The following is a 248,519-nucleotide window of genomic DNA, read 5'->3' as shown; positions in this document are numbered from 1 at the left end:
GGGCGGTTGGAAGGTTGGGTGAGAACTTCTTCCCGCTTGGGCAGGACGGAGGACCAACGGGAAGTATCAGTAGTGAGGGAGAGGTTGAAGATTCAGCAGAGATAAGGGATACAGGTGAGTTATTTTACTTGAGATTTGGGCTTCCTCCTTGTAAAATGAAGTTGTTTTGACTAGGCGATTTCTGTTTATTTCTAAGGCTCTCATACTGTGTGATGATGGTTGTCACTTTTAGCTAAACTCCCAGTCTTGCTTGGCTCTTACAACGCTTTGGGAATTTCCTTGGGTTCAAGTCACCAAAGTCCTTCTAATTGAGGGTCCTTGTCTATTCTTTTGACGAACTTTCTCCTCAAACACGTTCCCAGGTGTCATATGGGCATGCTCCCCCTGAAGGCTCTAGGGCACAATCCTTCCTTGCTTCTTCTGGCTTCTGGGGGTTGCCAGTGATTTTTGACATTACTTGGCTTGTGGATGCATCGCTCTGATCTCCGCCTCTGTCTTCACATGGCCTTCTTCCTTGTGTAATTGTCTCTGTGTCTCTTCTTCTAAGCACACCAGTCAGAGTGGATTTAGGGTCCACTCTAATCCAGTATGACCTCTTTGTAACTTAACTAATTGCATCTGCAAAGACTTTATTTCCAAATAAGTCCACATTCTGAGGTACCAGGTGGATGTAATTTCCAAGTGAGCTTTCCTGACCTCAGGGCTGTGAAGGGGTGCGCATGTCTGTATTGGGTCCAGGGGGAGGTGGGCAGCAGACTGAGGAGATGGGGAGTGCCCCCCTAAAGCCACTTAAAATCCTGCTCTGGACACACACCCAGAATGTAAGCTGCTGCCAATTGGGCTCACAGGCTGCCAGTTCGGTATCCTTCATGGGCCAGAATAATGAATTTGTTGCAAGTAAATTTAAAAGTCACTGGAGACTCTGGATACTGAGTCGGGGAATAGATTGGAAGAGAGGCATGCATGGAAGTAGGGAGAACATTGAAGAACTTTCTCTAACTCTCCAGGCACTAGATGGTGTATTTTAAGAAGTAGGAGCTTAAAAATTGAATATACTGAATTACAAGGGTTCAGGAATAGAGGGATGCCAGGAATACCTATGAGGTATTTTTTTTTGTTTTTGTTTTTTTAACTTCATTGCTGTAAGGGATCACACCTTTGTGGTTTATCTTTCGAATGACAGCGACTGACAGTATCTTCTAGCGAATTTCCAACTTTTGCCAGAAGGTGGCAGCATTGTCAAGCAGCCGGAATCTTGTTGCTGCTGTCAGAACCTCTTTTTTTTTTTTTTCCGCTCTGGGACCTATTGAATTAAAGGCTGTCTCTCCCACTTTCTGCTCTCCTGCTTTCCCTCCCCCACCCTCCCTCCCTTTCAGCTTCCTCCCTGCTGGGTTAACAGACAGTGGTCTGGGAGAAATGGGGCAATGGCAGAAGGGGTTAATACTGGCTTATTTGATGCCCTCAGAATAGAATCTCCCTCTTAAGCACCACTTTGATCGTCTTAAATGACTCCCTTAAAGATCTCTGGGAGGTAAGACCTGAATTACGGAGAACTTAGAGCTATGTTCAATGTTCCAGAAAAGTTATACCTTGGTAAAATGTCAACCACTTATGGAGGAATTATTATGGATTCTGTGATAAATCTGATTGTTTCATGCTGACCAAAAGCCCAGGTTGAGAGTTTTAAATGTCTTTCAATAAGCAGGGAAATATCATTTCTAAATAAATTCAACCAAGCAACAAAACTCTTTCAAAATATTGGAACCTTCATCAACACATATGAAAACAAGGGCGGTGAAAATCTTGGATTCGCTATCTTGGTGGAAGCAAAGCTTGTCTTCAAACACTTAGAAGACAACTGTGATTTCTCGGTGGGGACAGCTGCAAGAATGGGGATTGCCGTTGGACAGATCACTAGCTTTGTGACTTCTGGTAGATAATTCAAATTCTCTGAGCTTCATTTTCTCATTTATTGGGCTGTTGTTGGATCAAATTAAATAACATATGTGGCGAACCTACCATAGCCCCTAGTACATAGGTGATACTCAGTGAGTTTTTCTTGACTGAATTGAACTGATGGCAATAGTAATGTTAAGTTTTAGAGGCCTGCTGTGTACCTGATGTCGTGGCCAGACTCAAAATCAGTGGGTGAGAAGACGAGGAGAATGTAATTCTCTGGTCTGAGACATTTAAATTACTATTTTAAATTTTTAGATATTCTTGGGCAATTGAACATATTGAAAAATATCTCCTCTCTGGAGTCGGGCGATAAGCAACTTGGGTTCAGAGGCTGGATACTATTTTCTTGCCTACCTCCTGGCAGGTCGGGGGAATGTACAATATCATTGTTAAAAAGAAAAGCAAACATCGGTGCATCTTTGCATTTGAATGCAGCTGGCCCTCAATTATCTGAGGCTGGCGAGAAGGCAAGTCTTGCTTTTAATCTGCAGCATCCTCATTGTCACAGAGGAAGCAAACCAGTGATTTGCTGCCTTTATTCACGTGTCTTATTTCTACAGAGGTGTGTAGCCTGCCCTCACACTGACCGTTTCATATGGTATTGGAGACAGGGAGTGTGTGAACCTGGATGGGGGAAACTCTTGGTGCCATGTCTTCCTCTTTAGCTTTCTTGGGGCCAGCAGAGGGCAGGAGAGTGTGCTCCCCACCTGCCTCCAGGTGTGTAGGGCGCAGAGGCAGGAGGAGGTCTTCCAATCAGAGCAGCCCAATTGGAAAGGTCCTGGAAGGTATCTTGTCCAACTGGTCTTTGTATGCTTGAATTCCTTTGATCATGTTGCTTCAGGAGAACATAAGAAAATCCCCAAGTGGGATCTAAGATCTTAGTCCTCCACACCACCTTCTAGTAATGTCTTTTTCTTCTCCTGAGAAGAATGGATTTCTCATGCTGTGCCCTGTGTTAATGATTCTTACCCTGGATACATCAAGGCCTTATATTCCTTCTAGATGTAGCTCCCTTTCACCCCAATAAGGGAGGAGGATTATGCAAATTCTAATTACTTTTTTGACAATTTCTAATAGTTCCTTTTTTGATAATTATACTATTTAATGGTTCATTGTTAAAAAGTCTCTTTTTTATTGGTGAATTATGCTCTTGTTTTTGTGTATGAATATGTATGTATAGGTTTCCATAAAAAATTAGGGACAAGCTTGTTGTTACATGAGTTGTTCCCCATTATTTACTGAGTGCACACAAGATGACAGGTGTTGGGGAGACAAGAGTGAACCACACACTCTTAGGGGGTTTATCTTTCAGGAAGCTGTCATCTCAAAAAAGGTGAAAGAAGCTTATATTACCTATTGCTGTGTAACAAATCATCCCAAAACATAGTGGCTTAAAATAGCAAACATTTAATCATGTCTCCTGTTGGTGTGGGTCAGGAATTTGGGAGTGGCCTTAGCTGGGTGGTTCTGGCTTGAGGTCTTTCCTGTGTTGACAGTTGACGTTGGCACAGGCCACAGGCATCTGAAGGCTTCCCTGAGGCTAGAGACTCTGTTTTAAAGATGGTTCTCTCATGGCTGTTGGCAGGAGGCCTCAGTTCCTCATCACGAGGGCCTCCTCCTCATGACATATTAGGAAGATTCCCCCCGAGTGAATGATGATGAGAGAGAGAGAGAAGAGGAGGAGAAGGTGTTGATGCCTTATATGACCTAGTCACACACCGCGAATGCTGCTGTATTGTATTTGTTAGAAGTTATTTGCAAGTCCAACTCCCACTTATGCTACATCTCTTGATGGGAGGAGCTCAAAGAATTTGTAGACTTATTTTAAAACCACCACATAGTTGTACAACTACGTTTTTAGATGTCTTCCAAGGCCATGATTCCCTCAGGATGCAAAAGCAGGCCCTTGTGCCCAACAAATATTTATTGATCACCCACTACTTGCCAGGAATCCCAGCATTGAAATATTCCTCTTTGTTTCTTCATGGAGACTCTGGAAATAGTAAAACACACTTTCAGCTTCTTTAAAGCTTTGAAAGACTATCTCCTAGAGTAACCAAGAGATAGACCATCTAACCAAGGTAAGGATGCATGCCGGCCAGGTGCACATTAAGAGTGTGATTGTACTTGATTCAAGTGTATTCTGGGTCTCTTTTTATTTTGGAAATCCTTCGTCTTTTGTAATGGTTGCCTAGCAACCAGAGCTTTGCTCAGTTCACACCAGGAGTGTTTGAGTGGAGTTGCTCAATAGCATTAAAATTCACTGGGTTTCCCAAGCAGCAGAGAAGCTGCTGGATGCTGAGCTCTGAGGCCACCTGGCAGTGCAGAGGGTGGACATCGAGGTGGGAAAACCCTGGGAGCAGCTGAGTTTGCCTAGTTTTGGGGGAGGGATGAGCATACATGGCCAGCATTTCTCCTTATAGATGGCTAGGAATGACATGATTCACGTCTGAGAAAGGATGACATTTGTTTTCAAACGTCCTTGACACTTGCTTCAGTAGCACTTGCATTGAAACAGGAGCGACACAGAAAATAGAACACGGCTTGTTTGTAAGTTCCTCACATCTGTGAACACTCTACAGTTTCATGATTAGAAGCTATACATTTTTGGGATGTTGACACATAGATAACTCAAATCCAGTGGCTTCCCAAAATTTGTGCTAGCTCAAAACAAGAAAATCTGATTAGAATCCCTTTTTATATGTTCTGAAATAAATTAAATACCGTCAATATCTACTGAGCACATGATATTTGCAAGGTTCTGGATTAAGTGCTGTTGAAGGGCAAAAAATGATAATGTTTGACCTGTCTCCTTCATTCATTTGATCAATCAATGTTTAGTAAGGGTACAATTTTCCAGGGACTCTGCTAGGCACTGGGATATAGACATAAATAAAATTGATATGTTCCCTGTCCTCATAGTATTACATTCTAGTGGGGCTCATGATATAATGGGGAAGAGAGAAAAACTCATGTAGCTATCCTGGGGAAGGAGAAGGGAAAAAGGACCCCACTAGGTGGATGAGGATTTTAATAGCTACACAGGAAACCCTGAGCCACCAAAATCTGCATTTCTGGATGCTTTGCTGGGAACGCCATCCATGATGTATAGGTTCTTACACAACAGACTTGTTTAAAAGCCTCACTAGCCCAAGGCGTCCATTTGGGCTACAAGAAATAAAACTGTAGCTCCCTCCGTCACAGTGATTATGCCATTAAAGCTACATCTTTTTCCAAGCCCCTCCTTCTCATTCAAGGAGGGCTCTGAAATTTCTCCCTGTGCTTGCAAACTACTGTCCCCAAACACTGCGGGGCCTCCAGTGGGGAGTCATTGAAGGCTTGTGAACAGGAGAAAGAAACTGCCAGAGATATTTTCAGGATGAATTCACTGAGAGGGAACAGAGCTAACTGAAGTGGAGTGATATTGGAATAAAGAAATATAGTTAAGAAGTTTACTGGAAAGACGTTTTTATCAGTCAATCAATCAATCAATCAATCAATCAATCAATCATTTGTCAATCTCTATCAGGTATCTATCTACCTAGCTATCAATCTGTCAATCATCTATTTAACCTATCTATCGTCTGCCATCTATCCGTCTTGGTGATTTGCAGTTCTTCCCTATTTTGCTGCAGCAGCTACTCAATTATGCTTTGGGGAAAAAAGTCAACCTCCAAGTCATTATAATTCGGGAGGAGGGGGCTGATCTCACCCCCACTCTGGGGCCGGGGTCAGCAGACTAGTTCAGGCCAATGAAAGTACACGCAGCACGTTGTTCTCAAGCCACGGTAATCATTTACAGAATGCTTGCTGGAACAATGGGGCAGATAACTTCTTACCAGTGGGGTTGCTCATTGGTAGGATGTAAACCCAAAGCCGTGTTTGCCATTGCTTGAGGAGAGCGTGACTGACGGTGACGTCAACTTAGACAATTAGAGGGGAGACATTGAGCATGATATTTATTAGTGATGAGACCCTGGATCCAGCCTTGACGGAAGTCTATTTTCAGTTACTGTAGCCAATAAATTATCTCCTTTATTAAAAGCAGTTTAACTTGGGATTTCTGCTATTTTCACAAAAAAAGCCCTTGCTACTATGACAGAATACTTAAAACCGATGAGTAGTAGCAAGGCTTTCATAGAGTAAAATAATTGAAATAAGGGAAATTTTTGAGAACTGCAAAAGAATATGGTGGATGAAGGAGAGAGGGAGGAGGCAGTAAGATTTCGCATCTTGTGCCTGATGATTTGGAGGATGGTGGTATCCTTAACTGGAATAAGGAAGTCAGGAAAACTATCTGGAGTGAGGCAAAGGCTTGAAACCCATTGCAGACATGTTGAGCTGCCAGTGCTGGCTGGGCATCCAGCCCAGTAGTTGGGAATTTGGGACGGAAGCAAAGGAGAGAGATAATTCTAAAATTCAAAATGGGAAGGCAATAATTAAAAACAAGACTGTCGTGAGTGAAATCACCAAAGAAGAGCATGGGGCTGGGTGTCGTAATCTGCTTGGCCTGCCATAAAAAAATACTATAGGCTGAGTGGCTTAACAGAATTTTATTTTCTCATAGTTCCGGAGGCTAGAAGTCTATGATCGGGGTGCCAGCATGATCTGGCTCCTGGTTAGCAGACAGCCATTTTCTTGCTTTTCCCAGGTGAATGTTCCTGGGGAGACACTGGGGGCGGGGAGGAGAGAGAGCGAGGGGAGAGAGAGAAAGGTCTTTCTCTTCTTATAAGGACACCAGTCCTATCAGAGTAGGGCTCCACCCTTATGACCTCATTTAACCTAAATTGCCTCCTAAAAGCCCTATCTCCAAATATAGCCTCATTGGTGTTAGGGCTTCAACACGTGGATTTTGCAGGGACATGATTCAGTCCATAGCACGTGTGTAAGAAAGATGGGTTGTGGGTAGACCCATGGAGAGGACTCAGGTTAGGACTCGAGAGGAGGAAGAGGAACCAATGAAGGTATTTCTCGTCCCAATGTTTTTGTGTTTGTGTGTGTGTGTGTGTGTGTGTGTGTGTGTGTGTGTGTTCCTGATCCCCTGGGATCCATTACTCTTATCAGTCATTCTTTAAGACAGTTCAGATGGCACCTCATCCAGGCAGTCTTCCCTGCCCGTCCCTCACATGCACCTGAGGGTGGGCTTCCTAGGATCTGTTTCAGTTTCCTGCTGCATTCAGCACGTTTTGCTATCAGCATGTCTAGGAGTTTGCGTCTGTAAAAGACTCAGCGGGAATTTGAAACCAAATTTCCCTGACTCTAGAATCCGGGCTTTCCTCACTTTGCTTTGCTCTGATGATTTCTAGCCTGACTATGTTGTAAGACAATTGAGAACCTAAAATGAAACAATGTGTCCAAAATTGCTTTGTAAACTGTAGGTTAGTATATGAATATAAGCTGGCATTATTATTATAAGCCTGTAACGGACTGTGTGTTTGTGTGTGTTTGAGGTGACATTGTTGCAAATGTATATAATATTTGTGCATATGTTCAATAACATGTAATAAAGCATGTGTATATAAAAGTACAGAATAGCATTAATTTTTTATGTGTTTGTAATTCTTCTTATAAGTGTAGTCATATGTGATATATGTATGCTATGTATGATAAGTGCGTACGGGGGTGAATATTTATCTCGGTACTCAGGAAACAATGAAGTTTTTGGCTTTTAAAATGTACTTTATTAAACAAGAATTCAGGCAAAAAAAGAAATGGATGCGGTATGTCCTGGTATCAGAACAGTGTAAATACTCATATTCATAATCTCAGATGTTGACAATGATAATAGTGATTGATCTGTGCATGTGGATTTGTGGTTTTCGCCTGTAGAGTGGGTCATGAGCACTCTCTTATTTGTTCTCACCACAACCCCATGAGGGTGTCTGTTTTGTATCCTGGGAGAAGCACAGACTTTGACAGTTGGCAAACTCGGGCTTCCATTCTGGCTCCTGCCAACTCACTAACTTTGCTCTCCTGAGTGCATTATACTAGTGACACTGCTGAGTGCCTTTTATGTTGACCTTCTTTTACATGTTACTGTTTCTGAACTTCACAGGAACTCTCTAAAGGGTAGAGATTATTATTCCCATTTGCAGATGTGAACGCCACATCTCAGAGAAGTTATATAATGCACTGTGGTCAGAGAACACATTTTGCGTGACTTGAATTCTTTTAAATGTAGTCAGTTATTTTATGGTGCAGAATATAATCTATCTCAGTAAGTGTCCCACGTCCCCTTGGAAAGAATGTGTATCATGCTGATATTGGGCGGTGTGTTCTATAAATGTCCTTTGCGTCTAGTTGGTTGATAGCATTGTTCAAGTCTTCTGTAGCCATACTGTTCTATCAATTAGTGAAAGATGGGTCTTGAAATCTCAGACTATAACTGCCAACGTTTCTATTTCTCCTTTTGGCTCAAGCAGCTTTTATTTTGCAGAGTTTTTAGTCATAATCACTGGAAGAGCTGGTCTGTGCTCAGCGTTCTCCATCTTGGCTGGCACTGGAAGGTTTTACTTATCTTTTCCTGTTAACTAGATAAAAAGTTCCACGAGGCAGGGGCTGTATGTTATTCATCAGTGTCCTTTTCATGAGGTGAACTATGCAACTGTTTAAGGATGTGGGCAAAGACCTTAATCTGCTATGATGGACTCATTTTCTAACCAGAGGATGCAGAGCACTCCATCGCCACCTGTGAATGCAAAGTGCTGTTTGCATGGATGATGTGGTCCCAAAATGCAAGAATTTTAAGCTACTTTTATTTATTTATTTTTTGGGAGAAAATTTGAAATTTTATTCACAGAATCCATGGAAACAGAATTGTCAGATATTTTACTCAGGACTAAGAAATAATTTGGTACTATATAGATTATAAAATAAGATACCATGACTTTATAGGAAGATGCGCATTTTCAAAACCTCCACTCTTGTGAATGTGCCTCAGGAACTGACTTTTGGAGCATCGTGAGTGACATTAACCAATTAGAGCTCAACATCTGTCTGCTCACATGCTGGTCACGGGTCCACAGTCCTGGATTTCTGCCAGTTCTCCATGGTACATCATGATCAACATAGATAAAATGCAGAGTGTAGTGACCATATTAATTTGCATCGGCTGCCATAACAAAGTAGCACAGACTGGGTGACTTAAACAACAGAAGTTTATTCTCTCACAGGTCTGGAGGCTGGAAGTCCAAGATCAGGGTGCTGACAGGTTTGATTTCTCTGGAGGCCTCTGTCTTTGGCCGCCATCTTGCTGTGTCCTCACGTGGTCTTTTCCTTTGCACACGCACATCCCTGGTGTCTCCGTGAGTGTCCAAATATCCTCTTCTTATATGGACACAATCTGATTGGGTTAGGGCCCACCCTAACAGACTCATTTCAACTTCTTTAAAGGGCTTATCTCCACATAAGTTATAATCTGAGGTACTGGGGGTTAGGGCTTCACCATGTGAATATTGATGTTGTGGAGGGGGACACAATCCAGTCCTTAATAGTGACTGATTTAAAAAAATCAACCAATAATAGAATTTTACCATGACAAACAATATGAGTGAAAAAAAAAGACAGAAAACTTCAATAAGTGTACAAAGAGGAATTTTGGAAAAATGTAACTTACCTTATAGATGCCTGTTGCCATGGAGTTTACTAAGTCTAGAACTGTCTCTAATCAATAAATGTCTATTGAATGTGGTGTTTTGGCAAGGTTTAGACATTCCTGAACCTCCTTTAAGGTTTTTGCCATATTCTTGTAAAACCTGGGCTATAATAATTGAATATTTTCATTTAAACTGACTTTCTTCTTTCATGTGAAAAAATCCGAACAAAAAAATTTTATATCACTACCATGAATGGAAAATCAATATCACTGGCTATATATAGATGACAACAGTAAAATATATATATATATAGAGTGAAGATAGAAGATTATTAAATTCTTTCTTGCTGGCCAGGCACCAATCGCGAAATATGTTGTCTTTGTAACAAGTCATGTCCTTTGGGAAATACTGGTTGATGGCTGGATGGATGAGTGAAAGAATGAACAGAAACAGACTGTTTCTGTCTCTCCGTTGAATAAAGATTTATTAAGCCTCTCTTCTGCGATGAGCACTGTCTCAGTGATCATGGAACAGACGAGGTCTAGGCCCTCTTGGCACTTTGATCGGGCAGCTTAAGTGAAGGAGCGGCACCAACTTTATCTGAGAGAAGGTTTTGATGGGGACAAAGCAGGGGATAGGAGGACGCCTTGAAAAGATGTGCAGTGTAGAGGTCATTAGAGATCAAGACTGGGTGCCAGCTGCTGCAGGCTGTCTCTCCCAGTTGCAGCATCCCAGCTCTCCCTCCCTTTCAGCTTGACCTCAGCTGGGATGGGCAGTGTGAGCTGCTTCCTGTGATGTGTTTGGAACCATCCCTTAGTAATATAACTGTCTGTTCCAAACATCTTTACTTAGCATTTAGTGAGAACCCGACCTTTTTCCACCCAAGGCCATTACTTATATCAGTGGTCTCTGTGTGTGCTCTTAGCCAGAATAAATCCCCCCCGAGTCAGGGGCAATAGATCATGGGCTCCATCATTTACGGCCTATAAATTAAAGGGTGGCTGGCAAATCTGGCTTCTGTGCCTGGCTGCTCGCTCCTTAGATACACAGTGTCACTCTTTTATCGGAGGATGGCGGAGGCAGGCTGTTTGGTCTCCTTCTGAAGCCCCTGAAAGACAGTATTTACTGGCTATGGAAATACCTTCACCGCATGTTTATTTCTTTGAGACACTCTGCCCCAAACTCATTGGCTCCTTGTTCTTGTCTCTGTCCTGAGCTGTCTGGGCATTTAATGGCTTGGGTGGTACGCTCTCCACATTTCCAAGGCTCCTCAGTGGCAGCAGAATACGCTTTTAAAAGACCCACCACACCCAGAGTGTTTGGGGTTTCATAATGGCAAAGAGAGGCTGTCTTCAGCCTCTGGAGGTTGCATTCCTGAGACAGGGCGTTCCTCCCTTTCCACTGAGGCCACAAAGCTCCATTGATGGCAGGACCATCCCATCCCTGCTCCTCGAGGGACTCGGCGCCACTCTTGGGGCTCCTGCTTCCCCACGGCCATCACAGCACCTCTGAGAACAAATGCATGACTGTGGAATCATAGCTCTCAGGAGGAGCATTGACTTTATAGGGAGATGGTTCTCGAGACATCTCTGTCAGTGTCGGATTTCGGAGAATGGTGCTGTCTCCATATTTGGGACAAAAGTGTTCTCATGTAAGCAGTCCTAAGATGCCTCGGTTTAGCCCAAAGATGCCTCATGAGGATCCAGGAGGGGATGGGGGGGGATGAGGGAGTGAGCCTGCTGCAATCCTGGGATTGCAGAGTTGGAAGGTATATTAGAGGTCATCTGGTCCAACCCTTCACCAAATGCAAGAATCCTTACCCTGACATTCCTGACAAGTGCTCATCCAACTGCAGCCTGAATATGTTAGGCCCACCTGGTTCCCAGCCTTGCTAAGCATCTTTTGCTGCCAGCTGGAACCTCTCAGCCTTGTCTATGAATCCCACCATGCCAAGCTCTCAGGAACCCCGCTGTCCCAAGGTGAGAGAGTTTTACAAAACTCTGGATGAATTGAATGAAGTGAAATGTCAGGTCTCTCCTGCTGTGACCTCCATCTTTTCCCTAGTGATCAGGCAACTAGGATGAAACTTTATCCTGACACGAGCCACCTACCCCTTCCTTCCTCTCTGTGCTCAAGTCCTTGTTTTCATAATGTAGATACTTCCCCGCCCTGCCTTGCCCTAGTAAGATCTCCCCGGAGCTTGTAGCCTTGTCCCTGAGCCCCTGCCCAATGATTCAGGTCTTGCTGGTTGAAGGCAGACCTCCTAGATGCAGACGCATCCTTCAGAGTATAAGTTGCTCCCGGTTTCTTGTTGCTGTGCTCTGTCTCTCATGGATGGTGGCAAACCTGAACTAGCACCCATCATCAGTGAATATGCCCTACACCGAGTCAGCCTCTTGGGCTAGATGGACTTGCAGCTCAAACCACGCGCAAAATGTTGACTTTCAAATCCTGGACCGTCCTGGACCATCTGTATCATCCAGCTGCAGCTAATCAGGATATTCCTTAGCACTAACTGAAAAATGAGAATGAAACTCTAGAGGTGGGAAATTTATTTAATGATAAAAATGTACCACATATTGACCAAGTAGTACAGGCCAGACACTTTGCAATGCATTTTATGTGCATCAGATCCCCAAAACCTAGGACATAGGCTTTATGATCATTATTATTCCTGTGTTCAGAGCGCAGGCACTACAGCTGGAGTACCTGATTGAAATTCCCACTCTGCTACTTTCTAATTGGGACCTTGGATAAGCTGCTTCGCCTTTTTGTGGCTCAATTTTCTCATCCACGGAGCAGGACCACTCACGCTTACTTCAGGTGGTTGTTATGCACCGAGAGCATTTAGACAGCACCTAACCAGGCCTAGAGACGCTGAGTTACTTGCCCAGCAATACACAGTAAATGGTGCAGTTGGCACTTGCCAAAAGGCCCTCTCACTCTAAGGCCCATTTCTTCCTCTACACATCACTGTCCTCTTTCTCAGCCTTGAAACCTGTGAGATTAACCTGGGTAATGCCTTAGGTGGCAATTCTTTGTAACAGTCAAGTACCTTGCTTACAGTGATTTTGAGCTAGTCACCTTTGGATTCCTGAAGACCATATTATTAACTGCTTGTCAAGAAAAAACAATGTCTCTGGTATCTTGGTTAAGAGAATGTAATTGGCTTTGGGCACACCTGCATCTGCATCTGGGATCAGGCTCTGCACTTCCCAGCTGGGTGATCCTGAGCAAGTCAGCAAATCTCTTCCTCCATCGGTTTTCTCATCTGTAAAAGAAAGAGAAGGAAATTTATCTCACAGGGTTGCACTGGATTCCGTTAGATGACATGATTAAGAGTAGATGTGAAGGCATCTTGTTAACCTCTTTAAGCTTTTGTTTTCTCATTTGGAAAGTGGAATGATTATATCTGCCCACAAGGATTACATGAGAAAATGCATGCAAAGAGCTCAGCACACCGCCTGGCACAGAGCGACTGCTCAATAGATGCCAGCTGTCATCGTCATCGTCCTTAAGATGTCCTGTGCAAATGTAAACAAGAATGTGTTTGCTTTCCTCTGATGGAGGGTTTCAGCTAAGCCATCCATAAGGTACCCTCCTACCTCTTGGACGAATGCATGAAATTGCAAGATCGTTGCCCAGCATTAGCACATGGAGTATGGCTGTGAAGCAGATTTTTCCGCTGCCTGCAGATAACTAGTCTCCAGGGGGGCCTCAAACCTGTGACCCTGTCTTCATTAGCCATGTGAACTGGCTGGCCCAGTCTGCCCTTGGTAATAATTCCTGCCAGGTCACAAAGAATATCTTACCCCATGAGCCTTGGGTTAATACCAACCTTTGACCTATTCACTTAAAAGGTAATAAGCAACAGAAGCATTCATTCATTTACACAGCAAACATTTATCAAGGGACATTCTTGAGTTTCTGAGTTCATCACGACTCGGTGTGCCTGCTGCCGACTCTTTCAGGCTGCTGCATTCTTCCCAAGATAAGAACAAAGTCAGGTATCTGAGTTTCCTAGTATTTGGGCCATCCATCACCTTTTCTCTTCTCTCCACACCCAGTCGAGTCAGGAACTCACATTAAAAGGGCTTTGAGCTGATGACTCTGAGAAAGCCCAGGACCCCGATTCCCTTTCCTTTATGATCCATTAGCAGGCTGATGGGTGACGGCTATAGAGGGAGCTGAGCCCAAGAAAGCCTCAGTGACAAATGCAGAACACATGTTTGCTGTCGCGAGGATGTGGCACTTCCTCTACACATGCAGGTCTGCTTAATTCAGTTCAGTCCAGCCAGTTTGGGGTAAGTGCCCAATTGCTTACTCATTCAATGATTCATTCATTCATTCGTCAAACATTTTTTGAGTGTTGTATACAAGTACTGTACTGTATTGCATACTGGGCTGGTTACAAGAGAAATCTATAATGCTTACCCTTTCTGCATTCTAATGGGAGACATGATTTGCATTTGCAAAACACCCAGAAAAGAATTACATGCATGGGGAGAAGAAAAAAAATATTTACTTCATTTATCATTCATGCATTCATTCATTTAACAAATACTTATTAATTACCAACTGTGTGTCATGCACTGTGCTAGATGCTGGTACCCAGAGATGAACAACAAAGACAGTTCCCACCATCATGGAAACTTGAGAGACCGCCTTAGATTAGGTGATCAAAGACCACCATAATTAAGCTGAGATCTCCATAATGAGAAAGAGATGGCTGTGCCAAAGTGGGGAAAAGGCAGTCCAGACAGAGGGAACAGCATATGCAAAGCCCTCTTTTGGGAAAGTGATTGACATTTTTGAGGAGACATTTTAAAAACAGGCTAGTGCATTTGTAAAGAAACAATAGAAGGAGAGAACATCAAGAGATGAGATTGGAGAATTAAGAAGCGGCAAGATCATACAGATCCTTAGCAGGCCATGCCAGGAGTTTTGTTTTGTTTTGTTTTTTTTTTTTTGAGAGCAAAGGGAAACTGTTGAGTTTGAAGCTGGGCACCATCAGAATTCCATCTACTGTGTGTCTCTGTGTCAGGCTTTGTGCTGGGAACTGTCATATTAAAACAGACGAACACTGCTGTGGCTGAGTTTAGCATCTCACCCAGTGCTATTTATCCGTTTTCACAGTAGCACTCAGCAAGCTGAATGCAACTAATTGCTCCAACGTGTGGGATAGAAAGACATTATTCTTCAACATTAGCAGGACAAGTTCACTGAGAGCTGGAGATAGAAGCCCTGTGGATGGGGTAAGACTTGTGCGAGGTCTTCTTGGATTCTCTCTGGACAGCGGGACTAGAATAAGCAAAATGAGGGGAGGTGTAAGGAAAACATGGGGACTCCCTCCTCCCTCCATCCTTCTTTCTTTTCTCTCTACATGTGTTACCTCATTTAACCTCCTAACATCTTTGTGGAGCAGGTGTTATTACCTCTGTTTTCAGATGAGGAAATTGAGGCCCACAGAGGTAACTAGCTAAGGACAGTCCGCCAGCTGGTGACACGGACCTGCCTGGAGTGGGAATGGTTTTCACGTCCAGGTGGCATACCAGTGAGAAAGCCAACAGTTCTCCTGGATCTGAAGAGCACCATTTTAAGTGCTGTTGATTAAGGATGGTACTCCAAATTCCCATCTGGCAATGCTTGGATAAGGGCCGTGTCGTAGTAGGAAACCCACCAGTGCCTACTGGCTGGACCGCTGTAACTCCAGTGCTCTCCCGTTTCTGTTCCTATGGTATCTCTCACCAACATGTATGGAAGACACCCTTTATGGCTAGGGCAGCGATTGCCTGGGGCGCTGAGTCCTGGTGAGCATGGGAGTGTTGTCTTGGCCATTTTCCCCTTTTCAGGTTCAGGGACGTTACTGTGAGGCTGGGCTTGGAGGATTGCATCTGCCTTCTCTTGCATCTCACTCCATCACCTGCCCTTCTCTCTGCAGGCCCTGGAGCGATTTTCTCCTTGCGAAGGAAGCTCCCAGAAGCAACCAACATCCTCTTTTCACCCAGGCCTAACTGGCCAAACTCACCCGGGTCTGTGGGACTCTGGGCTCTTCTGGAGCAGCTGATGCTCCAGCCAGGGCCTCACTCAGGCTTCAGGGACTGTTTCCTTGGCTATAAACTCTTAGTCCCATCTAGACAGAGCTGGCTTCATGACCATGTGACCCGTGCTGTCACACAGAATCCCATGCTTGAAAAGGCCCGTGCTTGGTTTAAAGTTCTGTTGCCATAGTCTTGAAATTCTTAATAATTTTATCTTTGAACTTGTGTTTTGTAAGAGGAGGCCAACGGGACAATGGAGCATGTGCAGTACACGTGTCCACAGTGCCTCACTGCTCCAGTAGGCCTAGAGCTGGCGGTGCGCCGTGGGTGCTGAATTCCGATGGACGTGACATCATGTCATGATGGCATAGAACAAAAGGCAAGGGTGGGTGACCCAGAGTTCACCTCCATTAAGTCCTTCCTTGTCATCAGCAAACCAATGGGAGATATAGGTAGAATACGTGTGTATCAAGAAGTGACATAAAAACAGCCACGTTATTTTCGTGCTGTTTCCACCATTCTGATAAGAACGAAATACGAACCGCTAAATTTGAACGGTGTAACTTTGGCAATTCTGCACGTGAGTTAAATGCTCTCCTATGTGCATTTAAAACTGGCATCGCATAATATGAAGAGGAACAGTACAATTCATGCTAATGACTTAAAATTTAAAAACTCTTTCCTTAGAATGACATTAAATAGCAAATAAAATAAAACATGACTAATGGAAAGAGAGGCCATGAAAGAAAGGAAAAAGCTTTCTATTTTAGTTTGTCTAAGGGCACTTTTTTCCTGCTTTTTGAACAGGTGGCCCTGTATTTCCATTTTGCACAGGGCCTTGCAAGTTATATAGCCATCCCTGCATTCAGGGCTTATCCAGCCAAATATTTTGAGATGCCTAACCTGAACTGCACAGGACTTCTCTGGGCATTTCTTCAGCAATGTTGAGAAGATGGCCAAGCTTGCTGTGGTTCTTTGCATTCCCTGATCATGTCACCCTTCCAGGTACTGGGCATCCAGAGATGAACAGATGCCATCTCTGCTCTGTAGGAGTTTATAGTCTTGTGAGGGGAAGCACAAGTAGCGATGTCATGGGAGCACAGGGCAGGGAACCACTGTGTCTGGGGGAGGAAGGCAAGGACAGCTTGGATGAGAGGCTGCCTTATTTTGCTCTGTTTCCCAGAAGCTAGCACAGTGCCTTGTCCATAGCGAGCGCTCCATAAATGTTTGATGAATGAACAAGTGGTATAATGAACATGAAAGCCCCATATTAACTGCTGAATCCTATAGGAAGAGGAGAGTTATCATTGATGTGGGGGAATAATGGGGTTAGAGAGAATACAGCTTCTCCAAATTCAGCCAGAGCAGAGCAGTGTGGGCTCTCCTCTGTCCACAGGAGTTTTGATCGACTTTTTTCCTCCAGGCACTTTTTGGGTGTGTTGTAAGTTGTCCTACTTCTGTGTCTATCTAGACGAGGTTTCTATCTTGGGGTGGGGAATGCTGCCTGATATCAAATGACTGCATGTGATTTAGTTGTTCCTTCCGCAAATATATATTGAGCACCTACTGAATGCCTGGCTCCACTTTTGGACCAGGAACCACACACACTCAGGCAAAGAAAAGACTTGTATGTCATTGTGTCCAGCATTTCCCAGGCACGGACCATCAAACTGGATGTTTTCAGTGGGTCCCAGAAGAATGGGGAAAATAGACTGAGGTTCCAGAAAGCTAAGTTCATGAATTTAAAGGATCTCCTTTATTCTGAGATCATGTTCTTCCTTCTCGTTAAAATGTGCTTTTCTTCCCCCTAGAATGACTACAAAACTAGATGATTGTCTTAATATCCATTCTTGTCAAAGAGTTGGCAACCATCTGTCAGTCCTGTGATTTTTTTGGTGGTGAAACTTTTTATGAGTCCAAGAAATATAAAATCTAGAAATGTCTGTTTGCGTCCAATTCAGTTCCTCTGTACTTAAGTTTGTCATCCAGAAGCATCACCATCCTGCTCATTGCCCTGAACAGAGTACACAGAAATCCTCCTAAGGGCAAAGAAACTCCCTGACTCTCTGTAAAAATTATCCTTAACATTTCTTTCTGTTAATTGCTATTTTATTTCCCTGTAATTTCTCATAGTAGGTCTCTGCCTGTGAGGGCTGTTCAGATGTTATCCATATGAATGCATTGATTGATTGATTCATTACCCAGTTGCCTTTTCAACCATTAGCTAATCTTTATTGAGCATGACCCAAGTGCCATGCATCCTACCAGGAGCTGGGGACACGAAGATGATGACAAAATAACCCTTTCATGTTTCTGAGGATGATTCTTATGCCCCCTCCCCTCTATGCCACCACTTTACTCCTCTGGGCTTCTCTGCTTCAGATGAACCATCTCCAGGCTTCAGCCCCTTTCATATCAGAAGGTATTAAGTTTCTACATCATTTGGATCCATCTTCTCTGAATATCCTTCACCTTATCTAAATTTCTCTTAAAATATTCCCCCTGAAATTGAGATATACCATGTGTAGTCTGATCATCTGATCAGTGGGGATTATGTAAGTACTATCACCTCCACCATTCTGCATATTGTATTCTCATTGATGCAGCCTAAGGAATCACTGATTTTTTTTGGGGGGGGGGCAGCTGCAGCACACCATTGATAATAATAATAATTGTTTATATGATATTTTCTATATGGCAGCCAATGTTCTAAAAAAACGTTACGTATACTAACTCATTTAATCCTCTCAACAATCCTACAGGTAGGTACTATTATTTTATAGAAGAGGAAATGGAGGCATAGAGAGGTGAACAGCTTAGGCCTGTGTCCTTAGGAGAAGGAGTGTTTCAAGAATGTCTTGCAGATGTTCTGTGTGGACAGAACGTCTAAGACAAGCAAAGAAAGACCCTTACTTAGCCCCCAAGGCCAGGACGCAATTCTCCCTGGTTGGGGGAGCGGAGAGCAGTCTGTAGGCTCCAGAGAAGTGAAAATCCAGGTGACCGGGGAGGCGGCAAGAGCCGTGCAAGGGAGAGCTGGGTGGTTGTCATGGGAGACGGGACTGAGGGCAGCTGGCAAGGGATTCCCAAGGCCGCAGCCTGGACCAGAAGCAGCAGAGAGCTGTCCAGCCCGACGCACTTGGGGACAGGGACACGGGCATCTTTGTAGTCCCCTGTGCGGACAGGAGATAATGACCAAGGCTGCCCTCCAAGTGCCGCCCTGCATAAGACCCTCAGAACCTTAAAGTGACTCTATTAGGGGGACATTCGCAGTGATGGAGGTGGCAGAATTGAGGTTGAACGCAGAAATTGTTTTATAGTGCCCTGTTCGTGTGATGCCAGGAAGAAGGAGGGAGGAAAGCAGGAAGAAGCAACAGAGGCAAGGGAGGAATGAAGAAGGAAGGAAAGAAGGAGGGAGGCAAGGGAGAGGAGAAAGGAAAAGCAGTCCAGCTTCCCTCCCTCTCTGGTTCCCACCCTCCCCCCAGGGCAGGCAGTGGCCTCAGCTGTTTCATTGCATGAGTTAGTGAGCACAAGGCTGTCTGCAGTTGGTCATGGGGAGCAAGAAGATCATTAGCCGTGGTGATTTATTACGGGCCAAGGTGCTGCACTTTTGTGCCTATCACAGAAGCCCTTGAAGCCTCATGATGAATGAGAAGCTGGTACTGTAAGCTGAGATGCTCAGGGGCAGGGACAGGGCACAGGACTGGGGCACTGGACCAGGTGGACCTCATCTTGGCTCTACACTGACGGCCAGCGTCTTTGGGCAGGTCGCTTTTCTCTGGGCCTCGGATTTTCCCATCTGTACGTTGAGGGGGCTGAGCATGATGATTTTCTTTGGGGGAATGGTCAGTTCATTGCTGCGCTTGTCTTATTCTGTGCTCATCCCCAGTGAATAACAACAACGCCCTCATATTCTACTGTATCCACGTCTGTTAGCGGGATCAGTGATGGCCGCTCATGTTGTCTACGTCACCCTCCTCACTTCCCGTAACTTCCTTTCCCTCTAAATCCCAAGTCTGTTATGCAGCCTTTGAGGCACTGGCTCGGTTCATGCTCTACGTCCTCGCCTCTCTTCCCCCTACAACCAAATTCATCTCACCTCCTTCTTTCTGGGCATCTCTGAAAAATGGAGTAGAGAATCTGTGTATCATCTTGGGGTATTAAAACCTAACCTCTAAAATTGAGTCACATAGTAGACAAAGGCACAGGTTAATCACGAGAGGGATTTCTTCATTCTCCCCACCTCTTAGTTATAACTGATTTAAAACACTAATTATATGCTCAAAGCAACATAGCTCTATGATGGCGTAAAATGCTCAATTCATACACGACTTGAAGCTGAGACGGGGAACTTCAAAGGAATGTCCCCCTTCCAGGGGCTAATGTGGGTTTCCAGGTCAGACTTCCATGATTCCCTATGGTTTTCTCCTGCTCTTGGGCCTCCTTCCTTTGCAAACCCTGGAAAGAACTGATTTGCTCTATTTCTCCTTCCTGCCAGATCATCTATTTTTGTGATACCCGGGACTTGGGGAGCCTTCAGGACTGTCTCCCCTGCTGAGGAGCCTTGGTGGGTGAGGAGCGAGCTCAGAAGGTAAAGCTCTTTGGGGTCAAGGCTGGATCAGGAAGGGCTGGTGTGGGGTCGAGAAAGGGCACTCAGCCTGGGGAAGAGAGACTTGAGTCATCGAGGGAAGAAGAGAACCTGGGGGTCCAGACAGCTGAAAAGAAGACTCCATCAGGCAAGACAAATTTAAGAGAAGGTGCTCCTGCCGGCAGAGGGGCTGTGGGCTCAGCTCAGCTGGTGGAACACGGGGCACATGGTCTCAGTCAGGGGCCTCATGAGGTTCAAAAGCCGAACCAGTGCATGCTGGCGGTACCACTAGGCTGCTGAAATGAAGATGCTGGAAGCTGGCCCAGATGTCCTGGCATTAGCACCCCATGCTAGCGTTGGTCTAAAAAAGGAGGCTTTGAGGCCGTGGCCTAGAAAAGGAGCAATACTTTCAGAGTGTGGTCTGGGAACGATCTACCTAAAAAAGCCACCTGGGGATGCTTGTTAGACCTGCCAGCATCCTCCTCACGGGACCTGTGGCATCAGTGCTTCTCGTGTACACTGAAGATTCAGAACCAGATGTGAACCCAGGAGGAGCAGCACCAAGTAGCTCTCTTTAGGGCCTTGTGGTCCAGCTCAGCTTCAAGAAACAGGCCCAGGACAGGACTGAAGTTGAACTCAAGCAGAGTCCGAAGTGGAGGAGGTTTCAGGCCCACTGCAGGCTGGGAACCCAAGGGCTTTTGACCCTGAGGAGCCCTCTGCTTGTCAGCACTTGTCAGCATCTCTGAAGGCACGCAGCACAGTGCCTGCCACACAGAGTGGGTGCTCCGGGACAGCTCATCCTCCACGTGCGTGCAGGGAGGACCCGAGTGTCTGCGTATTGGCCTGATTTCTGGCTGTGCCCAGAGCTCCAGGGGCATCTCTGCAGTCCTCGGGGCTCAGAGCCGGCTCCCTTCAGCAGCTGTCCCATGTCTTTTGCCACCCCTTCCCCAAGCTCGTGCAGACTGCAGTGCCCGCTCTCGGCAAGCATCCCTGGCCTCCTTCCAAGACCCCGCAGCAGACCGGGCTCCCCTTGAAGGATGGCGCTATTCAGAGAGGTGACTTTATCCTGCCCCTCAGCTGGGCCCAGCTGTTTCCAGCTTGGAAAGGACCCTTCACTTCCTGTTCTTCATTTGTTCTGGGATAAAACTCAATGCTCGCTTCAAGGTTTCTAGACCACCCAGGACTTGGGGCTTTGTTGGAAGAGGCCCTGGAAATGCTGTTGGCTCTGGATGCCGCCATGGTGGGGGAGGGGAAGCAGGGGCCAGCAGCAGCAGTGGGGTGATGCCTGGAAAGAGCATGGGCCTCTGGTGACCATGGCTTAGATCCTGGCTTTGACCAGCAGGTACCTTGGACGTGTTGATCCCTGGGCATCCACCCCTCGTCTACATCATGGGAACAACATAACCATCTCGACAGCTTCTTGTGACGATTAAATGAAAAGCTGTGTGTGCATAGCTTTGTCTATAACCTTGGGAGAGACGGAAGGTGCACTTTATCACCGGGATGAAAAGCACACTGTTCGACAACCACCTAAGGAGCAAGAGGGAGCTTTCCGTCTCAGTCTCAGTCTGACTGGGATGTCCACGAGTCCCTCCTCCTGACATCCCTCTTTCCTTCGTCCCCCCTTGTCCCCACGTGCACACATCCCTCCGGCTTCGCCTCACTCCCCGACACAAGTTCACGCTCTGATTCCACAGGTTCTATCTTGTTCTCTGGCAGTGTTGAGGGTGGAATGGATGCCTCAGCTCATGTCAGTCCCTTTTGTGCGACTAGAGGTGGGGGCAGAGATGGAGCTGGGTGGGGGGCGGGCGCAGTGGGGAGGAGATGCCCTTGTCCAACAGTGAAACATCTCCAAGACGTACTTTTTTGTTTGCTCATATTGACCACGTCTTATTGCATAATTCCACGATGCTGTTACATTTTTCTTCTTCTTATCAAGACATCCTCCCAGGAAAAGATGGAGAGGGTTGAAAAACCCCTGTGGTCTTATACAAAGTCCCTGGCGCAGCTCTGGCCGTCAACATATGCTAGCCGTTGTTATTATTGACAGCAATAATAGTAACAGTGGTATTTCCAATGGGTAGGTGAAAGAAGGCAGGTGATCTTACTTCTCTAGCATTCCAGAAGAGGGGGAGGTGGTGGTGAATTGGTGCGCTGATGACAAGGTAGCCTAGAGCCGAGGACACCTTCTCAGCTGGGGGTCTCTGACTCTCAAGAGTAGGGGTGTGGAGCATGGCTGGGTGGAGCTCAGGTTATCAGCAGCCCCTAGTAACAGAAGCCAAAATATTATCTCTGGCTAACACATGCTATCTAGGTTGTCCAGATCCACCAACGAGAAGTCAAGTACTTAGAAGTGGACAGTGGCCTGTGTATGAGTGAACACCTTTAATCAAAACTCAGATAAGCTGGAGCTTCAAATAATCAGCTCTTTGGAGGGAGGGAGGAAGTAGGGGGGACTGTATCTTTAAAGGAAAGAGTGATACAACTGTTGAATGCCTACTGTGTACTTTTACAACCAACCCTTGAAATAATTATGTTTATCTTTATTTTAGAGATGGAACATCAAAGCTCAGAGAGGTTAAGTAACTTATCCAAAGACACACAGTCATGTATAGAGGCAGGACTCAAATCCCAGGCCCAGTGTTCTTTTTACTCTATTATGCTGTCTTTCACAAGGGTTCTATTATAAGGAAATAAGCTTATGTTGTTATTAAAATGTGTATTAGTTTTCTATTGTTACTGTGAAAAATTGCCACAGACTTAGTGGCTAATAACAACATTAACTTATTCTCTTATAGTTCTGGAGGCCAGAAGTCTGAAATGAGTCTTAAGTGTCTAAAATCAGTGTGTTTGCAGACTACCATTCCTTCTGGAGGCTTCCTTAGTTTTTCCAGCATCTACAGGCTGCTCACATTCCTTGATGGCCAAGGAATCTTATCATATCATCTGTTCTCCCTCTGCTTCCATCCTCACACCGCCTTCTGTCTGCGACTCGGTGACTCTGACCCTCCCGCCTCCCTCTTATAAAGACCCTTGTGACGACCTTGGGATGACCCAGGCTCCTCTCCTCATCTCAAGATCCGTGACTGAGTCTCATCTTCAATGTCTTCTGCCATATAAAGTTACAGCTCCCAGGCATGAGGACCTGGACATCTTTGGGGCCGTTATTCAGCCTAACACAATATCAAGTAACGTTTTAAGTCAGAGCTTCTTGGGGTAATCTCCTCCCCTTTTAAAACCTGCATTCTGCACTGTTCAGCACAGTGATGCCTTTAGAATGAAGACCTTTAGGACTTGCCACATGATAATGACTGCTTACATTTATTAAATGCTAACCATGCATCTGGCAGAGCTTTAAGCTCTTTACTACAACCTCACTTCATATTCACCAGCCTAGGAAGTTGGTACTATTATCTGCATTTCTCAGAGGAGGCAAATAACAGCACAGAGAGGTTAAGCAACCTGCCTTAGATCACTCTACTAGGAAGTGACAGACGAGTACCCGGCTGTCTGACCCCAGGACCCGTGCCTCTCACCGTGAAGCTGCCTCCCAGGGCTGTGGGCTCCAGGAGGACAGAGGCTGAGTCTGTTTTACTGACAGCTGTATCTGCTGTGTGTGTCCCTATGGAGCCTGGACCATGGTAGGCGTGAAACCAAGATGATTTATTAATGAAAGCATAAGACACCAAAAGCCAGTGGCTTGATAATTTTTCTGAGTGGAGGCAGTAAGTGAGAGAAGGAGATTTAGGCGTGCTGGAGAGATGGAATATCAATCCCAAGAATTAAACCAACTGGCATTTTTGCTTATGTTGCCAGTTAGCAGGAAAATAACTTTTTCTCTTGCATGGGAAGTTTCATTCATCTGAGCATTCTGGTTAGTTCTAGTATACAGCTCCCCGAGGACGAGGTCATGGTCATGACCGTCGACGTGCTCTATGGGTTTGAGACCTGACCCATATATCAGTGGGCAGTGGGGTCCCTCGATCTCTTCTCTCTCCCATCCTGGCCTTTGCCAGCTGCTGGCACGGCAAGGCTGCCTCTCCCCTGCCCTCCCCTCTTTGCTCGAGGCAGCTGTTAGGCCCACATCTGTTTCCTTGGCTGCAGTTTGGTCCCAAGAATCATATTAGTCTCAGTGCTTACATGAAACCAAGGCCAGGAGTTTGGGGTCTAAGCTCATTTTCAGTTTGAGAATCTCCCAGCCTCATGTGTCGCCTGAGATCTCAGTGGGTGATCTACGTGAAGAGAGAGTCAAACATGTCCCATCTTCGAGCTACAATCAACGGCTCAAATGTGGCAGAACCACAGGGCTTGGTCTTGTGCGTAAGCAGATCAGTGGTCTCATAGCGGGGGTCATACACGGTGGGTAAGGGAAATTCTCTCACTCCCAATGACGTCTCCCAGTGGGGTGTGAGAGGAACCCTTGTCTTCCATGATGTCTTTTCCCAGCCTCACTTTTTTTTATTATGCAGATACTCTCTGGGAAGATACAAAGTTTGAAGATGCTAATTAATCACATCCTCTTATTACTGTAAGTCTAGAACTTGTTAAGCAATTGGGAAAGGAGACAGGCAGTTGGAGGCAAAACCATCAACTTAGTTACTAGTAGGAACATTGCTGGGATGTGATCCCTTTGCTTGGTGGCAAAGCCCAGTCTTGTTTGGGGGACCTGAGTCTCTCCAGGCTAATGGCAAGGCTGCGCCTCGGCCTTGGGGGCTCCTCAGTTCTGTACCAGGGCTCCTCACACACCAACTTGCCTTCTTGACACAACAAGGCTTAATGCACGTCCAGTGCCCCTTACATTCAATGGGTTCAGACTCCTATATTCCCTGGTGATATGTTTGATGCTTAATTCTTGGTGGCGCTGGGGGTGGTAGAGTATTTCACGGGGGAGGCAGGGCTGGTTAGGGTCTGGCTCTTCTTAGAAGCTTGCGCTCCAAGGTGATATCACCCATGTCCAGCAGATGGCGATGTTGCCACATGCAAGAGGAGTTTTGGCCCACGAGTTGAGTGGCCGCCCCTCCTTTTGCAGAAAAAAATAAGCAAGTTGTTTTTCTTTTCCTTCTTTGAAAAATGGAGGGAGAGCTTTCTAAAAGGACATATACTTCTAAGCTTTAGGTAGGATTTAAAATGAATTTGAAAGAAACCATATCCTCTTCTCAGGCTTATACTGTCTTTCCCCTCTGCTGGGTTCAACAGTATCTGTGGGCTCTCCCTCCCTCCATCCTTCCTCCCTCCATCCCCCTCCTCTTCCCTCCTTTCCTTCCTCCCTTTCCTGTGTTGGCACCACTTTATTTATTTAACACATGGAATTTTAAAACAATGTGATGTAAATTAGGAAAGATTACTTTGGTCCTTGTTAACTGCATCTACAATTCCATTTCAAAACATGCCTAAGGAAAAAAAAGACTAGAAGGAAACGCGCCAAAATGTTAACAGTGGTTCCCTCCTTTTGTAGGTGGGATCTAAGTGATTTTTTTTCTTATTGTATTTCATTGATTTTGTTTTATAAATTATCGTATAGCAAAACTGACTGACTTTGGCATACATGCTGTGAGCTTTAGCATATGTGTAAATTGCTGTAAACACCAGGTAGCTGCTTTCTCTCTGTTTTTGCCCTCACCACACCGTCTCAGCCTTTCCTAGTTATCCTGCATTTCTGCCCATTCCTTCCTGTTCTCTTTGCCTGGCTTCTCCTTCTCTAAATGCTTCTGAAATGCTGGTGTGTCAGCCTTTTTTTTTTTTTTTTTTTTTTTTACTAGGGGCTCTATCCCATGGTGCTCTCATCCACTCCCATAAATTCTGTTAATCATCTTCGTGCCAAATGGCCCCAAACTCTACCTCCAATCCAAATATCTAGGTTCCATTCCAGATCCATTTGATGGGACACCTTTGGACATCACCTGATGTCCCATAGTAGCTCCAACACTGCCTGTCGTGGACTAACTCATTTTCTCTTCCTACTATGAGTGTGTCTCTCTTGCATCGCAAATCTCTGTTAATGGTGACACTGGAGTCCTGGGCTCCCAAGCTGGAAACCTCACAGGCACCTTTATGCTCTCTTCCCATCGCCTTCTGCATGAACCGGTGGTCAGACCCCCTGTGCTGTGTTCTAGGCGTGTCTCTTGATCCATCTTCTCTTCTGGACTCTCATTGCCTTTTGCCCTGTTCTGGGCCCCTACCGTATGTTGCCTGTGTTCACCTCGAAAACCCAACCAGTCTCTTAGTCTCTAGTTTCTCTTCTCTCCTGTCCATTCTCTCCACTGCCAGCATGGGCTGCAGCTGAAGCACAGATGGGCTCATTTCACGCCCATGTTTAAAACCCTCCAAGAGCCACAGGATGGCATTCAAAGGCTCCTGGGTAACATCCAGTGCTTCCTCAATGGCGCCCTGAAACTTGTCAGTCTCATCTTCCTCTACTGCCCTGGCCCAGCTCCAAGTGTCACTGATGGGGACGCTCCAACTACTCCACGCTCTGTGGGCCCTCGCACGTTCTTCCGCCTGTAACCATCCACTCTATTGTCAAGAATTAGTTCGAAATGACCTCCTCTATGCAGTGGCCTTGACTCTCTCAGGAGAAGTGAATTGGTCTTTCTTTTGGGGATCTCCTGCAGGCTGACTGTTGGGAGAGGGGAATACTCCCCAGAAGAGATGGTCAGAATCTAAAGGACCTTGATGACATGAGGAACTGTCAGAAAGTATTAGAATGAGATAAAGACCAAACAAGGCTTAGAATAGGAAATAGGGGAGGAGAACAAAGGTTTAAAAGCCAGACAGGGGCCAGCCCCAGTGGCCTAGTGGTTAAGTTCAGTGCACTCTGCTTTGGCGGCCCAGGTTTGGTTCCAGGGTGTGGACCTACACTGGTCAGTGGCCATGCTATGGCAGCAGCCCACTTACAAAATAGAGGAAGATTGGCAACAGATGTCAGCTCAGGACGAATTTTCTTCAGCAAAAAAAAAAAAAAAAAAAATGAAAGCCAGAGGGATTGAAGGTGAGAGCTATCATAGAATGAACACCTCTTAAGTGCCAAAGGTATTGTGTGATTTGTCTTATTTAGTCTTCACAACAACCATAAGAATCTATTTTTCATATTAGGAAGGTGAAGTTCAAAGAATTTGAGTTACTTGCCCAAAATAACACAGTTGGTGGCAGAGTCGGTTTTGTGTGAGTCCACAACCTTGTGCTTCCAGTGTGGGAAACACGCTGGCAAAGGACTCACTGACATGGCTCTGGAGGGAGCGGTTTCTAAGTCAGAATGTATCTTTGGACATCGCCAAGCAGAGTAGACCCAACAGTCATTTGCTAATGGCATACATCCTCCATGATTGCTGGCATTCAAAGGAAGCTTCTTCAGCACAAACCATCTAACATTCCCTGAGCAAGCAAGATGAGAAAGCCAGCTCAGCAGGATAAGAGCGGTCGCTTGCAGCTGGTGCCCAAGCTTCTTTCTCCAATGGACCCAATACCCAGCTTGGAACAGACAGCAGGGGAACAGGGCCCAGAAGCAAGACCACCTCCTGGGCCTACTGGAGTCACTCCTGGCAAATAGCATGGGTTGCCAGAACACAGGGCCCACCTGCTTTCCTAAGTGGGAAAATGAAACAAGCAGTCCTAGTCAAGAAGGGCAGGAAGACAGGGAGTAGAAACCCTCCGTGCTGGGGTTCCGGAGACCTGGGATCCAGCTCTGATGCCCATGAGCTCTGTGGTTTGGGCAAAGAACTGGGTGTCTCTGAGCCTCAGAGCCCCTTGTGGATCACAATGCTTACCCTACACACGAGGATTTAATGAGAACGCAGTGTTGCTAATCTGCAAATAACACGTCTGCTTCCCCAGGAGCCTGCGAACTCCTTGAGGGCATACGACTGCCTGCTTCATCTTCATGTTTCTTTTACATAAAAATAAAGAAACAGTTAAGATACCATGTATTCAGGGCTTTACAGCTTTTAATAAAGACAAGGGTTTCTCTTCTAGGATTCTGAAGATAATACTCTTCCACATGGAGTAATCGATTCTATTCATTCTTTTCAACAACTCTTTGTTGATCACTTACTGTGTACCACGTAATGCGTGGGTTCTCGATTGATGGTGATGACAAAACCCAACACGGCCTCTGTCTTCATGAAATTGCAGTTCTAGTGAGGGGCATAATCATTGCACACGTGCACAAGTACCAGTTGAGTTCCAAGAAGGAAAAAAACCAGGGAAAATGGATGACTGTCTTGGGAGAAGGGGCATGAGTTGGTCTTTTTCGGATGGTGCACAGAGATGGTGCACATCTCTGAGGTGGGGACATCACAGGAAAGACCTGAAAGATGAGTAGGAGCTGGCCAAAGAGGGGGACGGGGGTGGGGACATTCCGAGCAAAGTTCTTTCTAAGGCAGGTGTCATTTTGATTCCACTCGAGGAAGTTCAGTTCTAGAACTACCTTTTAACAAGAGTCTCACAGCTTGTGCTTTAAAAGCACTCACAGACTAAGGCTCCCGGCCCCAGGCAAGCTGGAAGCAGAGGTTTTCATCAGTACACAAGCATAATGCATCAATACAACTGATGTCAAGGTCCCCGAGGGGTCCAGGGAGAGGGAGGTCTCTGCCAAGGGTCTCGGGGCCATGTGCAGGAGCTGCCAACAACAAAGAGACTTCTGTTCCTGCAGGCCCGTCCTCCACCCCAGCCCGGAGGCACAGCCGTTCGTTTGACCCCTCCTTCTGCTGCCTGTGTGTGAAGACCCCCCGCTCCAAACAACTTCAATGGCAGAAGGCAGCTGGGAACAGCTGGGAACTGTTGTTAGCTTCTGGCAACGTCCTGGAATTTCTTCCTTGTGGATCCTGTGCCCCTGAGCTGCTGGGGGCCCCTGACTTGACCTGAAGTTGAACTTAGCCAAAGGGTCCGGGGCCAGGAGTTGCCTCCATGTCAGCTCTGATAGCAGCATGAAATTGCTCAACCTTTCTAAGAAAGCTGAGGCTGCCTTTCTAGCCATTCCTGGGATGGGACAACTATCAGAGGCCACATATTCTGCAAATCCATTCACGTTTTCCAGGGGAAGAATGGTGCATGAGACGGTGGCCAGATAAAACACTTGCTTTTGTTCACAAATACCTCCAGCAGGTCCCATATGAGATAGCAATGCTCTTGGTGGGGATGAGGCAGAGAGGGGTGGCTTCAGATAAGATGCTGCTTGAGGAGAATCGCTGTTTTCAAGGGTGGAGGTGCATTATATCCGTTAATGGGTTCGTCCAAGGGACAACTTTTCATTCACAGAGTTGGAGAACGGGGAGCTGCAGCAATTCTAGTCTTTTTAAACCCTTCTTTTTAAAGCAGGAGTGAAAAGAGGCCAAGAGAGGGGTGGCAACTTTTCCTAGATCACACAGCAAGTCAGAAGTAAAACTCTGTGTAGAATTTGGAGCCTCTGATGTGGATTGCAGTGCCTTTTCCACTGTACAACTGCTTAAGCCTTGCAACCCAATACTTCATCTTTCCATCCTCTCTTCCCTCTACATATTTATTTATTCATTGGCTAATCCATCCATCCACACATGCATTCCTTTCTGTGTTCACTCATCAACACTTATTAAGAATACAAAGATATGGGGCTGGCCCGGTGGCGCAGTGGTTAAGTGCGCATGTTCTGCTTCAGTGGCCTGGGGTTCGCCGATTCAGATCCCGGGTGCGGACATGGCACGGCGTGACAAACCATGCTGTGGTTGGTAGGTGTCCTATATATAAAGTAGAGGAAGATGGGCACGGATGTTAGCTCAGGGCCAGTCTTCCTCAGCAAAAAGACAAAAACAAAAACAAAAACATAAAAATGGCTATGACAGCTTTTCAAGGAACGATATCGTAATGGGGCAGACACCCATGAGTACAGAGCAGAGGTACCAGCCAAGCGGCATGGGAGAGGCAGAGAGGGGGATGACCACGGAGAGAATGCAGAAAGCTCCATGGGAAAGATGGCTTCTGAGCCGTGCCTGAAAGAGGAGGAGAACTGCATTTGTTGAAGAAGAACACTAACGCTTTAGCGCTGGACCTCTAGAGGCAGCATGAAGGATGGATTGAAGAAGTGAAATGTTGGCATCCAAAAGATGAGTTGTTACAGTCAATTCATCCAATAAGCCAGCAGCACACCCTTCATGTCTTCAGGGGCCATCCTTGGTGTTGGGCGCTATGAGGATGTCACGATGGAAAGATCCACCCTTTTCCTTGAGGCACTTACCATCTTATGAGGGAAAAGGCCAAGTGTACTCAAATAAAACAGTGAAAGGCAAAACTAGCACTGACCTGAGCTGTGAGCCCAGGATTCTGGCCTTGCTCCGCCGTTTGCCTGCAGGTGTTTCAAGGCCAGGATTTCCTCACCTGGGAAGCGGTGACACTACACCTGCTCTCCCGTTCTAGTGAAGAGCAGAGGGCGGGTCCAATCCTGAGCCTGTTCCTTATTAGTTGTGTGACTATGAGAAGTTATTTAATCACTCCGGAGCTCAGTTCCTCATCTGCAGTGTCTGCAGGGAATAAGAACCGTGTCCTAGGCCGCGTGAGGATTGTCTGAGAGCCGTGGGGAGCTCCCAGAACACTGCCTGGAAAAGAACCCACCTCAAACAAGTGCTCATTCTTTGCCCCACACTCCCATAGCTCTGAGAGTCTCTCTTTTTTTTGGTGGGATGGGTGGAGTCAAGAAAGGTAATATCTATGATGATGTATGGTAATATATATGTAATAGGCAATGCCTCCCGTGGATGCCCAGGGAACCTTGTGTGCATTTCTCCATGGCGGGTCTGGAAGCTCTTGAGGCTGAGGTTCTGGGGCTTCTCTCATGTCCTGTCCTTCTCCTTGTAGTAAGGTGCTGGACTGGCCTTCTGGACTAGTGAATCCTTTCCTAGAAGCACGCGGAAGTGACAGGCATAAACACAGTGACAGACTGCCCTTGACTTTCTGGGGCAGAGACAGCTTCAGACCTTCTGCCTCGTTCCTCTTGTGAGGACCTGTGAGTCTATTTTGTGGATCAGAAGCTCAGCCACAACCACTTACAACTACTTTTTCCAAATCATTCATCCAATCCTTTTTATTCTTTCTTCTCTGTTGTTCTCATGTCCACCTCTGCTTTTCCAGGCTCCCTGCAACCTCCACTCACTCCATCCTTTATCACTTCACGCTTTGCTTCTGGCTCTAGCAGCAGATCGGTTCTCCATCCTTCCTTCTGGTCTATCTTCCCGTCCACAGCTGAAAAACCCTTCTGCTTTGATCATGTGATTGCAATGCAAGCGAAAGATGCATGGGACTCTCAGGGCAAGGACGCTGCTGCCTCTTTCCTGGCTGGACTTGTTCTTGTGGAGACCTTCTCTGCTTTCACTTTGTTTTGTTTTTCTGAGAACAATTATTTCATTATAATTCCATTTCTCTTTTTTTGCTGAAGGATCAAGTGCAAACACCTGCCATTTGAGGCAATGCCCACATCGAATGCAGCCTTTTCAGCTCGTCCACAACAAACTTCTGCAAGTATAACATGGTGATTAAGAGCATGGACTTTCAGTACAGACTGTGTTCAAATCCTACCTCTGCCACTTACCAACTGTGTGATCTTGGGGAAGTTACTTAACCTCTCTGTGTCTCTATTTTCTCATCCATACATTGAGAATGATAATACTCCACACCTCACAGGGCTATTGTGAAGGTTAAATGAGATGATTCATGTAAAATTCTTAGAACTTCACCTGGCATAGCAGGTACTCACTCAATATTACCTGTTCCGGAAACCTCCATCCTAAGTAAATCCATCTCTATTGATGGACTGGAGTGTGCTTTTGACTTTCCTGCCTCTGATTTCAGAGGTTCCTTCCGCCACCTGGAATGATCTCTCCTTCCTTTTGCCTCTATCCAAATCCTTCTAGTTGTCCCGAGCTGAAGACACTCGAGAGGTGGCCTGGGCCCAGGCAGACCCTTGTTCCCTCTCTGGTTCCACAGCTGAGTGACTGTGGGAGATGGTTTGGCCTCTCTGGGTTTCCGCTTCCCCTCTATGAAGTGGAGATATTTATACAGACCTCGTGGAGTTGTTGGAAGTGAAACGCTCAACCTTGGGCAGGTAGTAGGCGCTTAACAAATGAGAGATATTTTCAGCCAAGTCTTGCTCGTCTTTCCTGCTGAATTTCCCCTCTGAACTCTTCTAGTTCTTATAGATTCTACCGTTTATCTGGCCATTCACTGACCATGTTGCTCTTCGTATCACCTCTTTTTTTTCCTGCTTGGAACTATTGTTGGAATTTTATTACCACTTAGCTTTTCAAACATACACAGTATCCTGCTCAGTGCAGTGGGAGTTCCTTGAAGGAAGACTCTATGCCAACATTTCTAACCTGACCCCAGTTTATTGCGCAATCTCTCTGCACCAGGAGCCCTGTGTGGATGGGGCTCACATTTTCCAACCTTGTCTTTTTGCGGTGGTCCGTCGGCCTGGTGCAGCCCAGGGCTTTGAGGCTGCAGCTCTCTCATAAGTGTTTATCTTTTTGCATCTTGACCTTTGGGTGGTAGACTCTCCCTCCCCCGTCTTGGACTTTTCCTGGCTGCCCCGTTGACCAGCTGCGAGGCTGACACCAGCCCCTGGGTCCAGAGCTGGGCCGGAGCAGATAAGGGCTCATTCTCAGAACCAGCACAGCGATTGTTGGATGCCTTCTCCTTGTCGCTTTCTTCTCTGCGAAAACATGTGCCTGGGAATTGTATTCCAAGAAACAATTCAACGGTCCTGTACCCCAGACATCTCCTCACCTGAGATAGGGCCTGGGTGTCAGCTCTAAGGAAGGGAAAATGTACAGCGGAAAGGAAAGTTTCCTAGACAATGACGCCACCTCTGCAGCAATGGCCTGGAGACTGGGCTGCCTGGGGGCTGGTGAAGACCAAGCCCACCCTCCGATGAGGGGCTGCCGGCACTGCTTGGGCATCCTGTCCCATCCCAGGCACGGACCTCCTGAGAGGAGCAGGCGCTATTGCACCTGCAGAGAAGCACTGGGTGCAATGATGGCAGCTCTCCGAGGCCTCAGCAGTGGAGTCGAGTGGCTGAGGCCATGGCTGCTGGAGCAGATAGGCCCTGGACAGAGTCCAGAGTCTGGAATCCTCATCTTGGCTGTCAGTCTCTCACTGAGTGATCCTGGGCATGTCTCACAACTTTTTGGGCCTCAGTCTCCTGCCTAGAAATGAAGTGTGTCATATCAGTGGTTGAAATGTTTGTTTTTTAAAAAAAATTAGAATGCTTTAAATTTTTTTCCAAAAAAGAATTGTATGCATATTTCGAGTTTATAAAACAGATAAAAAGAGCAGCTCTGTGAGAAGGAGGTTGGACTGCCAGGGTTCTATGTTTAGATCTTTCCTGCTCTTCCCTTCTACCATGCGCAGTCTCCGAGGCATGCGCTTGCAAGCCTGGCTTCTCCCCACACAGTTTGAGTCCCTGGACTAGTTACTCTCAGCCGTGCTTTCTAGGCCTGCCAGGCTGTGTCAGCAATTCTCCCACCCGCAGAGATGGAGGAGCAGTGCCTGGGCACTGGGGCCAGAGTCAAACTGGTCACCCATCACGACCCCTTCACAAACCGACCAGAAGGGATTCTGGTCAGTGTACTGGTTGAATATTGGTCACATTTGTGTATCAGAATCATATGTGAAGTGTTTTCAAAATACATGCTTTTGGGCCCATTCAGCTTCATTTGAATACAACTTGGGGGCTATGATTTTGAACAATGTCTGCAGGATCTTGGTAAATGCTCACCTCCAAACAAATAAACAACCCTGAGTCAAAACACTTAACTTTATGCTGCATCTTTCGTGGGCTAGGTGGTCTCAGGGAATGTGTGGGATGAGAAGGGACTTGAGTTGACTCTGAGCACAGTCAGGGCAAGAGTAATGCCAACAACATTATGGGGCACTTACTCTAGGAAAGCACCATGCTTAATGGTCCATGGACCGCCTGTGTGTTAGCTTCCCAGCTCTGCTTTAACGAATTACCGCAAATTTGGTGGCTTGAAAAAACCCTCGCAAATTGATTCTCTCACAGTTCTGGAGGCCAGAATCCAAAATCAAGGTATTGGCAGGGCTGCGTTCCCCTCCGAAGGCTCCCGGGAGAGTCCTTCTTTGCCTCTTTTCACGTATGAAGACTCCAGGGTTCCTTGGCTTGTGGCTGTGTAACTCCAATCTCTTCCCTTCTTTTCATAGAGACTTCTTCTCTTCTCCCTGTATCTTTCTCTTGTAAAGACACGTCACTGGCTTTAGGGCCCACCCGGGTAATCCAGGGTAATAATCTCAAGATCCGTAACTTAATTACATCTGCAAAAACCCCTTTGTCAAATAAAGTCACATTGATAGGTTCTGGAGGTTAGGATGGGGACACACCTTTTGGGGGGGGGCCACCATTCAAACCTTTACAAAATATTGTTAACCCTGCTGTAGAGATGAAGAAATCTGGGTTCAATCCATGGTGGTAATTTACCCATGGCCCCTCTGCTGGTGGGTGGCAGAGCTGGGCTGGGACTCATCCTCAGGCCTGCCTTAAGCATTGTCTACTACAAGAGCATTGTAGAACATCACGGAATGTGTGGACCATGCAGAGGTAGGACAGTCCTTAGTGATCCAGCTTGCAGGGCTGTGCTTTGCCCACAGAGGGTGCTCCATGTTGATCTGTTATCCAGGTGGTTATTGATTCTGAGGCCTTGACCTGAGCTTCTGGGGATGGCAAACGGATCTATCTGCCTCTATATGCCTAGGACAGTACAGAAAATGTCAGATGAATGAAACTGAATGCCTTTAAGAGGACACTGTGCTTCTGTGTCCATGTACCATTGCAGGGTCTATAGCTTACAGTTAGCAACGGAGCAGCGATGCTCTGGAAAGGGCTGCATGGGGAGGCAGAGCTTCCTCTGAGACCCAGCTCCTGCCTCCCTTCCTGTCTTACCCACAATCTACTTGAGGGACTTCAGATCAGTCATTCTGCCTTGCTTTCCAAGTATGTCAGGTGGGGTTAATAACACTCTTCCTACAGATCTCACAGGCTGTTTCTATGTTTTGTTGATTTAGAGGGGTCCCATCTGAAGGCAGGAGGAAGTAAAAGATAAAGTTTCCAGGCTCTTTCCAGCCCTAGGGTTTTAGGAAAAAATTTAATCATGTTTTACACCGCCAGATGTAAGCACATATTGTAACTGTGAGGGCAACATGAAATAGAGGACAATTATGTTCTTTTACTGAGATTACAGCAAGAAACACTCGGCTTAAACTTTGACGAGAAGGATGGGAGTCAGACAAAAATCCCTTTGTGATGTCAGGGGATCCGTTTCATGGGAATGGGGCCTGAGACTGATTTCTCAGAGGAGAGTTTGGGAGCTAGGGGGACTGGGGAGTGCAGAGGGCAGGAATTAAGGGTGATGAAACATTTTGACATATGGAAAACTTTCCAGAAGTGAAGGCTGTAAAACCTTGAAATGGGTGACTCAGGAATGCGAGACGGTCTTGGAATCGACAAAACAGAGGCCAGATTCCTAACGTTCATCTATTGACTTGGAGGTCTTTCTGCCTGGTAGAGGGAGGAGAGGCCTCGTATCTATCCAATGTGGTTAGAGCTTGGGTCTTGGAGTCAGACAGATCCAGGTCAAGTTGCTCCGTTGTCATTTACCAGTTGTTGACCCTGTGCAAGTTACTTAACTACCCCAGGGTTTCTGGTTGTAACAGTGATCCTGGTACCTCCCTCCTCAGGTTGAGCATGAGGATTAGATGAGCCCAGGTCTGTAAAACACTTAGCACAGTGCTTGGCGCACAATAAGCTTTTTAAAACATATGTTCTGACATAGATGTGAAACCCTGTCATCCTTGTATGTGCAATGTGGACAGTTTGGAAAAGCTCCAGGTTGGGGCAGGAGAGTTCCTGTGCTGTTAAATGACAAACCCTTTCTGTGTTTCCAAATGAAGGCAAAGCAAAACTTGATATTTTTGATGAAAAACTTTCAGTCAAGGCAAGGCTTGGTGGAGCACCAGAAGGACCTTGTTTTCTGTGACTGTGGGTCTTGGGCTGGGTGTTGGAATGCCCCTGCCCCCCCTGACTTCCTTCTGCTACTTTGGTGACTGCCCGCAGACGGGCCAGCTCCCAGTCATCTGAAACACCACTCAGAATGCAGCAATTTGCAATCCGTTCCAAGCTGGAAGTGAGTTTTCATGTGATGGGGCCGCACCGCTCCGTGACTCTGTAACTAATTCTCCCGGTCCTGGCAGCTCTCCAAATTCTTGGGATGTGATCAATTGACCAAACGATGTCAGGTCAGATTCAAGAGAAGGCTGGATCTGGGATCTGGTGTGAGAGCTCCCAGCATGGGAAACACTCAAGCCTCAAGTTTCTTTATGTTTTTCTCTGCTCTTTTCAGGCAGCTCTTTTTAGACAAGGGATATACAACCCTCAAAGTTGAGAGAAATTAAGTTTAGGTAAAAAAAAAAACCCCGAAGCTGTAACTTGATGACTAAAGAAGTCACCGTAAGTGGCCAATGTTCATTTTTACTGAACCAAAATAATGGAAATGAACTGAATTGCCTTCAACACATTTTTGTGAGCGGCTTTGGCCCTTCATCACTCTGAAGGGACTTTATAGAAGAAATGTTGCCCTGCAAATCCCAACACTAGCTCTAGCACCAACGGGGCTCCAAACTCACCGTGAAACTTTGAGCAAACCCCCAACATCTTGAGAAGTCAGTTTCCCTATTTCTAAAATTAGTCGGCTTCAGAGTTTCCTTCCCTATTTAAAATTCTTTGATGTCCTATCAAGTTTAGATAAATTCACTGTTGATAGAGCCATAAAAGAATTTGTAAAGATCTCTTATGTTTGTGTAGTGCTTCATTGTTTCCTTTGTTGTTTAGAACTCTCTGAGGTTGGCTAGTTGGGTTGTGTTACCCCAGCGTGTAGATAGGAAACTGAGGCTCCCACAAATGGAGGATCATGGCCGTGACTTTTTGGCTGGTGAATGGAGGAGGTGAGAATAAAACCCAGATCTTCTGATATCTAGTCCAGAAGTTCTTTCCAATCTTGATACGTAAGACTGTTGACAGAGCAAGAAGCCATAGCCAACCACAGCTGGTCTCGGTCAGAGGCAAAGTCCCATTCGGCTTGTTTTTCTGAATAATGGTCATTGGCCACCTTGGGTGCCTCTTTTAGGTTCTCATTTGGAGTTCAGTTTATAATAAAGTGCGCTCCGTGTTAAAAATGCGGATTTCCAAGGTGAGTCTTATAGCCACGCATGCAAAGGCAATACAGGTACAGTAGGAGTTTAGGTAAGGAAACCAGGCAGATGGGCATCTCTGCTCCACCATTAACTCGTTCCTCATCCACCTTCGTTTTTACATCTTTAAAATGGGTGATACAATATCTAATGTTTAGGATACTCAATACCTAAGTTCCCTTGCTCTTTTCATCTTCATTTGTAAATGGACTATTTGGTGTTCATTACAAATGATGTCATACAGGAACATTGAATGCCAGAAAGACGATTGTCATATATTGCTATGGGAAACAAATGATACAAAGTAGCATGTTTTGAATGAACTCATTTTTGTATAAAAATGCAAAATAAGGTATACAATGAAGAGAGAAGAATTATCATGCTTGGGTTAATAATGGATTTTCTATGTGTGGTGGGACCATAAATGTTTTTCACTTCTTCTTGCATTTCTACTTTTCCTTAAATATACAAATCGACCATATGCTAATGCAGTTATTAGTTTTTAAACATTTGTTTTTTTTAAGGTGTACAGGTGATGATTCTATTTGATTGGGAAAAAAACTGGATAACCAGTTTACTTCCAGGTGGTTGTTGAATAAGACTGATTCCCAAATATTTTCAAAACAGACACAAATTGTGTCATCCCCAGTAATTGCTAATTAACCCTCTTTTTGTTCAATTAAGACAGCCGCTCTCAGCTGCCCGTGGGTCAGTAGGATTGAGAATGCTGCTGCCAAGCGCAGTTGGGCCTGGGCTTCACATCTGCTGCTTCCCTTTGCCAAACAGCTGTGTTCTGAGCAAGCAGCGTGATGACACTCACCTGCAGGAAATGTGGCTCGTGGAGCTGGTCTGCAGGCTGAGGGACAAAGAGCTGACGGTTCCACTCCAGCAGGTGGGGCAGCCAATCGGGAAAGGGCTAGAGCAATGCAAAAAGAATGTCTGTTGCTCTTAGTAATGAGTGAGGGTGCCCCAGCTGTTGGATAAGACCCTGGGCAGGATACTGTTGCAATTTGGCAGAGAACACACAGTCCTTGGGCTCAGGACTTGCAACACAGAGGATCCTGAAGGGAGTTTTCCCCCAAGTTCTGCAGTGGGGCTGGAGAGAGACAGAACAGCAGAGAGAGAAAATGGCGCACACACATGTTAAGGCACCAACTGAACACACATATTTGCTGCTCAAAGGTTTATTTTTGTCACATTTCTTTCAGTCTTGTCAGAAGCAGAGAGGGGTACCTTTCTCTGCGCTCAGTAAGTAATGGCTCTCCAAATTAGAATACAAGGTAACCTTATTTCATGCACGTGTACATTTTTATTTTAATTTTTGTATTTAAGTGTATTCTTTTATTCTTGAGTTTTGTTTTGTGGCAAGTGATATTCTTTTTCCATTTGTGAAAGCAAGTGTTCTTTAAAATCTACATTGATTTAAGCAAAAAAGGGGTCACTTCTAAGGTTATTAATAATATTGTTAGAATGTGGAATTGGCAAGAATCTTTAAAGTTGTGAGGCAAACAACTGAAATGTGGGCAGCAATATTCTTCACCAGCCTGAGAGTTGAAAGACCTGGGGCTCTGCTGTCTAATCTACTAATTGATGAATATAAGCCAGTGGCTCCCGAACCCGTCAGCACATTGGGATCACGTAGTGGGGGAAGGGCTTCAAAACTACTGCTGCCTGATTCCCATCCCAGAGATTTGGATTTGATTGGTCAGGGGAGTGGCCTGGGTTTTGCAGGTAGTGAAATATCCCCAGGTGATCCTAATGTCAGGCACGTTGGGAACCACTGTCACAAGCACATTCCTTGGTGTCCCCGAGCCTTCATTTGCTTATCTATAATATGGGCATGTTGAGTGTCTACTAAATAGGATCTGCCGTGTCCTCCATGTTGTTAAAAAAATAAGCAAATATCTTCACTCGAATGGTTCAACGCTTTCTCCCTGAAAGCGATTGCTGGATAGTGTGAGACACGGGTTCTAGAAGGAAAAGAAAATATCAATGCAGGTCTAGTCTGGGGCTGCTGGTGCAAAAGGAAGGAGGTGGAACAGAACATGGAGAGGAAAGAGATGCCTCGCAGAATCTCTTCTCCAAGCCAGCTTCACTGATAGTGGGGCAGAGCTAAGGTCTGGATCCAGGCGATACGGGGAGCCATGGCCTAGAGGTGTGACCGCAGGCATTCCCCTTTACTTTTTGGGTCTCAGCTTCCGCATTTGGAAGAAGAGGAGGTGAATTAATTGGTCAATAAGGTCCCTTCCATTATGCCTGGGAAGATCTACAGGGGCTTCCACCCTCCCACCTATGTAGTTTCTTGGCTTTTTGCCAATGAAATCCCCCAAGGGTCGGTAGATGGCAGTAGAGACTTTCGAATCAGGACTTTTGGGTTGCTTGGCCCACCTGATTTCATCCTCCCACCCTGACAATGCTGGGAATGCTGCCCTGGAAGTGTTTTCTGCTGCTGACCTCAACAGCTGCTGTCTGAATTTACTCATTTGTGAGTCACAAAGGGGAAAAATTTAAAGGAACAGCATTTCTTTGGCGTCTACAGCCCACCTAGGGCTCTGCCCATAGGACCATGCTGGGGCTCAGAGCCCCGTTATATCTCTCCTCTCTCGCTGGGGTAAGACCTTGCTGTGTCTGACATTAGGCACATGTTCCTGCAATGATGAATAAGTCAGGGAACCTGGGCATGCATAATAGGACTTTTGGGGTAAGAGAGAAATCTGGATCATTTTTAAGGCAAAAAGAGAGAAATCTGGGCCATTTTTAAGGCAAAACCAATTTCTGGGAGGGACTTAAATTTGTACGTTATTTTATAGTTTTAAAGGGCATCCATATACCTGACCTCATTTCATCTTTGAAACAGCCCTTTAATGTTGGTGGAAACAAAATTTTCAGCTTCATTTGTTGGATGAGGGAGCTGAATCTCAGGGTAGATGGGAAAGTGATTTGGTCAAAGTCACCCTGCTCTAAGGTGGTGATCAGAACTCGAACTCAAGTCATGTGACCCCTTAGTCCAGGCCTCTTTTTGTTGATTAAAGCATATGGGCCGACATGTGCCACACTGGATTCCTGTAGGTACTTGTCAGGTTATACATTTGATAAATCTTCATCATGTACTGACTGTGTGTCAGGCACTTAACCGTGTTCTGGTAATGCAGAGATGAAAAATAAATAATTGCCTGTACATATTCCTTTCTATGTTCCAGGAACTGTTCTCTTTACTTTAAAAATAATCATCAATTTAATTCCTCACAACCATCCTTTGAGGTTGGTATTGCTTTAACCCAATTTAGAGGTGAAGAAACTGAGGCACAGAGAAATTATGTAACTTGCTCCAGATCCCTCAGTAAGTAGTGAAGCTGGGAATCAAAGGCAGGCAGTAGTGTTCTTGCCTTTTTTCTTTTTAAAAACAGCTTTATCAAGATACAATTCACAGACTCTACAATTTGTCCATTTAAGGTATACAATTCAATGGTTTTTAGTATATTTGACAGAGATATGCAAACATCACCATAGTCAATTTAGAACATTTTTCCTCACCCCAGTAAGAAACCTCGTACTCATGGGCAGCTGGCAGCAGAGTTCTTTTTTTTTTAATTTTAATTTATTTTTTTTTAAGGAAGATGAGCCCTGAGCTAACATCTGCTGCCAATCTTCCTCTTTTTTGCTGAGGAAGACTGGCCCTGAGCTAACATCTGTGCCCATCTTCCTCTACTTTATATGTGGGATGCCTGCCACAGCATGGCTTGCCAAACGGTGCCATGTCTGCACCTCAGATCCAAACAGGCGAACCCCGGGCCGCCGAAGCAGAATATGCGAACTTAACTGCTGCGCCACTGGGCCGGCCCCTGGCAGCAGTGTTCTTAACTGCTATACTATATTCTCTCTCCATGGATGAAGTCTGAAGATGCCTCCCACATTCCAAGGGTTCTGCCAGCACTGGACAGATTGTTATATTACGATGCCATAAACATGATGATAGTCCAGGCCCAAAGAAAAAATAGGGTACAGTGTAAGGAAGATCTTCAAAGCAAGGACTTTCACTCGAGAGTGAGAGGGTGGTTTTCTCTACAGGGCCTGAGTTTTCTGTTTATAACAGAGCTGTGGATTAATGGCTCAAATACTCCTGGAAATTAAAATAATATTCATGGACGGGATACTCAGAACTTGTATGCCAGGGGTGTGTTACTGTGATGTTATCAGATTAGCCAAAGACCCCTTTCAGTCCTTGGGGGAAGGGGCTGGGCAGGCAAGAGGATGGGGCACAGTCTTGGGTAAACAGAGGCAGGGGAAGGCCCCGAGAGCTTGGTATTTGGGCTGTCATGAGGAAACTTGTTCGGCTTCTCTGTTTTTCCCAGGGTCGATCTGGTATGATAAACTTTTCCAGTGGTGAAGTTGATCTAGGATACGCTTTATCTTAGAAGTTACAGAAACTTGTAAGGAGCAGCCAGAGGACCGAGGAGCCCACAGCTGGGTTTTCACTTCCTCCTTGTGTACTGCTGCCTCAGCTTCTCAAAGTTTATGGTGTTTATGAAGATCTGTAACAGCTGGCGCCAAACCCAGCTCCTAGGAGAATCGCTTCTGGGAGGATGCTGAAGACCGCATTTCAGCTTCAGGAATGGGGAGAAAGTAGAGTTGAAAATCTCATTTTCATAACATCATCATCATCATCATCACAGCTGCCGTTAATTGAATGCCTTCCAAGCGCCAGATGGTATGTTAGGGATTTTTCACTTCTTTCGTTTAAATCTCATGATAAACTTGCCAGGCTCCCATTCTTACACCCACTTTAGTGGGGAGGAGGAGCAGAAGAGGGGAAGTCGTTTGCCCGAGGTTCACAAGGCTAGAAAGCACCAGGGCTGGAATTCTAACCCAGGCGCCCAATTCAACTCGGTTTGCCCAGGACTTTCCTGGTTTTAAGACTGAAAGCCCCATGGCCCAGCAGCCACCTCAGTCCTGGGCTAGCTGGGACAGTTGGTCAGCCTAATATCCAGGTCTGTTGCATTCTGTCTGCTGTGCCTGTCACCTAGGTGCTGAGAAGTTTCCTTGGCCTCCCTCTTGACAGCAGTACCAGCTTTGGGCTTCCCCTTGAAACCCTCTTTGGGATGTACCATGCTCCTCCCTATCTGTCTGTCAGTGCCTGCTCCCTGGCGCTGCTGGGAGCCTTGTCTCCTCGCAGCTCTTTCGTGGCCCATCAGTTGCCTACTGCTCTCGTTTTGAGTCAGGCCCTTTACCATTGATCCGTTTGGAGCTTCCCCCAAGCACACAACCCACCTCTGGCTACAAACCATCTGAAGATGGGCTTGAGTTCCAGCTGAACCACCTCTGGCGATGCCCCGGAGAAACCACTTCACCGCCCTGGAGCCTTTGGTTCCTCATCCAAGCCGGGATGACAACAGTACTCACCTCCCGCTGCTGTCATAGAGTTGAACTTATGTGCAAGATATGAAAATTGATTTTAAACATGAAAGGCATGCATGTGTTGGTTGTCATTGCTGTTGGCCACTTCCTACTTTCCCTGCTTACCTCAGAAAGGACAAACGACTTCAGTGGCAGTGTAGACCCTGACCTAGCATGGGAGGTTTTGGTACCTGCTGGTCTGGTTACCCATAGCTTGTGTGTGTTGGGTTTCTTCTCTGCATTTTGTGGATTTAAAAACAGGGTTTTATGAGTGCCTGAGAATGAGTTTGTGAAATGCCTGGTCTTGTGTCTGGCTTGGTTTCAAGGTGGAAAAGGGGGTTGGAACCATGTGTCTTGAATTCAACCGTCTAGACCCAGCACTTGGTACACTGGCTCACAGTGTTGTCAATAAGTATTTGTGGCATGAATGCATCAATGAATGAATGTGAGACAATACAGGCCAAATAAATGATGGGGAGAACATTAGAATGGGAGAAAAAATTGCTTTGCAAGGTTAAAAATATTCAATGCAAACAAGCTGATTTCTCATAAACCACCTTAAATCTTTCCCAGAACAAGGGAGCTTGTGAAGAAATACATTAAATAAGTAGTGTGATAACTACACTACTAATTTACACTGGTTACTTTATCTTGTCATCTCTGCTCTAATTCTTTTCGTTTTTTACCATTTCCTTGCTGTAGATACTCTTACCCTAAGCACATTCTGGCTGTTCACCTCTTGTTGTTGACTGAGCTCAAATATGAGCCATTTTTGTTGTATTTACTTTAGAAGCATTTAAGTAGGTTATTCGCCGCCGCCCCCCCCCCCCCCCCCCCCCCCCCCCCCCCGGGCCCCTTGCCAAACCAGCGCAGAACTCGCGGCCATTTTCAATCATTTCTGTTATTTCATCTCATCTCTCTGGTTACTCCTTCTCAGTCTCTTTTGCTGGTTTCTTTTTTCTGCCCAGACCCCTAGCCCAGAGGTCCAGGGCTCCATACTTGAGACCTTTTTTTTCCATTTACACTCCTTCCTTGGTGATCTTATTCAGCCTTTTGGCTTCAATTATTATTTATATCCCATGACTCTCAAATTTGTATCTCTGGTCTAAACCTCTCTCCTGAACTTGTAAATTCAGCTGCCTATAGGGGATTCTCACTTGTACTTTTAATAGACGCCTAAACTCAACATGTCCCAAACTGGACTCCTGATCTACACCTCACCCACCCCTCCCAACTTGCTTCTCCTGTGGTCTTCCTCCTCTCAGCTGAGGGCAGCTCCATCCTCCAGCTGTTCAGGCCCAAGCCTTTGGTGACATCCTTAACTCCTCTTTGTCTCTCATCCCCACTTCAGATCTGCCAGAAACTCTTTAGTTCAACTTTGAAATACCTTATTTACTTGATACTGAGATACAGATTATGTATCTCCAAATTAGGAACGTGTCCCACAAACTGGCATCTTAAATCCAATGAGATATGGTATATTAAGGATTTGGTCATTTCTCAACCCTCCACCATTAACACTCAGGTCACAATTGGAACCTTTCTCACCTGGATGACTATCATAGCTTCTGGAGTGGTCTCCCTGCCTCTCCCTTGACAATCCTTTGTTTATTCTCAAATCACAGCTAGGGTGACTCTCTTAAAGCATAAATTAGGTCAAAACCTGCCAATGACTTCCCATGTCACACAGAGAAAAAGCCGGTACCCCAATAATGTCCTACAAGGCTGTACGTGACCCGATCTCTCTGATCTCATTCCTGTTCTATTTACTCCTTACACATGCCTCCCCAGCCACCCTAGCTTCCTTGCTGTTCTTCAAGAAAGCCAGACATGTTTCTACCTTTGGGCTTTTGCCGTGGCTGTTCCCACTCCTTAGAGCATTCTCTCCTCAGTTATCTGTTTGGTTGACCCCCATATCTCTTTTTAAGTTTTGCTCAAACATCATCTTATCAATGAGGCTTACTTTGACTCTCCAATTAAAATTGAAACTGACCCCTAACCCTAGTACTTATCTCCCCTTCTCTGCTCTTTTTTCCCACAGCACTTATGACCTCCTAGCATGCTTTACAATTGACTTATAAATACCAATCTTCCATTACAAGAATGTAAGCTTCACCAGGGCAAGAATTACTTTGTTGGTTTTGCTTGCTGATGAATCCCAAGCACCTAAAAGAGGTCCTCATGAATATTTGTTGAATGAGTGAATGAATTTCAAATTCAACAAAAGCAGCAGGAATCAGAGTATCAAAGTCGAGCTCGCAGCCTTGTCAGAAACACTGGGGTGATTTCAGTGACTACAATGAATGTTTTCTCTCCCACCCTTTCAAAATAAGACTCCCAAAGCTGAAGCTATTATTGAAAGCAGCGAGGGAGAAAGGGGTGGGAAAGATGGCTCATGAAAAACAGTGAAGTCAGCGACTTTAGTGAGCTTAGGTAAGTCAGAAGCTGGGCGGCCATGTGTGACTTTCATTAATCATCCTCTTCACACCACATCAACACAAGTGACCACTTTTGTCTGCACCTCCTGCCTCTGGTGCCATGATATATGGCCTGAGAAGAGTCCTGGGCACTAATAGTTGAAGAACCCAAAAAGATGAATGCTCACGTCCTGGCCCATGAAGGAAGAGTTAATCACAATGAGGGGTGTTGGGCCATGCAAACCTGCATTGGCTTTGGGCTTCCAAGCCTGGCCTGGCTGTTCTCCCCACACAAACGCCTATTATCCTTGGAAGAAGAAATGCGCTTATGCATAGCTTTGTGACCACTTGGTTGCATGACTGTCTGGGATGTCAAATGGAGAGGAGGACAGATGAGGGCACAGTTATGAATCAGGCAAAACAGTGGGATTCAAAACCCCTCTGTACAGCATCTTTCCCCTCCTTTCCACCCCAACAGAGGGCTCCCAGGTGAGAGTATTTATTATGGACAGAGATCAAGAATCTCATTTTGCCGTTTCCTATACCCCTGGGCAAATTATTGATTCTTTTTAGTTTCCCCCATAATGTATAAGGTGATAATCTCTTGTAGGTCTATAGAATTTTAGATATCACTAATGGCTTTAATACGTATTAGCTAATATGATCCTCTCAATTATGTAAGGGCAGGGAAGATATAATTATCTCTATTTTACAGACAAAAATCCCCCCAAGATTCCGAGAATTCAAGCCATTTGTCTGGGGTCACAAGGCTAGTAAACAGCAGAGAAGAAATAAAAATTCAGCTTTTTATTCCCTCTAAGCCTCTAAAATTTCCAGAGTCTCTTACATATTTAAATTGAACTCATTGACATTGAAATAGAGTAACTAATGGTAACCCTACCAAGGAAAGATTTTCTTAGAAGCGGAAGATAGCCGAAGGGGGTAAAGACAATAGTTGACCGGAAGAACTCAAGCCTGAGTTAACACTTCTTTCTTCATTCATTCATTTCACAGGTTTTTCCGAGTACCTGCTTTGTGCTGTGCACTCTTCTAGGTATTTGAATTTTAGGACCCATGGCACCCGAATCTTGAAATGTCTTTGTGTGGTAGGGAAGAAGATCTTGCAAGTTCTACAAAAGTTAACCACCCCACACGAGTATTCATATGTGGTCAGTGAGCACGCCCTAGGGCATTTGCGGTTCCTAGAAAAAGCCATGCCTTTATTCATGCTGTTCCCCCTTGTGCAATGCCCTTCCCTCAACTGGCTGCCCATCTACCTCTGCTCCCTTTTGAAGATTTGCCTTAAACATCACCCCTGGATGAGACCTTGCTTGATACCTCACCAGTTCCCGTAGAGCTGACCACTGTCAATTCTTTGAACCCTGCGGACTCTCACATACTTGCAATCCTTCCTAACATTGATTTATGCGTCTGTCTTCCTCTACCAGACTCTGAGCATCTTGAAGGAAGAGATAATATTCATTCAGAAAATTTTGTAGAGCGTCAAAAAGTAGAAACAATTCAGAGACAACCGTCAGTAACATTTTCAAATATTTCATTATATACTTCAATATATTTTCTAAGTGTGAAATCATGTGGCTTTATTTCCTCTCTTCTAACGAAGATGGATTTTCCTCTACTTTGAATGCTTCTTGAACTGGGACACACTTTACGACTGATCTTGTATTAGGTTGTTATTATTATTACTGGTTGTTATTATATATTATTATTAATATTGTAGTACTTATTGACACACAAATTTGATATTAAACGGATGGGGTCTTAAGTTGCTACCATCTAGAGTTGAGCTGCTGCTGTGTGTGTGTGCATTTGTGTGTGTGTGCATATACTGTGCTTTCCAAAATATATATGTATTCATAGTAGTTTCTATACTATACCTACATGTATGTTTATAAGTATGTGTATATATATATTCTGTAATGTGTGTTGACTGCATGATATTGTGTTGTGAGCATTTTCTCATGAGAGTCAATATTCCTTGGCAATAAATTTTAGTGGCTGCCTGGTATCCTAATCTATGGACGAATCACACATTCTTTGATTATTGTTGGCTCTGTGAGCTGTTTGCAGCTTTTTGCTAATAGATGTTTGTAATTCTAGGGTGAGCATCCATGCACGTATATCTGATTACATCCTTCAGTTAAATCGCAGAAGTAGCATCATTAGTCCAAAGACATCCTTTTAATTGGCCAATCCAATCCAGGACAGGTCTAGTTCTACTAGCCATGGTCCACTGCAGTGCCACCTTCCAGGACCATAAAGAGAGAGAGATGTTAGTTACAGGCCCCTTGGTGGCTGCCTGAGGGCACTCAAAACTTCTTTTGCAAAAAAGCATTGCTGCAATTTTGACAAACGTATTCAGTCTTCTATAAAAGATAAAATGGAACAGTAAGATTTAAGCAAAACTGTTGCATGGTGACCCTATCCTTGAACCCAGGTTACTTGAGTCCTGAATGCCCCAAACTCCAAGTTGAATCCTGAGTCCTCGAGTCCTGAATGCCCCAAGTTGTGCAAAACTCTGAGGGGAGGTGGGTATGAGACCAACCCTTCCAGACTGACTTGGACCTAGGAAAAATAACGGAATAAGGGAGCAGCTTGAGTTTTATGAAAGCATGCTCTATTCCACCTTTTAAACATTAATTAAACACCTTCTGTATGTGAGCACTGTTCTGGGTCTGGGAATGCAATAATAAACAATATCCAATTCTTGCCTTCAAGAGGCTCAGAGACTAGTTGGGGGGGGGGGTCAGAGTGGTAAATACCAGCGTCTAATTAAGTATCACGGTTGTTTTGTTGGGTTTACAGGTAACAGCCAGGGCAAATAGGAGGAAAAATTAATTCCAGATGGGAGAAGAGAAGGCTCAGCTAAGAGCAACCTTGAACTGAGATGGAAAAAATGAATGAGAATCTAACGCACAGTGAATGTTGAAAAAATTTGATTTTCTGGCTCCTTTCTTCATTACTAGTATCAACACTCCTTTATAATTTTTACTGAAGGCCCAATTATGCTGTTTCCAGGGGAGACACATTTAACACCGTGGCCTGAGAGGGGATGCAGACCAATGGGTACCTTTCAGACTGGTCAGCAAGAGTAAACCTGGGCAAATCTCAGAGGCTGGGATGACACTGATTAAGAATGGCTCCTTCCCTCAAGATGACAAGATTTCTCCTTCCCCAACGTGTGTCCTGTAATAATTCAGTTTTGCTACAAAGGCAGAAAAGGAGAGAATAACCTTCTGGAAAGTGCCCCTGAGGTGTGGGAGCAGATGTGAACATTAGTCTGAACAGTTTAATGAGCCATTGCTGGGGGATCACACCCAGTAATTTACTAGGATGTTGATAAGACCTTCCTCATTTAGAGGTCACTTATCTGGCCACATTGGCTGTGTGACAAACATCTGAGAACAAGGAAATGCGCAAAAAGAGATTCAGAGATGTCAGAGCCAGTGTCAAAAGCCTATGGAGTAAAGTAATGTGCTTTCTGGCTATGGTGCAGAACTTATTTTTTCTTACTTAAGAAACAGTTCTAACTTGGCAATCTGGTTTCCCAAGACATAGCAGATTAGATACAGAAAATTAAAAGTGTGAAGAGGAAGACGGTACAAGATTGAGCTCAGGGAAGCTACAAAAAGTCCAGAGACCCTGATAGAGAACAACTAGGAAAAAGGAGAGAAAACTCTAAGTGGCCATCTTCTAGCATTTTGTGCAAGGGCAACAGCATGCTATCGGTCACTAATTCCCACGGCACTAATATGGTGCAACGGATGATGACCCTTGCAGGGTCACTGAACAGGACTAAGATTAGGTTTAATGTCCTCAATTTACAGAGCCAAGAGAGCTGAGACACTTTTCCTTCCAAAATAGCTAAGATATTTAATTCATACTTAAAAGTTGTTTTTTTTTTAACTTGAAAAATCCTCTCATTTGAAATTCCTCTTTCTTGATAAAACTAGGTTAATGAAGTACTACTGTCTCAAAAGGCAGCTACTATGAAGAGGCAAAGCAGAAGTTGTCTGTGTGTGGGGTGTCTGGAGCATGAGAAAGCAGTGCGTACAACAAAGGAGGCGATGGAAAGAAAGGGGATGTTATGCATAAGCAACTCTGAGTAGTGAGTTGTGGCTTCTTATAGGTTTCCAGAGAGCACTAGGGGAGATGAGTTTGGAGATGTTAACAGAGGTCAAGTCATGGAGGGCCTTAAATGGCAAGGGACACATGTTAGGAAGGAGAGTCAAGTAGGCAGATATATGCTTAGGAATAAGCATTTTGACCATCACAGGGCAGAGGGTGGCCTGAGTGTATTAGATGCTTCACCATTCTGTCCTTTCTCCAGAATGGCTCCTTTATCCCCATCAGAGTGACTAGGGGGATGCTCATTTCTTCACTGTGATTTCATTAGTAGATGGATGAGATAGGAAGGCCATGTGGACATCATGACAAGGAGCTCTATCCATTGCCGGCATGTCTCCCCCTGAGCCTTCCTTCCTTGATCTGTAACACGGGGACCCTTATCCCTGCCTTCCTTTCTCTTGGGGCTTTAGTGAGGATCAAATAAACAAGGGATGGAAAAGTGCTTTATAAAACGAAGTACTCTCCTTTTGTTTTTCCCATAAAAAATATCTTCTGCAGCGCCAAGTATGGAGCTAGGCGTAATACAAGAGTGTGATAAACAGACTGAATTCTGAAATGCTTCTCAGATCTTATGTTGGATAATCTTGGTTTGCCCCCAGATCTACTTTCTATCCTTCTCCACCTGCTCTGCCCCAGGAGACTGAAATCAAGGAACTGTGTCTTCTGGGCTCCCTTGCTCTCTAGCTTCTGGTTGGGTTTTGCCAGTAGAAGGAACTAGCAGGAGATCAGAGGGGGAGAGGAGGAGAGAAGACAGGGTATTTAGCCATGGTTAGACAGGAGTTCTTTCCCACCAGCTAAGTCTGCAGCTCCTGTTGAGTGGCCCCTCTCCCATGGTTTAACTCTCACCAGGTTTTGGTGATATTCAGGCCTTGATGTGGCAATGGCTCCCACGGTTGCTAGTCCTTGGATCCTCCACCATCCTTTTCTGGTTCTCCTAACTCTGCCCACACCTTTGAAAACAGTCCCTCCATGAAACTCTCTTCCATTTCTCTTGTGAGTGTGTCATCTCTCTTGTGGCAGGACTCTCATCTACCCAGATGTCATAGGACTTTGATTAATATCTCAGTTCAAGTTATGGGAATTATTTAGAAGGCTTCTTTTGTCGTTAAACTTTCAACCAGTTTGGGGCTTCTGTATTGATCTTTCAATTATTCACTATAAGTCCATTATATTGGAAATTTGTACATCCTGTGTTAAATGCCCCACCAAACCAAGATTCCTTCCCCTCCCATTAAAAATTACTTTAAATAAACTTTATTAATGTATAATGTTGATGCAAGAAAATGCGTCTACTTTAAATGTACAGTTTGATGCTTTTTGAGAAATATATATATATACCCATATAACCATCATGTCAATCAAGATGTACGACATTTCTATCACTGTGAAAGATTTCCTTGTGCCCTTTCAGCCTCAATCCTGGCCCTAGGCTATCACTTATCTGCTTTTCCTCACTGTAGATTAGATTTATCTTTGCTAACTCTTCCTATTGATAAAATATGAAAATTGATAAAACACCATATGGTGTTTATTCTTTTGGGTTTGGCTTCTTTCGCTTTGGATAATGTTTTGGAGGTTGTTCCATTCTGTTGTGTGTGTCAGTAGTTCATCCTTCGTTACCACTCTGTGTTGATTCCTTTGCCCGTTGGTGGACATTTGGGTTCGTTCCAGTTTCTGTCTCTTGTAAATAAAGCTGATGTGAACACTCATGCACCAGTTTTTGTGTGAACACGTTTTTGTTTCTCTTGGGTAAACGTCTAAGAGTGGAACTGTTGGGCTATATGGTGAGAGTATGTTTAACTTTATAGGGAAGTGCCAAATGGTTCTTCAAAGTGATTATACATCATTTTACATTCTCACCAGCAATGTGTGAGAACATCAGTTACTTCCTTGGCAACACGTAGCGTTTTCAGTCTTCTTAATTTTAGACATTCTAATGGATGTGTAGTAGTGTCTCATTGTGATCTTAATTTGTATTTCCATAATAACTAATGCTTTCAGCATTTTTTCATGTACTTACTGGCCATTTGTATATTTTCTTTTGTGAAATGTGTCTGTTCAAATGTTTTGCCCCTTATTTTTTCGGTTCAGTTTGCCTTTATTTTTTCAGTTTTTAATAGGCTGTTTTGCCTATTATTGAGTTGCAAAGTTCTTCATATGTTTCTGAATACAAATTCATTATCAGATACATGTGCTGTGAATATTTTTTTCCAGGCTTGCCTTTTCAGTTTTTCAGCAGTGTCTTTGAAAAGCAGAAGTTTTTAATTTTGATGGAGTATCAATTTTTTTCTTTATGCTTCATGGTTTCTTTTCTTTTCCTAAGAAATCTTTGCCTAACCCAATGCCACAAAGATTTTCTCTTGTATGTTCTAGACGTTTTATGGTTTTAGTGTTCTGTTTAGTTCTATAATCCATCTCAAATTAATTTTTGTGAATGATGTATGGTAAACATTGAGGGTAATTTTTCCCCATATAAATATCCAATTGTTCCAGCACCATTTGTTGAAAAGAATATTGTTTTACCCTTGAATTACCATGGCTTCTTGGTCAAACACTAATTAACCAATTCAAAGTTCAATTTCTTGACTCCGCATTATTTTCCTTTGGTTTCTATTTCTATCCTTATGACAGTACCACACTTCTTGATTACTAGAACTTTATAATAACTCTCAAACTCTCCAATTGTATTCTTTTTCAAGATTGCTGTGACTATTCTAGGTGTTTTGAATTTTCATATAGTTTTAGAATCATTTTGTCAATTTCTACAAACAGAAAAGCCTGCTAGGGTTAATATTGGAATTGTATGAATCTATTGATTAATTTTGGGGGAATAACTATCTTAATAAGATTGAAACTTTCAATCTATGAACTTTAGCACATTTTTCTATTTACTTAGGTCTTCTTTATATCATAGGTTTGAGTTTATAGATCTTACATATAGTTTAAATGTATCCCTATGTATTTCATGTTTAAGAGACTATTTTAAATGGTATTTTTAAAACTTCACCTGTAGTTGTGTTTTGCTGGTGTACAGAAATATAATTTCTTATTTCCCTTTTAATGCTAACCTTTTATCCTGTGACCTTTCTAAAATCATTTGCTAGTGCCAATTACTAGCTTTTCATTTTTGTAGATTCCTTAAGGTTTTCTTCGCATACGATCAGGCCTTCTGTAAATAGAGACAATTTTACCTCTCACTTCCCAATATGTTTTCCTTTTGTTTCTTTCCTTCCCTCATGGCACTGCCTGTGACTTCTATAAAATGTTGATTAAAATGGTGAGAATAGATATGGAGAACAGATTGGTGGTTGCTGGGGAGAAGGGGTAGGGGGAGGGCAAAAAGGGTAGAAGAGCACATGTGTACAGTGATGGATGGAAACTAGACTTTTGGTGGTGAATGTGATATAGTCTATACAGAAGTCAAAACATGATGTACGTCTGAAATTTGTATAGTGTTATAAACCAATGTGACCTCAATTAGAACAAAATGATGAGAGCAGACAGCTTTACTTTGTTCCCAAATGTAGAGGTAAACAGTCTTTCACTACTATGTAAGATATTAGAGTAGATTTTCCATAGATGCTCTTTATCTGCTTGAGGAATTTCCTTCTATTTCTAGTTTGTTGAGAGTTTTTATTGTGACTAGGTTTTCACATTTGTCAAATGCTTTTTTCTGTACCGATTGAATTGGCCACGTGTTTTTTGCCCTTTATTCTGTTGACATGATAAATTGCATTGATTAATTTTGAATTTTAAAGGAGCTTTGAATTCCTGGGATTGGCCGTTTTTACATCGTATGTTAAATTCCTACCAAACTGAGGTCTGGACCCAATTTTAATTCAGCTATAAGAGTGCTTATTTTTTGGACCCGATGATTGCTTATGTGACATTGCTCCCACTTGATATGGAAGAGACCAGGTTGAGTTAGGGACCCCTTCTCGTTTTAGAAATGTACATTTTACACCAAATTACAATTGCTACTTTCCTTTTTTACCATAGTGTCTTCCCCAACTAGATATGAACTTTCTAAGAGCTGAGACTTTTATCTTGTTCATTTTGTTAATCCTGGTGCCAAATACACAATAATATTAAGAAGCACAATAATAATTATGGAAAGGTGCTTTACCTCAAATACTTCTAATTCTCCCCAAAACCCACTAGGTTGGCTTTCTTAGCCCATTTACAGATAAGGCTCAGAGAGTTGAAGTCCTTTGTCCTGGGTCACCCAGCTGGTAGGCACAAGTCCATGATTGGAAGCTTATTCTCTTTCCACATTGTTACAGAATCTCTTACATGGTAGGCTATTAAAGAATTATTTGTCCACTGATCGGCTGAATGAGTAAATGAATGAATGAATGAAAGCAACCTTTACCCCTTTTTTTTCATGAATGGAACAGGTCCACCTAATGAGAAAAAAATCAGCTTGGAAACTGGTATGTTGGCAAGGCGTGAGGGAGGGGGAGCTGAGGGGTAGGGAGCACTTGCTAAAAAAAAGAAAAGGAAGTATAAACTATAAATTTACTTGACAGGGTTGCATCTCTGTGGCTTAGACGTTGGCCACTTCATCTTGGCATGATTATTATATAACAGGAGGATGGAGAAATGGCCGGAAAGTATTGCTTCCTATTACATAACTCTTACTATGTGCCTGACAGCATTTCTGATAATGGGAGAACAGAAAGTATGCCTGTCTCCCAGTGAAAGGTTTCAAGCTTCTTGCAGTGGAATTAGCCTGGTCTTCAGCCGTTTAGAGCGTTACAGCAGTGCCTGATTTCCTCAGAGAGCTTCAGGCTGTCTCCCCCGGCCCCTGTCTCCACTTCCCCTCCCCCAGGAAATGTCTTGTATTCACCTGCTTCACAAACACTTTTCAGATCTCCTAAATACATGGTCCTTTAGACCTGAAAGAGGGATTTCTGGTGGAGAATACAGTAGAACATTTGAGTTTTGTCAGCGGATCCAATTGGCCCCAGTGAGGCTGAGCCATGTATTTTTGCTTCCTCACAGTTTGATGTTTTGATGATAAGAAATTGGAACAGTCTTCGAATAGTTCCTACTTGTCCGGTTTGTATGTTTCAAAATGCTGTATGATAGACGAGGCAGACTCTGCAGTGTTCTCCTAGCAGATCGCTCTGAGTCAAGCCACCTTGCAGGTCAGTGGGGTCAACCTTCAGAGCACCCGAACCAATTGTGCTTTTTCTGTCTGAGCCCCTCCGTTTTGACCTGCACAGATTCTGTTCATTGCCCAGCAGCTGTTCTGTGTCAATCCATCAAACCAAATGGTCACCTCCCATGTCATCTCTTTCCCTGCTACCCAATCTAAAGTTGCCTCTCATTCTTTTTCTATCTTATGACACTGTTTTATGTTCTTCATGGACCTTACCTTTATGTCTGTACTTTTTGTCCCTCTCCATTCATTTCCACATTTATTGTCTATCTCATGGGTTGGCAAACCATTGTGTGTCAGACAGAGCCTGCATGTTTTTGTAAATAAAGTTTTATTGGAACACAGCTACACCTATTTGTTTATGTATCGTCAGTGGCTGCTCTGGCTCTACAGGGTAGAGCTGAATAGTTGTGACAGAGACAGTCTGGCCTGAATAGCCTAAAATATTTACTTTCTGGCCCTCCACAGAGAGTGTTTGTGGCCCTCTGCTCTCTCTCCCTGCTTGTCTCATTCACTGCTGATTCCCTGGCAATTTCAGACACATGGTGGAGCTCAATACATATCTGTCAAGTGAATTTAACCAATGAGGGAACACGGGACATTGCGACTGGTTTTGACTCTAGGTGTGTATGTCTTTTGAGCCCTTTTTCCTTCAGGCAAAGGGAACTAATAGGCCATGTCTATGTGTATGTGCCCACGTATATTTATGCGTCTCAGAATGAGAAGGCAGTGAGGCAAAATGGACATTACACAGGTTTTGCATCCAGACAGATCACCATTCCAGTCCTGGTTCTGTCCCTTAGTATCTATATGACTTCAGAAAAAAATTCCGCCTCTTACGCTTTGGTCTCTTCATCATAAAAAAGGAGAAAGTGATACCTACCTTTCCTGGTTCTAGTGAGCGTTTTGGAGCTAACATTGCCTGACTTTAGATGCCCAGCCCAGGCCCAGGAGTGTATAGCAGACTGTGCTTAGCTTTCTTGAACTAGTTTGAAAGAACAGAGTAGGGGGGAGTCCAAAGTATGGACAACATTTTGGCAGTTCTGCTCAATTCAATCAACTGACCCAGCAGACGTTTATTAAGTGTCTCCTGCCTTCCAGGCACTATGCTACGTTCCAGGAATGTAGAAACTCTCCAAGAAGAGCTTAACAGCTCTCAGTTCCTGGGTACCTAGATGCACAAGGCCAAGTGCTACATGCTGGTGAATGCGGAAACAGACAAGACACAGTCCCACCGCTGTAGGCCTTCTGATCTTATAGAAGAGATCAGACAAGTTCATCTACTACACCTTAGCAGTGGAAGGTTCTAAGAACCACAAGGGACAAGCAGGCGCTGAAGAAGATCTAAAGAAGAGGATATGACCACATCAGATTTATTTTTAGCTTCGGACAGAGAGGCCTACAGTGTTGTCAGCCTTTTCTCTTCATATAATCTCCAGTCCCCTCTGATTTTATTTTTAAATGGGCTTTATTTATCTATCACCTATTCTGATATCTCAGATCTTACTTTTTTTCCTAAGTAGGTGAGCAATATGTAGTAAATTTAAAAAAGTAACAATACAAAGATCTAATTTTATCGCAGCTTGAGGGGAAGATGGGCAGAAGTGATTATTGCTAGCACACCATTTTTTTTTCCTATGTGGAAAGAAAACTGAGGGATTGGCTTTGAGCGTTGGTTGGTTAGTCACATGTGGGTCAGTTAGGCGGGCCCATCTCCACCTGTGTCTTCCCCCCAGGTTTTGTCTATTAACTGAAGCAGCTGTAGGATCACAGACATGGAGACCACTGAGGAAACCTCTTGGTTCATTCTCTTTTTTTGAGAACCTATTAAATAACTTGTAGATATAGTGCTAGGACCTGAAGATACTGAGACGAACAGTCAATATTTTAAAACTCTGAGTTCTAAGCTCATTAAATGCTGTATACATGTCTTATAATTGAAAAATTAAGAAAAATATGAAAACTAAGTAGCTCTTATCTCTCAACCATTCATTGAGCATAAACTCTGCATGAGACACCAGGCGTTGGAAAAACAAACATGGTCCCCCTCCACTGGAAGCTTTTAGTTTTGTGGGGAATTTTGATTGGTGAATAGTCAATTGCTGGACTTTTTTAAGTTTTACGATTGAGAGTCAGGGTATTGTAGTTCCTGGGTTCAAATCCCAGGTCTACCCATGACAATCTGTTTGACCACAGGCAACTTATTTAATCTTTCACTGCCTCCGTTTCTTTATCTGTAACATGGAGATAATAATAATGTCTAACTCATAGTCTTGCTGAGAGGTTTGCATGAGAAAACAGTGCTTAGCACATAGTAGGTGATCAATCCATGTTGCTGATGATGGTAGAAGGAGTCATGTGGAGCTAAAGGAATGCAGTGTAGAGGGTGGGGTGCCCAAACATGGTTCTCCACTTCTCAGAAAGGATCTTTCCCCAAATTTTCCCTTATGATCTAAGAATGATGTTTGCCTCATCTGTATTGCATCCGTCCTCTGTGACATCGATTCACTCATTCTCCAGGTTATTTTTCTTTCTTTCCCTCACTGGATTTCTCAGTGAATCCTATGAGTCCAAGATATTTTTGATTTTGTCTAATGGCAGGCATCTAGAGCCCTGAGATGGCAGCTTTCTAAAAAGTTGAGTGGTCCCTGTGTCATTCGATATCCATTAACAGAGCTATTTGAAACTTTAATATTCTTCAGATGGGGAGGAGGTTGCAGGTAGCATGCTACAATCACTTTTCATGTTCAACTGATAGAGAGGGAGAGTAAGATATGTTAGCTTCAATCATAGTTTATTAAGCCACAGAAGGACACGATGATTTTTACATCCCATGCAATTGGGTACAGTCTATTTCTAACAAGTTATGGATAGAAAGGTAAAAATATACTCATCCATTGAGTTGCAACTATGGGCCAAGTTGTGTGGAAGGCACTGAGGATCATGAAGTAAGAGATATTTTGTGTCTCTTGCCCTCATGGTAATACAAAGAAAAGTCTAATCCTTGTTGTTGTTGGGGAAAAAAATCAAATGATATTAATTAAATACTTCCTGTGTTGAATTCATAGGTAACTTTTCAATCCATTTCAGTTCAGTTCAGTTCAACTCATTATTTATTGATAACCTACCCTCATCTACTTTGAAAGTGGTCCAGTTAAAACCCAGGCAAATGTGCCTTTGGGGGCTTCCCAAGAGCATGAATCAGGTGGGGGAGTTTTCTCTTTTGGGTTACAAGAGACAGAAACCCAAGTCTAACAATTTTAGGCCAAAAGGGAAGTTTTGGGGATGACTCACATAAGGCATGTATTCAGGCCAAAGATAAGTGGAACATCACCAAGATTTGCTTTCCTCGTGTGTTCTCTCTCCTCTTTGTGTTCCAGTCTCATCATCTCCTACTTCAGTCTGGCTCTCCCACCAAGTAAAGGAACACAGCACTGGAGTCCCCACTTCCATCACTGCAGAGCAACTGAGGCCTTGTCTCATAGGTCTTTCCAGTTGTCAAATACCAGGGAAGGCCTCTGAGTGACCCAGCCTAGGTCACCTGCAGCCAACCGTTCTAGTTCATAAAAGGACAAAGTTGATTTGCTTTATCATCATCATCCTGTAGACTCCTGCTGAAACTCACATAGCACTTTGAAATATGGAAGAGGAGAGGTTCCCAATTAACTTCTGATTATGTAATGACCTACTCATCTGATTAAAAAAGCAATGCTGTTCACTCTAGGAAATTTAGAGAATGAAATTTTAAAAGTACAAAGAATCACACTATCCAGAAACAACTGCAAAGATAATTTAAAAAGAATCTTTTTATTTTGGAATAATTTTAGATTTACAGAAAAGTTGCAAAGATAATATGAAATGTTTCGGTATGCCCTTCCCCCAACTTCCTCTAAGATCAGCATCTTGCACAATCATGGTGCATTTGTCAAACTAAGAAAATAGTACAGTGCTATTAACTAACTCAAGACTTTATTTGGATTTCACTAGCTTTTCCACAGTGTCCCTTTTCTGTTCTAGGATCTGACCCAGGATCCACAGTCGTTAGGTCTCCTTTGATGTCAGACAGCTTCTCAGTCTTTTCTTGTTTTTCATGACCATGACTGATTTGAGGAGTATGAGTGGGGTATTTTGTAGAATGTCCCTTGGTTTGGATTTGTCTGATGTTTTTCTCCTGATTAGGTTGGGGTTAGAGGCTTTGAGAAAGAATACCACAGAGGTGAAGTGCCCTTCTCATCATATCATTTCAGTGGTACATGCAATCAACATGACTTATTCTTGGTCAAAAGTTTCTCCACTATAAGTTAACTATATTTCTCTTTCCATACTTTGAAAGTGAGACACCAAGCTCAGCCCACACTCAGGAGAGGATAATTAAGCCCCACTTCCTACAGTGGGGGATGACCTACATATTTTAGCAAAGGTAGTCTTTAATATAAATTTATCTTGACCAAAAAAGAATCATACTGGATGGGCTTTTCTGTAATCTGTTGTTTCTCTCTTAATAATACAGCATGAATGGATTTCCACATCAAATATTCCTCTACAACATGACTGTTTTTTTGGTGAGGAAGATTGGCCCTGAACTAACATCTGTTGCCAATCTTCCTCTTTTTGCTTGAGGAAGATTGTCCCTGAGCTAACACCTGTGTCAAACTTACTCTACTTTTTTTTTTGTATGTGAGATGCTGCCACAACATGGCTTGATGAGCAGTCTGCAGGTCCACACCCAGGATCTGAACCCGTGAATCTCAGGCTGCCAAAGCAGAGCTTGTGAACTTAACTACTATGCCACTGGGTCAGCCCCCAACATGACTTTTAATAACTATTCAGTATCCAGCTGTCTGGATATATCAGAATTTAAACCATTTGTCAGTTTGGACATTTAAATTATTTCTAATTATTTTTCCTGGATCTTATGAAAACCCCTGTTAGTAACACCCTTCTAGATAAATCTTTGTACAGTTATGTTATTTAAGGTAAAAATCTTAGTAAAAAAGATGTATCAAAGCATATGCATGTTTAAAAGTTTAGGGGTATATATTGTCAAATGCCCCTAGAAAAGTTCTATCACCATTACCTGCTACCTTTGGCTTGTTTCTCATGAGGTCCCTGGTGGGAATTAGGCAGAGAGGACGTGATGAGCAGACTTGGGCAGAGCTGCCATCACTAAGGGCAGCTTAACGGGGAGGAGTTGAAGATGAGGGCTGAACCACGTTCCTCATTTACCAAGCCTGGGATCATTTATTTATCTCCTTATCGAGAATGGCAGCCCCACAATTTATTTATCTATATAAAAAAGTCTTATTAAAATTCATATTACAAAATAAAACACCCATATGGAAAAGTACATAAAACAAATTTAACTATTGGAAATAACTTTAAAGTGAACATTTATATAACTGTATTCATACCTATAGTTATTAGGAATGGGAATGTTAATTTCTTCTGTTGAGTATCTGTGCCCAGACATTCCCTTTCCAATGTCCCCAAATCCACCCTGAGTCCCTTCCAGTTCATCCCTCTTTCCCCTGGAGTTGACTATTATCTTGTCTTTAATGGCAATCACTTCCTTGCTGCTTTATTTTTAAAGTTATAAATAAGATACATGCTCCTGGCAAAGTAAACAAACAATGCAGAGGTTTAAAAAGTAAACATTTAAAATTTCTCCCAGCACCCATCCTCTTCCTAGGAGTAGCAATTATTAACAGTCCGGTACCTATATAGCCTTCTGGGTCAGCGTTATCCAATAGGACTTTCTGCACTGGTGACGTGTTCTATTTCAACACTGTTTAATGCAAAAGGAACTAAGCACATGTTAACATCGAGCATTTGAAATGTGGCCAAGGTAACAGAAGAACTGACTTTTAAATTGAACTAAAGTTTAATTAATTTAAATTTTAGTAGGCGCATGTGGCTAGTGGCTACCATATTGGACAGGATGGTTCTATATTTTGGAGGCACGTTCTCACATGCTGGCGTACTGGGTCCTCTCAGCATCTTACACATGAGGAAATGTACATCTTCACGAGATGAAGGATGAGCCCAGGTCTCCCAGCCAGCAGTTACAGCGGTCCCTTCTTGATGCCCAGCACTCTTTCCACACTGCCTTTCTAAACATAATCAACACCACTACAAAGTTCAGCTGTGCATTTGATTTTTTTTTTTTTTGAAGCATTTGTCTCAGCCCAAAGTCTCAGCTGGAAGTTGAGCAGCCCACTCAAGGGTCTACGTGGTTTGGTTTCAAAAACGGTGGGGTAAGGGTGATGTTTCTCTCCCCCAGTGACCTTTTTTCTCTGGGTCCACATTTCCATGCAGCTATTTTTGAAAGCTGAATTTTGTATAGACTCGTGTTATCACCAAAGCGATCTTACTTTTAAAATAATTATCTCTTTTTTCTTTTGAGACAGGAAAATAAAAACAAAAAGGAGGACAGTTCCTGTTTGAGCATGAATTAAATGGTATATTTTTAGAGCGTGGCTTATGACCTTCTAATTGTCTGTCATGAGGCTCACGTTGAAAGAACTCGGACCAGGAGTTGCCAGATGTGAGTCCCGGTCCCACCTCTGCCTTTGGTAGTGTGTAGGGGTCATCTGAGTAATAACTTGGTGAATCATAGGCTCAGGGACTGTGTAGGAGAGACCCAGAAGCATGATTGAGAACTCTTATGGTGAAGGCACTTAGTCTTGATGGATCCCCCATCCTGTGCATAATTTCCATGGCTCTTATCACACAATTGAGATTGTCTCCTCACTGGACAAGAAGGCAGAGGTGGTGTAATACTCACCTTGGCAAGCTTAGCTCTTGGCAAAATCACTCACCCAGAACAGTACTGAAATATGTGTTCAATTGAAAGAAGGAAGAAAGGAAGGGAGGAAGGAAAAAAGGAAGAAAGACAGGAAGGAAGAGAGGCAGAGACGGAGGGAGGAAACAGCACCCTCGTTATCAGTTAATTACTTTCCTTTCCTTATCTCATACTCACTCCTTCTGACAACTGAGTAAGAGAGATAGGGATGAAGAAGCTGAGGCTCAGAGAGGTCAAGTAACTTGCTGAAGCCCACACAGCTGCCAAGGAGAGGAGTTTCTGTTCTACAGGCAATTAACAAAGCTAGAATCCAGATTCCCAGATTATCACTCTCATTCCCAGAGTTGTTGAGAACGGTGAAATCAGTGTCTTTGCTGAATCCCTGTGCCCCAAGGAAAGCCCCTTGGGTGACTTGAGAAAGACAGAGGTCTTAGATCAATTCTTCCCTGCAGCCCTTTCTCTTCCTGACATTAAGCAAATCTCAGATCGGGTTCCTGGGCTGACATTCTCATACATATGGATTTAGAAAGGGGACCAGCTTTCTAAATGGGCCCAGGGAAGTAAATTAATTTCACTGAGGCCCCCTCGGCAATTTGGAGGGGCCTCCCTCTGAACCATTTAATCCCATCTTTTGCCTGAGTTTAGCATGGGCACTTTTTCTCCTTTAAATAGCGTCTTCCTCTTCTACTGCCGTCTCATCAAACTCTGCTGCAGAGGGACAGGCCAGGAGGGGAGAAGGCTCTGGCCCACCAACCTTGGGAAAGGCCAAAAAGGAGGGCAGGGCTGACCCAGCCTTGGGGTCCCTTGAGCTCCGGGGCCTAAACCCCTGTAATGACCTGTGCTGGAGAGAGGCTTTGTAAAGCCCATGAAAGAAAGTGGGCCTGAGGAAGGCCTTGCCCTTCTCCCCCACAGTTGTCAGAGGGCCTTGGATTGCTTCTAATGACTCGGTGGGGAGAGGACACACTTCGCTGGAAAACTGCTGCCTGTGACAAAAACGGGGTGCCAAGACAGGCTGTGCAATTCCTGTAGGTTCAGGTTTTGCTCCCACTCCCCACCCGTCTGGGACACCCGCATGTCTCCACCCCGCTCCTTTGTAGGGAGCTATGGCAACTGACACTTAGATTCCAAAACCTGTCACATGGTCCCGAGGTCACAATCCAGAGCTAGCAGACATTAGAAATAAGTGACTTATTTAAAAAAAAAAAATTCAAAAACTGATAAAATAGAAAAGAACAGACATATCAAGATAGTATAGGAACGTATTAAGGGGCAATATATTGTCACACAGACTGGGGTTCCAACCCAGACTTAATCTCGCTGAGACTCAGGTCTCTCAGTTTGCAGTGAGAATTAGAGCTAAAAATCACCAGCAAAGTGTAGCTTTGCTGACTGAATGGTGGCTACTCGAATGAATCTATGTTATCAACTAGTCTAATCCCTCATTTCTTGGATGAAGAAAGTGAGTCCCAGAGAGGGGAAGTGACTTGGTGGAGGTTGCACAGCATGTTAATAGCAGGGCTGAGATGAAGACACTTTGGCCACTAAAATCAAAATGCTATCAGAGGAATTCTGTGATCAAAGTCCGTCTTTATTTTAAAAGCTGGATTTGCAGTGCACACAAATTGGGACATAGTATCATGTGCATCTGAGAGATGTGAAAAATGACCGCACATTTCCTTTGGAATATTGTGATCATATTTCTGAATGGTGTTTTCTTTGGAGCAGAAATGAAAAACCATAATTTCTTAACCCAAGAGCTGACATGCTGGGTAGTTATTACTGCTTGAGCATGGAGTGGCGTAGAGACCAGTTCGGTTTCTGGAAAAAAATAATAGAAGTGGGAAGAAAGCTTGAATGACAGCTGGCAAGGAGCTGTCTGTTCTTGGAGCCTGAGGCCACCAGAGTCAAGGATCTCCATTTTGATTAGAAATGATTTTGATATGGTTACTTTAATTGATTTCTTGGCCGGTTTGATTGGGGGGTGGTATCCTTACCTTTTGTATAATGAGTCAAATACTTTGCTTAATCTGAGGTTGTCAGAGACTTCTCTAGAGTACGAATGACTATTAACATAGCTCTTAATTAATATATATTAATATTGCCATTAATAAGATTGACAATGCCCAACCCTTGTATGATCTCCTATAATTCTTGTGAAGCTTTGAAGAGAGAAGTATTTTTATCACTTGTATTTATAAGATGAAGAAATCGAGGCTCAGAGATAACTCTCTAAGTGTCATTAGCCCAGGAAGTGACTATGGTGGACACTGGACGTAAGTCTTCTGACATTATGTGAAGCATTCTTCATAGTCACCTAAAGAATGCTCAGGAAAGGAGTCAAAACCCCTGGTGCTCGATGCTTTGGGGGTTGGGGGTGGAAAGTGGGTTTATCCTGTGCTTCTGGATGATAACTCAGATGGTGTCTGACTGACTTTCCTCTCCATGGAACCAGCCTAGCTCCCCTTCGGCCACTGCCCTCTCTCACTCAAGACAGGGCAGGTTTGTCTGCACACTGTGGTCCATACATTCCTCTCGGGGAGCTCTCTTCACATCATGTCCCCTTAATTGAGCCATAATAATGGAGGCTCTTCTTTGCTCCTGATTCCTGGAGTCGTGCTTCCTGCTTTGTCCCCCTGTTCCTATCACTGGGCTTTACCTTTGCTCAGTCTTTGGCAGACATGTTGGCTGCCATCAGCCAATGGCCATTACCCTCTCTTCCTTGAAAACGGAACTCTGCTTTTGCTTGGTGTCTACCCTCTGTGGCCATTGCAGGAGACTGGCCTCGGCACCAGCCCCAGGCTCAGGGAGTGACTCCTCAATGATCTAAGCCAGTTATCATGGGACCAATCCGCTTGGTAGTGACTGGTTTAGGCATGGGCTTGTAACTCATTTTGGCCGATGAGACATGAGTGGATGACAGCTCAGGGCCTTCTGGCAAATTTTTCCTCATTTTTAGAAGGGAACTTTGAGCACTCTGCTGCTGCTCCTGGATACCAATATGCCTACATATGATGACTGGAACTACAGCCACCAATCTGGGGACCATGAATGTATGAGCCTGAGGAGAACATGCTGCGCGTGGCAGCATAGAAGGTTGGAAGTAACCTGGGTCCTTCACGAAGTTATTGAGCCATCGAATTAACCAACCCTGTTAACACCTCTCCTCCAGGCATTCTCTTAGTGTTTGAGCCACTTGGATTTATTTTTATTACATGCAGCCAAAAGCATTGTCACTGATAAAATACAGCATCCCAATAATCTATCTACCTCCCCAATCCCTTCCGAGGTCTTTGTTTTTGACACCTCCACGCTCTCCACTTCCTGAGACCCCCTCTTCTTGAGAGCATAACCTTGTTCAACATCTCAGGAGAGGAGCTGGGAGTAGGGCTGGGAGGCATTGGGAGGGGAGTGGGATCACAAAAAGGTGCCGCCCTTCTACCACCTGCTCTTGTGTCTCACAGTCTGATTACCCACACCACTTGGTTTAGTGTCTTTTAATTTTTGAAGAGTGGACCAAGGGCAGAAAACGTGACCACCCCTCCTATTTCCTACCTACTATTCTTCCAAAGAAACATCTCCCTGGAATTGCCTGTTAAAGTCCTGTTAGAAGGCAGCCCCCCTTCCCCATCCCCCATGCATCTTGCTGCCTTCTCCTATTACCAATTGTGTATATGGACAGGGCTGCCTACCCTCTTGGTGCACGTCCTTTCCTGCCAGATGGAGTCTCCACTGTTACTTCTGTCCCGAGGTAACTCTTGCTGCCCAACCTTCATTTATGGCCTAACGCCAGGCATCTCCCTGCCTACCCCATCGGACTGAGATAATAGGCTGTTATGGACTGAATTCTGTCTCCCACCTCAAATTCATATGTTGGAGATAGGACCTAACCCCCAATGTATTTGGAGATAGGACCATTAAAGAGGTAATCAGTTTAAATGAGGTCATACGTGTGGGGCTCTAATCCCATATAATTGATGTCTTTGTAAGAAGAGGAAGAGACACCAGGGATTGTGTACACAGAGAAAAAAGGCCATGTGAGGATGCAGTAAGAAGATGGTCATCTGTGAGCCAAACAGACCTCAGGAGACACCAACCCTGCCAACACCTTGATCTTGGCCTCCAGTCTCCAGAACTGTGAGAAAGTAAATCTCTGTTGTTTAAATCACCCAGTCTGTGGTATTTTGATATGACAGCCCTAGCAAGCTAACCTGTATGTCATGCCTCATATTCCAGACCTGATACGCAGAGTTTATTGCCAGAATATCCTTGAATTCATTCCTTCATTTGTCCTTTCATTATATTTATTCCATCAATTGGAAAGGTCGTGTAACACAGTATGGAATTTCCAGAGTATGGAATTTTAGTGTTCTGTTGAATACTAGTCCTGCAAGATATTCTGTGAAGAATGGGCTCTGAGGTCATATATGTATATATGTACTATCTCTACCTGCAAATTGATAATGTGCACTTTGATATCAAACACTCTGAGTCCTGCAGAGAGAGCTGGCTGAAGCTATTTGAGTAGGCATTGACAATGTCTGGGTTTGGCTCTGTAGCCCTCTGTTGACTAGCATCTATTAATATCTGTGAAGCATGTGTTGAGAAATGCTGATCCTGTTTTTCAAAGCAAAGCCTTGAAGTCAGACAGTTCTGCCACCTACTTTGTGAAATTAAGTTTTCTCATCTGCAGAATGAGGCTAATAGTCCCTGTCTAGAGTATTGTTTTGAGAATCCGATGAAAGAATCTATGCACAGTGCCAGCACAGTCCAATTCTATTTTTGTTCCTTCGTCCTCTTCATTCATTCATTCATTCGTTTATCCAGGAATTCACTAAGTGCATATTTATTGAGTGCTAAAGTGTACAAATCTTGCTGGATGGAAATATTCTGAGCTTTTTGATTTTCTTGCTGCTCTGAGCTGTACTTAGGTCTTGAAGACCTGGAAAAACTCAGTCTACACCTCTTGCAACTCTTTTCCTCAGGCTCTGTTTTTGTAAACCACGGCCTGTGATTCCAGGGCTCCTCTGACTTCATGCTGGCCACTGAGAAGGCAGCCTAGCTCTGCCTTATTAAATGTGTAGGTTCTGTGTGGACCCCTGGCTTTGTGGACAATGAAAGTCAAAAGCTTTAATGGTGCAGCTGGGACCAAGGAAGCAAGAAGCCAGGTTAACCCACAGCATCATCCTTGCCAACACTGGGTCTGCTTGATCACAGGCAGAAACATTCTGCAGCACAGCTTCGCTGTGGGGTCTCTTAGTTTGAAAGTTCTTGAGAGCTCAAGGCCTTTTGTGGTTTTCATTTTTGTGTAATCCAGATTAAGTCCTATGAGTAGATAATGCTCTGATTGAATCATAATGCCGAGTAAATTCCACCAAGTCAGAAATCACCAGCAGAGTCAGTTTTGCCACGTATGTTCTTGTGAGAGGCTTGATGTTAAACTCTTTACTTACATTGCCGTACGGAATCTTCACAAATGATCCAATTATTATCCCCATTTTATAGATGAGGAAACTGAGGCACAGGGAGGTTAATTTGCTCAAGCTGCATAGCTAGAAAGTAGTGGAGCCAGGATTTCAAGGCAAGCAGTTGGACTCCAGAGCACAGCCTCTGAACCACTGTGGTCTTCTCAGTTCAACTAATTACTACCTTAGGTTTACAGATGTGGAAACAGGCTCAGAGAGGTGAAATTATTTGACCAAGCCACATGGCAAGTAAATGGCAGAGCCAAAACCTGATGCCAGGTCTCTCTAGCTCCAGTGTGTTAATACTTTTTTTTTTGTGAGCAACATTTGCCCTGAGCTAACATCCATTGCCAGTCCCCTTTTTCTTTCTTTCTTTCTTTTTTTTTTTGCTTGAGGAAGATTAGGCCTGAGCTAACAACTGTGCCAGTTTTCCTCTATTTTGTATGTGGGATACCTCCACAGCATGGCTGATGAGTGGAGTAGGTCTACACCTGTGATCCAAAACTGCAAACCCTAGGCCACTGAAGCAGAGCAGAGGGATCTTTAACCACTCGGCCGTGGGGCCGGTCCCCTGTTCATACTTTTTCTTTGGGAACATCTCTCCCGTGCTGCATGGCGCTGCCTGCGGTACTGCATATGTAACGTGGAGCAGCTGGTTGCAGCCTTGAAACAATTCCACGTACTGCGATTTATCAGTCCCCTGTTTACAGATGAGTCAGAGTCAAGGTAACTTGCCAAGAACACACAGCTCTGTGTGTGGGAGGCTAGGCTCTAATCCTTCCCTCATGGGTTGGCCTCCAGCTGGAGAAACTCTTTCTTCCACTCACCGTCTTGCGAATTCCTTCTCATCACTCAGATCTCCCCTCAAATGCCACTTTCTTGGGGTGGCTTCTCTGATCCTCTGAACTAGTCCAATACCCTCTTTGGAGATTTGTAGAACATCCTTTAATTTTCTTCCCCACTTTTTGATGATCTATTTGTGTGATTATTTTATAAATACTTGCCTTCCCCTTGACTGTCCACACTCTGAGACCAGAGCCCCCATCAGTGTTGTTCAGTAATACCTCCAGTGTATACCATAGCATTTAGCACATAGCTAAAAATGGTAGCTATTATTGTACACAGCAAAAAAAAGTATATGTATATGTTTATACATATAAATGATAGTGTTATATATAATGGCTATCATTTATATATATGCATATACATAGATACATACATATATAAATGATAGTCATTATGTCCATCCAGTTCCTTCTCATTATGACATCAATCACAGAGATGACAGTTGGCAGAATGATTGTTGCAGCTCTCTGATTCCTTGCTCCTGGCAGACATTGCCAGTCAATCACCATTCTCTCTTCTGCTGAGACCCAGGGGAACCTCAAAATCCTTCTCAAGGCAATGCTCCAGGCAGCCACACTTGATTCATTGAGCTTGGCTCCACAAATGAAACTTGGCCATCCCAGGTGGGGAAACTATTCTCAGATAATACATACAATTGTACAACCATAGTTTTCTGCAACTGACATCACCTAAAGAATTAAAAAAACATATTCATGCTTGGGGTCTTCTTCTAGAGATTCTGATTAATTGGTGATTCTAATGGGACAAGGACCACTGGCTGATCAAATGGTGTCTATTTTTGTTGGCTCTTGTCTGGATTCTATTTTTCCTTGTGTCGTGCAAGTTATGTTTATTTTCTTTTACGTGTAGTGTGTAATAACCCTACAGTGGCAGATTGGGCATTGAGGATACAGAAATGACGGAAGATTGGTCTCAATTCCCTAGTAGCTCTCACACTAATGAAAGAGACAGATAAGCATGAAGAACTCTTAAATGAGGCAGATTGTTATGACTTAATTTAAAGATGCATGAAAGCGCAAGGGAACATGTGACAGAGGAAGAAAGAAATTCTACCTGGGAGGATTTGGGAAAACTTTTTGAGGAAGGTTGGAGTTGAACTAACTCTTGAGGTCCAGGTGGGCTGGAAAATCATAGTGAATCCAATCGCGGAAGACTTTGAATGCCATATGGAGCCAATGAAGTAAACAGAATGACATGGTTCTCAGAGTTGATCTTCAGGAAATAAACTTTGGCAGCAAGATGGAAGATGCATTGGAGAAAGATGATGGAGACTGGAGAGTTGGTATGAGGTCTCTAGTCTGATTTATGGCAGTGGACATGAAGCATAGAAGGGGAAATCATATACATAAATTGAAGGTGGCATGGGATTTTGGCAATCTGGGAGAAATACTGAATACTTCTCAAGGGAAATCTATGAAAATTAATTGTGTCCTTGCTGTAGTTGCTTTGCATCATACTGTGAACTCCTTGGAAAAAGATTTGCATTTCTAATCTGAGCCAGGTACTGTGTCAAATATTTTACCTATATCTTCTCATTAATCTTCATAACAATTCCAGAGTTATTTTTATTTTATGGCTGAGGATACTCTTGTTATTTCCACTATATGGATGAAGATCCTGAAGTTAGAAAGATATTAAATAACATTCTCAAGGTTACACAGCCAGTAAGTGGCGAGTCAGGATCCAAACACAAATAGTTTAACCCCAGAGTACATGCATTGAACTGGGATGATTCTGCCTTAATTTTTATTGTTCTGTTCCAGCGTCTCAGACAGGGGACAGTTTTATGCTCCTCTCTACCCCCTCCCCCACCCCCAGGAGACATTTAGGAATTTCTGTAGACAATTTGGTGGTTCCAACTGGAGTGGGGGTTGCTACTGGCATTTAGTGAGTAGAAGCCAGAGATGCTGCTAAAAACCCTACAATGTACAGGAAAATCTTCACACCAACCCCTCTCCCCACAAGAAAGAATTATGCAGTCCCAGATTTCAATAGTGCTGAGGTTGAGAAACAGTGTTCTATTCTCAGGGCCTAACCCAGTGCCTGGCATATCATAGGCTGGCTCTACGTTTGTTGAATTAAACAGAACTACTGAACAGGCATTCATATTTATATATTTATATAAGTTAAATATATGTGAATCTAGCTACTTACAAGTATGCATTTTTTAATCCTGATGCATTCTCCTGATCACAGAAATTTCCCTGTGTGTGTGTCATCTTTATTTCCTGTCAACTCTGTAACTTTGGGGTGATGTTTCTAATTTATCCTATTCCAAGTCTTATCTCCTGTAATTATGCTGTCTCCTGGCTTGGCCATTGTCCCATGGATAGGAATTTCATTTTAAATCCTCCAGTTGGTGTAGTGACTTAGAAAAGATTTGGGGGTTTTTGAGTGTTTTTCTTTCTTGTTTCTACCCCATTCTGTTGGAATTCATTGCATCACCCTATACTTTCCTCACTTGATTACATGGTATGGGCTAGCAGGGGGGTTTAGCATCCTCTTTGGGGGATGAGCTGCCTATTCTGGCCCACCAAAGAAACTCCCTGAATAATCAGATCCTTGTCAAAGCTCACTGAATGAAGTGATTGTAGCTGGAAGCCTTGGTTCCCATCCAGAAGATGATATGTTCCTGAACTTGGGTGATGTGGTCTCTGGAAGTTCTATTCCTTGTTGTTAACCAAATGGGCTTTGCAAATCTGACCTGATTACATTACTCTATATCAGATTTCCAGCTGACAGCTGTTGCTCAATCTTCTCCTACCCCCAGCCTCTGATATGCTCTGGGATTTTTTTTTTTTTTGATGATAGCCACTTAAGAGCTTTGCTCATTTCCCCAATTCCTAACTTCCATGTTTTCAGTCCATTCTGTCATAATTGCTTTTGGTGCAGCTGCAGTTAGGGAGAAGGATACCCAATTGCATTATCTGTTTTAGCAATACGGTCATTTTTAGGAAGGAGCTGAGGAGTAGAGGAGTCATCTTGATCTGATGAGAGAGCAGTTATCTTCTCCAATGAACCCCAAAGTCTGGTTCTAGGGGCGGACTGTGTTTAATTCAACCAGATTCTCCAAAGATGCACAAGGACAAACTAGTGGGCATGGACAGTCCTTATAGTCCTTATGGTTTGCTCATACCCACATCTTTAATTCCATTTGAACTCTGTGATCCCTTGAGTTGTTGAATACCGTGTGCATCTTATATCTACTGGCCTGTAAAGGCAAGCGGTAACACTAGCTGAAGTTGAGGAAATCCCTAAGGACCACTCTCCTACCTGTTGCTCCACATGTAAATTTGCTTGATAAGTAATGATGGTATCAGTTAAGATGCATTACATTATAAACAACAGGAAAACAGACAACTAACTGAAAATTCAGAGACAAAGCTTCAGCCTCAGGTAATGCTGTCACTAAAGACTTCATTTTTTCCCGTCTTTCTTTCTGGCTTCGCACTATGTCTGCTTCTTTCTTTGTTCTCAAGATACATACCAACAGGTCCTGGAGTAACATATCTTCTTGTCTCATCCAGAAGTTGTGAAAACTTCTTTCCCTGAGATTTCTCAGGATTTAAGTCTTGAGATTTATTCTGAATTAGCTAAGGTTACAGAACTACCCTGAATCAACTTTCTGGCTAGTGGTGAGCATGGCCTAAGTTATGAGCTCTGCTCCGGGAGAGCAGATGGAAGTCACACCATTAGGAAAGAGGGTGGTGGATGGCAAAGAGATAGCCAACCAATGCCCATTATGAAATTTATGCTTGGTCCTCTTGGCATTTGAATATCAGCAATCTCTTAAAACATAGTTTATCCTATTGCCTTCCTTTGTGTTTGAGGAGCCCCCTTCACCAAATTTCTGACCCACTCACTACTACTGTCTGCATGGCCACTGCCCAAAAATCTAGTCATAATTCTTTCTAACATGGCAGAAAGGGTGATAGAATTTTGATAACAATCTTAACTTTAAAGCACTTGTCATTCAGAGAAATGTTATTAATGAAAATGCATCCATTTATGTACTCATTCATTCATTTATTCTAACATCTCTTTATTCTTCATTCTTTTATCTATTCATCCATCCCATCAAAAAAACATATATGATATGCATCGTTTAACGGCAGGGATATATTCTAAGAAATGTATCGTTAAGCAGTTTTGTCATTGTGCAAACATCATAGACTGTACTTACACAAACCTAGATGGTATAGCCTACTACACAACTAGGCTATATGGTACTAATCTTATGGGACCACCGTCATATATGAGGTCCATCACTGACCAAAATGTCATTATGTAGCACATAGCTGTATTAAATATCTGCCATGTGCCAGTCATTGTGCAAGGTACTAAGCTACAAGGATAAACAACACACTAAGCTCAAGGAGTTAAAAATGAAGTAAGAGAAACAGGTATATAAACAATCAACAGTCATAAAATATTTTTTGTAAAATGACAAAGAGGTCTTTAATATATAGCTATACGTAACATAGCTACTTCCCTGAACTCCATTATCACTGTTTTTTTGTATGTTGCAGTCAATTTCTATTTCTTACCTATTTCCCTTGTCAAAATGTCCTCAACTTGCCACTACTCCTCACCCTATTTTTGACGGCTGCTTTTCTTTTACTTGTTGACATCATCTTGCATTCTACTTCTAGGACTCCACAAAATTAGTAACAAAACCATTTAGTTGCATGTGCACCTGGAGTTGCCTTAACAAATGTGTGGTTGATGACCAGAAGAATATCAACACTTTCTAAATAGTTCCTCAATTTCACTGTGGCCAAGACTTCTTAAGCAAGAAGGTTTTTTTTTTTTTCTTTTTTTGAGGAAGATTAGCCCTGAGCTAATATCTGCTGCCAATCCTCCTCTTTTTTTGCTGAGGAAGACTGTCCCTGGGCTAACATCCATGCCAATTTTCCTCTATATGTGGGATGCCAGCCACAGCATGGCTTGCCAAGCAGTGTGTAGGTCTGTGCCCAGGATCCAAACCAGCAATCCCCAGGCCACCAAAGCAGAATGTGAGAACTTAACTGCTGAGCCACCGGGCCAGCCCTAAACAAGAAGTTTTTGATTATACTATTGCTGCAAAAGTGAAACGTACTTTTCTTTAATCAAATTTTGATTTTTCAAAGTCAGCTGTTTGCTTCCTTTCTCTTAAGGAAGAAGTGTCTCCCACATGGGAAAGGGCCCTGACTGTCACACGGGAACAACAGAGCAGTGGAAAGGAAATGAGCTTTGGACCTAAGTTTGGACTTCTGATTTGCCATTCATCTGCTCTGCCACCTTGACTCCTAATCTCAAGCCATAGATTCTTTTTCTGTCAAATGGGGCCACAATTCCTCCTGCACAGGTAGTGTGGAGTTTCACATTAGACGTAGATACATGGGAGCATAGCAAGCATGGTAGTAGTTTATTTCCTCTCTCCATTTCTCCTTTCCTATTTCTTTCTTCTTTTTGACCGAAACAGTCTACTGTCTATATATGAATGGGTCACGGGGGTCAGGGTGTGAGAAAGCTTTGGGCAGGGACTTGTAGTATGTTTTTAATGCTGTCATTTATTTTATTATATAAATGACTTTAAAGTTTAAAAATTTCAAAAACAAATATACAGCCTATATAATTCGTATCATTAATCAAGTCTGTTGCCATAAAAATGAATATAGCAAATGATGAGTTATTATCTTCTCAAGCAAAGTGACATATTTTGCAGACTTCTAGCTAAGGAGGCTCTCAGTGTCTTAGTTTGTGCCTTAGTAGTTTGTAATGTTAGTAGACCAACAAAGAAGCAAATATTGTCATCAAGTGTAACGAAAGAAAACAATATTTATTCAGCAGCCTCTATGAGCTAGGCTCTGTGCTATGTGCTTTCTGCCTCCACATGTATTTTTTAATCCTCCTCAATAAAATATCCCAGATTCTTGGACCTCAGTGTCAAGAGAAGAATGAGCTATCACTGTTGGCTTTGCAAGCTTTTCTGTTTCATCCCTGGCATCGTTAGCAGTTGTTGTGGGAAATCTCTCAAAAAAGCCAGGCATAGCAATTGGTAATGCTCCACACATAATGGGCCTATTGGCAGATGAGGTTACAATTTGCTTCTCACATCCATCCTGAGAAATGCAAACCTTTACGTGGCCTGTTTATTTATCCGGTCTTCCACTTCCATTTTCTTGACATAGACTCTGAATTTGTAACAATTTCTGAAAAACTACTCTGTTCACGAAATACTATACTTTTACAAGCTACCACTTCAACGTCATTTTCTATTGCTTTTCTACAAGGAAGACAAATTCCATGAATTTAGCTAATGCTAAAGTTCTGTGGCTCTTGCCACCCCAAAAAAAGTCTAAATTCATCTACTTTCTCCATGTTCTCTGCAACTGTTCTAGTCTCTGTTATTTCTCACTATACTGCTACATAGTGGGAGGTTTTTTGAGTGCTTACCATGTACTAGACACCATTTTGGGTGTTTTGTGCGTATGAGTGCATTTAATCCTAATAACATCTTTGGAGGTTGGAAGTATTTGCAAACCTATCTTCAGATGTAGAAACTGAGGTACCAAAAAGTTAAACGTTTTGCCCACAACTCGTAAGCGATGGAGCTAGAAATCAAATCCAGGCAGCCTGACTCTGGAGCTCATGCTTGGACCGCTGCCTACTTTTTTCACTCCAACATTTATGCAAGAGTTTCCTAGCAGGTTTCCCGGCATCCACTCTTGACCTTCCAGGAATCTTCACCCTGCAGCTTGTTCAAAGCTCATTCTGATTTTATCATCCCCTTGCTTGAAACTCCTAATAGCTCTTTTCTGCCTTAAGTATAAAGTCTGGACTTATCATGGCCCACAGGGCTCTGTGCGGTTGGCCTTGCCCATCTTGCAGCTTCATCTTGCTATGGTCAGTCTTTCTCTCCTTAGGTGCGTTGGCTATTTGATAATACAGTGGATTATGTAGTGCTCTGTGGTTCCACAAGGGCCCTTCCAAAAGTGGTCTTCCACCTGGATTGCTTGGATTTCTCTCCTTGTATTCTGAGTATCAGATCTTACTGCTAACGGATTCTCTCCTAGTCTTGGACACCAATGACTCCCCTTCTGCCCTTGTTTTCTTCCTACTTTCCTAGTTCTTTCTTTGTATCTCTTTGTGGGCTTCTGTATATCCCACTGTACCTCTGGGATATACCACCAGTTCCTGGACCCCCCTACTCAACACCCCACCCACCCATTCTCACTTATAAACTCTTTCTTGGTTAAGCAAACCTATGGCTTAAACTGATGCTGCTGTGGATTATTGTCAAATCTCATTCTTAAACGTCATGCTGGACTTTAGATTCTTATATTCAGCTGACTCCTAGAGGTGTCTTCTGGGAATGTGCCCAAAGACTTCATATTTAACGTGGCCTATACTGTGTCCATTACCTTCTCTTGTAAACTGCCAACTGCTCCTGTATTTCCACAATACATGGTTTTTCCATCCATGCAGTCATCTGGACCAGAAACCTTGAGGTCATCCTTTACATTTCCTGTTAATTTGCCAAGTCTTCAAGTCCTGTCAAATCAATCTTTAAAGTGTCTGTTGAATATTCTTTGTCTTCATTCCTACTATCTTTGACTTAGATTTAGACATATATCATATCTTATCTGAAATATTGCAAAAGCCATCCAAATGGTTTACCTTCTAGTTCATTTTTCATACTACTCCTAGAATGAGGAATCAAATCAAAGGGCTCAATTCTCTGTGATCAATATCTCTGAAAGTCAAGAGCATCCCACTAAACTAGAAGTGACGTTGATAGACTGTCAATGACTTGGTGATATAAATTCCCCTAAGTCCTGGCTACTTCACGGAACCCTAACATTTCTATGCTGAGAATGCCAACAACAGTGGAGAAAGCGTCAGGGACAGTAGCTGCCATCACCACTTTCCTACAATAGCCTCCAGCGTTTATAGCACGCTGATGGTAAACTGGACCCAACTCAAACTTTCCACACTTATTTTATCTGTGCATTGATCTGGAAGTGACCTTCCTTGCAGCAGTGCATTTAAATTAAAAAAATCCATACCTTCTCCAGAGGACTCAGCTTCTCTTTGGGAGCCCACCTCCACTGGTGGGTACAGTATAGGTGGGATTGTAAATCAGGTGCCCCGCCCTCCTCTGGCAAGGGGTAGTTACTTGACTCAAGCAAGGCCAAGCAGACTTTCCACTAGGACTTTAAATCTTAAAGGATGACATAAGAATGGAACGAAAGTTTAGGGGCTCATTTACTCCCTTGGTGGCACCTGAATGAGGTGATTTAGTCGTCCTTTCAACCAGACCCTAAATGCCATGCTGATTCCTGTCCCGATGTATGTTCCTTTTCCAAGCCTGGCTCTCCAGCCTCTAGCCTTCTGTCCATTCTGTAATCTTCCAAAATATCTTGCCAGTGAATTCTTCTTCTTTTTCCTTCCTCTTCCGTCTCCTCTCCCTTCCCTTCTTACTCCTCCTCCTCTGCGTTCTCCTCTTCCTTTGACTTAAATTAGCCAAAGTGGGTTTCAGTTGCCTGCAAACCATAGAACCCCAGTTGCTGCTGACATCATCTTATGGAAACTTTTTGTTTCAGAGATAGGAAAATTGAGGCATATCTGTAACTTTCCTCAAGTAACATGGGGAGTTAGTGGCAGAAAGTGAACTAAAAGGATATTTCATCATTCCTAGTCTAGTGTTTTTTATAGCATAGTGGTTCAAGAATAAGCCCTAGGCCCACAATTCCTTGGTTTGAATACTGGTTCCACCATGTATTTATCTGTGTGATTTTGGGTAAGTCACTTAATCTCTTTCTGTCTCAGTTTTCTTACTTGTAAAAGGGAGATAATAGCACCTACTCTCTAAGGTTGTGGTATGGATTATATTGCTTAATACTGTATATATAAAGTATGAATATACAATACCTGGTACATAGTAAGAGAGATAAATGTTAGTAATCACTATTGTTGTTATTTTTACTGCATTCACTAGCCACTCAGGAATATTGTTGTTGTTTTAAATAGTTTGTTTTTCCAACACAGCTAGACAATTTTTAATTGTATTATCCAAGTTTTTCTTACTTAAGGAAGTCTAATTCAGCACTGCCTCAGCACCGCATCAGCAGCACACCAGGAAAGGTGCTTGTGGCTTGGTAGCTGATAGTTTTTTCTCTCTCTTTTTTACTCTGAAAAAATAAAAAAATTAAAAAGAACTGTTATTTTCTTCTTTTTTTTCCTAACCAATGAAATGGACATCAAAGTACAGAGTGTTTGACAAGAGGACCAGTTGGTTCCATTCAAGGGCACATTATGAATTGTTCGTTTCTGACAGGGGGAACGATTCATTACATTTTGTTTACGTAGCACCTTCTGAGGGTCCGTTTCTAAGTGGCCCACAAAAGGCTTGTTCTCACTGGAACGCACTTGTCCTTCAGGGTTCCCAGGGACTGAAGATCGTGTGTGCAAATAAAATAAACTCACCCTGAAGGCCAGTAATTTAGATTAATAAAGAGCTATGTTTATACAACGCCATTAACAAAATTCTACATGGCAAGTTGAACCCCGTTTTCTCAGGCTGCGCCATTTCTCAGAAGACTTGATGAAGAATGGCTAGTTTGTGGGTATACAAAATGAGGAGAAAGTCTTTCATAGTCCTCAGACCCCTGAGAGATTTCTGTGACTCTTGTTTCTCAGGAAGATTCTGTATCTGTAGGAATCATCCATTCATCCTCCGATCCTTCCATCATCCTTTTAGTCAAGTGCTTATTTAAAAAAACTTTCAGGTACGTGTTAGTACCAGCATCCCAACTCGTTTGCTCATATCTAGCCCCTCTAGAAGCAGTCAGAGAGGAAGCATATTAGGGGTGGGGGCACCTACATTATCTAACACCCACTCGCTTTTATCTGGATCCTCATAATATCCATGTGAGATAGGTAGGGCTTAGTTTAATTCTCTCTGTCTTTTAAAAGAATGGAGACCCAGAGCAGTTACAAGATTTGCCCAAAGGAAAGGAAGATCCCATTTACTGGGTACCTATTATGTACTAAACATGATGTCAGAGGTTTTCATATTCATAATTTTATTGCATTGTCTAGAGAACACTGTGAAATGTGTGTGCGTGTGTGTCCTTGTGATAGATGCAGAAACAGACACACAGAAAAGTTACAGAATTGCTGGTGTCACCAGGAAGTGGGAGGCTGAAAAGTCCATGGTCTTCCTATGGCTTCATTCTGCCTCCCTGGAGACCACTGGGGTCAAAGCCCTTACCCTCTGTCAACCCCAGTCCCTCTGTGACATCCTGGCTTTCTTCCCCTTTTCTTCCAAAGTTTCAATATGAAGGGCCAGAAAGGAAAACCACAGCGTCAACACAAATAGCTGAGGAAGGGCTAGGGTGGGAGGAGGGTCCGTGGGACTGTGTGGTCGTATGAAGATAACGTTTGCCCCCCTGGCTGAGGAGGCCAGGGAACGTGTGCCCCCTCCTAGGGCTGCCTTTCCCACTGAATTTCCTGACCAGTGGTTGATCAGCTTTTCCCTCCTCACTTACACCCCACTTACCACTGAGGGAGCTTTTGCTGAGACATCTTTGCAAACTCCTCCTCAAAACTCTTTTCTTTTGGCTCCTGTGTTGGCTCTCAGCATTCCCTTTCCTCTCTGGGTACTTGTCTCTCTTGCCTTCAACTCCCACCTCTAGGTGATCCCAGATCTGCACCTCCAGCTCAGGCCTGTGTCTTGAGCACTATCCCTCCAGTTCATGATGGCCCTTTGCATCTGTCCATCAATGAACCCTACCCTTGCATCCTCTGTTCCAGATAACAGCAACATTCACATCTAGTGTCTTCTAGTCAAAAGGGATGAAGGTAGTTATTGATTCACTTATTCTAGTCTTTTTTTTTTGAGTACCTACTTGAGTATCAGGTAACAAGCTAAGTGCTAGCATACAAAACATAGAAAACAAAGTCCTAATCTTCATGAAGCTTCCAGTGCATGATGGTATAGTGTGTGTGTCTGTGTGTGTGTGCGTGGGGCCTACATCTGGAACCAGTCAGACTTCTCTCTGCATAGTGCTTGTTCCTCCATTATGACTCTACTTTCTTCCGGCTGTTGTGTGTTATTTTCCACACATTTGTCACCCCCTTTTGGGTCTTAGCCCCCAGATACTTTCTTATTCATCTCTGTGCCCTCCCTGCTCAGGAAGCTGGTATAGTACAGAGCGGGTGCTCAATAAATATACTTGAATAAATGAATGAATTTAGAGGCCAAGGTGTGGATGAATAGAAAACTCATCCCTCACTAACTACCAGAGTAGAATAACCTAGCCCTTCTTAACTAGTACTACTGGTCATATTGCTTTAATCTTAGACGTCCTTTTAACATACTGTGTATTTGAATCCAGTTCCTTGGAAGTAAGAATTAGTAACATATTTTAAGGGTTTATCCTTATGCTAGGCACTGCCTGGACATTCTTTTTTGGTAATGTTTTTCTCTATTAAAAATTTCTTTATTGAGGTAACATTGGTTTGTAACATTATATAGATTTCAGGCATACATCATTATATTTCTATCTCTGTGTAGACTATATCACGTTCACCACCCAAAGACTAATTGCTATCCTCAGTGTACACATGTGCCCTGTCACCACTTTCAGCCTCCACCCCCCTTCCCCTTTGGTAACCACCAATCTAATCTCTGTATCTGTGTTTGTTTGTTGTTGTTGTTTTTATCTTCCACTTATGAGTGAGATCATATGGTATTTGACTTTCTCCATTTGACTTATTTTGCTTAGCATAATACCCTCATGGTCTGTCGATGTTGCCACAAATGGCAAAATTTCATCTTTTTTTTTATGGCTGAGGAGTATGCCATTGTGTATATATACTAAATCTTCTCTATCCATTCATCCATTGATGGGTGTTTAGGTTGTTTCCAAGTCTTGGCTATTGTGAATAATGCCACAATGAACATAGAGGTGCAAATATCTTTTTTGACTTAGAGTTTTCTTGTTCTTTGTATAAATATCGAGAAGTGGGATAGCTGGATCAAATGGTATTTCTATTTTTAATTTTTTGAGAAATCCCCATACTGTTTTCCATAGTGGCTGCACCAGTTTGCACTCCCACCAGCAGTGTATGAGGGTTCCCTTTTCTCCACATCCTCTCCAACACTTGTTATTTCTTGTCTTGTTAATTATAGCCATTCTGACAGGTGTGAGGTGATATCTCACTGTAGTTTTAATTTGCATTTCCCTAATAATTAGTGATGTTGAACATCTTTTTATGTGCCTTTTGGCTATCTGTATATCTTCTTTGGAAAAATGTTTGTTCAGATACTTTACCCATTTTTATTGGGCTGTTTATTTTTTTGTTGTTGAGATGTATGAGTTCTTTGTATATTTTGGATATTAACTGCTTATCACATATATGGTTTGCAAATATCTTCTCTCAATTGTTAGGTTGTATTTTCTTTTGTTGATGGCTTCCTTCGCCGTGCAGAAGCTTTTTAGTTTGATGTAGTCCCATTGTTTATTTTTTCTATTGTTTCCCTTGCCCAGTCAGACATGATACTTGAAAATATGCTGCTAAGACTGATGTCAAAGAGCATACTGCCTGTGTTTTCCTCTAGAAGTTTTATGGCTTCAGGTCTTATATTCAAGTCTTTAATCCATTTTAAGTTAATTTTTGTGTATGGTGTAAGATAATGGTCTACTTTCATTCTTTTGCATGTGGCTGCCCAGTTTTCCCAACACCATTGATTGAAGAGATTCTCCTTTCTCCATTATATGTTATTGGTTCACTTGTTGAAAATGAGCTGTCCATAGATGTGTGGGTTTATTTCTGGGCTTTCGATTCTGTTCCACTGATCTGTGTGTCTGTTTTTGTGCCAGTACCATGCTGTTTTGATTACCATATCTTTGTGGTATATTTTGAAACCAGAGAGTGTGTTACTTCCAGCTTTGTTCTTTTTTCCCAGGATTCCTTTGGCTATTCAGGGTCTTTTGTTGCTCCGTATAAATGTTAGGATTCTTTGCTGTATTTCCATGAAAAACGTTGTTGCGACTTTGGTAGGGTTTGTATTGAATTTGTAGATTGCTTTAGGAAATATGGACATTTTAAGTATGTTAATTCTTCTATTCCATGAACATGGAATATCTTTCCGTTTCTTTGTGTCTTCTTTGATTTCTTTCAACAATGGTTTTTAGTTTTCAGTGTACAGTTCTCTCCCCTGTTTCGTTAAATTTATTCTTAGGCATTTTATTCTTTTTGTTGCGATTGTCTGAACACTTTTGTGTAATCTGATTTCATGTTCCCATAGATCCCAGGAAGTAGTATTATTATCCTTCCTTAGAGACAAGATGCTGAAGCTTAGAGAGGTTAAGGGACTTACTGAAGGTCATATAGCTAGTATGCAGCAGAGCTAGAGTTTGAACCATGGTCTGTCTTAATCCAGTAACTGTGTTTTCAGAGCCCAGCTGACAATATTTCCAGTTCATTAAAAGCTGAAATCTGTATGTATCCAGCTAACGATTCAGTCACCATTTAGTTTGATGTCATTCAATTTTATACAATCACAGGTCCTCCAAAACCCTTGAATTGTCATGGTAAAGGAAATCTCAAACCTGTTAGACATGAGTTTATTATTTCTATATTTTTACACGTCTAGGAAACAAACTTCCCCAGGAACGAGGTGCACTTTTCAGCTCTTTCTGGCGGAACTGCGTGTTGGCCAGGATGGTGATGATCAGTGAGCGCCGACGGGATGTCCATTCCCTCCACAAGCTCCTATCTGTCTGCGGCCACCATCAATAAAACCCTTTAAGCAGATCTGTACATTTGGGGGCCGGCTGGCGTGGCACGTGCCATGAAGAACCCCCTCCCCAATAATCAAACTCTTGTGAGCTGCCCTGAATGAGATTCTTTCTCCCAGGAGAAGTATATGTTTGTTTGTTGGCATGGTCCTAATGACTTAAAGAAAAACGCCGGAAACCAGCACTGCTCTCTTCCCTGAAAGGAACATTGCCCCTTTGTTCGAGAAATGCATTTGCAGAACGGCTTCTGAGTAAGTCCTTGGAGTTCCTCATGGTTTATATGTCTTTGTAAGCTCCTGGCATTGAAGAACCGAGGTTTTTTTCTTTTGCTTTTTTCCCCTTAATGAATCCAACATTGTATCGAACACTCTCTCACTCAATTTTGATAAAACCAACAACTCACAAAGCCAGTTTGAGCGGAAAGAGTAGGAACATGAATGAGATTCACTATCGTTGTAGATTGTTTAGTGTTAGAAGGTTAGAAATGTGGATACTGAGGCCAGAACCCCAATATTTTCTTATATTCTCTTGGTTCCAGAATAGCCTCACATTTGTTTTAGTAAGTGCAATGCTGCTCAGATGTACAGCGTTTAAAAATACCTTCCACACACCTGTGCACAGTCTACCTTTTGATTTTCTCAACATGTCTGTGGGCTGAGTTTGAGAGAGGCAATGTGGTATAGCCCAGGAAACTGAGGGCTGTATGATAAATGGAGGTGGTTACCAACCTGCCTTCCTTGCCTTCTCTCTGTGATATCGGGGAAATTCTTCACGTCTCTGAATCTCACTTTCCTCTATCTGCAAAATGGAAATAATATGGCTATTTATCGTAGGATCAAATAAGAAAAGATGAGTTGCCTAACACGATCACAGCAGATGTGCTTAGCAAATAGCCACCTCCCACCTCCCTCACCTGCTTTGAAAGGTAAGGACCTGGCGTGGCACAGAATAGACAAGGTGCGTTAGTATGCCAGGACTGCCATAACAAAGTACCACAGACTGGGTGGCTGAAACAGCAGAAATTTCTTTCCTCACAGTTCTGGAGGCAGAAGTGCAAGATTAAGGTGTCTTCAGGGTTGGTTTCTCTCCCCTTGGCTTATAGATGGTCATCTTCTCCCTCTGTCTTCACATGGCTTTCCCTCTATGTGCGTCTGTGTCTTAATCTGTTTTTATAAAGACACTAGTAAGATTGGATTAGAGCCCACCTTAATCACCTCATTTTAACTTAATCACCTCTTTAAAGACCCTACCTCCAAACACAGTCACACTCTGAGGTACTGGGAGGTTAGTATTTCAACATAGGAATTTTGGGGAGACTCAATTCTGCCCATAACACAAAAGGAGCCTGGTTGGTCCAGTGGAAACATATGGCTGATTCTGCACATAAAAGAGAGTTCCCTCTCATTCCTCCTTCTCCTAATTCTTGAGTGAGTGGCATGCATGTTGACACTTGACTCTTCTCCCAGTTTTTATTTGGCATAAGTCCTGTCCTTTGTCTCATTACCCCAACTAGATGGAAAGCCCCTTGAGGTCAGAATGTTTCAGCCAAATTTGTGGCTCCCAGCTCATGTTTCACCGTGGTGGGTATGTGAGAAATACAGTTTATTCATTTCATTCACTGTGCCCGGATTATAGCTGGGGTCTCAGGAAAGGTTCATGCGTTCTTTCAGCAAACATGTATCGAGCATGAATAACACACTCTTTGTTTTCAAAGAGCTCACAGCCTACTAAGGAAGACAGACTAATAAACATCATTTCAGATTAATAAACATAATTTCACTGAAGTGTGACAGACATAGTAGAGAGAGCTACAGGAGTGTAGGGGTTGGAGTTTGAGAGGAGAGGAAGCTGGTCTCGGAAGCCTAGAATTCTAGAATCTTGCTACTGAGAGCATGGTCTGTAGATCAGCATCATGGTGTCACTCGAACTTGTTCTAAGTGCAGAATCTCAGGTTTGAACCCAGACTGTGGAATCAGAATCTGCTCTGATTCTCAACTTGTAGTCCACACGCTGAGAACTTAAGTGCCCACAAAAGATGGAATGTAAATGAGTACAACAGGTGAGTGTAAGAAAAGTCGTATTACGCTTAGTTTCTATTTTATTTTCCCAGCAGGGCTGTAGTAAGCTTACCTTTACCACCCCTGCTGGGATCCCTCCTACCAGTATTGATACTTCTACCGGTATTGACACAGTTGCTGCTGCCACAGTGTAACTGCTATTGCTGCCTTGTCCTCCCACAGCCATTTTTTTCTTCCTTTCATTGAATCCTTTCCAACACCCTCTGAGGTGTTATCAACATCTCCATTTTGCCAGAGAGCGAATGAGGCACAGAGAAGTGGCTTCCTGAAGGTCACTTGGCTGACAGTTCCAGAGTCCAGTCTCACCTTGAGCCTTGCTACTTGACCCCGAGAAATTTCCTAGGCCACCTCCCATTGTCCAGCCAAGGCCAAGCTGAGCGCATTGCAGATGCTTAGGTTCAGAATGTTGTAGTGAAGAGGGCCACCCTGAACTGTCAGCCTGGTGACAAACTCCACTTTTTATTTGAAGGGGACTTTTGTTGTTGAGTGTGGGAAGGAGGGATACTGGTCGGTGGTAGGTGAAGGGAATCAGTTTTCCCCGTTTTCCCTAGAAGTGAGGAGAGGGGGTATGGTACCCGGCCTCAAAGCTGGCGGGGGTTATGTTCCTTCTCTGTTGCTTAGCAGAGAATACAACCCCTTTCAGGGGCCCTGAGCATCTCTGAAGCTATTGGTGTCTCTGGCTAGGTCTTTTTAACTTTTTAGCTGTGTGGCTGTGTTCAAATCACCTTCTCTCTTTGAGGCTTGGTTCTCTCAATTGTAAAATGAAGAGACTAGAACTATACCCATCATAGAGCATATTCACAGGGCTCAAGGAGATAATAAATAGTGAGGGTTGTGCTAGGCACAGAGCAGGTCCACCGCAAATGTTAGTCTAAGGAGCCAACAGTTCTGAAAGCATTTTGTAGATGGACTTGGACGAGCTGTACACACACGCGCAAGAATAATTCTCCATGGGCTGGGGCATCCGCCAGCTTGCCCATGAATCTGTCCCCAGACTAGCAGGCCTGGGCTGTGGATGCGTTTCTGGCTGCCCAGAGGCCGGTTTTGCAAAGAGGAGCAAACAACACCATCTATTCACAGTCTCGCAGGCTCCTCCTGCCAGAGCCCACGAGGGGTTTGGATTCAGAGGGCTATTGAAGGGAAGCCACAAAGACACGTTTTCTCCCCTGCGGCCTGGAGTGAAGACAGAGGGGCCCAGGCACAAGAAGAGGGTTGTTTCGCATCAGCCGGCAGCCGGCACATTCTGTCAAAGCAGCTGAAGGAGAGAAGTCGTCAAAACACCCAGGAAAAACAAGAGCTCTGGCGTGGGCAGTAGATAAAAGATAAGGAGGGCGGCTGCCGAGGCACACAGGCCCCCTTCACTGAGCACTGGCAGCCACACTCTCCCCATTGTCTGGACCCGCGGGCTGTGATGATGGAAGCTTTCTTATTTTTCTTCTTAAAGAAAGAATTTATGTCAGAGGAAAGAGAGTTTGTGTTGTGTGAACAGTGCCTGCCAAATGAAAATCTTTGGTTGTTAAAATAGTGAGGCACACATTCAAACTGGCCCTTTGTCCCTGGCGGTGGAGAAGTTGAAGGCCCCCTCCATCTCAGATCTGGCTCCTGTCTCGACTTGGCTTTGCTGCACCGCTGTCCTTCTTGCTGCTGCTGCAAAATGAAGGCCAACTGCTTCAATGGCCATCTCTGCTCCCATCTGGACTCTGCTCCCATTCCCCTGAGGTTGCAGCCACCGGTCTCTTTGGATGGCCTCTCAGCCTTCCTGTCTTTGTTTATATTGTCCCTTTTGCCTCCACCCAGAGGGAATGACCTTCTCCTACCCTTCCTTGGCATGTCCAAGGGCACCTCAATTCGACATATGCAAAATGGATCTTGGTATCTTAAACCTGACGCCCTGCATGAGAAGCATCCTCTGAGTTTCTACTTTGGAGAGGATTAAAGGACTCAGTCCAGATTGGTGAAGAGGGGGCTCAGGAACCAGGGGGTTTATCTTACATCTGATGAGCATTCTACCCTACAACATCCATATCAAGGAACTGGGGTGGTGGGGCTGAGGAGAATTGCAGAACGAGGAACTAATGGCTTCGCCCTAAAAAGTTCTTTGCAAATGATGATCCTGTCCCCGTCATTTCTTCTCCCCTGCTGGCTGTCGATGTTGGTTTGGATGGAATCTATGCGGAGGTGGTATTATTCAAACCAGCCGGACCCATTGCTTTTCAACAAGCTCTTATTGAAGGTAGCTGTGTGTGCATCACTATCAACCGGTGAGGAACAGCAAGCTGCTAACACTCCATAGAGAGAATCAGAGATGGAGTCAACTCCGTAGACGCATAAGCAGGACCTCAGCCTTGACAGACTGAGGCCGGTTCAACTCACAAGAGAGGCAAGTAGAAACCTGGCTTCCCATTTGGGGATAATGAGAAGGCTTCCTTCCCAGGAAGCAGGGGATCCTGGTAGCCCTGTCCTGCCTCTCAGTCCATGGAGAGCCAAGGCCCTCAGAGGATGTATTGGGAGCAGGATGGCTAAGCAGGGGCTCACCCAGGCTGGCTTGGAAAGCAGGAAGAGTTTTTCTTTTTTTCCTTTTAGCATTTTAAAAACTAAAAAAAAAAAATTTTTTCTAAAGGAGAATAAACTCAAAGTTGTAATCTCAGGGTACGCATTTACAGTATCTTCTTCGACTTCAGCAGGCAGAGGAGGCGAGGAAGGGCAGTGCGGGTTGAGGACCCAACTCACGGCTGAGAAGTGCATTTTGCCGGGTAGTCGGAGGCAGCATGTCATTCTATGCAGTTAGAGCACAGCGTCGGTGGTGAGGGACAACTCAGATCAAAGTGCCTGGAGCTTAGTGGTCCATGAATAAATCAAAGTTCCTTTCCTTTGTTCCCTTTTTCCTAAGCCTCACCTGAAAATCTGCTGGCACTCACTCACTGTTAATCGGGTGTTTTTTTACTATATGGACTTTAGTTAAGGCTCTTACTTTATTTTTTCCATCTAGTATTTTAAATTATAATACAGGCAATTAAGTACATTTGGTTAAAAAATTTAACCACTACAAAAGATGCTATCCTTTTTTCAGCAATAAGCGCTATTAAACTTTTCTTAGGTGTCCTTCAGAAAGTTTTATGTATATATAAATGTGCACATTTTTTCTTCTTTTCAAAAGCAATCATATTATGAATACTCCTCTGTCCCTTATACTTCATTTAATAAGGTAACAAAGAGCTCTTTATTATCAGCATATAGAAATCTACCTCATTCTTTTTAACAGCTGCATAGCTTTCTGTAATTTATTTAGTCAGCCTTTTATAGTTTTCCATAATTTTCAATGAAAAAAATTTCATTAGTGAATATCAATATACATATATCTTTGCAAATATATCTGTGTAGTCAGTTTCAGTAGACCTAGGAATTGTGGGTTAAATGGTATGTACATTATATATATATTTTTTAAAAAAAGATCTTGCCAAATTGCCTTACAAGGAGAGTGCCTCTAAAAGTGAATAGCTGTTTTTCCACACACTCATCAATATTGGGTTTATTAGATTTAAAAAATATTTGCTGATATAAATGAAAATTAGTATCCGATCGTTTTAAAGTACATTTCTTTATGTATGAGTGAGGTTGAGTGTTGTTTTATGTGTATTAACTATTCCAGTTTATTCTTCTTTAAAGTGACTGCATCTATCTTTTTCTATTTTCCTGTTGGATTGTAGATCTAGTTGTTATTGATTTGTAATCATACGTAGCGGTAGGCAGCCTTTGGGATGGTCCCTGATGATCTTTGCCTCCCGATATTCACCACCCTGTGGTAATCTCCTCCTCCTGGGTATAGGCTGGACTTATTGACTCACTTGCAATGAGTACAATGCAGAAAAAGTCATGAGATCTTCCTTCTGATATTAGGTTATGAAAAGACTAAGGCTTCTGTCCTGGGTCTTCTTTCTTGTTTGCTGGCACACTCTCTATCTCTTTCTCTATGGGAGCCAGCTGCCATGTAAGGAATTCTGGGTTCTCCTGAAGGAGAGGTCATGTGCAGAAGAAGGTTCTGGATGATGAGAGGCAACTTGGGGGAAACTCAGTCAATCCAACTGACAACCAGCACCAACTGCCTGTCATGTGAGGTTGCCATCTTGGAGGAGGATCCTGCAGCCCTAGGCAAGCCTTCGGATGACAGCAAGCCCAGCTGGCAGCTTGATTGTGGTCTCATAAGACCCTGAGCCAGACTCATCCAGCTAAGCTGCTCTCAAATTCATGATCCACAAAAGCTGTGAGATAACAAATGTTTGCTTTGAGCCACTAAGTTTTGGGGTAATTTGTTTAGCAGCAGTATGTTAACAATACATATGTTGCAAATATTTTCCGAGAAAACTATAGTTTTGTTTTGTTTTTATTCACAATGATTTTTTTGTTTGTTTGTTTTGGTGAGGAAGATTGGCCCTGAGCTGACATCTGTGCCAGTCTTTCTCTATTTTGTATGTGGGATGTCGCCACAACATGGCTTGATGAGTAGTGTGTAGGTCCGCACCCAGGATCCGAACTGGTGAACCCTGGGCCACCAAAGCAGAGTGCACGAACTTAACCACTATGCCACCAGGTCAGCCCCTACGATGATGTTTGTTGTTCAGGAATTGGAAATTTTTATGAAGTCAAGTTGATCAATCTTTTCTCTTTTAACTTCTGGTACATCCAGTGAAATTCATGTGATAATTTTCTAAGTTGATAAAAGTTTTTCGATGAACTTTTTAATTAATTAACTGATTTGTGTATATTATATAAAAGTATTAAGAAAAAAATTGCTTACAGTATATTGCCAAAAGAAAACTGTAAAGATTTGATGTCATTCCTTTATTTTTTGGATATATTTTGCGATGGGGGAGATCAATTTTTAACACAGTTTTGCGTCTCTGTTTTTGCAGTTGATAATTATTCTTGCTATACTTATTATGTGTCGATCATAGGTCAGATGCTCTGCCAGCTTTAAAAAATGTGCATTTCTTTTCGTTCTTAAGAACACTCTATGGGATAGACACTAATATTGTCCTTATTTTAGAGATTAGGGAATTGATGCTCAGAGAGGACTGTTTGTTCCAGGTTTAGTTTCAGTAGGTGAGCCAGAATTGAAATGTAGGTCATTTTGATCCCAGGGCTGTTATGGGCTGCAATGTATCCACACCCTTCCCTTGCCCCTTTCCCAAACAAATATGTTGACGCCCTAACCCCCATGACCTCAGAATGTGACTGTATTTGGAGATAGGGCCTTTGAAGAAGTAACTGAGGTTAAATGAAGTCATTTGTTGGTGGGGGTGGGCCCTAATGCAACATGACTGGTCTCTTTCTAAGAGGAGAAGACTAGGACACAGACACGCACAGAGGGAAGACCACGTGAGGACACAGGGAGAAGACGGCCATCTACAAGCCAGGCAGAGAAGCCTCAGAAGAAAACACCCTGCCGATACCTTGATCTCAGACTTCTAGAATTGTAAAGAAATTGCCTCCAGAATTGTGAGAAAATAAATCTCTATTGAAGCCACTCAGTCTGTGGTATTTGTTTGGCAGCCCTGGCTAACTAATACAAGGGCTGAAGGGCCGACGTCGTGGAGTCTCCTGCCTCTTAACATTCACATTATTTCAGGAGCATGTGTGTGGGTGCGTGTGTGCATGTGTCGGTAAACATTCTTTGAAACCATCACCATCATTTTAATCACTAGATGATGTTACTTCGAGTAGGTATGCCAGAGTTAATTTGACTCTACTTCTGTGGTTGGATATCTGGATGGTTTCAATAGCTTTGAATTTTTAATATCTGTGCAATGAATGCCTGTGTTATGGAAATCTCCTCATTTGTCTTCTAGGTTCTTAGAAGGAGAATTACTTGGTCTAAGACAATAAGCGTTTTTAGGGCTCCCTAATTTAAATTAAATGAACGCATATAGTGCCTTTCCCCAAATAAACACTGTCAAAGAGACTTTATTCAAATCAAGATATGGCCCGGTCAATGCAAGCTATGAAGGTTTATGAGGAAAAAGAAAGATTAGGTTCTCTTGTTTATATTTACAATTGCAATCTCTTTAATACAACGTTGGAGAAACCGGAACAGTGAGGGAAGTCAGACGGATTTGCATGTCAATCCCTGGGTCTGTCTTTCATTTGCTGTGTGGCCTTAGGCAAGTTTATTAACCACTCTAGACCCAAGATTCCTTATGATGTTGTAGGGAACAAATAAGCAAATAAATGTAAAATGTTTACCACTATTCATATATACACATTTTAAAAAACAGAGTAAACAGGTCTTGCCAGGGTAAAGAGCTACCTACATAAGGTTAGCAGTATTCCCATGATGTGGATGGTGAGGTTTTAGATCCAGGTTTAAAGAAAACTCAATAAAAAGGACTTATTTTGAGACTAGGACTGTGCTAGACACTTTTATATTTATTATTTCGTATAATTCTCATCATAACTTTCCCGAACAGATATTATTATCTTTATTTAACAGATGAGGAAATCCAGTCTCAGAGAGGCTAAGTAACCTCAGCCTTAGTCTTAGGGTCACAGGGACACTAAATGGGCTAGCCAGCATTGGAGCCCAGTTTTGTTAAATTCCGAGTCCTATGTTCCTTCTCCGTATCTACATTGCTTCACCCAATTAAGACAAAATCCATTAATGCACCATATTTACATACTATTTGTAAAGCTATATACTAAATTCATTATTTATACTTCGGCTCTTTCATTTTCAATTTTGCTCAGATTTCGCCTTTAACACAGAATCTCGCTTGGTTCATCAGGTTGCGGTCGAGTGAGTTGGGCAGGAGCTAGGATGATTTAACTTTTGTGCTCATAAGGCTCTAGGATAGCTAGTTATAAATTTCTCCTCATCCGTTCCCTCAGAGCCCTCTTTGGAAAATAAAAGGATTGCAACCTGATCCTGCCTCCTGCTCTTTGATTCTCGTTGCATTCTTTTTGGATTAAGGGTGTCCAGTTTCCTTGGGAGGGAAAAAATATGGCCATCCAAGGGAGGAGAGTACAAGCCCCTTCAGTAAACTCCTTAATGGGAGTTTTTATGGGATGTATTTTCACCTCATTGAGCTTTTTATTTCACTAAGATTCTTTCATCCACCCAAGCAGGTGAAGAAAATGGGAGAATGAGGGCAGAGAAAAGAATAGCTTTAGGAACTTGAAAAGAAAGAAAAAACCAAGAGAAGCTGTCTCCACATTGTTTGCTTATAAGTTCTAACAAGCCATCAGACCAGAAACAAAAGGGCAAAAATTTATACTCTTGATGAGCAGTTTGGCATGTAAAGTAAGTCATTTATTAAGAGAACTGGCCAATTTATTTAGACATTCATTTCATCATTCATTTGTGCATCATATGTACACTCATTCATTCATTCATTCATCGTTTGATAGTTTGAGCGTCTATATTAGAATTCTTCTTTTTAACATGATCAGGACCTGTAGTTGACCAGTCAATCAAAAAGATCTATAAAGAAGGGAATGATTTTAAAAAATACATGTATAATTAATGTTTTTTGTTTATTTTTACTTAAAACTTAAGTTTATAAATTCATTCACCCATCTTCCGATACAAGGCATTTGTGTATTGGTTTTCATCCTCCTCTCAAAAAAAAAAAAAAAAGACACTCATAATCATGCGTCATTCATATTTCTAGTTCTAGTTTCTTTAAAGTGGATCAAGAGCTTAGAGATACTTTTGAAGAAATCTGATTTCAGACTTCCAACTTTTTACAACGTTTTTCCTCCAATGTTTTATGATTGTTTTGCCCAAAATTAATTCAACAAAGAATTTTAAAAACCAACTTACTTTTATCAAATTTTTCCAAAGAATTCAACTTAGGTTTCATAGAAACAATAATTTTTTTATATACTCAGATTCCACAGGTTTACAGGTTATTTCATTAAATTACACGTTAGTAATATTAGCTAACTTTGGCGGCTTAGGCTGTGTCAGGTGCTGTGTTCAGGGCTTGACCTGCATTCACTTACTGTTCGTTATAACCAGCCCATAGGCCAGTAATATAATTATCCCCATTTCTCAGGGGAGAAAATGAACTGGTTTGAGAAAAACATACAGATGACTCTTGGTGAGCATATATCTCAATGGATGGGTCCAGAAGGGTGTGATGTAACAGCATGTAGCCTACTAGCTGTAGGTCTTAGGTTTGTGGGCATCAGTCAATATGTGTGCACAAGCTGGGAGTAAGCCAATTAATCTGAATTTAGAAGGTGCAGTTAAGAGGACTTTTAGAGTCATGGAGGGAAGGATGGAGTAATGGAAAGAGCAGCCATTTTGAGGTGAAACCAACTTGACAATTATTGACAATTACTAGCTACTTAACTCCAAAAACCTCATTCCTCATCCATAAAATGTGAATAATTATACCTTATTGAGTTGTTTATTTTTCATTTATTGATTTATTCAACAAGCTTTTCTTAAGCACCTTCTAATGTGCCAGGCACTGTAGAAGATTTCATTAATGAACAAACAGTAAGTTTCTCTACCCTCATGGAGCACACATTTTGGTACAAGAAATAACTAGCTAAATAAGTAAGCAGAAACAATCAGAAGTGCTAGGAAGGAAAATAGGGTAAAATGATAAAATCAGAATATGAGGATTCCTTTGTTCATTCATTCATTTACTCATTCACATATGTTGTCAGCTAATGTTCACCGAAGGCTTATTATGTGACCCAGGCATTGGGCAATGATGAATAAGATAACATGGCAATTAAATAAGACGCTACAGCATCACAGATTTAAAGACGAATGGTAGACACTCCCATACCTGCCAGAAGCTCAGTCTAGCTGGGAAAATCACTGATCAAGTCTCATAGTACAATAAGCACTCTGTCAAAGGAAGTACAGAAACTATGGGAGCTCAGAGCACAGAGAGATTCTGTAGTTTAGGACACCATACAGCATCCAATCAGCTCTCAGGATCATAGACGGACGACTAGAGCAGTGGGGAATATTGCTTCAGAAAACTGAGGCATAGCGAGGAGAAGTGACCTACCCAGGGTCTCATGGCTCGTGGACGCCATGGTTGTGTTCACAGTACATTTGAGGAAGCAGGTCTAAAATTGTGTGGGACATTGTGTAGTGCTTACGAAAGCTGCCTAGAGTGGAATTCGTGTTCTTAGTTATGTGTCTGAGCCTCTGGGACAATAAAACCCTTCTGACTCTTAGGTGCTTAGCTTAGTTTATCAGTAAGCTTATGTACTGCCTCTCCTTGTGTGTACAGGGGATGCAAAATCAAACTTTTGAGAGTCAGCAAGGGCAAGATTTCCAAAACCAAAGAGGCGAGGGAGACAGGCTGGCTGACGTTTTGAGAAATCTGAGTTGCTATCCATCTCCAAGAAATCATCCTGAAACCAATGGACAGGTAAGCCACTTGTTTAAACTCATTCATTTATTCATTCATTCATTTACCAAAAGCTCACTGAGCCCAGGCAATGAATCAGACACTCTGTTAAGTGTGGAAGTTACAGAGGTGAACAATACACATCCCTTCTCTAGGGAGCTGTTCCCTCACAGTGCTTAAAAGATGGCTGTTTTACAGAAGATGGTATCTATTACCCAGGTGGCTGCTGTTTTCCTGGAGAACAATAAGACTCTCTCTCTCAATGTCTCTGTGAAAGATGGAGAGAAGGGGGAGATGCTCATGTCAAGCTGGTTTATTACTTCTGAATACTGAAGTCCAGGCTCCAGCAGCACCCTTCAAGATGCATTTAGGAGATGTGCTAGAGGGCTACAGAGTTCCATAAAATGGGACCAAAGCTCTTTGGGTTAACTACCAAGAGCCCCATCTTTCAGGGCTCCTCATGCTCGGGGCCATTTTCCTGAGGGGCAGAATCTGGCAGCTGGAGCATTCCAGAGCCCGTGGCTCTTTGTTATTTCCCCTTGGAGGGTAATGGAAGTAGGAAACAGTAAGAATGATGGAATATTAAAGGTTGGATGGAATCTTTAAGATCTTTGGAAATACTTTAATCGTATATTCAATGAAAACTTACGGAGTGCCTGCTCTGTGCCGGGCACTGTTCTAAGCACATGGGATAGAACAGTGAACAAAATGGACCAAAAGACCTGTGCTCCTGGAGCATGTATGCTAGTTGGGGGAGGAGGTGAGACAACAAATAAGTAAATTGTGTAGAATTTACACATTGCAAAAAGTAACACAGAACAGGTTAAAGAGATTCAGGAATGCTGGTGAGGGGAGAGAAATTGCAGCATTGAATTGAGTTCGGACATCTTGAAGCAGAACACCTGTAGGACTTCGTCAGCTGTGTGGGTCATTAAGGCAGTACACCTATATTCTGTATTGCCACCTTCCAAGATCATGGTAGGACCTCACTTCCCAGCCTCACGTGAGGCCAGGAATGATTATGTGACTTGTTTCGACCAATAGAATGTGAATAAAGGTGATGTGTGTTCCTTGTAGACAGAAGCCTTAAGAGCCGTCATTTTGCCTTGGCCTCACACCCTCTCAGGATGGGGCCTTAATCAGCTTGGGGCCCCGAGTGACAGCAATAATCAGAGCTCCCCCACTGACTCACACTGGATGTGCAGCAGGAAGCAGAAGCAAACTTTTGTTGAATTAAGCCTCCTGGCCCAACCTGATTAACACATGCATTGTAATTCTCACTTGAATTCAGATAGCCTGCAAAGGATGGTCTCATACATTCATTGCTGTAAGAAATTAATTAGAAAGTCATATACATTTCAAAACTTAATGACAGAAAAAATAATAAATTAAGAGAAATTCAATATTTTATTTGATCAAGATCAACAAAGATAAAGCAAAACATTTCATTTTATAGTTTTAATTATAAATTAATACCTACTAAAAGCCTAATATATTGAAAACCAAAATACTCTCTTTGATTTCCTGTTTATATTGTAGACTTTGGAGTCAGAAACTCTAGGATTCAATTCTTGGACCTATCACGTGCCAGCTGGGAGATCTTGGGCAAATGACATCACTTTGCTGAACTTCCATTTACTTACTTGCAAAATGAAAACAGTAACACCTTTGAGATGTGGGGTCCTTATGGTTAAATAAGATAAGGAAAGGGCTCTTAGTTGGGGACAAGGTACTGATGGTTCAGGTTAGCAGTAGTGGTAATTAGGAATGTTGCCGCCAAATGGACAGTGACGTCAGCAGCACCGTTAAGAATATTTCTATCCTTTTGTTGTAGCAAATCAGGCAGATCCTGTTAAGCACATAATATCATGAAAACACGAATCACATATTTTACAAATCTTTTGGTACTCTTAAATGAGGTTGCTTTATAAAACATTGGTTGAAAAGGTTGTTAAAGGTTTTTTATAACACAAGATTATAACACCTAGACCCACAACCATCGAATAAATGACTTACATGAATGTAACGATTCATGGTTCAATGCTAACTAGGGACAAAAGACCTGATTGCACGTCAAGCACCTGTGCCTCAGTGGCCCTCATACAGTTTCCTGGCACTTTTGTTATGTTATAGCACTTTTTTTTTTTTTTTTGGTTCAGCATTTCTTACAGTCACATTGCTACAAAAGAATAAAAGATGTATGTGATCTTGTGTGTGTGTGTGTTTCCCCTACTTTCCCAACCTGTTCTAAAGTGTGGTAGTATTTGGGCTTTTCTATCTTTACTCTTAGGAACAACCCATGGTCTCCCTTTTTCTTCTCCTTTGCCAGTTGTGGAAATGTGTTATTATGGATGTGATGGGGTGGAGGAAATGTTGGGTCCCAATAATCCAGGAGGTAAGCAGCAGGACTGGGGAAACCGAGTGTACTTTCCAGGGGGCTGTACATGGCAAGGAGGGCCGTGTTTTGGGAATAAGGCTTTGGAAGAGGGCATCACGAGAGGAAGATCTGACAAGATGGCAGAGTCCTGTCAAGGGAGAAATGATCTTCCTCTGCTATGATATCCCAAGTCTGCAGTGTAGTCTGTAAATTCACCAGATGTTTGACTTCAGTGGCTTCTTTCTTTCTTGGAAATTGGCAGAGAGTATAACTGATATGACAGGTATGAAAGTGTGAAGGGAGATTGATGGGACTAAAAGGAAGAGAATTTGGGGAAATCATAAGGAAGACCCTGGATTGAAATATGTTTATATATTGAAGGGGTGGGGGAGTTGAGTCAGGTTTACTTGCGGCTCAGAGCTCCTAAGGGACATCTCAGTTACACTCTTTACAGTACTTTCACTTTATATACTCATTTCACATTCTGTCACAAAAACAAACAAGCAAAACTGTTAGGCCCATATGGCAGGGATTTCTTTTCTCATATTGCAAATAAGTAAACCAGAGCTTGCTTTTATTTTAAATAAGTTAAGATGTGTATAGCTAGAGAAACCACTAAAAAAATGTCAAAAATATACTGAAAAATTATTAAAGAAATGAAAATGCTACGTTAAAAAATATTCACTAAATGAAAATGAAAGCAGTAAAGAGGAATAGAGGAATAAAAAAACATGAGACATATAGAAAACAAAGTAAAATCATTTGAAAATATGGTTTTCAAAGCTAGATGTTTTGGGGCTCATCTCTCGGGTGCAGGTCTTAAAAGTTGGGGTGCTCCATGTGGGGCTCAAGCCGTTCGCTCCTCAGGGAGTAGCTCCAGGTTTTGAGTTCCCTCTGGATTGTGGGTCACTGTGCCAGGAACGGGATTTATGGCAACTTTGTGTCCTAGCCTCTTCTGCCTGTTGTGATATGGGCCTCCTCTCATTTGCCTGACAATGTGGAGGAGTTGCTCAGACAGTTTTTTTTTCAGAGGAAGTTTTTCCATATGTGGCTGCAGATTCGGTGTATACCTGGGAGGACGTGAGCCTAGGAGCTTCCTACCGGGCCATCTTTACTGGCTCTGAAGTGTTTTAAGTAAAGAGATCAAATAGATAAATGCCTCTAAAAGCTGTGTAGAGGATGGATCCATGGTGGGCAGAGGGGAGCAGGAGTGGTTAAGACCAGCTATGAGGCTTTTGTAGGATGCTCTAAACTAGGTCAGTAGGTCAGTAGATAAAGGAGAACAAACACATAAAGAGGTGATATCATTAAGATTTGGTGACTGAGAGGAAGTAGGTGATATTCGGATAGATGATGATGACTTTGACTGAGATGAGAAACATAGGAGGATGGGTGAGTTTAATGATCTTGAGAAGCCTGTGGTATATCAAGCTGAAAGTGTCAAATGCACAATTGAATATAGGACATAGGTGAGGTGTTGGCATGGAAATGCAGACTTAGGAGATATCAGCATAGAGATGGTTGCTAAAGTGATGAGAGTTGATTTGTTACCCAAGCAGAATGCCTATGGAGAGAAGAAAAGTATACTAAGGACTTAATTCCATTATTTGAAAAGTGGGAAGAGGAGAAGGAGCCCATGAATAATAATCAAAAGGAATGACTAGGAGGAAATGAGGAGTATCAAGCAAGGGAAAGAGAGTTTCTAAAGAGCTGTGAGTAGGCGACAATCCAATGCAGTCGGGAGTCCAGTTAGAATAAGACTGAAAAGTGTTCCTAGTTTTGGCAATATTTATGGTCACTGGAGACCTTCCAAGGAGCAGTTCCAGTGGAGTAGTGGGAGAAAAGGGAGATTGTAGTAGTCTGGCCAGTGAATGGGAGGTGAGAAGTAGGGACAGCAAGTGAAGAACACTCTTTCTGGAGCTTTCTAGAAGAAATGTAGAGTAGAAATAGAGTCGCTGTAGGAGGAGAATGTTAGATCCCAAGTGTTTATATTCTAGTACAGAAGGCACTTGATTCTCTTTATAGGGTCATGGGAGAAAGCCCATAGGGAATGGAAAACCTAGAAGACCAAAGGTAGAGGCCAGAAAGAAGAGGAGGAACAGAAACCATGAGGAGCGCAGGTGAAGGGTGGTTGTGCAGAGAAGGGGCCACAACTCATATCCTGAGGGCTGAATAATGGCCCCCAAAGATGTCTAGTCTCAGTCTCAGAGCCTGCCAATGTTACCTTTTATGGCAAAAGAGACTTTGTAGATTTGATTAAATTAGGTGGATCTTAAGATAAATGATCCTGGATATTTTAGGAGGGCTTTAAATGTAATCACAAGGATCCCTTTTAAGAGGAGGAAGAAGGAAATCTGACCATAGAAAAAGAGAAGGCAGTATGACTACACGAGCAGTGATTGGGTGATGTGGCCATAAACCAATGAGTGATGCCGGCCACTAGAAGCCAGGAGAGTCAAGGAATTGATTCTCCCTTGGATCCTCCAGAAGGAAATACCTCTGTTCACATCATGACTTTAGCCCTGTAAGACTGATTTTGGTCTTCTGACCTCCAGAACTGTAAAAGAATAAATTTTTATCACTTTAAGCCACTACGTTTGTACTAATCTGTCACAGCGGCAATAGGAAACCAATACATCTGATACTGGAGGAGCAGAAGATACAGGAATAGCTGATTTTGGGAAAGTGGATGGGCAGGAACTTAAGTTGTCTATACCTCATATCTTCAATTCTTTGTGGAATTAGGAAGCCAGCTTATATGGTAGGATGGTGAGGATCAAACAAGAAAGTTGAAAGGAAAGGTCTTGGGGGTAAATGAGAGAAGTCGTTGACCTAGCAGAAGAAAAAAAATTGACTAGTGACCTTGATTCTCCAAGGTTTCGGGTGTTGAGGACAACACCTTTGAAGTCGAGCGATGGAGACATGGTGCTGCTTTACACCTCAGTGATTTTCTCCATCTGTGCTCAGCCACACCAATAGAAGAGCAAAAAAGGTGACTGCGAGTTTAATTCGGGTTTGGGGTTTTGCTAGGTTGTGGGAATGGCGTAGTGGGAAGACAGACGCGCCTGGTGACTCTCCTGATTCTGAGCCCAGAGGAGGGGAGGCAGCTCCCTAAAGTACTTCCAGGGCAGGTTTAAGTTAATGAGGTGAGGAGGAAGAGTGAGCATTCAGTGGAAAGGCTGAAGTTACAGGCAAGCAAGGTGCTGGGCAAACAGTGGGAACACGTGAGAGGGAGAACAGAGAGCACTGACTTGGGGGGCAGAGACTCCAATAGCACAAATGATTGGGGGTGACCAGAACAGAAGACACGACTTGAAAGGGCTTGTGACTTGAGAGGTGAGCAGACAGGGCAGGGAAGAGAAGCAGCTGGATTTGCAGCTTGTCCCGAGGCTCCGAATGGTAATCTGGGGAGAGTCATTATAGAGACCGCTTGCAGGCAAGTCTGTCATGTGAACTGGGCACTGTGGGGAGGAGTGACGATGCTTAAGTCCTGTCTAGCTGGAGGATTCTGATGGTGGGATTCCAAGCCCTAATGTGCACGCTTTGCTAGAGTTCCAGGTTGGCTCAAAATCCACTCTGCACTGGGTGGAGCTTAGAGCAGAACTTCGTCTCCTGTGTCCCATGGCCAAGTCCTTTAGGGGGGCTTGATCATACTGTGCCCAGTGTCCTTTCCTTCTGAACAATTAGAAACCCTGACCACTCCAGGCAGTTTTATGTCTCCATGCCTTTGCTCATGCTATTTGTTCATGCCAGAATGGGCCTTGTGTACCTCGTCCTCCTGGTGAATTCACCTTTCAAAACCTAGGTCAGCTGCCGTCTCCTCCAGGAAGGCTTCCTTGACATTCTCCACTCCCAGCTTTCTGTCCCTCCAGAGAGATGCTCGCTTTCTCCTCTGCCAACTTATTCTTTGCAATACTCGCCCTATTACATGGAATTGCAAGGTCTTCTCATTGTCTACATTTTCTTTCTCTCTCCTTAGACCCTAAGTTTGTTGTGTCTTGGTCACTTCTGTATTCCCAAAACTCAGGAAAGAAGATCTGAAAAAACTGAAATGAACATTGAGAGCTGCTTAAGTGAAGGAGTAATTCTGATCAGAGTGGTGATCGGGGACGTGGGTTGATGGCTTATATAAGCCTTAAGCCTATTTAATCATTCTTGGTTGAGTTACCTCCTTTCTCCAAAACCAGTTGCTTAAAAACTCATTGTTCAAAGAAGAAAATATGGTGTAGATTTATTCTCCCAAAGGCCAGCCCTATCTGACTGCTAGGAAATTTCAGTTTTGAGTGGAATCACCTCCACGTCCTCACCCTCTACCAATGCCCAAGCCAATTGCTTACTTACTTATACCCCCATCAGAGACCCACAGTCTCCCCTTTCTCACACCCCTTCTCCCTCCTAGATCCTGCCACCTGTTTTCCTAGGCATGAAAGAGCTCAAGTCTGGAGAGAGGCCTAAACTCTCTGTGAACCTCATGTCAAATCACATAGTTTCAGAAAACCCAGATGCAGTTTGAAATTACAGTTAAGATCCCCTGGAAAATAAATGACACGAACAGCTGAAAACCCCGCCCCCACCACCTTCAACTCCCCTCCCCCTGTTTTTTATGCTTTTTTCCCTCCCGCCTCTTCAGCTCTTTAGAACAAAATTTGTTCACTGGGGATACGAAACCTGAGCCTTGCACAAGGGTGCACACCCCAGAGTGGAGCGTTGATTTTGTCTGTCCAGGGCCCGCAGCTGCTGGAGGGGGCAGGGTTGGGTGTGGGGCACTTGAAGAGCTCTCTGGAAGTCCTCAGGAGAGTTGCTGTTGGAGGGTCCTTGGGGGCTGCCCCCTCCTGTTTTGCGCAATCTATCTTTAGAGAACTGCAAGTTCATTTCTCAGAAGGGCCCCAGAACTGAGATGACTTCTAAACGGACAAACCACTTCCTGCAACTTTTAACTGAATTGGGGCTGGGGAGCTGTGACCATTGGAGGGGGGGCTCCATTCAGACCCGTCCACCCTCATGTCTTTCCACAGCCCACCCCTGGCTCTGGGCCACGAGAGATAGGACAAAGAGTGGGCCCTAAGGCACGCAGGAGAGGTCACAGCCAGAAGTGCAGCCTTGCTTCCAGGGGCTGGTCACTTAGGGTACTTTAGAAGAGGGACAAGGCCCTGTCCGGATACCCCATTTCAGGTTGGGCCCTCCTGCACTTAATCTCTGAGAGCCAGCATCGGACAATCCTTTCTGCTCCCGTGCATCCTCCCTCAGGCAGGGGTCAGAAGGCTGTTCTAGAAGGGAATGGCTTGAAGCCATTCAGAAATGGCTTTGAGTCTCCTAGTCGATGTCAGCAATGAGCAGGCTGTCAAAAGGCAAACATCCCAAAAGGATACTTCCAAGCCCTTGGTGCAGCAGAGAAAGAGTCTTAAAGCATAAGCTGGCCTGGGCTCAGGTCTTGTCTCTACCATTTAGTATCTGTACGGCCTTGGGCAGGTGCCAACTTGTTTGAAGCCTAGTAAATTGCAATTAATAATAGTAACTACTACGGATAATTATTATGAGGTTTGCAGGAGATAACATATGTATAGTTCTCACTTCAGCGCTGGGCATATGCAATATGTTCGATAAATGCTACTTCTCACTCCCTCAAAAATAAGAATAATAACTCAAACTACTTTTGGAAGTTTGCTAGGTGCCAGGCCTTAGCACTAAATATACATGGTCTGTGTATATCATTACAATGACCATATGAAGTCGTTGTATTATTATTGCATCTTTATGGAGTCTCAGGTTGGGCAGTGGTGGTGTCCCAATAGGATTCCAGCTCTAACTACAAAGCCCCCTTCTTTCACTCTCTCATCACACCTTCTGGATGCCTCTTACTCAGGTGCTGGAGCAACTCTCCTGCAGCTTCAGGGACTCCAGAGCTCCCCACTTAGTGCCACCCTGTTCTTCCTTCCCTGTCCCTCCTGCTTTCATAAAAAATGCCACCTGGCCCACATCAGCCAGGTGGCTGTGAGCTAATGAGCTAGGTCCACGTTGGAGTTTGGGAGTAGGGCTGCCAAATTCAGGAAGAAAAAAATACAGGTCACGCAGTTAGATTTGGATTTCAGATAAATAATAAATACTTTATTTTGGTAGATGTAGGTCCTAAATACTGTATGGGACATAACTTACGCTAAAAAATCATTTGTTGTTTCTTTGAAATTCAAATTTAACTGGGCAACCCTCTCCGGGAGACCGCAGTTGATGTGGAAGCAGTATTGTTCTTGGGGCAGAAGACCTCAGATCCAGTCTGAGCTCTGTTATCCGCTCTCTATTCTTAGGAGAGTCACCTCCTCTGTCCGAGCCTCAATGTCATCGTTTTTAAAAAGGGCATGAGAATCTCCCCTTGCCCTACAATTTAGTACAGTATTTAATGAGTAAACGGCCATCTCACGTTGGTTCTTACAATTTCAAGTCAATGATTTCAGTGAGCATTTTTTATTGAATGATGTGTGCTGAGCGGTGGAGATAGAAGGATTCATGAGACACGACCGTGGCCTTTGGACTAATCACAGTCTGGTTGGGGATTGTAGACAGGTAGACCAATGTTTGCAAATGAGTGTGCTCTGTGTATCGATCGAGTGCCAGGGAGGCATGGAAGGGGCCTGCTCAGCTATGCCCGAAGAAGTCAGGAAAGCTTCCCAAGGAGATGATGCTTAAGCTGGCCCTTGAATGAGGAGTATAATTTCATGGCCACCTGTTTTCTTTGAAACCCACTCTCTCCTTTTTACATACTCAAACACTCTACTTTTATTTGTTAACTACATTTTAGAGTAATGAACACGTCCAGTTGATTACCCTTCTGCACTTCACATGTACTAGTCATTAAGCCTCTAAGTATCATTAGTCCCATCTTACAGATGAGAAAGTTGAGGCTCAGAGGGGTCAAAGAACATGCCCAAATCACAGAGCTGGGAAGAGGAGGACGAATAAGATCTGTGGCTCCTAACTACTATTGAGCCTATGAGTTTACCAAACTTACCAGTCCAGCCTGAAAATTATAGCCAAGAGGAAAGAGGAGACTGAAGTTCTCAAAAACATAAACCATCAAATGTGAGTGGAAAAGGCAGTTGGGCGTTGTCTTGGAGGCCAGGCTCATTTCTGAGCCAGCTTAGAAGTTTAGCATTCCGCAGACCCCCTCTCTCCAGCATAGCAAGGTGGAGGCAGGCGCCAGTGGCCTTTGTTGTGCAATGAAAGGTTACCTGATCCCATTGGTTATTTGATCACAAAGCTTTCCGATGTTTCACGTTGAGCCAGAACCTTGGAAATGCAGAGTATAGATCTAATTTCAAACCCGACCCTTTCTGAGTACCAAATACTGATGGAGAAAGGAGCTAGAATCGCTCCTTCAAGACAATTCTCTCTGCAATTCAGAGTAACGGCTTTCAGCTGAGGTGTGCAATGGGGATAATACCTGGGAGCTTCCAGAGTTTACAAAGACAGGTGCCTGGCATCTATCTTATACTGAGGGGGCTGCTAACGTAATGATGATTACTTTTGTCTTAGTCTTACTCTCATGTTGTTTCCTCTCTTTTGGATACACACATGTGTGTTACAGATGCAAACACATATACACCATAATATTTGAAACACCACATCAAATTGGGAGAAATATATTTTTGATTTTACTAACACGAAACCATCATATCCCACGTTACGCATGTAACGGTATTTGCAAATGAAGCAACAATTTGTTAGCTCACTCATTCATTAGTTTATGGGTTGGTTCATTCAACAAACGTGTTTAATGACCATCTGTTATGTGATGGACTTCGTGCTGGGTGCTGGAGGATGGAGCTAGTGATGGGTGGGATTTGAATAGTCAATATTAAATCCTATGCAACAGTAGGGGCAAGTGGCATGGAAGGAACTGGAACATTGCAGCCACATATACCTGAGTTTGAAACTGAGCTCTGCCACTCACTAGCTGTGTGTCCTTGGGGAATCCACTTAACCCTTTGAGCCTCAGTTTCCTCATCTGTAAACCAGGCCTAATAAGAACTATTTTATTAGTTTGTATGATAACCTCATGACTAATTACCTATTAGCATTATGCCCATTTTACAGATGGCAGCTGTGGCTCAGAGAGGTTTACTGTGTTGCTCCAGATCACACAAGTGGTGACTAGCAGATCTGAGTGTTGACCCCTGGCCTTCAATTTCCAAGTGTAGTCTTTTTCTATTTCTTCTCAACTCATTTTTTAGCCCAACTAATTAGTTAATTACTACTCCCTCAAAGCTATTTAACGAAACACTTCTTTATTCTGCTATGATTATTAGCTATGAACACACCCTCTTGGGTCTGTTTGTTTAAACTTTTAAGAGGACAGCCACCACCACGACGAAATTAATTTTACTTTTCAAGGTGAGCACAGCCCTTGGAGAACATTATGACTATGCAAACCTCCCATGACTGGTTAAGTGCAATTTCATGCCAAACAGTCTCTGGACTTGAGGGAGTGTCTGCAGGCGCCCACCTTCTCCCTACCATGGAGTGCCAGCTCCGAGAGTGCCCCGGTTTGGTCTTTCAGGTTTTTCTGTTCATCTCCTCAATTCGCCTCATGAAACCATAACCTCTTGGCTTTCTAATAAAGGAACTACGATTCTAGCCCTATTCAGCTATGCGTAGGTAATCCCAGAGAGCTGGATCATTGCATCTGGCTATATCTGTGTCTACCCAGGAGATGGAGAAAGCGTCCAGCACTCACTGAGGATCCAGTTTGCTTGTCTAGTCAGACTTGCAAGCTCTTTCTCTTTCCCACAACACGAACATCTCTCTCTGGGAAGCTCCACAAGTTTATTAATGTACTTCTACATTAGATTCTGACCCCTTCCACTCCCCCCAGGCTGGAGTCCTTGACCAGAGCATATCAGAATATGCCTCAATTTGGAGCTGACTCATTTCTCTGTACCTAGTCGGGAGCAGGGGCATGCGTGTGTGTGCGTTATGGGGGTGAGCATGTTGGGGGGCAGTGTAAGGGTGGAAGTTTCTCCCACCCAGTTTGAACCAGGCCTTCACATTGCATGGTGCATTGATACATGCTGGGCACCATTAAATCTTTGGAATGGAAGAGATTTCAGTGTCATTTTCTGGCCTAACACTCTGACAGATATTTGGGGCCATCTTCCTAAAGTCCCGCCAACCAATTGAGCTGCACAGGGCCCAGTCTGGGCAGGTTTTAACAGTGGCTGTGGCTAGTCTGGGCAAAACAAAAGCTGTCCCCATGATCCAGCTGACATTTGAGGTGTCCAGTGGTAATGTCTTGAATTTTAAGAAAAAATTAATATTCACTTGCATATCTAATGCATAAATACATTCTCCTATGATGATATAGTAAAATATTACAGATAAGACTGAAGTCCCCTTTGGGCCGTCTTCTCCCATCCCCCCAAATTTTCTCACAGGAAACCATTCTTAACATTTAGTACGCATCCTTCTAGACATTTATCTATGTCTTTAAATACATGTTTGGGTACCTCAGTAGGTATGTGACCTGGACCTCTGGTTCTGTGGCACAAGTCTAGGAAAGTTTCTCTTCAGAACTGATAGCCTTTCCATTCTGACAGCTGTCACTAAGGGAAGGGAGAGAACAGTGGGCTCATGGGAAACCAGACAATAGCCCTAGGCAGGTCACGTCTCAATAGGAAAATGAACAAAGTTTGTATTTTGACTTTTAATGACGTAGGGCATTGTGTAGTCCCTATGGCAATTTCCCACTCTTCCCTCGCCTTTGCTCCATCAAGGATGACCCGGAAACATAGAATCTCACCTGTATTGTTGGGGGTGCAGGAGAATTTAGAAGCCATTCTTTGCTGTCGCTGAGTTTTAAAGATGGAGACGTGGAGGAGAGTCTTCCCAAACTTGGATTAACTTTACCGACGATGCATCTCTTTCAAACCATTTGTTGGTGGATGTGATGATCACTGTTGTGCTCGGCTCTTAAGGTCGTTGAAGGGATGAAATGAAATAATAAACTGAAATCTTATTGTAGATGACAAGTGCTGGCTTAAGGGACAACTGTAACATAGTGTTTAAAAATATGTTCTCTGGAATCACGTTTTTATCTGAAAGGCTTGATTTTAAGTCCCCTTGAGACTGAAATGAGTGAAAAACCAGTGAGAACAATTCCAGCTCTGGACAGAAGGGGGCACTCTTGCACTTTCTCTAGATTGTTTTAACTCAGTGGAGGAAGCGGGCAAAGTCTTGTCCCCATTGTCCAGTTTAATTCTTGGGTCACTGTTGGGGTGGTGGGTTACATTGTGCTTGGTCTCTGGGACTGGCCATTTCATGACTCCCCAGAATGCAAAGTGTCCAGGCGCAGGTTGATTTTACCAGTGTTTTTTCTAGGACGGGTAGGATCAGACTCCAAGGCCCAGGGGGCATATGAAGAGTCCAGCACAGCAAACACTTATCCGATGGTGCAAATTGCACCAGGGACCAAAGTGCCACCTGATTTCTGCATGATCTATGTGTGCTGGTGTGATGCACTGCAGGAGAGATATCCTTCTGCCTTTCAGCAGGAATGGAGGAGACTGTGTTCCACTATGGGTTCTAGGACATAAATTTTTAAGATCCCAGCTGGCTTGGCAATGATAGCTAGTCCTAACGATGCTGCTCTATTGTGTGGATGGGTAGTTATGGGACACCATCACCAAGGGAATGGGCCCATTTAGCATCATCTCTCATCTTGTCATAAATAGTGGAAGGTCTGAAGACAGGGATGAAAAATGAGTGAAACACATTCGGCATCTGGGGTTTCCAGAAAGCACAGCCAGACTTCTCTGTAGAGTAGTATGAGGAATTCCCCAGTGTTAATAATTAATTTACCAACTTTGGTTAATTCCTCTCTCTCTTACTCCTTTTTTTTCTCTCTTTCTATATATGTAAGTTACAGCCGTGATGCCCTTTACCCATAAATACCTGTGCGTACTTTCTAAAAACACAGACATTCTTTCTCATAATCACAGTATTATCATCAAAACTAGGAAATTCACATTAATACAAGACTGTTACCTAATCTTTAGACCTTATTCGGATTCACCAATTATTCCAATGATATGCTATATAGAAAAAGAAAACTCTGGATCATGCTTTGAACTTATTTGTGTCTCCCGAGCCTCTTTAATGCAGAACACTTCCTCCATCTTTCTGTCTTTTATCACAATGACAGTTTACAAAAGCACGGGTCGGATATTTTGTAGAATGTTCCTCAATCTGGGTTTCTCTAATGTCTCCTCATGATGAGATTCAGGTTAACGCATTTTCAGATGGAATATCATATAAGTGATGTTATGTCCTCTTCCTTGCGTGTAATCAGGGGGCATGTAATGTAAGGTCAATTTCCGCCGTTACTGGTGGTGTTGACTTTGATTAAGGCGAAGTCTGCCAGGTTTCTCCGCTGTAAAGTTACTGTCTTTCCCTTTGTAATGAATAAGCTTCTTGTGAGAAGAAACTTTATGATGTAAGCATTCTGTTACTCTTCACACCTTAAGCCACTAGTTTTACCAGGCATTGATGATTCTTCCCTAACTTTATTATTATTGAAATGGTTGCCAGATAGTGGTTTTCTATTTCTATCACTTTCTGCTTTTGTTAGCTTTCTACCATAACGAAGAGATTTGCCTTCTTTTGTATTTATTTACCTGAAAGTCTGCTCCGCAGTGGTTCAAATCCTTGAGCACAAGTAATTTGAGATGGTAATCAGATGCTGAAGTTGTGCTTTGCAGCTTGTAAAGAATGTTAACATCCATCTGTCTCATTTGTCCTTTGCAGCTAGCCAATGTAGAAGGTGAGGGGGTCCTTCTATTACAAATGAGGAAACTGAGGCTCCAGAGAGGCCCCTGGATCATCACGTTACACTGTAAAGTCAGGATTTGGTTGTGTGAGCTCCCCGAGGGTAGGGAAGGTATGCTAGTCACATTTAGATCTTCTAAACACTCAGCCGGGCAGGTAATCCATCCTGGTTTGTTATATGAATGAATGAGTGAATGGATGGATGGATGAATAAATGAATAAGAAGACATTCTGTTTGCTCAAATCTGTCCCTTATCTTCTCGGTGATTCATGGAGATCTTTTTTTCCCCTGTTACACCAAAGCCTAATGCTGGAAGTTCCCCTGGGAAAGGAGCCATTTGTTATGCACTGGGTTCTAAATCTTTGCTGAAGAGTGTGATGGGCAAGAAATGGAACTGTCTGGACCTTTGTGAGTCTGAAATGGGGGGTGGAGGCAGGAGCCAAATGGAAAGTACACAGAGAGTAATGCCACTGTATCCCAAAGAGAGTTTTTTCTAATACAGTCCATCGCTGGCTATAGGTCAGGCCAGGCCACAATCCCAGTGAGGGAGAGTGGCAGGCAGACTCATGATTTTGACTCCAGTCCAACGTCTAAACACCATTAGCCAGGCAGGACAGAGGTTTTCACCAGCTTCCAGTGGAACCTGATGGTTTTACGGTTTCCACCTGAATCTTGCTGAAGCCTGGGGCCCCTAACCCTGCTTGCTTGTTCAAGCCCTTACCCACAAATGCAGCTCAATGTGGGCTACTGAGTGAAACAGAATCAAAGCCAAATTAAAAATAATTCTGGAATAGAATTTGAGCCCAGAGTATTATGGAGGCTTGGCCACCAGGTTGTATTAGCAGGAAGGACTGGCCTATGTAAATTTAATTGCTGAGAGGTTTTTATTTTTAGCTCTTGCATTTAGATGGGTGGCTGGAATGCACAGATTCTGATTTTATGACTAAAGACTCCACCATCTCATTTCTTCTAGGCCTCAGTTTACTATATTTTATACAAAAGGTATCAGATCAGATGAGGGCTTGACAACTTTAGAGCTATAATGAGTTAACGGGGGCCAGAAATAAGTAACAGTACGTGGTGGGCGCTGGGGTGAACTGGGGACTGTCTGCCTGATTCATGTGAAGAGCCACTCTTAAGCTCTAGCCATGTTGGGATGCAGACTTCGTGTTGCCGGACTTTCCTATTTCTAAAGAAAAGCAAGAATTACAGTTTTCTTTGTGTGATATATCCTACAACTACATAAAAAAATAAGAAGAAAAAAGCTGTATTGTCTAAACAAAACGTATCTGCCAGTTGGATTTGAATCTGTAGGCCACAGGTTATCATCAGGACTGGCTAATCTCTAAATGACTTTCTCGATCCAAAATTCAACAGTCAGTGCTTCTTAGTTGGCTTATCTCCATGCATGACCTCTAACCTCACCTTCTTGCTATTGTTTGTTGTGATTCCGGGGTGAGAGTGGCACAGCAATAGTGTGGTCCTTCTCGGAGTGTGTTCAGTAAATCCCGCTGGTTCCACGCCTTCAGAGCAACAACAGCAATTCCTTTATCCAAGAGGCTGGTGGCCCTGCTCAAAATGAACTGAGAGCCTTGAAAAGGTTCCTCTAGTCTACCACACCACTGAAATAATGGTGTGCTCTCTATGTCATTATTTATTTAAAAAAGATTGCATTGCATGAAGCATTATGGGTGGCCAGCACAGAACTGGGCATGTGTTAATGGCACCAGGGTCCAGAGTAGCTGTGTTCTGAGGGTGTAGATTGCACCCAGCGAGTGGTCCTTGGAATCTCTCTGGTCACAAGGAAGTTTGAAAAAAGGCAAGGAGAATTAACTCAAAGGAAAGCCAATCCTTCTGCAGGAAAAAAAAAAAAGTCAAAATTATGTTTTCTACTCTTGATGGGTCAGTTGAATGATTTAAACCAAGTTGTTAGACTCACAGGCTGTTGGCAGCCCTGCCCTCTCTACCCATCCCTGCCTCCAGGCCAATGAGGATGGAGTGAGCCTGTAGATCATCTGACTTGATCCAGAAGCTTGTAGGGGCCTCCAAAGTAGACAGCTATTAATGATATCTGAAGGATCTTCCTGTGTTCCTTCACACTCCAGAGTGAGCACAACCAGGAATGGTTTGGTTCTGCCGTTCCTCTGCTCAGAACAGCAATGGCTACCATTTCGTTTATTCTAAAAGCCCAAACCCTTACAATCACCTGCATAACCCTACCTGCTCTGGCCCCGTATCTTTCCGCCATCACCTCCCCCTCCTCTTTCCCTTGCTCACTCAGCTCCTCCCGTCCTGACCACTTCTATTGTCCCTTGAACACACCAGGAACACTCCTACCTTAGGCCCTTGCTTTTCCTCCAGGTGGTCATGTAAGTGACACCCCATCTTCCTCAAGACTTTGCTTAGATGTCATCTTTCTAAGGCTTCTACCCTCAACCCTGTTTAAAATTGCAACCCCTCTTGCCCTCCGTCATCACTCTGTCATTGCTCTGCTTTTATAGATTTCACTGGAACACATTCCAACACACGAGATAATTTACTTATTTACTGTTGCTCCCTCTGTTTCACTCCACTAGAATATGAGTCCACCAGGGTAGAGTGCCTCGTTTTGTTTATGATATGTCCCAAGAACCTAGAATGGTGGGCATTCAATAAGTACTTATTGAAGGAATGAATGGACTTGTCTTCCTGCCCTACTGGTTCACTGGGGTGTTGTGATGAGACCAACAGCAATACTGAAACACAACCAAGAGATTCCTGCCCTGCTTCTCAGGGATGGGCGATTCTCAGGGGTGAGAAGCCCATTCACCTTTTGATGAGAAATCACCCTGAAGGAAGGAGGTTATGTAACCCTGAAGCTTTTCCTAATCAGTTGTACCCTAGGAGGGTGAGGAAACCTGACTGGTCAGAGGAGTGTCTCCCATCTAAATTTCTCCAGCTTCCTGTTCTAGGAATGATTAGCCACAGAAGTCAAAGAGAAACCAACGGAAAAACAAGTTTCCTCCAATCTCCCTCTGCACCTTGAGGCTTGAGGTTTATGATGATTACGGTAAAGCTTATCCAAGAGAGCTGTGACCGCGACCATACCACGGCTCCTTCCCCTGGCTGGTGGTGATGCAAGGGCCAGGGCTGAAAGGAGGGCACTGGGGTATCCGGAGTGGAGGACCTCAAAGAAAAGGCATCTTGAAAAAATATGAGCTGCTCTGAGAGATCCAGCCTAGCAGCTTCCTGAAAAGGAACCACATTTTGTTGGTTTCTCATCCCCTAACTCTCCCTCTCCTTTCCAGTTCTCTTCCCCTCCTCTCCGCAACCCCCACTAGAAAGGATAATTGTCTTGTTTCCAGACTAGGTTCTGTTGCAAGGAGATAGTTTGGGGACAAGGATCCAAAGGCAGGCAGACATTTGGAATCCTACCCCCACTGAGGATCCTGTGTTCCACATCTGCTTGGGACGTCAGACAGCTGTGTTTAGGGCTGCGCATTGGCATAGGGGCTGGGGCAGGATTTCAGATGAAAGCCGAACTTGGTGCTCATGATGTGGCTTAGGTGTAGACAACAGCTAATGCTTTCATAAGCTTGCTAGATGTCTAATATGCACAGGAACTGCAGTTTCTAACTGAGGGCTCACTAGTTAATGAACAGAAGAGGCGATTTCATGACTTGACTATATTTTCTTCTCTTGGAATTTTCAGCTAGGTCTGCATTTTAATCCAGAGAGTGAATTTGCAGGTCCTTGGCATGTAATTCAGGGAAAATCCTCAAGAATTTTCTGTGTATTGTTCTTAATTTCCTAACATTTTTATTAGTTGCAGTCCTTTTATTGTCTTAGTTTTTTTGAGTCTTACTCTCCATGTTGTAAAATTTGAAATACGCATGATATTTGAGATATTCAATTTGATTTATTCTAGGTGGCTACATTTCTACTTTTAAACAACAACATTTCTCTTGCTCCATAACACAAGAAGACCATATCAGGGGTTTATTTAGGGCAAGTATCTTGGACAGGCCATATTTAAAAAGGGCACAATATTGTGATTTATAAGAAATACATATATTTGGTCATTCAGATGACCAAAATATGTTTCTTGTATATATTTAGTCTTCATCCACAGTTTCTGGCTAACAGCTCCCCAAACTCTTGTAATTTCCTGAGTGATAAGAGCAATAGAAGCATCTTTTGTTATAATATTTGGTTTCTTGGCCTCAATTCTGGAAAATGCTTCAGTACCATAAAGGTGAAATGGGTGTCTTGTTCATAACAAGCTCTTTTCCACCACAATTGGGTTTCTGTGAACGAAGGTGACTTTTGGAAAGCACTTAAGATGGGGGCTGGTTGCCAGAGGAACCAAGCATGAATAGGTGGTTGGAAATTTCAGTCCCACCCTCTGATTTCCAGGAAGGGGAGAGGGGCTAGAGGTTGAATCAATCATCAGTGGCCAATGTGTTAATCAATGATGCCTATGTAATACAGCCCGCGTAAAAACCCAAAAGGAGGGGTTTTGGAGAGCTTCTGAGTTGGTGAATATGTAGAAGTGCTGGGAGAGTGGGGTGCCTGGAGAGGTCACGAAGCTCCGTGCACTTTCCCTCTACCTTGCTCTACACATCTCTTCCATCTGGCTGTTCCTGAGTTATATCCTTTTATAATCAACCAGTGAGCTAGTAAGTAAAATGCTTTCCTGAGTTCTGTGAGCTGCTCTAGCAAATTAATTGAGCCCAAGGAGGAGGTTGTAGGAACTTCTGATTTATAGCCAGTTGGTCAGAAGTACAAATAACAACTAGACTTGTGATTGGCGTCTGAAACCCAAGGAGGGGGACATTGGAACCTGCAATCTATAGCCAGTTGGTTAGAAGCACAGGTGATAACCTAGGCTTGTGACTGGCATCTGAAGTAGGGGGGAAAGTCTTGTAGGACTGAATCCTGAATCTATGGAGTCTCATGCTGTCTTTGGATAGATAGTGTCAGAAGTAAGTTGACTTGTAGGGCACCCAGCTGGTGTCCCGAGAATTTTTGTTGGTGTGGGACACGCTCCCCCTCTGCCCCTGCACACACACATTAGAATTGGGTCCAGGAACCCAGAAGATGGAGTAAAGTATTAGATAGTCCCAGAAACTGGAGAACAGATTTGGCAAGATTTTGGAATGCCATGCAAATTTCTTATAAGTAAATCTCTTATTGATCAGACCCTTTATAAAACAACATCAGAAAAGTGAAAACATTATAAAATTACAGGTTGATGGCTTTTCAAAAATAAACATTCCCAAGTACCTAGCTCCTAAATCAAGAAACAGCATGTGACCAAATCTCCAGATGACCCTCATGCTCCTTTCCCATCTCTGCATCCTCCAAGGGAACCATTACCCTGATTTCTAACCATGCTTGTTTTGAACTTTATGTAACTGCAATCATAGAACACATACTCTTTAGTGTCCAGTTTCTTTTGCTCAACATTATGTTTGCGAGAATTAGCCATGTGTCTGTATGTAACAATGATTTGTCCATCTTCCTTACTGTTTATTATTTCATTATTTGAATATACAAAATTTTATTTATCTATTCTGCTGTTGAAGATATTTAAGTTGTTTCTGATTTTCACAACTACGAATAGTTATGCTACAGACATTCTTGTTCACATCCTTTAGAACACTTGTGTATTCATTTTTCTTTACCTAAGAGTGAAAATGCTGCATCAGAGGGTACACATGTGTTTGACTGAGGAGGATATCACAAAATGATTTTCTAAAGTTGTACCAAGTTACAGACCCGCCGGCAGGGCAGGACTGTTCTGATGGCTCCACATTAATGCTATGTAGTATTATATCCACATTATATAGCATAGCATCCACATTAACGCTATGTAGTGTTGGTGGTATTTTTTATTTTAGACATTCTAGTAGGCATGTAATGGTATCACATTGTAGTTTTAATTTCCGTTGTCCTGATGACTAATAATTTTGATCATCTTTTCGTATGTTTACTAGTCACTTGGGTATCCTTTTTGTGAAGTGCCTGTTTAATATTTTACTCATTTTTTCTATTACTTGTCTTTTACTTATTGATTGACGGAGTTCTTTATATAATCCAGAGTTGAGTCCTTTGTCAAACACATGAATTTCAAATATCTTCTCCTATGTTGTGGCTTGCCTCCTTCTACTCTTAATGGTTTCTTTTGATGAAAAGATTTAAAATGTTAATTTGTCAATCTTTTTCTATATGGTTAGTTGTTTGCGTGTATGTCCTGTTTAAGAAATTTTTATTTACTCAAGGTACGAAGATATTCTAGGGTATTTTGCATATGCTCTATGGTTTTACCATTTTCACCTAGATCTATAATCCGTCTGGGATTTTTGTGTCTGTTGTAAGATAGGGAGTCAGGATTATAATGGCACCATTTGTTAAAAAGACCATTCTTTCTCTAAACTGCAGTGTCACCTTTGTATGAAAGAGTGACTACAGGTATGAGTCTGTTTCTGTGTGCTATTTTCTGTTTTATTGGTCTATTTGTCTATATTTGTTTTGCCTTGATTATACATAACTCCATAAAATATCTTGATATCTGGTAACGTAAGTCACGTAAGTCTCCTAACTCTTCTTCAAGACTGTCTTGGCTCTTCCCGACCCTTTTCATTTCCTATAAATTTTAGAATCAGCTGGTTAATATTCATGAAAAAAACCTGAGGTTTTGATAGGAATTGCATAGAATGTAGAAGTTCATTTGGAAGAACTTGATATCTTTATGTATTGAGTGTTCTGATCCATAACCGTGGTCTATCCCTCTGTTCGCTTAGGTCTTTCAAAATTTCTCTAAATAATGTTTTGTAGTTTTCAGTTTAGAACTCTTCCATATCTTTTTTCAGTTTTACCAGTAGATATGTGATGTTGTTTGATTTTTTTTACAAATGGTATTTTTAAAGTTTATAATTATTTAACAAAATCATTTATTAATTTCAGTATGTTTTAGATCTTAAGGATTCTCAATATATGCAGTCACACTGTCAATGAATCATTGTAGTTTTCTTTCTTTCTTATCAATCTTATGTCCATTTAATTTTCTTGCTTTATTACACTGGCTAGGACTTCCAGTACAATGTCAAACAGAAGTTGTTGGTAGCGGGTATCTTTGTCTCATTTTCTGTCTCAAGGGGATATCTTTCAATATTTCACCATTAATATGACGTTGGCTGTAGGATTTTTTTAGATCAGAAAGAGATACTTCTAGGTTTTTAATAAATACTCTTCTCTAGATAAAGATCTTTTATATTCCTAGTTTACTGACTTTTTATCATCTTTATCATATCTACAAAGATGACCATCTGATTTTTCTCTCTTATCAAAATGGTAAATATTGTTGATTGGCTACATCAGTTACATTTCTGGAATAAGTAGATTTGGTTGTAGGCGTATTATATTTTTCATATATTTCTGGATTTGAAATATTAACATATTTAGGATTTTTTTCTTCTATGTTCTTGAGGGAGTGTTCTTAATATTATTTTGTTTTAGTATTCTTATTAGGTTTGAAGATCAAATTATGCTGGCCTTATAAAATGAGTTGGGAATTATTTTCTCAATTTTATTTTTTTCCTGGAAGAGCTTGTGTCATACTGTTGTTATTTCTTCTTTAAGTATCTAAAAGAGAATTCAGAAGTGGTCATCAAGGCCTACAGTTTTCTTTGTGGAGATATTTTTAATTACAAGCTCAATTTATTTTTTTATTTTTTATTTTTTTTTAAAGATTTTATTTTTTCCTTTTTCTCCCCAAAGCCCCCCAGTACATAGTTGTACATTCCTTGTTGTGGGTCCCTCCAGTTGTGGCATGTGGGATGCCACCTCAGCGTTGCCCGATGAGCAGTGCCATGTCCGCTCCCAGGATTCAAACTAACGAAACACTGGGCCGCCTGCAACAGAGCACGTGAACCCAACCACTTGGCCACAGGGCCAGCCCCTATAAAGTCTTTTGACCCACAAAGTCAACATCCACCTCTATAAAATAAACCTTGTTTTTTCTTAGTTATTCTCATTTCTTCTTGGTATATTCTTCTTATATTTGTATATAAATATACTAAAAAAATGGATTCTTAGTGTTTCTTTTTAGTATATTCTCTTCTATTTCAAATATGTTGTTTTAATAGTTCCTCCTAACGCATGTTTTCAAAATTCTTTACCTTTATGCATATTTATTTTAAAGTGTGAGTTTCCAAGTAGGAGCCTGCCTTCTCATGGTATTCCTTTAATGTGGACCCTATACATCTGTTAATATAGTCTTGGCTTGGAATACATGTTTAGGCATCTCTATTGCACTCTTGGTATATATTAAGATCATTAGGATATTTTATTCATAATATCTTTTCCCTGAAAAATATATAACTGATTATTTGAACCAAATTGCAGACCTTTATCTTGATACCAGTTAGTTTTTATCTTCTTGGTATCAGTCCAACATTCTAGCTTATTGGAATAGCTTTTTTTTTTAAAATTGAGTTAATGATAGGTTACAATCTTGTGAAATTTCAGTTGTACATTAATGTTTGTCAGTCGTGTTGTAGGTGCATCACTTTACCCTTTGTGCCCACCCCCCACCCCACCTTTCCCCTGGTACCCACTAAACTGTTCTTAGTCCATAATTTTAAATTCCTCATATGAGTGGAGTCATACACAGATTATCCTTCTCTTGCTGGCTTATTTCACTTAACATAATTCCCGCAAGGTCCATCCATGTTATTGCAAATGGAATGATTTTGTTCTGTTTTACAGCTGAGTAGTATTCCATTGTATATATGTACCATATCTTCTTTATCCATTCGTCTGTTGATGGGCACTTAGGTTGCTTCCACGTCTTGGCTACTGTAAATAATGCTGCAATGAACATTGGGGTGCATAGGACTTTTGGGATTGCTGACTTCAAGCTCTTTGGATAAATACCCAGTAGTGGGATGGCTGGATCGTATGGTAGTTCTATTTTTAATTTTTTGAGGAATCTCCATACTGTTTTCCATAGTGGCTGCACCAGTTTGCATTCCCACCAGCAGTGTATGAGGGTTCCTTTTTCTTCACAACCTCTCCAACATTTGTTACTGTTAGTTTTAGATATTTTTGTCATTCTAATGGTTGTAAGGTGATATCTTAGTGTAGTTTTGATTTGCATTTCCCTGATGATCAGCGATGATGAGCATCTTTTCATGTGACTATTGGCCATCAGTATATCTTCTTTGGAGAAATGTCTGTTCGTGTCTCCAGCCCATTTTTTGATTGGGTTGTTTGATGTTTTGTTGTTGAGTTGTGAGAGTTCTTTATATATTATGGATATTAAGCCTTTGTCAGATATATGACTTGCAAATATATTTTCCCAGTTAGTGGGTTGTTTTTTGTTTCAATCCTGTTTTCATTTGCCTTGAAGAAGCTCTTTAGTCTGATGTAGTCCCATTTGTTTATTCTTTCTATTGTTTCCCTTCTCTGACAAGGCATGGTGTCCGAAAAGATCCTTTTAACACTGATGTCAAAGAGTGTACTGCCTACATTTTCTTCCAGAAGCCTTATGGTTTCAGGTCTCACCTTTAGGTCTTTGATCCATTTTGAGTTTATTTTGGTGAATGGTGAAAAAGAATGGTCAATTTTCATGCTTTTACATGTGGCTTTCCAGTTTTCCCAGCACCATTTGTTGAAAAGACTTTCTTTTCTCCATTGTATGCCCTCAGCTCCTCTGTCAAAGATAAGCTGTCCATAGATGTGTGGTTTTATTTCTGGGCTTTCAATTCTGTTCCATTGATCTGTGCACCTGTTTTTGTACCAGTACCATGCTGTTTTGATTACTGTAGCTTTGTAGTATGTTTTGAAGTCAGGGATTGTGATGCCTCCCGTTTTGTTCTTTTTTCTCAGGATTGCTTTAGAAATTTTGGGTCTTTTGTTGCCCCATATGAATTTTAGGATTCTTTGCTCTAATTCTGTAAAGAATGTCATTGGGATTCTGATTGGGATGGCATTGAATCTGTAGATCGCTTTAGGTAGAATGGACATTTGAACTATGTTTATTCTTCCAATCCATGTACATGGAATGTCTTTCCATCTCCTTATGTCGTCATCCAATTCTCTCAGAAAGGCCTTGTAATTTTCATTATATAGGTCCTTCACTTCCTTAGTTAAATTCACCCCAAGGTATTTTATTCTTTTTGTTGGGATTGTGAATGGTATTGTATTCTTGAGTTCTTTTTCTGTTGGTTCATTACTGGAGTATAGAAATGCTACTGATTTATGCAAATTGATTTTATACCCTGCAACTTTGCTGTAGTTGTTGATTACTTCTAAGAGTTTTCCAACGGATTCTTTGGGGTTTTCTATATATAAGATCATGTCATCTGCAAACAGCGAGAGTTTCACTTCTTCCCTCCCTATTTGGATTCCTTTTATTCCTTTTTCTTGCCTGATTGCTCTGGCCAGGACCTCCAGTACTATGTTAAATAAGAGTGGTGATAGAGGGCATCCTTGTCTTGTTCCTGTTTTCAGGGGGATGGCGTTCAGTTTTTGCCCATTGAGTATGATGTTGGCTATGGGTTTGTCATATATGGCCTTTATTATGTTGAGGTAGTTCCCTTCTATGCCCATTTTGTTCAGTGTTTTTTTCATAAATGGCTGTTGGATTTTGTCAAATGCCTTCTCTGCATCTATTGAGATGATCATGTGGTTTTTATTCCTCAGTTTGTTGATGTGGTGTATCACGTTGATTGATTTGCGGATGTTGAACCATCCCTGTGTCCCTGGTATGAATCCCACCTGATCATGATGTATGATCCTTTTGATGAATTGATGAATTCTGGTTGCCAAAATTTTGTTTAGAATTTTTGCATCTATGTTCGTCAGTGATATTGGCCTGTAGTTCTCTTTTTTCATGGTGTCCTTGTCTGGTTTTCGTATCAGCGTGATGTTGGCCTCATAGAATGTGTTAGGAAGTGTTCCATCTTCCCTAATTTTTTGGAATAGCTTGAAAAGGATAGGTATTAAATCCTCTCTGAAAGTTTGGTAGAATTCCCCAGGAAAGCCATCTGGTCCTGGGGTTTTATTCTTTGGGATGTTTTTGATTGCTGTTTCAATCTCTTTCCTTGTGATTGGTCTGTTCAAATTGTCTGCCTCTTCTTGAGTGAGCTTTGGGAGATTGTAGGAGTCCAAGAATTTATCCATTTCCTCTAGGTTATCCATTCTGTTGGGATATAGTTTTTTGTAGTATTCTCTTATAATCCATTGTATTTCTGCAGAGTCTGTTGTTATTTCTCCTCGCTCATTTCTGATTTTGTTTATTTGAGCTTTCTCCCTTTTTTTCTTTGTAAGTCTGGCTAGGGGTTTGTCAATTTTATTTATCTTCTCAAAAAACCAGCTCTTTGTTTCATTGATCCTTTCTACTGCCTTTTTTGTTTCAATAGTATTTATTTCTGCTCGGATTTTTATTATTTCTCTCTTTCTGCTGACTTTGGGCTTTATTTGTTCTTTTTTCTCTAGTTCAGTTAGGTGTACTTTAAGGTTGCTTATTTGGGATTTTTCTTGTTTGTTAAGATGTGCCTGTATTGCGATGAATTTTCCTCTTAATACAGCTTTTGCTGTATCCCATATGAGTTGGTATGGCATGCTATCATTTTCATTTGTTTCCAGGTATTTTTTGATTTCTTCTTTAATTTCCTCAAGGATCCATTGCTTGTTCAGTAGTGTGTTGTTTAGTCTCCACATCTTTGTGCCTTTCTCAGCTTTTTTCTTGTAATTATTTTCTAGCCTTATAACACTATGATCTGAGAAGATGCTTGTTATTATTTCAATTTTTTTAAATTTGTAGAGGCTTGCCTTGTTTCCCAATATATGGTCTATCCTTGAGAGTGTTCCATGTGCACTTGAGAAGAATGTGTATTCAGCTCTTTTAGGGTGAAATGATCTATATATGTCTATTAAGTCCAATTGTTTTAGTTTTTCATTTAGCTCCACTATTTCCTTGTTGATTTTCTGTCTGGATGGTCTGTCAATTGATGTGAGTGGGGTGTTGAGGTCCCCTACTATTATTGTGTTGTTTTTAACATCTTCCTTTAGGTCTGTTAATAGTTGCTTTATGAATCTTGGCGCTCCTGTGTTGGGTGCATAGATATTTATAAGCCTTATTTCTTCTTGATGAAGTGTCCCTTTGATCATTATATATTGTCCCTCTGTGTCTCTCTTTACCTGTCTTATTTTGAAATCCACTTGGTCTGATATAAGAATTGCAACACCTGCCTTTTTTTGCTTGCTATTAGCTTGAAGTATTGTCCTCAACCCCTTCACTCTGAGCCTGTGTTTGTCCTTGGGGCTGAGGTGTGTTTCCTGGAGGCAACAAATTGTTGGATCTTGTTCTTTAATCCATTTTGCCACTCTGTGTCTTTTTACTGGAGAGTTCAATCCGTTCACATTGAGAGTGATTATTGATGCATGTGGACTTAATGCTGTCAATCTGTCACTCATTATCTTGTTTTCCTGTGTTTCTTTTCCTGTGTGCTTTAGACTACCCATTTAATACTGCAATTTCTTATGCTGGGTTTCTTAGATTTTTCCTTATTTATGTTTTGTGACTCTGTTCTGTACTTTATTTTAGTGTCTACCCTGAAGTTTGTATTTAGAATCTCGTGTATAATATAGTCTATTCTCTGGTGGTCTCTTACTTACTTGACCAATACTGATTTAGACCCTTTGCTCTTCCCCTCCTAAATAATTATTTTCATTTCTTATTCCAACTCGTGTTATGAATTTGTAGTTAGAGTGATAAGATCGTCCTTGCTTTGGTAGTTTCCTTACCTTTACCCTATTGCTATAGTTGAATATTTGCTATCCTGTTCTGGTTCTATCCATTGGTCTCCCTAGTCTGTGGATTGTGACCCCTTTCTCCCTTTTTCTTTTTTCAGGTATGAGAGCCTTCTTGAGGATTTCTTGTAGTGGGGGGCTTTTAGTTACAAATTCCCTTAACTTTTGTTTGTCTGGAAAAGATTTAATTTCTCCCTCATATCTGAAGGAAATTCTTGCTGGATAGAGTATTCTTGGCTGAAGATTTTTATCTTTTAAAGCTTTGAATATGTCACTCCATTCTCTCCTAGCTTGTAAGGTTTCTGTAGAGAAATCCACTGACAGTCTGATAGGGGCTCCTTTATAGGTTATTCTCTTTTTTCTTTCTTACTTCCCTGAGTATTCTTTCCTTATCTTTCCTTTTTGCCAATTTTACTACTAGGTGCCTTGCAGTAGGTCTTTTTACATTGACAAGTCTAGGAGATCTGAAACCTTCCTCTACACACATTTCTCTGTCAATCCCTAGATTTGGGAAGTTCTCTTCAGTAATTTCGTTAAGCACACTTTCTGCTCCATTTTCCTTTTGCACATTCTTGGAAATTCTTATGATCCTTATGTTCTTACTCCTCATTGAATCCACTATCTCTCAGAGATTTTCCTCATTTTTTGTAATTCTTAGTTCTCTTTTTTCCTCTGTCTGGAGCCATTCAGCCTAGCTTCAATTATGTTAATTTGCTCTTCTATGGTGTCTACGTGGGCATTCAGGGAATCCATATTCTGTTTTATCTGGTCCATTGTGTTTTTCATCTCTAGTAATTCTGTTTGATTCTTCTTTATGATTTCAATCTCTTTTGTGAAGTAACTCCAGAACTCGGCTTGTTTCTCTATCTTTCTCTCTACCTCATTGAGTTTTTTGATTATAGCTGCTCTGAACTCATTATCACTTAGTTTACCTAATTCCAAGTCCTCAGGACTTAATTCTATGTTTTTATTGTTTTCCTTCTGGTCTGGGGCTTTTATAAATTGCTGGATGGTAGAGGAGCAGTTTTTTCACACGGTGGTAGAATTCGGTTGCAGTTACAGCCAGTCGCCACTAGATGGGGGTCGAGAGCCGCGTGTTATGAGCTCTCTGTCTTCAGGCAAGATGGCTGCGCCCACTGGCTTGGCTGGGAGGGAGGGGCTGCTATTCTCGTACGCTGGTCTGGGTTCAGATCAGTTCTGTTCTCTGGTCTCCCGAGGCCCTGGGTTTATGGGATCCCCGCAGACAGAAGCTTTTCCCCTGTCAGAGGGTTTCCTCTTATTAAGCCGCAGGAGTCCTGGATGATCCCCAGTTGTGTGGCCCCTCCCCAACTCCTTCCCGACCCGCGCCACAGCGATCGCAGACTCTAGGGGAGGGAGCGATGTTCTCTCTACCGTTCCAGCGCCTCCGATGCCGTCTGCAAGGTTTATGATCTCCGCCTTCTTGGTATTGTATGTCTCTAACGTGTTGGCATTAGATTTATTCTCTGAAATTCAGTTTTTCCTATCCTTTGTTGTATTTTGGAGGGGAGAGAATCCTGGGTCATCTCACCCTGCCATTTTGCTCTGCCCATCTTCCTCAATTTATTTAATAGATTTAGTTTTATTCACTTGTTCTACTTCATGTGTCTGTTTTGGTAATTTTTATTCTTTAGAAATTGGTTCATTTTGTCTAAATTGTTGAATTTATTAACAGCAAGTTATTGTATTTTATTTGTATTGCATTGCATTTTAATATCTTTAGGTATAAAGTGATGTATGTATTTTTATTCCTTACGTTGGTTGTTTTCTCTGTCTACGTCTCTCTCTTGTGATGGATTCCTCAGTTTATTTGTCTTTTCAAATAATCAACTCTTGAATTCATTGATTTCTCTATTCCAACTTTGTTTTTATTTCCTCAATTTCTTCTATTATCCTAATTATTTTCTTCCTTCTCTTTTTTTTGGTTGTAATTTGTTGTTCTTTTTAGCACTTAAACTTCTTGAAGTGAATAGTTAGACTTGATTTTCCAGCTTTTTTTCATCTCTAACATATGCTTTAGCTGCATGCCACGTTTTAAAATGTCAAATTTTCAATGTCACTCATTTAACATATTTTCTGATATCCAGTCTGATTTATCATTGAATATGAGCAGTGTATTGTCTAATTTTCAAACCTTTGAGAACTTCCTAGTTTTCTATTATGGATTTTTAGTTTATGTCCAGTACCATCATGAAACATATTTCAAATGATCTAAATCCTTTGAACTGTGTTGAAACTTGCTTTGTAGCATAGTATATGGTCAATTTTTGTAAATGTTCCACATACATTTGAAATTGCATAATTGTTAGCACATTTTTTTCTTGCTTTTGTGGAATTTCAATTACATAGATGTATTGTTTTTTTCACTGTTATCCTTTTGTTTCTTATGGTCTTATTTTTATATTTTTGACATTTTTTCCCCTCTGTTCTTCAATTTGGATAATTTCTACTGATATCTCTTTTAGTTCACTCATCCTTTCATGAGCTATATGCAATTCATTATATCTATTTACTGCATTTCTAATTTCAGTTATTGTATTTTTTACTTCTAGAATTTCCATTTGATTCTTTTTAAAAGATTTGAGTTATCTGATATAATATTCTACATCCTGTCATCTATATTCTTGAACATATTAACACAGGTTTTTAAAAGTCCATGTCTATTAAATGCAATAAGTGGATCACCTGTGTATTTGTTTCCATTGCCAGTTTCTTTTTTTCTCAGTCTTGCTTCTTATTCTTCTTAGTTATTGAACAAATCCTGGACATTTTATGTGAAGAAAATGTAGAGGCTTTGGTTGCATCATCCTATTGAACATGGCTTTTCCTTCTTCTTGAGCTGCTTGGCAAAATTAATAATGGGCTTGGAAATGTCATGGCAGGAAGCTGATGCATCAATCAATACTAGAGACACCAGCAGACTATATCATATCTAGATCTGTGGCCAATATTTCCCGTGTCTAGTCTCTCAATTCATTGCAGTTTCACCATAGCCATTTGATTAAAATTTGCAAAACTCCCCTCTTGTCATCGCTCTCCTCTATTCAAAGCCTTCACTGACTGAATTCGGAGAACTGAGATGCAACAAGAAAAGACCACCACGTTTTCTTCTCTAATGGATTTCCAAGTGTAAGAGAGCACAAAGAAAAGGACGAAACTGGAAGCTGGACAAATGTCCTAATATCCCAGCTTTGTGTTTCAGTACAATCATGAATGGAACTTTACCCTTGTTTAATGATGACTGATTGTTCTTCCAGTAAGAACATATTCTTATCAGGAATTCTCCTTTGAAGAAAAATTTTACTTCTTGAATTTGTTATGATGAGCATTATCTGTTAGTTGTAATAAAATAAAAATTTTCTATTAAAATATAGGGATACCTCACAATCTCTCCTAGCTGTATAAATAGTCTGCGGTTTAGCATCATTTGTTATTTGATCATAATATCTCAATTTAAATACCCTCCACTACACACATAAAGGGAAGAGTCACACGGCAGGAAGAAAATGTAATTCAAGGTAACTTTTTTCTTTTAATGAAAACATGCTCGTCTCTTCACCTCTGTGAGTAGAGATTCGACACTATATATAAACGTGCCTTGTAAACTTTAAAGTGCTATAAAAATGAAAGCTATTTTACTTAATAATTAGCATTAATGCTAATAAAATATTGTCCCCTATTAAAATGCAAATGCTCTTGGGAGACTGAGACATTAAACCAATTATGCATGACTTGGTGAGATATATTTCATCAGCAATTTTCCCGAGCAATAACTGAAGTGGTGCAATGGAGTACAGGAACGAGAGGGAGAGAGTGGGAGAGGAGGAAATGCGAGAAAGGACGGACAGGGAGAGAACACATACAGTGATGTAGGTCTGAAACACAATATTAATGGAAGGACTGGCAGAAAATAAGATGCAGGACAGGTAAGCAGGAATCAAATCCTGTTGGGCTTTCTGGCCATCATGAGGAATTTGGTTTCTATTTTAAAAGCAGTGGTGAATTTTTGATGAGTTTTAAGTAACAGCTTTTCAGGAGTACTGAAGAGGAATCAAAGCGACCTCAGTGGGATCTTTCATATCTCATTATTGGGATAGAATTTTTATTTTTTTGGTCAAAGTTTACAATTCCCTCCTTCCTTCGAAAATAAGAATTAAGAAGTCTTAGATGGGGGTATAAGTTTCAAATGTAACATTGCGTATAAAGCTTCCAGCCTGGTGCCTGTTACGTAAAAGGCTTTCAACAAAAGACAGCCATGAGGATGAGCATGATGAAGCTCGATTTTCCAAGGTCATTCTCTTGCCAGCGTGTGACATCTTACTCCTCAGGACACAGGGCAAACTAGAATTGAAAGATGCTCTCTTCTCTTTTGCTTCCCAATGCTTTCAACCCATATATTTCTCTTCCTACCCCACCTTCTCTCATATGCTGAAACCTTAGTGTGAATTCCAGGTAAACCCTGAGAGTTTTAGACTCCAGGTTTGCTGTGGAAGTCTTCGGTCCACTGGTATGTTATTTAGCTCTCCAGGAATAACTTGATTTGGGAATTAGAGGAGATTGTCAGCAGGCAGGTCTTCAGCATTATTTCCCCTGATTGCCTGCACGATGGAGAGCAGCTAAGTCCTGGAACTTCTTGAAAAGTTATTCGTTCATACGTTGTAGGAACACATAGGAAACTTCCAGTAGAATTTTGGGGAAAAGAGCCAAATGTAGGTTGATAGATGTTTGAGAGATGTCAAAGGGAAGTGGTATTTCTGATGCAAATTTATATGAGTTTTAACTATTTTCAGCTTTATTTGCTGGTCTCTGTAGCATTTATTTACTTTGTGGGTTTTAATTGACTGATCAACATGAGCCTTATTTGGACTTGTGGTCACAGATTATTTTGAGTGTTGGCAACTCTTTAGGGGAGGGTTGAATCTGAAGATAGACACAGTGCTCCAATCCTTGGGTCCTGTGTAAAGCAGAGAGAAAGGGAGGCGGCTAGGAGAAGGGAAAGGAAATAACATTTTTTTTGTACCTACTATGATGCAGATGTTTAAGCACGTACAAATATTAGCTCATTTAAACATCACAGCAATCTGGAAACATAGATATTTTTATGTATTCATTACAGATGAGAACACTGAGGTGCAGGTGGGTTACAAGACAGCCAAAATTTACATAGACAGGAAGAAATAGGACTGGGTTTTCATCTGATGGAGTAGAAATCCATGTTGTTTCCATTGTCAATTTGGGAAAACCCGTTTGGATACTAGAGAAAGAGATTTCTATACCAAATCTTGGAATTTGATTATAGTTATTCACATTTTGGGGAGAGTTAATATCCTAGCCTTATTTTATTCCTCTTCTCTTTGTATTTTACTAAAGCTACTGCATTTTCTTTGGGTATCATTTTTCTGATCCATGAAAAGATGTGATTGGATGAAACTTAGGAGTTTTAAACTGTGATATGTAGAAACTGTGTCACCTTCTCCGGAACTCAGACGCTGCTACAGGCAGAGGTGTGCACGCAGGAAGGTCAAGGAGCAGTGAGCTTAATAGCTTTCATATCAGCAAGAGCTTCTCTTCTTTTATCTCCTTTATGTATTAGACTTCTGGATAATTTTGAAGAAAAGATTTCATGGCTATTTATGAAAAAAGGGAGAGGGACAAGTAATCAACGTGATACCTCACGCGAGCTGGTTTGTACCCTTCAACTTTGTCATGATCCACAGTCAGGTCAACAGATCTGAACTGACAAACTTTAGGTCTCAAAGCCTGGAAGCTCCCGAGAGGCTCAAACAATGAAAACATGTAACCGTCAATGGACCCATTTATGTAAACCAGGAACGAAGCTGTGAGGAGGCAGAGAGTACAGAAGAACCAAGGAGCTGTTCACTGGCTCTCAGTCAACTTGCTGAAAATCCATTTGCCAAGGGCAGTTCACCAAAACACCAATTCCTTGTAAACCCATTCAGTGAAAATAATTTTGCCGAATGATCGACTGGCCTAGTTCCCTGAAAACCATCAAAGAAATGTTTTAAACCAAATCTAGGACAGTTTACTGCAACTGTTTCCTAGGAAGGGCAGATGAGTTTTGCTTAAGGACTACAGCAGAGGCAGGGCTGGGGAAGAAGAGGGGCCGGGGAAGAGCATAAGGCTGCAAAAATAGCAAAATTGGTAAAATTAAAGTCTAATCTTTAGAATACAAAATGTGGACATTTAAAGTGTTCAGAGACAAATGTAAATTTCGAGAGAAACTGATATTCAAATTAGCTGGATTAACAAATCTATATCAAAAGTGTGCAGTGACATTTGGATTTTTTCCACTTCTTGGCTATTATGAATAATGCCACAATGAACATTCATCACGTACAAGCTTTTATTTATTAATTTTTTTGTAAGCACATACTTTCTTTTTTTTTTTGGTGAGGAAGAGTGGCCCTGAGCTAACATCTTTTGTCAGTCTTCCTCTTTTTTTTTTTTCTCCCCGAAGCCGCAGTATATAGTTGTATTTCCTAGTTGTAGGTCATTCTAGTTCCCTATGTGGGATGCTGCCACAGCAGGGCTTGATGAGCAGTGTGTAGGTTTGCGCCCCAGGTCTGAACCGGTGAACCCTGGGCTGCCGAAGCAGAGTGCGCAAACTTAACCACTCAGCCACTGGGCCAGCCCAAACACATACTTTCATTCCTTTTTGGCAGATGCCTAGGAGTGGAATTACTAGGGCATATGGTAAGTCTATGTTTAACTTTTTAAGAAACCATCAAACTGTTTTTCAATGTGGCTGCACCGTTTTGCATTTCACCAGCAGTGTTTGGGAGTCCCAGTGTTTCCACATCCTTGTCAACACTTGTCATTTTCTTCAGGATTTGAACCATCCTACTGGATGTGCAGTGATATCTTGCTGTTTTGATTTGCATTTCCCAATGAGTAATGATGTTGAGCATCTTTTCATGTGGGTATTGGCCATTTGAATATCTTCTTTGGAGAGATGTTTATTCTAATCCTATGGCCATTTTTAAATTGGCTTGTTTGTCTATTTATTATTGAGTTGTAAGAGTTCTTTATATATTCCAGATACAAGTCCCTTATCAGATACATAAGTTGCAAACATTTTTTTCCCATTCTGTGGGTGTCTTCTCACTTGCTTGATGGTGTCTTTTGAATAACTAAAGTTTTTAAGTCCAATTTATCCATGTTTTTCCTTTATTGCTTGTGCTTTTGTGTTGTATCTAAGAAATCATTGTCTAACCCAAGATCATGAAGATTTTCCTCTTGTGTTTTCTTGTGGGAGTTTTACGGTTTTAGCTCTTCCATTCTGGTCTTTGATCAGTTTTGAGTAGTATGTGGGTATGATGTGAAGTAGGTATCCAAATTAATCTTTTTGCAGGTGGATACTCAATTGTTCCAGCAACATTTGTTGAAAAAGTTTTCTTTGCTATTGAATTTTTTGACGCTTTTGTTGAAAATCAGTTAACTGCAGATATAAGGGTTTATTTTTGCCTCTCAATTCTATTTCTGTATATGTCTCTCCTTATGCCAGTACCTCATTGTCTTGATTACTGTCACTTCATCATTACTTACGATGGGCTATGTACTGTGCTGAGTATTTTACATGTGTTACCCAATAGAGTACTTACATTCACCTGGAAACACGTAGAGCCAAATAACTTGTTCAAGATTACCTAACCTGCAAGTAGCGGGGTAAAGGCTCAAGGCTGCCTGACGCTTAAAACTTGTGCTCCTATTCATGCTGTCAGAACCTCTTCCTTCTCTCCTTCTTCCTTTCCTTCCTTCCCTCTATCCTTCTCTCTCTCACTTATTCAATTCACACTTAACTGAACCCTTACTATAACAATAAAAATTAGTATTATTAGCTAACATTTATTAAGCACTTACTATGGACCAGAAGATACACTTTTTCTTCAATGATTATTGGCATACTTAATTGTTATAAATACCCACGAAGTATATGCTTTCATTGGTTTCATGTTAGTGTTCGGAAAACTGATGTACAAAGAATTTACATCATCTGTCCAAGGTCACAGAGCTAGTAAATGATGGATTGGAGATTTGAATTCAAGTAATCTATTCAATGATACATTTTATGATTATAAAGAAAATGTGACAAATAGACTTGACTGATACTAGGTAAATATTTTAAAGTGCTATTTAACAGACTGAAGAAAATGATTGAATTATGCACAAGTTGCCTGGCACAACTAACTCTGCTTGGAGAAGCAGTGGAAGGCTCTACTAAGAATGAGCAATTTGTTTATGATATTAAAAGAAGAGTAGGAGTTGCTAATTCCTGGAAGAAGCAAGGAGTTCAAACATTTCATGGACAAAAGGCAGAGAGATGTGAAAATAGCCATCACCTTCAAAGAGTGGTGAGTAGTTCAGAGCAAAGCAGTGCATGGTGGGATAGGGGAGCAGTGAGCATTGATGCTCTAGAGGCTGGGTGCTGGAGCCAGGTTGTGAAGGGCTCCAGCCAAGGTTTTAGCATCAGAGCACCATTTTTAAGCACAGGAATGACGTGATCAGTTTTGACTTACGGCACTACCCAAGGCAGAAGCTGGGAGATGGTGGGTAGGGGGCAGAGTCTGGCAACAGCAGGGAAGGAGAGGAGAGGCTGGTGCCAGGCGAATCTAGTTTGTTACTTTGCACTCTGTGAATCTGGGCAATGGATTGTGTCTATTTTGGGGGGCATGATTTTTAAACAAATTGTGTACAGGATTTAGAGGTGGGCCTAATTGAATTCCATTCCTAACTCAGCTCAGCTCTTGATGCATTTCCCTGGGCTAACTGCATTCTCTCTCTGAAGGTGGTTTCCTGGAACAGAATTAAAAGCACCTGGTTCTTGAGGAGATGCTCAGTATAAGGTAGCTGCATAGCATTGTCTTCAAATACTTCCTATTTACCCAGATTAAAAATATGTGAAGTACGTGTGTTTCTTTTAATGGCTTTATTGGATGATAATTTCCAAATCATAAAATTAGCCCATTGTAAGTGTTCAATTTACTTATTTTACTAAATTTAGAGAGTTTAGTCTAGTTTTAGAACATTTCCATTACCCCAAGAAGTTCCCTTGTGCCTGTTTGCAGTTAATTCCTGCTTCCACTCCCAGCTATGAGCAACCATGGTCTACTTTCTGTCTCTACAAATTTGCCCCTTATAGACATTTCTTAAAGATGAAATATGTGGTCATTCTAGACATTTCATGTAAATGATATATACAGTCTTTTGCATTTGGCTTCTTAATCTTAGTTTAACTGTGATGTTCAGCCATGTTATGGTATGTATCATACTTTGTTACTTTTAATTGTCAAGTGGTGTTCCTTTATAAGGATTTACTACCTTTTGTAAATGCATTCACCAATTGATGGGCATTTGAATGTAAAGTGTGTTTTTGAACAGCATTGTGTGCTATGAGGTCAAAACTCACCAGAATTTTCAGATTAATTGAGATTTATTTTCCTTTGATTAAGTATTTTGAAGAAAGCAAATAACCATGCAGCAAAGACTGTATCAGAGATGTAAAAGGGGAGTTTGTTGTATATTATATGTAGCAACCTCTTTATCTGTATCTATCTATCTACCTATCTATCTATCTATCTATCTATATCTATCTATCACCTATCTATCTATCTATCTATCTATAACCTATCTATCTATCTACCATCTATGTATCTATCAATCATCACAGTTTATTTTAGAATACAAGAGCAAGGAGTAAATCAGGCATTCCCACCTCTAGGTCTCAAATTCCTGAAGCAAAATTCTTTTAGTTATATGAGACCTGTCGCTGAATAATTCAATTTCATTCATTTTACTATAGCTGCTAACCAGGATAGAAGTCTTGTTTGCTTTGGGAATATTTTTAACAATGAATCTGGCAACCAGAAACATATTTGGTTGATGCTGAGGCAAGTTGGAAATGAAATCCACCAGAGTTCTTCCATTTTTCACACTTCAGGCTAATGATGTTTTGACTGTAGGAAGAAACCTGTTCCCCTCAAATCAGCTTCAGGTGTGGCTTCCCAGGGTCTTCGTTTGGTCAAAGATCTTTCCTCTGTGCTCGCACCCATCAGAGCACCCACCACCCTTTTCTGAATTTCCTGTTCACTTGTCCGTCTCATTTATCAGGTCTTTACTTACTGGGGATCTAAGTTTTAATTTTTGTAAACCTAACCCATGGTGTAGCCCCTGACATCCCCATTGAATAGATGCTCGATGAAGTTTGCTGAGTGAATGGATATGTGCTAAGTAGACTTTTGTTTTTGCAAGTGGCAGCTATTTTGTATGTATTCTAGGTGGGTTGAAGTGAAAGGGAGCACTTCCTGGCCCCATTTATAATTTCCACTACTATGGTCAGTTATTGAGAAGAAACACCATGTGGTTCTCTTTATTTGCTCTGGGGAGTTCAGTGGGAACCAGCCACTTCTCACCCACTAGCTTTCTGTGGTTGAAGAGTCTAGATCCCTAAATAACCTCTTCTTTGTGCGCTGGGGTTCTAAACCTGGCATCCAAGTTTCCTTTCAGATCTAAAACTTTGTATTCATGTCCAACTCATGTGATGCCTGACCTCTTAAAGAGGACCTGAAAGGGAAGCCAGCTAGTCTCGTGTCTGATGCCTCACCCCTTCTCATGTCTCTTTGTACTCTGAATACTCTGCAACAGAGGTTGACATGGATGTTTTAATTACAACTGAGAGGGGGTGGGGATAAAAATTAACATTGTAAACACTGTTGCTAGCAGGGAGCTAGTCTACTATATGTGCATATGCCCCCGAGAAAGCCAAAGATGGGAGGCAGAACTCTGGATTGTCCCTCAGTTGGCCTCAGTTCTCGTCTATCTCTTAGAGTGTGTTGTCTTTGTACATTAACCTCAATTTCTAACTACTTCAAACAGTTGATTCTCAAATAGTGATGTGATCACGTTTCTGTGGGGAAACTGACTGTAATGGGCTTCCTGAGAGGTGGCACATGGGACCACAGCAAAGCTTCTTCCAAGGGGATTTTCTAAGGCTAATTTTGACTCTGCAATTTTCAGTTTTTGTGCTGATTCTTGACCTCTTAATTCAATGCAGATCCCCCGGCTTTTCCAGGCTTCCTGTGCCTCCCGCCTCACGAGTCTTTCTCTTCCTTCTCTGACTCTGCTCACATTCAAGCCCACATTGCCTCTGCCTGGAAGTTTCCTCTGATCCTCCTCAGACTGCACATAATTTCCTACCCTTCTGTGCTAACAGAGCAGGCTTCTGTGCCTGAAATAAGAATCTGATTAGAAGAAGTGAAGTAGTGGCTTTGTAATTCAAACATTCCTGCTACATTTATTGCTTGACATTTTCCCATAAAACAGATCTTTCTGTCATAAATGGGTCTTTTTGCCCTGAAATACAGTTTTTACTGACAGGGAAGGATGAATACTTAATTACTTTGCTTTAATTACCGATTTGCAAAGGAAGATGTTGCTTTAATAACCACTTCAAATAGTGACAAATGAATTTTTCTTCCTAATTTTCTCTTTTTTGAGTATCCTTAGGGACTCATGGCTTTAGTAGGCCCAATGTGTTTCCATCCACTATAATCATTACTCCTTTCGGTGCTCCAGTCATCACCATTTTGGGCAATATGAGCTCCTTCTAGCTGGTTCTTGTGTCCTTTTGACATACCCAATTACTATTTGAAAGCTTCTTTGCTCTTGAACATGACAACATATTCTAGGCTCACCTTGTACCTTCTCTGATCTAGTCCCCAAAGCAGCCAGTTCTCCAAGAAATTCTGATTTTTATACAGCAAAACCTGAGTGCTTGGAGTGGTTATTAGTACCGGGGTGACATTGTTACTAGGTCCTTTCAGTGGACTAAGATGGATAATATACGACTAATAAAACCGTATGTTCATTTAACTATTTTGATTTCAATTTCAACATTAGTTTTATACTTGTTGATTTTATAGTTGAATCTTTTATTCTCTTTGACCATCATTAATACAATTCCTCATTTCTTTATTGTACAATGTAAAGAAAATAAGATTTTTATTACTAACATAAAATAGTCAGGTTTAATTTAAATTTCTTTGTAGTTCTTTTTGTCCATGAAGCATATCCCACTAAGAATGTTCAATCAAGTACTGTGGTCAAAGCATCTTGGGGGAAAAAATAATCGTTTTTCTGTGTGGTTATGTTACTAAATTGATATATGGTTAGACTTATTTGTCTTGGTTTATTTTCGATTTTAGAAATGTTTAAAAAAGTAGCTTTATTTTTAATAGGTAATGAACTTACTTTATTCAAAGGGCATAACATCATAGAAAGGTATATACAAGGACGTTTTCTTCCATCTCTTTCTCCTCCATACATTCCTTAAAGCCCTTCTTGTAAGGTGATCACTTTTATTAGTTTCTTGTTTACATTTCCTAAGTTCTTTTTTTGTTCTGTTTTTTTGCAAATATATGAAACATACAGAGATTCTTATTTTCGTCACTTAGACAAAAGGTAGCATGTTATAACTGTTCTACACTTTCATGTTTTCACTTGGCAATATGCCCTGGTGAGCTCTCCATATTACTATACCAAGATTGTCCTTCTTCTTTATGGCCGCATGGTACTCCACTGTGCAGATGTACCATGGCTTATTTAACTGCTCCCTATTGCTGGACACTTCAGTTGTTCTTGATGTTTTGACTTACAAATAATGCTACCATTAATGACCTTACACATATGTCATTTCATGCTTTTTCAGGTGTTTCTGTAGGGTAGATTTCTAGAAGTAGAATTAATGGGTCAAAGAGTGAATAAATTGTAACTTTGGTAGATACGGCCAAAACCCATGGGAGTTTTATCTCTATGAAATATTAGCCCCCTAAACTGATTCAAAGTGAAAGAATAAATGAATTTATTTTAAAAATACATGAAAACAGGCATTTTAATTTCTTTTTTAATACCAGGTTGCTTTAAGAAATTTAATCTACCAAAATTCCTCTTCTAAAAAGCAAAACAAAACAAAAACAAAAGTAAACACATCAACACCCAGATAGCTCACACTCTCATGTAATCGTTGAGCTAAGTAAACCCAATGTGAATGAGTGGCAGCCCTGGTTCAAATGGCCCACCGTGGTTAACTCTGAAATGCCTTAGTACTTTTCCACTCTGTACCAGCTATGTTCTGTACCAGCCCTGTTCCAGGGCTGTAGGAGGTGCTAGGGATGTAGGCGTGAGTTTGCCCTCCTGAGCTTACAGTCTAGTTGGGTTGCTGAGGTAGACTTTATACATCCAATGACCCAATTAATAGGTTAATTGTTGTTGTGATAAGGCCTGCAAGAAGAAATGAAGGCTAAGATAAATGCATGTAACAGGAGGACATGTCCTTGCCTCGGAGTGGGGTAAAGCTTTTCTGTTTGACATCTGTGCTGAGACCTGAAAGACAAATGATGATAAGCGAGAGAAGTGGTGAGAGGTGGAGAGAAGGAGCAAGAGAGCCATTCAGAAAGAGGAAACAAAATTTGTAGATTCTGAGGTCAGGAAAGAGGTTTTTGCAAGCAACGACGAGAAGGTCAATGTAGCTGGAGCACAGAGACTGGGGTGAGAGGTGTGTGTTGCTGCCCAGGAGATAGGCAAGAGTTAGTTCTTTCATCAGCTCTAGGTAGGTACCACATTTTCTGAATCTTTTGCTTTCCCCACAGTGTCTAGAACATAGCTGGTACAGAGTGGAAAAGTACTAAGGCATTTCAGAGTTAACCACGGTGGGCCATTTGAACACCCATTTCTTGGGTTGAGACTTGGATTTGTGATGTCTTAAATTAGAATGGGATCATTAGAGGACTTTGCTGTCCAAGAAGTGTTTTTCTTCAACCACCATCCAAAGACAGCCTACAAACAAATATGCAGACAAACCCTCTTCCATTTGAAGAGTGCTAGAGCTGGAAGACCTCACCTGCTGTGATATCTGTAATATTTGTTTAGTTTGTGAAGCACCAGGAAGTTATGGTGCATCCCAACCACGACCACGACCTTTCCCTGCATTGTCCCATTTCATCCTCACAACAGCTCTAGGAGGTAAATACTAAGTAGGTGAACTTTGTCTTTCTGTGTCCTTGGCAAGATGGAGGCTCCCCATTGTTTGGGGTAATGAGTCCAATTATTGCCTTATTCTCTTTCTCCCTGGAGAAAACAGTTCCCCAGGAAAGGGACCAAAACAAACAAGAAAACCATTCTGGTTAAGGTGTGATGGTCTGGTAACAATCTAGGGAGGATTATCTCTACCAGAAGGTCTGTACTTTGATGATTTAATACTACCACCACCACCACCATCACTACTGCTACAGGAAGACAAGTAACATTTACTGAGTGCTTCCAATACATATGGGACACCATGTTAAGCATTTTACATGGATTAAATCATTTAATATTCACAACCATCCTAAAAGGTAAGAATTGTTATTATTCCCATATAGAGAGAAAGGAACTTGGCCACAACAAGGCTGAATAATGCCAGGCACGGTCCTAAGCACTTTCCCTACAATAACTTATTTAACACTTACAACAACAACAGGAGTTGAGGACTACTGCTGTCTCTGTGTTACAGATGAAAGAACTGGGTCTCATGGTTCATAAGCTACAGGGCTGGCATTTGGACTCAGACCACTCTAACCACAGTCTTGGCCTTCACAGTGCTAGCGCCACAGACATTGTGGGATGGAGGAAAGTTAAACTTGTCTCTTTGTTCCAATGTGTGATTGCCTGAGGTCTGGTCACCTCATTGCTCTGAGCTCAGTGTCTTCACTAAGGGCTTCGGTGCTTGCTACCTGGCTGGTTTGTTCTGATGATCAATGGAGATAAAGCGAAAGTGTGGTCGAGCGTTTAGGAGGTTCTGTGCTGAGTTCAGTCCTAGCTCTGGCATTTACTATCTGTGTGACCTCATCCGAACATGTGGAACTCTCTGGACTCTACTTGCTCATTTTTTCTGACACTCCAGAGATGTCAGCAACACTCCATGAAGCAATAGTTAACAGCTGACAACTACTCTTTGCTCTCTCTGTGGTCTCACTTACTTTTCATGCCTATTTTATGAAATAGGTACTACTATGATATCCACCTGACAGATGAGACTGCTGAGGATGGAGAAATTTCAGAATCTTGCCAAGCCTCTCTCCTAATATGTACAGGAGCCAGGATTTGAACCCAGACACATTGACCTCTTACCTGCCCCACAAAGACCGACATCTTTGAAAGCAGACAACGCCAGGTTTGAATCCCAGCTTTGCCACATCTCAGATGCAGGTCAGAACAAGTTACTTAACCTCTCTGAACCTCTGTTTACATATGTGTAAAATAGCGGTCCCTGGGAGGCTTGACAGAGATGGTATGCAAAGGCCTCAGCTTAGAGCCTGGTGTATAAATCAGCTGGTAACAAATGTTAGATCCCTTCCAGGGGGCATGTTGGCAAGATAAATTGCTCCCTGAAGCCTGACACAAGGAGAGCTGCCTACCTCAGTCCACCAAACGAGACTTCAAGGAATTAAGTCGGGCAGCTTTAATTGATCATCTTGTAATTTCCACAACTGGATGCATATTAGCGACACTATATCATAGACTAATTACATTCATCACTCCACAGGGCCTGAGGAATACATTGTTCTATCTTTGCTATTAGAATGGGGTTGGTATAATTAAAACCAAAGAGTTCTGCAAACAGCCTGTGGTGCTCTAATTCCAGCAGGCTCTATTTGATCAGAACAATTGCCTATGCTCCTACAGAGTATGTTACTTTTGGATAGAATTCTCTGCTTAATGCACCATAGGATTGCACTATTGACTGAAGGTGATGGGAGACTAGTCAGGGAGAGTGTAGCAGTTTACTAGGAGCTCGGTGCTTACTGTTTTCAGGGCTAGTTATGTCAGTTTTTATTCTTGCTGTTTAAATAAAGCCTTAATAGGTAGGAGACAGTTGTTCTATCTCTTCCCAATTGACTTGGACACACATACATTTCTTCATTCATTCGACATTGGTTTACTGGGGCTTCAGACTAGCCAGGCACTATACTAGGTACTGGGCGATACAGTGATAATGCTTAAGAGCTGATTCTTGATGTCTAGGGAAAAAAGATCCCAGAATGTGGGAGGTTAAGAATAATTCAGTGAGTCACAATGTTACCAGAAACTTGAAATTAAAAGTTCATATAATTTGTGGCCCAATGGAAAAGGTCCTAGGAGGATGGAGTTAGCCTGACATGGGATGAAGTTCTTACTCCTCCATTTTTTAGTGGTGTGCCCTTGGGCAAGTCATAACTTTGTTGAGCTCCAGGTGCCTCAGTAGTAGGATTGGGATGACAATGTCTGCTTCCTAGGGTTGTTGTGAAGATCTAAGGAGATAAAGTATAGAAAACGCAAATGTTAATTTTGCAACTTACATGTTTGCTTCTATTAGTATCTATTAATTGGGTGATGCTGGGTAAGTTACTTAATCTCGGAGGAAAGTTACTTAAGTTTGGAGTAAGACATACCATTTATTTAACTTTTACCATGTAAAAAGTACTGTCCTAAACATGGCGTGAATTATCTAATTTAGTTCTCGTAATAAGAAAAATATGAAATAATATGAGTTTAAAGACTATTTTTCAGATAGACTATTTTTCAGTTTCAGAAAAACTGAGATACAGAAGCTAAGTGATTTTCCTAATATGACATGGTTAATAGGTGGCAAAGCCAGGGTTTGGACTCTGGCAGCTGGCTCCAGAGGGCTTGGTCTTAACCACTGTGCTGTACTCTGCCTGCTGTGTAATGAGAATGGAGTACATAAGGCCCCTTGCGTTGGTCTGGTGTTTCAGAAAAAAACTTATATCATCTGACTCATTAGGAAAGCCATGGTAAGTATTATGGTCTCCATTTGACAGATATGGAAACTGATGTTCAAAAAGTTAACTGATTTGCTCAAAGTGACAAAAGTAATGTACCATAGAGCATGACATGTATTTTATTTTATTTTTATTTTAGCAAATTGAAATATTACATACATTATTTGATATATTGCATTTTCACTTGACTTTAGTTGTGGTAATTTGAGCACATCAGGAAGTAATTTAAAAAACCCATGATTCATATAAGCTACATAATGTTGTATCTTATGGATACATCTTACGTTTTAAACCACTTACCTATCTTTGGACTTTTGGGTCTTCACTTGTTTGGGAAAAGTGTGTTACTTTCATTCTTATTAACATCCTTTTGCACAAACTTAGATCTTTGTCTGGATTAATGATTGGTTCCTTAGAACAGATTAATTCCTAGCAGTGGAGCAACTGGGTCAAAGGTTGTGAACTCTTCGTGACTGACTATTATTAAATTGCTCTCCAAGATATAGTAACTACTTCATGAATATTTGTTGAAGGTTGAATGAAAGAGAAAGACATTTATCCCATCAGTATAGGAAATCTCTTCTGTATCAGTTTGAGTTTGGTCAAGAAACAGAACCACTCACTACAAGTTTTTTAGGGAAAAGAGTTAAATATAAGAATTAGAGTTTGCATGAGTATGAGAAGAGTGGGGAAGCGAAGGTCTGGCCGGTTGCCACCAAAGATGGGAAAAACCATCCCTAAGGACCTCAACCTGAAGCACTGGAGCTGGTGGAGAAGTTGGAGCTTGCGGAAATGTCCCAGAAGCCACCACACACAAACGGTCGCCATGACTGCAAAGTGGAAACTCATGGAAAGGTCTAAAAAGTCACCACCTCTGGTCAGGAGGATCTCTGGTCCTTCTGCTTCTCTTCTACCTTTCAAATCCGCCGTGAGTTCTTCCCTTCGGCAAACTCTAACTCTGAACCACATACAGGGAGATGATTCTAGGAAATGCAATTCATGCCTTAGAAGTGAGTAATGGTGGTGCTCAGCTGACAGCTGACTATCCACCACGCCTCGTTATATACCCAGCAGAATGATTCTTTGCCAGTGTGAAAGGGGAGAAGTGATAATCTTATTTTAATGTGCATTTTCAAAATTGAGAGTGTGACTTTTTTTTTTTCATGTACTTATTGGTCACCTATTTGTTCAACATATATTCCTGAGCACCTGGTATAAATCAGAGCTCTGGGCTTTGGGGAAACCCTGGTGAATAAGGCAGGTGAAGTCTCTGCCTTTGTGAAGCTTACTTTCCAGGGCTGGGAGACGAGAAAAAGGAACAAAGAGAGGAACGAGATAATTTCAGATAGTAATAAATATTATAGGGAAAAACTGTGGATGGTTTTGAAATGGGCAAAAGAGATAAGTGAATATTCTGGCAATGGCTCTGGACTCTCCGGTAGTGATTTGATTCCATAGGGATGTGGGTCTTGGTCTTTGACTTGGCCGTTTTACAATTCTGTAGAGATACAAGTTAACTTGTAGAAAACTGTTAGTCGTGCAATTAATTCCTGTCCACAAAAATGCAAGCTATGTCTGGTGGAATGCAATTATCACCCTGTCGATACTGAGGATTTTTGCCAGTTTTCCATCCACTTGCAAATTCATTTCAGCATTCCTTAGCTGAATCCATGTGTGGTACTTGGAGTTCTCTGCTGAACAGGTTGTAACATCTCACTGGTTGCCTCATTAATGATGGAGCTAAATAAAACCTTTGATATGTGTTCATTTTATATGTGTATGACACTCATGATTATATCTTCTATTAAAATGTCTAACCATTTGGAACAATCAAATGAAGGAGATAATTTCAAACAGTAAAAAACATCATCAAGAAAGCAAGATAGGTGTTGTTCCAGAAGGTGACTGAGAGGTGGGTGGGGAGATGCTAATTTGGATTAGGTGGTCAATAAAGGCCTCCCTGAGGAGGTGGCATCTGAGCTGAGACTTGAGTGGATAAAGGAGATGCTCAAGTGCGGACAGGAGGGCAGAGTGTTCCAGGCAAAGGGAATAGCTTGTACAAATGTCCTGAGACAGGGATAAGCTGTTATATTCTAGAGATCAATTGCAGTGAGTAAGGAGGCGAAATGCAGTAGGTGTGATCAATGACGTTGGCAGGGGCCGGGTGATATTGGGCCTTTTAGGCTATGATGAAGAATTAGGATTTTATTCTAAGTGCTGTGAGAAACTATTGTGGTTTTACACAGTGAAGTGTCATCATCTGATTCATATTATAGAATGGATTTGTATATCTTCTAGGAGTGTTCCGTTCTCATTTTCCTCCTCAAATTATTATTATTATTAAACCTGACATTTTAATTAGCTTATCAAGTCTTATCAAGAATAAAAATCTAGTATTATTTTGATTAATAATGGTAAACAAATATAATCATGAAAGTAATGCATAACAAATGGAGAAACATTTGCTGAATAAAAAATATGCAAGAGGAAATAAAATAATATTTAGCTTTTGGAAATACGGACCATCGCTCATGTAGTATTTTTAGTTTTTAGAGTATCTTAGGGTTCTGGCTACCTCGAACCAGGCGAGATAACTTACATGGTGTCTTCTAAGGTGATGGATCTATAAATATTTATTGATTGACTGAATTTCCCTGTGGCGTCTGCTCACTGGGCAGCAGCAGCTGAGAGGCACTGCCTGCACCAGCAGGTTCCAGGGACGCCTGAGGCTTTCACCCCAAACCCAGTTCATTTCAGGTCACACATCTGCTCTTCCTTCCTCTGAAAGACACCCCCTGGAAGGCAATTCCGTCCCGGCAGTCCCAGGGGGTAGGTGGTGATCTTTCCCCCACCTCCTAACAAGGAACACATCTGGGAAGAAACTAACCAGTGGAAAGAAAGCTCATACAAAGAAAGCAGGAGGAAATTCAGTGGAAGTGCCCACAGGCCAGCAGGAAATGGGCATTTCTTCCAGGCTTGCTGTGAAATAAAGGTCTATTCTTTACTGAAGGATTGCTATTTAAGTCAACGGAATTAGGTGCCCCTCAGATTGAGACATGAGCTTAGAGAAAGGCCTCCTTTTTGGATGAACACTGCCCTCATCTTACCATGGATGAGAACAGACAATGGAAAAGGGACTGACACTCTCACAATGGGGTCTCTGGAGTCCAAATTTCTATTGATGACTATGACAGGACATAGTTTGAGGGGGCATTTCTCTGGATGATCTTTCTTTGTCTGTAGAGGGAAGACTTTTCAAATAAAGGGAAGACTTTAATGCTGAAGGGACTTGGGGATCACTGAATTGTAACTGAAAATGACCAGACCTTATGGTCAGGATTGGACCATAATTATGAAAAGCTGTGACTTAGCTATTTTAACCTAGGGGTTAAGAGGCTAGGATTTGGAGTCAGGCAGATCTCAGTTTGAATCCTAGCTTCTCCATTTAGTAGTCATGATCTTGGGTAAGTTAATTAACCTCTCTGAGCCTCAATTCCCTCATTTGTAAAATGGTGCTGATAATAGCATCTGCGGCATAGAATTGCTATAAGATTTAGAAGGGAAAATATAGCTCCTGTACTTAGAACAGTAACGGAAGGACACAGTCTGAATGTACACCAGGGGAAAGGAATAATAATAAATTAGCAAGGTTCATGTAATCCCATCTAGGAGGGAGGGACCCAGAATAGTGTAGGCAGGGACGTTCCATAGGCCCTAGAGAGATGGGTTTTATTGTGGTGGGGGCAGAATTAATTCTTCAGTTGGAAAAAAAATACCATTCAGCACGGCAGTTGCCATTCTTTGTTATGATTAACTCTGCATGAAGCTAATTTTGTTACTAATGCCGGGTCCTAGGAATTTTCACTCAGATAACAGTGAGCATCTGGAGAGTTGACTCACATTATCTGGTCACTGGACCAGCTTGCACAGGCTAAGCCCTTTGAAGAATCTCAGTTTTCCTATCTGTAATTTGGAAATTAGATGTATTTCCCGGAGTTGCTGTGAGAATTAAATGGCACATAGTAGATATTTATTAAATTCAACTTCTTTTCCTTGTCAATGGATTAATTCATTCAATGAACAATTCTGTCTAACAGACACTGCACTATGCCTAGGAACACAGCAATGAACAAAAGCAATATATATAGTCTATGCTTTATCTCTTTCATGAAAGATATTTTGCAGGAAGATAAACTTTAGAAAAGCCCTTCAAAGAACTATATTAATGAGTTATTTTGTAAGTGCTATGAAAGAGAAAGTAACAGGTACATTGACAGACCCTACTTAGATTGGGGTCTGTGCACAGGTGGTTAGGCAATGCCATTCTTTGAAAAATAGTGATGTTTTAAGCTGATGCTTGAATGGGTTGATCAAAATTAACCAGAAGAAAGTCTTTTGAGAAGTGGAGAGAACATTTCAAGAACGGAAAACAGCATGTTTCAAAGATCTCAAAGTAGGAAGGGACTTATGGTCTGGAGTGGAAGTGAGCAAGAGGACAGGTGTCCCTGTAGGTTCGGAGGAGATTTGGGTTCCATCATCCCCTCGAGAACATGTGTCATAGCCTCTCTTCAAGGTGTTCAAGGCTTAGAATCATAAAGGATTTCACCAAAGATGTATGTCTTTCTCTTCACCCATACTTGCTCCTTGAAAAATACTGAATTGAGTTTTTTGGACTTGGGACTTGAGTACTAGGGTGACCATATGTCCTTGTTTTCCCAGGACAGCCCTGCTGTATCCCAGAATAAGCAGTATGCCCTTTCATTTTGAAATCTGTCCTGGTTTGGATGATTAATTATGTGGTTATCCTACCCTTAACACATGGGATTTGGCCTCAGCCTGGGGGAGTTCATTCATTGTGTTTCTGGTTGACAGTGTGAGTGGCAAGATGTTCCTTTTTCTGATATTTCCCTTCCTCTTTGGTCAATTGGGATTACACGGTGTTTAAAGCTTTGAGAATGATATCTGGTTGGATGACAGCCATTCAATAAAGAGTGGCAAGTATTATTATTGTTGTGGTGGTGGTTGTCATCATCATCTGTGGGAATAAAGATTTCTGTTGAGAAAAGAGCCTGCAGTGTGGTAGAACCACCAATGACCAGACTGTTTTTCTTTTCTTCAGAAGGAAAGGAAATAATTTTTGGATACCTACTCTAAGCCAGGCTCTGTGCTTGATACTTCCTATGCATTTTACTTCAACAGTATTTTGAAATCTATGTGTCTAGACAAGGCTTTTTCTCCTCTTGGTGCAGTTCTGGCTCCAGCACTTGTTAACTGGATGACTTCAGGCAGATCACTGACCTCTGTGGACCTCAATTTTCTGTTTTAGAGAAGGTTGTTTAAAATGGGTGTTCAAATTCAATTGAGGCAATCAGAGGGGGAGCTCAGATTGGGACTGTAGTTAAGGAAAAGCTGTAATTGTATTTTTTCTCTTGTTGCCCGAAGAAAGTGTTTACAGAATAGGCTTCAAGATAATGCTGCTGAAACACCACCGCCACCTCCAACGGGCTGCTTTACGACTGTGTGTAGGAAGACTTCCCACACCAACTCAGGGGCTTGATGACAGAAACTGACAGCACCACTGGATTTTGGTTTAGCTTTGGGATTCAAACCTCAGCAAGAGTGAGAAGTGGTTTTCTGCTGGCTTCTCCGTTTTTGCTTTGTCTTCTGTCTCTAGCACATGACAGGATCTGGCAGAAGTAGTGGTCAGGGGAATATGATGGGAGAAGTAACCTTTTCTCTCATTGGGGGAGATTTTCTCCATTGAAACATGAAGTGCAACTTCACACGCCTGGGCCATAGCTCGTTGGCAAAGGGCAGTGTGTTAGCAAACAAAGGTGTTCTTATTTTTTTGTCAATGAAAACTCAGTAAACCGCAGGAAGAGATGACAGCGCTTTTCCCACTTCATTCCCATGAATGATAATGAACTCCTTTGTACAGCAAGCCTTTGGGCATTATCTGATGCTGCTGTTTCTGCTGGTCAGGATTTGCACATCTCCCACATGACTCAGGGTCGTGCCGTCTCTTTCCCAGTGGGTGACTGCCTGCTTAGCATTCTGCAGATTCTCAGCTTGGGCCTGGACATCCAGCCACTCAAAATTAGCAAGGCCATGTGGGCCCCAAACCTTCTGACATGGGAACTAGTTCCTGGGGGCATTTAGATTACAATGGGCTTTTCTTATGGTTTTTAAATATACAGTAGCTTTTTGGAAAATGAAATTCACACACACACACTCCTCAGCGATTAGAATTCCCAATGAATCAGAATGTATAAAAATAGTTCTGTAGGGTGAAGGCAAAGGAGCAATATTTAGGTACATGCTACAGACCCTACGCTAGACACTTTCCAAACACTATCTTGTTAAGCCCTCACCAATCCTCCAAGGTAGGGATTCCCAACCCTACTGTATTGATGGGGAAACTCAGTTTCAGAGAGGTTAAATTATTGCGGTAAGATGATCACAAAAAGGGTGGGTCAGGAAGCTGACACCAGTTGAATACCAACTACAAGCCAGATGCAGGGCTAGGCATGTTGTAGACATTTCTTCACTGAATTCTCACAGTAACTTTATTCTTATCCTCATTTATAGATGAAATATCAAAAATTTAAGAGGGTAGGTCATGTTGTCTCATGTCATAGCCAGGGTGGGAAACACGTCTTTGTCCATATCACACTGCCACATGATTCCCCTTTTAGGAGCCAGGGGCTGTTCACAAGTGAACAGGGTTACCTCGAGGATGTGACCAAAAAGGGAAGCTGGCCAGAGCCGACTTAGCACCAGCTCCCACACCTGTGTTGAAAACTGTGTTCGATCCTTTCTTTACTCTCTTAACAAACTTTAAAGACGTACTGTGCACAAAGCATCACAGAAGGCACTGATGTTCAAAACAGCGATTTCAATGCTCGCATAACAAAACAAGGTGCATATATGTTCACTGAGGCAGTAAGCAAAGTAAAGCAGTTTTAAAAACATCTCAGAAACAAGGAGTTGTTGGTTAATGGAAATATACTTGACAAGATCCCCCACACTTTCCAAATATTTCTGTAAATGGTATTTAAATCTATGTACTTCGGAAATATTCTTTTCTTATCATTGAGAGGTCAATTTCCAAATACTACAGGGTGTAGAACTTAAAAAAAAAAACAAACAACCTACCATCTATCGAATATACCAACTTGGAGTGAGGCACTAAGCTGTATATATTATCTCTAAGTTTTACAATAACCCTGAAGGTAGATATTATTTCCCACACTTTCTAAGACAGGAACTTGAGACTGAGAGATTAAGCAAGCTGAAATACCAAGTCTTCGACTAGGATTGGATGGAGCCAAGATTGTGAATTCAGTTCTGTTTCAGCGTTTGCGTGCTTTCTGCTCCTGCAGTCTGCTGATGTGTGCACAAATGAAGCTCACTCTTCAGCTCAAATTTTGGCAGCTTCTCTTTGGGCTTTGTTTTAAAACCCGTGAAGCACTTTGCAATAGTGCCAGATAAAAGCTCTAGGATTTGGGGGCCTAGGGATCTTTATTTTATTTAAAATTTTAGGTGGTGACCCCACTGAAGAATGAAACTATGTACCTTCTCCATCTATGCTTTCTCTTCCTCTGTAAGAGCCTAGAGTGTCTGACATATTGTAGGTACTCAGGAAGCATTTGTTAAATGTAATGTGATATTTTGCTTAATTGCTTTTATTTTCTTGCTAAAAGAAGACCAGAAACAGCCACCAAGAAAGGACATCTTGCCACTTAAGATAGCAAGATGTGGCAATTAACTGGAAGGAAACTGAAAAAGAAACTATAAAAAGTAGATATATGATTTCAAAAGCATAGAAGTTGGGTTATTCGGGGTTGGAACAAATAACCCCAGGCGTGTCCATGACCGTGGTCAAGTTCTTCCTTACCTTTTTCACAGGACAGTGCTCCCAGGAAGATGACACTTGTTCAGCACACGGGGATAAATAAAGGAGGTTGCTTCCTGAGAAGGTGACCATCCTTGGGTTCCAGCCAGCTCAACCCTGTTCAGCCTCCCAGAGAATTAAGGGGGTTTACAGCTTGGCACAGCTGTCCTGTGTGCCCCAGCACATTGATTAGGAAGCGTCGTCTTAGAAGGTGTCACAAAACTATACAATAAGGGGCAATGTCTTTTGCTTCTGCACCCCTAGTGCTTGGCACTGTCAGCCTTCAAAAATGTTTGTTGAATTGAATGAAAGGATGACTTTTCATTTTCCAGAAAAGGCAATATTTAGCATCCTTTGTTCAAAAAGATAGGGCAATGTGGAATAATGCATGTTAGAAATGTTTTGAAATGACAACTAAAGAAATAGTGTGGTAGATTTACAAAGTCTCTGAGCTAGTCAGTGGCAAAGCTGAGAGAGGGCACACTTTCTTCTACTTCTTTTTTTTTTTTTCAGTTAAAGGGTACATGACAGTCCTTCTGCTTGGGAGGTGCACATAGAGTGACCAAAGCTGCCAGATGTTTCCAGTAGATAGACCACTGTGAAGAGTGTGTCATGCAGACAGCTGGAGTTTATTTCTGTGTGTCTGAGAGGTGGAAAGCAGGGAGCTGAAGAGCATTGTGTGTTGCATGGTCTGGATTCTATTTTAGATTTGTGATGATATAGTGCTGTTTTGTGATTATTTGTGTTCTTTTTTAATTTAAAAACTTTCAAATAGATATTTCCAATGTCAAAATTAGAGGAGACCCGTGTGCCTGTGTGAGTGTGATTTCTTTGCTGGGGAGTAACTTGGAAACCATTGCAAGCTGATGATAGCAGCCGTTACAATGTGACTAGTCTGGCATGAATTTTTCCCGAAGATATGCAACACCAATCATCCGAAGACTACCCACCCACCAGAAAAAATAAGAGACAAAAAAAAAAAGAATGATCTTGAAGGAAAGGGAAGAGCTGAAGCAAGCCTGCAAGGGCTTTTTATGGCCCAAATTTCCTTCTGCAAGAAGGTACCTTCTTGAAAGTGATACAGAAGGGCTGAGGTTCTATTTTTTTCTTTAACCATGCTCTTGGGAAGTTGCAAAAGCTGAACAGAAAGTATGAAATCTGGAAGTTTAAAAAAAGGCACAAAACCTCCCAAAAGTGGCCAAAAAAAAAAAATGACTGATACTGAACAACAGGACATTTTGCTCACTTTTAATTGTCCCAAATATCACTCATTTAGTTCACTATCTTTTTTTCTTATTGACTTAGGAGTTAAGGAAGCCCACCAATTATCATCCTGGTCTCTTTCCTATAAATTCTGTTTCCACATCATGACAATTATTCTTGTAGTTTATCATTAATAACAAAGTTCCAGAAATACCACCATGATCAAAGTGAGTCACGTAGATATAGCCTCTGATGCTCAGGAGACACTGGCAGATGTAGCTGAGGAGCGTTGGAGACAAGTCCACTCCTGGGCTTCGTGTGAAAGCTGTTGCACTTCATCCAGGTCTGGTTTGCTGAGCAAAGATGCCTGAGGTCACCTCAGTCTCATTTCTGGAGTGGCCTTCTTTGGAGCGTCTGAGCGGACACAGCACTGGTTTAGATCTGGAATCAGTTGCTGACTCTGCCACTTAACCAGCCGTGTGACCTCAGACATCACTTCAGCTCTCTGAGCCTCAGAACTTCTCCACTGTAAAATGGGGATGCATAACCTCCAGCTACCTCATGGAGTTGATGTGAAAATTAAATGAGAAAATATAGGCAAAGTATTTGGCATGTAGGAAATGCTATTATTCTCCTTCTTCTGTCATGTTTTAGTAGACCCAGTGGGCTATGTGGAGGTTGATAGGTATTTAAACCAAAAATGTATGAGCATCTGTTGTGTGTGAGATGTGTGCATTGAACTTAATCCAGGACTCAGGGGGATGTGGGAGTGTAGGGAACTCACATTTGTTCCCTGTCTGCTGAGTATCAGGCTCTGTGCTGGATCCTCTCACATGTGTCATATTTAACTCTTGCAATAACCCAACGGAGTGGGAGTTATTGCACGTATACTCATCCCCTTTTATGGATCAGGAAACTGAGGCTCAGGGTGTTTCTTACCTTCTTGAGTTCATGAAGCTAAGTCAGTGGTGGGCTTGGGAAAGGAATTCAACTTTCCTTGTAGTTTATCATGCAACTGACCAAGTTCATAATCTCAGACATGTATTTCGGGAAGTTCCCTATAGACAGACCATATCTAATTGCTTTCATTCTTAACAATAGCTGGATGGTAGGGTTTCTGATATACTGATTAACTGTGACCCCACTGGTAGCTTTCTTCTGCCTGAAGACAGTGTTTGTCCCTCAGTCTTTCTGATGTCAAGAGTAGAGAGCTGACTTTTGAGGCCTTTGCCCTGGGTGCAACGGGGAGAGACAAAGGGATCTTGAACAAGGCTCTCAGCTTTAAGTGTTCCGATTTGGCTGAGTTCTTTCTCAAGTTTTCCAAGCCTTACCTCACTTTCACACCTCTGTGCTTTTGTGTGAGCTGTTTCTTCTGTTTTACAAAGTCTTGTTCATCCTTCCAGCTTCTGCTTGACTATTCCTTCCTATGGCAAGCCTTTCTTTACTTACGTGGAATGAAGTACTTCTTCCCTTATTTTTCGTATGTTTTAGCAGTTATTACAATGCAGTGTGTTTAACTGGCTTCTCTCATACTTCCCGCTAAGCTGGGAGCTTCTTGAGAGTATGGATTGCATTTTACTCCTCTTTGTGTCTAGTATCCACTGCATGGCATGCACATAACTAGTGTATTAATACTAGTAATCAATGAATCAAAAAAGACTGACCCTGTCCTCTGCATTGCTGTGGTGTATCTGACAGCAGTGTTATCCTTTCAAGAGGCAAATCATTCATGCTCATGCTTCAGGCCGTTGCCTGTTCTCAGCATCCTCATTTTCACTCTTCTACGATCAGAGCCATCTCAGAATAGCTCTAATTGATGACTATTTTGGTCCAAACTACACCTAGACTGTTTATTTCTATTCTCTACCTGGGACCCCTGGGGATTCTGATTTAATTGGTTTGAGCCTTTGCCTCACAGAACTAATTGTTTAAATATAACCAGCACAGTACAAGATGCTAAGGCTGCAGCTCTGAGATCTCAGTATTTGAGGAAGAGATACACATGCGTGCAAGAGAGAAACCATTCATGAATGCTGGGGGTGGGGGAGGGGATGACAGTTGAAAAGGATATGAAAGCCGCTGCCCTTTCTCATGTGGGTTGAAACTCCAGCAGAAGATATCAGAGCCATTCATCTATATGATCATTCATTTATCTGTTTGTTCATTCATTCCTCCTGTATAGCCTAGATTATTGCAGGAGCCCTTCAATGATTTCTCTCCCTCTCTTCTGGCCCCTGTCCAGACTATCTTCTGCAGTGCTGACCATGACCTTTCTGTGGTTTCCCGGGTTCACAAGATAAAGTGAAAGCTCCTTAGCATGGCGTCCAAAATGGCTGGTCTAGTCTCTGCCTACTCTGTCCCCCTCATCTCCTGTAGCCTCACACTTGCACCTCTCTAAGCTCCAGCGACACTGGACTCTTAGGGATACCACCGAAGTGTCAGCTCGTTTCCCTCCGTGCTTTTTTGTGGGCCGTTCCCTGTCTTCTGGATTTTTTTCTATTCTCCTACTTAGTTGCCAAAACTCAGTCAGCCTTCTCTCCACTGTAAAGTTTTTCCTGACACTGCCAGTGTAAAGGAGGTGTGAGTCCTTTTTCTTCACCATAGTGTTCTGAGCATAAACTTGTCATAACTCTGATTATGTTGCACTGAACCTCTCTGACATTCGTCTTTCTTCCCACTGGTCTGTGAACTTCTCATAGTCAAGGCCCACGTATTATTCCTCAGGAGAACAGTTCCTGACATATACGAGGTGCTAAATAAGCACACATCGAATGCATACATTAATTGTATGCTGCATGCTAAAGTGTTTGAATGTCACCCTGAATCCAAATGGAATCAGTAATAGGTTTTAAGCAGAGGTAGTGGCAGTGCTGGGTTTGTGCTTAGGGTTAGAATAGAGAATGAATGGGGTAGGCCAATACTGGAGGCAAAGAAAGCAGCCCACCTTCTCACCCTCATCTCTAGCCCCTTCCACCATCACTATACTCCACCCACCCTGGAGAGTGTTCACCTCATGAACTTCTACCCTCCCTCAAGTCACAGCTAAAACATCATCTCCTCCCACGAGCTGTCTTTGACCTGTTTCTGTAACACTTTGTAATGTTCTTGATGGTAATACAGTATGTCTAATATGACCCAATGAGACACTATTATGAACCTTCTTAGACAGTTGAGGCAGCTGAAGCTCGGAGAGGTTAAGTAACTTGCCTGAATTACCCAGCTAGGAATAGTAGATAAGATGTGAATGCAAGTCTGACTCAGAGTCACTGCTCCTACCTATGACAATATCTGTATCACGGTTTCTTCCTCTGCCCACATCTCATATTATAGTAGGACACCTCACACAAACTGTTGGATTTAATTTAGTTCTACACTTCCAACCAGTGTATTGGTTTGTATAGGGACATCTGGAGGTCTCAGGATTGTCAGTAGTGTTTTCCTTCTTATTTCCTCTAGGTAAAGCTGATGACCCCAATCCCTTTGTTTCTTTTTCCGGTGTCCTTCACAACTCTTTCATGAGATTCAGTTTTCAGTTGTATCAGATCGCTTTACTCTCTTCCTTTGAAATTTTGGTTTGAAGTGTTCTTCATCAGTCATTCCTGTTGCCCATGAAGCTGTTGTTCCGGTGTTGATGAGATGGCGACCTCCCCTTCCAGGCACCCATTGTTCTGAGGTGGTAGCTGCGATCCACACTTCAAATCCCCATTTCCAGTATCATTTTGATAGCAGGTCCACACTCCCCAAATGCTCCTTTCCCTGCAAGGTTTTGACCTTCAACTAGAAGAAGAGATGAAAGTATTGCCTGGATCTGTAAGCCTTTTAGTTCTTTGATCTCAGGCTTGAGGGAACTTGTATTATGATAGAGTGTAGATAGAGCTGGGCTCAAACTCTGCCTCTACTGCTTGCTAGAACTTCTGTAAAATGGGGGCACTAAGGTCTGCTTTCCCAATTGTGGGGAAGACTCAATGTGATAACGGGTCTGAAAACTCCTTGTTTAGTCCCTGGCTCATAGTCCTGCTGAGCACTAATGACCTCATTTCTTATGACCATAAAGTCACCTTTGAGGGTCCTCATGTTTGGCTACTTTGTGTGAATCAGTCTTGTTGGGTAGAGGCTGATAGGCTTGATGGTGATTCAGGTAAAACAGAATTTTCCACCTGTTTACCATATACCAGACAATGGCTAGACGTGTCCATATTTGTTATATCACATAATCTTACCACAGGGCTTGGCATAGGTCTTCTGTAAAGGGACAGGTAGTAAATATTTTAGGCTTCTCAGGCCACAGGGCTTCCATCACTTCCCCTTAACTCTGCTTTTGTAGTATGAAAGTGGCATAGACAATATGTAAATGAGTGACTACTGCTGTGTTTCAATAAAACTTTATTTGCAAAAAGAGGTAGTGAGCCAGATTTTGCCCACTGGTCATAGTTTGCTGAGCCCTGTATTAGTACACTATTCTGGGCCAACTCTCATTCCTCCATATTGTGGCTACCCACCCCAGAAAGACAGCACATTCCTCCTGTAGCTTCAATAGCCTTCATGTGGTTATCACTGTTCTCTTGGTAAGCAGACATCAACCACCATGGCAATTGGTAACTGAGGCTCTCTGACCCAACTCACTAATGCCAGTGCATCATCCTTGCTTGCCTCAAGGAGAACTCACTGCTTCCTGAGCAGGCTCCACCTCGCACTCTGGCCAGAGCCCCCTCCTCTGTTTCACTCCAATCTGGAAGGCTTCACATTCTTCCACTTGACATCCTCTTCATTTTCTTCCATCCAATCAGAAAGTTTTCCTCTGATTTCCTCCTAGGACTATCTCTATTCCATATAAGAATAGTTTATTCTACGGCAGAGATTTGAGATTTTGTTTCTGGAATTGGACAGATTGGGTTTGAATTCTGGCTTTCTACTCACTAGCTGTGTGACTCTGTGCAAGCTATGTAAACTCTGTAACTCTGTTTTCTTATTTATAAAATATTGAGTGACTATAGCAGTACCTACCTCATAGGATGTTTCTAATTCATGAGGGAATGCAAATACCCTGAGCACACATTGTGTGGCCCATAGGAAGCACTCAATCATTCATTCATCAAATATCTACTAAACATCTACAATGTGCCAGTCACTGCATGTCAGCCTTTAAAATAATATCCAAGGTCACACATCATGTAAATAGCAATGCCAAGATTGAAGTCAGATGTGCTGAACCTCCCAAATCTGATGCTCCTTACCCAATAATGACCTTGGAAATAAATATTTTTAGGAAATTTAAGACTTTTCACTAGTATTAGAGCTTTTGGTGGACTCTCTGCCCAATCTCCTCTTTACATCAAAGTCTTTTATAGCCTCCATAGTAGTTCCAAACACACACAAAATTCAGGCTTGGTGAATATTCAATGAGTGAATGATTTTGGTGAGCAAGCCAATATTCAGTGGATTTTTCAAAAATAACGTAAAAGTCTACAAAGGAGTTGTGTATTCTTTACTTATTCCTACTCTCTCTCTATCAATATTTCTCCCATTATTCATTTTTGCTCTGAGATTGATCTTTTCAATCATTTCTCACAATTACCTAAATCCTACCCAGAATTCCCATTGCATCCCAGACTGTGATGTTCAAACCACAGTTCACACACCACGTATTTGAATATTCAGTGGCTTACTTTGATGCCAAACCTAATTTTCCCGATGTCCCTTGCTGTCTCTCTCTTTGCTTTTGACAGGAGCCAGGCTCACCACAACACACTCGGCCTGTCAGGAAGGCTGAAGAAACTGCCCCTGACCCAAATTTTTGGTGGCTGAGCTGGTATTCCTTTGCCTCACAAAGCCTTTAATTGAAAACAAAACATGGATTTGAACTTGTTTAAAATGTCTCCAAGTTCTGGCACACAGTGAATTGAACCCAAGGCCCCAAGACCTATCATCCCCAGAGAAACACGACATTAGAGGGGACAGAGCTTAGGGTGGGAAGACCTATAGGAATGCAGAGGTCTGTAAAATGGCTCCAACACATTCTAGGGGGTTTGGCAAAAGCCAGAACTCTTGTAGCCAGACACGTTCTGCATGAAGTTTAAACTGATTTGACATTGTGGCAGGGGATGTCCTTGCTCTTAGGGTTTATTAATTCATGATTCATTCATCAGGATTGTGTTTTGTGTAAGGTGTCCAAGATATCTAATGATTCCTGCTGAAATACTGCCAATGCTTTACTTTCCCACTCTCTCTCCTCTTCACATTTTTGGTCAAGATCAAACAGCATTTGAATCTGGTATGTCTTGATTTATATTTAGGTCTTGGAAGTGAAATCATGTGACAAGCTACAAACTTGGCAAGACCCATTCCCCTCACCCTCTAAAATGACTAGTGTAATTGTCTATTTTAGCTATTCAATTGAGTCCTTTGGTTAGGCTCAGATATCATGTGCAGTGGAATTGTCAAAAACATTATTATCCTTTTAGAAATCATTCAAATAATGTCAAAAAAGACACCATTCTGAACTCCAGGCTCTTACACTCTCAGAGACACATATTGTGCACTGAGAAGTTCTTATTTTGGTGCACACTCCATTATGCCACCAATGGCTCCAGTTGGAAAGTTGAGAGTTATTTTTGGTTCCTCCCTCTTGATATCTAACCAATTCCTAATTCATGCTGATTCCACTTTTTTCATATTGTTTGACTGCATCCACTTCTCCCAGACTCATAGTTCATGCCCTTGTCCTTCCTCTTCTAGAGCATTGCCATAGCTAGCTGAGTAGTCTCCCTGCTTCTAGGCTTGCCCTTTTCCTTTCCATCCATCAGTCAGCAATCATATTGATCTATCTAAAGCATGCATTTTATCATGTCATTCAGTTGCTTAAACATTCTCAATGGTCCCTTTTTCCTTTAAGATAAGATAATGCCCCAAGTAACAAGCACAACCTATAGTGTCCAGCACAACCTGGTCTACGTCTTGTACCCCAGCATCACTTTTCACCATCACCTCTTCATTCTTTAGGATCTACCATATTGAACTCTGGACTGTACGCAAGACAAGCCATATTCTCTTTAATTGCTGTGCCTTTAATTTGATTCTTATTCTGTCTTGAATGGTTCTATTGACTTATCTTCCACTAGCTTTATTCATCCTTCAGGACCCTGCTTAGCTGCCACTTCTTCCAAGAAATCTTCGTAGGTCTGGATTATGAGCTTCTCCTCTATGCTTTTCACTACCTTGTTCTTACTCCTATCATAGCATTTATCATACAATATCGTGATTACCTGTTTCCTTTTTGATTTAAGCAACTAAAGTACAAGTTCCCTGAAGATTATATTATGTCATGGTCACCACTGTATTTTCAATGTCCTCGAAGGAGTTTGAGGGAAGGAATAATTTATTCCGTCTTTATAATTCCCTTGCCGTGTCTGTTCAAGGTATACCAGATGGAGTCCCTTTTTTGAACACACTAAGCTGGATTTCTTTCATGACTCTGTCTTTGTTGTAGATGTTTCCTTGGCCAGAATTGTCTTTTCCCCTCCTCTTCTTTCTCCATGTGAGTTCATCCAGGGCCAATCACATAATTTTTTAATGTTTTATTTTACATTATTTATTAAAACCAGAGCAGCTTAGCTGACTGTATGCATCAGGTATAGGACAGAAATAGTGTTATTTATGCAGAATGAGACATCTTAGAAAGAGTGCTAGAATGGGAGTCAGGAACCAGAGCTCTGGTCACAGTGGTACTGATGACTTGCTGTGTGATCTTAAGCAAACCAGTTCTCCTCTCTGGACCTCACCTTCCTCCGCTTGGCATGAAGAAGGAACAGATTAGATGATCTTTAAGGATCCTTCCAATGGTAATCCCTACAAATTGTGATATTTGAGGTAGGAAAAGGAAAGGACCTTTGTGGAAACATCTGTCTACGTTGAAATAGACCAAAACAATGAGATGAATGTCCAAATAAAATCACTCAGTAAATCCTTGGTTGTCATTGCTCTGCCACTATGTGTGCTATGACTGATTTTGTCTCAGCATTGACTGCTGTGGTCTCTAAGTTCTCTTGAACCAGGCACAGTCTTTGATTTTGGGCAAAACTAGACATGGTTTTCAGTCCTATCTCCGTCACTTACTTGCTATGTGACCTTGAACAAATTCCTTTTCTCTAAGCTTTGGCTTCTTCCTCCATAAATTGGATATCAAGAGTGCGTATTTGTTAAGGTTAATGGGAGGATTGGATTGAGATAATGTCTCTAAAGAACTTAGCAGAGTTTACCTAGTAAGTTCTTAATGACTGGTAGTTACGATGGTGGTGGTGGTGGTGATGATGATGATGATGTTGTAACTTGATTTAAATAGATTGCCACAAGGTTAAAGTAAGAGGATTAGAAGAGAAGATACTTAGGATAGTTACTTCCATATGGTGAGTATTAAAAAATATTGTGAATTGAAATGGTGCACTGCATCCAGCAGGAACTCAATAAGTATTTGCTCAATAAGTAGGAGGGAGAATTTCCTTTTATGCAGATAATGAGAAAATAGTCTTGAGGTTTAACTCTGGCTATTTGAAGGATTTGAAAGTGATGCTTCTCTATTAGAGAAGCTTTGAGTTATCAATGTAATAAGGGTCCAAGGAACCATTTTAGTTAGTCCTTTGGGGCATATTTTCAGGCCAAGATTTCATCCCACAACATAGCTCTTTCTCAGGCTTTGTTCTTCAAACACAAACAAAACCAAGTCTCTTTTCAGTGTTAATATCTTATAAATATCATTTAAATTTTCAGCATTTATATCTTTTCCAACTAATGTAAAATAATGATAGAATTATTATAAAAGGCTGCTTGTTCCATAAAGCTATATATTCACTCGGTAAAGCGACATGCTTTTCTAAGCCTTGAAGAATCTTCTTGTTGAGTCAATCTTTCTTTGGAGAAGGCACAAAAGTAAATGGGACTCTCCAAGGATGAGAAAAATGCTGTGTTCTCTTATAAAGAGGGAAATGTATACCACTGATATTTGTCATAATCCTATATCGCCTTATATATATCCTCATTCATTCCTTCTTCCAACCATAGAAAAGTTATATATCCATCTCTATGGAGTATCCACCATGTGCCAGACGCTCTTGGAGAGCGTCTCATAGAGTGTATCCAATCCTTAACAATCCTACAAGGTAAATATGATCATTTTCATTTTAGCATGAGGAAGTGAGTGCTTATGGAGGTTTAGTGATTTGTCTGAGGTGGTGGGTAGGTAATTTAATTTTGGGTGTGTCTGTTCTAAAATCCATCCTTTTTTCACTCTACCACACTGATCCTTAGCTGGGAGCTGGGCATTATCGGCTTCACTTAGGGTAATTGGTAGGAAGCTCTGAGGAGTTAAAGGACACAAAGCACACAATGAGGGTAAGGCTCTACTGGGACCACCTCTGGGTCCAAAGCTTGCTCCTTTATAACATGGCTGCCTTCTGCTTGGATGGGTTAAGTTGCCTCAAATCCTTCAGCAACTAGAAAAGCAAAGTCAAAGCACTGATGTGCATGAGGAATTGGGAATTATTTAATATTGGTTTGGTTATAATAGCGTCTCACTCCATAACAGACTGATTGTCCATTAAGAGGCCTTTGGTTCAGCATCACATTATGTGCTCAATGAACATGCTAGAAGATATGATCAGAAATATGGCCCCAGTGACCCATTTCAGGGCTTGGGCTTGGTGCAGTCCAGGATGATGTAATTTCTCCATTGAACCATCATTACTGATCTCCTATTATGTGCCAGGCAGTGTGTCGTACCCAAAGTTCTTGACCCTGACTGCCACAAGAAGTATGTGGGGAGATTTGAAAAAATATCAATGTTTAGGCTTCACTCCCAGAAATTCTTACTTGGGTTAGAATGGGGCTTGGACATCAATGTTCTTAGATACTTCTAGCGTGCACTCAGAGTTGAGAGACTCTGGTCTAAAGGTAAAGAGATCAAGAAGTAATGGCAGACATGGAGGCAATAGGGAAGCACTTAAAGGACAAAGCAGTGTTTCCTAGACATAAGTCACTTGTGCATCACATTCACAGTGTTGTCTCCATCCACACACCAACTGTACTGTTACTTACATAACAGATTTCTTTAAAGCTCTCATTGGAAAAAATTCTCTTTAAATAGGAAGCTTCACATACTTACTAAAACTTGAAAACCAGTATCACTTGCCATTAATAGAAGATAAAACATAAAAATAAACAAAATAAAGATATTGCAAACAATACCTATAGCTCATACGCAACATTTTGAGAAACATTGGTTTACAGGGGTAAGAAAATGGGATTTGGGCGATGGACCTGGATTAAGTTCCTAGGTCTATTGCGCATTATCTGGGCACCCCCAGAGAAGTGACCCAGCCTGTCTCAACAGCCTTTTTATTATGTATAAAATAGAGTTAATAATATTCACAAGGTTGTGGCTTTTTGTTAAATAAATGAAATCATTCTATGAGTGCCTAGCTCAGTTCTGGGCACGTAGCAGATAGAGACTCATGAAATCATAGCTTCTTTCGCACTAACTGGCCTTTCTTATTAAAAACTTATGACTAAAGGTGTGTGCAATGCACTCAGGGCCTAGCTTTTCAAGAATTGGGGAATGCTGTCAGGTCCAAGTGTGATTTGACCCAAGTCTTAGAGAGTGAGCGAAGGTGCTCCAGGTGGATGGGATTGAAAGGCATGACACAACCAGGGGATATCATGACCGTTTATCTAAAACCAGCTACAGTGAAAACCAAGTTGGGATGGGGCCGGCGCCATGGCGTAGTGGTTAAGTTTGCATGCTCAGCTTCGGCTGCCCAGGGTTTCGTCAGTTCGGCTCCTGGGCGCGGACATGGCACCGCTCATCAAGCTATACTGAGGCAGCATCCCACATAGCAGAACTAGAAGGAGCTAGATCTAGAATATACAACTATATCCCAGGGGGGTTTGGGGAGGAGAAGAAAAAGAAAAAGAAGATTGGCAACAGATGTTAGCTCAGGTGCCAATCTTTGAAAAAAAAAAAAAAAACCAGGTTGGGGAGTAGCAAAAATCGTTTCTCAAGATTTCGTATTTGTGTATACAGAAACTGAGTGTACTCCGGCAAGTGGCTGTTCATTTGTGACACAGTCTTCTGATGTACCCCTCACCTCCCCCCATTTCTACGACAGAGGGCTCCACTATTTCCAATAATTATAGTTGGATTTCAGGTGAATTTGGCCTTCAGCAAAGATGAGCCTGATGATTCCTATTTTTGTGACTCTGATTATTCCTGCTACTATTAGGCATGGTCTTCTTTGAGCATCCCCTGGAATATTATGATTCTTTATGCAAACGCTTGTCTCCTGCTCTAGCTGGCAGCCAGCACCATGCCTCACAGATTGCTGGTGTAATAAATGATAAACGACTTGCAATGATATACTTGGAGGGAAACAGGCAATTCTACAATTTTTATAAATTGTCAATAACTGTGTCTAGAGTCTCATGCATTTCAAATTAAAAACTTTATGGATGTGGTTTTATCTGTAATATTTGAGACTGATTGACTGATTCAATTTGATCCTTTCAAAAAAGTCAACCAGCAGTTACTGTTTAGTAGACCCAGGGATTCTGAGATAAATAAGAGTTTTTCCCTGACCTCAAGAAGCTGAGAGTCTTGAGCATGTAACAGACAATTATAAATTGTAACAAAAATCAAAACAAAATATGAAAAACAGTACCAACAAAAATGTTGAGCAGAGCTCTAAGAAAAGTGTGCATAGGATGCTATGGGTACATAGAGAGTGGGCAGAAAATCTCGTCACAAATCCAGTTTCATTCAGTGGTCAATGAATCCTTGGCATTTACTCAGAGCAGCCGTCTTTTTCCTTTTCGTGCATTCATCATAACTTGACATAATTATCTCCATAATGACTTTCAAGCTCCATGAAGGCAGTGATGGTGGCTGCCGTGTTCATCACGGAATCCTCCGTGCTTTGCCTAATTAGCACAGTACTCAGCACATAGGGGATGTGGAAGTGAGTGAGTTTAATGACTATGTGGATGAACTAAAACTGGCCACAAATGCATTAAAGAGCTATGATAGAGGCCTGAAAAGGATATAATGTTGGTGCTATGTTCAATACCCTGGAGCACATTCTTGCTTCTGGAAAAGAGATTTCTTTTCCAGTTTAAAGGTCCTTAATTGTATTAGCCTCATTGCCACCTTTCATAAGCTAAGGGATTTGTGGTCCATAAGCACAATTCCAAACGGAGAGACATTCCCAGCAACTGAACGAACACCCAAGAAAGTCAGAGAGGCTGTCTCCAGATGGACCGGATTTACAGGGTGAGAAGAGATATGTGAATCTAGGCCAGAGGCCAAGGTTCCCTATTTATTCAGTTGTTGGTGAGTGGGGGCCTCAACAAGATATAAAAACAACTGGCTTCTGCATACCTGCCCTTGAACGACACACAGGCCAGAAAACTCCATACACAGCCCTTGTGTCTACACTACACTAGGTCAATCTCTTGGTGTCCTAGAAGGAGCACAGGCATTTCAAGAGTGGCTTCACATCCATCTCTGCTACTTTCTGGCTGTGTGGCCCAGGCCAGTCCACCGTACTTCCCCTTGGCTGTAAAATGTGGGGGTAGGGCACTCTGATGTCCAACACAACTGTCGTTGATTGTCCTGGAGATTGGAACCCAAGTCCTGAGTGTGAGACTCAGCTCAGTCCCTCTACTTACTGGCTGTGTGATTTATCAGTGGGCAAATCTACTCTGTACTGTTAGAGGAAGGACTCTTCCTCCTGCCAGAAACTGGGTCTCACTTTGGACACTAAAATCGATCTAGAGTGTGAACTCCCCACTAGACTGTGAGCTTTCTGAGGGCGGGGGCTGCCTTGTGCCCCGTTCCTGCAGGGTGTGGTTCATAGCAGCTCCTCCCCCACTGTTGGTCAGCAAAAGAATGAGGCCTTACCTCTGTTTCAGCGCCAAAGTAGGTGCTGGTGCCTGCCTGTCCATGGACATCCTCTAGATGGCAAACTCAGCTCAATTTTGGACTGAAGTCGGCCTCTCCGGCTGGGGGATGTCCTGGTGTGGAGTAGTTTATTGGAAATCTAGTTTCATCCATTGCCCGCAGAATCTTCAGAATGGCTGCAAGGCTTCTGAAAATGCCAGGCAGCCGGGATGAATCTCTCTACTTGCCCAGGGAGATGATGGGTTTTCTGAAGTGTTTTCTCAACAAGGGAAATGGCCTCCTAAGAGGAGGGGAAGGTGGTGAAAGAGCCTACCTTTCTTCACAGGCATTGCTGGGTGGCCTCACATGGATTCTCTCATCTAATTCTCACAACAACCCTACAAAATAAGTGGTGTTATTATTTCCCCTTTATAAATGATGACACAGAGACTTAAAGACATTAAAGCATCTTGTCAAAGTCAAGCCACTCTTTTGGAAGCACTGGGTTGCTAAAGCATGTCACTCTAATACCTCAGCCACTTTTACCTGTCCTCCCTGTTTAACTCACACAGAGAAAATTAGGGGTGAAGGAAATAGAAATAGTATAGCTTTCCTTTTTTTTTTTTTTTTAAAGATTGGCACCTGAGCTAACAACTGTTGCCAATCTTGTTTTTTTTTTCTTCTCCTGCTCCTCCTCCTCCTCCTCCTCCTCCTTCTTTCCAAAGCCCCCCAGTACATAGTTGTATATTCTGGTTGTGAGTGCCTCTGGTTGTGCTATGTGGGACGCCGCCTCAGCATGGCCTGAGCCGAAACCCTGGACCACTGAAGCGGCGCGCGCGAACTTAACACTCAGCCACAGGGCCGGCCCCTGCGTAGCTTTAGTGAACTGTTTGTATGCAAGAGAACACAGTAAGAGTTGTCAGCTCTAAGCAATCATGGCTGCTTTAGGCTGAGAAGATGACCAGTACCTCAGGTTTTGGCAAGACAGGATTTTCTGTGTCCATGGAATCTGTCACAGCTTCCAGAGAGCTCCTTTTGAAGGACAGTCAACTGCAGAAGTTCTAGATGGTTCTGATTGAGGAATTCTTGTCTGAAATGAGGCTCATTTTCTCCAAAAACGGATTTCTAATTCTCTCTTTCTCTAATGTTTTTGAGTTGGCTGACATTTTGGGGAGAAAAGTGAATGGGAAAATTCATCATACATTTATTTAACAGGTATCTATGGACCTCCCACTATGGTTTGGACCATGTTCTGTCAGGCATAATCCATACAAAGTTGAAGCATATGGAAGCTCTGCCTTAATAAAAGGAGACATTGAGACTTCAAAAATAAGTAGAATTTAAGGTAAAAAATGCCAAGAGCTTTGAACTAATTTTGAATTTAGGAGAAATTATATATTCTCAGTTAGGGGACTCTGGGAAGGCTCCATGGAAGAGGTGATAACGGAGCTGAGCCTTGGTGACAATGTAGGGTAAGAATATTCAGGACTACTTGAAGAGCATGCGGAGAAGAAGTAGCGGCGTATGAAAGCCTAGAAATGTTAAAAACCAAAATATATGGATGGGGGAACAATGAGTCCTGCAATTCCACCAGGGTGTAGTGAAACATGGGCGTTACATTCAGGGAAGAGAGACTGGCCTCAGTTTGGTGAGGACTTCTGTGCCACATTCATCTCCCATTATGATTATATTTCTGTTTGTCCTTTTCCTCTAAAGTTTCACTTTATACATTTGATGTATGCTATTGGGTGCATGTAAATTTAGAATTATTACATTTGGTGAGTTGACCTCATATCAGGAAATATATCTCTTTATCTCTAAAACACCTTCTCACCTTCGCACCTTCTCAAGTATATCGATGATATTGGCATAGCTATACTAGAGTTCTCTTGGTGCCATTTTGCATAGTTTACCTTTTAAATTCCTTGACTTTCAAGCTTTCTGTGTCCTTACATTTAAGCTGTATTACATGTAAGCAGCATACAGTTTTTTTCTAGCCTGACAGTGTGTGTCTTCCAATTAGAGAATTCAGTCCATTAACATTAAATGTAATTACTATACTTTTACAATTTCTTATTATTTATTTTTTATTTGATCCACTTGTTTTGTGTTTAATTTTTTCTTTCTAGCTTCATTTAAGAATACATAAATAATTTTAAATCCCATTGCCTCTCTTTATTAGATTTTTAGTTAAACGTTTTTTGTTACGTTCCGAGTAGCTTTCCTAGAGATTACAAGATTGATCCTATATTTATTAAATTTAACATAAATCAGTATTTAAAAAAACTCTTTTATTGAGGTCGTATTGGTTTATAACATTGTATAAATTTCATGTGTACATTCTTATATTTCAGTTTCTGGATAGACTGCATCGTGCTCACCACCAATAGTCTAGTTTTTATCTATCACCATATATATGTGTCCCTTTCCCCCTTTAACTCTCCCCCCAGCCTCTTCCCCTCTGGTAATCACTGATCTGTTCTCCTTATCTATGTGTTTGTTTGTTTATCTTCTACATTTGAGTGAAATGGTATGGTATTTGTCTTTGTCTGACTTATTTTGCTTAGTGTAATAAACTTTTAAAGTCCATCCATATTGTTGAAAATGGCATAATTTTGTCTTTTTTATGGCTGAGTAGCGTTCCATTGTATATATATATATATATATATATATATATATATATATATATATATATACCACATTTTCTTTATCCATTTGTCCCTTGATAGGCACATGGGTTGCTTCCAAGTCTTGGCTATTGTGAGTAATGCTGCGATGAACATAGGGGTGTACACACGTTTTTGAATTAGTGTTTTCATGTTCTTTGGGTACATACCCAGATGTGGAATAGCTGGATCATATGATATTTTTATATAAATTAACGTTTTACCACCTCCCAAACAATTCTAGGGATTTGAATGCTTTAAATTAATTTACTCTCTATTGATTACTCTCTTTTTTATGTAATTTATATTCATTATAATTTGTCACGTATTTTAAACCCCTTAAAATTTTAATTTTTTTGTATAGTTTATATTCATTTAGTCTTACCAACATGTTTAACATTTCTGTTAATCTTCATTTCTGCCTTAATTTCTGTGTTCCCATTTGGGATCATTTTCCTTCTACCTGAAAATTTCTCTTTTCTTTTTATGCAGATCTACTGGAAATGAATTATCTCAGTTTTTTCTTGTCTGGAAGTGTCTTTATATTACCTTTACTTTGAAGGTTATTTTCTTTGAGTACAGAGTTCTACATTTGTGTTTATTACCTGTTTTCCAGCCTTTACAGATGTTCTTCCATTGTCTTTGGCTTCTATTGTTTCTGGTGGGAAGTCAGCCTTAAGTCTTATTTTTTCTTCTTTGAAGTTAATGCATTTTTTCTTTGTTTTTGATTTCTTTTCAGTTGTTTGATTATGATATGCGTAGGTGTGATTTCCTTTGCATTTATCCTTCTTGGGTGGCTTAATATCTTTTTTTTTATTTTAGAAAATTGTCAGCCATTTTTTCTCTTTCAATATTCTTTTTGTGTCATTCTTTCATCTTTTTCTGGGACTTCAATTGCATATATATTAGAACTTCATACCTTATCACTCATATATATATACCATTTATATAATTTATATAATGAATTTATATATTCATCATTTATATAATGAATTTATATAATGAATTTATCCTTTATATATATCATTTATATAATGAATTTAATATATGTAGATATATGTGATCTATATCTATCTTTCTATCTAATCTTAACCCCTTTCTGTATTTGTCATATTTTTTACTCTCCTTGCTTCAGCCTATATATTTTCTACTCATTTAGCTTCCATTTGATTAATCCATTCTTCTGCTGCACCTAATTTGCTGCTAAGCCTACCTATTGATTTCTTAATTTTAGCTATTGCAGTTTTCAGTTCTAATATTTCTATTTGAATGTGTTTTGCCCAGCTTTTTTTGTTTTCTTTTGGTGAGGAAGATTAGCCATGAGCTAACATCTGTTGCCAATTTTCCCTTTTTCTTCTTTTTTTTAATCTCACCAAAGCCCCAGTACATAGTTGTATATCCTAGCTGTAAGTCTCTATTTGAATGTTTTATTGGTTTAATTTCTTTGGTGAAATTGTCCATTTTGTCATCCACTTTATTTTACACATCAATCATAGTTAAAAACAATATCTGGGTCATGCGGCAGGCAGAATTTTAAGATGGGCCCCAAGTTCCACCCTCCTTTCACCTGTGTACATTGCATGTATAATTCCCTCCCTCTTGAATGTGGGTGGTACCTGTGAGTGTGATGGGATAACACTCCCTGTTTAGGTTACGATGGGTAACAAACATGATGAGATAGTCATTTCTGTGATGACTTCTTCACAGCAGACTAAAGAGAAACTCTCTGGTGGCTGGCTTTGAAGAAGGAAGCTGCCAGTTTGCCAGAGGGTCACATGGGGAGGACTTGAGGGTGGCTTCTAAGAGCTGAACAAACAAGAAGAAAACGGGGCTGTCAATTCTTCCAACAACTGATCGAACTTGGAAGAGGATCCCAAACTCCAGATAAGAGCGCAGCCTCGCTGATTTCAGCCTTGTGGACTCTGTTCAGAGAGTCCAGCTATACTGTGCATGGACTTCTGACCTTTAGAAACTGTGAGACAGTAAATGATGTTGTTTTAACTCTCTGAGTGTGTGATGGTTTGTTGTGCAGCATTAGAAACTGAATACGGGTCATTGATGGATCTATTTCTGTATCTTTTTAATGTCCATCTTGGTTTTCTTATGTTTGTTAATTTTTTCAATTATTTTATTGAGATCATAATGGCTTATAACATCGTGTAATTTCAGGTATACATTATTTTTGTCCATTTCTGTATAGACTGCATCGTGCTCACCACCCGTAGTTTAACTTTTTTCTGTCACCATACCTATGTGCCCCTTTACCCCTTTTGCGCATCCCCGGCCCCTTTCCCCTCTGGTAACCACTAATCTGTTCTCTTTATCCAGGTGTTTGTTTATCTTCCACACATGAGTGAAATCATGCAGTATTTATCTTTCTCTATCTGGCTTATTTTGCTTAACATCATACCCTGAAGGTCCATCTATGTTGTTGCAAATGAAACAATTTTATCTTTTTTATGGCAGAGTAGTATTCCATTGTGTGTGTGTGTGTGTATATATATATATAATATATATATATATTCACTAATAAGTAGTGATGTTGAACATCTTTTCATGTGTCTGTTGGCCATCTGTATATCTTCTTTGTAAAAATGTTCATATCCTCTGCCCATTTTTTGTTCAGGTTGTTTTTTTGTTGTTAAGCTGTATGAGTTCTTTGTATATTTTGGAAATTAACCGCTTGTTGGATATATGATTTGCAAATATTTTCTCCCATTTCATAGGTTGTCTTTTTGTTTTGTTCCTGGTTTCATTTGTATTTCAGAAGCTTTTAGTCTGATGTATACTCATTAGTTAATTTTTTTCTTTTGTTTCCCTTGCCTGAGTAGACATGGTATTCGAAAATTTGCTGCTAAGACCAGTGCCAAAGAGAGTATTGCCTATATTTTATTCCAGGAGTTTTATGGTTTCATGTCTTACATTCAAATCTTTAATCCACTTTGAGTAATTTTTGTGTATGGTACAAGATAATGGTCTACTTTCAATCTTTTCCATGTGGCTGTCCAGTTTTCCCAGCATCATTTATTGAAAAGACTTTCCTTTCTCCATTGTACATTTTTGTCTCCTTTGTCAAAGATTAACTGTCCACAGATATGTGGTTTTATTTCTGGGCTTTCAATTCTGTTTCATTCATCTATGTGTCCATTTTTGTGCCGATACATGTTTGTTATTTTTATATTGAAGAAATTGTGTGTGTGTATGTATAGCATGTATGTGGAAAATTGTAGAGGCCCTTAATTATGCTCTCTTCTTCTGGGAAGAGTTCATCCTATTCTCTAATAGGCATCCAGGATAATGGCAAATCATCATAATCCAGTTGATCATGGGGCTCTTTCAAGGCATGGTTGCAATCTTTGTTTGGCTATAACTGAATTTGTATTTGCCCCCAGTTCTAGGTGTAGCCCTGCAGGGATTACAAACTGAAAGCTGGGGTATTCTCTAGAGTTTTCCTTCAAAGCAGGCACTGAGCTTTAATTTTGGATCTCTCAATAATTTGATGCTATGGATTGAATGTTTGTGTCCTCCTCAAATTCATATGTTGAAGCCTAATCCCCAAATGAGATGGTATTTGGAGATGGGGCCTATGGGACGTAATTAGGTCATGGGAGTGGAGCCCTAATAAATGGAATTAGTGTCCATGGAAGAAGAGACGAAGGAGAGATAATCTCTTTCTTCACCATGTGAGCATACAGCAAGAAGGCATCTGCCTACAAACCAGGAGGAGGGCCTTCACCATGAACCAAATTGGCTGGCACCTTGATCTTGGAGCTCTAGCCATCAGAATTGTGAGGAATAACTTTCTGTTGTTTAAGCCACGCAGCCCAGTCTATGGTACTTTTTGAATAGCAGCCCAAACTGACTAAGACATTCGGTATTGGCAAAAACTCTGCTCTACTTTGCCATGGCTTACTTGTATACTTAGCTTCCTGCCTCCTTTAACAAGTGGGCAGGAAATATTTGTCCCTTTGCAAATATTTGTCCTACTTTCTCTGCTTGATCAAATATCTTCAACTCTTGGTTTAAGTGTTGCCTCTTCACTGCCTACTGCTCCTGTCTTCCCTTCCCCATATAAAATTAATTTCTTTCTTGGGTGCCCCTGTGGCATTGCATATGTTATTCTCTTATGGTGTTTACTATGTTTTCTTATAATGAGGTCTACTGTTATTTACCCACTTTTTGAACTCTGAGCTCAAAAAGGCATAGACCAGGGGCTGGCCCAGTGGTGCAGCAGTTATGTGCGCACATTCTACTTCGGCGGCCCAGGGTTTGCTGGTTCAGATCCTGGGTGCAGACATGGCACCACTTGGCAAGCCATGCTGCAGTAGGCACCCCACATGTAAAGTGGAGGAAGATGGGCACGGATGTTAGCTCAGAGCCAGTCTTCCTCAGTAAAAAGAGGAGAATTGGGAGCAGATGTTAGCTCAGGGCTAATTTTCCTCAAGAAAAAAAAAAACGGTGTAGACTGGGACATTGTATTCAATGTCTGAGACTGAGCAAATGCTCCATAAATATCATTTAAATGTTGATCGAGCTGTACTAAAATAGAAAGTGTGTTTTTATTTGTTTTAAGATCTTAATCGAAGGAAGGTAACTTTCTTGGGAAGGCTCATTTGAGTGGGCCACTTAAATGCAAATATACAGTGAGGGAAACACAGCCATTGTATTGAGATAACGTATAGCAGAAACTTTTACAACTTTATCAAGAGTGCCGCTCTCCAGATCAATGGTATGATGACCACTGTAGAGGAGGAGGTGAGTAAATCTACACGAGGGTCCCATGGCTTTTTAAAAGAGAAAGGACAACAAACTGGCCTCTCTACCTGAGATTCTAATTAAGAGAAAATTATTGGAGTGAAGCTGGGTGGACCTGCTGAAGATTTGGTTGCAGGAAAAGGCAATGAGATTCTCCAAATAAAATTCCCCTTCAGAATGGAAGACTTAGGCTGATGGCCTGGATCCAAATCACCTTGGGGGTGGAGTGGTTGCCTCATACCGTGAGTGACGTCAAAATCTCTTCCAGATTCAGCCGCCTTCGACCCAGTGCTGTGCTCCAGGGAACAGAAGCCCAACATGGTGGTGAAACTGAACTCTAGTCTCAGTCTGGAATCCTTTCGGCTACTATTGCCCATGAAAGAGTGAGATCATTTTCCTTCAAAGAATGTAAGTGCTGTCAATAAAGAGCTCGGCTAGTGATGGAGTATTGCTATAGTGACCAGTATTCCATTACAACAACCTAGAATGACAAGAGGTCTTGCCAGTGGCAACAGGCTGGAATTTGGTATCTTTACTCCTCTGATGTAATTTAATTGATATACAAAACATTGTGCATATTTAATGTATACAATTTGATGACTTTGGAAATAAGCATACACTCATGAAACCATCATCATATCCATCACCTCCAGAAGTTTCCCGCATCCCTTTTTATGTGTGGTAAGAATACTCGATGTTAGATGTACCCTCTTAACAAATTTTTAAGTATACAATACAATATTGTTGACTATAGGCACTAGGCCGTAGAGCAGATCTCTAGAACCAATTTTGAAAGAGCTACACTTTTGGACAATATATGCTTTGCGTTTTGGTACAAGTTAGTGGCAGTAGAGAGTCCCAAGGGAAATGACTTCTTACTAATATGGCAAATGAGGGATCAGGCACATATAATTGTAACCAAGGTTGGTAGAACTTACCAGGTCGGTTTCAGGTGCATTCAGTGCATGGAGGAGTGAATGACTGTGTATGCTATTCCCCGACTGCAACGTTTAACAGGGAGGATGGAGACCTTTGAGTCGGAAAGACCAGTGTTAGGAATCTGATTGACTAGCTGTGTAAATGTGAGCAGTGATTTAATCTCTCTGAGCATCAGTTTCCATTTCTGCTGCATGTGAATGTTCATGTCTATTTCAGAAGATTTGTGAGACAATGCAGGCCTCCTGATTCCCACCTAGACCTATCCCCACCATTCACTGTATGTCCTTGTCATAGGCAACCATTCACAGACCGCTAGTTTTTCAAATCCGGCCCTAGCGAAGGGCTGAACAGTAGATGCAGTAAAAGACTGTTTGCTGCCAATGTGCACAAGAATCTATTCTCCACCCAAAACTGAGCGTGAGAACATCACCATAACACATCTTCTACAAAGTCCTATTTCCCCTCTACAGCTAAGATTGTCCCCCTCTGTCAAATGGAGACAGTACTTGGGATCAAAATAGGATCAAAATTCAGAAGGAAACAAAACATAAGTTGAAGAGAAAGTGCTCTCAAAAGGAAGTGAAAATACGGGAGGCTCTAGATTGCTCAGGATTGTGGTTTTAGGTACTAGAAGATCTATTCTTACACTTTGCCTTTTTATGATATATTTTAATAGAGAAAGAGTAGGTAGAAATTTGATGCACAGAAGTATTTTGAATGTACTAAATTCACTATGTAACTGGCTATTAAGTTAATATCCTGTGGTCCTTATGGTTCATTTTGGCTCTCTATAATGCAGGCTCCATAAGGACAGGGGCTAGGGTTTATCTTGTAGATTGTTGATCCTCAATCCTTTCATTGACTCTCTCACTCATTCATTCATTCAAAAATATTTTTGTACTCTTGCTAATTGTTGGACTGTCCTACATGTAGGGAAAAGACATAAAAGTATTCTGCCTTAATAGAACTTTTATTCTAAAATGGGGAGCAGATAAAGATGAATATTTTCTGATAGGATTTTCTAACGAATAAGATGTTGTTAAAGATGATTTGGGGATGCTCTTCTTTGGATAGAGTGGTCAGAGAAAGAATCAGCAATTCAAAAAACCATGAAAAAACATGGAAGAGGGAACATGAAACACAAAATTTTGAGATTGGAAATAGCTTGTCAAGTCCTAATAATTTATAGAAACCAGTGTGGCAGGAGGATGGGGAGTGAAGACCTGGAGTCTGGCACTTAGTAGACACTCAATAGCTATTTAATCTATTATTAATCCATGTGTCCATCTGAGGTCTTTAGCTTTGTAAGTGTCATTCGTTCTCATTGATTTAGTATTGAAACTCTTCAACTCCCTTTTCTTCCTCATCCACCCCGCCCACTCAGGTACCAAGTCCTGTTGTGTTTCTGTAAACTTCCCAACTCTCACTCTTACCCATATTGCCTCTTTTCCCTCATTGTTCCCAAATGCCTTACTGCAAGTCCTCTGAGCTCTAATTTGGACTATAGCAATAGCCTCCTCTTCCTCTAGTCTATAGTCTACATTATTATTGCCCCCCTCATTTCCTGTTGTGTCTTTCCTCTGTTAGCAGCACCTGTGTGGTATCAGAAGATTGACCACACTCATATTTCCAAGAAATGATCCCTTCTGTGCTGATGCTACACCACTGACATCTTCACATTGTGATTGGCTCAAGGAAGGGCCTGTAACCCAGGCAGTGATGGGCTTTCCCATGGTCAAAATTGATAGCTACAGGCATGGTTACATGTCTCAACATAGGTCCACTCAGTGTGAAACCCTGGCTTCATGATTGGATGAAGAGAAACTCTTTCTTCTTTTGGATTGTTATAAGGGCTTGAGGCCTAAGATTGCTGTGGCTGTTTGGCTCTCATGTTGGAAGCCAGCCTCAGGAACATCTGAGAGATGACAGAGGGCTGAGCCTGGAAAATTGTAGAGAAGAGGATTTAAAGACCTTAATCACTTTCCTCAAGCCCTCATCTCCAGACCTCAGTTTTGTTAACTGGACAATTTCCTTTATCATTTGAGGTGTTTTGAGTTAGATTTCTTTTTACACGTGTAAACTATTCAACTCCTGAGTAAGCTACTATCTCAGGTGTGACTTTATCTACCAGATGCTAATGTCTGCTGTAGGAATTATAATAAAAACAATAGCTAATATTTATTGAGGACTTACTGTGTTCTCAGCACTGTTCTAGTAGTTTAGATGTATTATCTCATGTATAGCTCACAATAACCTTATGACTTAGATGTTATTATTAAGGTCATCTACAGAGGAGCATTCTGAGGCCCAGAAAGGTTAAGCAATTTATCAAGGCCACCTGGCTAATAAAGAATAGCAGGTATATTACTTATATATGGTTGCATGACAAATTATCCCCAAATTTAGCAGAACTATATCAGGTTTTATACCAAAAGTAAGTGCTGTAGCCTGGAGAAGACAAATGTTACTTCTGCTCACATGTATTGGCAAAAACCATTTATGTGTGCTGTTACAGGTTGAACTACATCCTCTAACATGATATGCTGAAGTCCTACCCTCTTGGAACCTATGAATGTGATCTTATTTGGAAATAGGGTCTTTGCACATGTTATCAAGTCAAGATGAGATCATACTCGTTTAGGGTGGCCCTAATCCAATATGAATGGTGTTCTTATAAGAAGGGGAGAAAACACAGGGGCAGACACAAGAGGGAAGAATGCCACGTGATGATGGAGGCACAGATTGCAGTGCTGCCGCTGCAAGCCAACACATGCCAAGGATTCCTTGCATTCCAATACCAATCAAAGGCATTCCAATGTCATTCAAACTCCCAGACGCTAGGAAGAAGAAAGAAGGGATTCTCTTCTGAAGTCTTTGGGGGAGTGTGGTCCTGCTGACACCTTGAGTTTGGACTTCTAACTTCCAGAACTGTGAGAGGGTAAGTTTTTGCCGTTGTAAGCCACCCACGTTGGGATACTTTGTTAGAGCAGCCCTAGAAAACTAGTACATGGCCTTAGCCAATCACAAAGAGGTCAGGAGATCCATCTCCAGTGTGACTGAAAAAGAAGAGGACTGCTTATCCGTTAGTAGCACTAATGACTGCAGAAAGAAGCATCATCATGGAAGGTAAATTTTACTGAGGATTTTGTGGATTTCTTCCCAACATGTAGCAAAATCTCATCAGAATATCTGCCTGAGCTGGATGTTAACTGGGCTTATTGTGTGATCATTTCACAATATATACAAATATCAAAGCATCATCTTATACACCTGAAATTAATATAATGTTATATGTCAGTTATACCTAAGTAAAAAAAGAATATTATATATATATATATAATATATAAATATATCTCTACCTGAGAATTCTGTCTTCTCTTTTCCAGTGTTTCTCTCCAGCAACTACTCTTTCCTTTCCTTTACAGCCTGCAAACAAATCTCTTTTATTTTTCTTGCAATTCAACTCTTACTTCATTCAGCTAAATAAAAGCCCAGTGGTAAGTCAAACATCAGTCCTGTGGTTCCTCTGATTGGAGGATCTCATGCTAACGCTAATCTGGGGCACTGGCCAGGGGTTGCTTTGGTGCTCCCACAGGCATCACTGGACTGGGTTTTAATACCCAAACATGTTCACAGTACATTTCCACCTTCTGATGAGCTTTAGGTCTTGGGTTGCATCACTTACTCTCATGAGTTGAGCTGCAGTATAGCAGAGACTTTTCCAGCTGTGCATTCCCATTGCCTTACACATTACTGGCACTTGGTACCAGTTTGACTAAAGTATTGGATCATGTCTATTTAATATTTTTGGTGTAGTGCCTTGCCTGAAGGTGTAAATATCGGCTAATGAGTTTGTGCTGTAGGCAAACCTGTTCCGGTGATAGAGATGTGTGAAATCATATTGTAAAGTGTGGGGACTGGAATTGGCCACCCCAAGATATGTCTCTTTGGCATGAGGATTATTTGAGGCTGATTGCTTTTGATAAACTGGGACAGGGAAGGAGGCTCTGAGGAATGGAACTTGCTTGCCCTTTATTAGGACACATTTACATTTGTAAGGTAAATCTCTATCTGTAAAGGTGCCTCCCTCTCTGTACCAGGAAGAAGAAAGGAGATGACCTTGTCTCTAGAAACTCTTAATCAATGTGGAAGGCAAGGACTTAAATCTGCATTTGTTTATTGTGCTTGTCTGGTAACCTCCTGGAACTGACTTCCCTCCCCCTCCCAACATTAGCATTTCTTTAAGGATTAAACATCTTTCCTTAGGCTAGGAACTGATTGCTGCACTCACCTGTGACCACCCAGCTCAGGACAATAGACTTGCCTCCTGCTACGCCCTCTGAGATAGCAGACCCACTATCTGCTGTGTCCATCAAGTGCTGTGCTGACAGGGCAATCTTTTTTTTTTTTTTAAAGATTTTTTTTATTTTTTTCCTTTTTCTCCCCAAAGCCCCCCAGTACATAGTTGTATATTCTTCGTTGTGGGTCCTTCTAGTTGTGGCATGTGGGACGCTGCCTCAGCGTGGTCTGATGAGCAGTGCCATGTCCGCGCCCAGGATTCGAACCAACGAAACACTGGACTGCCTGCAGTGGAGCGCGCGAACTTAACCACTCGGCCACGGGGCCAGCCCCTGACAGGGCAATCTTGTGATTATTGTGGGAGGGACATTTCAATCATATGTCAAACACCCTGTTTGGGGGTATATAACCGCTCTGTGCACCCCACTTCTTCAGTGCCCTTTCTGCCTTTGGGAAGAAAGGCCCTGGGCCATGGTCCTCATAAAGCTTTGTTTAATTTTCTCTTGCTATTCTGTCTCATGTGAGTTGAATTTTTTCTCTGGCCAGACAAACCCACATTGGATAGAGGAAAAGTCTTCCTCCCCTACAAAAGTAAAACCTACTTTATTAACAGTGGGTGTAAGAGTCCTTCTTGTCTTGTTGATATGTTAAGATTATAAGAAAGGACTGGCTATTCTGCTTTTCTGCCTCAAAACACCCTAGGGACTGGAGCAAATATCAAGGAGCTTGCACGTGTGATTTGAGATCAGGGCTCATGTTGGCTGAAGGGGGATCCGAGGCCAGGTGGCAAGGGGTACCAGACAGAATATTCTACCTGTGTCTTCCCTAGTCCCTTCAACATACATAAGGGCATAATAACTAAAGCACATCTTTAGTTGAAGGGATAGCTCATAGCACAGAATGCTTCAATCCTCCAGATAGCACATGATACATAAATATTTCATATGCACTAAACAACACAAATCATTCCTTCTTCCTAGCAAGTCGAGTTGCATGCATTAGTTAATGTTTGGCTTGGATTAATATTTATTAGATTTCCATTTATGTTAAAGTATATTAAAATATTAATTTAAGCATACATTGAGCAAATCCAATTCTCAACTGTGGAGTATTTGCAATGTGTATGTTGAGTAATTATAGACATTTATAAATAATTACAAGCTATTCCTTTATATATTGCCAGGTATGCCTAAGGTACCCTTTGAGGAAAACAAGTTATACTTTCTGAAGGTGGTTTTGGTCTCTTGGTGCCTATCAGAAGTACTAGAAGATGTAATTATCAAAATGTGCATTACATTCTTTGAACACATTAATAGCATAACTCAAGCAATGGTTTATATATAAATGGCAGACATATATGAATTCTATATGTCTGCCATTTTTGTACTGAGTCCTTAAATACGCTAGGATTTGCTCTAGGAAGTTCCCATTATTTTTATATTCAATACTTATGCCATCACCTTGAGGTAGGTGTCTTGCTTTATAGATGAGGATACGGAAGTTTAGAAAAGTTAAGTAATTTGTGGAATATAATTAGTGGTAAGTGATTAGCAAGGAAGCTTGACTTTGAACACAAGTGTCTCTGACTTTGACAGCTCTTACTTGTAAGCACTAGCTAACAAAGCCTCTAGTAAAGCACACTTTGTATTTATTCTCCAAAATTCGTAAAACTCCCTCGTGAAGGAACTTTAGCAATCTTGTCTAACACCACCACTTTACAAAGGAAAATCCCGAAGCCTCTGGCATTAGGAATATTTCATCTGAAATAACTGAAAAGTCCACACCATAAATGCAATTCTTAACCTATCCATGATAGGAGCTGTATGTTTTTCACCTTTTATCACCCCAAAACTAATGCAACACTTAGTACAACAAATATAGGTATTTGGTGCATGAATGAATGCTTAGTGAATGAGTGAATGAAGTTACTCCCTACTTTTAATTCTTTGGTGACTCCCCCACCATCTTCAGGACAAAGTCCTAACTTCTTATACCACTCAACACAGCCATCCACAATCAGTCCTGCTTAGCTCTCCAACTCATCTTCCATACTAGAGGAATAGGTACATTATGCTCCAGCAGAGGTGAGCTAACTGACAATCCCAGAGTCTTCAGTGCTTGCTTCAGTCTCTCTGACTTGGTACACACTATTACAGGCTGTCTTAAGGCTCCCTCCCTCCTCCTCCCCCCTTCGGCTTCTGGAAATGGTCCCAGAGGTGTCCCTTCTTCCTCAGTGTTTCTGTGGCGCCCTTTGCTATGTCAATCTCCATCCTTTCCCACTGTAGTGCAAGGCAAACCAATTGACAGAGAGCTTGTGGAGGGCAGGGCCCAGGATTTAGGATTTACCCTCTACATAAATGATCTCATTGTATTTTCTCAGAATCATGAGGGGAATGTGTCTACCTTTTAACATACTGTGTACATAAACACTATAGCATTTGATAGCTCAAAATCCATAGATTCAATGCTAAATGTATTTTTAATTCATTCATATTGAACATTATATTATTATGTTCTCATTCATTCCATTGAAAATCAGATTGTTAAAAAACATAAGTAAGTAAGAGGGTACTTACATAATAAGCGAAACTGTTTCCTTATAAACCGTGTATCGAGCATCTGGTAAGTGCCCAGCACTACATTAGACCCTGGTGTTCTTGCAGAGGCTGGGTTGAACAGTGTTGAGCAAGGAATAGATTATAGGGGAAAACTTATTGGTAGTGAGAGAAAAAAAAAAGTTTCAGGGTAAGGCTAAAAACCAAAGCTGAAAATAAAAAACGAAGAAAGGTAATAGCTTTTTTTGAGCCCCTACCAGGCACTTGCCGTTTTACACACTTTCGAACATTTAATCCTTCTAACGATGCTATGAAGTTGGCAATTATAAGTTGATTCATGTCCCCTTACAAAGCTATGTTGAAGTCCTAACCCCCAGTACCTCAGAATGTGACCTCATTTGGAATAGGGTCTTTACAGGGGTGATCAAGTTAAAATACTGCCATTAGGTTGGGATCTATTCCAATATAGTTGATGTCCTTACAAAAAGGGGAAATTTGGAGACAGACGTGCAGAGAGCGAAGACAATGTGAAGACACAGGGCTAATGCCATCTAAAAGCCAAGGGAAGTCTGGAGCTACCAGAAGCTAGGAGAGAGGAATGGAAGAGATTCTCCCTCACAGCCCTCAGAAGGAACCCACCCCACTGACGCCTTGACCTTGGACTTCTAGCCTTCAGAATTGTGAGACAATAAGTTTCTGTTGTTTAAGCCCCCCAGTTTCTGGTATTCTGTTACGGCAGCCCCAGAAAACTCATTCATTGGCATTTTAATCTCTGTTTTTCAGATGACTAAATGGAGGCTTCCAGTAATATGACACACAGGGGACAAAGCCTAGGTTGGAACAGAGACATTCAGAGCTCCCAGATATTGGCTCTTAGCTGTAAAGGGCACTGAGAAAGCAGGACAGGCAAAACTGCTGAGGGATTGGGGAGATGAAGGGCAGTCCCAGTAGCAGGTAGTACCCAGGGAGCTCGTCTAGCTGTGCTCATTTCTGTTTCCCCCTACGTGGCTGGTTAAACCCAACCCAATCATGAGTATTGCCTTTTACTTAGAGAATTTTCCCCTTCCTGGGTCACGAATTGATCCTTTTCCATGTCTCTGTGTCAAAGAGAATTGGAGCAACTTTTTCAAATGTGTCTGATTTGCATGGGGCCTCAGTCTGAAGAATGACAGTGCAAACCCGAGGAGACCACCTCCAATTAATCACAGTGATCAGTAAGTCAGGTTTAACCTTCCCAGAGTCACATGGAGCATGTCACAATCACAGCTATTGATTCCTGATCAGTGGATGCTGTAGCTCAAAACACTGCAGGTAAGAGAAAGGAATGGAGCCTTTGTTCTCATTGCCACCAAATTGTTCAGACCCTTTAAAGAAACTGTTTATTCTAGACATTTTGTTGAGGAGTCAAGCCCTATTATTTTCAAACCCAAAAGAGTCTAAGGTAGATTGTCATTTCAGCATTATCTTTGGGCTACTTAGGCAATCTTTTAGATTAAGCCAAGATTTTATTAATATACCTAGGCATTGTGATGGCTGCCTTCTGATTGCTGCTTCTGTCTAGCTCACTCCTGCGTCCCCAGCAGGTAGCATACAGCCATATACATAGCAGAACCTCAATAAATATTTGCTGAATGAATGAAAGACCCCAGGGTTTGGAATGATATAGGTTGAGTTTAAATTTGAACTCCAGGTATTCTGTTCCAGGCACTGTGCTAAGAACTGGAGAAGCTGAGATGGGCAGGATTTGATTCCTGCCTTCAAAAAGCTTGTAATGAGGGTAGGGCATGCAAATAGGGAGGCAAAGTAGGCAGGCATAGAAACAGATCTCTAGTGGGCCATAGGTATGCCCAGGGAGAGCATTTCAGCAAGTCCCCTTCGCTGGAAAGGCACTTGAGTCAGCGATACCAATAGGAATCTGAGTGAGCTGTATTCAGAAAAGGAATTCCTCCAATAGGCCATCTGCTTAGAAATAGATATTTTCACATTGCCAAAGGAGAGAGAGGGGTTTTTATGGGTCAGCTCATTCACTGCTGGGAAGGCCCTGTGAGAAATTTTGTGTCCTTGGGCTTCCTGGTAAGCACTGGCAGGTTAAGCTCTAAATCCTTAGCAAGAAAACTGCTCTTTATAATTCTGCTCCATTCCTGTAGGGTACTGGGTGGGTGCCTGAATGATCGATTGGCTTGTTTATTCTTTCCACAAGCATTTATTGCTTACTTACTATAAGTCAGGCTCTGTGCTGTGTACTGGAGGAACAGAGGTGGAGAAACACACTTCTTGCCCTAAAGCCTCATAATACAGAGTCAATAGACAAGCAGTAGACATATAACTACCTTGGTAATAGCCTCTCATGAGGACATACAGAGGAATCGTTTATGAACAAAGATGGAATCACAGCTTAAAGGAATCTACTGAACCTAATGAATGGCTATCAACAATAGAACACTCCATTGACGTAAACCTATGTGGTCCTTAAAAATGAGGAGGGATTCATAAATAATTTGGAAAAAGTTCAGCTGTAATAATAGGTTAAAGAAAAGGGGACAAAATTACCTATAGGCTATTATAACATGCAAAACAAGAATCAAAACAAAATAAGGACATATAAATGAAAAACTGGAAGGATTTACACAGATATGGAAACTGACATTTCCTGGTGTGAGACTGTGCTTACTTTGCTTTTTTCTTCTTTTGTGTATATACACATACTCAAATATATACATGTATACATACTCAAATATGTATATATATATATTTTGGGGTATTTCAATATATAATTAGCATTCATAATTTTTAAAATGGGACTAAAACACCCATCAACTTTTCTTTTTAAATGTCCTGGTTACTGCAAATTAATGAAGCATTGTAAGTGTGAGGTGTGAGTGAGGTTGTTTTGAAGTGGATGGAATGAATGGTGTGAATCCACTGATCCGTGATGATCTTCATTAGACAGAGACTTCATGAGACACAGATGAGGCCAATTCCAGGATGCAGAATTCGCTGAGAGATCTCATTGTGTCTCCCAAGAGCGATTGCCAAGTTTGCAATGTAAGGAAAAACAGATCAGTCAAGGAGGAAGAAGTGATAAAATCTACTATATCGATTGAATCACGGTCAGTTTTCCTCTTTCCCTTTTTCTCTTTCTCTCTGTTCTCCTTCCTCCTCTCTCCCTATCTGTCTCTTTTCCAGGTATAAACACAGGGCATAAAATATGTAAGGATTTAACATGCTGTCAGGTACCAGGATTTATCTGCATTTAACTTGAAACTGGACAGTGTCCAACCAACCTGCTCTATTATTCATTTACTATCATAAAGGGCATGAAAAAGGTGTCTCAGAATCTGTGGAAAATGTGGCTAAATCATATTTTCCATGCTCTATTTCCCCATGATTCTTGCTATTTGGCATTCATATTATTTATGCCTCTAAGAGTTATCTAAAAATACATTTTTCTGATTGGTACAGTGTTACTCACCTGTCTGCTTTCTTCTGGATTTCAGATTATGTTAGTGGGATGGTGACAATGTCAGTGAGTCAAGGCATCCTTGGGAAAGAAGAGCTGTCCTGGGTCAAGGAAAGAACTGAGGGAAGCAGGCTGGGCTCAGAGCTCAGTTCTAAATTTTTGCCGAATGGGCCCATGACATATTATCTACTAGACTGTTAGCTTCTTGAAGCCAAGGACTATGTTATTCATTCATTAATTTATTCTTATATACCTCCTTAGCACTTAGTATGATGCCTGACACACACATATACTGAATGAATGAACGAATGAATGAACAATAAATAAATACACCTTTGGCATTTTACAAGTGCCCAGTACCAAGTTAATGCTGATACTTTCTCAAGTCTTTATTGGCTAGAGTTCTATACTGCTTAAAATGTATGTGAATTAAATAAGTGATTTATTATGTAATATTTATATAGGATCAATGCTAAATTTGATATAGTGATTTATTCATTCATTTATGTATTCATATGTTCTAACATGGATTGAGTGCCGGCTCAATGTCAGGCCTTATGTTGGGGGTCGGGGAGATGCCTATTCCCATTTGTACTATTTCCTATCATGTGCAGGTAGTTTCACTAACACAGCACTCTTGGATTCTTTCTATCCTTCACTCATTCCTTCCCGGGAAAGGAGGAGTAGCTTAATCTGATTGGTTACTTTAGAATACCTCAGTAGAATCCAATTGTACTCAGTGTTTGTGGCAAATAAGGATGCTTTATGGAGCCTCTGGAAGTCCCCCAAAGAAGAATCGCAGAGCAGATCCACCTGGGTCTTTGTAGTAAAGCCATGCTCCCATTTGCTAATAACTATTCTCCTTTTGAGAAAAACCCTTTGAGTTGCCATTGAGTCCTGGCAGAGACTGAACATTTGACCAATGCACCAAATGGGAACTGCCCATCACAAATTGGCTGTTATCTGATCCATAAGACATAAGGTTGGATGTGTTCAGTAGCAATCCATCATTAAGAGGAAATGGTAGATATGAGCCTGGGCTGGAGGAGGTCAGGAAGGCACAGTAAATTGCCTGAGTAGGTAGCTTAGACTCCTTTGACAGCTATCCTGCTGTGTTGTTGCCACTCCCTGAGACTTTGCCTCAAAAAACTTGATTCCAGAGAGTTTCAGCTTCTGGTAATGATGAAGTAGTTTGGTTAGACCAAACTTCCCACAGATAACAACGATACAATGTGGACAAAAAATATATGTACACATATTTAAACAGCTATTTGATGGTGCTGGAGAGCAACCACAAAGTGGCAAAAGCTGCAGAGGAGGAGGACAGAGTTCAGGGCTGGAAGAAGATCCAGAAAGGTAGGAGAGAAATCCTGGAAGGGAGAGAGTCTGAGGGAGCGATCTCCAAAATCTGCACATAAGATTTTCCCAAATTCTTGGCAGACCGCTAAGCTACACGTGCATGGAGGGGTGGGGACCCCTGTGAGCCTGGTGAAAAAGCTGCAGCTGGAAGTGGAAAGTCCTGAGTAGAGAGATTTCTGCTTCTGCAAACTGCAAGGGAAGACAGTTTGGAATTTGGATCCAGTCTAGTTAACTGCTCGCTACCATAAAAATTGCAGAATGCAGAGTGTCTAGAATGTATCATTTATCACGTCCAGTATCTAATGCAACATTTGATGAAGGAAGGAAGCATGACCCATAGTCCAGAAAAAAGTCAGTAGAGTTAAGGTGAGGGTGAGGGTGAGGGCTTGGGTTTTTGTTAGGGGTAGGGTTGGGGTAGGATTAGAACTAGAGTCAGAGTGAATGTGAGGCTTAGGGTGAGGGTGACAGTGAATGTAAACTTTAAGGTGAGATTGAGGGTCAGGGTTGTAGGTTGAAGTAGAATCAGGTTTAGGAGGGTTGACGGGAGCAATAGCTAGCATCCTCTTTCGTGCTGAAGTCCTGAACGAATTGAGAAAAGCTAAGAGGGTAAGGTAAGTGGGGAAAAATAACATCTTTAATTAATAATGAAAGCTGATATGTTTAATGATGTCTTATGTGGTCAACGGTTCTTGCTAACACCCTGTTCTATAATTAGACAGACTTACAGCAGCGGATGCTGTTGGTTCCCTGAACCCTGGTCCCTTAACCCCCTGAGACTTGAGCAGAGGCTGTGGTCAACCATATGAGGGCACACTGATGACTTTCCACCTCACTGCCAGAAACACCTCTCAGCTTTTCTGCTTTATGGCTTCTTCTGAAGCCTCAGAAGCTCAGTCAGTCAACTCACAGGTGGAGCCCAGAATGCAGGGGGAGGTAACTCACTTGAGAACAGCCTTCCACCAAGGGGCAATAGGCATCAGCATATAAATGCTCCTGAAGCCAGGTACCTGAGGGTTACTGTAAATTTTCCATAAGAACATGGTTACCCTTAGACCTTGTTCCTGACACAGACACAGATGAAAAGAAGTTAGTACCCACGTGAATCCTAGATAAACAACCTTGATCTGCTTTAGATGTATTTGTTCAACCCAAATGCTTGCTTTGCAGCCCACACATAATTATAGCTTGCTAATTTGCTGTTTTCTTGTTTAACCAGAGGGGTGACTCAGTGGTCACAAAGATTTATGAGCTTGTTTTGCAGAAGAAAAAGAATGCCTTTAAGGAAGTTATGACCACCACATGACCTGATCCTGGCTGCTGCTGGCTCCAAGAGGTCTAGTTGCTCAAGGTCTTATCTGAAGTGAAAGAAACGTGGATTCACCCTTTGTTTCCCCCCAAACTCCACCTCTCAAATACATTTGCCCTATAAAGACTCCGTGCTTTCTTCTTTTGTAAGGCAGATCTGAGGAAACCTGCTCTCCTGCCTTCTTGTTTTGGCCAATTCAAATAAACCTTTATCTATCTCTGAGCACCAATGTCTCAGTGATTGGCTTCTGCTGTGCATCAGGCATGGATCCGAGATTGGGAGGTTCAGTATCACTCTCATCTTCTGTGCACTAGGGAGACAACTCCAAGGTCCTTTCTACACTGTGCCTTCAAGGGTCTCCAGAGGGATTTAGAGCCAGTTGCTCTCAGTGGTAGACAGTCCAATAATTCTATGTCAGCTTTCGTTCCTTCTGTGTGTGACTATCCCTACTCCCTTAATTTGGCTTCATGGGATCAACTACTTGACACTCATGTCTTCGTCTTAATATTGCAACTTTGTAGAGAGTTTGGCATATTTGTGTGGGTCTATTTCAGGGTTCTCTGTTCTGTTACATTGCTCTATCTGTCTGTCCCTCTGAGAATACCACAATGTCTTGATTACTGTACTATACAGTAAGCCTTGACATTGGAAAGAGTAATTCTTCCCATTTTATTCTCCTTTGTCAATATTGTTTTAGCTAGTATCAGGTGCCTTTCCATACAAATTTTAATAACCTCATCTATGTGTATAAAAAGGCTTCCTGAGATATTGATAGGATTGTGTTAGACACAAATTGTATATCCATTTTGGAAGAATTGACAACGTTAGTACATATTTGGTTTCAATTTCATTTATTTCTGCTCTAATTTTTATTATTTCTATGCTGCTGCTGCCTTTGGACTTTGTTCTTCTATTTCTAGTTCTGTTAGGTGTAGCTTAAAATTTTCTATTTGAGATTTTTCCTTTTTTGTTAAAGTGGGACTGCATTGCTATGAATTTTCCTCTTAGGACTGCTTTTGCTGCATCCCATGTGAATTGGTATGGTGTATTTTCATTTTCATTTGTCTCCAGATATTCTTTGATTTCTCCTTTAATTTATTCAATTATCCATTGGTTGTTCAGTAGAATATTGTTTAGTCTTCATATATTTATCACTTTCCCAGCTTTTTTCTTGTAGTTGATTTCTAGTTTCATAGCATTATGGTCAGAAAAGATGCTTGGTATGATTTCAATCTTCTTAAATTTATTGCAGCTTGCCTTCTTTCCCAACATTTGGTCTATCTTTGAGAATGTTCCATATGTACTTGAGAATAATGTATATTCTGCTGATTTTAGATGGAATGCTCTATCTATATCTATTAAGTCCATCTGGTCTAGTTTTTTGTTTAGTTCCACTATTTCCTTGTTGGCTTTCTGTCTGGTTGATCTATCCATTGATGAAAGTGGGGTGTTAAGGTCCCCTACTATTATTGTGTTGCTGTTAATGTCTCCTTTTAGCTCAATTAATAGTTGTTTTATGTACTTTGGTGCTCCTGTATTAGAAGCATATATATTTATAAATATTATGTCCTCTTGGTGGAATGTCTCTTTTATCATTATATACTGCCCATCTTTTTCTCTCAGTGTCTTTTTTGTCTTGAAGTCTACTTTGTCTGATGTAAGTATGGCAACACCTGCTTTCTTTTGTTTTCCATTAGCTTGGAGTATCATCTTCCATCCCTTCACTCTAAGCTTGTGTTTGTCTTTAGAGCTGAGATGTGTTCCTGGTGGCAGCATATTGTTGAGTCCTGTTTTTTAATCCATCCAGCCATCCTGTGTCTTTTGATTTAGGAATTCAATCCCCTACATTTAGAGTGATTATTGATATATGAGGGCTTAATGCTGACATTTTATTGCTTGTTTTCTGGTTTTCTGTATTTCCCTTGTTTCTCATCTCATGTATTTAGGACTGTCAATTCAGTTTGGTGGCTCTTTATGATGGTTTTCTCATTTTTCTCTTTATTTATTATTTGTATCTCTGTTCTGATTTTTTATTTAGTGGTTACCATGAGGTTTGTATAAAAAATCTCGTAGATGAGATAGTCCCTTTTCTGATAGCCTCTTATTCCCTTGGTCTAAGCAAGTTCCACCCCTACTCTCCCCCTTCTAAGTTGTTGTTGTCACAACTTATTCCATTTTGTGTTGTGAGTTTGTGGTTAAAATGAACTGATTATATTTATTTTTTGATGTTTTCCTTCCCTCTATCTTTAGAGTTATAATTAAGTGTTTACTAATCTGTTCTGATAGACAGCTGCAATTTTCTGATTTTGTCTGCCTATTTATCTCCTTACTCAAGGCGTTGTAACCCCTTTCTTCTCTTTATTTTTCAGGTATGAGGGCCTTCTTGATCAAATCTTGTACTGGGGTTCTTGTGGTGGTGAACTCCCTTAGCTTTCCTTTATCTGGGAAAGTTTTTGTTTCTCCATCACATGTGAAGGATATTTTTGCTGGATAGAGTATTCTTGGCTGAAAGTTTTTGTCTTTCAGAATTTTGAATATATAATTCCACTCTCTCCTAGCCTGTAAGTTTTCTGCTAAGGAATCCACTGAAAGCCTGATAAAGTTTCCTTTGTAGGTTATTTTATCCTGCCTTGCTGCCCTTAGTATTTTTTCTTTGTCATTGACTTTTGCCAGTTTTACTAATATATGCCTTGGAGAAGGTTTTTTTGCATTGATGTTGTTAGAGGTTCTATCAGCTTCATTTATGTGTAATTCCAGCTCCTTCTCCAGTTTTGGGAAGTTCTCAGCTATTATTTCTTGGAACAAGCTTTCTGCTCCTTTCTCCCTCTCTTGTGCCTCTGAAATACCTATAATCCTTATGTTGCATTTCCTAATTGAGTTGGATATTTCTCAGGGAATTTCATTTCTTTTTAGTCTTAGTTCTCTCTCCTCCTCCATTTGAAGCATTTCTATATTCCTATCCTCTAGATTGCTAATCCTATCCTCCATGGTATCAACTCTATTATTTAAGGACTCCAGATTTTTCTTTATCTCAACCATTTTGTTTTTCATCTCCAACATTTCTGATTGATTTTTCCTTATAATTTCAATCTCTTCTGTGAAGAATTCCCTCTGTTCATTAATTTTGTTCTTGATTTCATTGAACTGTCTTTCTGAGTTCTCTTGTCATTCTTTTAGTTTTTTAATGATAGCTATTTTGAATTCTCTCTCATTTAGATTGTAGATTTCTGTGCCTTCAGGATTGATTTCTGGATGTTTGCCTTTTTCCTCCTGGTCTGTAATATTAATATATTTCTTCATACTACTTGATGGAGTGGATTTGTGCCATTGAATAGTGATAGTGTCTGGTTGCAGGTTCCACCCGCTGCCACTGAGAGAGAGCAGGAGCTGTGTATTCTGAGCCCATCACGATCCTTGTCATCTATGCCTGTCTGAGCCTGGGCTACTCCTTGGGACTGCAGTGGCCCTGGGGACTCTCTCACCAAATGGGAAAGCAATCACACGGGGGCTCAGAGTTGCCACTGCCTACTCCTACAGTCCCCCTGAGACACACTCCCCACTTTGGGGTTGCAGTCTTATTATGGGCATTCCCAGTAGCTGGAATCTCATTCACCCAGGTGCACAGATCCTCTGCTGTCTCCTCATAGGTTTCACCAGTTATTGTGCTTGGTGGGTGGGGCCTCCTCACTGGATCTGAGCCAGAGCCACTCCCTGGGACTGCAGTGGGAATGTAGATTCTCCCACTGGATAAGAGAGTGATCACATGGGGGCTTAGGGCTACTACCACCTCCTCCCACAGTCCTGCCAAGTTGCACTCCCTGCTTTGGGGCTGCAGCAGTACTATGGGTGTTTGTGGTAGCCAGGGGTTCATCCGGGCATGCAGATACACCACTGTCTTCTCCTAGGCCTGCTTCTAGGTTGCACCAGTTGTGTTTGGTTGGTGGGGCCTCCCCACTGGGTGTGGGCCAGAGCCACTCCCTGGGACCATGGTGAGAATGTGGGCTCTCCCACTGGTCCAGAGAGCTCTCCCACTGGTCCATAGGTGCTCAGGGCTGCTGCCACCTGCTCCTACAGTCCTGCCAAGATGCACTCCCCCCTTCAGGGCTGCAGATGTAATATGGGCATTCACAGCAGCTGGGAGCTTGTTCACCTGGGCACACAAATCCTCTGCTGTTTGCTCCTAGGTTGTACCAGGCTTTGTGGTTGGTGGGTATGGCCTCCCTACTAGGTCTGAGCCTGAGCCACTCCCTGTGGATCACACCGCACTGTGGGCTCTCCCACTGGATGGGGAGGTGATCACACAGGGGCTCAGGATTGCCGTCACCTGTTCCCATGATCACCCTGAGGGCCACAGCAGTGCTATGAGTGCTCCAGCTGGGAGAGTAGTTGCATGCATGTACTGGGCTGCCTGAGGGCCAGAGAATGCTCACCTATCTCCATGACCTCCCTGGGAGTTAGTCCATCCATTTTCAGATGTATAGCTGCACAGGTCTCTCAGACATCCTGATGTGTTATCTAGGTATCCTCCGCTGATCAATGAATGTCCATTTAGTTGTAGTTCAAAGGGGGAGAGACAAAGGGAACAGCTCACTCCACCATGTTGCTGACATCATTCTTCTGCTCTTACTTTCTTATTTCATTCCTTCTCGCTTTGGGTTTACTTTGTTCTTTTTCTAGCTTCTTGAGGTGGGAGCTTAGATCATTGATTTGAGGCTTTTCTGTTTACTCATATGCATTTAATGTTATAAATTTACCCCTTAGCACTGCTTTAGCTGTGTACCACAAATTTTGATAGGTAGCATTTTAATTTTCCTTTAGGTCAATGAACTTTTTAATTTCCCTTGAGACTTCCTCTTTGACCCATGGATTATTTACAAGTATATTGTTAATTTATTATATATATATGTATATATCTTATTAATTCTCTGTATATAACTTATTAGTTCTATATATATATATACAGATAAATGATATACGTATAATTCTGAGTGAAGTGTAACAACATTAACCTCCCATTTTGTCCCCCGGATATTTTCCTGTTATCTCTCTCTTATTGATTTCTGTTGGACTCCATTGCGGTCAAAGAATACATTCGGTATGACCTCAATTCTTTTAAATTTGTTGAGATTTGTGTGCTCTATTTTTGTTAATGTTCAGTGGGTACTGAAGAAGAATGTGTAATCTGCTCTTGTTGGGTAGAATGTTCTATAAATGTCACTTAGATTCTGTTCGTTGATGGTGTTTTGAATTCTTCTATATACTTGCTGATTTTCTGTCTAGTTCTATCAATTGCTGCAAGAGAGGTGTTGAAGTATACACTTTATTTTGGGATTTGTCTATTTTTTCTTTAAGTTCTTTGTTTTTGCTGTTCATACTTTGCAATTCTGTTGTTTAGTCCACACACTTTACGATTGCCATGTCTTCTGGGTGGAGTGACCTTTTTCTCATTATGCACTTTCTCTCTCTATGATAATTATCTTTGTTCTAAAATCTACCTTATTGTATATTGGTATAGCCATTCCTGCTTTCTTTAAGGTTAAGATTTGTGTGATATGTCTTTTTCTACCCTTTTACTACTCATATTTGAAGTGAGTTTCTTGTAAATGGCATATAAGATGGGTCATGTTTTTAATCCACTCTTCTAATCTCTGTCTTTATTTGGCATAGTTGTATTGTTTAAATTTAATGTAATTATTAATATGTTCGGACTTAAGTCTGCCATTTCTTTTTGTTTTCTGTTTTTTTCTCAGTTGTCATTTTGTTCTTTTCTTACCTTCCCATAGATTACTTGAATTTTTTTTTTAGAATTCCATTTTGGTTTATAGTGTTTTTGAGTGCATGCCTTTGTGTAGAGTTTTTAGTAGTTGCTCTAGGTATATTTATCTATATCTTATCACAGTCTACCTTAGTTGGAGAGCTTGGACATCTAGACTTAGAGGTTTAGACTTCTTTTGAGGGAAACTATATTTTTCAGTTTTATTATCCTTTTTTCTGTGATGTCAGTAATTCAGGTCATAGGCTCACCTGAAACATGAGGATCCCTGAGTTCAGTGAGTTCAAATAACTTCTTTAAGATCACCTATTTTATTAACAGCACTAAGAAAGCAAGTAATAAAATTTTTGAGTGGATGAATGAATCAACACCAAATTTCTGATTTGTTGACTCCAGAGGTCTGACAGATTTCATAGTTCTGGCCTGAGAAAGTGGAGACACTTCTTTTTTGCCAAAATTGCAGAACTTCTGCGTCTTTTCATAAACAACTGTGGGGAGATCTTGACAAGCACAATGGTCTAATGGAAAATTATTTACCAGGGCTCTCTCCTCTTCTGTAGATGTTTACACTTATTTTATAAGGTCTTTGACATTTAGAAACATGAAATACATTCTCTAATTTAGTGCTAATGTGACACCAATGTGTTTCAGCAGTAACCAAATATAGACAATCACAGAGGGTCAGCTCAGGGTAAAGTGCATTGCCATTCCTAGACCCATTCCCAGGGAATGCAGTTTCTCCATAGAAAATTTTACAACTTGGAAGGGCTGAGCTATCAGGCTCCTGAAAGACCATATATTGCAAACTCCATTAGCTGAGACTCTTCATTTCACTATTACCTGAACTTTTGGGAAACATTTAAAGTCAGTAATTCCCATCAAGTCTTCCTGGTAGTGGTATCCTCTACCTCTGAGGAGATACCCAGTGATAACAAGCATGGAGCCCAGGATTAAAGAAGCATGAAGCAGTGTTTTGACTTTCTCTTCTCCAGAGAGCCTTACCTCAATTCCCCCTTGTCCACCTTCTCCCTTGGCCATTGTCATGGCCAAAGGCTCTGCCTCTAAATCTGGAACTCCAAATTCCATTCTCCATCTTCTACTTTCAGTTCTTTTACTCTCCCTTGCTCTCCACCTATCATTTAGATCTCTAGACCCTGGCTCTTTTGTCTTTCTCCAGTTATCACCCTGCTTCTCACTTCATATTCCTTGCTTTCTAGATCAACTCAATTATGTTATTGTGGCCCAGCTTTTCACTCATGTTTTCATAAATAACCTTTAATTGCTCCCTTGTCTGTATTGTAAAACCCAACCATGCACCAGTTTAACCTCTCAGTTTTTCATTTCAATATCTAGATAGCTTAATTACAGTAGAGAAGTCAAACTACTGTAGATATGTGATATCATCACAAATTCAGAGTCTCAATTGCTTTTAGTGCTTTCAGCCAATTCTACATTTCCCCATGATTCACACTATCTTTCATTCTTTCAGCAGCTATTTTAAATTTTCACTTCTTTGCTCAAACCTCCAACTTACCACCACTTCTCTCACTCTCAGCAGATGGGGCATACTCAACTTCACTGGGAAAAATATCAAGGCCAAAGGCCAGATTTTCATCAGTTTCATTCTCTGACATTTATACTCTCATCTTTGTATACATCCATTCTCCCTTCTCCTTTTCCCTACCTCAGTGGATGTGATGAAATTCCCTCTGATCCAGGTAATCCCATTAAAACGTATTCTGAATCTCATGTCTTTCTGCTTCCTTAAGAATGTTATACTCCACTAAATACTCATTTTTGTTTGTATTTTATGGTTTTCTCTCTTTCCCTTCAGAATAGAAACATGCACACATTAAAAATTAAGCAAGCAAGCAAACAGATAAAAACCTTAACTCTGCCGATTGCTTATGTTCTCATTTTCCCTTCTCAGCCAATTTTCTTGAAAAATCAGTCCACATTTAAGGTCTTTATTTTTTTATTTTATTTTTTATTTTAAAGATTGGCACCTGGGCTAACAACTGTTGCCAATCTTTTTTATTTTCTGCTTTATTTCCCCAACCCCCACCTCCCCCCCCCCCCCCCGGTACATAGTTGTCTATCTTAGTTGCAGGTCCTTCTAGTTGTGGGATGTGGGACGCCGCCTCAATGTGGCCTGACGAGTGGTGCCATGTCCGCGCCCAGGATCCTAACCCTGGGCCGCTGCAGCAGAGCGTGCGAACTTAACCATTCCGTCACGGAGCCAGCCCCCAAGGTCTTTATTTTTTAAACTTCCCTTCTATGGACTTAACTATAACTTGGCTTCTGTCCCTACCACATCACTGAAACTCTTTTTCTAGGGACACTGAAAACCTGAACATTGCCCCCAAAACAATTGATTCCTTTCTGTTTTTATTTTGCTTTCTATTTCTATGGCATGCGGAAATATTGACAGCTCCTTCATTTCTTAATTAAATTAAATTAATTTATTTACAAAGAGTTAATAAATTCACATAGTTAAAAATCTAGTTTTGTGAGCAGTTTTTGCTTGCATAAGCAAACATGCATACTTACACACATATACACATATGCACGTATACATGCTCACACATATTCCCCTGACATTTTTCTTTCTTTCCTTTTTTTTTTGGTGAGGAATATTGGCCATGCGCTAACATCTATTGCCAATCTTCCTCTCTTTCTTGAAGAAGATTGTCCCTGAGCTAACATCTGTTCCAATTTTCCTCTACTTTATATGTGGGATGCTGCCACAGCATGGCTTGATGAGTGGTGTGTAGGTCTGTGCCTGGGATCTGATGCTGTGAACCCGGGCTGCCAAAGCAGAGCACACAAACTTAACCACTACACCACTATGCCAGCCTCTGAGTTTTTTCTTAACATACATAAACATTTGCTAACTTAGCACTATACATTTGCTGAAAGAGCACATACATTAGTCATTCTGATAGATATTCAAAAGACCCTTCACGGAGATTGTCCAGTTTATAATGCAACCAATCAGTGATTTAGGAGTGCCTAATACAGTTCTTTCAAAATTTTTAATTTTGCCTATATGATAGGTAAAATTTGCGTCTCAATGTACTTTTAATTTACATTTATTTTATAGAGGGGAAGTGGAACATTTTTTCATACGTTTAACTGTCATTTACATTTTTTCCTGTTAAATATTCACATCTTTTTGGTATGTATCCCATAAGTTGTTAATACTTTTCTTATTGATTTTTAGGAGATCTTCAGGGAAATTAGATGTTTGTCTGTTATATGATTTCCCAAATGGTGTTTTTTCCCACAGTAGCAATTCCTTCTTTGGACCCCTCCTCTGTCTATCTTCTGAGGCCCATTCACTTTTGCTTTTCTCCTCCCTCATTGGCTCTATCTTCCCAGCACTCTCTTTGGGCTCCTTCACCTTTGCATATTCAGATTTCCCAGGGTTTTATTCACAGCTCTCTCCTCTTCTCCCCTATATATTTTTCAGAATGATCATCTTAATCATATCCTATTACGTGGTTCAATGCTCACTCATCGTGATGTCATTCGGATCAAGTTTTCTGGACAGACCTCCTTGTTAAGCTTCAGAATGACGTCACCAACTTCCTACAGGATAGCTGGTTGTCTTCATGAGACATCCTCCAGGCGTCTCAAATCTAACTGGTCCCTAGGACAACTCATTATCCCCAGCCTGTCCCTTTCCTCCTCTAATGCTCCAATCCCTAGACACAAAGCTGCTAACCTCTGGCACATCAAATCAATGTGACTATCATCAACATTAACCAGTGACCCTGGCCAGAAATGTGAGAGTCTTCTCAGATGACTCCTTTCCCTCCATTCTCCAGATTCTAACAGTCTTTAGGTCTTCCTGAAGGTCTTAGTTGTAAAATCTGCCATGTCAATTCCTTCTCTGCATTTCTCAAACCCTTTCCTTAGTTCAAGGTCTCTTCACATTTTACTCAGATTATTGAAAACTTGCATACCTCTCTACTTGTTCCTATGATTCATGTTCTGCAAGATAATTGTCAGGGTGAGCTTCCCCAAATCTGCTTCATCAATCTCTTGCTTAAAATCTTACTTGGGGGCTGGCCCAGTGCCATAGTGGTTAAGTTTGCTTGCTCTGCTTCAGTGGCCCAGGGCTTGCAGATTCAGATCCTGGGTGTGGATCTACACACTGCTCATCAAGCCATGCTATGGTGGCATCTCACATACAAAATAGAGGAAGATTGGCACAGATGTTAGTGCAGCAACAATGTTGCTCAAGCAAAAAGAGGAAGATTGGCAACTAATGTTAGTGCAGGGCCAATCATCCTCAGCAAAACAAACAAACAAACAAACAAAACAAAACAAAACAGAACCTTACCATGGTTTTCTATGGATTTTGAGGTCAACAATCTTCATTTTGGCTCACATAGTTCTGTGGTAGGTAGAATAATGTTCCCCAAAGATATTTCAGTCCTAGTTCTTGGAACCTGTGAATGTTACCTTACATGGCAAAATGCACTTTGCAAATGTGATAAAGTTAAGGATCTTGAGACATTACCCTGGATCATCCATGCGGGCCCTAAATGTAATCACAGGTATTCCTGCACTAGAGAGGCAGAGGAAGACTTGGATACAGAAGAGGGGAAGGCCATGTGATGACATAAGGCAGAGATTGGAGTGGTGTGACCAAGGGATGCTGGGAGCCTTAGAAGCTGGGCGAAACAAGAAACGGATTTTCCCCTGGAGACTCCAGAAAGAACCAGCTCTGCCCACACCTTGATTTATCCCATGGAGACTCATTTTGGACTTCTGACCTCCAGCACCATAAGAAAATAAATCTGTGTTGTTTTAAGCCACTAAGTTTTTGGTCATTTGTTATTACAGCAATGGGAAACTAATAAAGTCCCTTTTGCTGTTGGTCCTTGCCTCTTTCCTCCATAAATCTGATCATCCAGCCACACTGAATTTCTTTTGTGTTCCTGAGCACATATGCTCTTTTAACCCTTCATTCCTTTGTACATAAAGTGATTTCTACTTAAGGTTTTCTTTACTTTTGTCCAAATAAACGTCACTTCATCTTCCAAATTCAATCTCAAGAGTCACCTTTGTTAGGAAGCCTTCTCTAACTCCCAATCTGATTTAAATTCCCCTGACCTGTGTTCCTTGGGAGGCACCGATCTGCACTGGCCTGCAGTGCCTGAGTTGCCTCTTTGTCTCCGCTGTTACCTGGGAGCTCCTTGAGAGCAGGTGGTGTGTCTCATCTGGCCTTGTAAGCTTTGTGCCTAGTGCAGTGCGTGGCACACGTCTGACCCTTAGTTAGTGCTTGTTGAGAAAAGAAATCAAACATAGTTGAGCTGGCATATTCTGATGCTGTTTTTTATATCTATTGCAAACTTCCCTTCTGCCCAGGTAGATGAATTAGGAGTCGAAGTCACCCTCAGCACGGGCACCCTCCCTCCCTACTTCTTTCTCACCTTTGCAAGCAGCTGTACCGCCATGAGACTTGGTGAAAATGGAGGTGGTCCACAATTCTGAAATGCTGGTGCTCTACTCTAGAGTCGAATGTGGATTACCGGGATGTGGGTGTGGTTATGTAAGGCAAATATTGGGCTGGGAACCGGGAGATCCGAGTTCTGGTTGTGAATTTGACACAGAGCTACTGTTAACTCACTTGTATGAAAAGGTGTCTTTGGTTTTGTGTAGCCTATTATTTAAATCTTGAGGTAGAATATAATTTCTTCAAGGTTTAAGACTTAATTTTTGTTTATCACATTTATTCAGCCAGCCTAGTTATCTGGATGAAATTAGATAAATACATATTTTTCCAGATTACTTTAATGAGGATAGCACAGTTGTCTCCTCGTTGATCAGATGTTCTACTAGCTTCTTCCATTTCCAACCAAGCTCATGCTCCATGACCCCTCACTTGCCTAATGATTTTCAGAAGTTCGTTTCCTTTGTCCCTCAGGAAATTTGGAGGGAAAACTTTATTCTTGGTTTCATTTTTTGCATCACTCTCCCCCTTCTTCCTTCCTGGGTCTCCTCTGTCTCCTCACACACACCACCAGGGGAGAAATGACTGTAGCCTGGGCATGATTTCTGACCCACAAAAACTGTGAGATAATAACTATTTGTTGTTGTAAGACACTAAGATTTGGAGTACTTTTAATTTTTTTGTTTTTGAGGAAGATCAGCCATGAGCTAACATCTGTGCCAATCTTTACTCTATTTTGTATGTGGGACATCTGCCACAGCATGGCTTGATAAGCAGTGTGTAGGTCCTCACCCGGGATCCCATCCAGTCAACCCTGGGCCACTGAAGCCGAGCGTGCAAACTTAATTTCTGCACCCCTGGAATGCTTTCTAATGCAGCAATTGATAACTAATATATGTATATTGAGAGAAGCAAAAGAGCCTCCAGTGGGGGAGGGAAGACTCAGGACCTACGTTCCGTTCTGCCACCAACAAGGAAGGCTTGGTTTCTTTACCTGGAAAGCAAATTGGTTGTCAAAATTGGCTGCACATTGGAATCATCTGGGAAACCATAAAAATGTCTAAATACTAGGTCCTACCCACAGAGATTCTGACTTAATTGGTATGAGGTGTGACTTGGGCATTGGGATTTTTAAAATCGCTCTAGGTGATTCTATTATTCAGCAAAGATTGAGAAACGTTGCTCTAGACCAGTGGTTCTTAAACTGGGGTCCCCATGCCAGCAGCATCAACATTATCTTGTGAACTTAGAAATGCAAATCCCGTGCCCCTCCACAGCTTTTGAATCAGACACTCGGGTGTGGCCCAGCGACCTGTGTTTGACAAGCCCTTCAAGTAATTCTGATGTACTCTAACGTTCAAGGACCACACTCAGTTTAGGTGATTTCCCAGGTTCTTCCAGTTCAAAACTCTATCCATCTAGGTTTTCCTGCTCTGGGGCTCTGCGTCAATCTCTCTCACCCTAACCCTGTTCACTTACGCACATGGCCTATCAAATTTCTAGATGTATGTTCCTGTCACCCTGAACTTGAAAATCCAGATCCCCCAAATGCTGAGAACTTTCTTGACTCAGCAGTTGTTATTAACGTGTTGACTGGGGAGCCAAACTGGTCAGTATTGCAGAGCTAAAGTTTCCAAGAAATCTGGACGTATGCAAACCGGTCAACAAACATTTTAATTCTACTGAGGGTACTTTTTCCTCAGATATGCCGTTCGGACGTCATTGAAGACTCAAGTGTGCTCTGAGGAGCCCAGAATATTCTCACACACACACACACACACACATGAAGTAAAAATAAATAAACAAAAATAAAATAAATGAAAAAGTTGGAAGGCAGAGGAAATGAAAATAAATGGATTAGATACTAAAAATGAGATAGATTCTGGGGTCCAAAGGACTTGTTGGTTTGATATAAACTTGTCAGATTCTGCTCAGTTGCACTGCTTGCTCAAAATTGATACTTCATTTATTAATACAGAGAAGATAAGACAAAAATAGTCCAGGGAGAAACAGCTATAATGACTTTGACGTGAGGAGAGATGGCTCAGTCAATGAGAAGACCAGATTTTGATGGATCACCAGGTTGACTAATTACTATGTTCATCAGGTTAGTCAACTCCATCATTTTGGCCAGCTATATGCCTTCATTTATTCCATATTAGATTTCTGGAAGGAATTTGCATTTTAGGAGTTACTGTTTTCCAGAAGTTTTTCATAAATAAAAGTAAAATAATATTTAAGTTCCTTGGAGGAAGTTACATGTGGGTTACATTGATATTTGCAGAGAAAACCTCTGTGATATATATGTCATCTATAGACATTATATCAGCATTGAATGCAGCATTTGTCAGGAATCTTTCTCAGTATTCTAGTGTTTTCCTTTTTGTATGTACATTTTATCTTGTATGTATACTTTTCTAATATTTGTGCATACATACATACATACACACAGATAGATCTAAATATATGTATGTGTGTTTTCCTTATTATGTTTATATCCATTATTTAGTCCTCAACAACTTGGTTGGGTCACCACGGTTCATACAATGCAAATAATATGTTCCATTATTTAGTGTGTACCAAGCACCAGTTACTTGGCACTAACCCAGAGGCTTCACGTATATCACCTTTAATTCTTATAGATACCGCTCCAAGGTAATATTGGCATTCCCACTTTGCAGATGAGCAAACTGTGGCTCAGAAACGCAAAATGACTATTGTAAGATGGTGGCATATATGGGATTGGAACTTAAACTTCTCAGATTCTAAAAGCTGAGATCTACTTTACATCCTCATCGTCCAACACCATATTGACAAAATCAAAGAGAGACGAGTGATCGCAAGTCACACAGTGCTTTCCTCTCCTTGGTATTGCATTGGTTTCACCTTCATTCCATCTTACCAGGGAGAGTGGGATGGTTATTTAACAATGTCCTCATCTTCAGGTGCTCTGTCTTCTCTTCCCCCTTTCTCTGAGATGTTGCCACAGCAACAGTCAGTGCCAGAAGACAGAGAAGCAAAGTCAATAAAGTTTTGAGGAAAAGAAGGTTGAACCAAGGAGTTTATATCAGCCAAGTGGCCTTCTATGTAAGGAGGCCAGAGGCAGGCATCCTCAGGCATTTTGGAACTTGTGGAACGCAACACCAATGTACTTCTTGAAAAGACTCAATCAAGAGTTTGTTTCTTGATGAAATCCCATGAAGCAAAAGGTTCAAGAGCCAAGAAACCCCTGTTAAAAGCTGACTTACCATTCCTGTTTCCTAGAAAGTTCTTAAGATCACCAGCCCACCCTGTGTAAATGTGTCCCATGCCAACACTCTCCGCTCTGCTTCCTTCACCCACTTTCTTTTCATTCATAGCATTTATGACAACCTGACATATTTTAAATATGAATGTATGTGGATAGACACAGAATATTGTTTGTTTATTGCCTTGCTCTCATTGTAATAAATTCCAAGAGAGTAAGGATGCTGTTGTGTTTTGTTCGCCATAATATTCTCAGCACCTTGAACAGCACGTGGCACACAGTGGTGTTCAACAGCTCTTGGTTGTATACATTGTATTATATAATTTAAATTGGGTATAGTTGTAACTATGGTCTTAGAACCAAATGCAAATTCTCCAAATCCTGACAAATTAAAAATAGTATTATAGTTAATAAATGTGGGAAGGAAGGGGTATGGGAAATGAGAAACACAGCAGTTATGCTAATCCTCAGTGAAACCAAGGCGACAGAATAACTTGGAAGGTTTGGTTTTAAACCACTTCTTAAAGTATACTTTGTAATATTTTTATTGCTTAAGCTTTAGAAGAATCTCTCACAAATTAGCAAATCTTTCAGAAAACAAATATTCAGTTTAGCTATTTACTTCTATTTTTCCTTAGGTTCTTTTTTTTCTTTATTAAATTCACATAAAATTAAATGTAATACTTTTATTCAAAAATAGCACTTATATTGTCAACCCATTACTTTATTAAATACATTCTATCAATAGATCCATGTATACATGAACTATCTATTATCTTAATTTTTTTCTTTTTTATCCCTTTGCATTGATTTTCACCAAGTGTTTTGCTTATTTCTAGGTGATGTGATATCGGGTAATTTTTTCTTTTACTAACTTTTTGCTGTGGACTGAATGTTTGTGTCCCCTCCAAAACTCGTAGGTTGAGATCCTAAACCCCCAGACGTGATGGTATGTGGAGGTGGGGTCTTGGGGAAGTAGTTAGGTCTCGAGGGTGGAGTCCCCACGGTGAGATTAGTATCATTATGAGAAAAGGAAGACAGTTAGCCCTTTTTCTCTCTCCAACACATGAGGATACAAGGAGAAGACAGCATTCTGTGATCCAGGAAGATGGCCCCCAGTGGAACCCGACCACAATAGCACCCTGATCTCAGACTTCCTGTCTCCAGAAGGGTGAAAAATAAAGTTCTGTTGTTTAACCACCCAATCTTTGGTATTTTTGGTATAGCAGCCCAAAGCAACACATTTCTTTATATATATGTGGCATGACTTGTATTTTTCATAATCAGCGCTTAATTATCTTTGAAAATAAAAGCCTAAAGTCACTATTCTCAGAAAGCGTGATTAATTTATCTGTTTAACAAATATTTCCCGGGCAGTGAGTTTAGGGGAAGCGCTGTGTTGGTTGCTATGAACATCTGGTTTCCCAAGAGGATGGCAATTCCGTCATGCGAACGTGTGGCGCTTTTTCTACATTTACCCTCATGGGGTAAAACTTTATCATGTTATGGCGTAACCATCATGTTCATTACAGTGGCCTTGAAACCTCAAGAAAAACAAACAATTTGCTTTTGGTGAATAAGTTTACAAATCACTTTTCACTTCGTCTATCAGCTTTCTGACATGCACATTTTAAAATTATGCCAGCAAATTGCTGCTCAGAGGCATCCTGTGGTTTGCTCAGGGTCTCCTAGTTACTAAGTGGTAAAGCCAGGTTGAAACCCTATATTTTCTTATTCCCAATAATATATTCTCTTCTTACACTTTGTTTCAGTATGTGGGGAAGTGTACGGTGTGTTTTAAAAGATTTTCATAAAAATATAAAAATTATAACTAAGAAAAAAGATTACGTTTCAGTTTTATGAAAAACATATTTAGACAGAAGACCTCATTTCTGGAATAAATGGAGTTTTATTATTATTGTTATTACTGTCATCATAAGGCTTCCTATGTATCATCTCATTAATTTCACACAACTCTATGAGGAGGGCTATGTGACCAGCCCCATATTGCAGACAAAGAAACTGAGAGTTGGAGAAGTCAAGGTCAGGGAGAGAGGGTGTGCCAGAGCTGGGATTAAAGACCAGGTAGTGTGACTCTGGTGCTCACATCTTAATCACTGTGTTCTCCTGTCCCCAACCCAGAAAGGACCAATCCTTCATTCAAGTTCACATTTGCAACTGGTTCAAAATAGAACCTCAGCGAATTACCACATTCCCCTTATTCGATGGCTTTTTGCAACCCATTCTGTTGGCTGGATTTGGGAACACCTTCCTGAAGCTGCCCCTCCACCTTCTCTTGGCTAAAGAGCACAGTGCAAAATCCTTTGATTTGCTACCCCAGGACTTATTTTCCCTACCTCTAATAATTTGTCCTCATCTTCCACACCACTTGAATGGCAACGATTGAAACTGGACCAAACCTGATGCCTCTGCACTGCTTGGAACTCTGGAGAAATTCAGCTACAGGTGTCCTTACACTAGCTGGTTCTTGCTGCCTCCCACAATCATAAAGTCTTCTAGTTGGAAGGTACTGATTTGCAGTGCTTCCTGGCCTCTAGGCACAGATTAAATGCAATTACACAATTTATCACTATATAATTATTATTTACCTGGGGCTTTCCAAACAATAAACCCTAAATTACATTTCTCAAAGGTTGAAAGCAATTTTTCTTATCCCTGTAAAGTGCTTAATGACTTTGTGCAGAACGGAATCCATGCATATGAGGAGTAAATGAATATGGGAAATAACTGGTAATTGTAAATGTCAACTGATTAAATTCCTGATTTTAAAAACCTACCAGTTCCCTGGATTTATAAGAAGTCCGCTATAGGATAACATCATGCTGGACAACAATAGTTGCGTTTATTTTACTATCAGGATAGATCATCCAGTTTAACGTGCCCTTGAGTCTTAGCTTGGGCTGCTGTAGCAAAATACCGCTGATTGGATGGCTTAAACAACAGACATCTGTATCTCACTGTTCTGGAGGCTGCGAAGTCCAAGATCAAGGTGCTGGCAGATACGGTTCCCAGTGATTCCCTTTTCCTGGTTGCAGACACCTTCTCTCTATTCCCTCACATGGTGCGGAGAGAGAGTGAGGTCTGGCCTCTCTCTCTCTTCTTATAAGGACACTCATCTCATTATGGGGGCCCCACCCTCATGACATCATCTAAACCTCATTGCCTCCCAAAGCCCCCACCTGCAAATATCATCATGTTGACGGGTAGGGTTTTGACATATGAATTTTTGAGAGGACACAAACCTTCAGTCCATGACACCATGGAAGAGATGAGGAAACCGGGGCCCAGCTAGGTGAAGTGGCCTGAAGGAAGGAAGCATCAATTAGAGGCAGAACCTCCACACCTAGTCGCCTTACTCCTAGTTAGAGCAAGCTCTGTGTCTCCTAGAACGATAGAGGGATCGAGGAGAAGAACATCAAAGAGAGGTGCTGTCCTGCAAAGGAAATAATGGATTCAGAGTGAGAAGGAATTTTACCTAGGTTTCCTCAGGCCTCCAACACCGTAAGGCCAGAATGGCAAATATGGAGCACAGGTACCAGCCATTCTCCTCTCTCGTGCCTTTGACAGTCATGGTTAAAACACTCTTCTCTCGGGGCTGGCCCAGTGACATAGTAGTTAAATTCGAGCACTCCACTTCAGCGGCCCAAGGTTCACCAGTTCAGATCCCTGGTGTGGACCTACACACCACTTATCACGCCATGCTATGGTAGCCGTCCCACATATGAAGGTAGAGAAAGATGGGCACAGATGTTACCTCAGGGCCAATCTTCCTCAGCAAAAAAGAGGAATATTGGTGGTGGATGTTAGCTCAGGGCTAATCTTCCTCAAAAAAAAAAAAAATAATAAATACTCTGCTTTCAACCTCTGTGCAACCTCAGAATCATTTTTATCCCTGTTCTCTAGTTATTATTATGTAATAATCAGAGACAAGAGGTAAAATTTTGTTGCAACTGGACCCCAAGTTGAGTAACAAAACCCTGTGTTTCTGGATGAACGCTTACACACAATTATGTATAATCACTTGCTCCAAATTCTTCTCTCCTAGTTCCTGGGAGGGCTGTTCTGACCTCTTATATTTGCTTCTGGATGGCCACGACTGGCCTTGTGCCCTACACCTCGTGGCCTCCTGACTTTCAGAACATCATTTGCTAAACGTTCATTCCCTTTGTATGAATCACTGCTCTCCTTACACTCTCATGCTCTGATAGCAAACTGCTCAAGTGATGGACGTACTCTCTGTCTCTCTCTCAACTTTCACTCTCTGGTGAAATACTAGTGAACAACGAAAGGGATGAACAATTAACATTTGCAACAACATAGCCGAATCTCAAAATCACTACCCTGAGTGAAAGAAGCAGATAAAAAGAGTACATAATGTTGATTCCACGTCAACAAAGTTCTGAGAAATGCAAACCCATCTATGCTGAGAAGAAACCAGATCATTGTTTGCATGGGGATTAGGGTGAGGGGCGTGGGGAGTATAGAAAGGCGAGGGGGGAGGGATTGTAAAAGGTGCATGAGGAAGATTTTGGGGGTGATGGTTATGACCATTATCTTGACTGTGGCGATGCTTTCACAGGTGGATGCAATTGTCAAAATTTAACAATTGATCCACTGGGTTTTGATCCATTTGGGTTTTGCTTTTAAGCTTTGCTAAGCAAGATAGAGCAACATCTTGTCTAGGCTATTTTTTCCCCATTACTCAGGCAAAACTATTTCGAATATTTTACCCAATACTTCATGAAATATGAGATTTTCTGCTCTGGCTATTGGAAAAAAGAATCATTCCTAGTGCCATGTCAGCTGTGGGGAATGAATGATTCCTCTACTCCATCCACCCCGCCCCTCACCACCCCAACACTCATGGATGATTAGAACTCAGCTGAAGACTCGGGCAGGGCAGACTCTTTGTAGATTTCCAGGGCTCTTTGTCTATACAGCTCTCTGTGCTCCAGGACTCTGTCCTCCAAATTCCAAACATTTTGCTTTCTCCACATTTTCAGCTCCATCGCCTCAATTCAAGGAACCCACGGGGCTCTGCTTGGCATATCCTCCCAGGGCCACAGTCTGGTCACTCTCTCCAGGCAGTTCACTGGGGCAATCATAGGGCTAGCCTCACTCACTTCCCTTCTCTCACAGATCACTGTCCTTTATTGCCTTATGTTTTGAAAAGTGCTGTTTCATATACATGTTGGTTTTTTAGGTGTTTCATGTGGGAGGGTAAATCTGGTCCCTGTTACTCCATCTTGAGCAGAAACATATATCTCCTCTTCCTTTGGATTTATGAAATGGTTTGGATCATTTGATGAGGTAGTCCCTTTGAATTCTCCCCAAAATTGCCTTTAAGTGGCTGTCTCTAGGGTACTTTCTCATTGGGCCGATGGCACATCTTTTCCTTTTCCTGTCCTCATTGGTTAGAGAAGGGAGTTTGGGCATTGCACTAAAAATCTTCCTTCTCTTACAACTGACAGTATAAGGCAGTATTCTCAAACTGGAGGCCTGTAGACTACATCTAACCCAAAGATGTATATGTGTGTGTATGTGTGCACATGTGCGTATTTTTGCCTACATAGTGCTTAAAAAAACTGAATTTGTTTTCAGCAACATTAAAGCAATGGAGTTTTCCCATGGACATACACTGATTTCTGGCTTTTCTTGAAAAGTCAGAAGACCTGACATCTTTGGCTCATGTTCCCGCATAGTACCATTTGTCTAAAATGCATTAGCATTTTAGGCAAATTAGCTGTCCCTTTTTGAAGGGCTACACACTCTCCACAATGACACAAGCCTCCTCAGGCACCCACCCCTCATTTCTGTTACTTGACTGGCCTGAGGATCTGTGGCTCCCAGTCTGGAGGTCAAGAGCATAAACTCTGGAGTTCAAGGGATCCTGGTTCAAATTCCTACTCTGGCATTTTGGAGACTCAGCCACAATGCTTTCTCTCGCTGCATGCTCCTGACGCTGCAGATGCATGCCTCTCACCTGTGCCCCTTATATCTATCCTCTACTCCCTCACAGAGTCTGGTCCTGATGCTGCAGGTACACTTGTCTCACCTGCATCCCTTATATCTCTCCTCTGCTCCCTTACAGAGTCTGGTCTTGATGCTGTAGATGCACGTCTCTCAACTGTGCCTCCTGTATCTCTCCTCTACTTCCTTAGGGAGTCTAGCTTTGCTGCCCCGTAGATTTTGCTCACTATCTAGTCTGTACTTTGGCTGTAGATCCCATAGCCCACTGCTCTTTCTTTTACATGTCACACATCCAAACTTCTTTTAGAAAGACTTTCTTATGGATTTAGTAAATTGTTATTATCCCTTTTGGGTAAGTGCTTTGTATCAAGAGAACTCAGAAGCCAGAAGCCACTCCAGATGACTGTTCATGGGTCAAGTCCCTATTTTTGGGCCAATCAGCTTTGTTTACAGTATTGCAGCTCATATCATCAGCTTTCTTCAGAAAAGACTGTGGGCTCACCACGTACTTAGAGTGGAAAGGATTTCTCTATGTTACTGCATCTAATTCACTTTGTATACTACCTAAGACATAGAACACGCTCAAAGAATCACTTTACAATAATCATAACCAAACTAATAATATTTACAACAGTAATAGCTACCTTTTGTCAAGCTCTTACTATTTTTTAGCATCATATTAAGCACTTGACGTAAACTAGCTCATGTTATCCTCATAGCAACTAATAATTATGGCCTTCTTTTTCCATTTTAAGGATGACTCAACACTCTCAGAGAGGTTAAGGGACTTTCTCATGTTAGGGTCGGGGATGAAATTCAAACCCAGACAGTTCTGATTCCAAAACTGTTTACAGAGAAAAACCAAGGACCATCAATAGGAATGAGTTGCTTGCAACAACCTGCGGGGTAGGACTTGCCTTCCTGTTGTGGAGGCCTCTCAGGGCAGCTAGGGAGGGCTTTGAGACCAAAACTGGAAAGGGCAGGAGGCGCGTTCCGCGGAATCAAAGTGGCTCCCAAGAAAGGCAGCAGTTTTGCATCATGGAAACAGCACCGCTTCTGGCACCAACAGATGAGGGTCCCAGCCCTGCCGTTTACTTGTTCCACAACCTTATGAGAGTTACTTAATCTCCATGAAACTCAGCTTCCTTTCCTTAAAATAGAGAGACAATATCCTGCTGCAATGTTATAAAGTTCACTTAAGGTGGTCTATGGGAAAGGTTATCAGATAGGGTATTTAGTAGCAATCGAAGTGAGAGTTGACTTTGAGAGGTGTTTGGAGAATTAAAAGAGGCGAACACATGTCAGTTTCTGGGACATATAGACACTCAATAAATGATAACTATTAGAATTCCACAATCCCGCATCTGCAATTCCTAAACCCAAAAGGCCCTGAAATGCAAAGTTTGGTGCCAAAATGAAATTGTTAGCAAAGTCTGACCCGAACTGATAGGAGGCTACTAGTAAAACTTATACTAGTTAGATCTGATAGTGAGGTCCTGTGAAACATACAGTGTGTACGTCATATCATGTCTCTAAGATGTGAAAATTTCTGAATTCTGAAACTCCTCTGGCCCCAAGGATTTTGGATAAGGGACCGTGGACTGGTGTTACTGCTTCTATGACTCCTTATCTGCTCCCTTTGTTGTTTGGTGAGTCCCTGCAGAAATAGCAGCCTGTCTTGTTCAGCTTGTTCTCTCCAACCCTGAGTGTAAATGCCTGGGACAGGGTTGGCAATTTATAAATGCGTATTCATTAAACAAATGAAAGAAGGATAGGGTTGTGGTGATGAAGAAAATAAAAATGGAGTCCCAGAAAATGAGAAAGGAAGTATATGCATTATTTTCCCCTTCATTTCTTTAAAGGATTCTCAGCATTTTGAGGGGCCCACATCATTAACCGGTGGAGTCGGGAGGAAGAGCTGGAAGCAGCCCCAGAATCCTGACAAGGCCGTTCAAGGAGCGGGGCTGGCAGCGGCGCCATGCTTTGGGATTGCATCAAGGAGCACAATTGCCTTTTTTGGAGGGCTGGCTCAGACACAGCTGGTGTTACGAGCTCTGCAATCATAATGCAAGAAAAAGCTGGGAAAATCCCACAAAGTGAAATTGTATCTGCTTGTGGTCAAGTTGGGACTCCAAATTTGGACAGTGGAATTTGGTGGGAAAATGGGAAATGCATCAGGGGTTACATAGTGAACCTAAGATTTATCACTCCGGCAAGCGGCTATTTCCAGAGAAATCAGCAAGTTGTGGTAATATTTCTGTGAAAGAGGAGAGGAGGAGGGACCCACGGCTCACTGCCGATGTGATCAACCTGTTAAAATCTTGGAACAAATGGAAAAATCAAAGTTGTTCCACGACACCTTTCAAATCACTGCTTACCAGGATATATATATGAACATTTAAAAAACGTGAAACCAATTGATTAGAACATAAAATACTGGAGGCAAAGAGTTGGACTAGATACTAAACTTGTTTGTTTCCAAGCTTCTGTTTGGAGCTGTTTAAATGTATCCCTATGAGAGAGTTGGAGGCCAAAAATGGCCAGCTCAAGCCAGGATGGGCTCTTGATTGACCTCTCAGAGTGTTTTAGGTAGCGAGGCCATGGAGACCTGAAATGTGGACCAGCTCAGCTGCCCTCCAGCTTGTGCTCTTGGATTTATCGGGTGACCTCTCTGAGCCTCGGTTTCGTAGAATGGAGTCTCTAACACTTGTTCCAACTCCTTAAGGGCAAGCATGGTCACACGTAAGAAAGATCAATGCTGTGCAGATATGGTACCCAAGAGGGACCTGGGGAAGCCACCATCAAAATAACCCACACTCAGTGTTAGAAGTGTCCTCGTTGTACCTGCATTATTTAGCCAGCGGTTGGCAGCTCAGGTCTTGGCCGAATTTGGTTCACAGCACTTAAGAATCAAGATATAATATATACAATTTTGGACTTCTGGTATATATTGGAAGATTGGACGCTCTGGAAACACTGGTCTTCATTCCACTATAGCAATGCACAGCCTCAGTGTCCAGAAGATAACGGGGAGAATGGAGCAAGGACTTCGCGGACCCCAGAGGGCATCGTAATGTATCGGAAGGATCCCTGGCCAACCGGCTTCATCTTCACTCACTGACATCATCGCTTAGCCCGTGAGAGCTTTTGAGATTTTGACCCTTGCTTTAAGGTACTTGAAGAACTCAGTTAAGATACTAATGATTTTGGAGGAAGTTAAAACATCAGGCAATTATGAAGCACAAACATCCTAATTGAAATCTATTGAATAAAAAACTCTGGTAATCTAGCTAGGCTGGTCACAGACACAGGAGGGAACAGAAAACCCAAAAGCCAACCTAGGGGCTAAAATGGGCTGAAGGTCGAGAACTTTTGCCAATGGTCCGTTTAGAATTCTAAACCGTAGCTGCAGATTGCTGACGGGACAGCAAATAGCCCACATCTTCTAGGCTTGGGCCCAACAAGAAAACATTTTATATTATTTTTATACCAGAATCTTATTCAAGAATTTGAGGACAGTTAATAATACTAACCCACAGAAGCCTGTCATTCGTTGCTGCCACCTACATACAAACACATACCTCTGGCCTCATGTCATCCAGCTTCTCCGTTTTTCCCCAACAAATGTGTTTTTTTCCAGCTGTCTTTCCTACAAAAACTCTCTACTTCAGAGGTTTAAAACCATTTTTGTCCCATGGATCGTTTTGCCACTCAGGTGAAGCATGTGAACTTCTTTTTAGAATAATATTTTTAAATGTGTCAATAATATCTATTTTATTAATATATATTAATAATAAAGGTAAGATAATATGATATTATAATACATATTAAATATGTATCATATTATTCAGTATGCATTATAAGATTCAAAATAAATCAATTATATTTAAATACAGTCATCAAAATATTTTAAAAAAGCATTTGTGTTATAGTAATATGTGGGCTTCTCTATTATAAAACACATCAGATAACAAGAGCTAGTGGCAAGTTTAATAACTACTATAATTTCGAAGCGATAATGAGTATAAATGACATTTTGTGATATTTGCAACAATTGTAATGTGATATGAAAATCGCTGTAATTTCCACTGATGACAGTTACAGTTCCTGTTAATAGTTCTGTGGTTTGTTGCTTACATTCAAATTTGAGTGAAATGCTAAATTTCAGTTAGAGATGAATGCAAATGAAGATGTAATTATATTCCCAACCAATTACACAGACTCCCCCTAAATTCTCTCTCTAGACTCCTCCCTTCTCTCTAAGAGGAAAGACATGGGCTCTAGGGTCAGTGTTTGTGTCCAGCTCTGAGATTTCGACTCCTTTAACCTTGCCTGTGCAACTTGTCTGTGCTTCAGTTTTCCTGCTCTAACTGGTAACAATGTTACCATAATCGGTGGTATCGTTGATGATGCAGTCCTTGCATCGTGACCCCGACCTCTCAGTGGTGTCTGTCCTTCCTCACCCTGAGTGGTTGGCCGGCTGCTTTGTGTTGTTTTCTGCATGACTGTGCAGGGTTTACACGTCTCAGATGAGCAGGAAGGGTGTTCCACAACCTAGAGGACTCATAGTTGGCGAGGGGCTGAATATGTGAATCCTCTGGTGGAGTCTGGGGTGGGGGTCCAGCTGTACTTAAATGTTTGACTGCTTCAGAGATCCACCAATGAGCGGCCTGGCTCTGCCTTGACGGTTTCAGTCACCGTGAGAGGGCAGAAGGCTCGTTTTGCAGCAAGCATCCTTGAGCCCGAGCTGAGCATCAGAAATTCTGGGCTTGCCTAATGTGCAGATGGTAGGAAACAATTAACATGATGTTTGCTTTATTTTAGACTTGCTTTTCTTGTTCTTTCTTTGTTCTTTTTTGTGGACTGAAGGAGGAAGGGGGTGTGTGTGTGTGTGTAAACTGTCCCTTCCTGTTTGTGGGAGACCTGGAGTGAGAGGACATCATGATGTCCATTGCAGACATCAGGCCCTGTCCCAACCTCAAGCCCCATGGAGAAGGCCTGTCTCAGTCAGCTCGAGCTGCTATAACAAATACCATAATCTGGGGACCTAAACAACAAACATTTATTTCTTACTGTCTGGGAAGTCCAAGAGCAGGGTGCCAGCATGGCTAGGTTCTGGTGGGAGCTCTCTTCTTGGTTTCCATAGCACCCAGATATTGAGGCATCCAAAATTGGAGCTCAGGACCTGCTCTGGAGGAAAGCCCCAGAGAAGACCCAGCTTTCAGTTGTAATCCCTGAAGGGCTACACCTGGCAGTAGCATTAACATATATTTTCCCATTTATTCTTCATTCCAGCTCAGTGGAGTAGGTATTTCTCATCCCTATTTTACAATTAGGAAAATGAGGAGACATAAAATAATCTGTCTGAAGCTCCCAGCTAGTAAATGGTAGGAAAAGTGAACAGAGAGAGGTAGAGGCATATTTTTTTGCCTGGTGATCCTCTTGTGCATGGAACGTACCTTCTTCCAGCACCTTGAATGCCGGCAGTTTCAGGAGCATCTGGAAGCAGCACCCTTGATCAGGACATGACCACTCTCTCCCAGGGCACCAGCAGCAGATGCAATGGTGAGGGGTCCTCAGTCAGCTCCATGTCCAGCAGCTTGGACAAGGGCACCTTCAGGGGGTGGAAGAATGCAGAGATGCCAAGGGCAATGGAGATAGACAGACTTGTTCAAGAGCCATGAGTGGTACCTACTGGGGTTTCTTGGTCATAAGTGGTGACATTCCGAACCAGCTGAAGTGTGGTGCCCGTGGGGAAGGCAGTAGAGTGAGACAAGAATTATTACTGCTCCCACAATCCCGTCTGCGCCCAGGGACAGGGAGGCCCCGAGAAATTGGGGCTGCATCAATTTAGAGCACCTAATCCATGCCAGACCCTATGTTAAGCACTTTCACATACAACATTTGATTTCAACCTTAGGACCACATTGCAAAGAAGGAATTACAGCTCCCAATTTACAGACGAGGAAACTGTGGCTCAGATTAACAGAGTACCATAATCCAAGGCTGAGTATCTAATAGGAGGCAGAGGGAGGAAGAAATGTTTACAGCTATAGGTGTAGAGGGTGGAGGTAGGGAGATAAGCTCTAGAGTTTCCTGCTTAGTGGCATACACTCAAAGCCCTGGGGTAATGAGGATTTTCCCGAGTTGGGTGTGCTGTAGAAATCCAGAATAACTATGTGGCTGAGGTGGGTGTGTGTGTGTGTGGGTATGTTTATGGGGTGTAGGGAGGGCTTTTTTATTCCTCTTTATGTTTGCTATTGGTTGTATTTGTCAACATTAGGTGGCTCGCCAAGCATATGGCTGCTCCCCCATGGCCAAGCATCCTTGAACTGTCAAGGAATCTACTCGGGGTTACCCTGGTCGGTGGCAGGGTTTTAAACATAATCCATATGGGCTTGCTCTGCGTTCTCCATCTGCAGTGCTTCCTGCTTCAGAAGCAAGCAGATGCTTCTTCTCGCTCCTCTACTTACATTCCCAGCTCCTTGGTGTCGTATCCACAGCTTCAGCACTTAGCTCTTCTGCTTCTTCAACCATTGGTGGTAGGGAGAGGGATCTATTTTTGTCCACCCACCACTCCCTGACTTCTGAAACTGTGTGGCCATTGCCATGGCTTTGGGGACGACTGGATGTTTAAGTTGGGATTTAAATTTATACCTCAGAGATTGGGAAGTCTGTGTCAGCTGCGTTATACCAGGCTGCTTTAAGAACTGACTTGTTTGATTCAGTCATGCAACCAGTCAATTCAATCAGGCAGGCTGACTTTTTGAGGATAAACAGTTTATCAATATGTGTTCAACATATTTATTGAATACCGGCCTTCTGCAGGCACTGTTCTAGGCAAATAGGAGAATAAGAGTTAATAAGACCCATAAATTCCTGTTCTGTGGAACTAACTTTCTGATGGAGAAGCTGGAAAATAGATACATAAAATGCACGTGATGATTAATTTTGTGTGTACACTTAGGTCATGGTACCCAGTTTTCGATCAAATACTAGTCTAGATGTTGCTGTGACTGTATTTCTTAGATTTGATTAACATTTAAATGAGTATATTTAAGTCAGTAAAGCAGATTACCTCCATCATTTGGGTGTGCCTCATCCAATCAGTTGAAAGCTTGAGAGAAAGGACAGAGGTCTCACAAAGAAGAAGGAATTCTGCCTCCAGACCACCTTCAGACTCCAGACTGCAGGATCAACTCTTCCCTGAGTCTCCAGCCTGCCAGCCTGCCCTGCAGATTTTGGACTTGTCAGCGTGCACATTTCCGTGAGCCAATTCCTTAAAATGTCTCTCCTATCTTCTATCTATCTATCTATCTATCTATCTATCTATCTATCTATCTACTATTTTTCTATCTACCATATGTGTCCTATTGGTTCTGTTTCTCTGGAGAACTTTGATTAATACATGTATATATATACATGACAAATAAGGCAGAATAATGGGATGGAGAGTGAGTGATACTTTTGATAGAGTAATCAAGGAAGACCTTTCAGATGGGGTGGCATTTGAGCAAAGGTCTGAATGAACTAAGAATAAGCCTATGAAGACCTAAGGAGATAAGATAGCAAGCACAAACTCCTGAGGGGTTGTGGGTGCTTGGCACTTCCAGGAGACAGCAAGGTGACCAGTGTGGCTGGGGCAGCTTGAGCGAGGGGCCAGTGACCAGTGATGGGTGATGTGGTCATAGAAGCAGATGTATTAAAGGGCTTTGCTTTTTATATTAAGCGTGATGGGAAACCACCGGGGAGGTCTGAACAAGGTGGCGACATGATCTGACCTCCCTCTGGCTTCTGCGTGAAGAATAGGCTAAAGGGAAGAAAGACGGAAGTAGAGAATGAGTTAGGAGGCTCCTGCAGGAATCCAGCTGAGAGGTGATGGTCCCTTGGACTAGAACAGGGTTTCTCAACCTCAGCACTGTTGACGTGTTGGGCTGGATAATTCTCTGTTGCCAGGACTGTCTTGTGTGTTGTAGGATGTTTAACATCATTCCTGGCCTCAACTCACCAGATGCCAGTAGCATTCCCCAGCCATGTGACAACCCAAAATGTTTCCAGATATTGCCAAATGTCACCTGTGTGCAGAGTCTCCCCCAGTTGAGGACCAATGGATGAGGATGTTGGTTTTGGATGTGTCAGAAGGAGTTGAATTTGAGTGGGGTTTCCCCCAAACTAAACAAACTAAACAACTAAACAAAGTAAACAAGTTTTTTTTTTTTTTTGCTATTTTTACTCGGTTCAAGAAAACAATCTCAATTTAGAAAATTTTGAAATTATAAACAGGAAAATCACCCATAAGCCGTTACCTTGAGGCCACATTGTTCAGCGAATTAGATGAATGATTTAAATTTCTTTCAATTAATTTGTCATGATTTTTTACTTGTTGTAATTTAAATGAGTTTATTTTCAGATGTTAATAGCAATGTTATCAAAAATATTCGACCCATCTTTCCAAGGTCTCTCCCTTATTTCTTATTCATTTCCTTCCTCCAGTCTTTCTCTTTTGTTGTACATTTCCTTTTCCCTACTCGAACCCCCTGTCTTCACCCTTTGCCCTCAGAAGCTTCCAACCAAGGCCGTCAACAATCCCACACAACTTCAGTTTGGTTCTGAGTCAGGGCAATGCAGATAAAATATGAATGGGCTTAGGAAATGGTCTTCCACTTTCATAATAAAAGAAAAAAGTAACATTGCTGCCAGGTCACCCAGAACAAGTTGCAATTCTCAAGAGCCAGGGAAGAATTTTCAAAGTAAAAAATCAATGGCTATGAAATTACACATTAGTCCAGGGGAGAGTTCTCTGTCTGTTGTCCCAGTGAACATCCATCTTGCTATAGTAATAGTGGCACAGACAATTTGCTGCAGTGAAGTTGATCTATAAGTGTTTTAATTAAAGTTCTGACAGCCAATTGAAGCCTTTTTTATTTTTTGGATGTATCGTATCAATCTTTTTCTGTCTGTGAACGACTGTGCCTGAGGAGTTTAATCTATTAGGGAGGTGTAAGTTAACGTTCTGGATGCATTAATTGATTGGGAAGGGACAGCCATGGTTTTCTCTTTCTTTTAACTCCCCGAGCACAAAGTTCCATAAAGGCATCTCTTAATAAATGTTTGTTGAACACGAGAGTTGCTGAAGATTGCCTTGGGACTGTGGTAGAGATGAGGGTGAGATTTAAATTTAGTCGTCTCAGGTCTATTTGCTGGCTTCGTCTCCTATAAGCTGTGCTCTTCGGCAAGACACACCTTCAAGTTTCACTTTTCTCATTTTTAAATAGGGACAATTAACACCTAGCTTATATGGTTGTTATGCATTTAGTAGCTCTATCTCTGCCCTCATTCGCCAATATTCTCAGCTTGTATAATTAATGGATTAGTCCTTGGAGACAAGATACCTGTTCATCTGCCCCGCTAGAATGATCTGAAATAAAAGACAAGACATATAGCGTAATGACATAACCAGGAGTTTATCAAGAATCCCACATAAACCATATATTCACTATTATGAGGGCTGATTTTGACCTTGAAAATTTGTGGAGAACCCATCTATGTGCTTAGTCTTCTCAGCCTCAACCACTGACAGTTCTTTTTCCGAGTGGGAATGTAGACTGAAACGGGGACTGTGTGCAGGTTTAGCCTCCCACTTTTCCTTCTGTTAAAACTTTGACATGATCAGTTGTTACCCTTGCCATCCCCAGCAGTCATCTCCATTCCCAACTGGCCTCTGTGTCTAGTGGCCATGATAATTTCAGTTTGCGTCTTCTGAGAAGGCAAAGACCACATGATGTTGTTGTCTTCTGAGCAAACTAAGCTACTGTAAAAATCAACTAGAGGGATGGGAAGTGACTTTTCAACCATCTCTAACCATCGCGTCTCTCTCTTCTTCACTTAGCTACAGCCTTGGCCAAAGAGTAGCTTCCTGTTTCCATTGAGTCTTACATGTTTCTCTCTGGACAATTGTCCTTTCAAGCTTCAAGAAGATGGCACAAAATCATACATGTGAATTGGCCATATAAACTGTGAAACAGTGTATGCTTCCAAGACTATAAAATTATTGTTAACCTGTTGTCTGCTTCATGGTGCCATTCTTGGTGGGTGAGGGAACACTGGGTCATGGGGAGAGTTTAGGCCAGTCTAACCACAGCAGGGAGAGTTGAAATCAAGATAAAAATAAATTAGACAGTTAAGGCAAGGATTGAGTGCTTATTATATGACAGATCTTATGTTAGGTACACAGGATATGGAGAAAACTAATCTTGGTACTTGTCCTTGAGGTGATCCAAGTCCAGAAGGGGGGAGAGACAGCAAGCTTACTGAAAATACAACATGAAAGGAGCTGTCCAAAGTGAGGAACATAGTGCCACAGGAGACCCAAGGGCAGAGGGATGGGCTTGGCTCTAATGAGAGACAGCACGTCCTAAGGCTTCCCAGAGGTGCTAGGAGAACATAGGTTCTGGGGAGGTGGGAGCCAGTGTCTTCCACTCACCACAGTGTTCCTAGAACCGGAATAGTGCTTGGTACATATTAGGCATGCAAAAAAGTTTTTGTTGAGTGAATAAATGTCTGATTTTTAACTGTGAATTGGAAAAAGAACACCATAGAGATAACTGACTTGAGGAGTACTTTCAGACGGGCATTTCTGCCTTGAGCTTCAGGCTTTCTAGCACCAGCTAAGTGGAGGCTCCTCCTCCCTCAAGCAATTGTTCCCTTAGGCAGCTCTATCCTCACTGTAAGGAGTAGAGTTTGATCCAACCACTGGGCCAACTCTACTTTTATCAATCAGTTCCAAACACTTGATATCATTACCTAGAATGGGTTTCTGGAAGATTTTTGGAATTGAATTCTGACAGGGATTAAAGGAAGCAGGAAGAAGTTAACTCTGTTTCTAGTATCACCAAAGACATTAGCTTAGTGCCAGCAAAAATCCCACATTCCTGGTGGTTACTATAATTCATACTCTTGCAAGCAAATAATTGTACAACCAAAGAGAGACAAGCTGATGATCAGTGCCTGAAACATAGATTCTTTTTTTTGTTGTTTGGTTTATGGTGAGGAAGATTGGCCCTGAGCTAACATCTATTGCCAATCTTCCTCTTTTTTTTTGAGGAAGATTGTCCCTTAGTTAACATCTGTGCCAATCTTCCCCCATTTTATGTGTGGGATGCCACCACAGCATGGCTTGACAAGTGGTGTGTGGGTCGGCACTCAGGATCTAAACCTGTGAACCCCAGGCCACCAAAGCGGAGTGTGTGAACTTAACCACTACGTCACTGGGCCCGCCCCCAAACACAGATTCTTGATTGAGCATTGGCTATATTTTTGACTGCTAATATTAGAAGAAAAACTTGAGTGAGCAATTAATAAATATTTGTTGAATAAATATTGCTTATCTGTTGCCTTACAGTTTTAGGTATTTTTTATAGAAAGGGACTGGTGAATGATAGTGCATTGTCACTGAACTCTGACTCATGTGCCAAGAAGAAGTGAGTGTGGAATAAAAAACACAGGATTGGCAGTCTAGAGAGCTGACTTGAAGTCCAAAATCTCCCATACTACGACCTTGGGCTAAACACTTCTGTTCAAGGAAACTAGATTGTCTCATTCTCTAAATAGGAGTTCCTTCAGGCTCTGTGACTCCATGATTCCACCATCATCAGTTCCATGTACATGACTCTTGTCAAAGGCAATGAGATTTTTTTGTTCTTAAGGGATGGAGGCATTTGCATTTGTATTTGTATCCCCCAGGGTGATGGAATCAAAGAAACCCAAATAATTAGAATTGGTCTAAGGATTTTGTTTTGCATGGGAAAGTTCAGAGATGGGAAGTGACTTGCCCAGAGTGATAGAGCAGGTTTGGATACAGGCCTAGAACCCAGGGTTTTGACCCTCAGTCGAAGATTCTCTAGGTTTTCAGCATAACCGTAATCAATAATTGTGACATTGTGTTGGAGAGGGTCAGACTGAGGGGCATGGAGGTCAATGGCTTGTCTAAATGATGTATTGGTTTCTGTGACCTTGAATGAATTAGTTGTGGATCATGGAGCTCTGTTGGCCTGGTTTTCCCATGGTCATTTTACTGCTCGTCATGAGATCGGCTTGCCTTGAATGTTAGATACGTGCTTGTGGCATCCAGAGGACCAGGAATAACAAAACCATAGGCTTTTGAGGCTGAGCTGGATCTCCAGCACCATTTGTGTTTTAGCCAACACCCATGCCAAGGCCAGATATGACATTGGTCACTCATGGCCCTAAGTATCCTACTTCTGATCTCAGGGAAAGCTATGATTTAGGACATGTAAAATAAAGAAACAGCAGAAAAAAATTGAAGAACTTTTTCCTACTGGAGTTTGGATAGAGTTGACCTAAGGTCCTTTCCTTGTCTTATGGTTGGGATAACTGGGCATATTACCCAGTCTATCTGAGATCAACCCAGTTAGATGATCAACAAAATGATTTAGAGAACCCTGGGTCATCTTTGGCTTTGTTGATGTCTAGTGTGGGATATGGGTAGTTCCCGAACATTTCCAGGGCTGGTTGTGTATGTGCATTGGCTGTAATCCATATAAAGTTTATATCACCTAATATACTGAATAGAGGAGGAGACAAGGAAGGGGGTTTCATGAATAAAGGAAATATTACTAAGGAGTCTGTGCATAGACAAGTGCAGTCTCTCAGTTAGGAGAGAGCCAGAAGGACCTGGGTTTTCAATCAAAGGCTGTACAGACTTTATTTAACTAAAGTCAACAAAGGACAGACACAATAACCTATAGTGGGGATATGAAGGAGGGAAAAATTAGATCTAGCGGGCAATGGCATTTTGGAAAATCTTCTTAGAAGAAGTGAATTAGACTTGCTTCTTGTAATATCCAAGTATATAGGCTAGGGGTCAAAAGACTTGAATTCTGAGTGGCATGGAAAACATAATTGATCTCAGTTTTCTTGTCCATAAAATCAAAATCATGATGGTGTCTACACCTTGGGTTGTGACATATTAATAATCTATTAATAATCATATTAATAATCTATTCTGTGTTATGTGCATAGTTCAGGGCTTTATATAGATCAAGTATTCAATAAATGTTAGCTGACTTCAGTATTATTTTATCTGAGACAATAGCGTTCAGGACGATTCTGCCACCTTGCTTGGCAGACTACTTTTCGATGAGTGGGTATATGATGATTTTTAAGCCATTGTCTCTCGGCTTCAAGTCCATAATTCCATATTCTGCTTTGCAATGCTAGGGTTTGGAATCTGCAAATACTATTTCTCCCTTGTTGCTGGCTCCCTGTTAGTTTTTCCCAACCAGGGGACTGGAGAGAAACCAGAAAGTGGGAAGAGGGAGTGGGACTTGCTTCTTTCTGTTTGTGGCTGTTCTTCCTGCTATCCCAGCACAGTCCTCCATCTCAGTAGCAGCAGTTAATTCCAGTTTCCAGCCTCGGTCCACACTGTCAGAGTTTCATTGCACTCCTAAGAGGGAGCCGAGAAGCATCCTTCCTCACAGGACTGAAATGCAGTTCTACAGGGCGCTTGCTCCAAGCTCTTGAAGGGAAGAAGCAAGCAGGCAGTACCCCCTGTCCAGAGGGTCTGAGTCCCAACTCCACGCAGCCACTTCTCTGAGTTCTGGCTTCTGATAACCCCCAACTTCTTCCCTTTAATCAGTCCTAAGGCAGCTGCTTCTTGCTGTATTTTTCTTGTATTAGCATTCCTATTTTTTGACTTCTCAGTCCTTCAATAACTTTTTAACCAATTCCCCATGTTAATTTTCTCTGTTAACATCTGTTTTCCCAACTGGCCCAGACTGATCCAGGGTAACATTGCACATCGAGAAACTGCCTTTGGAGTCTCCCATTAAACAGGCTGTCGATATCCTGCTGCTTGCTGGTCTCCCCCCATGAGCTCAGTCTCTGCTGTTCTCCCTTCCTTCCTCTTCCCTAAAAAGCTTTCTGTCATTTTTACTGCTGAAGCCTTTTAAAAGTTGATGATTGTAGACTATTTTACCACTTGAGCTAGTTATGAAGGATGTTTCTTGGGCTGGATCAGTCTGGTAGATTGACCAGAGATAGGTAAAAATAGAGCCACTACTCCTTGGGCTGTCTCATGAGTGGTGTTCCTCATCAAATTGTTGTGAACTTGGCTTCCAGATCTCAGCAAATTGGTCTTAGCTGTTCTTAATTTTCCCCTCTGTGAATTATAGAGTTGTATAATACCAGACTCTTTGTGTTTTAAGTGACAAAAATCCAACTTGACCTGTCTTAATGAAAAGAGAGACTTTCTTAACTGAAAAGTTCGGGGCATCTGGCTCAGACATAGCTGGATCCAGCTGCTCCAAATAATGTCTCCAGGAATCTCTCGCTCAGGTAGAAGCAGGGAGAAGCCTTCTCTGATTGCTGGACCTGGGTCATGTTACTAAGACCATAGGAAGGATGGTATATCAATGGAAATCAAGGTGATGTCTCTAGAATAAGGAGGAGTGGATTCTGGTAGGCAAATACAGAAAATGTTGCCTATTACAGTATTGGCACAACTGTCCAAAGAATCTGGGTGTCAACACTGAGGTTTGGGATGTTTTGTCTGTCAAGATGGAATACTCTCTCTGTGAGGGTCACTACTCCGCTCACATCTTTGTGTCTAGGACAAGCAGCCTTGATGCTGGACACGAGGAGCAAGTCTCTGAGATGACTCACTTGACTGTTCTTTTACTCTGTGAAGGACCTTCTTTGCCTTTTCTTTCCTCCTTCTAGAAAACAATATGGTGAACTGGCTGATAGCCGGGGCTCTGAAGCTAAATGGCCTGGGTCTGAGCCTTGGCACCATTCTTGTTAACCCTGTGACACTGGGTAAGTTGCTCAACTTCTTTGCACATCTGGATAATAGTAACTTTCTTCACCTGCATTTCCTTATCTACCTTTCCTTGTCAGATACTACAATAGTAGCTTTCTCAAGGAAACCAAATAAAATAGGAATTGTAAGTGCTCACGTAGTGCCAGACGTATGGAAAGACATCAATAGGTATTAGTTATTATGATTCTCACTCTACGGCAGAAACCTCTCCCAGAGAGCTGAACCACTGGTGGGCCTAACTGATCTCATGGGTGCTTTACCAGATTCATCCTCCTTCTTTCCTTAGCATCCTCCAGACTTTCTTCCATTGGTCCTCTTGCCTCTTGGGGACATTCTGTTTAAGAGTATGAGTTTGGAAGTCAGGCATCATGAGAATAAATCTTGGCATTACTGGAAGTAATCAAAATATTAACAACTGTTATGGATATTGGTCCTAACCATGGGGCAGCATCCTGGAGATGTTCTAAGGTACCAGGTGTTAACCAGGTGTGGATTTACCATGTCATAGGGAGGGCCAGGTGTTCTGGTTTAGGAACTAGGTATGTTTGAGCATGCTGGGTTTACATGGGGGAAACAGGGGCTTGGGGCAGCTGCTGTTTACCAACCAGCATGGAAGTACTCCAATAGTCTAACGACTGGTAGGGCTCTCTCTGTGCCTGCCTCCTGGTAATAAGTCCTGACTGTACCACCTACTCATTCTGTGATCTTCGAGGTCACTTATCCTCTCCAAAGCTCAGTTTTCACAGCATTTAGCATGCCACAGGTTAGCATATAAGTGCCGAATAAAAATAGTATTAATAACACCTATTATTATCAATATATATACCCCACCCCCTACTTCCAGTTTGTTCCTTGGACTTAAACCCTATTTCCATTGACATTTTGGTATCCTGATTTTTACCTTAAGCAGAGAAAAAATTATTCACCAATGATGGCAATTGAATCTTCAGAAATTGAGACTTATGCTCAGCTTATCAAATTTGGGTTCAATTCCTCCTCCAAGATGATTAACATGCACAGGTATTCACGTGCATGTTATCTCCTTCAAGGTGCCCTGGCAGAGACTTTGGAAGGTTCAACAAAGTTCTGTGTAACGTTCCCAGGTAAATCTCTGGCTTTGTCACACTGTCCAGCTGTTAATAAAGAGAGCAGGCAGCCATTGTAGCAGGGCTTTCTTTGGTCAGAGAGCCCTAATGGTGTGTCGGGATTATATAATTCACCCTCCAAGAGAATCCAAAACAGAAATAAATTGTTTGGTTGGGAGAAATTAACCGCGGATTGATCCTATCTGTTTTAATTTAGCGCAGAATGGCTTGGCCTACGCCAAGGAACAGATGGGCTATTGATCTGATGATAGGATAATCAGAGCATCAAAGCTGCGGGTGGGGTGGATTTTGGAGCACTTGGGGCTTTGCCAGGGTGGCCTTCTTGGAATGAAAGCCGTCCCTTAATTGAGCAAGCGCCTTTGCCTGCTTGCAAGTCTTATTAGGGCAAGTGCTCCGGAGGCCAGACCTGGCATTAGCGTGGAGCTATCCTGTAAAGAGGCCACATCTTATGTTGGGTTTGCTGGCAGAGAGGCGCAACTTGGCAGGGAAAGAGGGATAAACTGTGGGGGAAGGGATGTGAAGGGTGGATACAGTGCTCTGGGAGGGCACTGTAGAAAGACGCAGATAGAGACAGAGGAGAGCTGGAATTAGAATCAGCTAGTAGAATTCGGAGACTCCTGGGTCTCTCTCGTTCTGCCTTCATTTTATTTTAACGATGGTTTTTTCCCTCTCCCTCAGTCTGTTTCATTTCTGCCTTGTCTCTGGGTTCACCCTCCTCCCCCTTACAGTTGCAGTGACCCTGTGATTGGCTTGTGGAGACTGCGGTTCCCAGGGGAGCCCTACCAGAGGTGTGTGCTGAAGCAGTGTCTCCAGCTGGGTCAGGAGCCCCCGTGTGAGTGGGGTCACCTTGTTCCATTGTCCTGAAGCATTTTTTGTGGGTGAAACTTCTCCTCCAGTCCATGGAAAGTTAGGAGCCTGCTGCTTCGGGAAGCTCCCAGATGGCTCAGGCAGAGTTCTCGGGACGCTACAGTGACTGCTGTGTCAGGATGCCCTGACACGTGAACCAGCTAAAGACGCAGCCAAGGCCTGAGGAGCAAAGGGCGAATAGAGACATAGGGACCCAGAGAAAGGGCAGATGATTCAGAAAGCCAAACTTGGAGTAGAGTCTTGCAGGCTCCCTGTGCCTGACTGACAAGCACGCTCCCTTACTCCAAGGGCCTCTTTCTGGGAGTGGGGATGGGAGCAGGCTCCGGAAAGTGGTGGTCAACTCTGGGTGGTCAACAATCAGACTTCTAGATTCGGGGGAATCAGCAATGACCTTACTGGGTTCATGAAACTTGCATCCTAACTAGGGGAGAATGGCAATAAAAGATACATCCGGGTGTTGAGTGCTAAGATTTGTTTTTTAGATCCTAATTACATTAAGATTTTTGATCTTCATTTGAATGTCAGAATGAAACTTTGAAAAACGAAGGTCACTCGTTCTAAGTACTTTGTAACATTCTTATTCAGCGTAGGGTTGAATGGATGGTTTTGTAAATTTGTCTTTTCTGATTTTTAATTCAATTTTATAGGTGGGAAAACAGTGACTTGACTATGCCTACACACTCAATTTGGATTTTTCACATAGCAAAGCCTGCTTCTGCTTCCATTTTCTGCTCATTTGAGGGAAAATAGAATTTTGCGATGCCTGAAATGATAATGATTTCTTTTTTCCATCTAAGAGAAATATCAAGTAGAGGAACAGCTAGGTTCTTGCCACAGTGGAAAAATAATAAAGTATATTAATAGCTGAACAAATGGATCTTGCTGGGAAATATTTTAGACTTTCGATGGTCTCATGGAGCTACAATATTCCTTGAACTTAAAAACTTTTTTTTTTCTTTTGGATTTTTTAACAAAAAGACTAACATGCCTTTCAATTAAAATTGCCGAATCATTTGAAGATAAGCTGCTCGAACCCCAGTGTAACCAAGGCCCTGAATGCATGGAACACTGGAGCCCACACTCTTGCTAAGAGCCTGGCCTGACCGTCCTCTGCTTTGCCGCCTTTTCAACGTTGCTGTGCTAACTGGGGCTCAGGACTCAATCTGTGGCTGTAAAAACAATGATTCTTATTCAAACACGGTGGGTGAAAGGAAAAAAGACAGATTTTGTGTCTCATCAGTCTAAGATGACTGAATAGTGAAGGGAATCTTTTACCTGATGCTTCCAAGCTATTTAGTCTGAGGGCAAATGTGAGCCAAACCCACTGACCGCCATAGACCTTTGCGTGAGTGTTTCATGTGTGATGGAGCGACCTAGGGACAGCTTGGTGTGGGGGAAACACAGATTTTAGACTCAACAAATCTGGTTTGAGTTCTGGCTCCTAATTGGCTAGCTGTGTGACTTTAGGATGTCTGACCTTGGACATTGTATTACTCAGGGTTCTCGAGAGGAATAGAACAAATAGGAGATATATATATATATATATATATATATATATATATATATAATATATATGTGTATATGTCTGTGGATACGTATGCATATACTATATGTTTATGTATAAAATATATATATTTATAGGATATATGCTATTAAGAGAAGTCCTATGATCTGCCATCTGCAAGTTAAAGGTCCAAGAAAGCCTGTGGTGTAATTCAGCCCAATACTGAAGGCCTGAGAACCAGAGGAGCTGATGGTGTGAGACTCAGCCTGTGGGCAAGAGAAGACCATTGTCCCAGTTTAGTAGTCAGGCAAGATAGGTCAAATTCTCCCTTCCTCTGCCTTTTTGTTCTATGCAGACCCTCAAGGATTGAAAGATGCCCATGCATATTGGGCAGGGCAATTCTCTTTACTCTGTCCACTGATTCAAATGCTGATCTCATGCAAAAACTTCTTCACAGACACATCCAGATAAACGCTTAGACGAATATCAGGGTACCCTGTGACCCAGTCAGGTGACACATAAATTAACCCCCACAGGCAGGTTGCCTAACCTCTCTTGTCTTCCCACCTTTAATGAGGAAAGTGAGAGCCCCTATCTCTTGTGATTGTTAAGAAGATTAATGAGTTCACATATTTAAAACACATAAGAGTGTCTAGCACATAGCAGACCTGATGGAAGTGTTAGTTGTTACTAATTCTGGATCTCGGTTTTCTGACTCATGGAATGAGGTTCACAAGGATACTGTATGTGGCCCAGGTCGTTTAAATGTCATGAAATAGGGCAGTGATCTGTAAATAGTAATGCACTCAGCAAATGGAAACTAATTTAGCCCGTGTAATGTTTTTAAGTTTGAACTTTCCCATGTATATAGTCTGATTCTTTTTCACTAATTTAATCACTATTCAATTAATTAAAAGAAAAATAAAAAATAACCTCCAAATAGGCCCCGATCTATTTTAACATTTATTACTGGTGGTCGGCATTGAGAGACTTCAGGAGGGTTTTTATTAAAAATGTTATGCAAAAATCAATACAATGCATTAAAACAATAATGAAAATATGACAAATGAGCAAAATAGCTCATTATTTATTAGTAGACCTGAGGTGTATGGGAGGCCCATTTGGAATGCTTAGAGATAGCCTTCAGGAATAATTCAACGCAATCCAATCTGATTCAATTGAATTATTCACTGCGTATCTATGAAGTCTCAGGTGCTGCATTAGAACAGGAGGAGTTAACATTTAAATTTCTCTTCCCTCAAGGAATTCTCAATTTAAAGGGAGGTTGTCACTGTAACCCAAGGCAGGAATATGAGGTAGGGCCTAAATTTTCTGTGATTTCAGAGAAGAGAGGTATTCCACTAAGGAAATGGAAGCAGAATCACAGATTTTTAAAGACAGAAGACAACTTAGAGGTGAATTCACCTAACCTTTCATGCACTTTAAAATTCTTTCCGTAACATTGTTCATTCATATATCAATGTTTTTGCTCCCTCATTCCACAACCCCTGAGTGCCTGCTGTTATGTCATACCTGCAGGAGAAACAAAGGTTAATAGGGCATTATGTTTGTCAGGATTCTCCAGAGAAACAAATCACTAGGATGTATATATATATATATTGAGAGAGAGAGAGAGAGAGAGAGAGAGAGAGAGAGAGAGAGAGATTTATTTTAACTGGTTGATGAGATTGTGGAGGCTGGCAAGTTCAAAATTGGCAAAGTAGGCCAGCAAGAGGGAGATCCAGGGAAGAGTTTGAAGTTCAGGTTCAAAGGCAGAATTCTTTCTTGGTTGGGGAGGTCAGTCTTTTTCTCTTAAGGCCCTCAAATAATTGGATGAGGCCCACCCACAAATGGAGTGTAATCTGCTTTACTCAAAGTCATCAAAAACATACCTTTGCAGAAACATCTAGAATAATGTTGGACCATACAGGGGTACCCTTGCCTAGCTCATTTGACACATAAAATCGATCAACACAGACATCATTCTTGACCCTGAGGGCCTCAAAATATTGAGTGAGGTACAAGTGAAAAAATTTACTCCTCTGTTTAATTACTGTTAAGGATAGTGGGAAATTCCAGGTGCTATGGAGGCACCTTGCGGTGCTGGTGATGGTGGTGGGGCAGCTAGGACTTCTCAGAAAGTGGCCCTGTAAGCTGGATCCTGAAAGTTGGGATGCATCAAGTCTTGGTCAGATTGAGAAGAGCACAGAATATGAGAAAACACAAAGAGCTGGAAAGGAGAAATACACACACACACACACATACGTGCACACACAAAGCCTCCTTTAATCACAGATTAAAGTTGAGTGTTAAAGACAGCCTGGCTATTGTGACAGACTGTTATTTATCTAAATTAACCATTGAAATTATAGTAGCAGTTATATGGACTCATAAAATTCAGGTGCTATGTATTGAAATTGCTCTATCTGAAAATATCTTCCCAAAGTCTGAATTTCCACCATTAGAGATACCTTCCTTTAGCTGTAATTTTCTTCCAGTATGAATTCTATTTCAAATAATATAACTTCTTTTAATGAATATGTGCCTGCCACTATATAAACAATAAATCTAGAACTCACAGAATTCTACATATTAAATGATCCATATTAAAAGTGATAAGACTGAGAATTTCAGATGGGTGAATTACTTGTCTACAGTTACATAGGTGTTAAATGGAAAAGCCAGGATTTGAATCTAGGATTTTCTTGCTCTATTTTAGCTACACCAGGAGACCACGGGAAAAATGGCTACTGGATCCAGGCCATTAACTAAAATAAGTGAAACAGCTGTGTGCAAATGCACATATACCTGTGTGACCGGTGGGGACTGCAGCTCATTGTAGAACTCATGACTTATCCAAAAAAGCAGGTGCTACTCAGCCCCAGCCAAAGGTTCCCCTCAGGAAAGCATGCCCTGTGTTGCTTGGTCAGCAGTTTCCAAGAGAAACTGAAATTCTGGTTTTTTTCTTTCTTTTTAAATATCAAATCTCCTTATTTTTAAGTGCTGGCCTCAATACATAAAAACACCATGCAGGCCAAATAAAACACATCTAGTGACTGGGTGTTCCCCATGAGTCATCAGTTTTTGACTTTTGATCTATACTGTTATTCCTCCCAATATATAAATAGTTCTAACACATTAGCATTGCCTCACCTCAGGGTGTTTAAATATGTAGTAATAATATTTGTGAAGGCAAATGTGGTCTCATATAACTTTCATCACAACCATGCGAGGGGCCGGGAAATGGGGATTATACTCCTATTGTCCTTGAAGAAACTGAGGCCAAAGGGAATTAGTAAACCCGTCCCGGGACACACATGATGGAGAAAGGACGCGAATCCTCCAGCCTAACGCAGTCTCCATTATACCACATAACTTTCTTCAACACCATTCACCAGGTATAAAGTTTCAGTTATGCAAGAAGAATGCATTCTAGAAATCCGCTGTACTACATGTGCCTAGAGTCAGCAATACTTTACTGTGCACTTACAATTCTGTTAAGAGGCTAGATCTCACGTTGAGGGGCTTGCCACAGTTAAAAAAAAAGAAGAATTGAACCAACCAGTTGTCTAGAGCAAAAGGGGAAAAGTCAATAGCTTTTCATAGGCTGGTGTTTGAGGAAATTAGAGAAACAGAAATGTAGAAAGAAATGGTCTAGTAAGAACTAAGCTGAAAGATCAAGTGTACGTTACTCTCAGACTCCCTAGAAAGCTGTAGGGTGCGGATCACACAGCAACCAGCCCAGAGCCTGTCCAATGTGGGCATTGGTCCAGGGGTCTGATGGAATCTCCCTGCTTGCAATGACATTGGAGTTGAAAGAAACCTTAAGATTATCTAATGGTTCATTTACTGAATACACAATTACCCAAACCTAACATGCTCCAAGTGACATGTAGCTTTCCTTCTCTCTTTGCTCTTGCCCTCTCACCCTGAAATGAGATATATTAGCCACGGCCCTGGAACTTGGCAAGTTGAAGAATGATTGATTGATTTGAAAATATAAGCCACTTTTTGTTTTGTTTGTTCTAATCCTGGAAATGGTTTTCCTCGAGAGGGAGTGAGGAGATAGGAATTGGGTTCTGAAAACCATCTACCCTTCTGCTTTAAGAGACTATGCTACCTCCAACAGCTTTTCACTGCCTCCTTTAGGACAAAATGAAATATATGAGTATTTAAAAATCTGAATAATATGTGAAGGATAAATACTCAATTCATAGCATTGATTGACATGCACTCACTTCTCTGCCTTCTGTAAAGTATAATACATTATGATGTGATACCATATGATATATTACAATGTGCTACAACACAGGCTCTGCTGTTTGAAGAGATTCTGGAGCTCTATAGAAGTGAGGGGTTTAGTCAACGGAGTCATATCAGAGGTTTCCTACTTGCCAGCTACTGTAGTAGGCTTTGGGGATACACAGGCGAGCAAGACTCCTCTCTGACCTCAGGTGGCCTAGTAGGGATGACACTGTAAAGTAGACTTTTCAACACTATAGAGTTAAGTCATAAGGGGGACACCTGGGGGCTCGAGGGCGTACAGAGGAGTCTGGTGGAGTCTGGAGGATCTGGGAAGACCCCTGGAAGCGGTAACTCTGTATCTTGGAAATGGCAGTTGTCATCATTTGAGCCCTTGGGGGGGAAAATGAAACCTGTGGACTGCTCTAAGGTAGCATTGGGCTTATGGACAGTGACACATTGTAGAAATAGGACAGGATACTGTGCCAGGGCGAGGCAAGGCTGTGGAAGCAAACATGAAGTAGACACAGGCAGGGGAAAGGACATGGAACCTGGAGTAACAGGGAGCTGGGTGGGAGTGTGGCATTCAGGTGCCCTCAGGCACCACAGCTGAGGAAAAGAAGATAAGAGAAAGACACATGAGGGCAAGGTGAAGGGCTGGCAAGAAACTAGGCTGGGTCTAGAGACCACAGAGATAGAGAGGACTTGTGATGAAAATGGAACTCAAAGCAGCCATCTAAAAACTAGGCAGCTGACTCCAGTGTCAGCACCTTCAGGACTTGGTTCTGAGGAAGTGTTCCCTCCTCGTGCCCATCCCAGGAGGATAGGACAGGAGCTAATTCCTTGGCTAAGGTCACAGGAGAATGGTGGGAAAACCTGGCTGGCATAGGCCGGGAGTGGGCAAGAATTAGAGGAAATTTCCTATTGACGAGTCATCTAACATTTGCGTAAGTGAATCTAGGCTGTGTCACCTCAGATGATCTCAAATGACTCAATCAATGAAACCTTTTTTTCCTAATTCTTTGCCACATGGCAAAGAATTGACTATAATATCCAAGTTCAGTTTTACTCAAACATTTAAAAAAATATTTATTTATCTATCTGTCTATCTATCTATCTATCTATCTTTTTATTTATTTATTTATTTATTTTTGCTGGGAAAGATTTGTGCTGGGCTAACATCTGTTGCCAATCCTCTTCTCTCTCTCCCTTTTTTTTTTCCTCCCCAAAGCCCGAGTACATAGTTGTAAGTCTTTCTAGTTCTTCTTTGTGAGCCACCACCACAGCCTGGCTACTGACAGACGAGTGGTGTGGTCCAGCACCTGGGAACCAAACCCAGGCCACTGAAGTGGAGTGTGCTGAACTTTAACCACTCAGCCATCAGGGCTGGCTCAAACATTTTTATCTATAAAAATCCACAAACAACCCATGTCACTATGGATATCAATCTCTTGGGCTAATGTGGCTTGGCTTTTTCTCCAGTTATGATATATACTTACAGATGCAAAGCAAATTCATGTCTCTCCCTTGTGTCTTCCTACAGATGAAAGTTACAGAAAATACAGAGAGATAATATTAAAAATATTAAATGGATTATTGTACAGAGTGGCCAGAGGAGGCAGAGAGTACCTAATAAATGCTGCTCTCTGTTTTCCACACAAATAATATTTTTTTTCGATTTTCTTGGACCTCTTTCTCTGTGTTCATGGTTGGAAGTCATTAAATTGGGAAGTTACCAAAGCAGCTCCAGGTAATTGGAAAGTCTCTCCTAGGAAAACAATATAATTTAAATAAATAACATTAGTAAGTATCTGCAAGGATGGTGGTATTATAGCCATGTTACGGATGAGGAAACTGAAGCTCAGAGAGGTTCATAGAGACAGTGCATTGTGGCAAAGCTCTGGGGCTTTGAAGTTCTGTCTGATTAAATTTCAGCTCTGCTACTCACCAACTGTACAAGCCTGAGTAATTTATTCTTAACTTAGCTCCAATATTCTTTCCTCATGTCCTCAATCCTCACTTCTCCCTCCATAAAAACCCTGTTACTTCTCCAGTTTATTCAACCTCAATAAATAGAACCCCCAATGACCCAACTGCTCAGGTGTCATCCTTGGGCATTATTTTTGCCTCTTCTCTAGAGCATCCTCGTTCCTCATGCCATCAATCCAGTCCTGCTGCTTATGCACCAGGTACTTCTCAAATCTGTCTGCTTCTCTCTCTCCCCACCTTTTCAATCCATGACCTATCTTCTCACTTCCGGCTGCTCTGCATCTTCTTCCGCCCACCCTGCTGCAAACTATTCTCTACTTGCAGCCAGAGGGAACTTTTAAAACCCAAAATCTAATCCTATACCTCCCCAATTTACCATCCTTTTATGGCTTTCTATGGCTCTGAAGATAAAATCCAAAATTTTTCATATGCTCAACAAAGTCTTGCATCTACTTCTCCAGTCCCATCTCCTACACGTTCCCTCTTTTTCGTGCTTCAGCCATTCTAGACATTTTTCTTTTCAGTACCTGAATGGTTCACATACTCTTTCCTATCCCATAACCTTCACACTTTCTTTTCACTTCACCTGGAATGCCCTGTGCCTCCTCCACCCCTTTTCTTTGCCTGGATAACTTCTACTCATCCCTTGGGCCTTCCCTGACTGTTGAACTGATTCAGGTATGGTCCCACAGAACTCGGAACTCCATCTTGATACTCACTGCACTTGTATTTTCTTGTTCAGTGTGTGTCTTCCCAAACAGATGGTAAGTGCCAGACTCAGTGCCACTGGTTCAATGCTTACCACATGGTAGTTGCTCACTAAGTATTCACTGGATGAATGCATATTTAAACAGGGACATTGTGAAATTAGCTAGGTAAAGAGTAACATAGATCCTAGAACACACAAAGCATGCCAACAAGTAGCTCTTATGCAAGACACTTTGATCTCAATTTTGTATGCAGAGCTGGGAATGGAAACTTGGTCTTCCTGATTCAAGACACAGTGCCCTTCCCACTGTACCATCTCGTCTGCAGTTCTAACTGAAAGATTGATGCTTGTTGTCTTAGTTTTCCCAACTGAGTAGAGTGTAATCCTCTTCTTGTTGAAGGTTTTCCATAAATTAGACTTGCTTATTGAGGAAAACAAATCATCTGCCTTTAAATAAAATTCAGTAAATGGCTTGGCCCAGGTCAAGGTGACCAGACTCCCTAACAGGCATGAGGAATTGCCATATTGGCCAAAACTGTGGAAGATACAAGTGAGGGCTATTGGCCCAAGGAGGAGTCAAGTCTACGGGGTTAGGGTCAAGCTGAGCAGACAAAAAGGTGTAATCCAGTCTCCGAAGCCGACATACGTGTAATTTACACATAGCGGGATGTGTCTGGCTCCCATCGCTTCTAGCAAAACATCTTCTCTGACCAGGCTTATGATTGCTTAATTGCTCCATGAAGTCTGGTTTCTCTCATACTTGACAAATGTGAAATCCACAGACAAACAATGGATCAGTTAACCCAAACTCCACCAGCATTGTAAAGACTTTTGATGAGTCTCAGGAACAGGAGACATCTGAAATAAGAACAATGGGATAATAATGTCTTACATTTGCCCAGCACTTTTCAGTTTATAAATATCCTGTATTTATATACGTATAAATATCCTGTAATCCTTACAAAAGTCCAGCAAATTAGGATTGTATAGTCTAAGAGTGTTTAGTGGGTATTCCTGTATGCTGTTTGGGGGGGGTTGAATTTTTTCAGTCCAGGAGGAGATAGTGGAATAAACTTGTCACTTGAGAAAGAACGTTTAAAAAGGAGTCTGAAGGTCTGGCTTCTAGTCCTGCTTTAAGTTTTTTCAGCTGGGCAGCTGTCAAAGATCATTTTACTTCTCTGAACCTCAATTTCCTCATAAGAGGATCATAATAACTTCCCCGACCACTTAATAGTCTATTTTGAGATTTAGTAAGTTAATAAATGGGAAACATTTTAAAACTGTAAAGTAATATTCTAAAATAAAGTATCTTTTTTTGCTATTATTAGTGTTATAGAGGATACATAGTATAATGGCAATTCTTATTGTTATTTAATATCAAAGGCAAGGAATAATAACATAATCACTTGGGTTGACTAATATTAATCATTAATAACAACTAATATAGGAGGGAGAGAGAAAGCAGAGGGTGTCTTACCCATCCCTCACTGGTCCCAAGTGAGCAGCTTCTGCAGGCAGATGTCCCTGTTCCCGGGGGGAGCACAGCAGAATGCAAATTAGCTGGGGGCATTTTACCCTAAAAGAGAAAAGTGAGAAGCTGGGGAATGTGGCCTGTCTGTGAGGCCAGTGGGCTTCCTTACACTGAGGCCAACTTACTCATACAATCTCTGAAGCCCTGGACTAGGAGAGGCCTCTCCCTACAGACCCTTGAAGCAGAGAAAGGCTGTGTTTCCAGATGAAAAGCGGAAGAGGTTGGGCAATGTAATCCCTGCTTTTCCTTCCAAACTTACCATTCTTCTTGCAGGAGTGGGGGCAGTGGGAAGAGAGGAGATTGGATGAGAGAGAAAAGAGAGGCCAAGAGTGTCACTCCAATGGATGCCCCTGGTAAACCCAAAAGTGGGGGAGTTGCAATTTCTCCTAACAATGTTATTTCAACATCTTTGCTCTTCTCTTTGCATAGCAATAATAATGCTTGGAATTTATTTCACAGGCAATGGGAACTCATGCACCATCAGTGTTTGTAGCCCTGCCGTGGACAACATTTTGCTTTCATTTCCTTCCTACCTTCCTTCTTTGCTTGCCTCATTCCTCCTTAATTTCCTTCTTTTATTTTCAAAGAATATTTATATTAATTTGATCCTGGCAGCGGCCTCAGGAGAGAGAAACAGAGGTTGATATTATCCTTATTTTATAGGAGGAGAAAATGAGACACTGAGTTGAGTGATTTGCCTCAGATCACAGAAAGTGGCCATGGCTGAGTTAGAACAAGAATATAAATCTTTGACTCCCGGTCCAGGGCCCTTCCCCATAATCATGCTAATTTTAGACATTAGAGTTACAGCTTACCAGCAGTAAGATGCTAAAGTGAGGCCTCACTGGGGAAATTGTGTACACTAAAAAAGACCTGGATCCCTGTGGTTTGCATTTAAGGGCTTGATGCATCCCTGGACCAACGGATCACACTCCGAGAGGTTTGACATCCTTGACATCCTTACATCATGAGACAATCTGGAGCTGAGAAAGGTGTAGGGAACTACAGATTCCCATAGGCCACCTCACCCTTACTTGAGAGAACATGTTCTTAGGGTGGAATGGAGGACCGAACCATCTATCATTATGAGAGCAAACACTTAGAAGCACTTACTGTGATCTAGGACCTGTTCCAAACACTTCACATGCATGATCTCATTTAATTTTCACAGCAATTATAAAATATAGCTAATTAATTGTCCCCACGTTGTAGAATTAAGGCAGAAGAGGTTAAATGATTTGTCACATGTCATACACTTAGCTCTTGATGGGACTGAGATTGGCATCCAGAAACTCTGGGTTCAAGATTAATAAGTGTAACCGTGAGCTCAGTTGCCTCATACGTATGTCCACACGTATGCAGATGTGTTTGAATTGTTCTCTGGGATCTTTGAATTGAATGAATTTAACATACTTAAAATGTAACTTTGCTCTCAATCCTTTTATTCTCTGTTTTAAAGCTCTAGCTTTGGGAATTTTTAATCTCTCTGAAAGTAACTTCTCAGTAGTGATTCCCATTGCAAGGCAGAGTCGACTGCTTATTTATTTTCGTAACCCTTTCAAATTCTCTAGCACTGTGCCTGCCCCCTGACATATGTGCTTGAAATATTTGCTGAATGAATTCATGACACTTTTTTCTACTATCACTTTTGCAGTCTTTTCCAAATGTGCATGGATATATTTCTTAGAAAACTTCTTTGCCTGTAAAAAGCTTGATTAGAAGGAAGGTTGTCTCCGTTGGAAGAGTTATTTTATTGAGCTCTGAAATTATGGTTGTGTTAGTATTACTCCATGCACCTGGGTATTTGGAAATACAGCAGAGGAATTATTAATGTCTTCAGAAGAGTCAATAAACGTTTGATCATATCAAATTTCTGGGTCTCTATTTTCTCATCTGTAAAATAAGAAAGATTAGGTGGTGTTTAACTTACCAGCATTAAGATTTCATGATCTTAATCAGATCATTTAGATATTTCCAAACACCCTGATATTTGGCATTACAAATCTTAGCTATCTGGCTATCCAATTGACTTTGCCAATTTTTATATACATTATTAATGAAGTTGCTAAGGAAGGTGTACAAGGTGAGTTCTGCCTGGATGGTCTTCCCTAGGAAACTAATAGTCATCCTTCAGGGTCAAAGTTTGACATGACTTCCTCTGGAAGGGCTCTCCTAATCCTTTCCCATCAACTATCCCTGAATTCTCTAGGTTGAGTAAGTTCCTTATGACCTCCGACTCTATTGCACCCTGAACATGTCTCTGTTATTGGACTCATATCTTTGATTAGTAATTGTTTATTTACCCTATTTTCTGCTTACTCTGTGATCACCTGGAAAAGAGTACATTTCTTCCTCTTGAGCTTGCTCAGCTCATCACTTTCACTTCTTTCTTTTTTTTTTTTTTTAAATTGGCACCTGGGCTAACAATTGTTGCCAATCTTCCTTTTTTTTTCCTACTTTATCTCCCCAACCCCCCACGTACATAGTTGTATATCTTAGTTGCATGTCCTTCTAGTTGTGGGATGTGGGACGCCACCTCAATGTGGCCTGATGAGCGGTGCCATGTCTGCGCCCAGGATCCAAACCCTGGGCCGCCACAGCAGAGCGCGCGAACTTAACCACTCGGCCACGGAGCCGGCCCCCACTTTCGCTTCTTAATCAAGAAACCTACACGAAATAGAGCCAAGAGAGGGAAAGAAGTATGCATTGACAGCATTATTTAAGCCCCTGGATCCAGCTGTGCCTGAAGCTAGACATTTCTAGACTTTTTATTTCAATTGATTGAGCCGAAACATCCCTCTCCTTTTTCCTTGTTCCAGGTTCTGCTGGATTCTTGTCATTTGCAACTGAAAAATTGGTAGTTTCTGTCTCAAGTGCCCCTATTTATTGGTGGAGATAAAAATGTAAATGAAGCATTGCAAAAAGAGTTCTTGGAAAGAGTTCAACGCACAAGGTGCTCTAAGAGCTCAGCAGAGGTGCTCCTGAGCTCCAGAGGCTTAGCACCCCAAGTGTGGCCCATAGATCAGCAGCATCAACATCACCAGGAATGTGCCAGAAATGCAGTCCTCCACCTCAACCCTATGCATAGGAACCTGCATATTACCAATATCTCCAGGTGACTTATTTGCACTTTGAAATTTGAGAAAAGCTGCTATAAGGGACATTGGCAGGGATATACTTATAGACATTTTCCCCAAAAGGGTGGCACCTGAGAGGAATTTTGAGAAATGATTAGCACCCACTCCAGGAAGAATTATGGGGAACAGAAGGAAGGGACAGAAGTTTTCAGGCACACAGCACAGTTGTAAAAGAAACTGTAGTGGCAGCAATTTTGAACATAAGGTGAGCAGGGAACTGTGGGAAAGGAGGCTGAAGACGCAAATCAGATGAGACGTGGTTGGTTGTGAGTCACAGCGGGCCCTTTACAATAGCAGAGGGGTCTTCAGGGCAACCTGATGACTTTAGTGACTGGAAATGCATGGTGGAGGGAGGAATTTACTACATAGCTTTCTTAACAACCATCACCCTGAGGAATGATTCACTTCCAGGATTTACCGTCACTCTAGTTAGAAAGCCTTCCAAATGACCATTGATCTCCCAAGCACATACTGCCTATATTACATCCTCCACAGCCAACTTCCTTCTTTTCCAGGATTGTTTGGGTTTGCCTTTTAATGGCAAGTCTTGACTTGATTCAAGATGGGGATTAATGGCAAATCTCATGACTTCCCCCGAAGACCACTTCTAATTGTGTTCTGATATTAACAACCGTCAATTACTGCATTGCTCAGTCATTCTCATCATCTCCCAAAGAAACAGTTTGGCGGAAAATGTCTCTTCTTAAGTTCCTTTGCGTACATCTCTTGGGGTCTGTGCTGAGATGGGACACGATAGAAATTAGAATAAAACTGTGGATAAAAAAGTGAAGCAAGATGAGATTACACTAAATTTATGATGTGACAGGGCAGGCTCATTTTGCTTTGTGAATAATGGTTAATCACTGGTTGAATCAGAGACTATTTACTAGCTGGTTCTCATAAATCAGAGTTGGTGAGTAGAAATATTTATCATGGGCTAATGTCATTGACTTTAATGTAGCCAAATATTTTAATAAGATTGAAGATTCTTAGACACGAATGTTTTAAATGATGGCAAATCTCAAGGCAGTAAAAGAGGAACCTTAAGATTTTTGGAGTCAAGCACTGCCCTTTAAAAATTGAACTTTAATGATGTCTGTGCTCTCTCTCCAACCTGGTCCTCCTGCCTCCTCTGCCCTGGGCAGTTGAGATGTGGCCAGATTTATGGTACCTGGGTCATTTTCTTGACTACTTTTTCCATTTTATAAAAGCTAGTAAGTGTAATTTATGAGAGTGAGGAATATATTCTAAATATGAACACTTTTACAACTATTGGGTTAGGTCAAATGAAGGCAGCTGCTTGATGCAGGGGAAGAAGCACAAGCCAGTGAGCCTGGAGTCAGTCCTAAAGCTTGCTGTATGACCTTGAGAGAGTCACTGCTCATCTCTAGTTTTCATCCATAAATTGAAGGGATTAGACTATCTAGCTCAAAGTCTGCCTTTATCCAGACTCGTTCATCTCAAGGGTGTGACTTGGTGTCCATCACCTGTACAAGTACAAAATATACACAATTTTTTGGAAAAGCTTGGCTGTGAAAGGGAAGACTGGTAATGAGTCCTTACCGGAAGGGTATGTGGGGCTGGGATAAGTTTCTTAAAAAAATGGGCTATGGGGGTAGCCCCGTGGCCGAGTGGTTAAGTTCACAAGCTCGACTTCGGCAGCCCAGGGTCTCGCTGGTTTGGATCCTGGGCGCGGACATGGTATCACTCATTAGGCCATGTTGAAGTGGCGTTCCACATGCCATAACTGGAAGGAGCCACATCTAAAATATACAACTATGTACTGGGGGTATTTGGGGAGAAAATAAAGCAGAAAAAAAATGGGCTATATCAAGTATATTAAAATGCAGATGGGAAAGGATCTGGCAGAATGAGTTTTTGTTTGTTTGTTTTTGTGTTTTTTGGTGAGGAAGATTGGCCCTGAGCTAACATCTGTTGGCAATCTTCCTCTCTTTGCTTGAGGAAGATTGCTGCTGCGCTAACATCTGAGCCAGTCTTCCTCCATTTTGTATGTGGGACGCCACCAGAGCATGACTTGACAAGCAATGTGTTGGTCTGCACCCAGGATCCGAGCCCGTGAACCTCAGGCATCTGAAGCAGAGCATGTGAACTTAACCCCTACTCCCCTGGGCTGGCCTCCAGAATATGGTTGTATGTAGGGCAAAACCAAGACTTGATAATGTAAGATCTTCTGAGAAAGAGGTAGGGAATGGGATCCAAAGCGTAAGAGGAGGGAGTGTTCTTGCATAAGAGAGGCTGCTCATCTACGGTAGCAGGAGGAGAGCTGGAGAGTATGGCTGAGATGGATTCTGTAGAGTTGGACCAGGGAAGCTGAGAGTGTTCTGATGGCTCTTGTTTGCTCTGAGAAACCAGATGCCAGGTCATCTGCTAACAATGAAATGGGACAAAGTGTGGAATGTAGAGCTCTAAACAGAATCGAGATGTTTTGAAATAATTATGAAATGTTGGAGAAAGTGTTAGCAAGAGAAACAGATGAATATTTTCAAGGTCCAGTTGGGGTGATGATCATTAACTTATAGTTGTGGATTATTCCAATATACTTACTGTGCTTGATAATTTCAGTTTGCCCCTTAAAATTCACCCCTAACCCTACAGAGGCTGACCTGTATGGCTACGTCCACCACATCTTTTGCCCTTTGGGAAGTTTTGTAGTGGCAAGCACTGGCAGGAGATGAGAGGAAAGCAGGAGAGGAAAGCTGTGGTGTTTATTCCATTGACTCCTTCGTTGCAGGGGCTACCAGAATCTAGCTGCATCTCTCAGCTGGAGGTCATCAATCCTGCCAGGTAGCCTTGTCTCAGTTTGGGTAGCTGCTCCTCCTTTATTCCCTCTCAGGCCTTGGAGTGGTCAATTCACCTTGGCTATTGCTATTCCTGGTACCATAAAATCCTTTGTGGGTTCCCCTATACACTGTTCACAGCTTTGTAAATAGTACCTTTATTAAATTTTTCCTGAATTATCCAATTTGAGTTTGCATGTTTTTTGTTGAGACTTTGATTGAAATATCTTATTATATCTTTCTCTCCAGCACTGCTCAACCCCCATATATAGATAGACGAAAGAGGTGAAGGATAGGGTTATTGTCATTAAATATGAAAAACGGGCAGATGAGGAGGGAGAGATAGAAGAATTTGGAATATTTTTGTCCAAAAGTTATTGAAATGAGAGGTTATATGAAATTATAGATCAATGATTTAAGGTGGGAAGTGAATGGAGAAAATCGCTCCTGGTTTAGGACAGAAAATTTACAGTAAGCTTGAATACTGAAAAATAAGAATATTATGAAGAGGTGACTAACAAGGTGGAGAAGAAGTTGTGATCAGAGAGTGGAGTGGTTGAGTTAGTAACTTCAGAAGAGAGTGGAGTGGTTGAGTTAGTAACTTCAGAAGTAGAACAGTGTCAGGTGATGATAATCTGGTAGTTGGGTGATGATAACCTGGGAGTTAGTAGCAGAGGTGGGTAGAGCTGAAGGTACCTTGAGATGGAAGTTCAAGTTGTTGAGAAGCCAAGTTACTGGATAACTCATCTATCTTGTCACTGAAGTCATATATGACAAAGTCGGAGTTGAATTTGAAGGAAACACTGAGTCAGATGCCAAATTCTCTAGTGAATGAGATGGAATAACTAGGGGTTCAGTGGAAGAAAGAAACTAGTAGAGATGAGTGGTCTAAGCAAACATCTTGAGCTTTAAAAGAGTGCATTTTTTAGAAAAGTGACAGGAAGTCCCAAACGGGGTAGAGAGTAGTGTATCACTTCATGACTGTGTTAAAAACAATGGCTGTTGAAAGAACTGTAGGAGAAGCGATATCCTTAGGGTAGGGCCAGCTTTCTGTTAAGGAAAGAAGGTGGAGTGAATGATCTGAGAAGAGGTGCACGTTATAGGGGAGTTTTCTGATTATGGGGCTGCATTTCCAGAGGGCAGAGCAGAACTATGTGGAGGGGAGGAGGAAAGAGAGAGCTCAGCCGAGGGGCAAAGGCCAGCATTGGAATTTGAAGGCATTGCTTAAGCTTGGAACTTTTACATACGAAAACTGATAGAAGAGGCAAGATGGTGGTACTCCTGGTGGAGTATTTGTGCAGTGTGGGCATTAGGCATAGTGGGTGGAGGGCCAGGGGAAATAGGATTGAGAATTCTCCTCAGTCTCAACATTCAGGGCTTGTGGGAACGTAGGAATCACGTTGTCCCTCTCGTGGTTTGTGTGGTTTCACCTCCTGGGATTAAAATCCTTTCAATATATCTGCCTTGGGATAATGTATTCATGCATCTGTTCAATTATTCATTTGATGAATGCACTAAGTAAGAATCAACAGATAAGTTCATTAGGTAGAAGTTAGGAAAAGTTTGCCTTTGATTCAACTTAAAAAAAATAACTGGGGCTGGCTCTGTGGCCGAGTGGTTACGTTCGCACACTCCGCTTCGGCGGCCCAGGGTTCGGATCCTGGGCGCAGACATGGCACCGCTCACTAGGCCATGTTGAGGCGGCGTCCCACATGCCACAACTAGAAGGACCCACAACTAAAATATACAACTGTGTACTGGGGGAATTTGGGGAGAAAAAAAAAGCAGGGAAAAGAAAAGAAGATTGGCAACAGTTGTTAGCTCAGGTACCAATCTTTAACAAAAGAAAAACTAATAAATTTCTCCCACTCTGTTCCAGCCCCATTAGCTTTTTTTCTGTTACTGGATTAACCCAAGTTTGTTCACTTTTTTGGGTTCTTAGTATTTTATATTCCCTCTCTCTGGAATGGTTTACCTCCAAATCTGTGTATGACTCAGTCCTTAACTTTAGGTGATTTTTTCGCTCAATGTCACCTCCTCAGGGAGACCTTCCTTGACCAGCCCAATAAAGCTCTCTATTTTACTCTCTTATAATACTTTGTTTTTCTTACATATATATTGACTTTTTTATTTTCTGTGTCACTCATCAGAATGTAAGCTAGATGAGTCCCGATGTACAGTAAGTACTCAATGAATGTTTGACTGCTGAATAAATGGATAACAAACTGGAGCTCTTTTATGAGGTACTGAGTAACCTCCTCTGTAGGTATTCAAGTTTTTGCTTGATCATGTGTGAGGGATTTGTCAAGATGACTTTTGCATTGGGTGAGAGGTTCGATGAGAACATCTCTTAGTTTCCACTCTAGTCTCCTCTGATTATTCCTTTGTCCATTTTTTAGGGTTATTTCTTGGACGACTGGAAACAATTATATGAATCAGAAAGAATGCTTGAGAAATTGGTAATTTTCTTTCTTAATGAACCAGGAAAGGAAATGAAGAGATCTTCTCATCAAACCTTCCATCCAACACAAAAGTCGTGACTGCCTCAGCCAATGTTACGCTATCAAATGTGAGGTATGCAGAGGCTTGTAAAGTGTTTGTGCCTCGTGGCCTTCTCTATCTTTCTGCTTTTGGGAACACTGTGTCTACAGCCTCTGCCAAGCATCAGCTACCTGCCACAGATGTGAGTGAGGTCATCAACTACCAGCAAACTGAAAGTGCGTTACTGAGCCCAGTCAACACCACGTGAACTGGAGATGAGTCATCCCAGCTGTGTCCAGCTCAAGTTCCTGAACCACAGAATCATAGGCAAAGAATGGTTCTTGTTTTAAGTCATTAAATTTTGGGACGGTTTGTTACACAGAACAAGCAAAATGATACAAGTATGAATGAGTTAACTATGTTTTAAAAGCAGAAGAAACTCAAGGGAGAAAGAGAACACCAAGAAAGGATGGGGTCTATCAACACCAATTGTAAACAGTTTGCACAAGAACCACCACATCTTTCTCTAATTAAAAATAAATCAATTAGGCTTGGCCCGGTGGTGCAGTGGTTAAGTTTGCACATTCCACTTCAGCAGCCCAGGGTTCGCCAGTTCGGATCCCGGGTGTGGACATGGCACCACTTGGCAAGCCATGCTGTGGTAGGCGTCCCACATATAAAGTAGAGGTAGATGGGCATGGGTGTTAGCTCAGGGCCAGTCATCCTCAGCAAAAAGAGGAGGATTGGCAGCAGTTAGCTCAGGACTAATCTTCCTCAAAAAAAAAAAATTAAAAAATAAATCAACCAATCTGGAAATATGTTTTGTTCTTTTTGGGAAAATGTCAAACTACTAGGTAGAATAAATTAAAGCACTTTAAAATGAACTAGCAAGACACTGGATGGCTTAGAACTTTACAGTTATGGTGTTCATATTATTAGTGATCATCAAGAACAAAACGTAATAAAGTAAGTTGTAGGATTATTTGCAAAGAAGAAGATAATTACCACTTATTGAGTGCCTCTCTGAGTCCACTCAGCAAAATGAGATAACCTGCCCTTGAGAAAACAACTCTTTGAAGAAACAGAACTAAGAGTTTGTTCGCAGGAATTCTTCCATATGAATGGTCTGGGGAGTTCTCCCTCTCCGTGCTGTCTGCTACACACAATATTATAATGAGGAAGAAATTTTTTCTCCTTGTTCCACTCTCTCCTTCCAATAGATAGATAGACAGACAGATAGATAGATACCTGCCTGATTCTGAGTCTGACTTCATTACCTCTATGCGGGAAAGTTACATAACCACTAAAGGCTCATTTTACTCAGTTTTAATAGGGAGATTAACATCTATATCAGAAGGTTTCTACCGGGCTTCTAGGGGAGAGTGACATGTGAAAAACACTTTGTCTTGCAGCCCTGTAGACTGATGAACTGGCCCAGAAGCCTCACCACAGGCTTCTGACCCTTCTTCCACCATTATCAACTCTCTGTGCCTCAGTTTCCTGATTTGCTGAATGAAGATAATATCGCATTTACCTTGTATGATGGTTGGTTGAGCAAATGAGATGAAGGATATAAAGAGATTATAACAATACTTGGCATGAAATGAGCACTGACCATGTGTGGCCCATCTTTTTGTTCCCCCTGCTCCTCCTCATTAGATATGATCACTGCCATTGTTGGATTGAAACGTGCATTGATGAGCGCATATATTCACACAATGTTCAAGCTTCATGGGACTTTAGAAATAATGCAATAATTTCTCTCATTTTACAGAGGGAGAAACTGAGAGTTACCTTGCCTAAGGTCACACAACTGGTCTATGGCTAAGCCCAGTCTAGACACTGAGGTTATGAATTAGTATATTTATTTTCAACCACATATATATATGAAAATTAAGGGAAAGTTAGGTTTTGAAATATACTCAGCAAATAAAGTTCATGACTGGTTGGCAGCGCAAATGGCAGGTACCATAATGGCTACATGCCCCCGTTGAAACTAGAACATAGGCCACCAGGCTTAGAAAAGGCCACATGTCAACAAGTTCCTACTTTTCTCTATTCCAAGATAGAGTCTTTTAAGTTATATATCATTCTGGAAAGGCCATCTGTCTGAAATTGCTTAGGCTTGTGAAAGAGGTTTTAGGTCAGATGTATTACTCTTATTCCACTTGAACTTTATTTTTTTCTCTCTTCTTGAGATCTGAAACTCAATAATCTTTGTCACAACTCATGACCCCAAGAAAGTCTGAAAAATGCTTATGATGTCATAACCAAGAAGCAGAATCTCTAAATGAAGGATTTCTATATTTGCAACTCTGAAAAACACACAGAGAAAGCTGGGTCATCTTCAGTAGAAAGGAGGACAGAGAGGAGTTCGGTTTGTGCCCTTCTAGGAATGACCTCCCTCGGATCAGCAGCTGCCGTGTTCTGAGAACTTCCCATTTCCCAGCTCGCCATCAAAGGGCGGTCCAGGACAGCTCATTATGAACCACAACTCCGCTCTTGTTGACCTAACTAATTGGATCAATGATGCCTACTTGACTTGGGATGGCCAGTCATGTTTCTCCCTTGGGATCTTAGACTTCCTTAGGAGTCAAAATGCCAACCAGTCCCCATTGGCCATTTGACATAAGGAGCTGAGGAGCTCTTTTTCTTTGAGAACCTAGAAGCAGAAAAAAACAATCAGCAGAAGGTGAAACATGTTATGTGTTAAGTCGTAATTCTCAAGTTATTAATATATTCTCATTATTATAGATAGAAGAATAAAAATGTATCATCAAGCAAATTGAGAATATTTATACCTCATAACCCAACAATTCCATTTCTAGATACATACCCTAGGGAAAATGTTATATATTTGAGAAAGGAATATGAATGAGATAAAAAAGGAAGAAAGCAACATTCATCAATGGAAGAATAAATGCATAAATTGTGATTCAAAATGGATCACTCTGCAGCAGTTAAAATAAAAGTATATCTATCAACATGGATAAGTATCAGAAATATAATATCGAGTGAAATAAAGATATAGAAATATACACCTAATTTAAAATTTATTTTAAAATAAGAGGAACAAATATAGCATAATGTTAAAATTGATAAAAAGTCAAGTGATGAGTCCATGGTGGCATTTGAAATATTTCACACCTTCGATACTAAACAAAACAAAGTCATCTTGCCCATCCATTCAGGACTTAAGGATGCCACTGTTAAGTTTGGGGCAATTCTTATCTACTCTCTCACTTCAGTTGTAGTTTTAAACAATTTTCAGTAGTAAAGAATTTGGCTCTACAGTCAGACAGACAGGGTCAGGCTCACACTAATGGTTTTCTGTTGGAAATTTCCTAATCCTCTCAGAGTTTTAATTCTTTCAACACTTTCTCACAGAATGGGTTGAAAATTATGTATTGATAGACACACAATTAAATATTATATACTTTATGTAAAGTGGCACAGTGACTGGTGTACATGTTCAATATAATGTAGATATAATTTATAATGAAAATATTTTCTCATGTTATTAAAAGATTTTTATTAATAGCATGTTGAAGACTGAGTAAAATTTTATTGAATAAGTATTACACAAATTCCTCAACTACTTTGAATACTTTATTTCCAAACATTTGCCTCTATAAATTACTTCTTAATAAACATTTTTGCACAAGTAGTCTTTTCCACAATTAATATTATGTCTGTACAAAATAATTATTAAAATTATAATTCATGGGTCAAATGGCACTTAAATTTCTAATGCATGTTTTCAAATTGCTCCATAATAGTTTTGGATATCTTTTGGGCTGTGTGACCCTAAGTAAATTATAAATAAATATCTTCAGTCTTCAGGTATTTTTTCCCTTCATCTTAAAGTGAGGTTTAAAACAGTAGCTATATCACAGGGTTAGTGTAAGATTAAAATGATACAACATATGCAAAGCAGTTACGACAGCTCCTAAGATGTAGTTAGTACTCAATAAATCTTATTTACTTTATTAATACCTTACTCTGAGTAACAGTATGTGTCTGTAACATCACCTCCCAGCTAGTTTAATAGACGAAAAAGTAATCTCACTCTTATTTTAACTTGTATTTATCTGATTACAGAATAATTTAAATATTTTCTTATTGATCAATTCAAATTATTTTATATGAAATTTTGTGAACTTTTCATTTATGTCTGTTCCACTAGTGAGGTCATATTGTTTCCTATTGATTTCTATCTGCTTTTTATATAGTGAGCTTATTAACACTTTTTTAGTCATATTTGTGTAAATACTTTTCCCCAGCATATAGTTTAGACTTTATTTTTCTAAAAATGCCTTTAAAAATACTTACATGAAATAGAATTATAAGGAAACAAATTTTATTTCTCAAGTGCAATTACATTCTAATTTCCAAAGGCTGGGCCGAAGTTTCCAGGCTCTTGCTGGGCTCCTTCCTTCCCATCCCCTTGTCTCTCAGTAAGTTTCTCCCTTCGGTGATCTTGTCTTTCTTATTCACTGGCACTTCATCAAGGAACCATATTGTCATATTGCTGAAGGAGAAGCCAAGACCCTTTATTATTATTTCATGGTTTGAATCTAAGAGATGTTCTAGGTTCCTTCTTCTCACTTACTGTTTTACTCCCTTCCTCTATCCCATAAACATATGCCTCATTCACAGCTGGCTTATAGCACAAAGGTGGCTGACACTCGGGACACTTAAAGGCTCAGGACGGCTGCTCCAAGGGCCTACAGGGGTGAGTACCTGAGGATCAACGTAGAAGCCTCTAATTTAATTCATGAGACTCAGCGTGAGGTGAAACCAATATTGGGATCCCAGTATGAATACGCCTAGGGATGGACGTGTGGGAGTGTAGAGGTGGGGATCTGGAACCGTTTCTTGTTGTTAGTGCCATCCAGTCCATTCTGACTCCTAGCAACCCTGTGCATAGCGAGCAGACCCCTGACAGGTCACATGCGCCATCCTCTCACCTTCTGGTGCTTATATCAGACAAAGCTCCACTGCTATTCAGAGAGTTTTCATGGCCAATTTTTTCGGAATCAGGTGACCAGGTCCTTCTTCCTAATCTGTGTGGGCCTGGAAGCTCTGCTGAAAGCTGTCCACCATGGGTGACCCTGCTGGTATTTGAAATCTCGGTGGCATAGCTTTCAGCATCACAGCAATATGTGGCACCAGAGTATGATGACCAAAAGATGGGTGGTGTGGTTCCCTGACAGAAAATGAACCCAGGCCTCAGCAGTGAGAGTGTTGAATCTTAACTACTTGGTATCCTATTGCTGCTGTAAAAAATTACCGCAAAATTAGTGGCTTGAAACAACACAAATTTATTGTGCTACAATTCTGGAAGTCAGAAGTGTGAAATAGGCTTCACAGAGCTAAAATCAACGTGTTGACAGACTGTGTTCCTTTTGGAGGCTCTAGGGAAGAATCTCTTTACTTGCCTTTTCCAGCTTCCAGAGGCTGCCCCCATTCTTTGGTTTGTGGTCCTTTCCTCCATCCTCAAATCCAGCAGCAAAGCATCTTCAAGTGACATCTGCTTCCGTCTTCTCATCCCTTCTCTGACTTCGACTCTTCTGTCTCCCTCTTCTGCCTTTTGAGGACCCCTGTGATTACACTGAGTTCACTTGGGTAGTTCAGGAAAATCTCCCCATCTCCAGTTCCTTAACTTCATCACATGTTCAAAGTCTCCGTCTTCCATATAAGGTAACATACTCATAAATTCCGGGGATTAGAATGTGGACGTCCATGGAGGATCATATTCTGCAGATCATGATGTGCTCTCTGGTCTGCAAAAATGCATGCTGGCCCACAAACAAAATGCATTCGACCCATCCCAACATATTCAGAATGTCAACCCATTGCAGCATCAACTCAAAATTTATAATCTCATCTAAATCTCATCCATTCAAAAGTCCTAATTCATCATCTAAATAACCTAAATCTGATATGAGTGAGACTCTGCAGTTGATCCATTTTGAGGCAAAATTCTTTTTCTTCTCTGTGCCCATGAAACTTGAAAACAAGTTATCTGCTTTTAAAAGACAATGAGGGGACAGATAGGATAAGAGTTATCAACATTCCCATTCAAAAAGGAAGAAAAGAAATGAGTCACCAGCCCAAAGCAGTTTCAAAATCCAACCTGGCTAACGCCATAGTTTTAAGGACTAGGAATAGTCCTCTATGGTTTATAGCTCTGCCCTCTGCGCTTGTGGCTCCACCTTTGGAGTCATTCTTCCTTTTCTATGAAAGTAGCCTGTGTTTGCTGCTGAGTTGTTCCATCAGCCTGTTTCCGTCCTAAAGAATTTCGGGAATCTGATAGGCTTCTTTCATTTTCCAATTTCCCACACCTTTCTGCCACATGTGCCTACTGTATTTCCTAGTAGAGTTGGTAGAGTGTACATTCCCATCCTACTGACTGGTCTCAGTCATGTAACTTGCTTTGGCCAATGAAGTATGGGTGAATACGATGCTAGTTGGGGCTTTAAATATATTTGTGTGGTTTGGCTTGAGCTCTTGTATGTCTATTGCTGACTGTGAGAAGAACAGGCTCCAGGTAGCTTCCAGTTTAGGGAGAATAAGGAGACACATGGAAAAGATTGAACCGAACTCAGGGCCTGGAGTGGCTCAGCCAGTCCCAGCTGAACCTAGAGGAGTCTACCTACAGATCCATGAGTGAGAAATAGAGCCTGTCAAGAAACGTGAAAAATCTGAGATTTTAACCTAATTGCAAGCTAACAAGTTAACTTTGCTATAGTTTCACGAATACTGACAGAAGACATGAGACTCCTGGATCAGAGACGAAAGATTTTGTTATTCACAGCAATAGCAGTTATCACAGTATCAGCATTTTCCATGTTAATGCCATACATTTGAATTCCCACAGGGTGATGCAAAGAAGGCCAAGTGAAACCTCCATATGTAGTGGGTTGTGTTACATGAGAGGATCCCTGAGCTTAAGGAGTCAAGTTATTATTTTTTTATTGAGGAAGATCAGCCCTGAGCTAACATCTGCTGCCCATCTGCCTCTTTTTGTTGAGGAAGACTGGCCCTGAGCTAACATCTGTGCCCATCTTCCTCTACTTTATATGTGGGACACCCACCACAGCATACCTTGCCAAGCAGTGCCATGTCTGCACCCGGAATCTGAACCAGTGAACCCCGGGCCGCCAAAGCAGAACGTACTCACTTAACCGCTGCACCACTGGGCCAGCCCCTCAAATTTTTTATGTAAGGCAGGAAGTGTGTCTGTCTACTTGCTCTGAACGCAGATAATATCTTCGTTATACTAGACAGTAAGCATGCTTACCCTTTGCTCCTGAGGGTGATGCTCTCTCTATGTCCAAGTCTATTCACTATACAAACATCTTTGAAAACAGGCAGTCAGTATCTTTGCTTGAAGGATAAGCAGGAACACAAAAGAAAAGACCCTTGGTGAATTGTCTGTCAACAAGGCTAGATGTTGTACGTCACTACATGTTAGAGCTATTTGTTATTCAGCATTATTACATGAGTAGTTGGCAAATATACCATAACACTGTGATTTTTCACTTGAAGCCCTAACACTGAGGTGGGGCAAATCCATGTTAATGGGCATAATGTGTGCTTTGAACAAAATTCTGAGTTATTACTGAAAACAGACTGCATTACACAACAGGAAATCACTTCAATAAATTTTGAGTATACATGACTGTACCTCAACACTAGTCAGCACCATAGTGCTTTAGCCATAGTTTTCAGCTTATGTAAATATGTCGAAGTAGTATTAAATCATTGGAAGGAATGCTGAGAGGATTTAATTCTTTGCTTAGAAAATTACACACTCTATTAATACTAATTTTGTTCCATACACTTTTTGTGCCCCATATTTGACCCTTCCAACAACAGTATGGTAGATATCATTTTCCTCATGCTATAGATGGGGAAATGGAGGCTCAGAGGGAATTGCCCAAGATGTTTGCATGAGGGGCAGATTAGGGTACAGATCCTTCTTGATTCTAAAGCTTGTGCTCTTTCCACTATAGCACATTTCCACTTTCAACATAGATTAGGAAGTTTTCATTTCTCTTTAAGCTACCCAAGGCCCAATTTAAGATGCCTATCTAGTAAAGGGACTAATTAAAACTAGAGGAAGATCTTCTGATTCTTAAATCTGATGCTTCTACTGTATTACCATGAATATAATTTGTGCATAAGGGTGGGATTCAACTTCTATAATCTACTTTAAAGGAAAATTAAAGAGTTAAAAAACGAGAAATTATATCTTCTGCAGCCTAAAAAACCCGGTGCTAATCCTGCCAATTGAAAGATGGAAGAAATCATGAAGCTACTCTTTATTATTGCTCACCTTGATGCAAAAGAGAGGAGAGAAGCAAGATATAGTATCTTGGTCTTGGGGCCAGCCTGGTGGCATGATGGTCAAGTTCACATGCTCCACTCCGCTTCAGCAGCCCAGGGTTTACAGATTCAGATCCCAGGTGCGGACCTATGCACTGCTTTTGAAGCCATGCTATAGCAGGCGTCCCACATATAAAGTAGAGCATGATGGCCACAGATGTTAGCTCAGGGCCAATCTTCCTCAGCAAAAAGAGAAGGATTGGCAGCAGATGTTGGCTCAGGGCTAATCTTCTTCTTCTTCTTCAAGAAAAAGATAGAGTATGAGCTTGCAAAACAGAAAGAGAACTTTCAGAAGACAACTTATTTATGAATTTTCCCAAGCACATTGGAGAAATAAAACCTCTGTAGGAATCAGTTGAGGAGGGCTTCAATTAGGTGATATCTAGTAGATACTGAGGATAAAGATCTTGATGCAAAAATAGTGATATTCCATCCTGAACTCCCCGGGATAAGTCAAGTGTAGTACCCAGAGTTTGATCAGCAGAAACCAAGAGAAGAAAATTTGTCTCAAATTTGGACAAGGACAATCTTTTATTCTTACCTAGTTAATGTCCACAGCAGTCCTCCGTTAGTGAAATAATATCAGTATGTCCCATATGTGGTGTATGTTGTATACAGGCATGTTTAAGTTAAAATTCGGTAAATGGCACATATTTCTCATTTCAGAGTGAGGATTTATTCATGCATAATGCAATCTTTTGCTGGTTTCATAAAGTCACAGGTGGAAGATTTCCTCTGGATATTGAAGCATCCTCATCATCACCACTAACAACACTGTTTTTGTCATCCTATTATGTGATCAAAGCTTGCCAGGAACTGTGAAAAATGTTTTTCTTGCATTGTCTCACTTACATCTATTTATGTTATGAGGGCCTGTGATTGTCCTCATTTATCAACTGGAATGGTGAGGCTAGGTAAATTTCCAGGGTCACACAAGTAGCAAATGGCCAGATCAGGATTCAGACCTTCATTGGACTAATTCTAGGACTACTGTTTGTCTACAAAGTAGATATACGGCAATTTGTTTATCCAGGCTTTCTTTTATTAGACATTTAACTACTTTACAATGATATACTACTACAAATGACTGGATATTTTTGTGAAATAGGCTCGCCTCTGCCTTGATCACTGCCCACCTTCCACACTATCTTCTTGCTGTTCCTTAAACACATCAAGCTTGTCTCTTCTCTCAGGGGCTTTGCATTTAATGTCCTTTGGACATTAAATGGATCTGTCTGTCCCCATATAGGGCATAGTCTGCTTTCTCATTCCATTTATTTCTTTGTTAAATATCGCTTCCTTTGAGAGGCCTGCCCTGGCTTCCTCCTTCATTGCCCATCTCTTTTTCTCAGGCTCATTTTCTTTCCAGTGCTTATCAATAGTGGGTCTTATAGTATGTATAACTATGCAATTCTTGTCTTTCTTTCTCAGTAGACACTAATTTCCATGAGGACAGGGTTGTGGTCTCTCTTGCTCAGTTTTTCTTCTCTAGTTTTCTAGAATACATCTGCTTCAATACAAGATACTCAATGGATATTTGTTAAAGGAATGGACATTGGAAGTTTTGACCATATCTTAAAGGGTTTGCTATGGTGATTAGCATCCCTATGTTGATAGGTACAGACAGTAGAAGGTTCTTAACACATTCTGTACAATTGTGTTCCAAAAGAGTTTGTACTGTCTTAAATTTCCACCAATAATATAGTAAACAGCCTATTTTGCTATTCCCTAGACTAACTGGATCCAACCCAACCATGACGTCAAGATTCTAATATCCCAAGTAAGTAAAATCAGGTATGCCCCCCTTCCCCTCAGAAATCTGCCCTCAGGTGGCTGTTGGTTTTTCTACGTCAGAGAATGTTACAAGTTAAACACACAGAAGGGAATGCTGGTGTTATAATCTGTCTTGGGGAAAGGTTTGGAGTGAAATCAAGGTCAAAGAATAAACTCTGTGCTGGTTCAAAGCATGAACTTCGGAGTTGGTGGGGCTGGGATTCAAGTCCTGCCCTGCCTTGTCTTGGAACTCTCTGGGCTTCAGGTTCTGCATCTGGAAATAGGGAATAATAATCCAGTGTCAACTTTTTCGTTGCTGTGAGAAATAAATGTAGTAATGTGTGATGTTCACAGTACAATGGCAGGTTCACGGTGAGCCTACAATTTATCTAAAACTAGAGAACAAACACCCACTCTGAAGAAAAGCCAGAGCAAATTCTTTGGGCCCAGCCAGTTCTCTGACAGTGGGCCAGATGGGAAGATGCTGTAATCTTTCTCTGTGGCAAAGCTGGCAGGAAGGGAAGGAGGCCAGTGGTGTTACTGTCCTGGTCACTCATTGGACTGGGGGAAGGACATTGGAACAGTGACAAATCGATGGGAAATGAGAAGTCACTAGAGCCGACATCTAAAAAAGGCCTCAAGAATGGACAGAGAGAGGAAATGGGTGTCAGCTGTGGTGCTGACTGGTCATCTTTTAATAGAGCTAGATTCCAGGAAAGAGCTTCTCAGTAAGGAAGTTCCCTGAAACCATGCCCCCTAACATTTCAGCAGCAGGTTTTGAGAGCAACTTTCTCTGGCTGGTTGTGATAGCTCATGTAGTAGTATCTCTTTTGTCAGATTTATAAGCCTGAGTTTCTCTGAAAAGCAAAAATCCTGGCTAATGTTTATTAATAACCTACTATATGCCAGATGATTATTAAGCATTTTAAATGAATTCATTCATTGAAGATAGACTTACTACGCATGTACTCCATCCAAGGCATTGTTCTGAGTGCTGGGGATACAGCAGTGAAAAAAAGAGACAATATCCCTATCAACATATCAACATTGAACCTACTTGCCAGAGCACCTAACGTGCAACAGGTACAAATTTAAAAATAAAATAAAAAAATAATACTTACGTAATCATAAGTGTTTTCCATATTAGGATCTTTCCATATTAGGACATACAGACAAAAAATGTGTTGCATAAAGCCACATAGCATTCCACTCTATCTATTTATTGCATTTTATATAACCATAGCCTTAGTGATGAAAAAATGGATTATTTTTAATGTTTACCACTAACGGTATTACAGTCAACGTCCTTGAAGAATATTTCCTTGCACATCGTTTTGGATATTTACTGTTGCATAAGAAATCATCCTTCCCTTTTTATAAGAAAGGGCCTGTGTTTGTTATGGGGTCATTTTCTCAGCCTACTTTGTTTCCATAGAAGGTTCCAGAGGCCTCTTTTCATTTTGAACTATCTCTGTTCTGTTCGGTTGCCAACTCCTTTATAAATGTTATTTTATTTTTTTTGAGACAAAGACCACACCCACATATCTCTTTGAGACAAGCCCTTTCAATCTTGGGTTCTGTGGGACAATGTCCTCCTGATTTTTAGAAGTCTCTTTCTCTTAAGAAAGAGTGTCTGTGAAGGACCACTTTAAATCTTTGGTCCCATCAAAAGTTTTTTAATATAAATCTTGACATTTCTTGTTAGTTTATTATTACTATCTTATAAATGAGGTTCTCTGACGTTATGTTTTCTAACTGGTTGCTGTGTGTACATAGGAAGCTCTTCAGTGAGCTTACTATATTCTCCTACTGGTTCTAACACTAATTCAGTTGATTCTTTTGGGTTTTCCAGGTACGTAGTCAGAATACATATAAATAATACCAATCTTGCCTCTTCCTTTGATTTGAGCTTTTAATTTCCCCCTTTCTTAAGTCAATCCTGTCCAGTGATATTGGGGCAGAGCAGAGCTACCAGCAGTGGAGTATGGACCAAGGATCCAATAGCCTTAACTGCGGGGAGAGATGGGATGCAGAAGACGGAATCCATGTAACACTAGAGAATATGAGATTTCTACCAAGATCCCAGAACCTGGAAACAAATTGTTACGTGGTTTGGGGAAGCCTGAATGCCTTTAAAAATACTCGGTACATAGAAGGTGACTTTGGCAAGCCACAGAGCTGGAGACTCTTATTTGTGGCCTCTGCTATGCGTTTTGCATAATTTTATCATCGGACTTTCCACACTGTATTACAATCATTTGTTCCACACTGTATTACAATCATTTGTCATTCATTTTTTTTTCAGTCATCATCTGCTCAACTGTATAGTGAGCTCTTTGGGGGTAGGAATTGCGTTCCTCTACACAGAAGAATTTTCTTCTCTCTCCACATCCCCAGTTGCTAGCAGAATGCCTGGAAAAGGGTAGGATTTTGGCAAATGCTTGCTAATGAATGACTAAATTGCTAAATGTGTAAATGAATATACGCATAGGTGAAGCCATGCATTTTTGTTGGATGTTGAATGAATGAACAAAGAGTCATGACTCCATTGGGTTTCTCACCCCAAAACAGAA

At 41.7% G+C, this 248,519-nt stretch overlaps 2 long non-coding RNA genes across 3 annotated transcripts; both read left to right on the top strand.

The window, feature by feature from the left end:
• The first annotated feature begins 6,782 nt into the window (after window positions 1–6,782).
• On the top strand, window positions 6,783–33,946 carry LOC139085152 (uncharacterized). The gene is made up of 3 exons (XR_011543224.1): window positions 6,783–6,923; window positions 20,091–20,183; window positions 28,828–33,946. It is a non-coding gene; the product is annotated as an uncharacterized lncRNA (long non-coding RNA).
• Window positions 33,947–39,932: 5,986 nt separating this feature from the next.
• Window positions 39,933–166,628, top strand: LOC139085151 (uncharacterized). 2 transcript variants are annotated; one of them, XR_011543222.1, is made up of 4 exons: window positions 39,933–40,098; window positions 41,750–42,105; window positions 92,778–92,918; window positions 166,452–166,628. It is a non-coding gene; the product is annotated as an uncharacterized lncRNA (long non-coding RNA). The 2 variants fall into 2 exon arrangements; XR_011543223.1 differs by lacking the exons at window positions 92,778–92,918; window positions 166,452–166,628 and adding an exon at window positions 48,035–48,717 and having other exon boundaries at window positions 39,935–40,098.
• Window positions 166,629–248,519: the final 81,891 nt, after the last annotated feature.

The sequence above is a fragment of the Equus przewalskii genome, chromosome 8 (genome assembly GCF_037783145.1).
Source record: "Equus przewalskii isolate Varuska chromosome 8, EquPr2, whole genome shotgun sequence".
In the NCBI taxonomy this organism is placed as follows: Eukaryota; Metazoa; Chordata; class Mammalia; order Perissodactyla; family Equidae; genus Equus; species Equus przewalskii.
The sequence above is the reverse complement of the archived record's forward strand: the minus strand, read 5'-3'. Positions and strand labels throughout refer to the sequence as shown.